Source organism: Phalacrocorax carbo, chromosome 4, assembly GCF_963921805.1.
Source record: "Phalacrocorax carbo chromosome 4, bPhaCar2.1, whole genome shotgun sequence".
NCBI classification, from domain to species: Eukaryota; Metazoa; Chordata; class Aves; order Suliformes; family Phalacrocoracidae; genus Phalacrocorax; species Phalacrocorax carbo.
In genome coordinates, this window is record NC_087516.1 from 6,864,373 (window position 1) to 7,149,900 (window position 285,528).

Genomic DNA, 285,528 nt, shown 5'->3' on the forward strand with positions numbered 1-285,528 from the left:
CCGTCTGCGCAAGCGCAGATGGGAACGGGTCTCGACACCTGCTCGGGGGCGGTGTATGCGCCTGCGCAGGAGGGGTCCGACGGCGCGGGGGAGTAAGGCGGAAGCGCCTGAAGGGCCACCATCTTGTTTGGTGTCTTGGGGCTGGGGAGGGCCGGGGGTGGCTGGCTCGGCAGGGCGGGAGGAGTCGCAGGGGGAATAAATAACGTGTCCTAGAGGTTCTTTGGGAGGATGGCAGGCTCTAGAGATGCTCTAGCTGTAGCTGAGCTGGGTTATATAGTTCTATCTATGAGCAAATGGCTTCCACCACCTCAGATCTCTTATTGTTTTCATGCAAGACCTGTGCACTCTTATGAAAGACCAGAGCATAACAGGGCCGAGTAGATAAACTGATAACATGGTAAAGAGCAAGCTCGTGATACTCTGCAGTGACCTAGCAAGAGGTACATGCTCCTCTTACCACAAGATTTTGCTACCAGAGGATGTGGGAGGAGGAAGACCAAAAATGAAGAACGTACCCAAGGCCAAGAAGCTGTTGAGTCATCCAGTTTACTGGAAGCTGGTGGTATTCAGCTTATGCTTTCTCTGGGGTTCTTCCCATCATGAGAGATGTCTGAGCTCCAAAAATCCCCATCAAACAGCAGCACGGGCTCTGCTGCAGGTGGGATATTCCTGTTGCGTTCTGGTTTCATCCTCCATTTTTTCAAATAAGCCAGTCCCACATTTATGTTAAATACATTTTTAAAGCTTTTCTCACCAATTTGCTTCAAGACTCTCCACTGATCACATGTCTACTGCTACAATCAAACAAACATGTTCACATATGAAATGGAAAAGCGCAAAAAATTCCTTGTGCATTGTGATGAGGGAGTCGCTGTCCTTCACGCCATGGAAATCAGGCAGCCTAAATTCCTTGGTAACCTTAAGGCCTCTTCAGCGATTCCTAGCAGCAAGATGAACCTAGTAATATGTAGCATTTTCTGGAGGGAAAACACACAAACGAAAGTGAATAATAGAAAATTAGTCTAATACATTAGTACTGAATGTAGCCTGAAGAAATACTTGTTAGCAGGCACTGAAAGGAAAAACAGGTATGTTTGCTTCTCAGATTTAAATATTTAAGATGAAGACCAGACCTATAAAATGGAATTTGTGTTAAGAGATTGTATAAAGCAAGATATATTTGAACCTACCAAATCACTTGTTTCATTGTTGGTATTAGGCTTTTGTAACAGCAGCTGTACAACGTATCCATCATACAGCGTAGGTGTTGTATACCCTCCTTATTTAAAGTCCTTATTTTTTAGGCGTACACTACAGTTTGCCTCCAAGAGTAGCTGATTGATATGTGCAGGAAGAGCAATGTTAGGCAATAAGGAAGCAATATCATTTGACACAATAGATAAAACTGTTGGTAGCATTCCAGTTGCCTAATGTTTTGGGTTTTTTTTTTCCATTAGCACCAGAATAAAGGAAAGCTTTATGGGGAGATTTGAAAGACAGCAATGTGGGTTTCGTGAATGAGCAGCTCCCACATGCAGAGTAACACGAAGATTGATCAAAGGTGCTTTAAAATTTAATAGTTTGGGTAGGTACTGGCCTAGAGGGCTGAGAGTAAGAGAGCCAGCAGAGTTTGATAGCTACAATGATGTAGTCCATGAATAACCCTGAAAATGAACTTACACTTACACAGGAAATTATGCTAAAAGAGGAGTCATATGATCAAAATGCAACATTCTGAATGTGTATAAAGTAACACAAAGTAGCAAAGACCACAAGGGAAGGTGGTAGAGCAGGCAGAGTACAAGTTGACAGGAGCCTGGACAAAAAACAAGCATTCAGGGTACAAACAAGCTTTCAGTCCTTAAAGAGTAGAGGTATTTGAAACCCAGGGGCTAGAAGTTGAAGCCAGATAACTCAAGATTTTTTTTCTATTTTTAACAGGGAAGATAATGAGCTACTTGCTTCACTTCCCTAGGATCCCTCATTCCCTGAATAAGTTAGATCAGGACCAAACATCTTTTCGAATTTTCTAGCTTCTTCAAAAGTTATAAATTTGGAATAACCAGTGAAGTCCTGGGTCAAAAAGTCAAAGATATAAAATTTCATATTGTGGCTAAAACACGTCTGAATTTGTTGCATAGTTTTAGAATACATTTCCCAGGATCTTAACCATATAGTATAGAAAAGTAAATACTTGTATTTTTCTTACATGCTTATTTTACCACCACTCACAATAGTCTCCACAAAAACTAATGTCTACTAGAAAATTTTTTGTGTGTATCTGCTCACCCGCACTCACACAGTGTGTCAACAGAAATATCAAAATGTTCACAAATAACTTTCAAACAAACACTACGATAGTGACACAGGCACAGCTGTCTCACTCTGGATTATAGACATCTGTTGAACAAAATGCCATTCGAAATACCTGCAAAACAAACCAGTGCTGTAAATATGCATAACTGATTAAACTACAGAGCAGCAGATTTCAGCCTGTTCTGCCTGCAGTAAGCCTTGAACATAATTTTTTACAGCTGCCTCTATGTACTGGGTTGAACTGCTAATAGGTAAGCCTTTAGCTCCTATTTGAGGAAGGAGTAATCTCTGCAAACAGGTACTCTTTAAACAGTAACCTCAGAACACACTTGAATAAATTCTTCCTTTCAGCCACCATTAAGTAACAGTACTTTTCTCTTGTACACAGTATCAGTAGGAAAAAAGTATAAGAAGGTTTGAGTGAAGAGAAATTTGATTTTAACAGTACGTGCGGTAAAACTCAATAGCCAGTTTTGTAACTATTGATGCCTAAAAAAAATCCACATTCAGGCATTTAAGCCTACTTCTCCGCATATAAAATCTGGATGTGCTGTTCAAATATTTGTACTTGAAAATCGGTCTGTCACTGTCTAAGTATTTGATATCACCAATGGCAGACACTTTGCAAGAAAAGGCGGTTCTATTCCGAGTGGGGCCGGTAGCTAACATGAACTGTCATGGCTCTATGTTTCTGGAAGATGTTTTCTGTGATAAGTGGGGGCAGATTGTTTTTTAGGGCTCTCCTCCTGCATTTCCAAGATAAGCCTACAGGTTTGTGTGCAGTTACAACAAACGATGGGTGATGCAAGATCTTATGGATACTGTTTTTTAAAAAACTCTACTGTAGCAACATTTAAAGGTCTTCATTCTCAATCAAAGCCCCACTGGAGGCTGTACAAGCACTGAAAAAGACTATAAAGTGTTTTATCTTCTAATGATTGATGATGAAGGTGTAAGGACATATAATTAAAGTTGAAAGCGCTCTTGGTGAGACTACAAAAATACCAGTCTTAGTAACTAGAAACAGGGCTTTGGAAAATACCGAACAGTTTCATTTTTCCAATATGTCTTGAGACACAGTGCTAAAGAATGAGTGATAACGGACTACCAGAAGGTTTGTTATTCACTAGCACCCAAACTGATGTAGTTTAATGACTGCTGAAGTAGGTCGGTTACTACTCCTGTTCGATCTAGCTCCAGTTGTAGCATGAAAAGATAAAACCTTCTATAAGCTCTTTTCTCAGGTACAGTCATGTTACCTCAGGATACCTCACATGGATCAGCTTTGCAAGACTAGCAGGACTAGTTCCGTCTCTTCTTTTTCCATGCTTATCTCATTACCATAAGTTAAAATAGCCCTAAGTTTACCATAAGTTTACCATAAGTTAAATAAAGGCCTTTTAGCAAGGCCTGTTGTGACAGGACAAGGGATGATGGTTTGAAACTAAAGGAGGGGAGATTTAGACTAGATCTAAGGAAGAAATATTTCACAATAAGGGTGGTGAAACCCTGGCCCAGGTTGCCCAGGGAGGTGGTCGATGCCCCATCCCTGGAAACATTCCAGGCCAGGCTGGACGGGGCTCTGAGTGACCTGATCTAGTTAGGGATGTCCCTGCTCCCTGCTGGGAGGTTGGACTAGATGGCCTCTAAAGGTCTCTTCCAACCCAAACCATTCTGTGATTCTATGAGAATAAAACAATTTATGTCTTACATTAGTTAATATTGTGCCCTTGTCTAAAGCTAAAGGAAGCACATATTTTGACACAAAGTACCTTATATCACTATGCAATTTAGTTTACTTGCTGAAGGAAAAATTCCATAAGAAATGCTGAACTTACTCTTTTCCACTGCCGTACATACTCTGCAGTGGGGACTAATTTGCTTTTGTTTTGCTAGCTACCTGTTAGTAGGACTTAGATTTGCTATCGCAACTGTAGAAACAGGAAATTGTGAGAGGACTTTTAGGATAATAAATCAGGTTTGACTATTAAATTTTAATTGACTATTAATTGAACATTTAATGATTTAATGATTTAATTGGATGTTAAGTATTGTCTGGGGATTTGGATTGGATGTTCAATTTTTCAGATTAGTTCTAAAATTGAACAGGTATTTATAGACAAAGTAATGCAATAACCTTTAAAGAATATCCATGAGCAAATTTTAGACATAAAGCGTGGTTAGTAACTATGTGCAGATTTTGTTTTTTCTTGGCTGCTCCAGATGAAGAAGGCCTGTTTTGGAAGAAAAAAGCCCTTTCCCTACAGGATTTAATTATTCAAAGGGTTCAGGGTATCATACTTAATAAGAGAATTCAAATCAGTATTATCTTGATGGTTATAGGTGAATCAAGTCTTGAAGACCAGCAGCACAGGAGGAATGTCTTGGTGATATTACTACCCATGTACAAAAAGAGCCACTGAAAGTTAGGTAAAGCTATGCTGTGAACTTTAAGCAACATTATTTAATGAACTGAGGAAAAATGTTCTTTGTTAAATTAGCTTCACCTCCAAAAGCCTCACCAAAAAAAATGAAAGCACATCATGTTATTCATATTCTGCTACTTAATGATGTTGAGGTTCTTTTGTCACTGAAATAACATAACCTGGTGTTGGGAAAGACCAATTAGTCTTTACGTCATTCCCTGCCAGTGCCAGAGAGGTTCTTGAAGTTTGTTACAAGTGCTTCCCATTGCCTCTTTTGGTTTTAAACACATCGGTCTTGTGATTGAGCTGCTTCCCTTGGGAGAAAAGTTACCCCTTTCTCTTGTGGATCTGACAAGAAATGTTGGCAACTCGGGCTTCTGGACATGTGTAGCAACGTGTCAGGTCAGTGAACCCTAGACTAGGTGATAGAAATTTTACTAATATTGAACTAGCCTGCTACATACTTTTCTAGGATCATTTGGACAAAATTAACAGTGCTGCATTTGTTTTTCCAAAACCACATGTGTCTTCTATTGAAAGTATTTGGGACACTTTCAGTCTTGGTAATTTAATGTAGTTTGTGACAAAATAGTGAACACAGAGAGAAGCAGTGATTGTTGTGAGTTACAAGTACGTGTGATTTGGACAAGAACTTTGGTTGTTCTTGAATGTGTATTCACTTAAAAAGAGGCTCAGACTTTTGACTCAGATGCAAAGAAAGCACTCGAGAGTGATCCTGATGGGCAGGTTGTATGTGCTTGAGTGTTACCTGATGCGCTGCAAATCCTTCTATTCCCCGTAGAGAATGCTGGCTTTCTTGACTCCAGTTCTCCTGTCCTGCTGCTTTCTGACTCTCCCTTGCACTGGAGCAATGGGTATTTAGCAGAGGACGTTGTATGTTTTACCTGCTAGAGTAGTAACTCTGATTCCAGTAGGAAAATACAGTATCTTTTTGTGTCAAGAGTCAACTGAGAAATACGTCCTTTTTTTTTTTTTTTAATTTGCATTGTTGTGCTGATACAATGTTAACAAAGCTAAAGTAATGCTATTAACTTCAGCATCCTGAAGCTAAAGGGTAAAAAAAGAAAGTGAAAGGTTAAGATCCCAGAGACTTATGAATATAGAACTGGCAATTTTTAAAACTTGTATATTGCTAAATGTGACCTAGTTGCTATAGCACAGAACTGTCAGCCAGATCTGGAATCTAACGCTAAGTGTGTCATTAGGCAGATAATTTAATTCGCCTCATTTCTTTCTAAGATAGGGATAACAATAATCATTCTTATGAATTGCTTTGTATTGTGCACCTGAAAGATGTATTAGAGCTACTAATTAAACATTATTTTAATCCTCAAATTGCCTTTTCCTTTAAAACTTTAATAAGTGTTTGTGCTCCCTAATGCCAGGGAGGGAAAAAGCATGATTGTGAAGCAGCTAAGAATTTTTCCCAGAAGGTATTTAATATTAAATTGGGATTGAGTCATGTTTCAGATAAAGGGGCAATGCAAGAAGTATATAAGCAAGAGTAGAGATTTTGAGTAAAATATACTCAAAGCAAAACCAAAGCAGCTGACACACCTGTGCCTTCCAACTGGCTCCCACCTTCCCTGTACTCTCAGGCGAAACTGGAAATGGGCATTGTGATTTTTTTTTTTTTTTGCAGCTTAATTAAGGGGAGAAAATGCAATGGCATCACTTGAAAAATAGCTACAGCTGTAAGTTACAGGTTGTTACCAATGCTCTTTCAGTCTCAACTCTCCTTCTATGCGTTGAGGTCTCTCACCGCCAGCCAGCCCGGCAGAGGGGAGCACTGGACAGCTCTATGGCTACTGGGATGGCAACTGAATTCCAGGCTGAAGCCTGCAGTGCAGCTGGGCATTGATACTGGCACTGGTAATTATGATGTTTCACTGTATTTATCACCATAAAGCACTTTGTAATTTCTTACTCCTCTTTGTAAAGCTCTGCAAGTTAACTACATGTCGGTGAAACTTAATAGTGTCTTTTCCCTAACCAACTCTCTTTACAGTTGTCAGAGACTAATGGCTGCTCTCCAAACCCTACGCTTTGGCAGTAGAGGTTTGTGCCTAAATTTAAAACAGTAGTTCTAAAGCAAATTCCTGACTCCAGTGAAACTAGGAATTTCATCCACTGATTTTTTTAAAGAGATCATATGTCAGCCTTGTCTTCTCCTAAGATGAAGACTGCAATCTGTCTTGTCTTTCATCTCTTCCAAAAAGCACAAGAAGGCAAAATTGAACTTTTCTTGCTTCCCAATATCTAATGCCCTAAATAGCATAATTACCTAACTGCAGTTGTCCAAAAAATGGAAATGACAGTTTCCAGTTTCCTTTGCAGAAGTACTTGTGCTGCAGCATAGGTTTCTAGTGCCGTTTCTTACTCTTCTTTCCTATGCAGAAATCATCACAGAATAAAATTTACAGCTGCAGTTTTCTAATGAGAATATAAGGCACACAACTAGGCTGTCTCTGTTGTCGAACAAACTTGGACACACAAACAATGAGGAGTAGCTTAAAACCTGAATGTCTACCTCAGGATGGCCAGAGATGGATTTATTTCAAAAGCAAGTAGGAAAATATTTTAGGTGATTGAAATAATTAAAAAAGCTGAAAGGGATTTTATAAATGCAGTGTTGGGGAAAAAAATTCAGCAAATCATTGGAGGACTGTGAATTTTAGAAGGCATAATAGTATGTCAGGTGTTAGTTTCCTTGACTCACACCACTGTGGTGATTAGCATTATGCCTCTGGTTACAGCGGAGGTAGGATGTGTCTCACTCTGTATAACATGTAGGTCACAAACTGCCAATACAAAAAATATTCATTTAATGAACTTCATCCACCAGGAGGCATCTGGTTGTCTGGGCTTACTCTGGAGGGAATGAAAAGATGCATCTCCAGAAGGAGATTCATACTAAAATAGGTGTCTAGAATAAGTGGGACGAATTATCCCTCAGAGGTGTCTGATCTTCCTCATTTGCTGTAGTGGTCCATGATTATTGACTTATGTTCCACCCTTTCTTTTAGAGTAAATGCTGAACTGAACAGAAGGTGAGGTGGTGTCTCTGCTACCCTTTGGTTTACACATTGTTGCCCCAATTAGGTAGGCATTGAATTTTTTTTCTTTCTTGAAAGCTACTGCGAGTGAATGTTAATATGAGGCACTAATGATCTAATAAGTGGTACAGTGTATGTTCAGGGTTCACAGGTTTCCAGTAGCACAAATGACCTTATGAATATTAGAAGAAGAATGTCTAAAGACAGGAATCACAGGAATTGGTTGTGGCCATAAAGGATCTTTTAAAGAGGGGCAAAAATAAAAGCTTTATTCTTAAAGCTATCAAAGTGCTTTAAACACTTCTATTGTTTGTACATGAAGAATGTAAAATAATAATTTAAGAACACAGGTTATAAAAGACACCAGCTAAGTTAAAAATGGTTCAGAATGCTTACATTTGACTATTCCATAGCACAGTGTGTTAGACATGCTACAGTGCAAAAGAAAGAATGATCCCTTTTCTAGATTTACCATGGTAAACTCTACACTTGCTCCCCAAATATATTTTGTGTAGACTCTTTCAAAGTTAGCAGTGAAAATGGAGGCTTAACGAGCAATAGAAATGTTGCTTTACAAGTGGACTGTAAGCATGAGAAAACAGGATGCGCTGTAATTGTTAGGGCTTTCTGAGCAGGTCACATCAACCAATGGCTTAAGAAAAGCTGTGTTAGAGCATGCACCTGGGAATATTGCTACTGGTTTGCTGTGTGGAATTGGCATTATTACTTAACCTCTTTGCACCTCCATTTTCCCCTCTGGGATTAACAAATATTTACCCACCTTTAAAAAAGTACCTTCTGTTCTTCAGAGGAGTGCTGAATAAATACAGAATAGTATTACCATCAGCAGCAGGTAATCGTGTTAATCTAACACACACCCTATGGGTATGTTGAATATGTTCCATGCCACTTGATCACTGTAGTTAGATTAACAAAGGATATTACAGGGATTAACTCTTAAGTAATGGCTGCAGCTGCCCACCATGTGTGTTTACAAACCCAAAATCAGGGCTTGAAATCCTCTTGCCTATAATGAATAGAAGGAATGCACTTGACTTCTGCAAAACCAGTTTTCCATTCAAAAGAACAATGTCTTGACCTAGTCGTTAGCAGTAAGAGGTTTGTAACGCAACCTGTTGCACAGTGCTCTGATAGCTGCTGTGCTGCTGGCACTGGGGGAGGCAACTTCAGCGCTACAGCAGCATCATCTACCTACCATACCAGTTCTGCAGAGTGTTGTTGTAAGGTTAAAACTGTCTCACATCCCACTGCTCTGTAACAGCTGCATCTCACAAAGTCATGTCTAGACTGCTTTATAAAATATTAGCTGGAGACAAGGCCCTCCCCAGTGTAACGCAACTTCAAAGTTGGCTCTTTGAGCTAGAGGCTGGCCCGGGTGACCTCCACAGGCTACTTGCAAGTGAAATTATTCAATTATTGTACAAAGTCAGGTGTGGCCTCAGTGGCATGGAGCTCAGCATGAGTTGAAAATCACCTGAGGATACAGAGGACATGCTTGTGGAGCCATCTCAGAGTAATCTCTGTGTTACTACAGCAACACCTTTATCAGTGCCCTGATTGGTTTCAGGGTAGTTCTGGGAAGACCATGTGATTCACTGGCACGCTTTTCATGGGATATAGATATACCTTCACAATCCTGCTGTTGGCAGTGCTCTTCACTGGCTTTATTTTGTCCATTTCATTTCAGTGGCACTTAGAGAATCTCTGAGCTGTAATAGACATTGGAAGTATTTTCAACAGAGGATGGCTGAAATGGGGTCTGAGGGAGAAGGAAGTACAGAAAACAATCCATCACCTGCATAAATTGCAATTAAGAGTCTCTTATTGGAGTGTGGAGGGAGAGAGAGAGAGAGAACACATGCTTACAAATGCTTCTCTTAGCTCGAGAGATTGGAACTTGTAGTTTTCCTGCTGGAGACTGGTATGGAAAATGGAGATCAAACACAAAGGCTTTTTTTGTTTGCCTTTTAGCAATTGGCTGTTGTCTTTTTTTCTCTTCATTACCTTTACAGTGTAGTTTGTGGTATTGAAGTATAGACTTCTAGGAGCCCGAATTTCCATTTCCAGCTGTAGCCTTTTCAAATCCTGTGCTAAGCAGTCAGACTGGATCACTATTTGGGGGGGAAAAAACTACCACCACTTTCCTCAGTCAGACATGCATTGTTCAGAAATGTGTTAGAATATTATCACTTCCCAGTACCAAATGTTGGGAGTGCTCGGTATGCTACTCTCGCTCCACTCGCTCTGACCTTTGTAAGTTGTAAGAAGATACTAGCCAGGAAATGGTTACCTGGTCTTATTAACAGTGGCATTAAAGTGAGATATTGTAAGTCTTCAAAAGGGAGGAGTGCTTATAGAGATGGGGTCCTCTATAAATAGCCAATAGAAAGTAACTTGAAAACCCTTATCACAGTGGGTGTATTTTTCCTTTGTCTTTTTTTCTGAAGCCTCTAAGTTGTTTGTTTGGAGCCTTGCTTTTTTTCTGTTTCAGTTTTGGAGTTTAGCCTTTTTTGTTCCTGGGAAGACAATTAATTTTTGTTCTTACTGCCACATAATGAGAGAGAGAAGCAGGATGATACAGCAAGTTTCTCATATATCCTGACTGCAGAGAAAAAAATTATATAACTTGTCCATATAAAGAGGCATATTTTCCCTGACATCCTTTTTACTTCTTCCAGAATTAAATAGAACTGGAACTAGCTTAACGTGGTGGAATTTCGTGTTCATGACTCTACATGGTATGAGAGTCACTGTCTTTAATGTGCCCTGTGCTTTGACACTTGGCATTTCTCTTTGCATTTATGACTGAGGAGAAAGCAGTTATAAAGCAGTGGGTGGTTTACACACCTTGAAAGGAACAGAACAGGACACATATGGGAGATGCAGGTGTATTGTGGCGTATGGGAGGAGGAGGAGAGCTCTGATTGGAGTATGGGAAAAACCCTGGAGAAATGAGTGCACTCACAGTGAGGTTGCTGCTCACCTGCAAGTACTTCTGAGCAGCTCCTAGGGGAGGGCATCTTTGCCAGGTGTGCCAGTGCAGCTAGTTTCTTTCTGCCTCCCTCGGGACTCTGCATGAAATTGAAATCTGTAGTTGCCACATCCCGGTTTGTGCTGGATTTAAATTGATTGTAAATGTCAATAGCAGCTTTTTATTAAAACTTACCATGAAGTAGCATTTATACAGTTATTAAAGCATGTTTTTACAAAGCCACAGTAGTCTAGTAATTCCTTAGTAATTTCACCTATGTACAGGATACTGCTAAACAGAGCAGTGCCTGCAATACTGAAGTGGTTAGTTAAAGGCAATTCAGCAAGGGATGGTGAAGAAGCCCACTTTGTTTTCCTCTTTTATTGCCTTCATTTTTTTTATTGCATCAGTCTGTGAAGGCAGCCTGTCTCTAGAAACTGCAAAGACCAGTCTGCAGCAGTCCTTTGGCTTTCTCCTCACATAATTAGGGCTGTCCATAGCCTCCCCTACATTCCTTTTCTGTTTTCTTGAAGGAAACCTTCACTCTTCCCATGAGAGAGGCCCCTTTCCCTCATTATTTACAGATTCTTGTTATCTTGAGCATTCCCATCTGCATGGTGCCTCAGTGAAGCCTCAAGGCCATGCACCAACCATATTTCTCTCAACATTCCTCTTTGGCCAATGTTATGTTCATACTAGTACTTAATTACCTTCCTCCTTTCTCTCTGTGTCTGCTTTAAGGGCAAGAACATGGTCAAGTCATCTTCAGAACATTTATTATTGTATTGTTAAACATTATACAGTAATAAAATTCAAAAAGCCCATCCTTCCAGTGCAAGAATATAAGAACTGATGCACTGGATCAGACCAAAGCTCTGTGCATCTTAGTATCTCCTCCCTGGTGGTGGCTGATAATTAGGGCCCAGAGAGGCACACACCAGCAAATCTAAAGAGAAACCCTCCCCGGTCTTGACTCAGTATGCATCGTCCACAGCAGTTTGCCCAGGAAGTGGCCCTTTCCTTTTCCTTTTTTGTACTGAGTAAATGTCCTGTTTTAAAGCTAGAATAGGCTTGGTCTTGCTGCTGGTTCCTAGTCTTGAGAGTATACCTTGTTATTAGAAGTCACTCTTGCAGTTCTTCTTTTAGAAATTTCCTTTCCTTAACAGAGGGAACATCTCTGTCATGCTCGCCTTCTCACTCCAGCAGATGTTCAGAGAGCTAGCATTCATGAAGAAGGAAAGCCTCAAGGGGAAGATGGTGAGGATCTGAACCTACTTTGGGGAAATCCCAAGCTGACATTCTCTCAGCATCCAACCAAGATATCTGTGCAGCATATCTTCCGCTTTGTTTGCAGTCTTTATCAAATATGGGGGTGGGTTCTTGTCTGGCAGACACAGGGAGAGAAGTGCTTCATAAAAATAAGGGGGTTGTATGTTATGTTCCTAAGAAGAGGCGGTGTCTCGTCTTACCTGCTATAGCAGACTATACAAAAATCTGTCTTTGAACATTCTGTTTTCCGATCACTTTTTTTTTTTGCTCATACATAATTTTTTTTTTTAATTGAACTGTTTCCTTTCTTTTAACATTTCTGTGGTAAGCTGTCCATAGCATAGCAATGTTCATGTTTAGGACATAATCAGTGACAGGCAAATCATCTGGGGACATGGAATAGACCTGATGGTTTTGCACAACTAGCTTGAGGTGGAAAGATGGTAGTAGGTAACAAGGGACAAGAAGACTAATCTGAGTGTCAGAAGTACTGTAATAATAGTGGTAATATATTAATGTTTATATTGGCATTTAAGGCTGAAAAAGTGAAGTTCCAGTCTAAGACACAGTTCTTTTTTAGTGAATTTATAAAATGCTGCAACCTAAGTGTTTTCTTCATCCTGAAATAGTACAAGGAAAAACATGCTGATTTGGGATAATTTCTCATGGAGCTTGAGGGTCTGCAGATGCCTTACAGCCACTAATGGATTAATCTAAGACACATGGATTTATTCTGAGGCAGAGGCATCCTGTAACATGTATGTTACAGAAGGGGATGAGGAAAGCAAAGAACAAACTTCTTAGAAGACACTTCTGATGTACAAGTTGAGGTATTCAGAGCTTAATATTTGGAGATGTTGAGTACCACTGGCTGATCTTTGTGCTGGAAAGTTTCGTGTTAGAATATTTGGTACCAAGCTATCCCATTTTGGTTACCCAAAGCCAAATGATACATTTGAGCATGCTGATCTCTGTGTTTTCCCCAAGCTCTTGTAGTGAGTCATTGAGAATGAAGGGCACTTCTCAGCAGTCACAGTTCCCAGGTCAAATGCCAGACCACACCACTTTTGAATCAAAATAGGCATTTCTTAATCTCTTTGCTAATGGCCATAGCTCTGAAGCAAGTAATTCAATAATGAAGATGGAAATGGCATCCAGGAAAAGCTGACTGTCTCCACATGCTTTAACAATACTCCCCTTAGATTAGGATTAACCTTTTTGTATCTGGTCTGTATCTGATAGTAAAGCTGTAGTTTTAGAAATGGGAATTTTTCATTACTCTCTTCAGGAGCTGTGTTCTTCTTGGATTTTTGCTTTATATGTCCACATTGTCATTTTTGGGTTTTGTTCATTCATTTTTTTCTTTTGCTTCCCAGGTAGAAGTCAGGAGATAAACGCAAGAGATCACCTCTTCTCTTCCAGTTGGTGGAAGACCAAACAGTTATCTTCCAAGAGGCTGAGCATACGTATCTATATATGTGCATATATGTGTGTGTGTGTATATATATTCCTTGATGGGATGCAGAATTTCTATTTCCTGATCAAACTATCTTTCTTCTCCTCATACTTTTTAGGCACTGTAACAATGCTATAGAATATACGTGTGCACTGTTGCTGTTGCATGTGTATTCATTTTGTTATTTTGTTTTCCCCATGTGAACTTCAGCACCTAAACATCACCGCAGGTTTCCTGTCTGATGTTTTTCTCTATACCTGGCGATGTTTCCTAGCTAGGTTGTCTGCTCTTCTCAAGCTGTTCTGAAATGCCTCTTGGGTAGGTTCGATCCGTTGGAGGGCATGCCTTCTTGATAAGAGCTGTCCCCCTCTCTCTGCACTTGCTACTCCCTGACCTTTTCTAGAGTTGGTAACAGAATGCCCTGTGCATATATATCAGTCACTCTTCTTGTTCTAAGAAATATTGGCTTGGCAGTTGTTATTCAACTGTGGGGCTGACATCCCCTCTCCCTGGGGCTAAAGAGGAATGAGTCTGATTATGACACGGCTGTTGGTGGGGGTCCTGACTTTTCCATGGCTGTGAACTGCTCAGGAAAAGTAGTTGCTAGGAGAAGGCTGCATAGTATTTAGGGCAAGGGTGGTGACTCTGCCTTCATTAACAAAGCTGGTGTATTTTGTTATTTGGGGAACAGAGATCAAACCATCTAATGGTGCAATCTGCATAGGATTTCTCACTGCCTGAACTTCTTCCACTGCTAAAGCTGTTCCAAAATGTTCCACTGGCATTGGGTGCCCTCTCTGCTAAGCTGCCTGTGTAAATTAATTCATATCTGTCCCTACAGCTTTAACTCTTCTTGTGTCTCTTCATTATTTCCTTATAGACTGGGTCAGGTGGTTTAATAGCAAAGGAAAAGCTTTCTTCAAGCAAAGCCCCTTTCCAGGATGCTTGGGATGTCGTATGCTGAGCTTACAGCCACAGGGCTGTGAGACTGTCATCCTAAAACACAGCCCATGAAGAGTAGGCAGGGGGCATTGTCACCCTTCCACTGATGACTCAGTAGAGCTGAATTTCTCTCCTTCACCCATTGCTTACCAAATAGCTATTTAAGTAAAGCTCCCTGCGTCCCCAATGACAGGCTCCTTAGGTTTAACTCTGTACATTTGAAGTTTAAGATCAGTCATCGGGTGATCATGTCAGTTGTGTACAAAGCAGCAGCATGAGAGGGGTCCGTGTCCTGCTTGTCCCTGTCAGAGGGACCTGCCAAGCAGAAGAAAAAAATCTTCAAGCCTTTCAGAGGGTTGCTGCCTAGAAAAGAGAGCTGCAGGTCAGCAGTGACAGCGACTAGCAGGAGTTGCAGGCAACGTGGTGGGCTGGAAGAGGCTGGAAGGAGCCAAGAGGGCGTGAGGCTGAGTTATGCTTTGGGCACTAAAATGTTTTGCTGCAGCTTTGGGTGTTGTCCTGTGTGTTATCCCTCTTTATGATCTGGTATCTTCTCCTGTTGGACCATTTTTCAGTGCTTAAAATGTGCAGCAAGGACTAAGTGGCAAGTTCTGTGTACTGTGGTGATTACACGAATATTTATGCAGAGAGATCTGTGCCTTATACTTGATAACATCATATAATTAACTGTAATAATGTTGTGGAGTGTCTGCCAACATGTAGCCTAAAATCTCACGCTAAATAATCCTGATACATGTAAAATCTTTGATAGCAGATTTCCAAGTACTTATTTGGCTATGACAAACAAGTGAGACAGGCACAGGATGATTCACTGCCTTAGAGTTTGGGCTAGATGGCTTCTTTTGGAGAGAAAGCAGCTCTTCCAAAGAGCAATCTTGTCTGGAGAAGACTGCTAATTTACACCTGTTTATTGCGACAGACCACCCAGTCCTGTCTTTGTGGTGCTTGTATAAGCAGTCAAAGCGCTGGCTGTAGCAATGCTGCCACTGCAGGCCCTTCCAGTCCCCGAGGCGGGAACGTTTGGTGACAGCCCTGTACCTCCAGCTGTGATTCGCAGCCTGTCTGTAACCAGAAAACGCCAGTGTTTGTGGCAGAAATGCTGCTGTAACCCAGGGAGGTGGGTGAGGAGGTAACAGCTTTTTACAGGTCACAGCGTGAGGTGGAAGTTCCCTCTGGTGGAGGAACAGACCCACTACAGAGAGAAGAGCAATGTGGTGATGTAGATGCTGGACTCTTTGAATCTTCCTCTAGAAGGTAATTTTTAGAGGTGCTGAACTTTAACTACATGTATGTCTATACCTGCAGATTTAGCTGACAACTATGAGTGCTATTGTTTTTCTGTGGACTGGTTCCAGAGAGCCTACATGATAAAAGACGGTCCCGTTATGGAGGACTTTGAGCTGAGCAGAAGGTCTTAGGTAAGGGCTGGGTATTGCGTGATGGTCATCCCCCTGTGGAAATGGACAGGAGCATGAGGATGGCTGTGACCACCTGGGAGTGGAGGGGTCTCTGATCAGCTCTGAGCTCTGCTACCTCTGGTTTGAAATGCTCAGCCTCTCCCTAGAAGAGTTCATCACAGGTTACTCACGATACCATCAGGGAATTTCAGCCTCCTTCAGCTATGCTGTCTCAGAATGATCGGGAAAATTTGCTGCAGATGCACAGTCCTAGGAAAGAACAATGAATGTGTCAGGCATGGAGACAGGGATCCTGCAGCACACCCAGGGTGGCTGGAGCCTGGGCCCTGACGCCTGAAACCAGGCCAGCTGCTCCACGGAGCAGCCTCCCAGGGAAGCTTGGGGCTGGTCTCATGGTGGCAAGCTTGAGAGAGATCTAAGGGTTGCTGCAAGACTAAAACACATCATGAATCCCTGTGGGCACGTGTGCTTCTGATAGAAGAAAAAAATGAAAGCGGTGGAAGATTATTTCTGACAATCTAATCACGTTTGGCATGTGCCAGTGTACAGAGGAAAAGAAGAAGAATCCAGAGGAAATGCAGGGAAGAACAACCCACAGGTCAAGCTAATATCTGTTCCGCATGGGGGCAAATTGGTTCCTTGTGGAGATTGGACTTGATAGCTGTGAGACCCCTTAATGAAAACGAAGGTGGAGGAGAGATTGCTGGCTGTCATCGTGGACAGTGACAGGGATTCACCTGGATTGCACAGCTAGTACCCTTGTCAGCCATGCCTGCAAACTTTGAGGTGCAGAGGGGGATCCCTCTCTTCCTATGTTCTTATATTCCTATATATATACTGTACTGCTAGCTGGTCAAGGGGGGGGATTGTCCCACTCTACTCTGCACTGGTGCAGCCTCACCTCGAGTGCTGGGGGCAGGTTTGGGTGCCACAGTACATTAAGGATACAAAGCTGCTAGAGAGTGTCCAGAGGAGGGCCGTGAAGTTGGTGAAGGGTCTAGAGGGGAGCGGCTAAAGTCACTGGAGAAGAGGAGGCTGAGGGGAGCCCTTATTGCGGTCTGCAGCTTCCTCACAAGGGGAGGAGGAGGAGGGGAGGGCGCTGATCTCGTCTGTCTGGTGACCGGTGACAGGACCCGAGGAAATGACAGGGAGATGTGCCAGGGGAGGGTTAGGCTGGGCATTAGGAGAAGGCTCTTCCCCCAGAGGGTGGTGGAGCACTGGAACAGGCTCCCCAGGGAGGCATCACAGCGCCAGCCTGGTGATACTCAAGAAGCACTTGGACAAGGCCCTCAGAGCCATGGTGTGAATTTGGGGTGTCCTGTGCAGGGACAGGAGTTGGACTTAATGATCCTTGTGGGTCCCTCCCAACTCAGGACATTCTGTGATTCTGTTCTATGATGCTAGATAGCCAAGAGGCCCATCAACACCACGCCTTAGCTTTACCCTTACGTCCATATGAACAGTGGATACAAGCTTTAGCTTCGTGTCCCGCTCAGCCGCGGTGGTCCAGAAGCGCGCGCCTGGGGAAGGGACCCCTGCGGCTAGCGCATTCCCCCCCCCCCACCCTTACCCGGGGCCCGAAAAATCCCCGTAGGCCTGGGGGTCTCCCCCTTCTTCTCCTCCTCCTCCTCCCGCAGCGCTGGGCGGGGGGGCGGCCGCCGGCCCTGCCCAGTCCCCGCTGCGCGTTGGCTGCCGGCGGCGCCGCCAGTGAGGCTGCGCTGCGGCTGCGGGGCCGGATGGCCGAACCGCCCGCCCCGCTCACTCGGGCGGCGGCCGGCGGCGGGCGAGCAGACGGGGCGAGCCCTCCGTGCCGGGAGAGCCAGCCCTGCGGCGGGCAGCGGGCGCCATGGTCTCATGGATCATCTCCAGGCTAGTGGTGTGAGTAGCTGCCGGGCTGGCACCTGCATCGGCGGTGCCCGGCGTGGGTACGCGTCTGGCTGCGGGCGCGCGGCGTGCGTGTGCGGGGTCCGCCTGTGTCCCCCCCCTCCGCTACCCTCGCCCCTGCTACGAGGTGGAGGCGAGTCGGCTAAATTTAGCAGGTTGTTGTTAGGGCCGGTGCGCTCGGCCGCTTGGTGGGTGAAGGAGAAAATAGGTGGGTCACACGGTATTTTCCAGCGTGGGAAAATTACCAGGGGGTGGAGGGGAAAACGGCGCCGTGCTGTGCGGCGCAAGGGGACAGGGGAGGAGGAGGGCGGTTGGCATCGCCCGGTGCTCGGCCATGAACGGGCTGGGGGTCGGGAGGGGGAATCGAGCATCACCGGGTGGGAAAATGGACGTGGATTTGGGCAGCGGCGCTTTGTTAGCGGGGCTGGGCGGGCTGGGACTCGCGAGGGGGCGCTGGGAGGGGCGGCCCCTGCTTTCTTCTCCTTTTATTTTCTTTTTTTTTGGAAAAGAAATAGCAAATATTGCTTTCCTCCTTGCAACCTGCAGCCCACCCTCTCAAAAGACATCCTCTATTTCCTTTTAACCTGTCAGCCTGGGTGGAGAAGCGTGTGGCTCTTTGCGCTTGTCCCACAGCTTTTCCATAGCTGGAAGTGCTATAGGTGGGAATGCGCATAGAAATTCCCTGAAAATGCTTCCCAGGCAACAGGGGGAAATGGAGCAAGCTCGAGGTATACGTTCACCTGCCCCACCTGAGAAGAGATTCACTGAGAAAAGGGCGTTTTCGATGCCACTAGGAAAATTCCTGTGTGTGTGTGGTGGTGGTGGGGAGTTTGGGCTTAAGGTGGGGCAGCAGGATGGCTGATCAGTCTTCCTTCTGGAAATGCGGCTGGTCAAGGTTAGTACGCTGAATCAGATGAATCATTTGCCAGTTTTCTCTGTCTGGTACATGTAGCCACAGACTCAGGAGAACATCTGTTGTGCTCCTAAGTTATTGTAGAGGGTCTGTAAGGGCCTGTCACTTTCTTTGTCTGAAAGAAACATGCCATGATGTTGCACCATCAGCATGGTTCCAGAAAGGCATTTTCAAGGTCTCCTCTTTTGCCACATGAGATGAAACAGCAAAAGGAAAACTTGCCTTGATCTTAGCTGTCTCTCTGTATCACTAAGACATGGGTGGCTGCCAGAAATGAAGATTTTTGGGGGTTCCAGAGTTGAACTTAGCCCCTGGAGGTATATGATCTGGATTCAGCTGCAGCTGTAGCTAGCCCTTATTGGGTTTGCACTTCATTCTGGGAAAGAGTGTTAAATATTTAAAGGACTTAATCTGAACAGTATGGTGCTGCAGATATCTCTGACAGCAATATGAGATGTAGCTTGTATTGTCCAAGGCTCCTTTTCCTTCTTCTCTACTAGACTAATTCCCACTTTGAAAAAAACCTGTCATCATGTAACCCAGCTAATCCTCAGGAACAAAGAATGTCTACAGAAAGATGGTAGTTTAACTTACCTGCCTCGGCGCACACGCCTATACACGGGTCATTTCATCTAAGACTGGGTGAAAATCTGAAAGGGGCAGGACATAGAGCGGTTGACATCTGCAGTCAGGAAATTAGCTGAATATACAAACCTTCCCATTCGCTTCAGCTTTATTTTTCTGACTAGCATGTCACAGTGTGAAATCAGGTGTCTAAAGGGTGTTACCAATGATTTGTTATACTGGAATTTCAACAGCAAATAAGAATTTGAATATGCAGTGTTAATAATAATCATTTATTAATCATAGTAATAACTTAAAAATAATTTTGTGAGGAAACCTGGGGCAAGCCAAGCTTGATCACCTCTTTCTTTGCATGGTTACTTAGTATACACCCATCCTTTAAGAATGTTTTGCACCAGGAAGTGCTGATTTGTTATGATCCTAGCGAGAAACTCGGACTCAGCAGTGTATTGCTTAAAATACCATCTACTAGAGCTAATACTATGAAGAAAAAGAGGAGAGTATGAATAATCTTACATCCGTTCAGATGCTGGAAACCCTGAGCTGCCTAACATGGAACAGCCCTCCAGTCTGGGCACAGCACACTGTGCAGATCTGCCTGTTGAAAGGTTGCCTTCCATTTTGGTCTTTTGAGCCCTTATAGTATTCCATAATATAAATAATAGCAATTCTATTCATCATTTCTACTGTCAAATGAAAAGGACATTCACAAGAGGACTTGTTGCTGCACTTTTAGATGAAGACAAAGAAGGACATGCAGCTGGTGACCTCTGTGAGCTTCCTATGGGCTCCTTCCTTAAAATTAACCAGCTGAGCTGATTCTGTGTCCAAGGGGTGTGCGCAGGGCGATGCGGGCCAGACGGCCAAGCAATGCATGCAGCGCAGCACAGCACAGGCCTGTACCCGCTCTGGTTAGCTGTTGGGTGGATCACTGACTCCTCTCTGTACAGTGGTTGTCAGATTAAGGACCATGACAAACATTCAATCTATCTAATCAGTTTTCCCCATCTCATTATGAATCACTAGCTGACCCATCAGTACAGATAGCTGTGCTCAAAGTAGAATGGCTACCTGGTTCGGCTTTTTTTTCCCTTGCTCATGCCTAGTTAGTTGTTTTTCCATCAAATCTTACTAGCTGAAAAGGGTTATGAGGAAAGTGGCGTGGCTTAGTCACACTGTGAATATTGCTTTGTGCTCTTACGACTTCTGCTGATCTCTGTGGGGTTTATGTCTGATATGACTCAGCTAACAGAAAGGGCCTTAAAACAAAAAGCAAACCTTTGCTTTGTTGCTTCCACTATCTCCACTTTACAGTCACAGAACGGCAGGGGTTGGAAGGGCCCTCTGGAGATCATCTTGTCCAACCCCCCTGCTGGAGCAGGCACCCCCAGAGCAGGGGCACAGGACCACGTCCAGGCGGGGGGTGAATGTCTCCAGGGAAGGGACCCCACAGCCTCTCTGGGCAGCCTGTGCCCCTGCTCTGGCACCCGCACAGGGAAGGGGTTTTTTCTCATGTTTAGCTGGAACTACCTGTGTTCCAACTTGTGCCCATTGCCCCTTGGCCTGTCGTTGGGCACTAATGCATCCCTGTCCTGGCAGTTTCTGTTTCCAAAATATTGCTGAAGGATAAGAGTCTGTGAGCGCTTCTCACCCACTTCAGCGGGACGTCTGGCACCTTACTGCAAACCTTCTCTTACATCGTTTCAATGTTAGTGTTTGGGCTCTGCGTTAACGCTGGTCCGGAGTGTTGGCTTTTTCTGTTCTGCCTGCAGAGCTGTGTGCTGGTAACCCCCAGAAGAGAAATGAGAACTTCAGAGCAGCATCTTATATTGCCATAGCGATGTGTTAAAGTCGAAACTTTATTATTGTCAGGATCTGCACTAGGTACGGTACAAATGCACAACAAAAAGAGAATCCTGTCCCTGGTTATCTTTTTCCTTTAAGAGCTCAGTTCCCGTCCTCCTGTGGTCCAGGTAGCTTTTCCACTCACCTCAACAAGAACAAAATCAGGATGTTCTTTTTCTCACGGTAGTAGATTACAGGCAACTTTTCCACCAAGGGGTGGCTGCAGTCACTGTAATTGCAATTGTTGCATCTTGGAGTTACTTGTTGCTTACTCTCATAATAACTGGAATGGGATAGCATCGTTAATTACAACCCCTTTTTAGTTCATCATCTCCGAGTACATCTCAAAGGACATCCTAGAACACCTGTACCTCCATTTCCTCGTCTGTGAAGTGTAGTGGACTGTGCTGAATTTATCTTCCCTGAGACAGACCAGAAGGGATCAGTGGCATGTCCTACCATCTACAGTTTATTGCTATTCATTTCAAAGGAGATTCTTTTTTGCTTCAGGTGGTAGAGACCACTCCAGCAGAAGGACTTGGGACCTGTCTTCATTATTGCAGTCCAGCTCAGATACAGTGCACAGCACTGGCAAACCTGGGTGGTTGCTGGTCTGCTGTACCTTTTGATTGTTGTCTAAATGCATTTTGAAGTTAAAAGTGGTCTATATAAATGTAGCCTGTTGTATTTGCATGGAAATCCTATTCTTTTCCCAGAAACATGGAACTTGCTTTTTATGCTTGGGATCATGCAGAACAGAAATACAGGTTTTGGCTCCAATTCTGAAAGTTAAGCGCATCATGCTCTGTTGAAAACCTTTCAATCTGGAACATGTGGCAGAGGAAGGAGATGGCAGTAGAAATGAGGCTGGAGCAGACAGGTCATCAATAGTTGACGTGATACTGTGTGACTTAGGCATTTGAATTCCTGCTGTGAGGAGCTTCAAACTGCATTACAAATGATTATAAAATGGTTAAATATGTTCTTCATTGTGAAGTACCACAGCCTTAATTATGCCTTTTTGCCTGTATTTCTTTTCTTTTAAATCAAAATATCAGTAATGGCCTGTCTGATCTCTTACGGTTTGGTACAACCTCAGATATGTTCACTGGGAATTCCCAGCCCTGTGTGGAAGTAACAGGGATTTGGGGATTTGTCAGAGGCATCCTTTCTTCTGGCTGTCACTGGAAGTAGGTAGGTCTGAACAAAACCAAAGAGGAACCAAAGAATTCTTTAAACTGATGAGTGAAATTTCCTTCCTTGTCACAATTTTTCTTCTTTCTCTTCCTTGGTTCCTGTGATGCCATTTTAGCAAGGGTGGGTGAGATCGGCCACCCCCATCCTCAGCTGGTATAAATCCATAGTGCTACTGAGTCAGACATTGATTTAATCAAAAGGCACTGCTTACATTGGTAATGAATTTCCTTTTTAGAGAAGCTTAGCAGATACTTCCTCCTCCTGTTTTTCCTGCGTATGGGAAGCCTGAAGAGATTTATGAATGAAAAAAAAAAAAAAAAAGTAATGTAATAGACATTATATGATGGTAGAAAAGGATAACTTGTATCCTCTTTACCCGAGGCAGGCAGAGACAGGATCTGCTCAAGTGGGCGAGGGCTGTTCTCGTGAAGGCATAGCACAGCCCCGTGCTTTTGGTTATTGATATGTCAGCATTAGCCTCTCAGTTGATACATACCGCATACGTGAAGGTCCTTCTTCGGAGTCTATGTTATTTACATGGTGCTGGCAGGTGATGTGAAGGATTCTGGTAATCATTGCTCTGTACAAACCTCAACACCAGTGATGTGGTGAAACACTGGTGAAACCCTGGCCCAGGTTGCCCAGAGAAGTAGTCGATGCCCCATCCCTGGAAACATTCAAGGCCAGGCTGGACGGGGCGCTGAGCAACCTGATGTAGTTGAAGATGCCCCTGCTCACTGCAGGGGGGTTGGGCTAGGTGGCCTCTAAAGGTCCCTTCCAACCCAGACCTTTCTATGAGTCTATGTGAAATTATGTGACAATACAGCAATGGATCCAACGTGGCTTGAGCTCTCAGCTAAGGCTGCGGGATGAGTTTGCAGTAGACTCTTTTATGTGCTCTGAAGCTGGGAAGTGGGAAGGGCAGACCACCAGCCATACATTCAGAATTTGCTAAGAAACATCACGTGTACAACAAGGTGGTTTAATCCCTCTGAAAGAGATCTTTCAGTCTTGTACTGCTGCTCTCCCTCGCATGAAGAACAAGTGGTCTCCGTGGCTCCCAGCTCAGCTCGGCGCCCACCACGTGCATCTCTGCTGCAGCCTTTGCAGCTCAGCTGAGGGGCAGAACCTGTTGGTGACAGTAACTGACAGAGGAGCATCCAGCGCAGGTGCGACATTTGCTTTGCCCTTCATGTGAAATGTGACCGTGCTGATCACACTGCAGGGGATAACGCTGCCTGCTGCTTTGTCAACCGTGACCCAGATTTTCCTGCCCAAGCACACATGTGCTAGAAAGGCTTTTAGCCCCAATGGGGAAGGTTTTCTTGCATGCACATCACAGATGTTACTAGTCCTGGTTTGGTAAGGAAGGATGTTTTGCCAAACTAGAAGTTATGGAATATAACTAGGGGGCTTAGCCTTTGCAGCTGCCTTAATACAGTACTTTGCCTTTGTGAGACCCTTACCATTTCACTGTATTAAAGCACTTTGAAGCATTAATTTAGTAAGTATTGTGTCATCAGAATGATTTTACTGCCATTGCCCTGGTAAGGGCGCTGAGGCACAGGGAGATCAAGTGATGTGTCTAATATTCCACAGAAAACCTGTGGTAATAGGTAATATATTTCATTCAGGCTCCTTGATCAATAAATTAATGAGAGGGGATCTGATCAGGAAATTGGGTGTCATGTTTGTGGTTTATTTTATGGATTTGTGAGGGGTGCGGGAGGGGTAGAACAAAACTACAGGCTTAAATAGGTGCTACCTGAAGCAAACAACCAGACTTAAATATTCTGAATAATGACCCATTCCCTTTCAGCTCCTTAGTGCTGCTGTCAGTGTCATAGACAGCAGAACGCAACAGCCAGAGTGCCTGATTCAGGCTACTAAGTCAGGCATTACACTAACTAAAATTGGCTACTTAGTCCCAGCAGGGAGATTTAGAGCCAAGTTACTTGGCCTGTGGTCCTCAGACGGCTGGCAGTCCACAAAACATCAGGCAGTCCATGAAAGCATTTCAGCTCTAAAACACAACCCCTCATACAGGCAGTTGTCAGTTATGCACTAACTGATTTAATCAGGTGATACCATTTTTTACTACATTTTCTTCAGTTATAAGTTTTGTAATTATACCTACTGAATTACAGTTCTGTAAAATATTAACATTTAAACATTTTACCAATTCCATGCAACTTATTATTTGTCATCTATCCTTAAACAACAGTGGGATATAAAATGAGCTGTATGTTTCTTTCGAAGGGTCAGGTAGCCCAGTGAATAGGAAAGGTTGAGAAACACTCTTCTGTGCTCTTATTGCAGTTAACAGAGGGAGACAGATGTCTCTAAGGAGCTTCCATTAAAGGTAGTATGCTGCATAGAGAGCTGTTTGGTCAAGAGGAAATGCTTGGTACAGAGAGGATAAAGGAAGGCATATAATCATGCTTGCTACTTCTTGAGCAGTTGCTTCTGAGCACTAAGTGCTGCATTTGCCTTTTTGCTTCCATGCTTTCAGCAGGCAGAGGTGGTATCTTGAGGACTTCCAGGCTAATCAAAAAGGTAGGTGAAGACTTGAGTGCTGCAGGAGTATTGGCTAGTTTGGGTTGCTGTAGAACCTTTATATGTAAAAATTTCTTCTATGCCCCCATTAGGCAGCTAGGATCTGAGTCTAGATTGCCTTTTGTTTGACTCTGCACTTGACTTGATCAGGGCCACTGAGCAGATTTCAGATAGGCCTTGTGAGATGAAATGGCTCAATGGAAGGATGCGTCCCTGTAATCGGGCTCTTTGCAAGCAAAATGCTTCCATGTCAAAATGTCACTTAAATCACCTGTGTGCTTGAAGTTAATCACACACTGCTTTTTGCAGAGGAAGGTGTCACATACTTTTATTATCACTCATGGTATTTAGATTGTAAACTCTTTTGGGCAGGAACTCTTATTTAGTAGTTTTGATTCTACAGCACCCTAGATAATGTGATTTAGTCTCTAGTTGGTTCTCCTAAGTTCTGTAGTAATATAAAACTAAATAATATATGAATAAATGCAACTCTGCCTTCTAGGTGAATCATTTATAAGACTGATCCGGTGCTCCTTGGTAATTTCTTTGTGACACTGTTACTGGTACAGTGTTCATGTTCTGTTTTGGCATTTCACATGCATGTAGTAAGACAGGAGCTCCTCGGAGCAGGAATCTTAATTTAAACTGAGGAAATATAGGCAAAACAGATGGTGAGCAGAGTGGTGAGAACGAACTAGAAGAAATGACAAAATGAAAACTGTGTCTTATCTTTCCATGACTTGTGTGCTTCCGAAGGGAAGGACTGAGATAACAGGGCAACCTGCTCATTCCACAGGCAGGACCCAGGAAGGCACTCCAGACCTGGAGAGGCATGCCAGACCTAGAAACATGGGTGGTACTTATGCCAGCTTCATACACAGAACAACTCCATTTTTTGATGTGAAGCTCAGAGCAGGCATATCACCTTAGTGTGGTACCCTGCTTTTTGTTTCTTGTAGAAGACATTTTGCAGGATCCAGAAGGGGAAGATAAAGGATTTTAATTTGATGTGGTTGGTAAAGCAGACACCTGCAGGTTGGTGAAAGCTGCCATATAGCCAGAAGGAGGGCAAGGATTGTACCGAAGGAGGAGAGAAGTTGGTTGTACAGTAAGCAGAAATGAAGATCAAGGATTATGTTTCAGAAGGGACACACATTTATATGGAGGCAGAGGATCAGGTGTCAAGTTGGAGACTGGCTCTTGGGAGTGACGGGGGGACAGCTGGGAACGTTGGCCTGGTGTCACGCTTAGTAAAGGTTTGTTTCTTCAAATGCTGCCTACTTGCTTGCTGCGTCCCTTACTGCTAATGTACTAATTGCTAATAAATAAACAACCAATGAATTCCAAAGAAGGAATCAATCAACTGTTCAGTAAAGCTGCATTCCGTCTTTCCCTCTTCTCTCTCATGGAGCCAACAGTAATCTGCTTTCCAAAATGGCAAATTTTTATGGGACAACAAAACCAGCATTAAAGAACCTATTTGTGAGGAGCTGGAAAGAATGCCCCTCATGTCTGGAATTTTGTGCCTTTTTGGACGGGTCCCAGGGATGCTGGGGCAACGTGTGTAGCCTGACTTTGAGCCTACTGAGCAATTCAATACTCTCAGCATCAACGAACAGTTGCAGCTTCTTCTCAAGAAGCATTTCTGTTGAGTTCATACTGTTGCTTCCTTTCATTCAGCTCAGCTGAGCTCATTTATTCTATTTCTTGTTTCCAGCCTCTAAATAAATGTTTTTAGAGGAAAACCAAAAACGGACAGACATTTCTTGCCTCATGTTTTGGAGGAAGGCTTATGACCAATAACCAGTATTGTACAAGGGAGGGGAAAGGACTTGTGCTGCAGATTTTGTATGAGAATACCAAGAGCCTGGATTCAGTGGTGCTGCAAATTCCCTGTGGGAGGAGGGCAGGTTATTTATTCTTTCTTAATTTGGTACCTGTAAAGTAGGCGTAGTGATAACTTCTGTCCATGTAAACTATCAGTTCTGCTTTGCATGTGATAGACCCTGATGAGGGCATGAGGCACGCTCTCTGGAGCAGAATTGGAGGGGCAATGTAATTATGAATTTTGAGCTGAAATTTCCAAGCCAATGGTCAAAAGTTCAGGGATGCTCTGGGATGTTTTGTATAGATTGGCCTCTTTTGTGGCAGAGCTCTCCTGACTGTCAGTCCCTGAGAAGCACTCATGGAAGAGTGAAAGTAGGAATCTTAGATGGCATTTCATGAGGAATACCCTTCTAGGGAGGACAGACGGGAAGCACCTGGTCAAGATTAAGAGCAGAGCAATCTCAGGAAGATGACCTTCTCCTGTCATCACAACATTTCATGGCTACCTTTGTCTTGATGTCTTTGGCACAAATGCCCTAACACTTGCTGTGAGTGTGTGGGGAGAGCAGCTTACCCAGGCTGCGGGTCACATTGAAAGCTGTAGTGATAAGGTTGCTGTTCAGCTGCAGGCAGTTCCCACAGGGCTGCTGTGGGCTGTGCTCTGCCTTTGGCCCTTTTGTGGATGAGCAGTTCGAGGCTCTTAAGCCTCGTTCTGCTTGTCCTGCTGCCTTTTCTGCTGGGAACTTGGGAGGACGTGTGTCTGTGCATGTCTAAACTGAGACCTATGCCACCCATATTATGTGACCCACAAGAAACTATCCCCAGTGTTATATCGGCCTGTATAACACCATCTGGCTCCTAAAATCTACCTGCAGAATTCATGATGACTCTTGAAGGAGGATGATGGGTGCTGAGGCTCCCCTGAGGCTAAAAGGTTTTGGATTTGGTGATATATTTCATGGGAGAAGATTGAGTGGTTTTGCTGGGCTTGCATGGCTGGTGAACAAGCACAAGACGGGCAGCTATGTGGAAATGAATTGATGGTCCATGTTTAGATTCTACTGAACTTGTCCTTCTGAAAAAAATAAAACCCAAACAGTATCCTAGCTGGTATTTTCTGCTGGAAATCACAGCAGGGAGGCCAGGGACATAACAGACACAGACACTGAATAAGACTTTCTCCCTTCCAGATGGTCCATCTAGGTCTGAGCTGAAGCATGTTGGCAGGGCAGCTTGGAGGCTGTTTGCATCTTCCCTGGCTTAATTGCACCTGTTTTGCAGCTGAACAAAGGATTCCACTTTCCAGGTTTATTGTTTTCACTCTGCTTATAAGGCTTTTGGTCAAAACAGAAAGATGTTGCTATGTAGAAAGAACATTAATAATTAAATTGAGATGCTGCAGGGAATATACCCCATAAGGCTGGATTTGTTGAATTTAAGTAGATCATAACAACTTCCATGGCAACACACTCTGCTGTCCTATATACAGAAAGGGTCTTTCTTGTAGGATCAGATGCAGAGAGGAAGCTGTTATTTAAAACAGATATTTTTAAAAGGCAGACAATGAAATAATTGAGTAAAGAGTTCCCTGCATAAATGTTGTTGGAATTTTCTCATGTTTGTTGTATTGTGCTAACCTCTTTTCACAGCTGTCAGAATGCAATCAGTCAAACCAATCCCCTGCTGACTCTAATGATTTGGGGAGAAGCTGTGATCTAATGGTCCTTTCTCAGGAGATCAACTCTCTCATAGCTATATCCATATCTGTAGATGTATATAGCTATAACTGTCGTGAATCTGTAACATAGACTACTGTGGTAATTTTGAACAGGGCTACTGGAGTCTCTGTGTTGTACTGCCTATACCTGTGTCTGCTAGTAGTCTCCCGTCTCACGGCATTAGGTAAAGCTTGTTTCATCAGTATTTGGGTAGCATTTTGGGATCCGTGTATATGGTGTGTTCTGTTACAGCTGATTGTTAGATGGAATTTCCTAACGACGGTCTGGCACCTGAACACTTAGAGATAATTGAGTAACAACAGAAGATTTGGAGATTCTTAGATCCAACAGGAACTGTACCAACTATTTTTCTCTAATCTAGCAATCAAATAAGTGTGTTATTTTACATGCTCAAAAAAACCTTACAGGTACATGGTCAGAGTTACAGGATCCTTACGAAATGAAAAGTGATCATCCAAACAGTAAAGAGGGAATTTAATAGAAAAGTTCTCAGTGTAACCTTCTGTCAAAACCCCACATATTATATGAGGGGGGGAAAAAAAGTCAGTTCATATCTGGAATAATTGCAGCTTCTCTGTTTTGTCAGTGGAAGTAGGCTAAGTGGTGCGTTGCCAAATTTTAACAAGAACTGCCACAAAAATTCTCAGTCCTGGCTTGTGGTAAACCTGAAGGATCAAGGCTGGATGCTCTGCAGACAGAGGGAATAAATAGCTGGAAAATGCTGATTCAACGCAAACCTCAGTCATTTTCTCATTCCTAAGGCAATACCAGGGCTTCAAGTTGTGTTAACTGGTGCAGCCCTGCTGAAGTCACTGAGTGGTGTAAATCTACCCAGGTCAGAATCCCAAGGTTGTGTTTGTAGCTCAGAACAGTGGGAGCCTTGAAGAGGGTGCCAGCTGGATCCTGGAAAACTGAATATTATAGGACAGAAACTGGCCAGTTCAAGATAACAAAGGACTTCTGTTCCTTATGAACCTTAAGTTAAAACGCCCTTTGAGTGGTGGCAGACTGAGGATAGAGGGCTCCCAAAGACATGATTCTGTCAGGACAGTTATTTTATCCTTTCTTTCATTTTAGCGTTGGGAATTTCATTACTAGATTGGCATATGGCTTTACCTGCCCTTCAGTAACGAAAGCCATTCAAATGGGCCATCCCAAAGCCCATAATGAAGATATCTCTGACCTCAGATCCGGAGCTCTCTTTTAAGATTCACTATTGAGCTTCTCTCTAGTAAGTGTGAATATCCACTGGAAGCTGAGGATGAAAAGCATGATCACCTTCTCTTTAGATTCAGTCTAAAGAATCCTAATGCCTTATTGCAGACCACCCAAGCACGTATATTTTAAAAGCTACTTTAATCATGTCAGACAGGGAGAAACTCTGTCATCTCTCATGCTTCATCCCTGCACCCTTATGCGAAGATCTGTTACAGAGGGGGCTGGACATCACACCATGCTAACTAACCACGGCCCGCTGCCATTAGTTCTTAGCTTGCATCCCTGATCCTATCTTAAATCTCTTTCAGTGCTGCTTGCAGGCTTTCCCTGAACTGGGAATCCCAAGGGCTCACTGACAGCCATGTCCAGGGCCCAGGGCAATGTGACATACATGACTGATGACACAGACCCTATGCATATTTCTACAGATTATTCCTAGATCTCTGTAGGAGGAGCAGAGCTGGTTAAGAAGCTGCATACAGCCAGAGAGAAAGATCTTGTCTGCTGACTGTGAGGCAGGACATGCATTTTAAGTACGTAAATACTATGCCAAATTTTGCATGGTACTGGAAACTGAACTGGTCTGCTTTCCTTGTAGTTTGTGTATGATTCATAGTTAATCTCATGTAAACCCACTCTGTAAAATCTCTTTTCCACCCACCCCCCCTCTAGGACTGACTTATAGATTAGATATTTTTCCTCTCTCTGCTATAGTGTGTCCTTAGGTTTTTGCACTCAGATGTGCTATACAGCTCAGCATTCTTTTTCAATTATTATTCTGCTGAGGTCTGCAGATACTTGGCTGTAACAAATCAGATTCGAACACTATTGTGTTTTAGGTATATTCTTGAACCTCACTCTGGGCAGTCAATCCTTAAACGGCTGAATTCTGTGAAGATGCAGTTCTCAAGGCACATTTTATACAGCTCCATGTTATGTTGGAAACAATTAACCATTTCATTTCAAAATAGCAATGCTTTGTTTCTGGGGAGTGGCACTTACACTGTCATCCTTCTGTGTGAATCTTCTCGCCTGCAAGGAGAACAAGCACTGGACTGTGGCATTTAAACCAGCAGTATTACAATGAATAAGAAGTGATGGAAAAGCATACATAAGATAGCAGGCAGTGTGGGCGTGCCCACAAAAAGTACAAGCTGCCTTCTCAAGCAGCTGCTTACTTAGAAATCTCTAACAACTTGGAAGCATTGGCTGTCTTACCCTTTGCTTTCCTCTGAAGTTATTTCTGTGAAGTCTCCATCTGGCTCCTAAGCCTCAGTTTATATTTCATTTTATATTTTGAGTAGCTGCCAGCTGCAAGGTATATGTATGCAAGAGAAGGTGAGAAGGGAAAAGAGGTGAAGTCACTAAGCCAAAAGAAAGAGAAGAGGCAAAGCTTTTGCCCTTATTAATTGTACAGCGCACTGGCTTTTTATCCAAGCCTGAAACAAAGAGGTATTCCTCACAGTGTAAGAATGAAGCTATGCCTGTGTCACAGACTTTGATCCGAACACATTTGTGTTTTGGGAAATGCAGAACAGAAGAGAGTGGCATGGCTTATCCTTTTTACTCTCTAATCCTCTTTACTCTCTCTCAGCCAAAGCCTGAAATTCAGAAAGATATGAGAAGTCTGGGAGAGATCAAAATTGAATGCAAATGGGAACATGACATCTTCTGTCAGAACGAAGATTGAGTGTCTGGGTAGCAGTACTGCCGTCTGGAGGTATTAAAAAAACCTGAGTCAAACCCTTTCACCCCTTCACCAAATTATTAGTCTGGATTTAAAATCCTGACTTGTATAGTATGTGCATATATATCTCTCTGTACATCAGATCCTTTGATTTGTCCTCTGAACCTGCAAGATTGTTTGCATTCTCTTTTCTGAGAAACCATTAAGCCTGAGAATTTATTTTGAACTGAGATGTTCCTATAATCACTTCCAAGAAATCACCTGATGAGATTAAATGGACAAATGTGAGAATTGGCAGTACTGCGGTACTAAGCTGTGCTCACAGAGTGAGCTCGTCTAAGTGTGATGATGGAGGTGATAAAGGCTAGCACAGCCTGGAAATTGTGACTTCTGCTTCCAGATCTCACGTTGGCTCTACCTGGGCTGTGACCAAGCTGCTGATTTCCAGTGGTGAAAGCCATTTCATTTCCAGCACGGTCAATGGGACCTGTAGATATTTGTCATCTCTGAAAACTGGCTGTTGCCTCAGGCTTCTTTAAAGATTTTTACTCTAGGAACCTCTCTATTCCAAATCTATGATTTCCAGTTGATGTTGTGAAGCTCTCAGCATGAAGTGCTGTACTGTGAGATGCTTCAATGGATGCCTGTCCTTGCTCTTAAGTCTCTCCTGTGCTTGAGGTAATAGCTGGCTGTTAAAAACTGTAATGCAGATGAATATAGTAGTGCTATGAAAATTGGTGGAAGCTAAAAGAATCCCCTTCCTCTGTCTTATCTTTAGTTAAAGACGCAAAGTTCACTTACTAAAACACTACAGGGACTGAAATCTAGAGTCCTTGGTGTAACAGGAAAGTGTTTAACCCGCTAAGCTTCAGGAAGAAGCTATGGTAACACAGGAAGATACCAAAAACTAAACAAAGAAACCAGATATTGGTCAAGAAATACAAAACCTGGAGATACTTAATGAGATAAAATGATTTGGGAGAAGCAGGGAAAGAATTGTCTTTTTGTAGCAGAAGAGTATCCAGTTGTGGGATGAATCGTGGTGTAGGAAAGTTAAATAGATATAAAGAGATTCCAAAGTTCAGAAGAGAAGGCTTCCATTTTAAGAAACATCCCAGAGTTCTGAGGAAATATGTCTAAATTCCAATATTTCTGTCTTCATGTGTACATTTGTACATATATACTTTTTGTTGAGCAAAGAACAAAGGTATTTTAGAATCCTGTGCAAACCGCATGAGCTATATTTGTCACATGCACCTGCAAAGTGAATTGCAAGTCAGAAATTTTTAACTTGGGCTGTGGCTCTGGGCAACATGTGAGTGTTACTGAGGGAATGGCATGAATTTTAGAGGCTATGCAGCTGCATCTCCTCCCGAGAGTTTATTAGTACACCCACACTGTATGCTGGTATGCTCCAAGCCAGAAACAGTGACAATATCCTGCCCAACCCAAGCAAGTTAAAGGCACAACAGATGCAGCTTTTGCATGTCAACACTGCATGATGAATGTCCAACCAGGGGATTACTCAGCTGGGCCTATAAGAAACCCATCTGTAAAATGGGAATACGAGAACTTTACTATTTCCCAAAGCCTTGGAGAGAACTAATTGAGGATGATAAGACTTTTAGAGACACTGATATTTCTGTGCCTAGGGCCCTGCTATGCACTCAGTTATAGTCCTGAAAAGCCTCTTAGAATTAGTGGGTCAGAGAAATTAAAGCTTCCCGAATCCTGCTGTGTGTGTTTGTCCTGCTAACTTAGGTGAACCCTTTGAAAGTGCTGAAATTAGCTCTTCTTAGAATTAGTTTCATTTAATCTTTCTTCATTTAACCTACAAATGCAATTCTCCGACTGCTAAAGGATGAATTTAGGCACTGTGGCGGAGACTGTAATTTAAAGAAGCCCTTTAAATAAGTTTTAGCTCAGTCAAGGCTTTGCTGGATGTTGCAGCCTCTGACCCTTTTAAAAATTATCATAGCATGACTACTAGCCATGTGTATGGGTAATTTACTTTCTCCATTAGCTTCCCAGCTCCAGCAAAAGAAAGGATGTGCCATTTTCTCTCTAGATACGTACCCTGGTCTATGGTGTTTGGCATAGAAGTATACAAGCTGATAATGACCTCCCTACTAGTGGCTTTATGTAAGAATAGATCATGCGACAGCATTATCATAAAACCATTACATTTTGCAGCGATGCCGCACAGCTAATGACAACGGAGGCTTACACTATGAGTATGTGGCTGTAGAGATAAGGGAAATCTAGCTGTCCCTCACCTAGCTCACCAAAAATGGCTAAGCAAGAGTATCAAAGCAATAAGTGTTTGTAAATATTCATTTAATCTCCCTCACTCCTTTTTTCAAAGCTCTTATGGTAACAGCAGCTTCATCCATTTAAGTCCCACAGTTAGGACAGCGTGGTACTGTTCTTCACGTACTTCCCATGGCAGTCAAGTTTTGCTTTGCAGCTAGCTAAGTGAGGTTTGTATTACTGTAACAGCTCATTTGGAGAAGGCTAAAAGGAGCATTTTCAGAGTCCTGCTGTAGCGTGACTTCTATTATTGTCGTACCATGACTTCAGCTTAGCTCCCTGGGGAAAAGGAAAGGGTGTGGTATGGCTGAGCAAGAAGGTTCTCAAAGCAGCAAGGAAAAGCTTCCTCCTCATTCAGGGAGTGGGTCCTTCTGCACCTCCGAGGATGAGGGAAGGGTGCAGTGCTCTTCTCTTCCAGATCTTCATACAGGACTGGTTTAGTAAGAGGGTTAGCCAGCAGGTTGAGAAAAGTGCTTGTTCCTCTCTATTTGCAAGTGTGAACAGGGTCTGGCTGCAGTAGTGCATCCTGCTGGGTCTGCCTAGTGTACGGAGGGCACCAGCAGTGAATCTGGTGGAAGGGGGCTGGAGCACATAGTGCACCAGGAGAGGTCAGTGGGCTGAGTTTGTTCAGCCTGAACAAGAGATGGTGAAGGGGAGATCTTAGTGCTGTCTTCAGAAATGTGATGGGTGGTTACAGAGAAGATAGAGCCAGGCTTTTTGTGGAGGCACACAGTGAAAAGGTGAGAGGCAATGGATACAAGTTGCAGCAAAGGAAATTCTGTTTAGATATAAAGAAAACAGTCTTCAAAGCAAGGGTAAGCAAACATTGGAGCAGAGGTCCAGAGATGGAGATACTGAAAATTTGACCAGATGGGGCCTGGAGCAACCTGATGTAAACTCAGAGTTGGTCCTGCTTTGGGTTAAAGACTTGCAGAGATCTCTTCCTACCTAAATTACTCCATGATTCTAGTCTAAAGGACACATTTCTATTTCTTGTATTAGATTTGCCATTCTCTTACTTGAACAGTTTCTAGTAGCACACTAAATGGTACCTGTTACATAGGTTTTGATCTTAATCTTCTCAGATGGGAAAGTATGGGGAAGAAAAATGTTTACAATGGCTTGCTTTAGCGTTGATGGGCCTTTTTAATATCTAAGATGCTGTTTGTTGATACAGGAAAAAATGGGCTGAAGATTTACATCTGGCAGGGCATCAGTGCTGCTGCTTAGGTGCTGGATGGGTCTGATTCCTCTGGAGTCAGTCCTGGAGGAAGTTCTCTTACTCTCCAGTGAGCTGTAGTGATGTGGCTCCTTGGCACAGAAGCCAAAGTGCTGGCTGTCCCCTCTGTTCTTCAGCATAACTTCAGGGCATTATTTAGGCTCCCCTACCTGCTGTTTTTTATCACTTATCCTAACACTGGGATTTAAGATTAACCACTAAATGGTCATTTTTCTTCTTATTTATTTTAATTAGAGACAAATAATTTTACTGGTAGTTGAAGCTGAATTCAGAGGTATAGCCAGAAGCTCTGTTTATTCATTAGTGATCCGTGGCTTCAGTACAGAGGCTTGCTTCCTTCTGATTTCCTCCCCTTTATGTCTAGGTTAGACTGGAGGCTGGTCTGTATCAGTTTAGCTCCAGCTGGAGATCTCTCCCTCCTTGTTTATCTCAGTTGTACCATGCATTTCATTAAGATGCTGTTATTAGCCGTATAAAATGGAAGGATTAAAAAGGATGAATGAAATGAAAAAAAGACCCTGGAGGAAAGAACTCTATTAAATTTACACTAGAAATCCTTGTCACATGCATATGAGAAAAGACTAAAAGTCTGTCTTTTTTGAGCTGTATGACAGTGTTTCATTTTCTTTCTTTCCTTTTTTTAAAAATTATGCAGGTCCTAGTAAAAAAAAGCAGGTGCCCAGCCCCTCCCTAAAATGTTGTTTTAGTACCCAGAAGAAATACCAATCTGCGTCTGTGGGCCATAAAGAGAAATGTGGTTTGCATGGCCTGTGAACTCTCTGCAATGTTGCAGCTGTTATATATAGCATGTGGCATTCTGATACTCGTACTAACGAAAGCATTCAGATGGTCTGAATATTCTGAAATTACCTGTAGAATCATCTTGCCTTATTTTTCCTATGCTCTTGCTTTAAAACTGGAGTTGAAAACTGGGTAATGTTCATGTCTCTGACGTGAACGTCCTGTATAATTTCAAGTGGATCTCACTGTCATCATTTAAAATGGAGATAAGACATGAATGAAATAGAAATAGTCAGAAATCAGTGTAACTGCAACTGACTTTGATACTCAGGTCACTAATAGTAATACTGCATTTTGAGATCCTTCTTTGAAATGTGTTATCAAAAGGAGATGTTTTAAAGGTGGGGTTGGGTTTGTTTGTTGGTTGGTTTTTTCACTTAACTAGGAGTTAAATACCAGCTCTGGAACATAGAGTTTATGACTGAGTTGAGTCCCACATGTTTTCAATGGGGCTGGTCCCTCCAAATGGTTGGTCTCCCAGTTTTTCAGATTTTAGAGTCCTCAGAGATGTGAGAAGTTAGGGTCAGTTACTGATGGAAGGAGTTATGCTGTTTATTGTTAATTTACTAGCATATTTGTAGAAATGTCCAGGCAGCAGTAAGATTTTTCTCTGCAGGCTGTTTTGTGCCAAGCTGGCCATGACCATACCTGATACCTGTTCCTATACCAAACTGCTCTCCTTGGCTAGTGTAGAGACATAACCGGGGTTTCTGTCCTCCTCCAAGAGCTTGTGGAGATCTCTGAGATCTGGCGCTACTCAGAGCAGCCTTGGGACTGATCGATTTGGGTCAGTGGATTGAACTGTTGGTAACCCAGGATTGTGATTTAATAGGAAGTCAACATTTTCCATGGCTTTAGCTGGATATTTGGGTCAAAAAGGTGTCATGGTTTGGTTTTTTAAATTATATTGGTGAGCAAAAATATTCCTTACACTTACTTAAGCACTTCTAGTAATATTCTGTCCCTGGGAAGCTGAAGTAACGTTACGCTAAGGAGATTCCATATTGCAATTGATTTGGACGAGTTATAGTTTTGTTTAATTTCTTATTCCATTTTCCTGTCCCACGAGGACAACACTAGGAGTCTAAAGCTGTCTTTCAATGAGGAATAGACAAACAGGAGCTTCTGTGTTTCTCACCATCTCATCAGACAGTGGTAGCACTTGTGGTTTGGTGGTGGAAGACTTCCAAGACCTCAACTGAGTTTTAGGGTACACAGAGTATGGGATTATGCTCCATATTGGGATTCCTGTATGTGTTTGTGCTTCCTAAAAATTGATCCATGTAGCATCAGTTAAAATAACTCCAAAATAATACTTGCAGCATGATCTTTGTGGTTTTATATGAAAATAATGCAGAGCTGCTTTGTTGATATGCAGTCCATTTTTATACCTTTTTTAGCCTAGAAATTTGGTTGGGTTATACGTCTCTTTCTGTTCCTTTTTGTATCCTGAGCCTACCATAAATCTGTAGGCTAACTCACAATACAGATTTTAAACCATCTGTCATCTCTGGAATATAATGTCAGTGCTTCTAAAAAATCCCTTTTCCACATAAACAACCCCCTCTCCAGAGTCAGGAAAAGCAGCCCTTCCCATTGAAAACATACCATTTAGTTTTCAAATCACCATTTATTTTTTCCTGGAAAAAGACAGGGCTCTCAAAGCAGGAACTATATGGTCAGTACTGGATAGGGGAAAAACATCAGGGGCACACAGATGCTAAGCCCTGGCTTTTTGGAGCAGTGAAGCTGGGTGAAGATCTGACCCCGTCACATAGCAGAGCATGTTTTCTTCTCTAAAAGGCACAGATTTTATTCCCTTCAGTATCATACTTTGATGAATTATTTGTTCTCCCCCGGGAGGGTCTGAATGATGCAGTGGGCTGTGCCAGTGCTGGGAGAATGCTCAGTGCCCTGGACGGCTTTCTCCTGCCGCCCTGCTGAGCTGAAGCGCAGGGAGGGGAGGAGCAGCAGCGACAGGGCAAATGCCTCCGACGAGGCCCACGAAACACTATCTCTTGCAGGCAGCTGCTCGAGCCTCGTGGCGTGTGCCAGGCGCTGCGTTCCTATCAACCCGCAGCTTCTTACCGATGGGTTGGGGGCCCAAACCAGCCCCACACACTCTCCATGCAGGTCCTTCCTTTAAAGCATTGCCTTGAGGGCAAAGAAATTCCCCTTGCTCATCAGCAGCCCACCTCTGCTAGGCCAGGCAGCTCCACTGAACACAGCATGAAGTAGAACAGCCCAGCTTAGTAAGCCATCTACCTGCACTAAATTTGCTTCCTAAAATAACTGTGGAGCCGTGGGGTATTTTTGTAGCAGCCACACAGGCCTTTTCTGTTCTGAAGGACTATACCAAAAAAACCCAACAAACCCAAAACAAAACACTCGTAAGTGTTAGCTTATGTGTAAACTGATGCAATTTTGCCTGAGTTTGAAGATGGCGTGGAACAATAACCTTGGGAAGGGTGAAGTACCTGCTTAATCTTGGTTGGGCTTTACATATGAAACTCAAGGGTGTCAGTGTAAAAGTCAACCCTGTGAGACCCTTCACTGCTGGTGGTTTTAATAGTCATCGAGTGCATTATCTGGACGATCTCAATGTTTCACAAGGTCTCTCCATCAGTAGTATTGGTATTTTAGCATTTCTGTCTACTTCCTGTTACAAGAAGTAGGGAAAAGCAAGTCATGTTTTCTTCTTTAGACAAGTCTGGATCTAGGATCTCAATGTGAGTAAACATAATAGTTCTGTGATAGCTCCAGGCTGGTCAAGACCACTTCCTCCACCTGTCCCCCCCGGCCATGTCTCTTCACCTGTTTGTGCCTGGCTGTCTTCCAGCTCCCATGTGAGGAGTGCCCTGGCTGAGGGGGGGAAAAAAAGGTGGTGTCAAGTGGAAAGGAGTATGTGCTGCCTTGGGAAGATCAAGACTGCTTAAATTAGAAGCATCAAGGACAGCCCTTACTCTTGCTATTTCTGCTGGAAGGACAGTCGGCCGTCCCTTTACCCTGCAGTTATACCAAAAGGAGTGATTGAGTTTCGTCAGCCGTTAGGTTACATTAACCAAAACAAAGTCTGCAGTTTGCTTCTGTAGTAGCCTGGCTGAGAAGTCAGAGGTGGATCTCGATGGAAAGCGGAACATCTTTGTGTTAGACACCGAGTTCTCCTGGGCCTGCCCTCTGTTTCCTCGGTGCCATGGGTGTGCAAAATGCTTCAGAAGTGCTCATGAGGACAAGGTCTCAGCAGCCAGAGCTAAGGAGGTCACCTACTGAGGAGGTTGGGAGGAAAGTTTCCTAAAGCTGAGGGATATGCTGAGCAACTGTTCAACTGGAGCTTTACACCTTGTTAATACCAGCACAACTGGCCAAGTGACGTGGGCACAGCTGCATGGTTGCGGTTGTCCTCGGCAGCACTGAACCAACCCCACAAGGATGTTTGATTTAAGTTGCAAATGGAGTTTGAAGTGAGCCTGATCTGTCTCAGGGTGTTAGAGCCCAGTGCTTTCCTGGGGGGATGTTTTTGCAACTGAGGCACCATGCACCAGGGAATACCATCCTGCAGCCTCCTCTGCAGCTGGTGCTTCCTCCGCCCCAGTCCCTTCTTGGATATCGGGCATTTGACCCGTCAAGGGGCTTGCATTAACCCATTCCCTGACCTTGTGTGCTGCTTATTTTCACATCCCCAGCTGTTGGATTTAAACTGGGAACCTTTGGTGCAAAGACAGTGCTATTTATTTTTAATCTGTGGCACTGTGTGAACATTAATTAGGACTGATAATAAGGAATGCAAACCTATTGGCACCCTTCTTGGCAGTTTCAGCAAGGAATGCTGGCATGGTGACAGCTCAGCTGCCATTCCATGCGTAAGAAGCACGCACTAGCCAGTGAATATGTTGAGGAAATAGGGAATATTTCAGTGATTCTTAAACGTGTCCATTGCTGTGTTTGAGCAGAAGTTGGCCGTCTTGGCTGCTGTGTGCCGCTGATATGTAAACATTAGTTTTTTACGGGCAAAATAAGGGCTGTTCTATTTGTGCTGTAGTAATAAGATCTAAATATTTGGGCAGCCCAAACATCACTGGTGGCATGGTAACTAGATGAGCAAAACTTGGATGGCTTGGGATGTGGACAGCACCATGCTGGTATGTTTGTAACAGTAAGTTACCATCCAGAAAATACCTGTGTGCAGGCACTTCTGGAGGTAACCTGAGTCCTGGCCAGTACTCCTGAGAATCGCTGAGAATCTTTCCATTTATTTCAGTGGCTACTGTACAGAAAGTGAGAGTTAATTTTACAGGTAAATGGCTGTAGGACCAGGCCCCTCCTGAGGGAAATAGCATCACCAAATCATTGGAACTCAAGGTGTCATGTGGGGCCATCCCAGGTCCTGGTACCAGCTATGAGGCTGATCCCCAGGCTGTAACCTGGATGCTGAGGGATGTTGTCACATCTGGGTTAGCCTGTGCTCTGTGCTGGTCAGATCACTGCGCTGGCAGATTTGGAGAAGGAGTAGAAGGATATAATAGCCAGGGCTGGCTGTGGCTGTACTGGTAAGTGGAGACAGAAGGAAGTTTGGTGATGGTGCAGCTGCTCCCCTGGAATACGACAGAGATTGCTAAGGAAGAGCCAACAGTTCAGTTCCTTTAATACTCCCCTGGTAATCAGATAACCCCACAACATGGGAAGCTTCATGCTTTCCTGTCTCGTTTAGTGGTAAACTTTAATACTGAAAACCAATCCTTAAAACCTATGTAATATAATCATATAAATACAGTTACTAAGTTCCAAAGATTAACTCCTGGTGATAGAGAGGGTTTTTCCCCTCCTTTTTGACTTTGTTCTCTTGATTCAGTTGAACATTCCCTTGTCCTGCATCAGGAGTAGGAGCAAATAACCTCAGTTATTTGTCTTTGCTGCAAAAGAAACAACTGCAGCATTTACAGTTGCTCTCTTCCCCAGTGCGCATCCACACACTTCCCCTGCCCTTCTCCTTCCCCTTCTGCCTCTGCCGTGTCCCTTTTTACAAAGAATGACCAGAAGCGCACATAGTGGTCCAGATTGGGGATTGCTGCTGCTGCTGTGCCTAATAGGATTATAAGATTTCCAGCATTAATCCTTATCCTGTTCTTTAGGAAGACTAACCTTTTACTTAGATTTTTGCCTCCTGTTGCACAATTAGTTGACTCTTCAGTGATTTCTTTACAGCTGCTGTTTTGTCCTTTTTCCAGGCGATTGTAATTGAGGTAGACCTCCAGCATGGAGTAGTGCAAGAATTGTTAGACTGTTGTGGTTATTTGTTTAGTGCTGCAAGTGAGCTTCTCCTAACTTGCTGAGGAATGTCACTACTTCTTGCCTTTCCCTGTACTCTGAGGGTATGTGTTTGTTTTAGCCTGGGCTGTAGGAACACATCTCTATAGCTTTAAAAGTAGCAACTACATCAAGCCCTGGGAGCCCCTGGTTTGCTGATCAGGATGTCTTGCTTCTGCTTTTGCACAGAGGGCAAAAGAGCCAAGGCTTTCCAGGGTACATAACTCATTCAAAGGAGCTTTGAAAGATGGAAATGGGTGGGGAGTGGGTTGACTCTGCATTTGTAGCCTGGTTTCCTAAGGAAGTGAGGCTTAAGCAGTCTATTTTTCCACTGCTGCTGACTTTTGGATCTGCAAAGTGATTGTGGATGAAATAGATGGGTCAGAGAGGTCTCAAATATTCAGTTTCTACATTATTTATAAGAATTAGCTGCTGGATAAGAGATTGTCTCATAGCAGTGTCTGCCAGGAGGTAAAAGCTGCAGTGCTAACTCCATAGGTAGGTCGTTAATTTAGCTTGCCAGCTGGCAGGCACCAGTCAGGCAGCCAATGCATGGACCACGGAAGGAATCATCGTGTGTGTGGTTCCCAGGTCAGCTGGCAGTTGTGGGAGGGAAGACGTACAAGGAACAGCAGAGTAAGAAGATGGTGGCACTATAGTCATTGAAGGAGAGAAGGGACTGAGGTGGCCAGTGATAAAAGGCCAAAACAACAGTAGTTAGGAGCAACATTTTTCAGATATGGAAAGCAAAGATTCATCTTGGTAGGCAAGGGGCGGGGAGGTGAGGGCAGGGAGAAAGAGGTTTAAACACTGGTGCATTCAGGTAGGGTAGAAACCATGCAAAGGAGGCTGAAAAGGAGGCTTAGACAAGGAGTGACTTAGTGGCTTGGGCAGAAGGACAAAGAATCAGCCTTGGTTTTGTGTATAGCGTGCAGAAGGAGTGATTTGGCAACAGTCTGAGCATGGGGGTGAAGGAAGGCAGGAATCAGTGATAACTGTAATTACACAGGGAGCGCGGGGATGAAGGGGAAGAGAGCAGTATTTTCTTCAGTGGGGGAGAGGAACTGAGGAGAGATAGAGGATTGACGTGTATGTTTGAATTAAATCAGTTGTCCTCAAGCCTGATCCAAAGCCCAGTGAAGACAGTAACAAGAGACGTTTTAGAATATGCCTATGTGCAGGTATTTGTCTCCAAAACCCTGAATATGCTTTACAGAAATGCCTGAACATCTTCTGTCTTCCATTTGTAGGGTGTACCCAAAGGTTAAGTGACTCCAAGCCACATAATAAGCCACAGCAGTGACAAGACTGGGATCCAACATTCCTTAAACCGGTTTTCAGTCTGTTAAACCGTAGCAGTAATAAATGTCCATATATGCACACAACACACTACAAGGCAAATCAGCGAAACTCTCAATCTCCAATTTAGGGAGAGCACATCACCTTATTAACTGTCCTTTGCTCTGCATATGCAAAAGCGTTGCACAGTTTCCTTTCCTCACAGGATTTTTTTCCAAGTGTTTATTGTCTGCAACTAATTATTTTCTAGCGATCCTGTAAACTTTTTGCTTCTTTAGGATCCAGTTACTTTTGTTATCAGCACAAACTAAGGAAAAAAAAAATCAATCATTCAGTGGTTATTTGCAGGAAATAAAAGTGTGAGATAGCACCCAGCCTGGGCCAAGAAGGAAGGACAGAACTGCGGTACTTTTTATAAGTAGAGCCAAAAATATTATTCATGTGCACAGCTGTTAGTTTCTGGATATTGTGGAGCTTTCTTCCTTTTGTGAGCTCTACCTTCGTTGGATTAGGTCCTGCTACCACCGAACTCAGAGGGAATATTTGTTGTTAGCTTCAGCGAGAACAGGATCAAGCTATTGTCTCTGTGTTCTTCCTTGCTTTAACCAGTGTTGCTGTTTGTTAAGGTATTACAAGGGACAAAAATGTGTTTGGTTTCCCAGAATCTTTCTGAGCAATTATATCTAATCCCTGCACATAGCACAGCCCCTGTGGGGTGAAATAGGTTCAGAGCTGACTGTTTCCAGCAAAGCTTTTTGAAGCCAATGTGAAGCTTCTGTAAAATACTGAATCTCTTCACTCAGTAGCTGCTTTTCTGAAGTCTGCATTGTGCCTCAGGTTTTACTAAGCTATGCTACAGTAAGCATCATGAATAGCAGGCACATTGTCTCCAGTCACTGCTTTGGAAATCAAGATGTGTGCTGGCTCATCCCATTCTTTCACAAATACCTTCTTGAACTATGGGAAGTATGATGGCACACCATATCCCAGAGTGTTAATTTTTAATGTCTTATGCACGTAATGGACTCAACTGTAATTATGAGTCCCATGGCACACAGTTGCTACTGGCAGGATGGAAAAGACGACTGTGGGTCCATGTTGCTCCACAATTAGGGATTGAAACATTGATCATTTCCATTCCCAAGAGCAGCAGAAGCAGCTGTGTGAATTTAAAGCAAAAGCTCGAGTGGGAAGAAGGGTAGTTGCAAGGCAATAAACATTCCCTTGCAGTCTATTAAATTCAGACTTTGCAGCATCATCCTACTGCATTGAATAAAATTGATTATTCTGGACATAAGCATAGGCTTGTCAAAACCACTTTGCCCTGCTGAGGTTTCAGTCAAAGTGAATAAGTGGCTACGCAGTGATGCGGAGAGGAGTTAGTACAAAAATTCTCAACCTTTTTTTCTCAGTAGTGCTATTTTTAACTTACGGATCCTTATTTCTTTCTTGCATGAAATCTTGAAGCTGACAGCATCCCTTTCAGACTTGAAATGAAAGGAAACTGTCTGAAAGAACAACAGAGCTGGGATTTTCAGGCCTGATCCTGTTGGCATATCTTGGTAGGCAAATTCTTCCTCATTTGGTGAGCCCAAAATGACTTTACCAAACAGTGCAGGGCTCTTCCCTTTGGCAGATTTAATGTAGGATAAGGCCCCAGCATTCAAACGCTTGTGCCAGTAGAACTTGGATGCTGCTTTATCCTCTGCCAGCTTTTCAGAGTATTGAAAAGAGGTAGAAGGGTTTTTAGACAAAATTTCTCATTTTGTCGTGCCTCTGAAAGCAATGCTCCATATCTCTGGTATCACAGTAGTTTATTCTGAAGTCAGGTTTTTAATTTTCTTTTAAAAGTGCAGTGGTCTTTTTTGGTTGTTGGTTGGTTTGTTTGGTTTTCATAGAACCATTAAGGTTGGAAAAGACCTCTGACATCATCAAGTCCAACCATCAACCCAACACCCCCAGGCCTCTGAAGTTCCACCTATACACGTTTTTTGAATACCCCCAGGGATGGTGACTCCCCCACCTCTCTGGGCAGCCTGTGCCAATGCCTGACCACTCTTGCAGTAAAGACGTTTTCCTAATATCCAACCTAAACCTCCCCTGACGCAGCTTGAGGGCATTTCCTCTCGTCCTATCATTTGCCACCTGGGAGAAGAGACCAACCCCCACTTCACTGCAACCTCCTTTCAGCTACAGCAATAAGGTCTCCCCTCAGCCTCCTCTTCTCCAGGCTAAACATCCCCAGTTCCTTCAGCCGCTCCTCATCAGACCTGCTCTCCAGACCCTTCCCCAGCTTCGTTGCCCTTCTCTGGACACGTTCCAGCACTTCAGTGTCCTTCTTGTACTGTGTAACTAATTTTGTGTGTCACTCATAAGGTACAGCTATGGAACCCATTGCAAAAGGAAAGTTAACCTGAATCCCTGCTCTTCATTCATGTCACTGGCAATAAATTCTCTGAATTCAGCGATGCAAAATCATTTCAATACTGTACTTAGTGCACTCAAGCTTAAATCAAATCCTAATGCTTTTCGCTAGTGCAAGAAACACATTTAACAGATGGGAAAAAATCTTCCTTTGTGACAGGAAATCAATTTAATCTATTAATTGTTTGTTTGTTTGTTTTCCAGGCTTATATTTGGCACTCTTTACCCCGCATATTATTCTTACAAAGCCGTGAAATCAAAGGACATCAAAGAATATGTGAGTAATGAGGTTTGTGGCTGTGCTGCAGGGTTTGTTCTAAGATTGCTCCTCATCACACTGTAAAGGTGTTGCCTGTATTCTGGGAAAGCTCGTAAACCAGTGCAAGGTGAAGACTGGCCTAAAGGTAGACTGGCTGATTGCTAGGCACAAGTCTCGAATAAGGAGACTTGGGTTTTTTGTTCTGGCTCCTCTGCAGAGTTGATGTGCTCTTTGACAAATGTGTGCTATTTCTCTGGTGGCATGAGCTATATATGGCCAACTTAAAAGGTGTTTGGCATCCAGAGTGTTGCATGTTTTCCTTTGTTTCTGAAGAGCAGAATAAATCAAAGCCTTTTCAGAAAGCCTTGAAGCTTTAGCTGCTCATTCAAAACAAGGATCAGAGGAGGCAGCTCAAAGCGCATAGGACTGAATCCTCAGATAGAAACACCCTTCCTTGTGGAGCAACCTATTAACAGGCAGGTCTGGCAACCTTTTGCTGAAAAATGTTCCCTGGGCCCCATGTCCAAAGGCATATGGAGCCACCAGCGAAAGTGAAGCGTGGGAGAATCAAAACCACTTGGATGCTGTTGGGGTCCTGTAGGATTTGTAGTGCCCTTCACAACTTGAGCTCTGTTAATTTCACTGAAACCAGCTCAGCCTCCAGATCTCGACTTTTCAATCCTCTCAAGATCCCAGGGATAACAAGCCCATTTTCTCCTCTGGGTGACAGCATAGATGGCTATCCCATTAAGTCCTTAGCGCAAGCTCAAACTGGGACTCAGTGTGGCTGCTAAGACTTTTCCTTTCTATCAGTTCCCCTCTTCAGACAATGGCTTTGGATATTTTGAGACTCATAAGTGTTACAGAACACAGCAGATACTTAAGGCACAATGTCACTGCATCCTTGGACAGCTGTGCTTCTCAAGGTTTGTACACCCTTTGCTTGGAAACGCCAAAGGCGTGTGCTAGCATCCCCAAGCAATGTCTGCCACTGATGCTTAGCATTTGCATAGTCCTTTTCTGGAAAATATTTTGTTGAAGGGTCCCATTCCTGTTGGAAACTCAGTTGCAAAAGAGGAACTTGCATCAGACAAATAGGGTCAGGACCCAAATGTGGGAACAGCTGATCTAAGACCTGGTTTGTACTTAAAATTGTTTTTCAGTTTAACACACCGGTTGTGGCAATAAGTCCATTAGGGTCTGATTTAAAAAAAAAAAAAAATAAAAAAGGAAAAAAAGAGTAGTTATTCACAATGACACAGTACAAACCTTCATTTATTAGTCAAAACTTTTATCACTGTAGTTTATTTTTATTCTGCTTGGTAATAGTCATTTTGATAAATGGTGCTTTAGGCTGATCCAAGCCCATCTGTGCCAGGTCTTGGTTTGCTTTTAAAAGTTTTGCTGGCAGTAAAGTCTAGCTGACAGAACAGTGCTGGCAGTCAGGCTTTGAGGGAGTCACAGTTATGTAGAAAGTCTGGCAGAAACTGCCCTGGGAACACAATGGTCTCAGGCATTTAGCAGTGCCTTTCTACTGCTGTGACACTAAATATAAATATACATATAAATCCCAGGGGAGCAGTTATATAGCTGCGTGATGGGTGCTCAGGGCATAATTTCAGTACCTGCAGGGAGATGGAGAGACACTACAGGCCCTGTCCCCACTGCTTCGGGAACAAGATGGAGCAAGCCATTTTGGAGCTGGTGAGACCCAGATTTATTGCCACCTCCATCCTCCCTTCCCCAGAGCAGCACCTGGTGTAGGTATCCCTCTTTTACTGCCTTCTTTCTCAGCCTTCCCTTATTCTATTGCAATTATCCCAGCCTTAGGTAACACGGTCTAATTCTCTAGGTCATGGATTTTCATGGATTTTACTTCCTTAAGCTTTCTGACATTCCAGCAAAGCTGCTTAGGGACCTCCATTTTCAAACAGAGCTAATTAGACGACAATTTTCCGTTAAATTACCAACTGTTGCCTTACCATCTCTTTTCCTTTGGAGAAACGGATTCTTAAAGCTGTTTGAACTTTGTTTTACAATTCTCCAATGGAAAAAAATTGAGGGGGAATAAAAGGCTTCTCTCTCATGTCCAGTACTTGGAAATTATTCCTTAAATCGTGTCTGTGGTGACAGTGACGCAGAAGAGGAGCACCACATCTCTTGATAAAAATCACTGGAAGTGCTGATGGCATGTGACAAATATGTTGTTTCTGTGCAGAAGAACCAATACTGCATACAACACAATAGTTTAGCTGTGCTTTTAAATGCCTTTTAGTGCTCAGTGACAAAAATCCCCACACTCCTGAACTACTTGAGATACTAGTTTCCCTGACCAAGCCATGGTACCCAAAGACTTTTCTGTGTCAGTCGCTATCACCGCAAAGGAGACCATCCATAGATCACCCATGAAGCAGTCCACCCCACAGTGGAGTTATCATAGTTGAACACAGTGACAACACAGCACATGCTTTCACTACTAACGCGAGGTAAATGCTCTCACGTAAGCCCCAGGTAAGGGTTTTAAGCTAATGGGCTTGCCCTTGTCACTGCAACGGGCTCAGGGTGTGGATGTGAGGAGGCACCGCCACTCAAGTGATGCACACTAATTCAATAAATTGCAGTGAGTTGATTGTGCTCCTGAGCCCTCGCTCATGGGATGGGCAGTTACCTCTTCATCTCTTCCTGGCTAATTTCCCCTGCCTGTAGATATTATGTAAGTAATGACATTTTGTCTTAATTGCAGTTTGGCCAACACCGTACCTTTGCTATTAAGATGAGCCAAGTGAGAGTTTGAATGCCCTGTGATAGGGCTGTAGTCCTCTGCTGGCCAGTGGAGCTTCCTCTGTAGGGACAGAGTCAGGATGTTCTTCTCTTCATGAGAGCAGTCCTAAAGGCCACAATCTTCCTTCCCAAGGGCTTGTGTGGAAATCTGACTTGTGTTATGTGCTGAGGCGGGGGGAGCTCTGGCATCTTCAAGTCTGTAGTAATTGTTAAATAAAAGGGCGGGAGAAAAGAATCTTTTTTTTTTTTCTGAGTTATTCTGTGCAGTTATGCCTCTAAGAGGTAGTTCAAGGCCCCTGGGGAAACATGAACCGGCTATTGTTTTTGTTTACCAGGTCAAATGGATGATGTACTGGATCATATTTGCGCTCTTCACGACAGCAGAGACGTTCACGGATATCTTTCTTTGCTGGTGAGCACCAGATGGGAGAGGGTCTTTGGCAAGAGATGGAATGAAATGGAAATGTTTACAAAGGGGAAAAAAGGGTCACAAAGGTGCACTGCCTCTTGAACACGGGGTTAGCAGCTTCAGGTACATAGACGTGTTTTGTCTGGTTGAGCCAGGCTTCCTTTCTCAGTGCTGTCACAGGGAAAGCAAGAAAGAAGACAGAACTGCTCAGTGGTATCTCATTAGTGACACATCATTACAGGAGTCTCAGTCCCCTTTCTGTCAGAGAGAGGCACAGCTGATGCCAAGTTGGATGCTTGCAGAGATCATTATGTAAACTTTAGCTACAGGCATAGTTCTAGACTTACCTAGCTGTGTCCTACAGTAAATACCCAGAATCTAGGGATGAGGCAGAAACAGACCAGTGAGGTCAGCAGATTTCAGGATGAAAATCTAACTCTAGTGCATGGCCCTCACCTAAAGCCTGTTCTTGTGTAGCACTGCATGCTTCTAGCGAGTTGTCCAGACAAAGGGAATTGGGGGTACTTGGCAAGATGTCAGATCTGTTGAAAAGGAGATAAAAGACGTTATTGTCTCTCTATCTAATTTGCATGCAGATCTACCTCCACTGTGTTCATCTGGAGCTTTGTTTTTCTGGAGGATGTATTATGTGGGTCTCTTGGGAGGAATGACACAGCGCTTGTCCAGCCTGTGAAATCAAGTATGCTGTAGAGAGTGAGGTGTAGGACCAACCTGGCAAATCTAAAACAAAGCATTGCAGAGGCCCTTTGGGTCAGACCTGGATGCTGTATGGCCCAGCTGGCTCGGTGACAGTGCTGTGCTAGCACATCAGGAGTCTGTCTGGGCCCAGCTGGACTGGTGCACGGCCATCACAGGTTCTCTGTGCTGCTCTTGCTTGTCCCTGCCTGCAAAGGGTAGCATTGGTTCATCACACTGCTGGCAGCAACATGCTTGCCTGCGTGAGGATGCTGCTAGCTGGCCAGCCTTGAGCTCTAGACTTTGTCCTCCAGAAAAGAGTCTGGATAATCTAATCTCAAGAAGTCCCTGGTTTCTTACAGCTAAAGCATGTCCTGTTGTTAGTTTGTGTCCTGCATGTTTTGCAGTGCTACCTGAAAGCCACGGTATGGATCTGCACCTTTATGTTGCATGTTGCTTGAACAAGAAAGATCCTTGTATTTCAGTTTCAGATAAGTGTTTTCCTAAAAGCAGAAAAGCGGAGAGATGAAAGGTGCATAAATATATCAATGAAATACTGATTTGCTGGATTGCTCCCTCATAATGACTGGTGATGCTATGAAGGCAGCATCTGTACTTGTTGTGGGTAGAAAGCTCCTCTTATCACACAGTCAAGTCTCTTTCAGACCGTTAAATAATGGCCCTGATACCCAAGTAACGATTCACCCACATGCCTGGCTGAGATGTGTGTTAAGGTGAATGAATGTGTTTTGGCCTTTGGATTCTTTGGTAAGCAAAAGCTGTCCTAAGCTAGACTGGCCAGACCCTTTCTGTGGTGAGCATCTCTAATTAAGGGCAGTGGTTAAACTGGGAGCAGACATTAACAGCTTTTTTTCTTCTAGGTTTCCGTTCTACTATGAACTCAAAATAGCTTTTGTAGCTTGGCTCCTGTCTCCATACACAAAAGGCTCCAGCCTCCTGTACCGGAAATTTGTCCATCCAACGCTGTCTTCAAAAGAAAAGGTAATCACGGGTGCCTGGGTCCTCTCTGGGTGGAGCAGATCTACAGTGTGTTTATTCCAGTCTTCGTATCACTCATTTTCATTGAAGGACTAGGAGTTGCTGATGCTCTTCCTCTATCATTTGATCATCTCCTTTTGGTTGGTGTTTTTGTTCTTTGTGGTTGTTGTGGTTTTAATACTGGCATCTGTTCCACGCACTCACAAATATTAACTCATCATTGTGCACTTGAGAGGTTGGGAGGGAGAGGCATAAAAATACCTCCTGAGCTGCTTTGTACATACTGGCTTAATATAGCTGGAGTGCTGTGTTGTGGCTGGATATAACAATTAAAGAAACAGGGTCAGGTGGCCAGGGCTCCTTAACTTTGTTCCTAGCACTGCCTAAAACGTTATGCAGCAATGAGACAAATAGCTGAGCCTGTCTGGAAGGGGCTTAGCAAGCAGTTGCCTGGCTGGGAGATGTATAGCATGCTGAAGTAAGGCATGTAGCGTGTTGAGGTCCTGGTTTGAGAAATGTCTTGCTCAAATTCAGGATGCAAATTTCAGGGAGGGGGACATTATAGCTTGGATCATTTGCCTGCCTAGGAGATTCCTGTGGCTGTGAATGGGACATTGTCAGGCACATCCACTTGGCTCGTATGGATACATGGGCCAAGAATAGCTCTCAGTCACATATCAACATGTAAAGTATAAAGTACTAAACTGGCAACTATGGAAGTGAAAGATCTCTGTTTAGCCACAAACTGCGCATGAACAGTTGTATCTCAATCCTGTCCAAGAAGCACAGCGAGGATCAGTCCACTGTCTCTCTGCTTACGCTTCTCACAAGTAGTGCTAGTGTATTTTGGGTTGCCACCTCTTATCTATAGGAATAGGGAGGGAGTCACTAAACAGCCAACAGCTTCTCGCAGCCTTCCGTCCCTGCTAACCCAGCACATCCAGTACCTGAGTACTAGAAGTTATTGTCATGCATCATCATCCGGACCCCTGTGTCTTGAGGGAGGGAGGGTGAGGGCAGGAACTTCCATAATAATTTCACTGTATATTGAGCCTCATTGAAGTCCAGAAGCTCTGGACCTACCAATTCCATGGGCATATTGAAGCCGGACACTGCAGTGATGTGCAGATGCGTCTCAGATACTTCCAAGACCACCAGTCCTGGAGCCAGGGCAGTACAGCTGCAGCTCCCCAGTGTCATAATATGATTCTTTTTAACTATGGGGCAATCCAATTTGTCTGTAGAGCCCATGGATTGCAAATGGCTCTTGACACACCCTGGTCCATTCCACCCAGGTGGATGTGTCTGCCCTGCTTCCAGGACCTATTGGTGGTGGTTGCACTGTGCAAGTGTATCCTGTCTTTGGGTCCCAATCTTCCATTCGCAGAGTAGTTTCCAAAGCCTGCAATGAGAGTTATTGCTCCCCTACAAACCTTTCCTCTTTGCAAACGTTGGCTGTGAACTTCTCTCAAGCCAAGGTAGAGGAAGTGGAGGATGTCTGCCTCCATAAAAGATGACCTGGCCCTGCCAAGAGTTTTTGCTGGGAACACTCTGAACTTGTCCTTCTTGTGCTTTTTTGTTTGTTTTGTTGTCTGCTGTGACAGGAGATCGATGACTGCCTCGTCCAGGCAAAAGACCGGAGCTACGACGCCCTTGTTCACTTTGGGAAGCGGGGGCTGAACGTCGCAGCCACGGCAGCTGTCATGGCAGCTTCAAAGGTAAAGGTGTGGGTCCGGATGGTGACTCATTAGCATCTCATCTGCGTCCATCGCTAACAGGAGCCATAGTGTGGAGGGGGAGAGAAGGTGAGGGTAGGGATTCGCTTACTGATTTTTTTGATCATGCCTTCCAATCTCCCATTCACCAGCCACACAGGTGCCTCTTGGAATGAAGACAGTTAGTGTGGTGCCTAGTGATCCTTTAGGAGGTTGGAAATGCAGGATTAAGACTAGGGTCTGCCTCAGGCCTCTGTTGAATTTTATATATTCCATAGCATTCAGTACACAGGTGACAATGTTAGCAATGCTGTTCATCACAGCCTGTGCTCTTCATTTTCACTGTCAAAATAGAAGCATGCTTCCCATGAAAGAGGCTGACGTTAGGTGAACACAGTTAACACCCTGACAGGGAAATACTTTTTTTGGTCAGCACCTTCTGCAGTGAAGGGGAAGGCCATCTGCAGCCCAGTTTGTCAGTTGTTGTTCTGAATTGTTGAGAAGTCTGGAGGATCTAGTGACCTGTAATTTTGGTACCGACAGAAAGCAGATGTGATCTGAAGTTCGTGAAGACTAGAAGTTCATGTGCAAGGCTTACATGTAACATACCTGGTGTATAATTCTCTGGAGACATGTTTATGTAAGTGTGAATGGGAGGCGGCATTAGTTGCTTTTGGAGAATGAGTAGATATTGAATGAGTGGTCTCATCTGAGGAGGTGTATCCTCTACTCAGCTCCTGGCTTAGAGCCAGAACCAGCAAATAGCTGTTTCTTTGCTTGTATGAAAGCTTGCAAGGACTTGATAACTGCGTTTTGTGGTCCTGCTCTCTGGCCATGGATTATCATGGCTTAGCATAGATGCGCACAGTGACTATACCCTTGTGTTTTGGGGGCAAGAATTGGATAAAAGATGTGGCTTTCATGCAGTCAGATACGATCCTCTTGCAAAAGGATAGTAGTAACATATGGGCAAGGTGGGTACTAGTGTTAAGAAAAACGTGAATGGGAGTCGAAGGAAATTATTTTCTTCTGTCAGATCACCTCAAGCACATCGTTTTAGTACGTCGTAGCCTTACCTTCTGTAAAAATGCATGATACATCCTTAAGAGGCCAAATACCATAAAGTCTATAAAGCATGTTGAATGCAAGGTATTACAGAAGTGGGGAGCCCCTGGGATATGCCATGCAAACGTAGGATCACAAGGACATGCCAAAGCTATATCCTGTTTCAAAGAAAAGACCAAAATTGCTTCCCTTTTCCCTGCCAAGCATTGGGCAGACTGTGACTGTCAGACCTTCTCCTGAACTGTTGCTGTTCAGTGGGGAGGCTCTGCTAACCCAGGGACTGCTGGCTAAACCAAACTTGGACTGAAACCTGGGATAAAGGTGGAGCTAAGGCAAAGCTGTTTGTTATATGCCCAACGAAACAACATTTGTGTGACGCTTCCATGACACTTAACGCTTTTGCTGCTGCTATGTAAGCCTGAAGTCACACCATGGATATAAACATGTTCTGGGAATGCCTGTTTTGCAACACCGCCTTTGCTCTGAGCCCCATCCTACAAGGTGCTGCAGACTATCTGCACTAAGCTGTTTTTAGGATAGAGTGAGAAACTATGTGTGAATCCCAAAGAAACTCTGACTCCTGTTTGGGTAGCTCCTGAATATGAGAAGCTCAACAGTAGCCCAGATCCACAGTGCCAACCTGTTCATCTCAGGACTGCAACAGTGTCTTCATCAGCTCTTTAACCTGAATGAAGCCAGCACCAGTTTTTCTCCCCACTGTTCTGCCTTTTCTTAAGAATCTCTCACTACCTTGAAATGTGGCTCCAGTGGCAGTGGGAAGCTGGGTAGAAGGGAGAAGAGTCTCCAGGGTACAAGGAATCCATTGTTTTGCATGAGTTCATGAAGCTCCCATTCAGTCCTGGAAGAAAGCAACTCTGTGACTTGCATGGTATTGTATGGCACATCTGCCAGCCTAACTTGAGAGAAAACAGTTGAGATATTGCAACCTGTAAATGGATCAGAAGAATCTTTCCTGCACGGTACTTTGGGGAGATGGAAAATGATCTGTTGATAAGATTGAGAGGTTGTTATTGGATTGATTAAATCGATTGAGTGATTTTTTTATAACAAAGCAAGGACTGTTCATGTGTTTGTTTTAACCTTGACATTTAAGTTACTCTGAATATGTGAGGAAAAACAGGACTCCTGGCTTCCTTCACCACTTTGGCATGTGGCCTCCAGCAAGTTGCTTGCTTCTGTGTGCCTCGGTGCAGATCCAAGAGACAGAACGAGCTGATCTGATAGGTCTCCTCCAAAATGTGGTAACGCTCCTGCTCTCAGTAGGTTACTGTGCACCAGCTCTTTGGACCTCCTCAGTTTATCTCTGATCTGTCAGAAAGCTAATCCAGAAAGAGAAAGAAAAGGAATACTGGGGGTTTTTTTTGAGCCCACAAATGCGTCTCGAGTGCCTGAACCAGCACAAGGGAAGGAACAGAACTGCATTGTGAAGAGTATGGCAGGAGGAAGGGAAAGCAAAATCTTTCCTTCCAGGTCTTGGGAAGTAGAGAGATCAGGCCTGCTGCTCATGGGACCACACCCTTAATACGTTTACAGTCTTCATGGTTTAATAGTCAGGAATGGTTAAAGCAGCTTCTGCCCCGTGCAGAACTGGACTGAATTCTTGGACTGAATTTGTTGTCTTTTGGGCAGGGAGAGTTGTGACTCACAGCCTGGTGTGTTGCAGTACAGAAGTGCTGAGCTGGGGTTCCTCAGGTATTCAGATGGGATGTGTGATGGGTCGGGTATGGACATGTCTCCATTTAGCTGTCCCTGCTGCTGTGAATGGAGCCGTTTCCAAGAGAGGAGCTATACAAGCAGGGTACGGGTGGTAACAGCTGCTGTTGCTCTGGTTTTCAGCTGCTGTTAAATGTATGGCAATGCCCTTACTTGCTCACTTGAGAAGGAGGTTTACCAGAGCTAGATTATCCTTCCTAAGAGAAGTTTAAATGAATAATTATCTGGAAAACACTTAGAGCTGACAGGTGCCAGACAAGACTGCAGTGCTGTCCTTCAGGGGAAGTTTCCAGGGAGGAAGGAAAGAGGATTGATTCTACTTCTAAGGTTTATCCTGGCTTTCCCAATGCCAGGGTTTAAGGGTATCAAGCTAGCCTGTGTTGAGTGTAGATGGGAAAGTGAGCCCTGAACAGATTCATTGGGTTTCAGCCTTTAATGGATCATGTTAAAATTGGAGCCTATAGAGATGACCGTATATTCAGAAGCACTGAGCTCCTGCAGCTCCTGTGGAAAATGTGGCTTTTACCAGCAAGTGAATGTGAGGATCTGTCTTATTTCCTGCTTCACTTGGATTAATGGGCAAGGAAAAGAGGCTTTTGTATTAAGAAATGAACCCTCAGACCTTGCAAATCAGCAACTTCTGGTGGCAAATACAGAGCGAGCTGCTGGGCTGAAAGTGTGCTCTGTACAGAGCTGTTCTCAGTAAATTAGCTTAAGTCTAAAGGCTCTTGTACTTGGAGACATGCCTCCTACTGTGCATAGCCCTCACCCTACCTTTCTGTCTGAGCTGTGGTAACTGATCATCTTGTGCTCCCACGGGATCCATCATGATCTTTTGTCTTTTGTGATAACATCTCCGGGCGAGGCCTTTCTCTTCATTCTTTTTATCTATCTTGCAGTACAATGTGGCTGTCAGTGTGTGACAGGCTGCTACTTATGTATTTACCACAGGCTAAGTTGCTGCAAGCCGTACACAGCCACACCTTCCTTATCACTAATCCCCCGGCCCTTTCCCTTTTCTATCTTAAATAGCCTACAGTTTTACTTAGCCAACCACGGGCTTCTCTCCCTTCCCCTTCCTCCCATTCCTGTTCCCTTCCCCTGCTCTGTTTTGTTTTGACTCCACAGTGTGCTAACACTGGCACAAGCCTGTGCCAATTCATTTTACGAGCTGAGGAGCTGTCAGTGTCCCAAGTACCCAGAGTCTGCCCAGCTGGCTCGCTTGGGTGTTTTCTCTCTCTCTGGAGAGTCTATTTTTGATGCTCTCTAAGCAGCCGGAGCATTGGATATCTGGTCTTATTACCCCTGCTAGGTGCTCAGCACAGATCTTTTCCCTGCCCCCAGCAGCTTGTGTCCCCACCAAGGAGCATAAATCTCATTTGGGGCTCTGTAATCCTGTCCTCATTCCTTGGTCGTTCTGTCACATGCTGTGATTTCAAGTGGGTCAGTCCTAAATGGCCAGATTAGATGACCGGGCGGTAAATCCTGCTGCTCTTTGTGCATTTCCAATTAGTTCCAACTAGTTCAGCCATTCCTACTCCCAAAGGGCCCTGGGCACTGACCACCACCTTCTTTCCAGCTCATCTCGGGAGAGGAGAGGAGAAGCAGAGCCTGGTTTTGGGTCCCAGCAGAAGGGGAGCAGCAGCAAGGCTGTTAAAGCCCTAGTAGTGGGGCAGGTGCAAGGCCTTGGCTGGCAGCAGAGCCATTAGATGGAGGCTTGTGTCTGAGTGGGCTTTTCATTGACACCAGTCAGGTTTCTACTGTAAGCGGCTGGGGCATGTGTGTGGTTGCAGTGAGGAGAGGTACTGATGGCTTGGAGGCAGCACCAGCCTCCTCCAGCGCACCCTCATGTACTCCCTCACTGTCACTGCACTCTCAACACTTGCACATCCTCTGCCTGTTATCCTGAGCCTCCCACTACCTTCTGCCTTGCCCTATCCCCCATCCCCAACCCTTTTACTCCCTGCTTCTCTTCTCAAGACCTGGCCCAGCCCTGCATTGCCCCTTCTGTCTCTGCAACCCTCCCATCACCAGCTTTATACTCTCCTCCAGCTCTCTGAACTTCTCCTTCAAGCTTGTGGGTTTCCCAAATCCTGTTTGCATGCATCCTTATTCCTCACCCTGAACAAACCCATTCTGCCAAACAGGCCAATTCTTTATTCCCCCCAAGACAAATCATCCTCCCAAACACTGAACCATCCCCAAGCTGCAGGCTCAACTCTGTTCTTCAAAGGAGAGCTGCAGAAAATATCCCACAGCCTACAGGTCATCATAACCCAGAGGTTTCTGATAACCTACCTTCCTCTGTCCTTCTTCTGCCCTCCTGTGCGTGGGGCAGGGACTGTTTGCACAGCAGCTGGTGCTGTGGCCCGTTGTGTGCCCCTTGGTACAGCCCACCTTTAGGAAGGGGAGTGGGGCACAGTGTGCTGCTGGCAGTGGGTGCAGTGCCTTGGCAGGAGATGATAAATGAGGTGGAGGGAGCAGGCACGCATGACTGGTGTCGATGAAAAGCCCGTTTGTGCCTAATAAGTCTGAGAAACAGTCCAGGAGCCTTTCATGCGTGGGGAAATATGGCTTGTGGTGCCGCCAGAGCTAGCAATCACTCTGGTTTATCCGTTAAAAGGACCAGGCATGCAGACGAAGGCGGGAGGGTTTCATTATGCTCATCTACCTCCTAAATGCTCAGGAGTGCAATGTCAGCAGTTCCCAAACTGCTTCAGCTAACAACCACCTGTCTGGTCTGGTAACCTCATTTCCATGTCCACCTTTGGGCTCACCACCCCCTGGGGAGTTGCCGCTCCACTAGTTTAGGGTCCCTTAGCCCACGAAATTTATTGGGAAGTTTCCCAGGGCGTTTGCTGATTTTTTTTTTATTTTTTTTTTTTAAACCAGGATATTTTAAGGGAAATCCTGGTGATCATTTAGATTTTGTCAGACAGCATCTTTTTATTAATTTCTAGCATCTAGCTGGTATAGCCAGTGCAACTGCCTGAAAATCAATATTTAGATCCCTAATTTTCCATGAGAATTGAGACCCATTTACTCTGGGAGTTTAGAGCAAAATCCTGTGCGGGAGAGAGATGCTGCCTTTTGTGGCATGACAGTGGAGAACTACGCTTTTGCTTGAATTGGGAAAGAGGGAAACAAAGAGTGGGGAGCATCCTTCCCTTTAAGAGGCTGGATAAAGCCTCTTTGTAACAATGAGATCCCAGCACTTGGAGGGAGGTTGTTTCTTTGCTTACCAAAAGTATCAGCGAACAGTTCTGTCCAGTCTGCTTAGTACCATATCTGTAATGGCCACACTGTGTGCCCTGGTCTGGGACGAGGCCAAGAGTGGTGGATTTCAGGAGTGGTTTTGAATGCGCAGTTTGAGAAACCTACAGAGACTCATTAGTGTTATCTCAGAAGGGCTGAGCATGCTGCTTTTGAAAGTAGCTTCCTTTAAAGGATCTGCATTTGGGATCCAAAATCAAAGATCTCATGGCTGAGCTATGTTACACCAATAAATTGAAACATATATATATTTTGTGGTTTGTTCCTGTCATGGTGTGATGTATCTTTCATTCTTAAGTCTTTGGGAATCTGTTTTTCCTGAATCAATAAAAAAACCGGCGCTGTTTGAGCTACAATCCAGGTAGCTGTTTCCAGTTTACCTCTTTGGAGACACCAATGAAAGAGCCAACAAGAAGCAGACGACAGCCAGTGAATGCACAGGACAGCAGAACCAAACAATAAATTTATACAGAGAGACCAGGCTGGGAGAGACAATAGCAAACAGTTCCCAGGAGAGGAAATGAACTGCGCAAACAAAAAGGGTGGATGAAATTAAGTTTCCGCCATCAGCATTAATATCAGCTGATTTCCGTTTGAGTCTTTAGTACTGTCTGACATCTCCAAACTGGGCAACTGTTCGAGTCTAGGCACGGCACGCAGGCCTTGGCCATGAGAATATTGCTTGCAGGATATTTGTGTTCATATGGTGGCAGAAGCAATTTCCTCCTTCACCCAGGCCTGTGCTCAGAGCATAAATCCAATGGTTTTGCTCTTAGCAGGGCCTGCAGCCAGGCATGATAACACTTCCATGTGCAAACTCCCACTCATTGCCATGAGTAATTCCCAGCACTACCCTACTTCTCAGAAGACCTGTCAATCACCAGGACTAAAATGACTGCCACGTGGCCCTCACCTAATCCTGTGCCTAAATTAGTCATAAATGGACTCTGTTCTTAATGATCTTAAGTCTGGATTAAAGAGGTGGCCAGACACTGGGGGTTCCTCCAGTGGGAAGCATAGATCAGGTGCAAGTAGAGTGGCAGCCCGTTGTGTTTATAATTTGCTTTACTCTTTAAACACACTTGCTAGGTAACACCCTGTCAGCTGGGGTTATGGAGTGGTTTCTCCATCTCTCTGGGAAAGCTGAGGAAGGGAGAACCTACGTTCAAAGGTGTAGTCCACAGGTGGGTGCCCCTGCTTTTTATGTGTATGTGAGTCCCTGCACATGGTGCCCAGTGTCATGCTCATGTCTTGCCTCTATTACTTATGCTTCAAATAGACCTTATTCTCAAAGCTTTTATGCGGGTTGCCACAATGGCTCTCTTTTTTCCCTTGCTAGGTCTCTCAGCTACTTCATTTACACTTGTATTTGGACCAGAGAAAAGGGCAGGTAATCTGCTGAGTGCTTATACTAACCCCTAACTAATGTCTGCTTCCCCATTAGACTAGTTTGAACTGTTTTCAGCTGAGATTGGTCTGAGGCCAGATGCCGTCTGCTCTACTTCCAGTCAGTAGATCCTGCGTGCTGAGCTTCAAAAGCCTGTCTTTGATCTCATCAGCAAAATGCCTTCCAAGTCCTCTGCTGGCAATCAGAGAGACTCCAGCAGCCAGGAAGGGAGCTTTGTATGTGGAAAACCCATCTAACTCGGGTTGTTGCTACTGCGTTGGCCAAGCTGCTGTGTTTGCTGTTGTTTTCTCGCTAATGGATAAAGAGAGCCTCTCTCCCGCTGCTGTGATCCCATTAGGGCAGTTGGGGTTGCAGTGGAGCTAGTGAGGCTGGGACTTGGCTCAGCGGTGAAGATGCATCTCTGCAAGCATTTTCTGATAGGAGTGGTTGGGGAAGTCCTGCTGACACCGTAGCAATAACTGACATCCACGGAACGTGCACTACACCCCGTAGTGAATATCTGCAGGATGGAGGCTGTAACATGCATGCAGACATGTCTGCTAGCGTGGAAGAGAACTGCTAACCAAAGTTACAGCAAAAAGAGAAGAGAACATTAACAGGTTTAGCACTGTGTTGGAGGTGTGGTGAGCGTGGCAGTATTCCCTTGCCTGTCCATTAACTACTGATCCTAAGACACAAAAGACCAGAAAGTGCCATCCTGTATTAACACTGACCGTATTAAAAGCTTCCCTTTTATGACTTGACATTTTTTGGTTCCTGCTTTGTGTCACTTTGCCATGCTGTGTTATAGTTTCCACAGCTGCAGAATGGAGTTTGTAGGTATTAGAGGTGTTCTGAAGCCTAAGTAATGTCTACAGAACTCTTCCAGATTGCCAGACTGAAGGTATGATGAAATCTAGGTGCTGTTGTTTCTTTATATTTAGATCATATTTAATGGGACTTTGTTATATACATTGCAGATTTTTTAATTATGTGCTTGTTTTTATTTACCTAGAGCCTATGTGAAGTTACCTACATATGTGGAGTGTTTTTAATGACTAATTCCATTGGATGTAAACCCAGTTTCTTCTAGACTCCTAAATCCATCTCCATCTAAAAAGTTTTACTTCAAATGTGAATGCAAGGATTAATTATAGAGAGGCAAAGTAATGAAGGCAATTCCAGTGATTTCTGATGGAGTGCCTGACACAATAATGACTTCAGATTTTGGAAAGGATCAAGATTTCTGATCCTTCCAAGCAAATACTGGTTGCAACAGTGCTTGTGCTTTGGGCCCACAGAGGTTAATGTTCATTTCTGGAGATGATGATATCTGCAACATTTAGAGGAAGGTAGCCTGCAGGTTAGGGGGCTTTGGAAGAAAGCTCAGTATTTTGATACTGTTTTGTCCCACTCTTTAAATCAGAAATAGAGAGAATGTGCTAGGTGTGGGGAAGTAAGGTATGCCTATACTTCAGTTGCAATTTTGACCTAAGCATGCAGGCAGATACCTAAATTAGTTTTAGATTAATTACTGTGCCACACGGATGGGAGCTTTAACTTCCCTTAGAATCACAGATGAGCTTCTCAGCTTAAATGTCCACATCTTGATGGGCAATGCCCTAATGCTGTTGGTAGTGTCATGAATCTAAATAAAGTTGATACCAAGTGATAGCAGTTACTGGGGGGTGATATGACCATGTCCTTTTTAGTATTTGCCTTTTGTCCTAATCAGTAGCACCAAGCCCTAGCCCAGCCTGGCCCTTCTCCGCCCCTGTAAAGAGAGAACGAGGTTGGTGGGTCCTGGGAGAAGAAGAGGTGAAGGAAGTCTGATGAGGTGCGCTTTCAGTTTGTGCCATACCTTCACCTGTGGGGTGAAATTTCCTTGGGACAAGAAGATCAGATGAATTTGGGAGCAGGTACACTATAGTGAGCAGGGGACAGGAAGATACCTGCTCCCGCTTGTTGCCACAAAACCTCACCATCTAGCATAATCACTGTGTTTAATGAGGGGAGAGAGAGAGGTGGTGTCATCCATAGTCCCGCAGTCCTCCCAGTCCCCATTTTCAAAAGGCTGTACGATACCACCATGCTGTTTTGCTGTTGACATGGTGAAATAACTTTACCACAGCGACTCTCATGATATTCTGTCATGCTCTCTAGGATAAAAGTAGCCCAGATCCGTGCGGACATGCTGCAAAGATGCCTCTGGCCTGCAGCATAGGCATAGCTTCAGGACCTGCATCTTTTCTCTGTGCAGACACACGGTGTGCCAAAATTTCTAGGGCATCTCCCATGTCTGTAGGAGTTGGAAGAGCATCTGTATGATCATGGCCAAGACAGTAACAAAAATCCCCAAGAAAGTGGCTCTTCATCTTCCACACAATCATTTTAACCAAACATGGCCCAAGATGTGTGCTGTGCTAAATATGTTCTCTTGTGAAATAAAGCTATTAACTCGTTTTTTTCTTTTGTTAATAAATTATAAGTCTTACTGTGGAATAATAAGTGTTACAGCTGGGTAAAGTCTTTATTCTAAAACTGTACGGCAGTGCAAACTCTCACAGTGCTGGCTTTTCAAATGTTTGTGATTTCATATAGAGCAGCTGCTTCTCTGACGGGGAAATTAAGGTTGGTAACAAGATTTTCCATTTTATTCTGAAACCAGCCTGATTCTGTTGTAATCATAATTTTTGTCATGTTTCTATTTGGACTCAGGTAGAAATGTGGGAACTGGGAAAGAATTGGGGTTGTTATGTTGTGCCCTAGGAGCAATTAAATCAATGCCTATAAAGACTGAAGGTGCAAAAATCTGAAAGAAAATAAATGGAAGGGAAGTCAGCAGGCTTTCACACGTGTTCAGTGGCCTCACTCTACCCGAGCCTTTGCTATCCCTGACATTTCTGAGATTTGGACAAACTTTCGTGGAATGGTAGGAACAGTAATATTTTGCTATTATCTGTGTGTTGAGCAACCTTTGTCTTTGCTGTCATAATTATGTCAGGTTAAATTAAAGCAAAAATCAAGAAAAGACAATTTAAAATTTTTTTTTCCTGGAGAAAGTCAAAGTTGTTTAGCACAACTGCCATGACTGGGTGTTTAAGGCTGTGGTTGTACATGTTATATGCTGGTGTAATGGACCCACAGTTGACAGGCACATATCAGGCCCTTCTTTCAAAGCTGTCCCTGCGGCCTTTGATCATTATATACCGCTACACCACAAGTTGCAATGCAAGAGTATTAACATCTCCTCTTCATTTTCAGTGCAAAAGGGTGCGTTAGTGTCACGTTCCCTGCCAGGTTGGTCTGACGCATAAGTCTTGTCTTTAATCTGATTTATGTCCACATACATACATTGCTCACTGGAATGAAATGGTATTTGGGTTAGCTGGCTGAGCAGAGCAGCTGGGAGGAGGTTAACAACTTGAGCACTGCTGACACTTGAGCTGGTGGTGCAGGAATACAGCACTCCAGTTACAGCAGCTCATCAGTTGCTAACCCTCCAGTCATTCTGCAACAACAAAATATTTAGTGAGCTTGATTGCTCTCAGCTTGCTCTCGCTAGGGATCTGTCTGTTGTAGTCAAACTGCAGGGTAGGATGTCTTCTGTTAGCTTTAAAGCAGTTCCTGAGAAGGTGGCAGTGCAAGAATTCAGTGTAAGCTACAAAACCCACCCAGAACTGCACTGCAGTGAGTTCTGGGCGGGTGGGATCACACCCAGCTAACTAGCCATGCAAGGAAATTTTAGTGTACCAGCCCAGTGACAGTTGCATCTGTGCACTACAGAGTAGCTGTACCTTAGACTGGTCTAAGAAGAAAAACTTGAGATGCCTGTTGGAGTGAGAACATGTCCCAAAAGTGGCTTAGCCACTGGCAGGAAAAGTAGCCAAAATTCAGGCATGAACTCTTGTGGCAGGTTGGAGATTGAGATGGGAGAGGTGAGATTTTAACAAAACATCAGCTCTATGGACTCCACTGCCAGGCATATAAAATAAGCAAAAAAACCCCACCAAAATCTTGGTATACCAGTAAAAAAGCCCCCTCCATTTAAAATACATCAAAAAGTAAAACAGGCTAATGAGAAAGAGCAAAGTAAGTCTCCAAGAAGAGCATGGTGGGGGTGTGGAAACTGCTCTGTGATAGCCTGCAGAAAAACTAAATGCAAAATTCTGCCAAACACAGTATACATAGAGAGCTTTTAAGACACCAAAGATTCAGTGAAATGAGGAGAAAATTCCCAGCTCCCCTAGGTGACTCTGCCCTACAAAGGACAGTTCCATTTTATTTTTCTGAGGTGAAGTGTATTTCTACTGATGGTGATTTGGGACAACATTGAAGAAGTTATCATCATGTGCTGTTTGCTCTTGCCGATCCAGAAAAGTGTTGTAATCCAGGATGTGTAGCCTGCCTAGGGTTAAGTTGATGTACTATGGAGCTGAGAAGGAAGTTTGAACCCATTTTTTCTTGTATGAAAAGCTTCAGGCTAAAAAGTTGGGAGATTACTGATCTAGAAGTTTTCCTGAATGTAGAAAATGCAAGCAGTGACTAGTTCTAAGCACCTGATGCCTCTTCTACTACAGTCCCTTAAAAGTAAGATGCTAATGAATTTATATGGGGTACAGACACTGATATTTCCATTACTTCACATGCAAAATTTCTGCAGTGATGTTGGTAGATTAGTACTTGCAGGTAGATGAATGCATTGCCTTCCCAATGTACCAATGGGAGTGCACTAGCGGACAGGCGGTGTTACCTAACTGCTTTAGCAAAGAATGCATCCAGTCTTGCCTTTGATCGCAGATGGTCAGGGTGAGTCCCTTCCCTGTGCCAGGCCAGCACCAGAGAGTGCTCTCTGCTGCACCCTCACCTGCGCCCTGGTTCTATGGGCATGGTACTCCGATCTGCGGCCCAGAAGGGAGCAGTGATACACTCTGTCCAGCCCCAACCTAGAGCCCTCTGGCAGTGTTCAGGCTATGCTGCTGCGTATGTACTGCTTTGACAAATACAAGTATAAATGAAGGTGGCCTGTGAATTGCTACAATGTGCCTTATCTGGCTACTTCTTGTAAACAGGACAATATTTCCTGTTGTTTGCCATCTTTCTGGTTTCACCTCAGTCAAAGCGTCCATTGGATTTTTCCTAATTTACACTAGCAGAAATAATTTTAGAAACAGGCTCTGTGTATTTATTTCAGTATTTTTTTTAAGACTATATGCTATGAAGTGTATCTCAGACCCTCCCCCTCGCCATTGAACAAAATGTTAAAACCCAAATGTACTGTTTATCAGTTATGCTGTTTGTATTCTGAATGCCACTTAGTTTAGCCAACAGAGAAGGATAGATAGATTCTGTATTAATTGTATTTTTTGGCAATCTCGCTCTAGGGCAGTAGTGTAGCATGAGGATTACAGAATTCAGAAGGAGGTATACTTCTAGTCAACTTTTTGGTAGGATGTAGTTTTAATGAAAGGTGTTAATCAACCCATTATCTACAAAGAACAGCTACGTTCCTTTCACCAAGGAATATGTTTGTTGCTTGATTGAGAGCTGATACAAAAAGAAAGAAAATTATTATGTGAGTTTATTTCTTCCTTAAGCTGCATGAAAAAGCACTGGAATATTTCTTTGCATTTAAGAATAACTTTTTATTACCTAAAAATTTCAAATTTTCTATGCTCTGGAAATTCTCTGTATGACTGAGAACTGCTGGGTGATTCTCATAATAGACGATTACCTTTAAAAGGGAATTATTTTGATGCAGACCATTTAACTGTGTTTCTGAAGCCAAGCACATATTTGACTCAGATCTTAATGAAGAAAAGTACCTACTAGAAACATGCAACAATATCCTGCTCTTTCAGATGTGTCTAAGGCTGCTCTGAGCTCAGGTGACTGCACTGAAGAGTAAGAGATGCTCGCCATCAAAAGTTTGAATGGTCAGACTTTGTGTGTAGGACCACTCCAAAAGGAAGAGCGAAGGGAGGGAAATGATGCTTTTAACAACTCATTTTTGTCCCCTCTAGGTTACTGGACCAGGCAGTTTTTTCCCTTCCTATTGTACTGGTGGATTTCAATGAGCTAGGGAGGAGAAAGCCTCAAAATATGCTATGGAATCTTAACTTTTTTTTTTAATGTGTGTTATTTGCTTGCTTGTTTAACTAGGGACAGGGGGCTCTGTCTGAGAGACTAAGGAGCTTTAGCATGCAGGATCTCTCGACGATTCGTGGAGACAGCAGCAGCACTGTTCCTCCTTCGGTCACTGTACGAACAAGTAGCAAACAGAGCCAGCCAAAAACATCCAGAAGTGCATCGGAAGGCACTGGAAGCTCAGGTAAGTGTCAGTGTTATTTTCAGTGTTGTGTTGTCTGGAATATCACACAGCTGAATACAGTCTTGCAGTTGGCAGGAATATATAGAAACAGACATTGCAGGCAGCACATACCAGAATTCACAGGACACAGACATGCTGTTGAGCCTTTTGGCACTTAAGAGCGAAAACAGTATCATTGTTTGATGGTTACTATTCCTGGCTGGTACTGAGGACTGGACTTGAGCGGGCAAGGGAGCCAGCATCGGTCCTTGCAACTTGAGCTGAAATGTCAGGCTCTGGGCTGGGGGCTGCAAGATGCGGTGGGTTTTCAATGAGAGGGGCTAATGGAAGTGCAAAAAGGGTGGATAAGAATGCACAGTAGTGGGCAAGGATCATTATTATCATTAAAACCCCCATATGGTGATACAGCCTCTCTCTCTTATGTCATCTAAACATAAACGCGAGTTCTAAGGGGTATCTGGTTTGAATTAGGCCCATTGATGCTTCTTCTAAACTATACAGTAGCTGTTACAACACTTGACAGTTGTGGTTCCAGAACTTTACCACTGAGGAAGCCTACTGAGAAATAAAACCCATATAAAGCACTACCAGAAGCAGAGGCCAAGATCTGACAGTTGTTTACGATATGAAGGATGGCTGCATAAGCACTGTTATGGAAAGCAAGTCTCTCTGAAGGGCAATGGTTTGTTTTCAAATTCTGAAAGAACAAAGGGAAGAAACATCATGGTAGGAATAAGATCCATTCCTGACAATTCAGTTTAAAAAGTTTATTTTGAAATTCTTGATTTCTTGAAATTCTGTGATTTCAAGCTTGGGTGAAGAAATCTTTGTGAACCCAGACCTCAAACATTTAATCGGAGATAGCTTTGCGGATTAGATCTCAAAAGTTGAGACACGGAGGGTTATCCCAAGCAGGGGGTTCCAGATGGCTTCTGGGATTCCTGAACACCACAAAAGATCATGCAACTCGACGGCTGTGGTGAGAAGGCACAGAAAGTTGCAGGCGTGTTGCACTTGGTAGCTTGTTAAACATATGCTGCCAAGTTTGAGATTTAGCAGTCTCAGCTTGTGTGTGTTGAGGTCTGTGCAAACGTTCACTCTGTATCAAGCCTGTGTCTATTGCTACCCCTTCTAGTTTGCTTTAGCTTTGGAATGTATTAGGAATATCTTGTCTCATCCTTCCTAAAGAGTATCCTCCAAGCCCTTTACAAATTCTGAGAATTATAGCTCACATACTTTTCTCTCTGTTTGTTTTTTTAACCATCTGTTGAATAAATTCTCTTTACAGGTAAACTGATACAGCTGATGTTGGTGCACAGTGGGTTTACTCTGATTCTTATATAAAGTCTTGTATACACTTCACTTGAAGTAATCAATCTGAAAGTAAAGCATTCACATGCAGAATATAAAACTCTTACTAAAAAAACCCACATATCATTTAGACCAAAACTACAAATGGCACAAATAAAGCATAATTTAGTTATCTTAATTCCATGTTTTGTAGAGCAGCCTTTGTAGTTTTGTTCTTAAGGCAGCGAGCTCAGCACACCTGGCCACAAACCCCTGCCTTAAAACACAGAAGTTTTAGATTTTGATCTGGTTTCATATCAATACTGTACAAGGATCTCTCAAAATGAATCTCTGGAAAATTGGATTGTTTGGAGTCTTTTCAAACTGAGCCTAGTGTTTATCACAATTTTTTGGATCCACGTAATTTGAGATTTTGTTTTAAATTCTTCTTTTAATGAAAATACCACAGATTTGCAAAATCTTCCAAGACCTTTATCTGTCCTATCTCACTTAGTGATTTCATTGAGGTCTCTAATCTGGGAGCCTGCTTGCAGGCCCCTTCTCCACCTGCAGACAATACAGAGAGGCACCTCCAGAGGGTGATTTCACCCCAAGGTGGTGGCATCATGTTGTGTGGAAGACTACGGCCACAGTTTTGCTCTCACTTTTAGTTGGATTGAGCAAAAGAAGTGGTCCTGGTCTCTCCAGTCCTTGTGCTGTTTTGTGTGGGCACAATTATATATGTAGTGAGAATGTCAGCAGGGTCAAATTGATCAGGTTTATAACTATCATGTGTGTGTATGGAAGAGGGTGATCTATCAGCCAGCTTGTATCACATCCTGAGGGCCATATTCGGGGTGAGACGACACTTCTAGACACACCAAGATCAGACACGGTCCCATCACTCCACCTTCCATATTTGTTTAGTTGGAGTCTTGCACATAAGCAAGGGGCAGACAGAGTTTGCTGCTGCCTATTATTATGCTCTATATACATGTAATATATACGTATACGAGTACGTGCATGAGCAGTCACTATGTAACAGCTGACACAGAGCTCTTTCTCCTGTCCCAAAGCCCTTAGATAACACAAATGTCCATGCCAGCAATCCCCACGGTCTCACAGAAACATTAGACTTCCCTTTGTATTCCTGCTTTAGAGATAATGGGACTTAGTCTGACACTGGAGGGAGTCAGCAAAAACACACCAGATTTTCTCTTTGACATGAGGATGACTCAGCCGAAGACCTCACCTTTCTTGTAAAAGGTCTTTCTAACCAGCTGTTAGAAAGCCTGACAGCAGTAACTGGGATGTGCGTAATGACTTTAAGAAAAGTAATAGAGAGCCTGGCTGGGGCTGCAAACATTGTACCCTTGGTCTAAATAGAAATCCTATTTTATGGAGACTTCTAGCGAGGGCTTGAAGGAATGGGTCCTGTGTCTGCAGAAGCAGCAATGGGGTGGTCAGGAGGCAAGACTGTGAGTTAGGACACATGAACTCGCACCCTGCTTTACTGCAAAATACTGGTGTGACCTGGAGCGACCTTTGTTCCTCCGTGTGTCTGTAAAACAGAACAAATTGTACTTCCCATGCCCAGGTCCTGAAAGCCATATGTGGTAGAAGATGCTTGTATATTTTGAGGTCAGTACCTTAGAAGATTTCTTTTGTGGCTTTCCTGTACACCTTACTTCAGTGATTAATTATAACATGTAAAACACCTGTGGGAAAGTCCTGTCTGTGGATCAATCCGAGTTTTGCAAGAAGGTTTCTGTTTGTAGTAACAGTGCCCTATCTTGCTACTACCTCTGGGAGTTTCCGGACAACTGAAATGTCCCTTTTTATGTTTTCCCCTCATTTATTCTATCCTTTGTTTCACAGTCCAGGCATCTAAGAAGCTGTGTGTGGGTATGCTGGGATCTTGATGACTCGCTGAGCTGGGTACCACTCTTCCAGCCCTTCTTCTGCTGTTTGTTCATTCAAGTGCTTCCACTCCCACCCGTTTCCCTACATCCTCCATCCATACCGATCTACTGCAGTACTCTGCAAGTGCAGCTCTCAAAGTCACTGCCTGAATTTACAAATTATTGGTAACTGTGGCAGGGACAGGAACCTGAAGTGTTATTTTGAGTGGATGTGTTGAGGAGTGTTGCTGCACCTGGAGTTTGCCTGAGGAAGGGGGCATTGCTGGGCCACAGCCAACCTTACAAGTGGAAAAGCCAAGCACTGCTATAGCAGTTGTAATAGTTTTTGCTTCGGGACTGGCATCCCCAAGCCTGAGAAGGCGTGTGAGCATCACTCAGTCCTATGGGGTTGCAATCTTTGATGAAGGAGTACCTCCACAGATTGCCTATGGGAGTGCTTTTATAACCCTGTTTATTTCTCTTATATGGCTGTCAGGGATGTACAAAGGCTGAAGAATTAGTTTTGCATCCAGCACAGGCTTTTACTTTTCTCAACAGGAGAGACAGCCATGTCAAAGAGAGAATAGCAGCCTTATGATATCGGGATGTCAAGTGCTACCCTCAGCTGATGGAACAGTAGTACAGAGCTGTGGACTCAGGAAGAAATCCTGAATTTGATCCTGATTAAAAATACTTTCTTGTACTATTTTTGAGGGATTATTTTTAACCCAGCCTGATTTGCTGATCTGCCTTACTGGGAGCCTCCAAAATAGTTGTTTGGGAGATATGTTTTGAGATCAAGAGGCCAGGAATGGGAAGCTCTTCAAGCCAGCTTTTCTGCTGAACAAATGGTGCATGGAAGCACATCTTTGCTTATAACAGTGAGGCAAAGACAAGAGATGGCTCTTTAGGTTAAGGTTAGAGGAGTTTAGATGGGTCCCATTCTCTGAGCAATGAAAACACAGCCAGCTCTGGTGTGGAACTTGGTGTTGCTCAGTTCCAGTCCTGTTGTGTGACTGCATTTAAGAGTAGGTATGACATCTGAAAGTAAGTGATTTGGAAAGGCAGGGGATGGAGAGAGGTCTGTTGTTTTCCCGGCAAAGATGAGACTGCTGAAACTCAGGTTTGTCAGTATGGAACCCTGCCGCTCCCTCTGTGAGCACCAGGAGTGGTTCAGGTTCTCATTTCACATCTCTTGGGCAAGTTTCCAAGCCCACTGAAACCCGTGAAAACACTCTTCTGATATTGGTGGGCTTTGGCTGTGGCCAAAAACTGGCTGCAGGACCACTCTGTACTCCGGCTACATTAAATAACCACTCAGCTTGTTTCATTTCCATTGTTGTTACTTTTGTAACGTGACTGGTGCTGGTTAGATGGATTTGTGACTCTCTGAATCCCCTTTTGACACAAAGCACCGTGTGAAGAGCTTGGCATTTAGTTAGTAATGACCACATGCAGACACAGCAAAGGCTTATTTCTGTCTGCTGAAGAGTGTCTTATGAGGCCAAGAAACAGAATATGCAAGAGCTGCCTCTGAGACAGGGGGAATTACTTCTTTTCCTCTACCTTTTGCTGCTTCCACCCCCCACCCCCCACCCCTTTTGCTGTCTTTGCTGCCTTTTGTGCCCACCATACGTTGAGCAGTCCCACTCGTGCAGATGGCCTTCCACAGGAGCAGGACTGCTCAGCGTATAGCGGGCTTCAGGTGCTCCATGAGTATTCACACCCATCCCACAGAAAGACCCTTCTCCTCCTCCTCACACCCAGTCACAAGCCACACGCAGACGACACAAAGGGGCAAAGGCTGCTTTCGCCATGGTTTGTGTGTGGCTGCTGACCCCGCACACAGCACATTACGCGAGGCATCGCCACGGCTCCTGTGAAGCACGTGCACACCCTCCTTTGACGCACACCAAGGAAACATGATGATTGCCCTTCTTCCACGTAGCAGGCCCACCACCTGTCCTCCGTATCTGATCTTTCGCTTTGCTCTTAGTTCAGCATTTCTTGATTTAGTGTCCTGGCACCCTGATCATAGCCTGTGATATTTTAGCTTCGAAGCGTGTTCCAACGTGTGCTTCTTCCACAGGCAGAACTGCCCCTTTCCTTTGAGAACTGTAGATGTGTGGCTGCTTGTCATTGTGGAAAACTGGAAGCTCCAGGACAACATCTCCAAATATTTTTCAAGGCAATCCTGTTGTTCTGGCAAATGCCCAGTAACAATCCATGGACAGACGTGTCTTTATTAACAGTGGTGGGCTTTTGCACTTCTTAGCCTCACAGTATTGCCTTAAAAGTATCCTGGACAGTGCAGATAAAGCTTGTTCCCTTATGATGGCTCGTGAGTGACACATGCAACTTCAGGAGTGGGATATTGGCCACTGTGTCACATAGCTCAGTCCCATGGCTGATGCAAACACATCTCATAGTTGCTGACGTCAGTGGAAACCTCGAGGGTGGGCTGGGCACTGGAGGCCAGCCTTGCTTTTGGGTGAGTCAGTGGGACATATTTCAGCAGCAGGAGATTTGCGTTGCAGCACGGGATGGTCAGTGTCCAGAGCTGACGTCATCTGGGCCAGAGGATCACAATATTACGGAGCCAACCTCTGTATTGCCCAGTCCGAGTGCCGTTTCTGCTGAAGCTTACCCCAGGCAGAGATCATTCTCAGCTGGAATGATTTCAAAGCAGAAGTGTGCAGTATGCTTTCTGATATTCTCCACTCCTCTGTTGCAGGAGAGAGTCAAGGCTGTTTTTTGGTTTTGTACTTAAGTGCTGAAGGCTTTGCAGGACAGGACAAAGGTGGGGGAATATCACCCTTGAGGATATGTTTGGATAGCTCAGTCCCCACCAACCAGAAAAACTCCAGAAAGATGTGTGAAACAACCCATATGTATACGTTGTATGATCTTTCATAGAATAAACCTTCATAAAACTGTGATCAGCTACCTTCTGTGTAAAATCAGAAGCTAAACCCACAGCAGATCTCTTGAGGCTGGTTGAGACTCATCTCTTTTATGCAAAGGCCGTAGCTTCACAGCAGCATCCAGCCAATGTGAGCCAGCACTCCTGTTGAAAGGCTATGACCCAGCTGCTTGCATCTGCCCCATACCGTCCTTTCTCTTGGACATGTTTATATCTTATTTATATATGCTGACCCCAGCCAGAAAGCTGTTTCAAGTTAAGTGCTGTTCCTTGTTTCCAGGTTGCTCTTGACCTGGGTCAGATCCTGAAGCCAGTAGAGAGCAGCAGCACAGACATCAGCAACAGGACAAGGGAGGTGGAGGCCAGAGCACAAGGGGCAATGGGACATCTGCTTTCAGCAGCAGCACTGGTTTGTGCTGGTTTAAAATGACTATGAATCTATGGAAGAACTTCCAGTGTCTACAGTGCAGGATAATCACAACTAAAGAAATCACACAGAGCTCAAACCTTTTTTTTTTTCCTCAAAAAGCTTTTTTTCTCTGGAGTCGTCGATGCCGCTGTGAGGATTAAATTGGCAGGCTCAAACTAGAAATTATTTCTAGGCTGTTTCCTGGAACACAGGCTATCCACAAGGTGAAACTGTAAAGGTCATGCTTTTATGAACAGCTATGAATCACCTGTGTTTGCACTGAAGGGTACAGTACAATTCCCTTGGCTGCTTTCATTCTTATGACAATTCCACCAAAATAAAATTCCTGTGGGACTCCTCAGCATGTTCCTTATTTAGGAAGATTAGGGATCTATGGATAGTTTTCCTTCAGAAGCTGCATGAATGGCTGCACCAGTGCTTGTAGAAGTCTAAATCTACTGAAAAAAATCCAGGCACGCAGCAATACAAGTCCCAATATTGCACCCTGTGTTATTATCATAAAGCCTTTTGCACTGCGTTACCCATTGCTTATCCATGTTCCCAGGCCCCTCTAGCCAGGAGTTATTTCTGTTTAGTGATGTAAGAGCAGAGCCAGGGAGCTGTAAGTAATCCCAGCCTTAACACCCATTAAGCACATAGCCTGGGGTGAGGCACGTTCCTGAATCTGTGCTCCTGCTGGTGGATAGAGACCACTGTCTCTTCATGCACATGGGGGCTGTGAAGTCCACCTCAGGATGATACCAAGTGTTTTCTGAGAGGTAGCTTAGCCTGATGAGTTCCTAACGCTCAGCTCCTCTTTCAGTGTGCACGTGTTGCTCGGTATGCCGACTCCTCAGAGGTGAGTCCTGGATTTCCTGCACCCTGATACCCACGCATCCCTTTCAGGCATGACTGCCGTCCCCAGCCTGGCTTGCTCCTGCTGCTCGTACTCACTGGGTTTCCTAACACCAGGGAAACAAACCAGGGGAAGGCCAGGCTGCGAGCGAGAATGCGAGCTGTGTGTGTGCTGATGGCAAGTATTGTGGTGCTTCTCACCCTACTGACCTGTGTTACCCAAGGCTGGGGAGTGTTCCTCTGGAGAAAAACCTCAGTCCTTTCTGTTCTAGAGGACGCACCACTGTTCTTGCTTCACTGGTGTAACTCCTGCCCCGTATCCCCCAGTGCTAGTGTAAAACCACAGGGAAACCAGCAAACCTTCCTCATTCCCAGCCCTGTTTTGCTCTGTTCCCTAAGGACTGGCACGTGTTTGTTGGTGGAGGGGACTCTTGCGTTTGGGGTGAGCAGGGTAAATAACAAAGCCCAGTAACAGACCCTGGTACAATGAAATAGGTTTGAACAGACTCTCCCTGCTTCAGTCTGTGCTACAGCCATTTTTGAAAAATGTCCCACTGTCCCCAGTGTTGCTCGTGTTTACAAACTTAGGTGTGTAGTGAAGGGTTTAGCTGCACCAGGGTTTTCAATGCTGCACCAGTTAGCTTGGTTGCTAAGAGCTGAGCCATTATCACTTCTGCATTTTGTCCCAGTGGCAGAAGAAAGGAGGGGGAGGCCTCTGATTTGGGCATGCCAGAGGATGGGGCTGCCAAGCGGCTTGTCTAGGGAGAAGGAAGAAATTCAGATTGGCATGGTCTCATGTTGGTGGAAGCAGAAGACCTTCGTAATTCCTTTATTTCTCATCTCATGTGCTTTTTGTTTATTTTGCACACTGTAATCAGCCTGGGGATGGCAGCAGAGGGACCGAAGGATGCCGGTGCTGCCACCGTGCTGCAGCCATCGCCGTTGGCTCGTGTCACTTCAGAGCACTAGGGTGTGCGTTCCCACTGCCTTGCACCTGATGTGCCAGGCAGCCCTGTGCAGCAGTAATGTTTGGAGGCTGGTGATCCCAGGCTGACACTGTCTCCTTGCACACTGCATAGGTGGCAAACCAACCCTCATGTTTTTTTTGTCACCCTCCCTGTTGTCCTTTTCTCGTTCTTTGCACTAGCCCATTTGGGGTGAGTGTGCCACTGTGCAGGAGAATGAAGCCCGTTTAAGGTGGTATCTGTTTAAGCAATCGTGAAATGCTTGTATTCACAGTGTGTTTTATTAGCACCCTTCTAATTTTAGCCTAAACTGATTTTATGTATTTGACTTGAAAGTGTTATTTATAAAAAGAATCACTGAATCCTTAAGTGCTTCATAGTCATGAGTTAATCTTAGGAAAGTCATTTAATGATACTAAAGCAGTAATCACTCTAATATTTTTACAAATTGGGCCCAAAGTCACATTGATCTAGTTTAAATTGTGTGCCCTGTCTTTCAGATTGGCTTGTTTTACTATTTTTCCCCCCCTGACATAATCCAGTCCCTTGGACCACGACAATAGGGATATGGTGAGGCTCTATCTCATAGAGGGTTCATTCTGTCTCCACAGGCTGCCCTTTCTCTGTCTCCAAGGCAATAGATGCATTAATGCACCGTCAGACAACGCCTGCTGTTTAAAATGCTCCTTTGTAAGTGTAGCTTTGGTAGCGTAGAGAGCTGGCTACGTAACGTGAACACATTTTCTCAACGCCACAAAAGGCAGGGGGAAGAAAGAAGCTCAGTTTGTTTAGCTAGGACTAAGTTGTCCTAACTATTGGCAATCATCTTTCCTTGGTGCAAACTTTTGTGTAGCCAGTTTCAGAATACAATCGTTAACAGTACTCATCTGCAAAGAGGTTACAGTCTAAGTGGGCAGCCTTACCTCAAGCTCTGTCAAGCCATACCTCAAGCAGGAGTGTTAAAGGCTAGTTCAGAGCCATGGTGCAGCCTTTTTGGCAGGAGCAGTTGCCTTAACGCTCTTGCAGGTGAAACTCAATTGTTTCTCTCATTGGCTGACTCATAGAAAACCCCACAGCTCTTAGGATAGCACAGGCTGGTGGGAGCAAAAGTCTGCCCATCCTGCTCCCTAGATGATATCCTGAGAGAAGGTTTCATGAGGCTATGGCCTGCAGGTGCCACAGAGCGTGCATTTATGCAGAGGCTGAAGCCCAGGCTGAGTGCAGCAGGAGCTCACCCTGTACAGGAGCAGATCATCACTGTCAGTGGTGGTGGGTTCTTCTGCTGCTGAAGCTGTTTGCTTCACAGAAGAGCTCTTTCCTGCCCAGTTGCCTTGCTCCAGCCGGCCCCACAATCTGCACATGGCAAAGTGTTGACACAATTCAGGACATTCATCCTCCCTTGCTCTGGGCAGCTTCACTAAATACAAGCATGATCCACTATATATACTCTGGCTTGTCTTCTTGAGAGCTTCTGGGTCAGCTCTTCTTGCTCTTCTTCAGTCACAGGCCTTTGCTGGCAAAACTCCCTCCAGGTCTTTACACAAGTTTCTGATTTATTTCTTCTATGTTCACGGCCTGTGAGAAGTCAGGCTGCAGCATTAAAGAACAAAGGTACAATTACGTAAGACCTCTTTTTCCCCTTCAGGAAGGACAGAGTGAAAATCTCCAGGGATATCTGTTTGTCTTTTGGCAGTGCCTGGTAAATGCTTAAACGCTGGTCAATATTAAACAAGCTTGCTTGGAACTGGCATTTAAGAAGTAACAAATATTATGTTCAGTGGTATTCTCTCAACTAACATCTCCTAGGTGCTGTTGCAAAGACCTGTGGCATGGTTGAGAGGGAGGAACAATTTTAATCCTTGGAGAGAATAAATAAATCTAGCAGATATTGAAGAACCAGCTGTATATCAGGAGAACTGTTGTGGCTGCTTGTGTTTGAGGGGGGCATTTAATACTAAAATGCTGATCAGGAGCCTTAGGCAATGTAAGAAATGTGCAAGGACATGGGTGATGAATGGGACTGGCTTTTGAGGGTGCACCGCAGGGTTGTGCTCCGTAGCGGTGTCTGATAGGTACCCCTAGAACACTGCAGCTCAGCAGTGACTGACAGTCAGCCTTGTATAAGGTGTTGCAGCATAAAGCCAGCCCCTGGAGTTTTTCCAATAAAATAATGCTGGATCTCTTCCTACATGTGGTTGTCACTCTGAAGACAAGGTGACAGATCACACGCAATCAGCAGTGCAGCTCAGCAAGGACCTTAATGGGACGTTCACTTAATTGTCTTTTAAACAAACCACCTTGTTGGTATGTTAGATGTATCCAACCCCTTCTTTGTGGTATGCTACAAATCGCACGTGAGATTATTACAGCGGAAAGTACTCTTAAAAAACTAATTGTCTTTGCATCAAGGGGGCTGTTCATATATCTCTGAACTAATTCAGTTAAATGGTGTAGGCGGTTTCACTTTTGTTCTTAGCCAGTTTTGCTTCCAGCTGTTGTGCTGAGGATTTACAGATTTTTTCTTTTAACCTTTCTCTCGTCAAGCTTAAACAACAAACGACAGCTTTCTGTTGCTCTAGGCATTTTGTTCCTTAAAACTTCCCTTTGCTAAATGTAGAATCAAATCTTTACAGGGGTGTCTTGCATCACTTTGCAACACTGCCTCTGAATGGCAATTTGGGAGTTTATCTGGATATTTAAAATACTTCCATAGTTATTTTGGTTATTTTAGAGAAGGAAAATTTTTCGTAGAAAATCAGTAGGTTCTTTAAGTCCATTTGCATTTTAGTAACAGAAAGTTAAAACATAAATTGTAGTTTAATAAACTCCAGTTGAACAACAGATATTATGAAAGCGAAGATGAAGATTTCTGTGCTCTGAAACAATGTTCCTTCCCCCTCTACACCCAAATGTTCTCCCCTAACAGTTTATTCTTTCCTTTTCTCTATGTAAATATTATGGGACTCTGATGTAAGTGTTACAGATTGCATGAGTTTTCTTCTGAGGTGTTTGGAATAGACTAGCACCTAACAACTTAATCATTTGTGGGATGTGTTTTCATTAACAGATAACTTTGTTGATGTGATTAGACTTGTTTGCTTTGGTTGCACTTGACTTCAGCCTTGGAAAGGATGTCCGCCTCTGTTCTGTGGCTCCTGGGCAGTGTGTGCTGGTGGAGTGGGCTGCTCCTAACTTCTTGGTTTGGCAATGAAAACTGTTGGGGAAGTACATGACTTGGATCGTGCCTATTGGAAATGATGGCAAATTTGTCTTTGTTGCAGGGAAAAGAAGCTGATCGCGATCGTATAATAAATATCTGCTCCCTTGCTCGTATTAAGTGGTGTGCAAACTTCCTTATATGAATTATCCCCTGGAAAGGCTTAGCTCTGGAGTGACTTCATCTTCCATTACAAAAATACAATACCTTGCTCCTGCTTCGTGTAGTCTGTGACTGTGGTTTTCCCCATTGCTTCTGAAGAATTATGGTGGCAGGAGTAAGAAATATTGCCTGGGAAAACAAGGGGGGTCCAGCTTCTCTCAAAGGTATTGGGGTGCCTGATTCCCATTGTAACTGTATTTAAGTGTCCACATTTTTTCAGAGGATCTACATCAAAGTCCCTTGCTCCTCTGTAATTAGAGTGGGCCAGGCTCTGACCTCCATTGTACTCATGAAAATCCATAGGAGTTACTCAGGGTTTAAACAGCAGCATAGATCAGAGCCTGAATCAAAGCAATTGCCAAAAAACCAGTCTGCTACTGAATCCCATTTGTTGCGGTAGAAAGAGTTTTGCAAGTGAGATTTTTAGCCCATGCAGAATCACGGAGATTGAAGATGACGACAGTCTGGCCCTATGTTCCCTTGTCCATGCTGGGTTGTTCCCTGTGGTGCATTTAATAGCTTAGATCCCAGCCCTGTCTACTTCAGGGCTTCCCGCACAATGTGTTGGTTGTATCGGTTCCCTTTGAAAGAATTAGGATAGGATGATAGGATCTGGAATTAAGGGGTCCCTTTCCTTAGGCTGTTTACAGTCAGATTCTGTCTTGCCTTAGTGAAGAGAGGAGTGTAATCTGTTCTGGACACTGAAAAGAAGTTTACAAGAGGCAGCAGCAGCAGCTTTAGCCCTGGCACACCAGCCGATTTCCTGTTTCTGCAGCGATTCTGCCCCTCCCCGCAAAGGCGTGAAGCTGTAACTGTGAGAGGTGGAGACACCCGAAACACAGCCCGCTCTGAGATGGGGAGTGAGAGTCTCCCAAAGACGAGAGAGCCAGGGGAGGCATCTGGCATATGGTCCATGCTTTTACACAGACACCTCCTGGCTGTGGCACGGTCCCTGGGGCTGTCAGCTGCTTCCCTGGAGCAGCACATGCTGCTGGCTCTGTCACTTTGGGGACATCCGATAGTGGCCTGAGGCCCAACAGCCCCAGATCCTAAAGTCAGCTCTTAGAAACACACAGGAGGTCACCTGAGGCCAAGTGCTGTCTTTGGGAAGCCTGTGCCAGCCCTGACAGCATGTTTTGCTTCTCAGCCTTCACCTTCTCCAGAAACAAACCTTGGTATCCCAGAACCCATCCATTCACTTTAAGCCTCCATCTCCCTTCTCCCTAATTCCTCACATGTGTGCTTGCTATTCTGGTTAATCCCCTCCTTTACATTTTCTCCTGCAGAGGACTCACTCTCTTCCAGTAGGGAAATTAGTTTTCTATTCTGTCATCACTCTATTCACAAAAAAACCCCAACAACTTCAGAGTTGGCACTCACGCTGCAGCAGCCCTTCGGAGATGAGTTGCCTCCAGTCCCACAAGAGCGTAATGCTTCCACAAACATGGGACGAAGTCTGTCACCCCCGATCAATACGAGGTTGGGATTGACCTTCCCAAGGCAGGATGGTCAGGGAATCCTTCCTTCTTGCTCCAGATATTAAAGAAGGGCCCTGCATATTCAAGATCTGCTCTCGTCAATAGTCTGAAATGTAGTGGAAAGGCCTGGGATAGACCCATTTTTTCCCTTTTCCAATTCAGTGAGGCTAAAGCAAAACTGGTTCTCATTTGGCCGGTTTTCAGTGCCTCATTCACAATGAGATGGAACAGGGGAGAGAGGCCTAAGCCCAACTTCCAGTGGACTTTACAGACCTCTCTGCTGTGGTATGTGCCAGCATGGAGGCTGAGCTCTCCTCTTGATCTTCATGGAAGCAGCTCCAGGACATGGATATGACGTTTAGGCTGATGGGAAGAACAGAAGAGCCTGCAGGAGGCTGTGCCTCTGCTGTGCCTGTCACGGAGACAGGCGATGCAGGTGGCAGAGCTCCCTGGATATCTTTTTTGCCCAGCACCCAATTCAAGAGAAATCATAATATCAGAGCTGAAGCAATGTATGCTAGAAAAGGGCTGACAGTTCCTTCTGTCTCCCTTTGCAGTGGAGTGGCTGGTTGTAGGAGAAAGGGAGCAGAGGGCATTTGCCTAATCCTGTATGCTCTCAGCTTCAGCAGCCAGCATCTCCACAGTCTGGTCACCAAACGCTCTAATTCTGGTTCTCCAACATCCTTCTGTCCTGTCCCCTTTGAAGCCCTCTTTTTCCTGGGCAAAGCTGTTGTCTCCTTGCAGCACCACGTGGCTGGGGGCGTGTTGTTGGGCCAGCCTGCAGTTCACATCTGAGGGACCTCTGGGGAAGAGGGCAGCTGGGAGCAGTCATACGAATCAGTGTTGAGGACAGTACTTGGCCTCCAGGCTGCAGATTTGGGCATGTTTGGTTCAGGTTTTGCTCAGGCACTGAACAAACAGTGTTAAAAACAAATTTAACTCATTTTTTCATTGGCTTAGAGAGGTGCAAGGACCAGTTCCCACATCCAAGATGACTTAAGCTAGGCTCCTCCTGAATATCTCACTTCCCAAGTGGAAGGATAAAATAGTAATTAAAATAAAATTCTCCTGGACTGATTTGCCATGTGGCCTGGAGAACATGTAATTCTCCCCACAGTGTAGTCTTAACACCACAGTCATATATAGAAAAAAAACCCCAACAATTCAGCATTATTCCGAGCCTCTCTTCAATGTGACTATCAGCATTTTCAGTACAGCTGGGAAAAAGTTGACTCCAGTTCTTCCTGGAAACCTGCGATGGTGTCTTGCAGCCAGCTTGTCCACACAAATGGTGATGGAGGGATAGAAACACAGGGTCGGTGGCCACAGGATGGTGTGCGCCGCTCTCTCGAGCAGCAGCTGCATCCTGTGGGCTGAACGCAGGGGCTGAGAGTGTTTAGCTGCTGATTTGAACTTGGCACTGGAGAGAGCCCCAGTGACCTGCTCGTGACTTGTGGTGTTGCTGCAGCCAGATCACTTCCCCTTTGTCTCTCCGTTACCCAATTGAAAAAGCTGTTGGAGAATTCAGTTCTTCTGTGCTTTAAGGATCTGAAGTTGATTAATAAGTATTAGATGTTTAAGAATCCTCTTTGGTTTTAGTCATTGGGTTTTAGTCTTTGATCCAGTAGAGTCTTACAGTCAGGCTGAGGCAAGGAGCACAGAGCATTATTTCTATGTATGTTTATACCACAGTCTAAGTATAGGGCCAGTAATTGTGGTTAATGCCATCTAAACAGCAAACACTTCCACGCCTGACACATTTCAGAATGAAAACAGCCTAACTATCAGTCAAACAAAGCAAGCTCCAGCCCTGCTGATAAGAAACTCTCTGCGGAGATGCAGAAGGCTTGGTCACTCTGGGTGTCCTTTGCTGTACCTCTTGCTTTGGACTGACCACTAAAAATACCATCTTGTTTCACTGTCTGGATTTCAGGCAGCAAATGGATTGTGTTGTGCAACATGACCAGTCCGGCAAAGATCTTGCCATAAGTTACAAGGTTAAGAACCACCAAGCGGGCATTAGTCCTTTGTCATCATGGGGCCATCATCTGCCTTCAGATCCCTCAGTGGAGTTAGTGTTCCATAAGATTTACTCCAGAGTGACAGAAGAGAGACTTTTCCCTGCTCTGGTTTTGCAGCAACACACCCACTTGCTGAGGGTCCATTCAGTGCCTGTTGAACCTTTTGGTTAACTTTCTCAGACTGGGTGTTTGGCTTGAGCTCTCTCAGCTTCAAGTCAGTTAGTGCTGCTGTGCTTCATATTTCTGCATCCCAGACAGCTCTCTCCGTACTGTCCAGAGGGCTTCAGCACTCATTTGGTGTCTTCTAGAGGACATGCCTTCTGGAAGCAGTAGATGCAGGAACTGTGGCTGGAATCAGCAATTCAAGAAATCAGCTATTTTATTTATCCCTGAGCCAAACAAAAAAATCTCTTTCTAGAACTGTGAATTTAGTCTTGTTTCTATGTAAAACGATCCAAATAGAGCTTATAATGGCTTCATAAACAAGAGCCTTTTGATTTCTAACCCCACAGCTGCTATTACTAGAGTGTCTATTAATCCCTGAAAGATGCATGGCTTTGCAGTGACGTGGCATTTGGCAGAGTGTGAATCAAACCATCACTGATTTCCTCATCCTCTGTCTTCACATTTAGACTGTAAATGGCCGTGTTAAATAGGTGTGGACAATAAATATGAAAAGCCACCTGAGGCGAACTGTGAAACAAAAGACTCTGTGTTCTCAGATGATGAAGAGAACGATTCATTGGATTGTGCATCCATGAACAAAAGGCCCAAAAAGAAGGATCAACCCCTTGAGGTACTTCCATATTGTCAAGGCTCCTCCTTCTGTGACATTCCTTGAATCTTCAACTGGATGAACATCTCTGGTCTAAAAACACTCGAGTCCAAACAATACATTTCTGATCTTTCAGGGGTGGGTCTTGCTATGGGTTCGCTTACTTCTCTGCATGTGCGGATTTCCTGAAAGAAGTCTGAAGTTGTGCCTGTGGAGATAATACTTATGGGGAGGAATGCTTCAGAGTTGGATCTGAATTGCAAAACTTTTATCTAGCTCTAAACCATGTGCTAGCATGGAGGTATTTGGGTGAGAGGATTTGGATATCAACTGCTAGTTGATTTTTCATGTCTGCAGAGTAAAATATATTCTCACCCCCAAGGCAGGATAGTTACCGTGAGAAGAGCCAGAGCGCTCACAGTTCAGAGCCCCATCCCTCTCGCTTGAGTTCACGCCTAGCCAAATCCCACCAAAACTAGCGGCAGTTCTTCCTTCATGACTTCAGTAGGTTTTTGAATCAGGCACTATATTAACAAGTATGCTTTAAGTTGCTTCATGGAAACAAAAGAGCTAAAGGAGACGCAGATCTCACACTGTGGTTTGCCAAAAGCAATTTTAGCAACATTTTGTTGTGGAGGAAATAAAACCTCCATGGGATATGCCATAGGCAAAGACTCCTTCCAGATCTGGGCTGGGGGGATGGAGCCACAGCCAGCAGCTCTCAGATCCAAGCCCGGAGATCTCCACCGTGGGGGAGCTGGGTTTGTTCCACCCTCCCCTCGGCTCAGTGTGAGGGAGCTGGAGCAGTGTGGTTTGGTAAGCAGTGTGTGACCTTGTGGTGGGTCGTCCTACCTCTGGGGGGATCTCACCAAAAGCTGGGCTGCTCTGTTCCTACCCTGGAAAGGTGCAGCCTCTGTAGCTGCTCTCAGAGCTGTCAAGTGGCCTCCCAGAGGAGGCAGAGCTATTCATTCCTGATTTAAGAGTCTTTACTGTGCAGTTAATGGCTGCTTTGCTTTAAGAGCCATCTGGCTTCCCAAAGAGCAGCCTTCTCCCAAGCTGCAGGAGACACTTCTGTAGTTGTCAGGCTGTGTCCCCGAGCTCCTGGTTTACAGATAGCGACTCAGAGCCAGCAGCTATGGAGTCTGGGGTGGTGTGGGATCCCTGTCTGCCATAGACAGCAGCTTTCTTCCTTGGCTTTTCTCCTCCAGCTGTGCCTTTCTGAATAAAGCCATCCCATCCAGCTCTGTTGTGCTGCTGGGGATTCATACTGGGGGCTTCAGGCTTGGAAGATGGGGCGGGTGTTGGATTAATCCCATCTCTGCTAAAACTACCTTGGTTTATGGGCAAGCTGGAAGAGATGGAGATTTAGATGGAGTCTAAACAAAACCTCACTGCACTGCAGTTCCTTATCTATATGAATATTTGTACCTTGCTGCATCACAGGAATGTGGAAACACAGCATGATCTTGGGTCGGAAAGGCCTATAAAACAGAAATGCCAGTCCTCACTTATGAATGGTAAGACCCTATCGTAGTCTTACAGGTAAATAGGTTGGGGCCGTTAAAGAAAATAAAGCTTTGGATATTTATGTAAATGAAGTAGAAGAGCTTACCAGGCCTTGCAGTGTTACGTGATGCTATGACAGGCCTGCACGCTGAGAATTTGTGCTCCTCCACAGCATCTGGTAACCATTTCTTCTTGTGAAGCTTGCAAGGCACAATGCTATGCCAGAGCTCTTCTGAGAGAAGTACGGACTGCAGATTAGGTTTGGGGTTTTTTTGTTTGTTTGTTTCTTTGCTAGTCTAACTAATTTCTGTCTCAGTCTGGAGAATGGGTTAATCACAGTAAGCCAATTTCATGGAGTTGGTCTGGCTCCTCCGGGGTGTTTTGGGCTCCTTTTTAAAGCTCCCTACATCAGCTGACTGCAAGGCAGAATTGCAATAGTTGGCTTCTAAAATAATTTCAACGGATTGTGTCTGGCCTATCTCCCAAGCAAGGCGCTGATCTTTTCAAAGAGCTTTGCCTTGTGAGAATTACAGGCCCAGTGTGTTTCAGCTTGGGGACTCCTTCAGCTTTGTAATGCCCCAGTGAGATGTACCCTCAGAGGGGCAGGGTTGGGCAGTACAGGGTGGGCTGGGAGATACCAGCAACGCCTTTCTGCCACCCCTTTGCTCTCTTGATCCAAGAGCTGCCGTAAATGGCACCACTTTGTCCTGGCTCCTTCGACTGTTATGTTATTAGGAATCTTTAGCCACGCCTCTAACCAAGCGCCAGAGGGGAAGGTGTTGGTGTAACCTGGGTATAAGATTACAAGGGGTATCTTACAGGGGTGAGCCTTCAGCTGGTCATTCATTAATGATCTTCAGGGCCAAGATCTGCTCTCCATTACTTCATGCCTGGAATGGGATCATTGTCACAGAGGTGCCACAAAGATGGGTGAGTTTTAAGGAAAGGAAAAAACATTTCTCATTACGCCACTGAAGTTTTCTCTTGCTTTTCTGCAGGCACCGCCTAGGACCCTTAGACCTCGCTTCAGGAAGAAAAGTACCTCGTCCTCTGCCACTGAAACAATGTGAGTGCAATGAGCCAATAGCACCAAGATCCACAGAATGTCTCTCTTCTGCCTTAAAGAGCTACTCGTTAATAATGTAGGAAGCAGCAGTGGGATGGATGTGCTTTGACGTACAGCATTGTAGACATGGCCTTTCTCTCTCCTCTCTCTGTGTCCTTCTGTTACACGCTTCTCGCGTTTGTCCATGACGTGGGTAGCACAGTCTGGCAGAACCCTGCAGGTAAAAGCCCTTGTTTCGTTTGCAGAGTGTACGCCCACTCACGCTGGTCCTGTAAGGCTGTACATGTACAATTCTCATTTGTGTCTGCATAGCTCTAGCTCTGTGAATGCACAGCGGAAACAAAAATAATCATTTACTCATGATGATACATTGACAGTGTATTTATTTATGGCTTTATCATTAATGAAATGGATTTGCGGAAGTCACGGATTTCTCTTTCCTCCCTTCCTCCTCAAGACTGGGAATGATGTAGCAAACGTCAAAGTACTTCGACTGTACAAAATGGCCAAGATTCATTAGCAGAAGCTGAGCTGCAACTCTGTATCTCTTTCTGCAAGTAAATTATGTGTATTCTGAGAAGATCGCTGTGCTAAAACCATAGAGAGAGAACCACTTACAGAGGACGAGGAAGAGACATGCAAGAGGAAATAAATGGTTTCAGCAACATAATGAAGGGGGAGTCTTAATTTTGATCAGCCTGAGCCAGGAGAGTATTGTGTGGAAAACAGTGGTGGCTAGAACTAGATCGTATCGCTTGTGGCAAATGTTCTGCTGCTGGTTTTAAAGTGTGAGCAAGCCAGGCTTGTACTAGCTGCAGCGACAGAAGTTAGCATCACCTCAGTGACGTGCTTCCAGGGGAAAGCTCACCTTTCTCCCCTGCCTGCAACAGCGTTGGTCCCAGCGCTCTGCTTTCCTGGTGAGGTGCTGCTGTTTTACTTGCAGGAGCAGAGCAGAGCGCTGGGTCTGAGCTGCTTTCCGAAGCCTGGAGTTTTGCCTGTAGCACGGGGTTTGGTTAGAACCACAAGAACCAGATGGAGTGGTGTGTTTGTATCCATATATAAATGAGAAATATAAAAGAAGAGGAAGACATGGTAGGGATTGTGTATTTGTGCTTCAAGTTGGTGTCTCTTGTAAGTGTTGAGCATGTGAGATTCACACCTAAGTTAATTACGTGGCCCTTTGTGTTTGTTCTTGGACCCGTCACATAGACTAGAAAAACATGTAGTGTTATGTAGAACGTGCCCTCACTAATGGATCAGTACACGGGCTTGACGATGAACAGTACTGTTAATCTAGTTCAGGTGCAGCAGTCCAGGATGCCAACAGCTGGCTGGAGTGTATCAGGCTCGGAGATAAATCTGAAGCGACCTTTGAAACCTTTTCTCTGCCGGGTACGCATCGATATCCCTGCTGTCCCTGGCTGACGGATCCCTGAGGTTTCCTCCAGAGCTTCCTACATATGTGGGGAAGAGAGAAATAAATTATGCGGACGCACAAATGTCTATCTGACGTAGCTAGGAAGTGGAAAAAGGCAAGCAGGTATTTCCGGTGTCTGCCACAGTATTTGGCCTCATTACCTGAGAGTTTTATTTCCTTTACATGTGCTAATTCAATCACATTTTGCAATGGGTGAGAAGGAAAAAGCCCCAACAAACCTGCCTAAAGAGCTGTTACAGAAGAGTCAGTCCTTGGAAGATACTCAGCAAAAGCTTTGATGAGCTAAGCTTGTGTGTTTTATTTTTAAGCAGCTTTAGAGTTTATTTGATTTCTTTTGGCAAACATTAAAAAGAAATAGAAAAACTGCCTGCAGTGTTAGTAGAAAATAAAATCCTGTTGCAAGCAAGCTGTTTCCCTGCTATGCAACGGGCTGCCGTAAGATGAAAAAGAAGCTGACAAGTTTGCACTCAATTATGCCAAAAACCCCCCAACAACATAGAGCTACACAACATCTGACAAATTCTATTCTCAGACACGCTGTATTACCATTGCTTCTCACTAAAATTATTAAATGTGCGTCTGATCTGCTGTTTTACTGTAAACTTGACTGTTTAGCATTTCTTAAGTGCTGAGGTGAAATTGTCGACAAGGGAGTTGCCTTATATCTCTCAAAACATTCACTGTAAAAAGGAGAAAAAATAAACCTTTTCATATCTCTGGCAAAAATGTATTAATTTATCAACTGAGCTGTATATTTGTGAATAGATAGACAAGAAATGTGAATGCCTAACCACGTACACTTAGTGCTGTAGTGTTCTGTGTACAGAAGAGAACGGTCATTTGCTTTTGACTCCGCACCTTCCACACACAGGTTGTTTACAGGTGTTGCCCCAAGTCTGTCATTTCACTCTTTGGCTACTTGCATTCACCAGACGTGAAGTCTCTCGCAGATTTTCTCCTGAGCCTCTGCCAAGGCACAAGCGCGAAGCAGCGAGTCGCCTCCCTGCGCTGATGCTGACCCCTCCCGGCAAACCCGAGCCTGCAGGACTTGAGCAGAGAGGGTGGATGGATGGTGGCTCTTAGGCGACTGCTCATGGCGGGCAATTCTCAGCTTCCTCCCAGCTCAGGCTCTGAGGGTGCAAGCCGGCTAACCGCTTGCAGATTACTCCTCCTAAAAGCAAGCAATCTTTCAGGGGACGGTTTAAACGGCTTAAGTGAGAAAAGCCTGGTTATAGGGGCCTTTCAGGCAGCTGGCCTCCACAGTCAGCCCAGTAGGCCAGGGAGGCACCTCCTGACTTCTCAGAGATGGCCTGGAGAGTGTAACCCTGAAAGGAACAGGCCAGCGCTAGAAAATACAGCCCGTGACCAGCACGAGGCTCAAGTGAAACGTGCATTGCCGTGAGCAAATAAAATCGAGGCTGAGGGGAAGGGAACTGCAGCTGAAGATGGTCCATGGTAAGTGGGACCGTGAATTACCTCACCCACTTACCATAAATTCACCTCAGTTATGAAGAGAATAAGCTTGATCAGGTCACACCTCCTCTTGTCGCAGGGGCCAGCGTCAGTGCAGTTACAGCCATCGCCAAGCGCTGAATCAGGATCACGGCAAATATAGACAAGACAGACCTCGTGTGTATCACCGTCACCTTGGAACGAATCGCACGCTAATCTAAATTGTGTAAGTAAGTGCACACCCAGCACAGAAGGAAAGGAGAATTGGGTTATTTACTCCTACTGAGAGGGAGAAAGCTGCTTGGAGAGATACGATGCTCCTTAGCCTCATGTAAACAACCTGCTGCCTCTGACTGCTCTCTGAAGTGTTCGCGTGTAGTGACGAAACCCTCGTACTTGTGACCGAATGCTCGTTAATCACAGCCTCCTTTTTGCTGTTTGTTTTGGGTACCCATTTTGCATCTAGCACCGTATTTGAAATAGCAGAGAACACCACGTTGGGATTTGCGTTTAGACAAACTATTTAAGGATCGTAACCGTGCCCTTCATGTGATCTCTTTCCTGTGATCGATAGAAAAGAGCTGTGATGAAACGGCACACTTAATGCCTCACAAGAATGGCCGTTACAACACTATTCCAAAGGCCGATGTTTTGCTGGTTTTGTTATACTGCTTGATATACATCTTGAATAAAGTCTTAATCTTTTCTTTAAAAAAAAAAAAGAAAAAAAAAAAGAAGAAAACATCTTTAGTCCATTCAGTGTATCTGGCAGGCCAGAATAATTACTTTGATCACTGTATTATTTTTATCTCAATTCTGGCTGACTGTACATAGATGTATTCACTAAGTGCTGCATGTCCTTCATAACGTCTTTCTGTATTATGAACTGGAAAAAAAATACAGCTACTGAACACTCTGCGTAACTAGTGAATTCATTGAAACGCTACAGCCTTGTACAGCAAACCCTCTCTTGCTATACAGGTGGCCCTGGAGCTGATAAGCAGGGACTAGCTGCTTAATAACAGTTAATTACTAGCACACGTTTTGAAGGTACTGCTAGAAGCAACTGCTTTTCATACACTTACTGGAGTATCAGCTTCATAAAAACCTCCCATCTAGCCCTTGGCGAAACCAGAGACGAGCTGCATTGCACGCTCCAAAAGGACCATGTAATAAATCCTTGAGTTTCTTCCATATATACACATGATCAGAGATATGCAGCGTGAGGTATAATTAGGCTTAAAGAAAGAATAAAACCAAGAAAATACTCAGAACTGACTGCCTGAGGATATAGCGTAGGACTCAAAGAATATATTCTACTACTCAAAAAACAACATGGGATCCAAAATGTGAGTCCTGTAATGAAATTTGGTGGCTAATACACTTTTAAATCAGTTACAAAAACCACACATAGCCATGAAACACTTTTTTTTTTTCTATGCTCTCTCACACAGCGACATGGCAATGGTTTATTTGGTACCGTGACAGGCAACAATACCGGAATGGACCCTGCTCTCCTTTCTCCCCCAAGGAGACTCCTTTCAGTGAGCTACCACTAGGTGTGGACAGAGCAAAATATATCCCCGGGTTATTTAAACATTTCTTTCACTTTTAGTGACGTTTAGACTGTAATCATCCATGTTACACACAATCACAGGAAATCCACAGACATCAGAACATGTAGGTGACCAGCTTGACCTCAGCTAAGTAAAATACAAATGCTCAAGATAATCTTGAATGTTCCTTTATTTTGGGCATCGATACCCATAATTCTGATCAGACGATATGCATATGTTTATTTAGAAAAAGTAACAGGTGTTACATATTTATTAAGACCATACCATATGTACCACCACCTCTTTCCTAGCGGGATGCAAAAATGAATCCAAGATTTCTACACACGAAGATTCGTGCGGTCGTGGTACTTCTGGTAGGGGTCATCAACATACCAATTTCTTCTTTTCCAGAAAGAAGTGGTCATTTTATCAAGGAGTTTACATTGTGTTCTAGTGCACAATGTCAGCTCTCGCAAACGCTTCTTCTGGGCAGCTGACTTCTTCCACAGTTTCTTCTTATAACCAGCCTGTCAGAAGAAAAGTCACAAAAGACTTCAGTGGGTCACTGCAAATACACATATACAGCAATACTGATCAGCAAACCAGGACAAATTCCCCACTTTCAGGAAGGACGGGAGACTCTGGAGCTCTTTTTAACTTCCATACTAGCTGCTGCCCTCTAACGGAATGAAAACAATTATCCTGCTGACTGCGAACAAAAAAGTCTTACCTTTCTCCTAACCCAAAGGCCGTTGTGCAGCCGGAGAAACCTATCGATGACGGATTTCACTGTTTTCTTCTTTCCTTTCCGCAAGCTACAGTAAGTGAGAGTCCTTGCTGGCTGCTGAAGTATACTTGGAAGTAGAGGTGTGACACTAAAAGAAAAAACCCCATCCCCAAAATAGGGGAAAAAAAAAAAAGAACAGAAATGAAACATCTTTTTCTAAAAGTAATCACTGGCTTTTTCACATAAAGAGAGATCAGAATTGGCTGCGACTTGTCTGAAGGAGGTTAATAAGAACTCATCCAAGATTACAGCACACCACTTAATGAGTGTGCGTGTTTGAACACTAACTGCAGTGCTGAACTCCACTTGAAACTAATCTCAAAGTTTTTATTCCATATGCAACAGCTTTTTCATCTAATAGAAGTGGTTAAACAGTCAAGAACAAATGCTCAGCTGTCCCTAGCATCCAGAAATTACTTTTAGAACATTAATGACCAGCAAGAGAAGCGGTGCCAATTACAACAACACGGCTTTTTGTAAAGCCTATGTCTGCAAAGCACATTCCATTTTACACCCTGCCTCCAGCGTTACACTTAACACAAGTGGGAGACTTAGGGCTAAAACAGAGACCCGTTTGCTCCAGTAAAAAGCAGTCTAAGAAGCGTCTCTGATGAGAATCCTTCAGCCCCTCTTTTTTGTCCCTTCCAGCCAGATACAGTTTCACATTAGAGGAAGCCGGGATGACTAGCTCAGACACCTGTCTGTAGAGGAGCTGTTTACTGAGAGTGAGATGACTTCCCCAGCCAAAGAGTACAGCTTGTCTCTGCCAGGGCCTGTGGGTGTCCGACTGGCAGGGCGAGGCCCAACCACCTCACCTGTCTCTTATACTCAATACTTAGTGCGCGAACATGGTGACTAGACCCCTCCTGCAGGGAAGTCACACATTTGTAAGTCCTTATGGCCCTTTGATATTTGCAACGCATCTCCCTGCTGTCTCCCTGGCTGTCTACCAAATCTCGAAGATGAGTCTGTGGAGAGGTGTCTCCCCCCAGGCGCCGCACGCACCGAGCCCGGCAGAGCCTGCCTGCCGGGCAGAAGGGCACGGAGCCATCAGGCAGACGAGAAGCTTTCATTCCCGAGAGAACGGCGCGGACCGTACCTGCTGAGGAGCGACGAGGTGCCTCCCCTGGGCGGGCTCCCCGGGGACAGCCGCGGTTTCCAGAGCGGTGCCGCTGCCGGTGCCCGCGCTCCCCCGGCGCAGCGGGCGGCGAGGCCGGAGAGCGGGCGGCGGGCGGCCCAGGGGGCCCAGCGCCTCAGGATCCCTGCGGAGAGCCAGACCCTCAGGCGGCACCCCCGCACGCCGCCCCACTCCCCGCCGCCATTTCACGGGCCGCCCCCCGCCCCTCTGCCGCCGCGCGCCGCACACACCCACCCGTCACGGCCCCGCGCGCCGCCGCCGCCGCCATGTCCCGAAGGTCACGCTGCGCTGGAGGCGGAGCGGCGCCGTGCCCCGCCTAGCGGGGCGTTGCCTGGGGCAGGTTCGGAGCGCCATGTCCGCCACCACCCGCGGCGCTGTGGGCTGGGCCCCCCTCATCCCCCGCCACGGGACCAGCAGTACACGCAGCCCGCCCCACCACGCCTCTCCCGCACATGCACCAGCGCGGCCGCCCCGTGTCAGCCTCGCACCGCCGCCAGCGGGAAGCGATATTTGCATGCGGCCTGCTCCGTCCCCTCTGATTGGACGCGCTGCCCATCACTCTCCGCAGGGAGCGGCCACGCCCCTAGCAGAGCGGAAGCCCCCGTGGCCGCCGCGCATGCGCTCGGCCCTTCACTCGCAGTGGCGGGGCTGGGGGGGGGCGGAGCGGAGGCGGGCGGCATTGGGAGTCACCGCGCAGGGCGCCTTCCTGCAGCTCCGCCGCCGGCTCCGAGGCCATGCTGCGGGCGTGTCACCGAGCGGGGGTCGCCGTGGCCGCGCAGGTGAGCAGGGCGGCGCGCAGCCCTGGGGGAGCCCTGCGAGCTGTCCTCGCTGTTGTGTGCCCCCCGGCCGGTGAGGCCTGGCTGCCTGGCTCGCCAGGGACCGGACCGGACCAGGCCAGGCCGGGCCGGGCCGGGCCTACCGACGGGGGCGAGCGCAGACAGCCGGGCCGGAGTGGAGTGGGGGGGTTACGAGGCGCGGCGCGTCCTCTGACCGGAGCTCGCTCTTCTCTGAATGACTCCACACGCGTAGGCCGCAATTGGCTGCCCGGATTTTGAGTGGCGGCTGCGAGGGCCAACGGGACACCTGGGCGGGCGGTAAGCGGGCTCAATCGAACCGGGCGTACTACGAGTCCCGGCGTGCAGCACGCTCGTCCTGCGCGGGGTGGAGGGGAGCGCCGCCGCAAGGCATGCTGGTCCTTGTAGTCCGCCGTGGGTGTCGCAGCAGGCGGTGGGGCGCGCCGTGGTGCCTGCCGGGGGATGTGGTCTCCTCGGTGCCCGGCCCGCCGCCGCCGCCGCCTCGTTTCCCACCGCTCCCGGCCCCAGGGCAGCGGCGGGGGGCGGCGGCCGCAGCCCGGAGGGGCAGCAGGGCTCGGCGGCGGCACACGGCCGGCAGCCTCCTCCTCGCTGGCGGGGCCGTCGGGCCCGCTCGCCGGCGAGGAAGGACGTGACCTTGGCGCCCCTGCGGCGGCCCGGCCCGCCGCCTCGCAGCCCTCCCCCGGTTTGGCGGCAGCGGGTCCGGCCGTGCGGTTCATAACGGGGGTGCGGTGCTGAGAGGGACGAGTAGCCTCGGGTTTCGGGCGGGAGGGGCCCCGCGGTCCCGGGTGGCTGTGGCGGGGATCTCCAGCCCCCCAGCCAGGCACCAAGGGCAGGGAAGCTGTGATGCCGGGGGGAAGGTGCCCGTTGGGTGTATTTTCTGGGCCTTTGCCCTCCCTCATCGCTAGAAATTAGGGCGATGATATGTTACGGAGCCTTTTTAAAGCAGTCGGCCAACTTTAAGAAGCTACAGGGGTTTATAGGTGAGGGTGACTCTTCTGGTAAGACCCCAACTTGTATTTCAGGTGTCTGCTTAACAGTAATAAAAACATAATCTGATTAGATCACTTTTATATTCCGCTCTGCATGCCGGTGTTGGTTACTCTCTGTGCACACGGTTCAGCGAAGGACAAGGCGTGTGTTCAGCGCCCCCAGCTCTGTAGTCGAAAGGTAACCGCCCTAAAGCCAACAACCTTTTCCACCGCAGCAGCTGATGTTTCCTCCGCTGCTTTATAAGGCTGGAGAGTTCTCTGGGCCAGGTCATTTGATGCCCACTAAAATAAGGCTCTGGGTTTGCAGGCTGGTGGAAGGTTTTAGCTGGGAGTTGAGAAGACAGAAAACAGGCTTTCACAGATGTTTATCACTTAGGGCTATTTGCATGTAATCAGTCTCTAAAAGAACATGTCTAGAATGACTGTACAGCCCTGGAAAAGCCAGTGTTGTGCTCCACAGCTCGGAAGTGTGCCTTCAGTCTGTAAATGTTCAGTGGAAGAACTGTGCAAACACAGAGGTGCCTCAGCGCTCTGGAGTCTGTTGTCTGCACCCTTCCTCTTTGTTTCCTTACTTCAAAAGCCAAAAAAACCCCTTTTTTTCCTCTCCTTCATCCCTACTCATGTTTTCTGATGAGACTGAATATGATGGAGATTTAAGTTGGATGGCAAAAGTGTGTATGCAGTGAAACTGTATTTTATGCATTTTGCTTCTTTTTATACATATGTGGGGAAACTTTGTGGCATACTGCAGTATATACAGGTGAAAACCGTTGTGGGTCCTGTGGGCTTTCAGCACCTAAAACTTGGTTCTGACTCTTGGTGGTAAGAGTCAGAAATTGGACTTCAATTTTTAATTACAGTGCCTGTTTTGCAAGAGGTGTAGAATTGCAGACTCTAATCAAGAAGCACTAACCTGATCTGAGATGGTACTAAGTGATTTTTCACAAGCAGTGAAGATTCCCATCATGGAAATAAGACCTGTTAAGGCTGTGAAAGGGTCGTCAGGCAGATGCTGATGCCATCAGGCCTGGAAAGGGCACCAGTGCAGCGACACCAGGATGTTCCATCTGTCTGTGCTGCCTGTTGCCTTGCTTGTAAGGGAGGGCGTCCTCGCTGCCTGCATCCTCCTGCCTGGGGGACCACATTCAACAGGAATGTTCTTGCCAGAGCAGCAGCATTGGTTTATTCTCTGCTCCAGCTGTGGCGATCCCCAGGCAGCCACAATTGCACCATTTTTATATCTTATTATCCATCTTCCATTTTCTTGTCTTTAGTACCCCTTCAGCACTCTCATCCCTCTTTTTTTAGACATGAGGCTGGGTGTGTCTCGTGTTTAGGAGTTTCTTTCGCCCTGTTCAGCTGGCTAAAGCTCAGGTCAGAGCCTTGGCGTCTTCCTGCAGACCTGATGGTGGCATTGTTGCGAGTGATGCCGCCTCGCTGGTACCTTGCTGTTCAGCTGGTGAGACTTGGTTGTTTTGCTTTGGTACAGCCCAAAAAGGAATGTGTGTTTGGGGTTTTGTGTTTGGGTTTTTTTTGTTTGTTTTTGTTTTTTAATACTAGGAGTGGCAAGTTTTAACAATGTTTTTTTAATAATGGAAATAAACCCTTTTTACATATGTGTTATATGGAAGCTGACAGTGAGGCAAGTCTGCTTCTGTTTTGTGATGTTAAGATACTCCTTTACAGGTTAAAAAAAATCCAGTTGTCTGAGGAGAGCTGGGCCTGGTCAGGACTGTGGGGTAACGGGTCGTTGATGATGCTCATTTGCTTGAGCAGACTGAGAGCTGGGAAGCAGAGGGTGGCTGGGTGGGGGGGGACGGGAACAGGACAGCAAAGCAACTGCTGCTCCCCTAAGCCAGAGCAGCATGAAGGTCTGAGTACTGAAAATCCCAGTAGAGAGCTTGTGAGGTGGGGACTGGGAAAAATTTTATCCTTTTACTGTGAGCTTTGTGTGGGGAGGGTCAGTAGACTTGTTAACAAGTAAATTGAAGTTGTGGCTTTGAGAGAAGTAGGCAGCATTTTCATAAATGTTTTCAGCTACATGTGCAGTCCTGCACAGAGGCTCTTCTTTCCTCAGTTGGAGTATTTTTGTAGTGTTCTTACTGAAAAGAAACAGAGGCCCTTTTGTAAAAAGGTATGATATTTGGCAGGAGTCTTGAATGACGGGAAATTAATTTGAGTTGTGTGGTCAGATATCCTTGTTATACCTAACCTCCATCATGATGAAGACGAACTTTCTCAGAAGTTTTTGGTTTGCTCTTTCTGCTTAAGTGCACAAATCCCATGTTCCAGAAAACAGTACATGTCTTGCAAGCTTCATTCTGTGCAAATCCTGGGTCAAGGGGCTGGTGACTAGGAGAGGTTTAGCTGGGCCTGAATGGACACAGAGGATGGCGTGTCCTGTGTGTGGTTATTTTGAAGTTACGTGTGTTGTATAAGCCCGCAGGGCAGATTTTATAATTTTTAATTATGTTCTGCCATGCTGTGCCTATCCTGAGCACTTTGCCGGGGCGAGCTCACGTGGATAACCTCAAACACCAGATTCACTGGGGCTCTTAATGTTAACCAGAGTGACGGTATGATGTGCCCTGCAAAGCGGTTCTCGTGGTGATATAATAGTATGTAATGAATGTAAAATAACAAGCATGTAAGAATAAGGCGACACAAATTGCATGTAGAACTGCTGGAACAGGAGGAAGAAATGGCAACAGCTGCCCTACAGCACCCTTGCTGCGGGGATCTGCGCTGTCTGCGCGATGCCTTATCCAAAGGGTTTTCTTTGGCTTCTCTTCTGCAGAACAGCAAATGGCTTATTTCTGCTTTTTACAGGGCATAGCAATGCATGTGTGATGCATTTCTTCCAAATCGTTTGAGGCATTATTACATATAAATAGCAGGGGTCTGAAAAATTACAAACTCCTGGAAATTATACAAAGGAGAGATTAGAAACTGCTTGTAAATTTCCAAATTATGGTGATACAGCAAATAAAAGCGAGATTATTATGATGGCCAAAAGAGAGCAATGCTGCTTTAAAAAAATCAGTGATTTTTGTTTTGAGTTAATAGTGTATTTAGATGTGAGGGGAAGAGAGTTGGACTTGGGCTTCTGCTCATAAAACTTTTTGGTACTTAAAGATTTGTGGTTGTTTTCCTGGCCAGCTGTGGGAATTTCTGTTTGTGGCATCTTGAAAGAAAGAGTTGGTGGGGACTTGTTTTGGTTTTAGTTATCACTCCCATTGCTACGGGTACACTAGTGTGAGAGTCTGACCCCGCAGACCGAGCACCTGCGCTTCGGGTCCTCTCATCTTAAATAATGATGAATAAAAATGAGGATTTGGCTAATCATAGAACAGCCCAGCTTGGAAGGGACCTCAAAAGTTCACCTGGTCCAAAGAGCATCTGGTCCAAAACCAATATTCCCTCCAAAAAACCCCTCCTGATGTACAGAGCACAAATGCTGAACAACAAGAAGCGAGCTTTCTCCTATAGCCTGCCAGCTCCCTAAGCGCGGCCTCTTCCAAAGCGCGGGAGCGGATGTGTTTGCTGAAGGTGGGTGCGGTGTTATTTGCCATCGCCAGGTGCGAGCAGGGTCTGTAGCCACTATGAAAGGGAATGTGGTGGCCCAGGTACCCAGGTGACCGTGGGGAGAGCCCCCAGGACCGCCTAAAAGGCAAGTGCAGCCTGAGCAAGGCCGAGTGAGCGAGTTGCCTTAAGCTCCCTCTTGCTGTGGCGTAGGGTGGGACGAACTCCAGAAAGCCTGGCAAGGGGCTTGGCAGTGATGCTTTGGTCTTATTTCCACGTGAGTTTTAGGCAAAATAATGTAAACCCAGAGTGTTGGAAGGGACTGAAATTGAATGTATCAATAGAAAATATTCCCCCCACCCCTCCCATATTATTAGGTTGAGCTGTTAGCATAATGCTTGAAATATTTTGCTCACCCTGACCTTCATGGTGTAATAGGGACCTGTTGAGGCTCAGAAGCATGTCCAGCAGTTGATTACAAAATCATTTAAGAGGCTTTTTTTCATTATGTTCTATTTGAAAGGGCTGGTGAAGGCTCGGTGCATGCTTCTGGGGCAGTCGAGACTAATAATCAAAAACATTACAGAATATATTTATTATTTTGTCTTCCATTCTATCCATTGTAAATGAGGAAATGGACTGTAGAACACAGCTAGGGCTTGTGGAAGTCTCAGGGGTAAGAAGAGCACGTTTCCTGTTGCTGTACACATGCTCCTGTTACTAACTAAAATATTTTGGCTGCTGTTGTGGAAAGAATAAGAATTCAGTGTTCCTGCCTTTCCTTTGTAGGCTGTTGGGCAAGGATGGGACCTAAACCACAAGACTTGGGCTTGTTACTTATTGCCGTATACAAAAGGAAATGGAGCAGTTTATCTTCTGGGGGTATGTTGTAGTGAAGCATCTCCCAGTTTATTTTTTTAATAAAAATGTTCTTGTTGCCCAAAATATCTCAATTCTGGGAAAAGTTCCTTTTGTGCCTTGTACACTGATTTCCTGCGAGTCCTGTATTTCCCTTTTAGCAATTCACATGTGGGGGGGGAAAAAAAACCACCTGAAGGGGACAGGTTTTTTCCCCTTCTGCATGCTAGAGTAGCTTAACCAGTCTTTCTGGTTAATCTTAGTTTTCAGCTAAAACCTAAAGAAGATAAAAATCTTGGATAACGTGATTTTTGTTATGTAGAATATAATGAAATATCACTCTCCATATAGTAATTTCATTTCTATTCTAATCTGATGGCTATCTGGAAAGTAGATGCGTTGTTAGTTCTTTTGAAGAGTAAGTCTTGGTTTGGAAGCTCAAGGAGAACTGCTTGTATGTCTTCAGAAATAAATATTGTTTTAATCACTAAATATGGTTTTTAATATTTTTAATTATTTAAACAGCTGCTGTTGTCTTCCGCACTGCTGAGAGCTGAGCTGCTCTAGCACACGAGATTGTTGAAGAGAATCTGAACTAACACATTTGTACTGCCCAGACTGGAGGTCGGGAACATAAATAGGCAAAATAAATGCAGAAATAAGCTGGGGTGGATTTTCTTTTTCCCCTCTTCCTTGTTTTTCAAAATGCCTAGTTACTTCTTTAAAAGCCCTTAACCTACAAGCTGCATATAAGAAAGGTCTCTCCATCGTTTAGGGAAAACAGAGTCCAATGTCGCTGCTCCAGTGCCAGCTGCCGCTTTCCTTGGGAGGGCGTGCAAGGCGTGGCGATGGAGCAAGCCGCTCCCATTCTGCTGTTGAGGTGAAGAGATGTTTAAATGTGCTCACTGCTTAACTCTTGTCTCTTCCACCCCTTGCAGAATAGCCGCTGTGGGAGAGCGTCACTCCGTCCATTACGACTGTACCGTGGCTATGCTACCCCCCCGGGAGAGTCTGGGTACGTAGGAGATTTTGGAGGGTGGAATTGGTTCTTCTGTGCATTGATCAAGAGGGAGCCTGCTCCTTAGTTTCACGTGAGAGCAAATTGGTGGTGGGGGTGTTTGTTGAATAACTTGTATTGTCATGGTTTTGTGTGTTCCTTGTTCTGTTCAGTAAGGTTTAAATGAAGCTAATCAAGATGATCAATATTTAGAAGGAAGATTGTGGGTTGCTGTCCTATCTTTGGTTAGTCATGACCCGGGACGGTACCAGGGATTTGCTGGTGCTGAAGGTGGTTTAAAGTGGGTGCTGGGTTTGTTGGCAAGCTTCTGGAACAGAGCGGTTGTCCCCAGCTCTAAGCTAAAGACTTGGAATCTGTTTGACATTTGTCATATAATACAATTCACATAACTTTCACTCTCCTTCCCCCCGCCAGTGTCTCGGTAGGCAAAATCATCGGTGCAGGTGCCCTGTTTGTGGGTGGAGGAGTAGGTGGAACCGTCCTGTATGCCAGCTATGATCCGCAGTTCCGGGAGAGCGTAGAGAAGGCTGTTCCCTACTCCGATAAACTCTTTGAGATGGCACTGGGTCCTGCACCTCACACTGTACCAATGCCAAAGAAACCGGTAAGTGTTTCCCAGTCGCCCCGCCCTTTCATTTTTCTTTTTTTTTTTTTTAAAAAGAGCCTCTGCTCTTACTTTCCAAATTCCGATTAATTTTGCTGAGTGCTAAGAATTTAAAAAATTCTTAAATTAAGAAGGTTTAAGAATTATGAACCGAAGTTTGTAACTGTGCTGCGTAACAGTCCTGCTTGTATGTTTGCTATTATCTTGTGATTGTGGTCTGTGGGTTGTAAAACTTATTTTTTTGTAATAAAATAGTAGGATCCTAACTGAATAGCTGCTCTGCTTATTTTCAGAAATACATTTGGAAGAGAGAGGGGTGGGCAACATGTTGGAATTTAACTCTTTTACTAGAGGCTTAGTGTAGTTAGAAATGCAGCAGGATTAGAAAAAAATTATTCTAAGCTGAACTTACTTTAAAGAGAACTCAGAACATTTTTGAATTAATAAAGACTTGAATGGTACAGGGCCATGCATAAGCATCATACTTTGAAATATTAGTGGTGTGGCCCAGCAGAATGGAAAGCCTGATACTGCCTTCAGCACAGCTCAGGAAATCAAATCTGGAAGTTTCTCTGTTCCTGCATCTGAAAGCAAACACTTCCCAGTTATCTAATAACGCTGAAAAGCTGCTCTGGCTGCTGTTGTCCTGAGCTTTCAGAAGCCTTTTGACCTTCAAGAAATCCAAAATATTTTTAATTGGAGTTATAGAAAGCTGTTCTTAACAAATGTGAGAATATCAGTTGACTGAAACTGTATCTCTTCTGGTTTGGCTACATTTTATGTGTGATCGTCCAACCTCTTAATGCCTCCCAGGCACTAGTAAATTTTACAAAGCACACTGGTCCGACGGCAAAGTTGTCTCCTGCCCAGTCATGGCTCTAACTCAGATGCTTTTATTATTGTCTTGTGGCTTTGCATGATGGATATTAACAGATTAGTATTGTAAAACCTTGCAATACCCTGTGCTTGAATACGTGTTTGTCTGCCGTTAACACCGGCATCTGAATCCTTTCAAAGGGAAATCAGTGACACCATGCAGGTCTGATTCCTCCATGCCTGTCAAAGGCACACCATGCCTGTGGCACCTCCTGTTCAGTGAAAACCGGATAAAATCATGTTTGTTCTTTTTAAATGTATCTTTAGTTATGCAGTTACCTCTCTTCAAAACAATCACATATAATTTCCACTACGAGTAGAAAAGGAATTGCCTGGAAACTGAGTGGGATGGGCGGGGTGACTCCCGTAAGTGTTGGTGGACAAAAAAATTACGATTGAGGGAGCGAGCGGTTGGACCGCTTACCTGAAAAACTGAAGCTGGGTAGGGAAGACTGATGGCCTAATTTTTTGTGACAATAAACACTCAAGAGGTGTGAAATGAAGAGAAGTGTCAGCTGAATTTTAATGTAAGGTACCCTGCATGGACTAAATAATGTCCATGGGGAAATGATTGAAATCTGCTTTCTCGAGCCATTTCAGACCTTCATGTACTTGTGGTTTTTACAGTTTCTGCATTATCTGTAGTCTTCCAAAATATTCAGAAGTGTTTGGAATGTTTGGGGCATGAAATGAGTTGCTTTTTGTGCATACCTTAATAAATATTTGTAGTGAAAACTGCCACTACTCTACCTTCAGTTTTGGAGAGGTGAAAATTTTAAAGATTCCTTCTAAATTAAAAATCAAAGCAAGAAATTACATGGCCTTGCTACTGCTTTTATGAGTACCTTGAAGTTTAGATTGAGGATACAGTTGTCCGGACATGCAAATGTTCTTTTCCATCATAATGGGATCGGTGAGACACAAGCCGTTCGGAAAACTGATGATACTTATTTTTGATTTTTCTAGGTACAGCAAGGTCCGCTGAAGATCTCATCTGTAGCAGAAGTAATGAAAGAGTCTAAACAGCCTGCTCCCAAATCCCAGATGAGCAAAACAGAAGCTGTTGCTCCTTCAGAGGAGAAAGAAGGTAACTTTACAGACTGTCATGTAGAGAGAGGCAAAAGACCTAATGATCTATATAATACATGCTGGAGTAGGTTAAAATAGTTGGGTGGAATGGTTGAAGATGTTATAATTTCTTAGAATTGATGTTATTTTCTTTGCAGTCATAACAATATTTGCCTAAAATGGCTTTAGCTGGGGTTTTTTTTGCTATTTTATAGGCAATTTTGTTGTATAGAATATTTGGAATCTAAGATAAACAATGACTATCCTGCATGGTTTAGATACAAAACTCAGTAGGAAGAGCACTTTGGGTACTGGAGCCTCCTCTGCTCGCAAGTGCAAGCAGCTTAATTTTGGCTAATTACTGAGCTACTGTAAAGCTGGATCAAATGAAACTGGTTTAGAGAGGAGCAGTTGTGACATCTTTTTATATTTACCTCTCATGGCCGTGTGTGTGTGTATGTGATACTCTTTTTCTGGAAATAAGAAGTCGGTGTCCAAATACTGCTTCTACAAGGTTTCTCAAATATTTCTACAGAAGAAAAAAATTTGTCTTTTATATATACACATATATATAAGTATAGCGTATATATAAGTAAGTATAGTTCTTCCATTATAGCACATCTATACTAACTGGTTTTGTTCTATAACTGTATTTAACAGCAGGCAAGGCTGCAGCACAGATCATCTCTGCAACAGGTGTAGCCATGTCGGTGCCAGCTCCGGGTACAGAGACTGAAGAAGGTGAAAAAGATCATATGAGCACAATGAAGAAAAACAAAACCCTGTAGCTTCGAGTGCATTAATTCTTATGTCTGTATTGGTATTTGTCAGTTTTTAAAGGCGTGATTCTTTACGCCTTTTGCAGAAGAAAACTTCCACTCTTCCACATTTTAACACACTAAGAAGCTGAGATTGGTACATGGGACAGGTATAGGTGTGAATGCAAGAGGAAAGCCTGCCTTTATGCTGATCTGGAACTTGTACAGTCCAGTTTGCCTCTGCTCTTGGTGGCGTTCTGATTGCTCTTAAGAAAAGCGTGTCTCCCAGGGCCAGGCGAAGAAACTGCATTTATTGTTTAGCTCAACAAAAACCACTAGCTTCTGTATGGGGGTTTCTTTCAGCTGAGATAGTATTAATTTCTTTAGGTATGAAAACCATTCGTAAAAGGTATGCCAGCAAGAAGAAAATGCCTCTTCAGAGTTAGCGTCAGCATTATTAAGGGTAACTGGATAGTTCTTGTCGCAGCACAAGTCTGAGAGCTGAGAAGTCTGGGCTCTCTCCTCAGTTCCCATGCAGACTTGCTCTTGGTCTTGAGAAGAATTACTTAGCTCAATGCTCACTCTAAAGGGCATTTTAAGTAGCTTTAGGCTAGGGAATAGAGTATAATCGTGATTCACCATAGGTCCCTCCCTAATCTTTCTTTACTTTGGCTGGACTCTCTAAGCTTGCCAAAGGAGAACTGAGGGGAAAAAAACCAAACCCAACATATATTGACTTAAATTTTAAACTTGGCTCCATAAATGTTTTCCAGTTCTTGCTTTGCCTTTCACTGCTGAATCTTGTATATTTTTGTAACTAGTCAACATAAAATCTCCAGATGCGTGTGAAGTATCTGTGCTGCTATTTTTAATTTTAAGAAGATTTGAGACTGGCCGTTAAGAGTATAAAAAAAGCTTGAGGTAGTTTCAGCACAGCTTCATGCAGAAGTCAGATTTATAAAGTGATACTGACTATAAAAATCAGTTTTGAAAAGAAAGTTACTTGCCTACAAGGAATCCATTTACTTATGTGGACTCTCCCCTAAAACAGTTTAACTCTTTTTACTTCTGAATAGGTAAAGAACATGAAGGCTCCCATGCCGTAAAAGAACGGTCTCCAGAAGAAGTTGCAGCCCGGCTTGCCCAGCAAGAGAAAGAGGAGCAAGAGAAGGTATCGGGTAAGTCCATACTGGTAGTTTTCCTATATGGGTTGGACTTGTTTGGCTTGAGTTCTGAGTTCCTTTTGCACCTCTTTGTTGTTGTCCCTGTGTTGTCCCTGCAGAGTGAGTGGTGTTGAAGCTTCTTCCGCCCACTAAGAAGTAACTGATAGTCAAAGAATGATAGAAAATTTGGGGTTCAAATGGACCTCCAAGGTCTCTAGTCCACCCCCTTACTTGGAGAGTCAGGGCAGGTTGCTTGGGGCCGCCTCCCCTGGAGGTCTGAAGCTCTCTAAGGATGGAGATTGTTCTGCCTCTCTGAGCAGCTTTGCCAGTGCCTCTTATGACAGAGAGCTTGATAGAATCATGGAATGGAAGGGACCTTTAGAGGCCATCTAGCCCAACCCCCCTGCAGTGAGCAGGGACATCGTCAACCAGATCAGGTCACTCAGAGCCCCGTCCAGACTGACCATGGATGCTTCCAGGGACGGGGCATCGACCACCTCCCTGGGCAACCTGGGCCAGGGTTTTACCACCCTCATTGGAAATTTCTTCCTTATATCCAGTCTAAATCTACCCTCCTTTAGTTTCAAACCATCACCCTTGTCCTGTCACAACGTGCCTTGCTAGAGGTCGCCCCCATCCTCCCTAGAGTCCCCCTTTAAGCACTGGAAGGCCGCAATAAGGTCTCCCCGCAGCCTTCTCTTCTCCAGGCTGAACAACCCCAACTCTCAGCCTGGCCTTGTAGCAGAGGGGCTCCAGCCCTCGGATTGTTTTTGTGGCTGCCTCTGGACCCGTTCCAACAGGCCCATGCCCTTCCTGTGCTGAAGGCTCCAGGGCTGGACGCAGCGCTGCACTGGGGTCTCACCAGAGCAGAGGAGCAGAATCACCTCCCTCAACCTGCTGGCCATGCTTTGTGTGATGCAGCCCAATTAAATTTTGATATGTCCAATTAATTTATTTTGTTGACACTTGGATCTGTTGCCTCTTGCCCTTTCTTTGGGCACTTTTGAGAAGTCTGCTTCAGACTCTTCTGTGATGCTCCTTTAGATGTGGAAGGCATTAGTTACAATAGGCCTTTGGCTTTTCTTCTTTAGGCCAGAACAAGCCTCTCATCTGTGCCATGTACTCCCATCCTCTGACCATCTTAGTGCCCCTCCAGTGTTGGCCCCCCTGTATGTTTGTACCTTTCTTACACCAAGGCTCTCAAAATGAGACACCATATTCCAGATGGAGTCTCGTAAGTGCCAGTTAGAGGGAAATCATTCTTTCACATGATCTGTGGGATGTGCTCTTGTGTGATGTAGCCCTGTTCATGGTCAGGACTTGCTGCTGCTGACCGTGTGCAGGTTGCCATCTTCTGGGATCCCCAGTCCCTTGTCTACAGAGCTGTTGCCTGGACTTGTTCGGTGGTGGTTCAGGGATGGTATGTCAAGGCTCTGTGAAGAGTTGCCTATAGGTTCTGGGCTGGGAACTATGAGTTCTAACTCAGACTTGTTAATTCAGCTGTATTACTGAGAGGTGGTCTGGCTTTTCTGGTACCTCAAAACTCATGTCCTCCTTGTGTGTCTTGCTCAAAACAATGAGTTTTGCTTCCCCCTCACCCCCCACTTGGTTTATTAGATTTTAAATACTTCTGGGCTGTTGTTTGGTCTTGGTTTGGCTGCAGCACGATTGTTTAAATCAGGAGTTTTGGGTCCTTTCCTGGTTTGCCTCAGGGAAAGCCAGAAAAATAGAGAAATGGGTTTTTGGGTAGATAGTGTTCTGCTGTCTGGCATGTCTGATGGTGGAAGAGGTGCTGGTGCAGTGTGGTGCGCCTGCTCTGGTCTGTCCAACGCCTGCACACGTGAAACAGGATCTTGGCAGATGTGTCGACCACACACAGACTTTCCTCGGAGTGCTTTGGTCCTGAGCCAGAGTCCAGGCCTTGGGCTGTCGTTGCACATGAGGGATGAGAAGGATGTACAAGTCTGGACTTAACGGGCTCGGAGGAGACATGTTGGTTGTGGCCTGCTGCCGCTTGCTGCTCTTCAGAACTTTGTGTGGTGTAGAAGAGCAACACGAACAGAAACAAGAGGCTTGGCATTAGTTGCCCTCTTCGTACAAGGACTTCTCTGCAAGTGAAGAAGTTGAAATGTTACATGAAAAAATCCAGAGGAGTATTTACTGGAAAGGTGGATTTACTTGCCCCAGTACTTAGAAATAAATCTCTGGCTCCAGAAAGGCAGGTATTGCTCACTCTGTCATTCTGGTTTGGTTTCTACTTGAATAATTCACAGCTCATTTGTGCTTCTATATCAATAGGAATAGTTGAGTCCACCGCCGCCTTGGTGAGGAAGAATAACTCTGCATTTGGAATATATCTTCCTTGGGGAAGATAGGAAAACTTACAATGGTTATTAAGAGGAAACAAGTAACAAACGAAGATGGAAAATACGTATTGGTTTAAATGCCCCCTGCAGACACATGGCAGAGGTCTTCCACTGAGCAGCTTTATTGCTGTAATGCAGACTTGCACCTCAGTCGTCCTCCTCGAAATAAGGACGGTGTTTTGGCAACCTTTCTTCTTCTTCTGTAGGCTGCGAGCGCAGTTCCCAAACTGACCATCTCTTTTGGGTCATAGAAAAAAACATAAGGAGATGCAGAGAATGTAACGTATCATTTTTACTAATTCTAAGGCTCTTTTATGTATAGATTGAGTTAATTCTTTTTTTTTTTCCCCCCCCAGCCCTTGCAGCAACTCTAGAAGGAGCCCTAAGCACAACAGCTCGTATAACCCTCCAGGCGATCACTGCCCAGGAGTCTGCTGTGCAAGCAGTGAATGCCCATTCGCAAATACTGAAGGAGGCCATGGACAATTCTGAGGTAAACTGCACAAGTGGGGACAATTTTTTTTGTTTTGTATTGTATTCAGCAGAACTTTTCATTTCACAGTTGGAGTTGGAAGCTTTTCTTGCAATGTCTTTACTTTTTATCACAGTTTTAACTGATCTTTCCACTTATGAAACACGGTGTAGTTGAATAATACAGTAGCTTTGCTTTTGAATTTTGGCTTTGGTTCCGCCCCCCCCCCCCCCCAATCCTTTAGTTCCCTTTTGCAAGAAGAAAAGCACAAGTTAACACATTGATAGTTTTCACCTTGTATTTTAATTCATTGTATTTTAATTCCCAAGTGCAGTTTTTACGCAGATATAGTTAGGGTATCACGCTGTCTGCCCTATAATTCCATTGAACCATTCCCTTCGCCAAAATCTTCTTGCTGGATTGTTCATTTCTTGTCTGGAATGAGCAGGGGATGTGTGAGCGATACCAGCTTGTGGTTCCGGTGTGCTGGTGCGGGGTGGTTTGCGTGGAACCACTGTTTCCTATTCACTTCTGGAGCAGAGAATGTAATTTAGTGGTTAATCAAACAAACAGGGGCATATGGGCAACTAAATGGACACCTGAGATTTATTCTAATAGTTAGAAACACAAGCATTTTGAGAGTTTGCTTTTAAGCTTAAGCATTAAGCTTACTTTAAAATTAAGGAACTTTATAAACTATTGTGGTACTTTAAGCATTAAGCTTAAAAGCAACTTTGAAGTATTACAGTACTTTAATACCTGTAGAGATTTCCCCCCAAAACATTGTGGCACCATAGAGGGATCCTCACACAATCTTGTCTGCGTGGACAAGTGGCTGTTGCTCAGGTGGAACAAAACATTAACAATCAAAAAAACCCCAAAACACTCAATGGAGGAATCGTTCGTAACACAGAAATGTTGCTCAGTTTGAGTGAAATGAGTGTAGCAACTTCTGACTCTTCTCAGGCTTTCATTTATTTTTGGTAACTGTTTTACTTCATGATTGTGGTGACCCTGATGAGGCATCTCTGCTTCTTAGGCTGCTGGGGAGAAAAAATCATCTCAGTGGCGCACTCTGGAGGAAGCGCTGAAGGATCGGAGGAGGGCAGTGGATGAAGCCGCTGATGCCCTGCTGAAAGCCAAGTAAGTTGCTTGTTCTTAAGGCTTATCGAGTGTAAAGTTCATGTTGCCCATGCGTGGGCTGGCAGACACCAGATGAGTTTCTAGAAAGTGTGTGGTCACCCATGTTCGTATTAAACTGATGCGTTTGTGCCAAATTAAAAAAAGTTCATACACTAACGAGTATTTTAATTCGCAGTGTGTACATCTTAGGTGCTTGTGCACGTGGTGCTCACTGTACCAAAGAGTCTGAAACAGTCCTATTCTTTTTAAGAACTTGTTTCTCTCCTTAGTGCTTACATATAATGTTGGTAATTCCAAGTAAGATTGAAAAAAAAAAAATCCATAATCCTTTTTATATTATTTTTGGCTAATTTTGTCAATATTAAACCCTATCGTAAGGACTCCATGACTGTACTCTCTGTGTAGTGAGTCAGTAACATCACCAGCTGCTTTTAGTTGTAATGAAAACTTAAACCTTACAGCATCATTTGGCAGTTCCATCCGTCAGCAGACTTGCTTTTGAGGTTAGATTTTTACTAAGTGTATGTGTAAGAACTCGCATGCTGAAGCGGAGCGCTGCTCGTAACCCAGGGTTCTGCTCGGGCCGCGCTGATGGGCATTGAGTCTGGTGTGCGGGCGCATCGCGTAGGGATTATAGCAGCGAAAATAAGACGACAGACATATCTCCAAGTTGCCCTTGTAACGAGGACAGACGTGAATTTGGAAGCCCTTCTGATGTTTGAGCCCGAGAGGGCAACATCATCCTTGAAGTGCCACGGTTGCTATTTAAGTTACAAACTTCTATTTGAAGTTGCTGTGCTGACTAAAAAGAGTTGGGAGGTGTAACTGAGGATTCAAAGAGTAAAACAAAGCTAACCCAAAGCCAGGTGCACTAGCTTTCATTCTCTGTTGCTCTACTGGATGCCTTCGCTTTTATTTACTTGTTTATTTATATTAAAGCTTGTTCCTTATTCCAGTGAGGTCATTAGAAACCTCCATTGGTTTGAATGGGTTTGGGAAAGGAACGCTTTTTCACTTTTTCTGTGATTTCCAAATATTGCAATTAGAGGAAAGCGGTTCTTCCTTAATTACCAAAAACCACAAAAATCTATCTTCACAGAGCTCTGTAAACTTTCTCCTATCCTCATTTATCTCCACCAGTCACCACGTCCGAAATGCTTCTGCAAGAGTAAGCGTCTGTATTAAGAGAATCAAGGAAACATTTTTATGCAATGGAAATGTCTGCCTTCTCATACTAACTTAGTTTTACTAATACTAACTCCTTTTAGTGACTTTTCTTTCATCTGCCCCCTCCAGCTAAGTACTAACTGAATTATAAATAATTCTCACTTGACATGGAAGAGACACGCTGACATCTTTTGGTTTCAGGCTGTGGAAAAGAAATTCTTTAATGAGCGCATCTTTGCCATGTTGCTGGTAGATGGGAAGCGCCAGCGGAGGTCGCCAGTAGCTCTTCCCATAAATATAGACGGCATAAAGTAAACTTTTCTTTGGGCTTGTGTTGTAAGACCTGTACACGTTATAATTAGCAGCTGCTTCTCTCTCTCTCTCCAGAGAAGAGTTAGAGAAGATGAAAGGTATCATCGAGGATGCCAAGAAGTCTCAGATCGCAGGAGCCAAACCTCACATTATTGCTGCAGAAGAAAATCTTCATCATATGATCGTTGACTTGGACAATGTAGTGAAAAAGGTGATGAGTGCTTCCCAGGCGGTTTTCAGTTGCCAGGAGAGTAAGGACTGCTTGGCACCTGGTGCAGGCCTCCCGCTCCCAAGTCCTCTGTAGTAGGTTAAATATTTTTAAAGTGTAAATTCTGGTCTCTTTTTAGTTATGCGCAGCCTTTGAGCTGATTATATACCAGTGAGCAGTCGTGACAAGATCTTTGCAAGAACTTAAACTCTGTCCTGAAAGAGTGTCCAGCCAGTTTGAGTTGTGTCTGTCCTTCCTGTAGGCGACCTGTGATTATTTCCATTTGGTGCCGAGAGGAATTTACCATGAGGTTAGGGAGGAGTAGGAGCAAATTGTGCTAATCAATAATGAGCTTTACAGCTCAGAAGACTGAGGAAGAAATGTAAAGGTGACATTTATCTCCTTTGCAGCACAGCTGATAATTCCTCAGGTGCGTTTTGAGTGGAGAATTTAGCCTAATAGTGGGAATATCAGAGCTTACTGAGAGGGGGCAGCCATCGCGGGGCTGGCTCACCAGCCTATATGGTAGTTGAAAGCCAAGAAGAAGAGCTGGAGATCTTTAAAGATATAAACTGAGTTAAAAATATCCTTTTGGTTCTGTCTAGGCTACAGACTGGCTATCTAGTTACAGTGTGCACGAGGAGAAATGGATTTGTGGTAGTTCCATCAAATAATTATTGTATACAAGAGGTTTGATAATCACAGGGTGGGGTTTTCTCTCCCCCAAGTGAGTGTGCTTTGGTTGGGCTGGAGGGTGATGATATCTGCCACTAACTTTGGACCTGGCTTTAAATTATGTATGCCTGTTTTCAACGTTTGCCTTGAAAAATAAACTGATGTAATTTTTGTTTGTTACAGGTTCAGGCAGCGCAATCTGAAGCCAAGATAGTAGCACAATACCATGAGCTTGTGGCTACAGCTAGAGAAGAGTTTCAGCGAGAGCTTGACAGCATCACCCCCGACGTACAGCCTGGCTGGAAGGGGCTGAGTAAGTCTCTCACTGCAGGGTTACTTGGTGCTTTGTTACATGCCAGTCACTCTGGTTTGTGGTGTTCTACCACTACAGCCATGGAACTGAATGCCCGGCGTCCTGTTTTCCATATTGTTTGGTTGGTCTGAAGTGAAAATGAGTTTACAGTTCAAATAAGTAATCTAAAGTGGGCGTTATGAAGAGGCTTTATTCCGTAAACTACCTGTGCTGTATTGGAAGTTCCAAAAATGTAGCTCTTGTATGATAAATACGATGTGGTTGTTAAAACCTCTCCTCCCTCCCCTGGTATTCCAGGAAGAGACCCAGGTCACTCCATATTTGGACCAAGTCTGTGTTGCTTGCTGAGCAAGCATTTGCCTGGTTGAGTCTCTGTGATTATAGGTATTACAATACCCCATTACTACAGAGTGGTAAAGAACTCCCTGAATTTCTCGATCATCACTGAAACGCTAGATACACTGAAAGGTAGAGTTCATTGTTCATACCCTACCTACCCCAGTATGTGTTATTTCTACGTTAAATCGAGTAACTTACCTCGCACGACAGCGGCTGCTGCGCAGAAGCTGTGAACGGACATCGTACGCTCAGTTTATGCCATTGCTGCTGCAGTTCTTTGCCTGAGATCTGAAATCTCATGAGCTGCCTTTCCTTGTGCGGGACAAAGGGAGAATGTCTTGGGGTTTGTGATTGCTGCCCTTCGGAGGGAGGAAAGGGAATCTCCTGGTAGCTTCTGTGCACCCAGTCTCAGACCAGCGTGACCTATGGAAGTACATAGGGACTTGTTAGGGTCCGCAGCCCTTGCTGCCGCCTGGGAAGTTGTTCCTTAACCAACTGCTTCTAAGGACCTAGAAACATCTGACTAAAATTTCCAGTGTCTTGTTGCACTTTTCTACTTCAAACTTGTATTCCTTGCTTTGGCTAAACTTCAGCATCAATCTGTGGTTTTCCAAAGGTGATTTTAGTGCTTAGGATGTTTTGGGCTGCATGTTGCCTGTAATATAGAGAGACTTTTATACTCGATACACTGTTCTCCCTAACTGAAGTCTTGGACTCATGTTTAAGTCACTGCAGATAAGAAGCTCTTAGTCTTCTGTTTGACTTATGCATGACTGACTTGCTGTAGTGAACGTGTATTAACTTTTCCAACCTCTCCTCTTTCTGTTGCAGAGATAACTGACTTAGGTGAGTTCCTGTAACTTATTCTCATCTTGTGAACGTCATCTCTTCTCTTTGTTCTTTTTTATGTTTGTGTGGTACATCACTGTAAATTGCAGGCAGGACCAACAAAGGGGTGAAAAGTTGCATTCCTAAACCCGTTCAGGCTGAGGTATGCTTTGGGATCCTTTCCACTAGTTTTGCACATCTAGCTTAAACCACAAACTCTTTGTCTAGTAGCACTCCCCAGGTGAGTGTGAGGCTGGCTTGTGAAAGCCAGGTTTAAATTTCCTTTGTGAATTTAAGCCGGCTGATAACCGGCTGCTGAGACTCCAGTGAGAAACAGAAACCATGACCGGTTCCAGTTACGCTGTGTGATGGTGTTTGTCCTCACGTGGGCCTGTCCCGCAGCCGGCCTGGCTTGAGAGCGCTGCTGGACACACCAGCTCCGGCTGCTGCCACTGAAACGCTGCGGGACTTGGTATGCTTGAAAAGCCACGTAGGGCCACCCCGAGCTGGGTCACCACAGCCAGATTCGTTGCACCGAGCCCTCCTGCACCAGCCCGATCTCCAGCACTCACCAGCAGGATGAATTTCACTTGCTTTGGACCCTGCAGGAATGCCTTCCCCAGTAGTCCAGGGTTTTCCATAGAGGCAATTTAGCTGGCAGCTGGTGCAAAACGAGCTGCAGCATTTTATGGAGCCTGTGCCATTCTCTGGTCACCAAATCTACAAATACTGCAGACGTAGCCTGTATCCTCCTCTCCCAGCAGAGAACCAGCAAACTCCTTAGCAGACACAGATGTAGTCGTGGCCCCTGCTCCTCTTGGAGTAGCCAAACCTGAACGGTACAAACTGGGGTAAGAAATCTGGTTGGGAGGACTGCTGAAGAGGGCGTAACGCTGGCCGTCCCTCACAATGACTTTGGTGTTCTCAGTGTCAAATTGCTGTACACTTGTACCCAGCTGGAGGTTTTGGTCAGCACCGGGGTTCTATGTGTCCTGCTGCTCTGTGTGCTGTCACGGGGGAGAGTACGTGTGGTGTAAAGAAAGAAACAGAGTTGCCAACAATCTCCTCCAATTCAGTTGTGACATGAAGAGCGGAGTGTAAATAATAGCTGTGAATCACTTCAAAGAAACTGAGATAATTCCTCTCCTAGAGAGAAGGTGCTCACTGGTAGGCACGGCTCAGAAAGTGGTATTGGGCGGGCGTTAGCACAGGTCAAGGGCTTGAAGCACTCAGAAACTTTTCATCAACCACGTGGAGCCTTAGAGTGCGGGAGCGGGAGGTGGGCAAGCACCGTGGCAGCAGTTGCCCCACAGACTTCCCTAAAGCCCTGTGTTTTCTTTAGCTGGCCAGTTATCGACGGACGACTTAAATTCTCTCATTGCGCATGCCCATCGTCGCATCGACCAGTTAAACAAGGAGCTGGCGGAGCAGCGAGTGAGGGAACAGCAGCATATCGAGTCGGCCCTGGAGAAGCAGAAACTTGAAGACAAAAAAGCATTTGAGGCAGCCGTGGCCAAAGCGCTCGAGCATCACAAAAGTGAGATTGAAATAGAACAGGAAAAGAAGGTAAAGTGGCGTAACGCGCCTGTTGGGGTCTCTGGCTCAGAAGGGATGTAGAAGAGCTAGAGGATGTGCACAGAAGAGCAACGGGGATGTTCTGAATGGTGGGAGACTTCAGATAGGGCGGGCCCCAGGGTAAGCGTGGAAAGGTGGTGTTGAGCAAGGAAACTTTGGCACAGTTAGAGCGGTAAAATCGTACAGCGGGACAGGGAGTGGCTTCTTCCCATTCCTGTCTGCTGATGGAGGTGGGATTACTGGGTCAGAGTAAGTGATCTGACCCAGCAGGACCATTGCAGGGCTATGTAGCCCCTCCATCCTGCTTCCAGGAGGTGTTTCTGTGTCCTTCCGCTCTTTGCCAGTGGTTTGGGATTTGATTTCTTTCAAAAAGATGATGAAAACTCAGAATTTTCATGCTTTAGAAATGAAGCAAGTGCAACTTAGAAACACAGGGATTTGGGCACTGGAGGTTTTATCATTTGAGATGCCGTATTGCAGGCAGAGGCTTCAGCCAAGTACCCCTGCTGTTCCCAGCTCTGCCTCTGAAAGCGAGATCAAACACTGGCCGTTAGTGGGAAAACTTGCATTGACTTGAGGGGTGCTAAGGAGTTCACCTGCAGCCTGTTAATTCAAAGTACTGCAGTGACAGGTATTAATTTAGAACTTTTCAAAAGGTGCTTTAACTATCATCTTCACATTTAATGGAAGGTTGGAAATTACACACTCCTTTTTAAAAAAAAAAACAAAAAAACAAAAAACCCAAAACCAACAGAAAATAAAAAAGCTGTTCACCTGCTCCTAAATAAACCAACACCAGGCACCCGTGTGCCAGCGCGCCCTCCCTAAAGTGGCTGTGTTACACAAGATGAGGTAGAAGGGGTATTTCCATTTTATTAAACTGTGCCTGACTCAGACAGCATTACATCATGTAGGGAAAGGTAAAATATGTTTTGTTTGGAAGCTGGTTTATAAACACTGGAGTGTTTAATTTGTGTTACTGTATTTTTTTATATAATATTTTGATAACTGTGCTAAGTACCCAGTGAGCGTAATCACCCGTTACACGCATTGTGGACAGTGAAGCTGTTCTTTAATGGCCTTTGGAAAAGGCTCAGCTATAAAAATGGACCTCGGCAGCTTTTTAAGATGAAACATGGGCTCTGTCAATGCTGCTCCTGTAAAACGTAGCCTAGGTGATGGCTGAGGATATGATCACACACCTTGTGACAAGCAGCTGAAAAATAGCGGTGCAGTAACCACCACTCGTGTGCGTACAGGTTGAAGAAGTGCGAGAGGTGATGGAGAGCGAAATGAGGACCCAGCTGCGGCGGCAGGCTGCTGCCCACACCGACCACCTGAGAGACGTTCTCAAGATCCAGGAGCAGGAACTAAAGGTGGAGTTTGAGCAGGTAAGGGGGGGAGAGAGAGGAGTCCCCAAGGGAACTGGGGGGATATTTGAACCGTGGCGAAGCGTGAGAGTCCTGAAGCATCTTCCAGGAGACTGAAATGCGGGCTAGGGAGGGAAGCCTGCTCAGCTTGAAGAGGTGGGATGAAGTGCCTGAATGTGTAGGTTTTATTAAGACTTGTCGTAAAAGCTTTTGCTGTAGATGAGGAATTTGTGACAGTTGCAAGTGCAGTAACTGTTAAATTCACTCTAAGGCTTCTTACTGGTGTATTGTATTTACTATATGTATTGTCCCTAGAAATTTTATTGTAGCTATGTCCCCAGAACATATTCTAGACTGTCCCTAGCAGATTTCTAAAAATGTATCTTAAAAATCAGGTAAATATAATTAAACAGCTGGTTCTGGGCTGATCTATGCATCTCATTCTGTTTCAGAACTTATCTGAGAAACTCAGTGAACAAGAAATGCAGTTCAGACGCCTTACTCAGGAACAGCTCGACAACTTCACCTTGGATATAAACACTGCCTATGCCAGACTGAAAGGAATAGAGCAAGCAGTTGAGAGTGAGCACTGAAATCACATTTCTTTAAGGACTAAAGCCATGATCCCATTAGGGTACCCTAACCCGTTAGGCTGGGTGCCTAAACCCAGGCTTAGACACGCAGCTCATGGGCCTGGATTTGCCCCACTGCTGAGCACCCAGCAAATCCCAGCTGCACGAGTCCAAAGCCGTCACCTTGTTCTGACCCTAAACTGTGGAACAGACTGGCTTTGAGGCCAAACGCCGAGGGGGCGGCTGCTTTTGAAAGCAGGGTGTTCAGAGGCTTTTGCTGCTTGTGTTCAAAACCTCTTCCCATATGCGTGCCCCTAGCTGAGGGTCCTTTTCTTGGCTTATTTTGCAGGTCATGCAGTAGCAGAAGAGGAAGCCAGAAAGGCCCATCAGCTGTGGCTTTCTGTTGAGGCGCTCAAATATTGCATGAAAACAGCCTCTGGGGACAGTCCCACAGAGCCCCTGGAGAGCGCGGTGAAGGCCATCAAAGCCAGCTGCTCCGACAACGCGTTCACAGAAACCTTAACGGCAGCTCTCCCTCAGGAGTCCCTGACGCGGGGGGTGTACAGCGAAGAGGCCCTCAGGGCGCGCTTCTACACAGTCCAAAAACTGGCCAAAAGAGTGGCGATGATCGACGAAACGAGAAACAGCTTGTATCAATACTTCCTGTCTTACCTGCAGTCGCTGCTTGTGTTTCACCCCCAGCAGCTGAAGCCACCGGCTGAGCTGAGTCCCGACGACCTCGACACGTTTAAATTACTGTCTTATGCTTCCTATTGCATTGAACACGGAGATCTGGAGCTGGCGGCTAAATTTGTCAACCAGTTAAGAGGAGAGTCCAGGAGGGTGGCGCACGACTGGCTGACCGAAGCGCGAATGACCCTAGAAACAAAACAAATCGTGGATATCTTGACAGCGTACGCCAGCGCTGTGGGGTTAGGAACAACTCAAGTGCAGTGAGCCAGGATTGTAGCTTCGGAGGCAGTTCAGCGGTTGTTTGTGTCGGAAAGAAATCCCACGATCTCCTAGGGGTCGCAAAGCAAGCTGTTGGCGGGGGCTGGAGGCGTTAAATCAAACCACGGGTACCGTTTTGTCTCCTTGCACTGTGTTTAACTTCACGACCGGTTTGTATTTGTGTCGGGTTTGAGTTACCGTGACAACCAACTTCAGGAAACTTCTCTACAATTTGTGTAAGAATGTTGTCTCCCCATCTTACCAAGCGGGCTTGTGATCCAACCAAATAATGTCTGTAACCTCCCATTAACGATTTGCCACTCTGTCAGCTGAATAAAACAAGAATTCAACCACTTCCTCCTGCTCTTCAGTCTCCTATTTAAACACCAAGCACAGCTGGGCAGTACAGGAACAGCCTTTCTCTGTGACCTGAAGAAGTTAGAACTTCTCTCTCTTACTCCTTTCAAGGGGCAAGAATTCAATGATGTGAGCGATGTGTCTGGTCAGTAACTTGTACAGCTGTGGGGGGGAGTAATCCCTGTGTAAGTGCAGGTTTGAGCTGGTGCCACAGCACAGGTGCTGGTGGGCTTCTCTCCCCGGGTGGCACTTGTCAGACCAGCTCTTCTGTAGCTTCAGAAGACTGGGTAGTTCTAAAAGTCTGATCTTGGCTCAACCATGGGAACGCGCAGAAAAGACCGAGCGCCCTCCTACTCTTACCTGTCCCTTTGTTCTTACCATCAGTGAGGATTGAGCAGACTCGATCATTTCAGCAACTGGGTACCAAGTAACTGGGGCCTGGGCTACCTGCTGACCCAGTTTTAAATTGGTCCAATAAAACAAAGAGCACATCAGCACCTCTGAAAGCCCTTTATCTTCCACCTTCCCTGTGCTAGTCACACAATCCTGGGCCAGGCATGTTCGCTTTCTGCAGCGAATGCTGCCTTCCACCAGCTGTCCTGCCCCTCTGCCCCTGCAGTGTGACCAATCCCTGCCTGTCAGCTGGAGTTTGTGGTTACCTTAGCAGCAGTTGTTGCCCAAACTCGGTACTGCATGAGCCTTCAGCTGCTTTCCACACCATCATGCACACTGAGAATCCTCTGGTACCTGCTTTTCACTACACTATGATTTAATCCTCACAGGAACAAGATGTTCTTTGCCTGGTCAAGGTAACTACCTCACATCCCAGCTCCTCTGCAAGCTGAGCCCAGCAGCGCAGTGCTGTGAGGGCCAGTCAACCGCACGGCAGAGAGCGGCCCAGCCCGGGCGCCCGGCTGCCCAGCCAGCTGCCGCAGTACCTGCAGTGCTGCAGGCCGCATGAGCTGTACTTATGCCCCCTCACAGGGCAGCAGCACCACTTTGTAATCAACAGGTTTTGCGCAGGGATTATCCAAATACAGCCATAGTTGATGTCAGGTGTTTATTAGATACAAGTTGTACAGCTAGAGATTGTAGCATTTTAACATCTACAGTCCAAAGCCTGTCCCAAAACACCAAAAAGGATGAGGAATAACACCACCAGTGATGAGTACAGCATGACAGTGTTTACATACAGAGTAAACTTCACATTTAAGTAGTTCATTAAAGTCAGCTGGAAAGGAACTAGATCTGGTGCAGGTTTAGGTTCCAGAAGGGCCAAGAGACGTCTTGCTCAAGCTGTCAAAGTCCTACCTGCACCGAGCAGGCTCCAGGGAGCTGCCTGCCCGTACCTCAGCCAAGCTGCAGCAGCAGGCCGCGGCTGCCTGGCAGGAGCTAGCTGGTGCAGGCAGCGGTGCGGACGAGACCACGTTGGTGTAGCCCGTGCTGCGTCTGACGTTAACGTGACTGTTAACCAGGACAGCGCGCAGCTTGCTCCGACGAGGCCAACACGCCCTCGCCAAGCAGGCCCAGTTTCAGAATGCTCTGGCATGCTGGGCAGCGCCGCCCAGAAGCCGCCCCTTCAGTCGTTTCCCTTCTTGCAGAAGCCTCTCGGTGTCAAGGCGGCAGTCGCTCCCAGTCTGACCGAGAGGAAGGCAGCAAAGCCAGCTAGTCACGGTCGCTGTCGCTGTCACTGTCGCTGTCACTGCTGTCGCTGTCTGATCTGATGCTCTCCAGTGTCTTCCTGCAGATGTAAAAACAGTCTGGTCATCAGTTACTTGTGTGACTTTTGCTTGGAAGGAGGGACCTAAAACACAGGGTAAACCCCCTCCAAAGAGAACATTATGGGCTGTCTGGTGGCTATGACCCTCAAAAGGACAGGCCCACCCCGCACCCGCCTCCTTTTGGGAAAGCAGACTGCTTCAGTGACCCAGGAAGCAGTGAGCCAACCGTCAAGGGTGCCGGGCTTCTATTTGTTCATTCCCTTGGACCAGACTACTGGCTCCAAACTTCCATCCTCCAGGCCGAGCCCATCACCTGAGCTTGGCTGCATCAGCTCAGCAACGGCCCGTGGTGGCTAGCGAGATGTACTGGAGCTGGACCATGGGCCGCAGAACCTACGCGCACGGCAATCCAGTTCCCCCTCCCCGCTCTTACCAGCCCGCTGTCAGTGTCTTTTGGGTGGCCAGACCCAGCTAGGAAAGGGTTCTGGGAAAGAAAGGTGATAGTGGGTCTGAGCGGTGGGTGGGGCCAACCCACCCCCTCGTGGAAAGTCACCCTCCCGCCCAGGTGGGATGGCCACAGCATGGGATCAAAAACCATGCGGACATTTTGGGTCAGCCAGAGTCAACACAAAGCACGTCACTCTGAAACCAGTTCTCTGCTGCCCTGGCGAGATGCTTTTCTGCAGGAATTGCCCCTCCAACACCCTGCCTACTGTCCCCCTTTGGCAGTAACATGAAGTGCTCCAACTTACTTCTGCTTTTCAGAGAGTTCAAATTCCTTCTCCATTCTGCTTTTCAGCCTTTGAGATGAAGGAAGACCAAAGGACACTGCCAGCTTTACCAGCTTAATTGCCTCATCCGGGCAATTGGTTTGTTTAGCACAGTTCAAGAACTCGTCCATCACCTGCTCGCTGCAAAAGCAAAGGCAAAGTGTGACTGTCCCTGGGGCCCCCAGTGAGGTGGCCATTAATTTCCACAGGTGCTTTAGAGTGGGAGAGGAGGTGACACATTTTCAGATCACTCAACCAGCCCAATTCTGTTCCTCCTGGGAGTTTTACCTCAGCCTCACCCTGTGCTGATGTGGTGTGCTCGGGAACTCCTACCCTAGCAGGAGGCAATCCTACTCCTTGCACAAAATCAGAGGGCAGCAGCTCACTGCTGAAGATAAGAACCCCACCATAGCAGCAGCCTAAACATTCTTCCCTTCTTCACAATCCCCACATCAGGCCCTTGCCCTCTTTTACATGGCTGGTGGAGGTAAAGGAACAGTATAACAGCGCTTTCAGTCAAAGGCAGGGGACTCACTGCCAGAGGCTGCCGTGCTGCCCGTGGGCGCTGGGAGCCGCTGACAGCCGGCTCTGCTCTGCCAGCTCAGTTTTTCATGTCCAAGTGCTGGCTCTGCTCCTTTGTCACCTGCAACAGCTGCTGGAGACACCCCTCTTGTCTTTAGGCAGGGAAACAAGTCTGTTTGCAGCTGGTGCCGCGGAGAAGGGAAGGAAGAGGACAGTTCAACCAGAAGAGCCTCTGATCCATTTGGTAACTGCAGGGAAATGACTTGCTTTCCCTTCACATCCACAACCCATCAGCTACACCACGATTTCGGAAGAATTCTTCCCCTTTCTCTGTTGGCCAAATTGGGACGGGGGCTCTGAGGTGGCTTGGCAGTGTCGAGGCTTCCCTGGGCAGCACCAGCGGCAGCCTGCCGCAGAGAGCGAGCACAGAGCACCACTGACAGCTGCCTGCGGTACCGCGCACCCTCGCTGGTGCGGGCAGCCACTGAGGACAGCGTGCCTCTCGGTGAAACCCCCATCTCCAACGTCAGATCTGAGGCGTTCATTTCCGTGAGCATCAAGCAGTTGTTTGGGATTTTTTTTTTCCTTAAATGCATTACTATTCCTTAAAAGTCATTTTCTGCTTCAGACAGAATTTTTTCCTCCACAACCCTGAGAAAAGCTAACTGTTGTAGCCTAACAGGGTACCACAAAAGATTTAGGATTTGACTTGACAAACTTCTCTTCAGAGATCCAGACACCTCCAAAGCACCTATGCTCAGTTAATAGCATATTAGATTTTTTTTTTTTGAGCACACAGGAAATAAGGGGTTCTCAAGAGTCCTGCTTAGACTGGTTTCTAATGTCAAGTTCATCAGGGCACTGTTCTCCATGTCCCAGAGCTTCATTCGATGACATCTTGAGTGTCAACCACTTAAACCCCCTCTTTGCATTTTCAATGTTTTTTGAGACATATTCTTGGTCTTGGAACGTATCAGCTAGAAAAACACTCCCCTGCTCACAGGCACAGACAGACACACACACTCACGCTTCAGAAGTAACAATAAGATATGGACAACTCTTGTCAGTTCTAACAGAAATGCAAAATCTCAGCCAAAGGGGAGCCTCAGTACCCGCAGTCAGAGCCTAGAAGTACTCACGTGGGAATCCTGTTTATTTGCTGGAAACGCTCCATCATGTTCCTGTTCGAAAGAAAACAAAATAATAATTAAAAAAACAAAACAAAACAAAAAACCCAAAACCAACATAGGAACAGAGAGATATTAAATCTCTTGAATAAGACCCTACTGAAACATAGACAAGCTCTACTTCATGAAACTGATCTGACACAGATCCCATGCCGTACCCTCACGGATGCAACGTGTGCCAGCTCACGTCACTGACTAGTCTAACACAAAATATCTTAACTGGTACAGAAAAAAGAAAAAGCGTAGCTGGCGGCAAGTTCACTTTAAAATACATATTTTTAGAAGGCTACTTGTCAATTCTTTGCTTCAAATAAATCAGTGCAAACAGAACATCTGTATTTAACAGAAAATAGCTCAGAGCCTTGAATTGGAGACTAGATATTTTAACCAGTATTTCAAGTTCAGAGCATGTAGGACAGTAAATTCTACCTACTGGAGAGTTCTAAAAATACTCTCTTTAGAGTTTTAATTAGGATTAATTCTAATTAAAAGTTTAATTAAACTCTAAATAATCTCTGTAGCAGTTTGAATTCCAAAGAGTTCTAAAAAGTAGAAAATGGGAGGCTGTAGGAAATCACCAGCACTTAGTGAAGTGGTCATCAAACCCCACCTTGCCAGGAGCAGCTGTACGATGCTCTCAGCTAGCTGCTACATTAACTTCTAAGCCATTTTTAAGATCGACAACTGTAACTCAGTGCCAAGAATGAATAAAAAAATTAAGAACCCCCCCATCACATTCCCAGCAGGATTCATCCCCCCACTTTGCACTAGCACTCCAAGGCGATCAGTCGTTAGCTTTTGATTTTTGTGATTAAGCCTGGAGTTGTGGTGTCAGCAAGGCAGGAGCTCACGGCAGCCACACACGTACCAAGCGTCCTGGGTTCTCCCAGCCCTGGAAAACAACAGCACGACGTGGCCCAGCATGTTGCTGGTCCATTCCAACGGGGCCTGATCCCGCCTGCTTTGCTCATGGACAGCTTTGATGTCTTCAGCACACTTGGCGAACGCCAGCTGAATCTGTGAAAAGATTGTGCTATTAATCCCAAAACTTCTAGGACTAACATAGCTTTTTCAGTGCGATTCCTCCTACAGGTCTGCCCTGTATCTGATTTAAATTTGTGAATTAACAGCGGGTACTCCTGGCAGAAAAACCTCACTTCTGGCCGGACAACTGCCCCCACTAGACAAGCTCCGAGACGGCTTTGCAGGGACAGCTGTACTTAAGAGACCTCTGCAGTACCTGTAAGCCTTTAACCCTCCTCAGCCTGAGAAGCCAGCTACTGCAATGGCAGCGTTGGCAAAAATCCCTGAATTCTGCCATGTGCTTCCCCAGAGATGTGGCTGGCTGGGCTGGATCGCTCTTCCAAACCCTGTTAAGGAAGCAATCATCTGCTGTGTTAATCTGAGGTTTCTCTGTAGGTTGAAGACAAGCCGAACGGCTTAGCAGGCCTGGGTAAGTCGACATAGATTTTGGCTAGGCAGAGTTGATTTTCTTCCCAGTAGCCGGTACGGGACTGTTTTGGATTTCTGCTGGAAGCAGTGTTGGTAATACAGGGGTGTTTGGTTCCTGCCGAGCAGGGCTTGCACAGAGCCAAGGCCTTTTCTGCCCCTCACCCCACCCCACCCCACCCGCAAGGGGCTGGGGGGGCACAAGGAGCTGGCAGGGGACACGGCTGGGACAGCTGACCCCAGGGATGTCCCACACCATGTGACATCACACTCAGCACATAGAGCTGGGGGAAGAAGAAGGAAGAGGGGGGACACTCGGAGTGATGGCGTTTGTCTTCCCAAGTCACCGTTACGTGTGATGGAGCCCTGCTTTCCTGGAGATGGCTGAGCCCCTGCCTGCCCGTGGGAAGGAGGGAATGAATTCCTTGGTTCGCTTTGCTGGCGTGTGCGGCTTCTGCTTTCCCTGTTGAACTGTGTTTATCTCAACCCAGGAGTTCTCACTTATACTCTCCTGACTCTCTTCTCCACCCCACCAGGGAGGAGTGAGTGAGCCGCTGGGTGGGGCTGAGCTGTTTACCGGGGTGAAACCATGACAGCTTCCTTACCTCTTCAGGGTGCTGCTCCCTGCTCATCAAAGACAAGAGCTCTTCCAACAGGTCTTGCCTCCTGTTAAACCCCAGCTGTTTCATATCTGTTTAGAGAAAGGCAGGACTTAGTAGGTGTGACCAGTACCCCCTGCTCCCACCTCCTGGTAACACTGTCAGCATAACTAATACCATTTTGTAAGGCAAAAAGCCATCCTCTGTGACTGAACGGGTCATGCGATAGTTCCCTTTCCCCTCATTATCAGGCCCTGAAGGTCCTGTGCACCAAGTACACAAACCAAACACATTTTTTCTGTTCAAATAAAATATTAAGATTTGACCCGATCTGCAGAGGGTCCAGGTTAGAAAGCATAAGTCAAGCAGTGCTACAAAATTCTGTACGACGGTACTTGTAAAGTTGTACTACACTGATTCTACTTACAGAAATCCTGTGCTATTCAGAGTAGAAATTCTATGCTAAGCTAATCATAAAATCCTGTTAAGAAAATAAAACTTTAACTGTAACTACAAATTAGTGCTGTCATTCTGCCAAGGATCCCTAAAAGAACCTGTCTGGCCCCTCAGTGTTGGGTGACGGTAGGGTATTTTCTGTGTGCTGGAGCCTGTACCTGCATTCTTGTCTCCTCCTCTTAAGGGGCAAAAAACAGGAAAGTAATTTAAATGATTTAAACCCAGGCCATTAAGGTACTTCTCTCTGGTAAGCGTTCAGTTTTCCAAGACGCTGACATTTACCTGTGACACAGCCATCTCTCTGGCAGTCTGTGCTATCAGTTCTGCTTTTCTTACACGCAGCAGCCCCACTGCTGCACCAAGGAATAACATCCCTCATGCCAAAGCTCCTTACCGTGGCTACCCTGAGCACTGGGAGGTTTCCCAACCACCTCCCACTTTGCATTGCTCCCAACTCCCATCAGACAAACTGCCTACATAGCCATACGGCTGCCACTAACCTTCCCAGACTGAAGGGATCACTTCCAGGTGGTTGGCTGCATCCAGTGCTTGAAGGAGGTCCAATATATTTTTAGGAGTTGGATAGAAGAGCTGGAGGAAGAGCATCACTTCAGTGAACAGTAACTGGTCTGTTTCTCCATACTGACGCTTTGCCGCTCGCTTACCCTAACACACACTTACCGAAGGGGACATTCCTTTGTACCATTTCAACACAACATCAATTTGTTCCATCATACACAACAGTGAAAAGAATTTTGACCTACAGGAGGGGGAAAACATTCTAATTCAGTAATGATTACATCAACCAAACCATACAGAAGCACCAGCCAATGGTGGTGGTCTGATCAGATTTGTATGGCAGATCAGGGAAACTTCCCTGGGTGACTGCAACACTCCACACAATTAAAAATGCAGTAGCAATTTGTTTTTTTTTTTTTTTCAAGAGAAAATGCTGACACTCAGTAATTGGCAGAATTAGTAAGAAATGGACACTGGATATTAAAATCTCAAACAAAAAATACCATCTCCCTGCCTGACACCAGGTTTGAGGTATCTGATTCTCTCTCAGATGCAACCTCTCGTTAAGAACCAGAAATGAACTAAATTAACCTGGTTACTTGTGCAAGTTCGCAATACGCACCTGGGACCTTGATCTAACGCACTAAATAGGAAAAATATCTAGACCAAGAAATTAATTTGCCTTGATTTATTTACAGGCTAAATAAGGTAAAGTCATATGAATCATCCCACCCCTGAAAACTGCATCTTATATTGATCATTATTTTTCATTAATTTACTGGAGCATCTCTAGTTCCAATGCCTAAATAGGCTGCTCTTCAAACCAGTACCCTTGAAGCGCTTAATTGTGTTCAGCCACTGCAGCACTTAATAACATCAGTAAAGACATTTCAGCTGCCATGATTACAGTGTCAAATGTTGGACAAATGGCAGGACGCAGGATTTTGGTGCCTAAACACACCTGCTGCACTGCAGCCTCTCTCTACCATACCACGCGGAGAGCCAGGTCTGCCCTGTACGCTATTTTGGTGTTCTCTCCTATGCTGCCATCCTAACTGGACAACAGGATTGCAGAAAATACAACTGGTTGGTGCAGGTGTTTGATGGGGATTAAGCTGAACTGATGCTCCAAGACTTTATTTCACTTCGGGCAAGGCAACAAACGGAAAATAAATCCTAAGCTATCACTGTCCTTAAGAGGGGCCTAATTCCCAAATTGCACATACAGTAGCCTGACAATGTTCAACAAAGCATCCTTTTGCACAGCGTTCGAATTCTAGTTTGCAAATTAGCAACAATGCACAAGACACTGAATCTAAGCTGCACCTCACTCACCAGTAGGCATTTAACCGATCCACGTCCAAGAATTTCCAATTGTCTCCCTTCTCCATTGCCTTGTTTAACCGATAGGCGAGCTTGATATCCTTCAGATCACAGCACTGCAATAAACCGGTTAGATTTTAAAGTTACCAAAGATAACACTTAATGCATCCCTCTGAGACCCACTTTCACAAAGGTATGAAGGGCAATGTGCTGAAAGCAAACATTTTTAACAGGACACAGTGACTGCCAAGGCATTTTGTATAGTTGAGACAAACGTGCAACTCTCCCAGTGGGCCAAGAGCTTTCTAACCTAAACTGACACGTTCTGGTGCGGAGACCACCTCACCGCTGTGGTGGCTCCAGGAGGAGGAGGGAGGGCACAGAAGACAGGGGCTTACTCAGTCATCTCGAGCAAGACATGCGCGTATCACAGGCATGCCAGTTACCAATTTAGGAGGTATCAAGTGAAGAACTGCAGAATTACGGAGGAAAGTGACAGGAGGTGATGAACACAGGTGAAAAGAAAAAGATATTGAGACTAAACCTTGCATGACAGGTTGGAAAATTCACAGGCAATTCTGAAACAGCTGGAGGGCTCAAAGGAACTCTGACTGCAGGGAAGAGGTACTTACCGCTTGCATAGCGGTGGCAAAAAAGTTGGCTGAAAGGGAGAAAACAGAGTCTGTTAGCTTCAAACTTCCAAGAAGACATACATTAACCCAGCCTCCCAGGAGACAGCCGAGACGCATTCAATCAGAAAACTGAATTTGTAGCTCCATTTGACAATCTAGCAGGGCTCTTCACATTATATGTGAGACTTTGGTGCATTATGAGCTTTGCTAAACAGTGGTCTGGAGGCAACTACACTGCTGTGCTTTTGGAGACAGATCTAAGCAGATGATCTGTTTGACTTTAGGCCCTTTTACAAAAGCTACATTCTCTTGCTCGTTGCAAGACAGCATTATTTGTCTATCAGGCAGCTACAAAAGAAGGCAGCCACATCACTCATCTTCTCTATTTACTCCAGCGGAAGAGAACACATGCAACAGAGAGGTGTTCAGGCAGGTTACCCACCTCTTCAGTACACCCTGGAGCTGCCCAAGAACATACAACTGCCCCCTGAGAATGTCTCCTTACAGTCTTGTGAGGCTTTGACTCTGGTTTCTGTAACTAACATTTCAAAGCAGCATGGAGACTGATGCTGCCTGAGGGAGGCAAAGAAAGCCCCAGTGGGAAGAGGACACGAACTACGCTCATCAGTAGCTTGTTTTTGTGATGAGAATTTTGGATAGGTGGTTTTGGTTTTTTGAAGGAGACATAAGGGCATGGGATGCTATCAGAGACTGAAACAAATGCTAGCTGTGAGTACCAAAATGGCAGAAAGAATTGCAAGGGAATTTCCTTAAAACCATTAGATAAAATACACTCCCTTTCCCTTACAAGACTTTTAACTCAGAAAAGATGTTTTTGTGTTATTTGACTGTTCAGCTGCAGCCTACAGAATCCTCTGGGCCATGGAAAGGCCTTGCAGGAAACACAAGGCTTCTGAAGGTAAGAGTCAGTTCACACACACCACCACACTAAGGAAAAACAAGCCTCGGTTTTGTTCAGTGTCAACCTGAATTCTGCAATAGCAATTACCAAAAGAGCACGAAGAGAGACCCCATGTTGAAGAAGAGCAGAAAATGTTTACACACACATTTTGCTTAGACAAAGTGCCTTTGATCTAGTCTTATGTGAGCAATCTCTCCCTCTCTCTCTCTCTCTCCCCCCCCACTGTGTAGAAAAGCTCATCAACTCCCATGATCCAGGCAACGCCTGTATCTGCATGCCCATAATCCCTGCCTTTGCTAAGAGTGGTATTTCTACAGAGTGTGAAGGAGCAGAGCAGGTATAGTCATTGTCTACACTTCTGGCAACAGCTCAGAGCCAGAGCAAGAAACAGTACAACACACATTGCGGGACAGAAGCAAACAAAAGAGGTGTGCAACATTCTATTTCCAGGCTTCTTTCCAAGGACAAAAAACCCCAAATGCTGGTAGGATAACCTAATATACTACTCCAACATAACATCTCCTAATCTTTGTCCATTAAATGGCCAAAAACCATATCAACCCCTCATTGGTTTCCTGAAGCATCCACTGCAATAGCTTCTTCACCCTATCATACATTGAACTGTCAGTTGCTCAAGAGTGGCTTCTGATGCTTTGTTAACACCACATTGTACACAGCAAAGCTACAGACCCCTCTTTGCCACACTCTTCTTCAGACTGAAGCTGCATCTACTTCCCAAGGTACAGAAGCACTTATGAACACACTAGGGCAAAGTCACAGAACCACAGTCTGGTGTGGGTTAGAAGGGACCTCTGGAGATCATCTTGCCCAACCCCCTGCTGGAGCAGGCACACCCAGAGCAGGGGGCACAGGACCGCGTCCAGGCGGGGTGTGAATGTCTCCAGGGAAGGGACCCCACAGCCTCTCTGGGCAGCCTGTGCCACTTCTCTGGCACCCGCACAGGGAAGAAGTCTTCTCATGTTTAAGTGGAACTTCCTGTGTTCCAACTTGTGCCCACTGCCTCTCATCCAAGCCATGTACATACAGCTGGCAGAAAGAGCCAGTGAGACATGGGTTGTTCAGAATCTACCCCTTCTACAGGCCCAAACTGCAGTTTTACATGAAGCTTTATTTCATGTAATTTTCTGAAAAGGATTAGGAAGAACTAGAATAGGAACTCAAACCATACACCAACAAAAAACTGTTGTTCACCAGACGTTTATAATTTCATGAAGCTGCTAGCACATGTTCCTCCTTAAACTAGTCTTGTAAACTGCCTTGTGTTTTTTATGGTGTGGGACTCAACCACTTGTTCACATGGGGTATGTTCCTACTTCCACACAGAAGCCAGTGCGCCAATGCACAGCACACCTTCCCAGTGCTGGAATTTGTCCTTCTTTGTATCCAGAAAGTACCAGAAGGGACTGATACAAGCAAGCTGCATGCATTCTTTCTAGTTGGGTAGAACTACTCGAAATTCCCTAAAAACCTTTTCACCCAAGCTTAAACAATGCAGATTATCAGCTATATAGAAGTCCATACCATCATCAGGGTCCTGGGGAGTGAAGGTCCTCTTTTCAACATCATCTAGCACCTCAGAGATGATGCCTGATGGGCAAAGATCACCTACGGGACAAACAGACAAGCAACATCACATATCAGTAAAAAGCTTCAGCTTGCAAAAATACTATGGAAATGGAAACAAGCACCACGGTTTCAACAAGCGTCATGACTCTCCTATCTGCACCCCTACTCGTGGTGCCCCACACCAGCTGCAGTTTTATTTGCACTAAAATCTGCCCTACTATGGCCAGATTACCAGAGCACAACTGGGCAGATTAAGAAACATACAAGTACTTTCTAGCAAGGAATCCAACAGGCCTGCAAGTTTGTCTGTTAGAATATGGCACTTGGAAAAGCAATGCATTTCATAAACAACAAAAAGAGACTCCAGAGCAGTCCCTCACGTTTGTTAGAACACAAGGACTGCAGTTATCACTGCTGTGTCTATTCTCTTCCCAAGCCCATAGATTTTTGGCTAAAGGACCTCCAACAGCTGGGCTCCTGCCTCCTAACACAGCTGTATTTCAGGACAGCTCCAATGCACAGAACTGTTGCAGAAAACAATTTCTTCCTTATGAGTGGCACCATCTGTGAAATCACAGGCGTGGTAGTCAGATCCAGCCTCCACAGAGACTGCACAGCACTTGCTCTTTAGCTTTACCAACTTGTGAGCACAAATGGGAAGGAAACAGGCTTTCTTTCCAGTTCTGCCCATTCTCAAAACACAAGGACTCTTCCCTCCCTTAAGAGGTTATGATCCTCTGTAGCTTTTTCTTCCCCCAGGCAGAATCAGACTGCACAGGTAACATTAGGATTGCACACATAAGAAGTTGTCTTTGAACCCATAAATCAGCTGCCTTCACCCACTGCATTTGGAAAGCATTTAAAGCAGGTGTTAAACAGGACACATTCAAGAACAAGCTGATTTTGCACGTACCTCCTCTATAAAATATGAAGAGAAGATGATCATACGTTGCAAGGCTAGGCTCTGAAAAGCAAAAACATTGAACTTACTTCAACATTCTTGGCTGAGCTTATGCCTGAGCTCTAATTCAGTCTCCAGCCCTTCCTGTCAGGCAGCACGCATAAACTTTATCATTTCTCTCCCTGTTGACCCTAATGCTGGACCACACCTCACATACAACTGGCAGAGACGACAGCCTGAGGGTGGACCACCAGCTGAAGCACTGTATTGCTACAGGGCGGACGGCCAAGCTTCCCTCCTCTCAATTAAAAGCAAAAGTATTTCATAACTAGTTTTCCATTCCACTCACAAACCTATCTGTGGTGTATCAGCAAGGACATTACCAGGGCAAAGCACACTCTACAAGACATCAAATCAGCTATGCGAACATTCCCTGTTTTTGCAGTGTTTACTTGACATCAAAAAACGTCAATTAGATCAAAAGCTTTTTTTCTGTAGAGATGTAGATATATAGACCTGAACTGGCTAGGGTGGCTTGTGAAGTAAATCTCCTTCATCCTAGGGAAGCTAACAGGCTCAGCTGATGGACTGCTGCAAACATATATTTATATTATTCACTATTTCTACAGCGGTCCTACAATAAGGACCCAGCTGAGAAAGAGCCCGTGGGCCAGGACACACTCCCCACTGCACGCACGCACCTGTCCTTGAGTACTACAGGTAAAAGTGTAATGATAAACATGCTCCTGACCTAAAACACTACAGCATCAAAATGCTTCAGGATTTGACCTAAGGAGCCAAGTACACCCTCTATGTTGTAGTTAGTAATCCACACTGAACAAAGACTCTGAAGATTATGATTCAATCTGAAATCCACAGGCACTGGCTTCCTGAGTGGCCACAGCTCAGTACTTATGCATTTTTATTTCTCAATTCTGTTGTAGAAGGAAACAAATAGTGAGGTTGAGAACACAGTGAGAAATGTTTTTTTCCACAAGCCTTGGACTTCTTCCCTGCAACTAGGAACCACTGTGCTGTTTGCTGCTGCCGAACTCTTAAGTCCTGGAGGTGGCACTAGAACACAATAACCATTCTGGTTCTCTTACCTATATCAAGTGCTTCCATTTCCTTTATCACCAATAAAGACATACTTCTGCCTACAGTACCACATCTTCTCAGGGTCTTCAGTACAGCATTAAAAGTTAGCAGATTTGGTTGCACTCCCTGTTGAGCCATGTGATTCAGGAAGACCTTAAAACAAAATACCCAAATCCTTAGTGCCTGACATATTATGGATGACATTTCAGCTTTCAGGTAGATAGATATACATGCATTTCCTCAATCTAATCCTTCTGACCCCCTTCACATGAATGACTCTACCTCAGCTGATCATTTTTTAAGGGAGGACCATCTAATTCTTAATTAATTTGACCAAAAAAACAAGACTACAAAATTACATCAGATTACATCTTGGAGAATTGTGTCCAGAACATCAAGGACATTTTTGAAGTTACACACTCACTTTCCTTACTGATGTTACATCACTAAAACTGGAGCCTCTAATGTTACCTCTCAAAATTCTATTTCCATCACACCACCACGAATCACAATTCAGAGAAGAGTTTATCTAAATTTTTTTTTTTTAATGTCCCAGAATAATTTCTCAACTACTTTCTGTCTGGGGAGTTCTTGGATCAGATATGTTCTCACAAGGCAAACCATTCTGCAAGGGCAAGGTTGGATTTTGTGCATTTTCCACTCCCCAAGAGTTAGCCCATATGTTTACACAAGCTTACTTCCTTTGCACCAGATATTAGTATCTTCAGACAAAGCTCTTGTTTTCAGCCTTCTAACAACTGCAAAATTCTATTGATAAAGCAGACCCAACCCCTACACTCTTACCCCTTCCCACCTCTTTCTCTCTACCTCCTTACCTTGGCTAATTCCCATCTTTCTAAGAACCTCTCCTTTAGATATGGGACTGCCGTAATCAGTGCGTTGAAGGTGTGCACATCAGCTGGAAAGGTAAGGTAACTACTTTTAACTGACAATTATATTTCACAGAAAACAGTTTATTCTAACATGGCTCAGTTTTTGGCAGAGTCTCATGCAAACCTGTTTCCAGTGAGCCGGCCACACGCAGGCTACACCAAAAAACCCAGCTTGCATTCAGCTCCCATGATCTAGCTGAGGTCCGTACCCCTGCGCCAATCATCACTGCCATGAAGGAAATATTCATGCACCCAACAACTGGCTGCAGCTACTTAGAAGACCACAAGTCAAACCAGGAGACACTTACCCTTGTGTCTTTCATTCAGCAAGTCTGTGTACATGTCATAAGCTTTAGCTGCAGCCCCGTGCTGCAAAAAGAAAACCCAAACAACCAAAAATAAACAATCTCTACGACTGTGTGAGATTTCACAAGCTGAAAAAAGTCCTCCCAGCACTGATGGGTAACATTACCTTCACCATTCCACGGATCATTGTGCAATAGGAGTGTGCATTCCTCTCTGGCATTATCTTAAATATCCTTTCAGCATTGTTGTCCTCCCTAGAATCAATGAACAAGTTCAATGTTAAAGAGCTCAATAAAAGATACCTTTAGGAAAAGGACTCAACATGCTGAACAAAGTAATGGGCTGTACTCCCAAGGGCTGACATTCAAATGTGTTACTTGTGACACTTTGAGCTATCCTACAATCATTTACCAGATTTCCAGCAACACTTTAAAGATTAGCAAACACAGATGTGTTTAACAAGTAACATCTGCAAGTATGGGCAGCTAAAAAGTCTTTTTTTATAACAACAAAGCATGCACACAGACCACTGAATACGGGAATACTGGCAACATTTTCTATACCTCCATCTAGAGCCAGATGACTGTGAACCTCTTTGGAATTGTCTCTTTGGAGCCTTCTGCTCTGAAACGTTCACCTGGAGAGATTTTTGCAGAAATAAGTTTCTCAGAGTCCGAAGTTATGATTAAACATCACATGACGTGATTTGGTAACAACACAGAAGTTCAAAACCAATTTATATGGTACCAAAGGTGCGTTGTTTAATGGGTTACATTACAATAATTTCTATTATAATGTTCAGGAAGCAATAACTACATTAAGAATACTATTCATGCTATTAAACATACTAACAAGACAAATGATATGTATTTGTGGAGCTGGTGGGAATCATTAGACTATAGCACATACTCTGTAAAACCCCTTCTCCTTAAACAGTTTCCCAGGGACAGGTATCGTGTGACACATCTACCCTGCACCCTGACACTCTGAGGTCACACAGGGAGCCCTCAACTTCATTGAAATCTACTTATTATGGTTGAGACTGGCAGAAAATTAACTAACTGGTTTTAGGCTAGAGGTACTAGAGTTCTTCTTTGCAGGCTACTATAACAACAAGGCTGTCAGTGAGAAACAGTTATTTAAATGCAGTTCAGCACAACTAAGCCAAGACAGGGTTCCAGTTGCTAAGTTCAGCTTTACGGAAACTACTTTTGCTAGTAGGTTAGACACAGGATTGTTGTAACTGCTGTATCTCTAGGGAATGTTGATGGCACCTGACCCACCTCACACCACCTCCTAGGCAGGTAGTGACAGTACAAAAATCTTGACAGCACCTTGATGCGCTCCCACTACATATGAAGGAAATAAACACAGATCAACAGGTTTTTCATACCTGTGGTTCTTCCAAATCCTCTTTTTCTTCTTCCTCTTTTTCTGGAGTAGGTTCTCTATCTCCATAGAAGCATAACAAATCCAAAAGGCTGTTTGTGGTCTCCAGAGATACAGGAGTGCCTATGGAAAATAAGGAGGTACAACAGTCACAGAGAAAGTAAAGAACACATTCTACAGCCATAACAGAACTTTCAAACACCCAGTTACGTCCAGCTCTCTTTTGACATAAAGGTGTTCTCCAGCAAGTCTGTAAAACCTGGGTGTGACACTAATGCTTCCACAAACCCATTCACAGTAGGAGACAATTTTTACACCAAACTAGACTGTTTGGTTTTTTTTACTGAAGCCACTAAAAGGGTAGTTTTCCCAACAAAGTGGGAGAGGGAGGTTGCAATTGGCAGCCAAAATTGTGAAACAGCACAAGCCCAACACAACATCCGAAATTTCTAGTGCTTTTTCATAACAACTCCTAGAGTAAACCCTGCTGTGAAGATCATTTTGCGTGTTTCACTTCCTATGAAACAAATTTAAAACCAACAAAAGAAAATAACTATTTGATGGAACCATCTCCTTTCCATCTTGTAGTGGGCATGAGGTCTCACCTTCCCAGTAGGCTTTCCTCCTTCAGATGCTGTGGCAGTGACAGTTTTCTAATGCTTCATCCTCATTCACCCATGACAGAGATAAGGTCCAAATTAAGGAGGAACTGAGAAAGACTCATTTATTGAGGGCAGGTGCATGGAAGGGCACTCTGATGGTACGCTATACCAGTCCAGCACGCAGCCAGGCACTCAGCACAGCTGTAGCTCATACCAACCAATATGTTACCCCACGAGGGCCTTTGTGGGCAGAATGGTATCACCTAATCACACAGCATCTGCTCACAACAGGCCCTACTCTACTGCATCACAAATTCTTCCACTTTGGAAGGAAAGAAAAAAAACCTCAAACCGTATCATCTGCTCCTCGATCAAGGAATCATTTGTCCTCTGTATCACCAAAGTGACATGTCAGACAAGCACTGGATAAGGACAGCCCAATAATTCTGAAGAACCACTTCACTGGACCAGAGCCAGTTGTGAAAGGCAGCAAGATAACCATGGAATTGTCTCCATAGCCTGTGCCAGCTACTAAGATATTTTTACCACAATTTAAGTAGAGCTCCACCACAGAGTACGGCAGGTGACCACATACCTGCTTGTATGAGCTGATCAAACAGGTCCACAGAATCTTTCACCCTTCTGAGGTGGACACGTTCTTTTAGAGATTCCTCACTCACTCCTTCAATCTGAGGTGTAAGAGTCTCAGGCATCAAGCACTAAAAGCAAAGACTGCAAGTCAGACACGAGCTCAAACATCCTCTAGGCCACTGCTGAAACACTAACCAAACCTGCTTACATTTCACCCAGTACACTGCTTTGACAACATCCCAACCCTCCCAGTCTCACAGGACTGCTGAGTTCTTTTGGTGTTGAAGGACCACACATCCTGATCTCCCACTTTCATGCTAGGAAGTCAACATCTAAACCACATTCCTTTTCTTACTTTTATCTAAAGAACCCGATGAGATACTGAATTCCTAAGGAAAAACGTTCACTTCAGAACCAAGGTGAAATACAATGCTGCTTTCACAGCTGTCTACAAAACAATTAACAAAATTATCCTTTATGTTAATTTTGGACCAGGCTTACAGTTGATTTCACTACCTGACAAAGCACAAATACAATGAAAATGAAAAGCAAAAATCTTACTGATACGTTGGGCTCTGCTAAAGTCTTGTCAAAATACTGAGGAAATTGCTTAATAATGTATTTTGCAGTATTTTTCCCAGACTCCTTCGACAATGCAAACAGTCGCTGCATAGGAGAGACAACAAGATGAAGAAACACGCAATTAAAAGGCTGAGAGCGAGTAAAACATTTTTTGTAACACTGAGTGTTCTGATGGAATGAAATTAAACTCATGCTTCCTTTTCAACTCTTAGTAATAACACAGACACAAGACAACACTCCAGATAAACATTCTGGTATTTATGCCAATACAAGAATGTCTATTCTTTAAATGAGACTGTAATTTACTTTTCTGTTAATTAGTTCACAGACAAAGCTCTGTACTAGATACCTGAAATGCTGCTCTACTACCTCAAGCTCAAAAGCAACCATCTTTTTAGAGTCACAGCACTCGGACGTTTCTCTCCCTGACTGCCATTTCCAAGAGCATCCCCTGATTCCCACTCACCTCTTTTCCTCAAGTTCTAAAGTTAGACCTTCCTTTGCCGCTTCCTTTAAAACTCTTCATGATTCAAGAGCTGCCTTCGGCCTTCTCAATGACTTCACCTCTGGTATGCAGAAGAACTCAAGTTTTCTCGTAACGTTATCACTGATCTGCCACAACATCGCAGTTCCCAGGCTTCCTTCGCTACACTCCAATTAACCTCACACAGAGCAGCTCCTTCTTGCTCTCATTTCCAGTTCTGTCTTCTCCTGCCTCAGCTTCATGCTCTTTAATCTTACGCAGAGTTAACATCAGGGGAAGACTGCTTTCCTCCTTCCTTTCTATTATGAACTCAACACTACTGTTTCCATAAGCCTAAGTTACCAAAGAGCTGCTCTGTGATAAAACTGAAATTCCGGGGGACAGTTAACTGATAACGTATCTCTGTGTAGTAACACACACACAAGTGACCTTGTGCATCTTAATTCATACATTTAATTCAAATTTAACTAAACTGTAAGCACTAAATCTCAACACTTGCAGCACCACACATTCACAGTCTGTATCCAAGGTATACAAACACAGTTTTAAGAGGTTGAATGCCTCACCTGAAGAATTATGGTTGTGAGTTATTTAACAGACTAAGAACAGGGAGAAACAGAACAACTCAGCAGGTAAGCCACTAACTTGCAGGAACATTAACAGAGCTGTGTCAGCTGGAAGGTCCCTACAGGGGCGGGAAGAAGTGATAGCTTTGTGTGTGCAGAGTGGCTTTGTCCAGAGAAATACTGCAGTTGTTATGAATTCAGAAATACACATAGGAGAAAATTCTGGAAAGTCTGATACATTAATTTCCTTCTGTAACTGAAACTAGGCTCCATTAGATAGTTTTCATAGACTAGATGAAGTGGGGGGAAGGGGGAAGCTATCAAGGATTTGAAAGGAAATACTTACAGAATTGGCTGCATTTCTTGGCATAAGGAAAGGGTCATCCTGGAACATATAATGAGCAGCAGTAGGATCCTGTAGAAAGGAGAACCCAGGACTGAAACACATATGTACACAGGCACTCTGTAGGCATATCACACTGCCCCATGGAATTTAAGGCACAATGAACAGTTCCCACATAACCATCACCTGATGCCCATTTCACAAAAGCTCCTCTTGTTCAGAAAGTTTAGCCTGTTTGGAAATACTTAAAACAGCTTTGCCATTACACATGCACATGCAGGCTGACATAGCGACAACAAAAGGGTCCGTGCTATAACACGAAAAGCAATGAGTGCCCTGCAAAGCAAGCAGGACCCCAGCGGTAACAGCTGCAGAGTAGCAGAGGGGACTTGCTGGATCAGATTCATTTTCCAGAACCCAAGACAGACAGGATTAAAGGATGGCATCACAGAATTTACAGTTGTTGCCTAGCAAGAGTAGACACTGCTTGCTCTTTGCAAGGCTTCCTTTCTGGACTGAGATTGGGCAGAGGCAGTCTGGACTGGGAAGCTGAACTGGCAAAGACCCTTGCTCCTGACGTTAGCAAAAGCCTTATCAAAATATTACAGCTTTTTCTGGCAGTTGCAGCTATCTCTTAGCACTAGAATGAAGCTTTAAGGACAGAGAAAGACATGTTCAGTGGAAGTTAAATCCCTGTAAAAACTTATGTAAAAGTCCCACCTTTCATTTGTGGCCAAAGTAGAAGTAAGAGCCTCCAGAGTGCAAGGTTAATGCATGAGATGGGCAACTCAACCTACCTCCATGATCAACCGAACTACTTACCCTGTTCACAGTAGAAGCCAATGTTTGAAGAACCGCTAGCTTATCCCTAAACATAAAGGAGCTCTGATTAATACTCAGTCTTGTTATGCATTATGCTGTATGCAAAACAAGCACAGGATTATCCTGGCCCGTAAGGATTTTCAGTTGTAGGAAATAACGGGTTTGCTGCACTTAGAAAATACCACTTTTTGCAAAGGGAAGGAAACTTCAACTGCAAAAACAGTCTCAGTTCTGGAACAACCACAGGAAAAAGAAAAGACTTTGAGGAAAACCAGAAAAGTATGTGTGTTTCCTGCTACCACTCCTGGTCTTATTATACATTATCAAAGAAAGACGGGCCATACGAGGAGGACAGAGGAATTCCCTGGAATGCTCCCCTCAGAGCCCCTTAAGACTGCGCTGCCTCTGAGGGATGGATGCATGAGTCCCTCTGCAAGACAAGTCTTGGGAGTAAAACAAAAAAGACAAAACAAAACTAGATTTCTCAGGACTCCTGTCCCTGTGGATCCTTAAGACTTTGGTTGTGTTTCAAACAAAGGCCACTGAAAGTGTTTAGGTGAAGGTGGTCTTACTTTAGGTTTACATGCAGACACCATTTGGCAATAAACTTAGTTTTTGCTGTACAGTCATGCAACTTCATCTTAAGTGCTTCCAACAAAATAGCTTTTGCTCAGCTGCATTTCTAAACAGGATTTATTCAGCCAGCTATCAATGGCCAAGTTTATTTTGCCGAAAGAAACACAACTACATGCAGTCAGCCAAATGAACTTGATTTTACAGATTTCTAGCAAATGTGATCTTTCACAAAGAAACAGAACGAGGCTTAAAAATGCAGTCCTTGTAACTGTTTCTAAAAGAAAGGTCAGGAACAGAGTGTACATACTCTGCCAAGTGAGTAAGTGTCAAGAATATTCCTAGAGCTCCCGGTCAGCAGGAAAGCCACTAGTGGGACATTAAATCCAGGAATACAACAACTGGAATTTTCTTTTTCAGCTTTGGTGGACAGATTACATTTAGTTAACAATGATTTTCTTCCAGGTCAATAGAGATATTCCAGCAGTAAACACTCACCAGGTTTTCTTTCGTGGGAGGACAATTTCTTCTTGAGTAACTATGAGAAACAATATTAAAACTGTTATTAGAAACAAACAGATGCCTGAAGAAAAACTTCACCTCATGAAAACTGATGATTTAAGCTGATCCAGCTGAAAGTACTAAAGCAGAGATTTTAAAACCAGTCTAACGTCGGCCACACTTCATTGCAATGAAAACAGACAAGGCTGGTGGGGAGCTTAAGTGTCTTGTGCCTAGACAGGATCAGGGCCCTGTGGTAAACAAATGTCAAAGAGACTGTACCCATTTACCCGTTCAAGCTTCTCCAATCCTTATCCCATATCTCCTAGCTTGAGCCCCAGCCTTTCCCAGTCCCTTGCTTTCCTACTATTAGTCCTCCAGTTTCAAGCTTGCTGCCTCTGCCCATGTGGCTTCTCCAGTTCAGCCTGCCTGAAGACTGCAGCAAGGTACCCTCTCGGGTTCTTACTCCAATAGCCTGACACCAACCACTCAGTTCCTTCCACCCCACAGATCAATCTGCCCAGCTTTCCCAGAGGGGAAAAAAGAAAAAGGACGATACCAAAAGAAGCAGCTAGAGGTTGTCAGTAAAGCATCTCAGCAAATTAATTCACAGAGGAGCATGTCGGACCTCCTGATTACAATCCCCAGAGCCAGGGTCTACAGAGGCACTTCTCCCACTGCCTCTGTGTTTATGCTTCCATGAGCTGTTACTGACTGACAGGAACTTGTTCCCATGTGCAGCACGACTCCAAGCATCCCAGATTATTTTTCCCACAAAACTCATAGCAACAAGATGGTAAGGAGTACAGAGAAGAAGCAAGAACATGAAGGAAACTGTGAGGATTACGGTGGAATACTCCTTATTTTCATTTCATAGTTTATTCAATTTCAAGGAGCAACTGGACAGCTCGTGGAACTGGACAACTCAGTTCCTGCTCTCAGAGCACAGAGCTAGTTGGTAGTGAGGGTAATCAAGTTAAGCCAGGAAATCTCTGCACAATGAAGATGGGGATGGGGAAGAAAATCTGAGAAGAGGAAAGAGGGCATTCATGTCTTCTATATCTCCTGACATGCTATGTTGTTTGGAGATTAAAACAGTACATGCAAGAAACTAGTAATTAAAGGCACCATACCTCCTGAATTTTCCACAGGCTTCCCAAGTGCTGTACTACTAGAAGAGCACCTACAAACCAAGCAGAGTTTTGCATTTATGGTAGTCACATCAATATAGCAAAAGTAGAGTAATTGAATTCTGTACTACAGGTCAGAATTAATTAAAACATTAGAGGGGACAAGAAACTGGAAATGTTGCAGTGTTAATAACTCCGAAGTATTACCATAAAACTCGTATTTGATGCTTTGCTTAAAGCCCTAATTTCAAGAGACAAGAAGTTATACGCAGAAAATTCTACTGCATAAAATTTGTAATTCTTTATCTTTGGGGATGTCATGGCTTTAAAGCAGTTTTCATGAATTACTGCATCCTAGAAAGGAAATCCTGAACATAAATCAGAAAAGATACTTCATGTTTTAAAGGCAGAATCCAGCTGAAAGCAGTGCCTTTTTTTTTTCTTTTATATATTTTAGACCTGAGTAGTTTTTACACAAGCAGAAGAGCCTGAGTTGGGATGCAGGGAAATCAGACCTGTTCAGTTCCAGATGCCCAGTCTCTACAGAGCTGCAGACAGCAGTCACGTAACCACAGCTGCAGATGGCACGTTCACCTAAATCTACTTCTGCTTTATACTGCAAAGCAGCTGCTCTGTGCTCAGCCCAGAGTCACAGGACACAGCTCCAAGTCCTTCTTACAATTGCTCACATTTTACTGCTTTTAACACAAAAAAGCTTGCATGAAAATACTTTTTTTTCCCCCTCACGAAGCGATCTAACACTAAAGTCTTACTGTAACTGGCATTCGCACGTGCTTCCACACTGACCTTGACCCTGAGATGTTGTTAACGTGCATTCGTACATCTGCACTTTACAGTGATATTGCATAATTCTATCTGTTCCTATGTGTCACATAAACTTATGAAGCACGATTTTACCATGCCAGATGCGAGTTATATCTTGCCTATAATGAGCACTCAGAGGAGCTGAACTCTTGCTTTTTGCATAGCCTGAAAGCAACTTATAGAATCCTAGAATGTCCTGAGTTGAAAGGGACCCACAAGGATCATTAAGTCCAACTCCTGTCCCTGCACAGGACAACCCCAAATTCACACCATTTCTCCAAGGGCATTGTCCAAGTGCTTCTGAAATAGCGTCAGCCTTGGTGCCACGATGCCTCCCTGGGGAGCCTGTTCCAGGGCTCCATCACCCTCAGGGAAAAGAACCTCTTCCTAATGCCCAGCCTAACCCTCCCCTGGCACATCTACCTGCCGGTCCCTCGGGTCCCGTCACTGGTCACCAGAGAGATCAGCGCCTGCCCCTCCTCCTCCCCTTGTGAGGAAGCTGCAGACCGCGATGAGGGCTCCCCTCAGCCTCCTCTTCTCCAGGCTGAACGAACTAAGTCACTTTAGCCACTCCTCAAACGGTTTCTCCTCTAAACCCTTCACCAACTTCGTGACTCTTCTCTGGACACTCCCTAGTAGCTGCGTACCCCTAATGTACTGTGGCACCCAAACCTGCCCACAGCACTCGAGGCCAGGCCGCACCAGCGCAGAGTAGAGCGAGACAAGCCCCTCCCTCGACCGGCTGCAATGCAGTGCTTGATGCACCCCAGGGCACGGTTGACCACCCCACCTCCACTCCCCTTCTTCTGCTATTTTGCTGAGATCCAGCTGTAAGAATCATTTGGTAGCTCAGGCTCACTCCCGGGGCGGCTCCAAGCGGCAAAGCCCACTAAAAGTAGGGAAAAGCCCCAGCAGAGGCGCTCCCCCCGCCGAGGCCAGGCCACCACAGCCCAGCCCGCCCCAGCCCGCGTGCCGGCAGACACCAGCGCGCAGGCGCACAGCGCTCCGTCGCGCACTAACTCTTACTGCGGCTGCGCGGCCTTTCGCGCCTCAACTCCCCAGACCCGAACCCCTTCCCCCACGTTGATTCCTCCACGGCGCCACAGCCGCCAGGCCCTTCTCTTTCGTCCGCTGAGGGAACGGCAGAGCCTTACCGGTAGCGCTCTCGCCTCCCGCCCGGTAAGCAGCACCGCCTGCTCAGCGATACCACTTGCTGCCAGGAGCTGCCCCCCAGCCGCCGCGCCGCCATGCCGGCACTCGCGCAGTGCCCTCCGGGAAGGAGGGCAGTACCACTCTCGCGGCGGGGGAGGGGGGAGGAGGGAGACCGCCCCTTCGCGGCGGTGGTACGGCCCGGCCCCGCCTGCCCCGAGCCGCCGGGACCGCGTGGTGTTTCCCGTGGCGCAGCGCCTTCGGCTGCGGCGAGAGGCTGTGTCGGCCGGGGGAGACTCCCTCCTTCACCATGAGGCCGCCGAAAGTGGTGCCGTGGCGGCGGCTGGTTGGGGTCTCCTTCGGAATGTACACGGCGGAGGAGATCAGGTGAGGATCCGCGGCAGGCGGTGGGTTGTCCTCCTCCCTCGCCTTACGGGGCGTGCTCCTGAGGACTACAAGTCCCGGCTTGCCCTGCGCCGGAACGCTGGCAGGCCTCGGCGGGCTGCCGGCGCGCGGCCTGCTGGGAAATGTAGTCCTGCATAGCGGCCCGCACGAACCGCTGGGATGGCGACTACTGAGTAACCCGCGGTTATTGAGGGTTCCGGGGGCTGCTGGCCTCTCTCTGGGGTTCTCGGACCCGCTGCGTGGCCTGGGGCCGCTGGAGGTCTTGGAGGAGTGGGGGAGGGCTGTGAGGCCGGGGGGGGAGGGATTCTTTGTGTGGGACTGAAGTGGGGGCGGAAGGGTCTGTCAGGATGCAGGGAGGCGGCCCACCCTCTGAGGAGACCCCCTCACTGGCAATGGAGACGGGGGGAGGATGGCCGTTTCTATGTTCTGCTGTGGGTAGAGGCTGCAGGGTGCAGCATAAACTCACTCTGGGAGGACGAAGGCTGCTCCCCTCCTGGAGGGCTTCCTCTGAGGGGGTGTGCTGGCTTCCCCCGCCCCCTGCGCCTCCGTGCCAGCAGGGCCTGTCAGCCTGGAGAAGCCCTGTGCCGGTGAGGCTGGGCTTGTCCCTTGGTGGGCACGGTCCTGGAGAGCTGGCCAGGGATCTGGTCCTGAGTGTCCTGGGCGAAAGAGACCTGGTTGATTTCAGTGAGTGGGAAATATTTACATGTTTTAGCACCTGTGTAAGTGTTACAGAGGGTTTTTTTGCAGCTTTTTCCAGCAAGTCATATCTCCTGGAATTGTAGAGAGCTGTCAGCATCCCTTTAGTGTTGGTGTGATGTTAGCATTGTGTATAGTCAAGGGTGTAAAGCTGTTGCTGTCTAGGTGTTTTTCATTGTTTTTATACCTCCTGTCCTGCTTGAGAGGACACGTAGGCAAAATTACCTGACTTCTTAATATAACGGCTGAAGATGTAAAAGAAATACTTACTGTGGTATGAATGATTGCACTCTGACAATGAAGTTAATCAAAGAATCACAGAATCATTAAGATTGGAAAAGACCTCTAAGATCACCAAGTCCAACTGTCAACCCAACACCACCATGGCTCCAATACAGAAATGCCTGTTGCACGCACAAAGTACCCTCAAAAACATGTTTTCATCAATAAAAAAAATCATATAGGTACTAAATATCAATGCTAGTTGTACCATTTAACCATTGTATATTATGTGGCTGTTTGCTGCCGCTGATTTTTGTTCTTTTCTTTCAACTTCAGGAAACTCAGTGTAAAAGCCATAACAAATCCTCAGTATTTGGATAATATGGGGAATCCAGCCATTAATGGACTGTATGACTTGGCTTTGGGACCTCCAGACTCCAAAGAAGTGTGTGCAACTTGCATGCAGAACTTCAACAACTGCCCCGGTCATTTTGGCCATATAGAACTGCCTCTGACTGTCTACAACCCTCTGTTTTTTGACGTATGTATGCTTAATTATTGTTTTGCTGGTGAAATGGGTGATGGTGCTCAAGCTGTCACAGTTTGTAGTGCTTGAAAATAGTAAAGGTGCCGAGATCTGTTTTCTCTCTAATTTTAAGTGTAATAACACTAAGTATAGTAGAAAAAGTTCGTTGTGTCATGATATTTCAATACAAATAGACTACCTTGACTTTTGTAAAATATACACTTTGTTGTAACTACTATTTTACTCAATATTGACAAAGAAGAAAGGGGGAATGTTGATCACTAAACTATATGACCAACCACATGGTTTCATGCCTTAATTAAATGGATGGCACAGTAAAAATTATTAGTTGTTCCCTTTAAACTACTATTACAAACTTAAATTAACAGCTACATACTTTTATCCTAGGTGATTTCCAAGCGATACCTGGACATTCAGGGCTTTTTTGAACTCAGACTAGCTGTGTTCTTACATTCTGCCCAGTGGGTCCTCTTATTCCAGAATAATTTATTCCAGAAAACTGGATCAATGAGGTTAAGACCCAACAACCTGGTCAGCAATATGCTGAGTGACATAACGCGTATACCAAGTAAATCGAAGAATATAGTGTTGTAAGTTTGGTGGTGGCAGGGAGTTGAAAAATGCTAAGCTATATAGAAATCCATAGATTTGCATAACTTAAAAAAAGGCTGCCAAGAAGATTGCTTGCATCTGGAAGTCAGACACGTGCTTCTCATAGCTTTACAACCGTTACAACCATTGTATTTACATGATATGTGGGATACCTAACGTAGAGCAGAGATTTGACTAGGTGTGCATCTTTCAGGGCAGGTTTTATGTTTCGAAAGCTACTGTTGATGGTCAGACTGTACATTTCTCCCAAGTGCTTGATGTGGGTGTTTTTTCAAAGAGTCATCTTTTAAATATGGAAGGATTCCTGGCAGTAAGAGTAGGATTCGCCTTATTTTGGTCTTCTGGAAGTTAGATGTATAATCTGATTAGTACTTTTTAGCTCTTTCTGGAGTCTGAGAAGCAGGGCTATTTGCAGAGGAAGATTCATCTAGCCTATAGTAGGGACCTGAGCTGGGATGAATTTCCTTCCTGAGGTGCTAGTCTCATTTACAGTAGCTGGCTCCTGCATAGGCTACTAATTGAGACTAAAAGTTTCACCTGCATATGGCTGAAGTTAGATGAGGTCCATCCCACTCCTAGTCTTGTCCCAGCTTTGAAGTAAAATACTTCTGTTTGACCAAGGAACAAAACCAGGGAGCAGTAATTCCTAGCCAATGGTAGCACTAGTAAATTTACTAGTGCAAGCTAGTAAATCCACCAGGATAACTTTTTTTTTTCCTATTTTCTTTCCAGAAATTATACCTTTTAATTCGAGGTTCTTGTTTAAATTGTCACATGCTGACATGTACTCGAGCTGTGGTTCATTTACTGCTAAGTCAGCTGAAGGTGCTGGAGAAAGGGCTGCTTCATGCCGTCTATGATCTCGAAGTCATTCTGAACAGGGCAAGTACTGTGTATTTTTCCATTCCACTTTGAGCTGATAGTCCTGTAACTACAGAGCTATCCCAATTTCTTCTGTTCTGTTTCTTTTAGTTCTTAGAGCAATGTGCAGATGCAACAGGTTCAGAAATAGAAGAAGAGTTAAATCACCATGTTCAGGAAATATTACAGAGTCATCAAATAAGAGATGAGTGTTCAAATGTAAGTACAGTCAGTGCAATCTCAGTTTTTGTCCTCTTAAAATAGTAATGTGCAGAAGAAAGTCTGTTTTTGACCGTGTAGACACTAGATTTTGTCCTGGAGTTCTGAACTGTGTTATATTTAGAGGTTTTCTGGGTGAAATGTCTGAAATTAAGTTTAAAAATATTTTCTTTTCTGTTAGTATAACCTAGGTTTCTGGAAAATACGCTTTGTGTATGGAAATGTTCTGATGGTGTTAATAGCCTATACAAATAATCTGATACTGCTGTCAGTACATATCCTACAGAGGTTGATACTTTTCTGTATGATGCTGCAGGTGTTTAGAGCTGGAGAACATTTTTTGAGAACTCATGCATCCAGCAAATGTGCGGAATTCCTTACAGTGAGGTTTTTAGAAAGAGTTATGTAACTGAGTACTCATTTCCATTTAAATGCAATTTAATATACATTGTTAGTTAAAGGAAAATGTTAGTGAAGAATATTTAAAGGTCTATCATCTCAAAGCAGATTTGTTTATAAGCCAGGTTTAATTTCTTAATCACTTTTTTCAAAACTAATCTTGAGCACTTTGTGAATCACACATTCACAAGCAGTCAAAATTAGTGATTTTTATCAATCTTCTACCTTCTTAAATCATCATTAGAGAAAAGCTTTAAAATCCAGTACTGACTTGAAAAATAAAGACTATTTATGAAATAAATTTTAAAAGGAGGGTAGTGGGCAGTGGGGGGTGTATGTTTCCAGCAAATGTGGAAGGATGATGGAATAACACTCAAAATCAAGGCCTGAATTAAATCAGTACAAGGATGTGTGTGCATAGATACTAATAATGTCCATGTTGATAGTTACATTGATTATGCAGTTTTAAATAATTCTTCATATAACATGTTTTAAATTATTTTCTAAGTTTTTTGGTATTTTTTCTTTATCAGGTAAAGAATGTATGTGAGTGTAGAAATAAACTGATAGCACAGTTCTGGAAAGCACATATGAGCTCAAAGAAATGCCCAAACTGCAAGTAAGTTTAACTACATGAGGAGCTAAATAGCTGGTGTAAAGTTCAATATTGTGAGCATTTGTATTAACTTTTAACTGCCTTTCCTGGTTTTCTTTTTTTTTTCCTTTAAGAGCTAGGAGATCATTAGTGCGAAAAGAGCATAACAGCAAACTGACAGTAACATATCCTTCTACTGTGTGCCACAAGTCAGGAGAGGAAGGCCTTCTGGAAGAGCCAGCAGGTAAAGTATTTCTCTTCTACTCAAATATGTTGCCACTTACTTTCCTGTATTTAAGATGCACAGACTCCTAGCAGTGAATATGCACTTGTGACTCATGTATAAAACTTAAAATAAAACAGTAAGCTCAGCAGTAGGGAAGTACCCAATTCCGTTAAATGTCGTCATTTGCAAGCCTTCTGTGCTTTTTGCAGCTTCAAGTGTCTGTGCGCACGTCAGGAAAAGAAGTACAAGAGCATTATCTATGTCAACTCTAATGTGGTTTTGGGACACTGCATTTTTGGTGGGTAGATGATTTTCTGCTAGATTTTTGAAACGGACTATACAAAAATTGAACTAGGAGGAAAATGACCAACCTTACTTCAGAAGGAAAATCAGATAATCCTAACTCTTACAGAAGAATTTCCTCTTAAAGAGGATAAGACAGAAAAGAAAGTAGATGACACATTCCAGACTTAATTAACCTAGCGTTTGAATCACTTTAAACTGTTTTTTTCTTTTGCATCCTTGATCCTTTATGCAACCAGGTATAACTGAAGTAGATTTGCGTGTGAGTTACTTAACCCTTTAAAAAGGTTTACATAGCGAGCTTACTCCATTTGCTAGTCTGTGGTTTAAATATTGGATTAAATCTCTGGAGTTGTGGCTGAAGAAGTGCAATGTCAAGGATGGGTTTTAAAGCAAAAACGTCAGATCTCTGCTTTAACATCCTATCCGTAACACATTCAACAAAGGCAGGAAAGTTTGCATATCCCAGTGTTACTACTTCATAGCTGTCACTCAGATTTAACTCCATTAAATTGTAGGGTGCTACTCTGGGCTTTTTATTTGCACCCCTTTAGGACTGTCTACAGTTTGGGGGTGTGTTTTGTTATGCTAGGCAAGAAAATGGTTGTTCTGGAGGGTCAGGTGAGTTGCCAGGTTTCAGACAACCTTGCCTTACCACAGAAAGCTTCAAAGCCAGGCATGTGCTCCCAATCTCTGTTAACTCACAGCTGAAGTACAGGTAAGAAGTATCTTCCTCCTGTCAGTGTTCAAAAACAAATGCTGTAATGCCTCTTGGTTCTCTCATTACATCCCATCTGAAATGGGATGGACTATATATAATTATGTACGTTTTGCATAGGCTCTGTCACGGTTGCTCATTGTATTGAAACTTAGAGGGAGTACTTTTAACCTTGGCATTCATGCATTTGTGTTTAAGGGATGGAAAGGTTTTCGATGTGAAGGGATTGAATTTTCAGCGTGGAAAAATCTGGATATCTGGACCTTAGACAAAAGAACAGTAGGAAATTTTATCTAAGGTCAAGGGAGAATTGCTTTTTGTTGAGTCGGGTACTATGGTTTCCCTGCGACACAAGGGGCTAGCCTGCAAAAGAAGTGAAAAATGAGACCTAAAATACCTATCTTCTTTTTTTTTTTTTTAAATGTTTCTGCTTTTCAGTACCAAAACCACCTGCTTTACTTCCTCTCAGAAATACAGCTAGCCCAGTCTAACTTATAATATACATGGATTGCTGACTGTTGCTGTTGTCTTATCCGGCTGGGTATTTCATGGGAACCTTGATCTCACCAGTAATACTTGAATCCCAGTCCTGCGTTCACCAGCTGCAGGTTTACGCTTGATTTGTGTTTTGGTCAGTGGACAAGATCATTTGAAAAGGGGTCCAGCTCACCATTGATGAAATAAAGCAGACACTTTAGGTGTTGAAGTTTTGTTTCAGTTACTTATACTGATGTTCATTAGACACAGAAATGGCTTTTTTTTGCCATACTGGGAAGGCTCTTATGTTAGTTAATTTCATATCCCCAAAGCAAACATATTAATGATAGTTTAATGTAGCTGCCAGCCAGTGTATTTTGTATGTTTTTCCATTCCTTTTTTGAGCTGGAACCACTTACCATTGCAAGCAAAAAAAAACTTTCAAAGTAACCTCTTGTGACTTTAAAAAAAATATTTTATTTTATTGTTTTAATTTTTATTTTTTATTTTTCAGCTATTGATGAAAGCCAGTTAGGGAAGAGAGGATATCTGACACCGATGACTGCCAAGGAATACATCCTGGCTCTGTGGAAGAATGAAGGTAATGGTTATTAAGAGCAATGTTACTTTGTTTCCTGTGTCATTTAGCAGACAAAGTCTGCAAATGTTCCTGTATGAACTCCTGGCCAAATCTTTGCCTTTTGCCTTAAGAGCTCCTGCTGCAAGATAGATTTTTGTGACAGGAGGACTGGTAGCTAGTGAGCTAGATTCAATGAATAGTTCGATTAGCTGTTCTCAGATTGTGGCTCCCCAGGAATCACGATTGTTGTTTACAGAGAATTTAATGTTCGTATGGTGCTGTACCTAATATTCCCCACAGTTACATTGGTTAAAGACTGAGAATGTATTTAGTTGTATCTTCTTTTGAGTTCCCTGTACTCTGAATCTGTCTGCAGTTACGAGGAAAAGCCAAAGCCAAGGCCATTTCATGTATCAGTCACAGCTAGGAGCTGGAAACTGTTTCTTCCTGCTGTTTTGCTTTTTCCTTTTGTTAAATTCTGTATTTCTGTTTAGAGTTGTTTTTTAAACTCGTATGTGACCAAAAGGAACAATGACAAATCTTTCTGAAGTACACCTAAATGTTTTTATTTTAAACAAGCTCGCTAGTGTTTAACTTAGCAGATGCTTTTGGCTTGATTGATCAAATGCATCTAGGGGTTTGGACTCCCAAACAATAGCAGCGATAATGAGTTTTTATATTTTCTATTGTATCTTTTTAGGTTTCTTTTTGCGTTATCTTTTCGCTGGGGTGGATCCCCCTGAGAGTTCAGGATTCAGTCCAGACATGTTTTTTTTAGATCTACTTGTGGTTCCGCCTTCAAGGTAAAACTTCCCCAAAAGACTTTTGTAGAAGTCACGGGGTTTAGCACATACTTTTTGCAGGAGTCAGAGACGCAGACACAGTACGAACACTGGTCTGCTAGTGTCAGTGGAGCGTTGAAAAATAGAAAACAAAACCCAAAAACACAGCAATAACTGATGATAAGTTTTCTTATAACTTCAAATGAGTTTGTTAAAGGAGTGAAGTAGTAATTATGGGGAAAGTCTATTTTAATATTAGTATTTTAAATTATTAAAAAAAAATAACTGTGTAGTACTGGTGGAATTTCTTGTTAAGGAATCATTCCTCTTTTATGACTGGCTCAGTAAAATATATGACATTTTAAATGCTCACTATTAGTTTATAGGGATTATCTTTCATGCATGGAAGACTTAGCTTAGAATGTATGAGGATATATTGCTACTTTTTGGTGGCTCTAACCTTATAAAGTAATTTTGGTCCACTGTAGGTATCGTCCCGTAAATCGTGTTGGAGACCGACTGTTTACAAATGGTCAGACGGTGAACTTGCAGGCTGTCATGAAAGATGCCAAAATGATACGGAAACTCTTGGTTTTCATGGCAAAAGAACAATGTCAGCCAATAAAAATTCCAGAAGAAGAAATCCAAACAGTAAGTGTTGATTTTTTTTTTCTTATGCCTCTTTCCACCCACCTGCCTGGTGCAAAGGGAAAAAGCTTTTATACAGACTACTTTTGTCATGGGTTTTTAATTAGATTACTGTAGGTGAGACATAACGGGCTTCTGTTGCTGGAGAATGAAATACGTACAACACGAACGGTTCACAATAAAACTTTTCCATCTCATTGAATGAAAAATGATGGAGGGGAAAAAGCCACTTTATCTTCTAAGCCTGGTAGAGCCAATTGTGATCATGATTATTTTTGACCACTGATGTCTAAATAGACCAAAAAATTAACTAAAAACGTTAATTAGTAGCAGCGCTTGTTTATTCCCAACCCATTCAAATGGTCATGTAGTGGTAAATAGTAATGTATGTCACCATGCTTCCTTTCATATTTGTTTGTGAATTGTATTATTGAGGGTTCTTTGATACTGGACTTAGTTGCAGCTGAACTTGATTTATGTCTCAAGTGTGAAACATTTTGAAAACATTTTTAGTTACTCAGAGTTTAGCCACTAGGTGGAGGTATGTTCTTAAAGCGTTTGATGTGACAGAAGGTTAATGCATTTGAGATATGACTGGTATACCGACTTTTAGACTGTGAAAACAAAGTGATGTAGGTGATAAAAACTCTTGGATTTACATTATTTTTATCTAAGAATAGGACCTTCTGGTAGCACAGTGATTCATAACAGACTGGCTAAGCAGTAACATCTGATTTGGGGAGAGGACTGTCACCGGGAGATGATTGATTAGGAATCGTATTAAAATCCCACTGGGGTATGTCGCTGTTTGTGATGTCTGGAAATCATAGAATCATTTAGGCTGGAAAAGGCCTTTAAGACATTGAGTCCAACAGTAAACCTAACGCAGAATTTCACCACGCAGAATGATAGAATCATTTAGATCTCCCATCCAAGTCAGTTTCTGAAACTTGACAGCAGACCTGTCTGAGGCACTTGGCTGTAATAATTTGAAATTTACATTTACATTATTAATGTTGGGGGATTTTTTTTTTGTTCTTTTTGTTTGTTTTTTAAATTTGATGTCTTTAATGAGGCACAAAAGCGGCCAGTGTTTCATTTGTTGTTTTATACTATAATTTCAGCCTAGTAAATAGAAGGTATATTTTGTTAAGTCGAAGTTACTAATTTTTGTTTCTGTAGGAGACAGGAGAGAATAATGAACTTCTGGACCATTCTGTCCTGACAATGATTCCAGGACAGAGCATTGCAGATAAGCTCTACAACGCTTGGATTCGTCTTCAGAGCCACGTCAACATTGTATTTGATAGTGACATGGACAAACTAATGACAGAAAAATACCCTGGTATTCGTCAGGTGGGTAGCAGACAGAATCTTAGAGACTCTGGACTTTGTGTGTCACAGACAGTTAAAACGAGAAGTTGATGGAGTAAGAAAAAAGTGCAATATTTGTGGTTAGCATGTAGGCATTTTCATGACACTCGTCACTGTAATATCTGGAGAACCTGTCTGATGTTGCATTCTTTCATGTTTTAATCATTAACTTAACTTCTGTTTTCAAAGCTCTTAGAGAAAAAGGAAGGACTGTTCCGCAAGCACATGATGGGAAAGCGTGTGGATTTTGCCGCTCGATCAGTCATTTGCCCTGATATGTACATTGGTACCAATGAGATTGGCATCCCCATGGTAAGAAGAAATAAAGGAGCGGTTCTTTTTTGTGCAGCAGGGGACTGAACTACAATGTAACACCTTCACCTACATAGCAAGCAGTTTAAAGTGTAGAGGTTTTCTGGCACCTGGACTCTTTCCTCCCCAGTGTGTCATAGCTGTATGTTACCGCTGTGCGTTAATAAAAAAGGAGCACTGAAGAGCAGGAAATTCTTACTGTTACACTGAACATCATGTCTGGGAAAGAGGATTAAAAAAAAGAAAAAGCTGTACTTGCTTCCTGGGATTATTAATTAGTGCAAACTTCATAAGTAGATTCTTTTTCTCCTGTGGTCTTTGTACAGTGTATCTTGTAACAGCTCTGGCAGCCTTTAAGAAAAGGCCATAATAATGTCACCAACACGTTCGTCCTTAAAGATTTTAAACTGTGCAGAGATGACACCAAGCCTGAATTCCAGCTTTTCATTACATCATCTTTTCTACTCGTCTGTCTGCAAATAGCGGACCTGGTGATAATGGGCTTTTTCTCTGTATTTGTCCATTTGTTTGCAGAACCTAAAATCATGCTTTCTTTTTTTTTTAATTGCTAATGGAGTTTTCCTTTTCTACTGCAGTATAAAATTGTAAAAAGGACATAACTTCTGTTCTTATGGTAGAGGATTTTAAAACAGAAATGTGTTTATTTGGCATGACAGTAGAATGAGCAGGAGATGCATCCAAGAGCTTAAAGTAATTTATGTTTACATTGTATGACTTAACAATTGACACAGTTTTCTCAGTGACTTAGTACTGTTTTAAGCTAAAGTGGAAGAACTAGTCATTTCTCTCCTCTTTTCCCTCCTGTCTAGGTATTTGCTACCAAACTGACTTACCCTCAGCCAGTCACTCCCTGGAATGTCAAAGAGCTGAGGCAGGCCGTCATAAACGGCCCAAAGGTTCACCCTGGGGCCTCCATGGTCATTAATGAAGATGGATCTCGTACAGTGTTGAGTGCAAGCAGCCTGACCCAGAGGGAAGCCATAGCTAAGCAGCTCCTCACTCCTTCTTCAGGCGCGCCCCAGACAGGACTGAAGATTGTGAGTAAGACAAAGGGCTTGTCAGAGCCCTCCTACACCTGTGGTGGTTTTTTTTTTTAATCCTAATACTACTGTCCTTGCTAGTGATTCCAATGGGCCTGCTCACAAAGACTCCCAGAGCAGGGTTATCTCGTCTTTTAGTAGGTGGCTGAGAAGAAGTTGTGGGGGGGGAGGCAAGAAAAGCTTGATACCTCTTAAAATTCTAAAAACCATTTTTCCATCCTGAATTTTACTCTTTTCTTAATATGCAGTGCGTGGCATTCATCTTGCCAAGATGTGGAGTAGTCTTTCTTTTGCAGCTGACTATTCTTGGGAAGTCTTAGCAGTATGGAAGATAAAATACTGCTTTCATTTTATGCTTTTATGTCCCCCTGCCTCCCCATCCTTCTCAGCAAGTTCTAGCTTTTTTTCCCTTTCCTTTTGAAATATTAAATAGGTTCTGTCTTTGGAGCAGGTGGTTGGTGGTAGTTCTGAAGGCTGAAATTCAGTATACTTGTAGAGTAGGTACAATGCAAGCGGTTGATGTGACATGTCTCCCAGGAGCAGGGTGCCCGTGAGTATATATGAAGTAGAGCCCCCTGTTCTGCGTCAGCCATGCTGGTAGTGGCACTGACCAGGGGAGGAGTGGTCTGTGTTTTAGCGCTGATTGCTGTAACCTGGGGTCTTCCCATCGGCATCTCGTTCTACAGCTGACAAAACAAGAATCAACCACACTGATATCCGTCTGTGCGGTCATGAACATTTGTGAAATGCTTAGTGCTTATATCAGTTGTTTCTTCAGAGCTGCTGGAGGGTTTGAGTTCTCTGTGCTACAGCTTAATCAACCTTTGAAACTTCTTAACAACTGTATCTCTACCCCTTGCAAGAGTTGAAAACTCATTATTTAGCTGCTAGGGCAAAAGTGTTGGTGATGAAAAGTTGTTTCACAATGTCTGGTATGTTACACGAGATTTAATATTTAAGACTGAGTATTTCTGTGATGTCACTTCTCTCAGAACCTGTCACAGAAGTAAACGTAGCAGTATTTAGACTGTACAAACAGCTTATCCTACTCCTGTGATAATCACTGAAATGGATATATGGGTGCTACTGACAAAGAAATTAAAATGAGACTGTTTTGAGAGATGCTGTTCTAGATATTGTGTTGTACTCAAACCTGAAATTATGACTCCGAGATCGCTGGCCTCTGCTTCAGCTTCTGGGTCATATTATTACCTTGTTCTAGGATGTCCAGTGCTGGGTGTACGGTGACAGGTATTATCGAGTCAGTCCTGTGGCCTTTGAATAAATAGTTTATCTTCTCATTTACAAATGGCCTAATATTCTTTTTCAGACTTTGATACCTATATTGTCAAGGCAGAGGAGAGATTGGTAGAGCGTGGCCTGTATGCTGTTAACTTGGTTTGATCGCTGCAGTTTGTGGGACTTAATGGAGGATATACAGCCTTAGAGTGTGGTTTGGTGGAGAGCAGAGGGTGTCCAGGGGCAAGTAGGCTTGATTCTCTTACTAAGCTTTGCACAGAATGTTAATACTAGAAAGAAAATTGTTTGGATGTGTGTATATTTTAAGATGCAGTCTTCTCAGAGGCATGCATGGAAATGCCTTATAGACAGCAACCAAAATTACCTTGCAGGTGTGTCGACATATTAAAAATGGAGATGTCCTTTTACTGAACCGCCAGCCCACTCTTCATAGACCCTCCATCCAAGCTCACCGGGCCCGAATCCTGCCTGGAGAAAAAGTACTGAGGCTTCACTATGCCAACTGTAAGGCTTACAATGCTGATTTTGATGGTGATGAAATGAACGCCCATTTTCCACAGAGTGAGCTGGGTAGAGCAGAAGCCTACACCTTAGCCTTTACTGATGAACAGTACCTGGTTCCAAAGGTATGTAAAACTGTCATGTAAATTTATTCCTGTGTGAAAATACTTCACCTGTTTTTGGGGGGTTTGGGGGTTTTTTATTTTGCTTTGTCAAATGAAATAGATGTTTAAATTATTATTTATTATTATTGTTATTGCTGTTTATTTTCGAAATTTATTCTTTGTTTCTGTTCTGTCTCCACTTGTGGCTCTCTTCATCTAAAGAAGGCCCAGCACATCCAAACAATCTCATTCCTTTTAATGTCAATGTCCAGAAGAAATTCAGTAGAGAGTTGTGCTGCGATGACAAGTTCTTTACAAATGACTTTAGTGCTTTTATCCAGCTGGAATAATTTTGGGAGCTGCTCATACATGGCTTATCATCCCGCCAACCCTTTTTCTTGTTATCTCTTTAGGATGGGAAGCCACTTCCTGGCTTGATCCAGGATCACATGATTTCTGGAGTCAGCATGACAATCCGGGGCTGCTTTTTCACCAGAGAGCAATATATGGAGCTTGTTTATCGAGGACTAACAGACAAAAAAGGAAGAATTAAAACCTTTCCTCCTGCCATTATGAAACCACAACGATTATGGACAGGAAAGCAGGTAGTTCATAATTTATTGCGTTAAAGAATACTGGTGGTTCCAAAGTAAGCAGAATGCTAATGTTAAATCCAGTTGTGCTGAGGGTTGCTGAAAAGCCAGATCTCTTCATCTAATCAACACCACATAGATCTTGGTGTGGGTTACTGGAGCTATGAGAGTCTTCTTTCATTTAAAATGACAGTATTAGAATAGCACTTTTACTTGCTGCTCTAAACAGTGTTGCAGATACAAGTATAATGCTGCATTTTCCAGGCATGGGAGCAGAGAAGGAATTTGTTGATCATAATAAACTGGGTTATACCAGTCAGTGCTTGTAAATCTTTGAACTTAAATGTTGTAGGTAAATATTCTGGTATTTGACTTTTTGACTGAGATCATCATTGGGTTGATCTAATATCTGGGAAGCCCAAGTGAATGCTCCATTTTCTACTATTTGAGTTTAACATTCAAGTATTATGTCTAATAGCAGAGTAGGGGAAACTCCCTGTAAAATCCAACAGGCAACTTTTTTTTAAATACATGTACGTATCTATTTATTGGAAAAATGTTTGGTGCCATATGTTTCTGAATAATTATGTGCCTCAGCTCATTGATCTTTCAAAGGCTAGAGTAGCAAGAGGCTTCAGATTTCCAAACTTTTAAAGCTTTGCTGTCAGTGGAAAAAATACATATAGGATGTTGCTTTTCTCCTCCGTGCGAAATTCTTTACGTTGAGAAGAGAATATAGGAAATAAATAGTTCCTGCCACTCTTCCTGATTCTTTGTAGGTTGTTTCTACGTTGCTAATAAACATAATTCCTGAAAACCACGTCCCACTGAATTTGACTGGGAAAGCTAAGATTGGTGGAAGAGCCTGGGTAAAGGGACCTGCGAACAGATGTCTAAATCTTGATTCAATGTGTGAATCTCAGGTATGCTGGGCAGCAGCTCTGGAGGTTGGGCTGGGCTGTATCGTAATAAAATGGTGTATACAGTAGAGGAATGGGAAGGGAAGCAGGTGGATGAGAAAGTTAAAAACAGATATTCAGCAACAGTTACTGCCAGAAGGTGGTGATTAGAGGATAGGCCTGGGGGTCAGGAAAATCTCTGTTCTGTCCTGACTGATAAAGATTCCATCTGTTTTTTTTAAGCCACGTTGTCTTCATTGTTTAATTTTATAGGTGGAAAAGTACAGATAGTGTTGGAAGTTTTATTTCTGCTATACATTCTGGAAGTATTGATAATCTGTCCATATTTAACTGTTCACCAGTATGTGGGCTTTAAACCTATTTTCATGTAGATTGCACGGAAAAGCCTGTAGAGATCATAATATGATCAAAATTTCTGTTTTCCTGAATAGCTGTGGTTTTATTTTTCAGGTTATTATTAGAAATGGGGAATTACTGTGTGGAGTCTTGGACAAAGCTCACTTCGGCAGCTCTGCCTATGGCCTGGTCCACTGTTGCTATGAAATCTATGGGGGTGAGACCAGTGGGAAAGTGCTAACGTGTCTAGGACGCCTTTTCACTGCTTATCTGCAGCTGTACAGGGGATTTACAATGGGTGAGTAACACAAGGACTAATTCACTAGGGTTGTAGTGCAGCCCCTCCTGAGATAAAACAGACATTGTTGGGCATAATACCTGCTAAGGGTTCTGTAAATAAAGTTTTGCAAGACTGTCCTTGAGCGAGATAGCTGTTTGCCAGCCTTTTTTTTTTTTTCTTGGTCTCTTTTTGTTCTGGTTGGTGTGCAGCTGGCCCTCTAAGCATAAAGAGAAAGTATCATCTTGAGTATGTCTGTCAAGTTCTCTTTTCTGTCCTGCCTAGTCAGAGTGTACACAGTCTAAATGTCTTGTGTTGAAATTTTCTTTAGATCAAAACCTATGAGTCATCTCTATTTTTACTTCTCTGAGAAAGAATTGTTGCATGGAAACCAGAACAACTGATAAAGTGAGATGGGAGAACTTTGAGATGTTATTAATCAAGTCTGGCATATTTCATTCTACTGTAAATCTTTTGAGTTTCATTACAGCTTTGCAAACTCATACAAAAACGCCCTTGGCACACAGTAAAGATTTGACTCTTGCTGTACTCTCTCCTCTTGCAATAGTTGAAATATTTCAAATTACCAAGTAGAACTTTACAAGATGTTTTTATACTAATGAAATACTTAGAATATAGAGCAGCAGGAGGGTTTAAATTGGCTTTTATCTGCAGGCACAATATGATCACTTAGAGTTACATAGACATGGCCGACTGGTAGACAGCAGTAATGAAGAAGCGACAGACTCCTGTGATCCAAGAAAAAGGGAAGGAGGTATTTTGAAGTGAGGAAGGTGATTAATTGAGTGTAAGACACCAAAAATAAGTCTTGAGAGCCAGAGTGCAAAAACTAGTTAGGAAAAGATAATGACCTTGGGATCACTAGGTAGTTAAAATGTCAGAAAAAGAGAAGTAGGATTGGAGCAGGAGCCAGGGATTTGGTGAAGATGAGATGATTCAGGACTGAGCAAACGAGGCTTTGGGATGAGATGAATAAGGTTCAGGAGAAGGAAATAAAATAGAAGAGGCAAGGTTGTAATGGGAAAAGGAGAGCAGGGCTGGACAGAAAGAGTGAAAAAAGAGGGATGTGAGGTGGCACCACAGGCCCCTTTGCCTTATAAATATGTGAAACTCACAGTAAAGTGTTCCACTTGTCCCCCTACAACTGCTGTACACTTAACCTGGGAGGAACCTCTGGAGGTGATCTAACGCAGCTCCCTGCTCGGAGTAAGTCCTGCCAGATGAGCTTGCACAGGGCTACATCCAGTCAAGGTGTGAATATCTCCAGGAATGGCGATTGTGCAACCTCTCTGGGTCCCTGTGCCAGCATTGTGAAATATTTTTTCCTCTTGAAGAAAATTTTGTTTCCTTGAATCTTTAAAGGACAAACACATCTTTCTCCCTCTTCTCATCCATCGCGTGCTCCAGCCATTTTAGTGTCCATTTTAGTGACTTTCACAGGACTCCTTACAAATAGCTTACAGGAGTGAGGGTTCCAACCTTTGATTTGTTCTAAACTGTTGTTCACCTGGACCTGTCATCACAAAGCTCTGTATTTTTAGTTTACCTTTTTAAAGAAGCTAGGAAATGACAGATTCTGCAAAGCAGGAACTTCAAACTGGATGGAAGAGAAAAAAAACGTTTGATGTGGCTGGCCTGTAACACGTTTGTTTGTGTGCAAGTGCACTGATTAAGATTTTATAGGCACTGTTGAAATAAGGCTTAAGTTAGGGAGTTGATTTTGCACCCTTAATGCTTAGCTTATTTGATGTTGCATGGGTTTTTTTGACAGCTGTCATGGTTTAGCCCCAGTCAGCAACTAAACACCATACAGCCTCTCGCTCACTCCCCCCACCCCTGTGGGATGGGAGAGAACTGGGAGGGCCAAAGTAAGAAAACTTGTGGGTTGAGATAAGAACAGTTTAATAATTGAAATAAAACAGTAACAATAATAATAATATAATATATAATAAAATAATATAATGAAAAGGAAAATAACGAGAGAGAGGTGAAAACTCGGGAGGAGGGGAAAAAAATAAACCAAACAAGTGATGCAGCTGCTCACCAACTACCGGTCCCCAAGCCATGATGGCTGCTTCCCTCGGCCAACTCCCCCAGTTAATATACTGGGCATGGTGTTATATGATATCGAATATCCTTTTGGCCAGTTTGGATCAGCTGCCTTGGCTGTGCCCCCTCCCCTCCTGGCTTCTTGTGCACCCGGCAGAGCATGAGAGGCTGGAAAAGTCCCTGACTACTACAAGCACTACCCAGCAACAACTAAAACTATCAGTATTATTCTCATACTAAGTCCAAAACAGAGCACTATGCCAGCTACAGTGAAGAAAATTAACTCTATCCCAGCTAAAATGATGACAACAGCCTATGCCTTCTCCCTCAAAAATCCACTCAGATTTTTTTTTCCTGTCAGACTGCGATTAGCCTGATTTTAACAATTATTGTATCTTTAATTGTGACTTCCTTTTCTAGCTCTTTGCTCTCAAAATCCCTGACAGCAAATGTGGTTCCTTCCTTGATTCTTTTTAGTGTAGATTGTTATGTGCTCTGTCTCTCTTCTTAACAGGGATTGAAGATATTTTGGTTAAGCCTGAAGCAGACCACAAAAGACAAAAAATCATTGAAAAGTCAAGCCAGCATGGTATTGAAGTAAGTCTGTCTTGCAGAATTTTCCTCCCCCACCTGCCCCTCAATTAAAAATTTTTTAAATCCTGCCCTGTTTAATCATGCCTGCTTAGCACCTAAAACCCCCCCATATTTTACTTTCAGGCTGTTAGAGCTGCTCTTAATTTGCCAGAGACAGCATCATGTGAGGAGGTCCAAGGGAAATGGCAGGATGCCCATCTCTGCAAAGACCAGAGGGATTTTAACATGGTTGATCTGAAATTCAAGGAGGAAGTAAACAATTACAACAATGAAGTTAACAAGGTTGGCATTGAGGCATCTGGTATACTAATCTGGTTCAGAGAGTTTCTTACAAAGTTAATTTAATGTCGATGAGGGGTGCCTGACCCTTCTGGAGGCTGAAGCTTTTCATCTGTCCCCAGCATGAGGCTTCACGTACTGCCTCCCCACCTCAACCTTGTCCTCCCTGAACGAGAAGATGGCTTAATATTCAAGATGCTTTTAAAATTATAAATAGAAACGTTCGTGATTACTCATTCTTTCACTTTCTTAAAGCCTTCAACAGGAGTTGCTTTGGTTTATTATTTTATTAATAATGGTTTGGGTTTTTTCCCTTTACCCCACCACAACTCTTTAGGTTTGTATGCCCCTTGGTCTCCACAGGAGCTTTCCAGAGAACAATTTGCAGTTGATGGTACAGTCAGGAGCCAAAGGATCCACTGTAAATACAATGCAGGTAATGACAGCTAGAGTACTTAGCATCTGCATGTGATTTGTCCTAGAATGTAAGCTATTGAGAACCTCTTGTGTAGATATCTAATACCAAAGCAAGATATTTATTCTGAGCTTTGGGAATAGAGGCCTTTGGCATGGAAAAAATTTAGAAGAATGTAATAAAGACCTCAGTGGGTGATGGAGGAGAGGCAATACTTATTATAACCTTCTATTTTTGAATCAGTTCTCAGTACATTATGATTTATAGAAACAGTAGACCTTTTTAGAAGGAATGCTGCAGATTATACAAACCAACCTACTGTAAGAAAGAACTTTTCCTGGCCTCTGTTGGAGGCTGACCACTCTGTTTCCTTCTTCCACTACTTAACAGGAACAAATAAATATTACTTTGATTTTGGTAGAAATGGCAAGGGGTTTTTTTCATTTTGCCTTCTGCAACACAGACATCAAGCAAGAAACCCTATATAAAAAGGCCATCTAAAATTCTGTCTCGGATGAGAGAGATTGACCAAAGCTCAAGGCAGGGTGGGCTGTATTTTGGTTTTTTGTTCTGTTTTCAGTACGCTGTAGAGAGGTGGTAAGGTAACATAGGGACCTAAAAAATATTTATGATACTTTTAGTTTCCTATCTCTTTGTATTAAAATAAACATACGGAATGACAGTGGAAATGTTGAGGCTGAGTCAAGGGCCTGGAATAACTTAAAAATACCAGATGAGATCTGCCTATTGATAGCAAGAACATTTAATGAACACGTCAACATTTAAAGAACATTTAGTGAACTTTTTTATTTTTTTACTATGTTTTTCAATAAAAATTGTTGAACTTACATGAGCAAAAAGCTGGATGTAAAAATTATGTTTCCTTTTTCCTGTCCACATTTAGATTTCTTGTTTGCTGGGCCAGATCGAGTTGGAAGGTCGAAGACCCCCGCTGATGGCATCTGGCAAATCACTGCCATGTTTCCAGCCTTACGATTTTTCCCCTAGCTCAGGAGGATTTGTGACTGGCAGATTTCTCACTGGAATCAAGCCTTCTGTAAGTTTAATACTGTTTGTGCTTATACTGAGGTTTATTTAAATCTTGGTATTTTAATACAGTGTCTGCTATTATAGATAAATCAGCCTTGTTGACCTTACTTTCAACGTAGCTTTTGAGAAAGCATAAACTGCCAGTCTTGGTGTACTGAGCAGAATGCTGATGGTATTGTGCTTATGTTTAGGAATTCTTCTTTCACTGCATGGCTGGCAGGGAAGGTCTTGTAGATACAGCTGTCAAAACCAGCCGTTCTGGATACCTACAAAGGTAAGAGGCTTCTTTTAGAATTTGAGGCTTTTAAAGATCCTGTTGTTTGTTTGTTTGGGTTTTTTGTTTGTTTGTTTTTGTAGAGTACTGTAGACTGGAAGAAGTGCATGTATTGCTTAGATTAACTTCAGTATACTCGCTTTTTTAGAAGAGTGTTTACTGTCTATATGTTGAATGTTCTAAGACCAACTTTCTAAAGGACTGGATCAAATGGAACTTTATAATTTCTTAACTTATTTCTGTAGCAGCAGCAATGAGATGTTTATTTTCCTAGTACAGGTAAAGACGTGCAGATTCCGCGCAACTCTAATTTTTCTTGGCCACATTGTATGGTCCTTGTCTTTACGCAAGCAACACCTCCAGTATGTGGAAGAAGATGGAACTTTTAAAATGTTTCGGAGGTAGTGAGGGATTCTAAAGGAGGGATGCTCTCTTCTTTCAGACAACTGTTTGGGAGTGACAGCAGAAATAGAGAGTAATTTGCCATTTCATTTTAAGTCACTTCAGTCCAAGGGAACTGGAGGGAGCAACATGCAGAAAGCTTTGCAATATCATTATATGTTTCACCTTTGTGTGGTGTCTGATTTTTGGCTTCCATAATTTCTGATCAGCCCTTACGTGTACTTAAGGTATTAATGAAAACAGTATTTTCATGTTAGAGATCATCCTTGTTGCTTTGTAGCCTCTTAACAGCAGTTTCATTTTTTTCCCTTTTTGTTTGGAACAGGTGTATCATAAAACATTTGGAAGGACTGGTAGTTCAGTATGACCTGACTGTACGAGATAGTGATGGCAGTGTGGTGCAGTTTCTGTATGGAGAAGATGGCCTTGATATCCCTAAAACTCAGTTCTTACAACCTGAGCAGTTTCCTTTCATTGCAGAAAACTATGAGGTAGAACACCCGAATCTTAAGTATTTAAATGGGGTGAAGGGGAAGACCGAAATGCACAGCTAACATCTTGTGTCTTGCATGTAGGGGTCCAGTGGCATAGTTGTTTCACTCAGTCACGCTCAGACTAACCTACATTTTTTGCCATTGTATTCAAAATATGGAAGTTAATCTTAAGTCTGTGGCATGATTTAAGCCGTCTCAATTTCAACAGAGCACCAAGCGCTCTCCCTATTCTTGTCTATCCGAACTCTGCAGTTGGATTCAATGCAGATGACTTTATTCTTCAGACTGTTAAGTTTGATTAACTTTTACTAGTGTCATCACTGGTTATTAAAGAATGGCAACGGTCACATAAAGATAGAATGAGTTTTGTCTCAGCTGGGTTAAAAAACAGTTTTTAAAATTGTTTTACAGCAGCTGAACATTTTGAGTGGCAGCAGATGACCTTTTCCATTTGCTTTGTCTTTTCTACTACAGTGAGCACAGAGAGAGAAGGATAATCATACAGATAACTTTCTTATAGGTAATCCAGAAGACAAACCGTCTAGATGAAGCTTTAGCAAGGATGGAGTGTCACCAAGCCAATCAGCAGTTCAAAGCCATCAAAAAGTGGCGAACCAGACACCAAAACTCTGTGCAAAGAGAAGGAGGTTTTCTGATGTTTTCCCGAAAGAAGATGGCAAGTGTAAAAGCACAGACTCCAGGAGGAGAAATAAAAAATGGGAGAGATCCTGCTACTTTACAGGTAACACAGAAGCAGTTGAATTGATTGAGCCCTTTAAAAAAAGTTGCAGAATTCAGTGATTTCTTTTTTTTTAATGTCTTTTTATAGAATCATTTATGTTGGAAAAGACCCTTAAGATTATCAAGTCCAACCGTTAACCTAGCACTGCCAAGTCCACCACTAAACCACGTCCCTAAGCACCGCATCTACATGCCTTTTAAAGACCTCCAGGGATGGTGACTCAACCACTTCCCTGGGCAGCCTGTTCCAGTGCATGACAACCGTTTTGGGGAAGAAATTTTTCCTAATATCCAATCTAAACCTCCCCTGGTGCCACTTGAGGCCATTTCCTCTTGTCCTATCACTAGTGACTTGGGAGAAGAGACCGTTCCCCACCTCACTACAATGTCCTTTCAGGTAGTTGTAGTGAGCGATAAGGTCCTCTTAAGCCTCCTCTTCTCCAAGCTAAACAACCCTCAGCCGCTCCTCATCACACTTGTTCTCCAGACCCTTCCCAGGCTTCGTTGCCCTTCTCTGGACACGCTCCGGCACCTCAGTGTCCCTCTTGTCATGAGGTGCCCAAACCTGAGCCCAGCATTTGAGGTGTGGCCTCACCAGTGCCGAGCACAGGGGCACCATCCCTGCCCTGCTCCTGCTGCCCACACTGTTCCTGATACAAGCCAGGATGCTGTTCATCGTCTTGGCCACGAGCCAAGTGTCCTGAAGTGTTTCACAGTCTACTTACACAAATTACCTTTTGAAAAAATCATATGTCAGCTCTGTGTGTGGTGAAGCCACATTCATTTGTTAAAGCTTTTGGGCCCTAATGCTAGGGCAGAGGCCAAAAACTCTTGACGTAAAACTGATTTTAGAAAACAGCCCATGTTTGTGGGTGCTTTTGGGAGGATTGTTTTTATTTGGATTTTTGGTGGTGGGTTTTGCTTTTTTTTTTATTTTTTATGTACAAAGAGTAGGTCTCACTTTGATGGACAGATATCTGCTAGCTGGATGAGAGCCTGTTTAAAAGACGAAGATCAGAGGGATGAGCCAGCCCTGCCTAGTGTTTCAAAAAAGTACTCTTGCTTAAGCCTCTTGTGTATCAGGGCACTAACCTATACGTTATGGCTTCTAATGAAGATTGTATGTATGGACACAAAATGCAAACAGGTGCTGCTTCACAGCCTTGCTTTCACAAGCAATTTACCCTGGTAGAATGCGGACAGTTAGCATGAAACTCCAAGTTGAAGGTGATGAGTTGTATAACTCTGTTAGCTTGTCTGCAGATGTTACGCCTAATCACTGGTTCATTTATCAGCAACGCTGAATTTGTGTTGCTATTGGCACTTTCGATAACAACGAAAACAATTTGCCCTGGGGATTCATTCACTGTTTGTTTATTTTTTCTTTCAGTAGATCTATATATTAGATACAGATACATATTTATCTCTGTCTCAGTATATTATAAAGCTCAGTAGACAGACTTCCATGTCAGAAGCCAGTTCCTCCTTCATAAAACCGCAAGGCGTGTAGAAGATATGTTTAGCTCATTTGCTGTATGGATTTTCTTTTAAGTTGGTATTAACTTTTTCCTTTATTAAATGCAACATTTGAAGTGTTATTTGAAAGACTAGCAAACTGAAGAATAGAAGTAAAATAGATTAGCATGCATAAGATGCAAGCTCTGTTCAAGGTCTCTGCTGGATTATTGTGCTTGAATGTCAACAGCTGAAAATCAGAGAAGCTCCTTTGTCATGCCAGTTTTAGGCAGGTGAGGTGGTAGTCAGCTAGAAGTAAAGATTTAAATATGTCAAGGAAGTTCACTCGCAAGTTAAAATTGTTTTTAGAGGGCTGTATTTCACTGGTTTCTGGAGTAGGTACTACAGATAGATAACTGATAATTTCAGGCTTGTAAAGAACCTTGAAATCATTTGGGATCAAAAGTGTAAGTATCAGAAAATGGAGAATGCCGTATTTGTAGCTGAGTTATTTGGTTATGTGTTATATACAGCCTGAAGTTTTACACAGGTAATCTTTTCCTTCTTCGCTGTTGCTTGATTGTTGGTGGAAGCAGTGTTATTTGGTTTTGGTCTTACTGTGGATAAACCAGTCTGCTTAAAAATCTCCTCTTATTTTCAGTTATTGAAGATGTGGCATGAACTAGATGAGAAGAAACGAAGGAAGTATCTGAAGAAAACAAATAGGTGTCCTGACCCAAGCCTTGGTGTCTGGCGTCCAGATACTTATTTTGCATCTGTTTCAGAAACATTTGAAAATGGAGTCGAAAATTATCTCAACAAATGGGAATCTGAGAACAGACAAAGTTATATGCGCCCAGGACTTTCTTCTGATAGGTAATAACTTCTGTGTCTTCGTTGCACTGAGCCAAAAAATACCAACCCTATTTTTAGACTGAGTTTGCTAAAGGTGAAAAGTCTTTATCAACACTTGTTTTTGTTGTGACCTTTGTGAAACAAAAGTAGTGGGTTTCAGAATGGTGCCTGAAAGGCAAGTGCTTAGTATGAACTGGAGGGGCCTGGTTATCTGTTTTTTCCAAGCCTGAACTTTCCGTGCTGCTAAGGGTTTTGGCTAAGGCTTCACGGAATAACGGCAACGTATTGCTGTCCCCCTACATAGAAAAAAATACAGTAACAGTTAAAACCCAAAAAATGCTCTTGCCACACCTGGAGCTAGCAAGGCAGTTAAGATGAGCAAATGGGAGTAAATGGACTCTCCTCTGACATCCTGGGAATTAGCAGTAGAAGTAAAATATGGTTTGGCCAAGGCCCCAGTTCTGTGTTAATGGGCCCTGTTTGTCAGTTCAGATTGGGATAGACAATTTTATGGTTTCTGCAGTGTATTTATCCATAAGCTACCAGGAGAAACTGGCTGAAAGAGGTAGCTTTATTGAACTGAGCAATGTTTCAGTCTCTTCTGAGTTCTTTGTTTTGTACTACATTGAGCTAAACCTCTTATTTCCTGTCTTCAGATTAAAGGATTTGTTGTTTTTAAAGTGGCAGCGATCACTTTGTAACCCAGGAGAAGCTGTGGGTCTTCTTGCAGCTCAGAGTATCGGGGAACCTTCCACACAGATGACTCTGAACACCTTCCACTTTGCTGGCAGAGGTGAAATGAATGTCACATTGGGTATTCCAAGGTGAGAAAACTTGCTCTCAGTGGGTTCTTTGCCATTTTTGGCACTTATGTAATAGTGCTTGATCTCACTGGAAGGTATATGTGTAATCTTGAGGGCAAATGATGCTTCAGTTTAATTGTAAATTGTGCCTGTTCAGAACTATTTTATCATTTTATAATTTTATGGTTGTTTTGGTTCATTTTCCAGATAAAAAATATCTGTGAAGGCCCCTTACTCTTACCTGATGTATAGCAAATGGCTTATTTGCTTCTGTATTTTAGTCAGTAAAGTATAAGCCTAAAGAAATAGCATTTTGTGGGTTTGCCCTCTGCCGACCTCTTCTTCCCCCTACTCACTTTTAAACCTATTTCTTTCACAAACAAAATTTCACTGCAGTTGTGAAATCTGGTATGTTTAGTATTATTATCACCTATGTAGAAAGAGACCTGTTTTATAGCAGCCAGGTTTCCCCTGGCTCTTCTGTATGGTGACAGTGGCTTTATGAGTGCAGACGTCCTTACCAGCCAGTCATCAGCTTGTTCTGGAAAACATGGGTGCTGACCCTGGCCTTGCGCGTAGGTGTGCGATGCCTTAGGTGGGAGGCTGTTGTGTTACTTCAGAGAAGCAGGGGAGGGGGAGAAAGCATGAGGAGCATATGTTATGCATCTGTAGGAAACAGGCTTCATTAGTTCTTCTGTTCTTGGAACAACTTATTATCCTCTCTAGTCTCTTCCCGTAATGGGTGATAATCTAACTGAGGCAATAGAACTGCTGTTGTGCTGTGCCTCATGAGGAATCAAAAAAGTGAAAAGGAGCAGTGCAATGGTAACCACAGCTCTTGATGCATGTGGCTTTGGTGTCACTGGCAGTTGCTGCATGCTGCCTATTTAAATGAACTAGATATTTATTTGATTGCATAGTGCTTTTATTGCTTAATTTGAAATATCATTCTTTATTTAAAGGTTGCGGGAAATATTAATGGTAGCCAGTGCAAATATTAAAACGCCAACAATGAGTGTTCCTGTGTTCAATACCAAGAAAGCTCTCAAGAAAGTGAAGCAGCTTAAGAAAAAGCTCACAAGAGTATGCTTAGCTGAGGTGAGCCTCCTATTCAGCGTATCCTTTGAAAGTCTGCAAAACAAAATTTCCTGTTTGAGCTCTTCAGTTAGTCTGGCTTTGTTTCCATTTTTGAAGGCTTGCCTGTGAGTGCAAGATGAGAGGGTCCTTTCGTTTCACCTCTTGCCTGCTGAACCTGTAGTATCTGCTAGGAATTGGAGCATTGAAAGGAATTGCAGTTACTGTGGCTGTTTGAGATGTAAATTAAATTTAACATGTAGAGCATTGCCACAGGCTACAAACTCTGTATAGAAATTAAAAGGGGAGGGTAATAGTTCATACATAGCAGTAGTATAATGGCAGGGAGGATTTATGATTGCTACCATAGCCTTGTTTGGGTTTTTCTCAAGCTCATTTTTGTCAGTCTCTAGAATTGGAGAGGTTTTGTTTTGTCTTTGAGGCCAACTAATTTGGCTGTGAGTGGCACAGTAGAGACATTTTTGTTTATCCCCCACCCCTTCCTAATATTGTACAAGTGGCTGTGCTCAATCAAAGCAAACCATGTGGCAACTTGCAGACTGAATATATTGAAATCTGATGAGTCTGATGTATTCTGTGCTCCCTCTCTTCCTAGGAGTGCAGGGTTTCTTGTGCTTTCCTGAATGCCCTATCCTCTTCTGTCTTACTCTTTCAAGTTGAAAGCAGCAAGGACAGAGTTAAGGCTCAGTCCTGTGCTGAAATACTGTCATGCTCAATGAGCATGGGTCAGTAAAATGAAGCTGTTGGCCCACTAGGAAGTGTAGTCTTTTGTGAAGGAGTCTGGTGGGAGGTGAGGTTGTTCTCCCAGTGTTCCCTAAGTTTGTTGGGAGGAGTTTAAGCCAAAGAGTGCAGTAAGGTAAAGTCTTCTTTCCCAAGAGCTACCCACAAAGACTCAGAAATGTTTGCCAGTTAGTCTTGTGTAATTCTGGTCTCGTATGGAAAGCATTGGAGTGGCAGGAAGTAAATGAAGTGTCTTCATCAAAGGAGTAATGTTCCTACTTGTGGCTTTTGTAGGTCTTGCAGAAAGTTGAGATAGAGGAATCCCTGCGTGTGAAGTGCAAGCAGAACAAACATCACCTCTACAAAATCAAATTCCATTTCTTGCCCCATGAATATTACCGAGAGGAGAAGTGTGTGAAGCCCAGGGAGATCTTGTACTTCATGGAAACAAGGTGACTGCTTTCAGATACCTTAATGTTTGCTCTTCTTTTGCCTTTCCTTCCTCTAAGGTTCGCTGTATGTTTATTACTGCTGCTATGGCTTTTGGAGCAACAGCTTCCTGCAGGTCTGCTTGCAGAAGCATCTACGCAGTTGCTTTTTAGGTCTTGAATAACACTGTGGATCTGTGGCTTGGTGACAGTGCGGAATTGAATCAAGGCAGATCTTTCACATGACTCTGATGTATGCAGAGAAGAGCCGGTGCAAGCAACTCCCACTCCTTATCTTTGGATGCTTAAACATTTATTACCAACAGAAATGTTTGAATACTTTAATTACCCCTTGCTGCTCCCACTGAACAGAAATAAACCTTAATTTAATTAATTAAAAAAAAATATCAGAAAATACAGGCTGCGGCATGAAGGGATTGAGAGCAGCCCTGAGGAAAAGGACTTGGGGGTACTGGTGGATGAAAAGCTGGACATGAGCCAACAATGTGCGCTTGCAGCCTAGAAGGCCAGCTGTGTCTGGGGCTGCATCGCAAAGTGTGGCCAGCAGGTCAAGGCAAGTGATTCTGCCCCTCTGCTCCACTCTGGTGAGACCCCCCTGCAGCACTGCATCCAGCCCTGGAGCCCTCAGCACAGGAAGGGCATGGAGCTGTTGGAGCGGGTCCAGAGGAGGGCACAGAAATGCCCCGAGAGCTGGAGTCCCTCTCGTACGAGGACAGGCTGAGAGAGTTGGGGTTGTTCAGCCTGGAGAAGAGAAGGCTGTGGGGAGGTCTCATTGCAGCCTTCCAGTATTTACAGGGGGCTTAGCAATAGGGATAGTGGTTTTAAACTAAAAGCAGGTAGTTTGAGACTGGATATAAGGAAGAAATTTTTTACAGCAAGGGCGGTGAAACCCTGGCCCAGGTTGCCCAGAGAGGTGGTCGATGCCCCATCCCTGGAAACATTCAAGGTCAGGTTGGACGGGGCTCTGAGCGACCTGATCTAGTTGGGGATGTCCCTGCTCACTGCTGGGGGGTTGGACTAGATGGGCTCTAAAGGTCCCTTCCAACCCAAACCATTCTTTGATTATGTGATTCTATGGCAAGGCTCACTTTTTTTTCCTTTCTTTTTTCCCCTGCCCCCTTTCCCATGTCTGGCTGAATTTGTGTAGTTAAAAGTAGAACATTTAATTATAAGGATCTATTGAAAGCTATTTTTGTTTTGCAAAAAGGTTTCATTGCTTTGTCCTTCCTTCAGGCCACATGAGTTCAAGCTGGCTTGCTTTATTTAATGAATTTGATTTTTTTTAAGAAAAAAAAAGTCTAGTAGTAAACCATCTCTTCTGAAGGTCAGTTTGATGTGTGGATTTTATGTCCAGATGAGCTTATAATTTTCAGCTTTGGATTCATGGCTACATCTGTAGTTGTAAGAGAGATGATACCAACCTTTTGATTCCTAAAGGGACAAGAAGAAAAATGATTTGCCTTATCCTAGAAGTACTTTTGCATCCACCAGAGAATATGTCCTGTCATGAGTTGACTGCCTCCTTCAGCAAAATAAATTCATTTTCTGATGACTTGAAATTGACTGCAGTACTGCTGGGCTTTGACATTCTGAATTGCTGTTTCTTTCAGGTTCTTTAAAATTTTTCTGGAAGCAATTAAAAGAAAGAATGCAAAGATGGCATCTTTTACGGAAGTCAGCACCCGGAAGGCAACTCGGAAAGATTTAGATGGTGACCAAGACAAGGTACTGAGAAACATTACCTGAAAAATGCCTCATTACCTATTTTTGAGAACCAGAATTTGGAAAAGCATAACATGTTTCAACGTGAACACGAAATGTGTGAATACTAGGTCACTTCTTAAATATTTTCTTTATGCATAAACTGTCTTTGCATTCTCATAAAATTAACAAGGAAATTAAAGTTATTGTGTATTAAATCCTAATTTACTTATGACTGTACTCTGAAAATGCCTGTTTATTTTAGCCTCAGTGAGATAAAAGCATATTATATTACTCTCCATTTGCTCCCAGAGCAATGTGCTGTTGTAACAGTGGTTGTCAAAACATTGGCGAAGATTCTTTTTTTTTCATTGAAAGCCTTTGGCTGGCATGTACCTTCTGCCATCCCTCTCCCAACACGGACTGTCATATAAGGAGGGTGATAGCTTTTCTATCTTGTAGACTTCCGTCTTGTTTAATGTTGAAGCTGTTATGAGTTATAAGTTCATTATTTCTTTATAGTAGTGGGCTTATAGAAATGAATTTGTCCCTAAAGGTAGACCATCGAACAAGGGGTTGTTAAATTCCAAACGTTTGGCTAAAGCCTTTTGATGCAGTTGATGCTTCCTAGCAGAGTCAGCATGATTATCTCTTCTGTCATGGATTTCTAGACACAGAATAATCAGGAAGCTCCAGCAGAGGAAGAGGAGAACATTGTTGACGCAGAAGCTGATGAAGGGGATGGGGATGCTACAGAAGCAAAACGGAGAAAGAACCAAGAAGAAGAGGTAAGGGTTTTGTAGATGTGCTGAGTACTGCACATGAGTTCCCAGTTTCTTCTGCCTTGGTTTGAGTTGGGATGGAAAGCTTCCATTGAAACAGAATGCTGGAAAAAACCCAGACCCCACTTGAAAGGGGATAGGAAGGCCTCTGCTTTGTGCTGATCAGTTTTGATTTGGATGGAGGGAAATGGATAGCAGAAGATGTGGGCTGAGACTTCTGATGACCATGGTCAATAATGGTCATCATAGTTGAGCCTGGTCACTGCTGTCCTTTAAGAGTAACACAGAGCCATGCAAGCCAGAGATGGAAGAGACCTGTGTTTTTCCGAAGCCTTGTTCTTCAGCCATTGGGTAGATGTGTCTGGCAATCAGGTTGTCTGTGCTGTAGATCATCTTAACTTTACCTCTTGCTAATTTCATGCCATTAATTGTTTTTAAAACTTTACTGTGGTTCTTAGTAAATATTCTCCCTGGCTCTGCATGTTTTTGCCACGTTCACTACTTCATTAGTACTGCTTAAAAGATGGGTTGGTGTAATTTCGGCAAGAGGGTAGCATAATTGGAAATCCTGAGGGAATCCCATCGTCAGGGTTGGATTATGGGAAGAGCCTTTTTTGGGGGAAGAAAACTAAATTCTGCTACAGTCCTAATAACCTGTAGCATCCCAGACTGTATTGAGGAATAATGGCAAGATTATAAAGGAACTGAATTCTGAACTGAATCTGTTGTATTATTTTCTTTACAGCAGAATTACATTTTCATTGTGTCATAGGCAAGATACTTGCAACTCAGCTGTCAAGAATATTAATGAATAAAACTGTTCATGGCAGGTTTTGTTTCTGTACATATTCTGGCTCAGATAAATACAACATTATTTCTTTGCAGGTTGATTATGAGAGTGAAGAAGAGAATGGAGAAGGAAACATTGATGAGAATTTAGAAGATGAAGGGGCTGAATCGGAAAAAGAAGAAAGGACTCCCAGTGCAGAAGATCAGATTGGAGCAGATGGTGATGAACCTCAACATCCTTCCTTTATGTCTCAGACTAAAAAAGAGAAAGATCGATTACTTCAGTCAGCTGAGTTGCGTGTAAATGCTGTCCTAGACAGCCACCCATCAATACAGGATTACTCGTTTGACACTGAAAATGAACTTTGGTGTGAGGTAAGATGGTGGTGCCTGGAAACATGTGTGTGGTTGTTCAAGGGTTGCGTGTAGCTCCCATAACATGGCTGTCTTTGCTGGAGTGCTGCTGTTTCTCCTCAGCACTCCTGTATTAATACAGAAAAGTGGCAGTGCAAAGGTACGTCTTGACATAATTTTTAGCAAGCCCTAACTTCCAGAACCTCTGATGAAATTTTATTTTTTCTTTTTTAAGATAATTGACAGGTTTATTGTGTTTTAATCTTTAAATATGTGTTGCAGCACTGTGTAGCTCCTGATTAATAAGTGATGACTGGACTTTTGAAAGAGGCTATGCAGGAATGTGTCCTCAAGGTGCTGGGCAGAAGGGGAGCTTTATATTGGGAAGCACATCTACTCATGGAGGAATTTAGGATTAGTAAAGCTGGCATGCTTAGTTATATGAAATAGTAATTAAAGGGGACAGATATTCTTGACCAAACGTGACAGTGACAGTTGAAAAAATCTGGCAGGAATATGAATTTCATAGATCCAGAAACATTTCACTCGCTATTTTTAATAAACTTTTTTTTTAATGCTTCCAGAAATAAAACTTTTTGTTTCAGATCTAGCTAGCTAATTTTATCCTACACTTTTCTCCTGATTCCACTCCCATATTCCTTCCAAAAACCCCTCCAGCAACAAGCTGTCTTTGACCTCAGCTATGCGTTGTCCACCTCCCCAGTTTTCCAGTTTTGTTCACGCTGAAAAATCTTACGCCTTTACTTTAACCTGAGCTAATACTGCTTTGAAACTGTCAGAAGATGCAACAAAATCAAACAAGCTGCAGGTGTTGAGAAACTCACATGGTCCTCCTGCAAGACAGAAGGAAAAATGTCCAAACATCCAAAACAAATTAAAAAACAAACCCTAATTGATATAAGTGCAGAGATTTTGAAAGCAATGTGGATGAATGGTCCTGGGGTGTGGTGTTCTTATTAGCATCATTCAGCTTTAATTCTAGTCAGATGTTTATGTTCCTAAGCACACAGCTAGGATAAATCCCAGTTGTTCTGTCTGCTTTTTGCCTAAAAAGAAGAGGCTGGCTATTGAGCCTAACAATCAGGTTTCCTTACAGAACACTGCACTGTTTCTTTCCTTTTTAGGTCTCATTGACACTGCCATTGATGAAGGTGTACTTCGATCTCTCCTCCTTGCTCGTCTCTCTTGCGCGAAGCACAGTCATTCATGAAGTGAAGGGGATCACACGATGCTTGTTGAATGAAAGTACCAATAAGCAAGGAGAGAAGGAACTTGTTCTGCATACTGAAGGGATAAACCTTGTGGAGCTGTTCAGATACTCTGATGTGCGTAATCTATTTATAATCCCAAACTTGAATGATCTTTTGTGTTCTAGGGAGAGACAGTGGATGATGGATGGCGTTTAAATTTAGCAGGGGTGATGTGTAGCCTTTTCAGCTCTTAAACTCTCTTCTTCCTCATTTATACCCCCAGAAGTGCTCAGAGCTCAGCAGAGCCTTTTCTCAAGGGCAGCTTGCAAATCAGCTTTTATGCAGCAGCCCAGTGTCTAATGACAGATAATTCCACACCATGCTTGTAACTGTCTCTCTAAACGTTACTTGAGGGAGTTCTTCCATCTCAATGAATTGCAGTACTTGGAGATGAATAGTTCTGTTATGCCATCTAGCCCATAACTCTACAAGTACAGGATTGTTGTAAGCTACATCTTCTCTACTGCTTTTGCTAAAAGTTCTGGCTGCCTGAGATGGACTGGGCGTTGCACTGTGTTGCTTGGAAGACTAGCATGTTCCTCTTCTGCTTGGGATGGTTTGTGCCCTTTTTCTAATTTCAGATCATTTTCTCCTATGGGCAGTTTTTATTCCAGTACTCTTATTCATGTATATAATGCTGTGGGGATTTAAAGATAGATTTCCAGAATCATTTTTATCTGTGTTTGACTCTGAGCTGCTGCCTAGTTGTTCCATAACTGCTGGTGCTGCTTAAGCTAATGAAAAATAGAGAAAAAAGCTATCTTAGCTTCAGTTATTTTGAAATATAGAGTAACTACTGTCCTAACCTGTACCTGTGGGGTTTTTTGTGTTCAGATTTTGGACCTGAACAGACTTTATTCCAATGATATTCATGCTATGGCTAAGAATTATGGGATTGAGTCTGCCCTGAGAGTGATTGTAAAGGAAATAAAAGATGTATTTGCTGTATACGGTAAGATTTCTTTGTATTTTTGAAGATAGTCTTTATTATAATCAAGATGGGAAAAATCAGCCACAGTGCTTACAAAGTTATGGCTTTGCATGATCTTTTCATTTATGTGTGTATTTTTAAGTTGCACCTTTTCATCATTTTAGTCATTATAGTGCCTTCTGTGAAGACTTGGTTAGTTAATTGTTAGGTTCTATTTAATCAGTAGAAAATCCACTAAACAAGGTCGAATTTATCCCCCCTTTACAGAGCTTTTCTATTCTGGTATGTTTGGTTTTTGCAAGCTGGAATGCCCAGACGAGTTAACTATTGACATCTGAGGAAGCTAACTGTTAGACTTGAATAGTGGCCCTGAGAATAGGATTAACCTTGCCTCACTCTAGCTTTTTAACGATGGGAGTCTAGGCTCCCTTTGTAGTTGAGTTTTTATATTTTTCCTAAAATAGCTGCGCTGCTTTGTCTGAATGTTCTTCTCTCTGCCTGGTTGATTCAGAGAGTCCAGACAACTAGCTTAGGGAAGATGCCTGTCTTCATAGGCTGCTGAAGTTAGGCATGTTGAATTTGCCTTAAGTGAGCTATGTCATGCTATGAATTAAACTATTGAAAAGAGGGAAGATTAATACAGTGGGAATTTTAGCAACCAGTCATATCAAACAGATTTGCCAGCTGGCAGCCCAAAATGATCTGACTTTCAAGTTGTTCAAGGACTGCTAGGTAAACGTTGACAGAGCTGTTAATGATCCTCCATTACACTGACTCCACAAGTGTTATTTGAAAATAAGTGCTATTTCTTTCTAGCCTAAATGGGGTTTTCTGTGGATGCCTAATATTATACACAGAAAACACAGTGGCTTCTGTGCCTGGCTAATACGGGTGAGGGGCTAGAGCTCTGTCCCATCACAAATGGATGGGTGTTTGATCCCCTTCTGCGTAAACAAAGGTGATGCAGACCTGACTGATTTTATGTAGAGAAACTCTCCCACCTTACAGCATTCTTGAGAATTTAGTTGCCCTAGAGAGATATTGTTTTATATTATAATAAGGTCTGCCTCTCTCGGATGTTTCAGGGGAGCAGTTAAGCCAGTTATGCACAAAGAGGTGCAACTGCCAGAAGAATGTTAATAGAGATGCTCTCCATGTTGATTAGACTCAGGGGATTTAATTTAGACCTGATTTATTTAAAAAAAAAACACCTTAGCCCTTGAATGTTCTGATGATTGCTCTTTCTTGTGTTCTTAGGAATTGTGGTAGACCCTCGGCACCTTTCACTTGTGGCAGATTACATGTGTTTTGAAGGATTTTATAAACCGCTGAATCGCTTTGGAATTCAGTCCAACTCTTCCCCTCTGCAACAGATGACATTTGAAACCAGCTACAAATTCTTGAAGGAAGCAACAATGATGGGTAAATGGTTTAATTCAAAATATATTGCTGCAGCGTTTCACATATGCTTTGTTTTCATCGTAACTTTCCACTACTCTGGGTAATGCATAATTGCATTAGAAAAAAATGCCAGAGGCTAAAATTTTAATTAAGCCCTTGCCTAGGAAAATGCTCCAGATGTTTTTAATGAAATTCTGTCAGCTTAAATGAAGTCAGCTCCCACATGTAATTTGTGGGGTCTGTGACTCCTTTCTTTAAGAATTAGATAAGCATTTTTATAACAAACCTTAAGATTATGAAGCTTTGCTATAACAATAGGCTACTAAATCTGCCTTTTTCTGTCTCTGCTATTAAAATTGTCATCTCTGCTTTGTTTTTCTGTCTCTATTATAACTTCCATATTTTCATCTCTTCTCTAACTTTGCTATTCAGAATTTTATTGTGAGAACAGTCCTCCTGGTTGTTACTTTGATTCTGTTTTTCTTGTGCTTTGTAGCTCTTTACTATCTTTGCTTTTTTCATCAAACACAGACAAAAGGTCAGATTCGTTTGTCTAATCGTAGGTTTCTGGTGCCATCTGAGATGCCCAAGAGTATCCTTTCTGGCCTCTAGTTGCTGCTCTGGAAGGTGTAGAAATCACATGGCTGCATGGATCATTTAGGGCATTTGAAACGGCTACTGGCCACCTACACTTAGGAGTCTTATCCAAAAAACTTGTGCTTTAAGTCTGTCATTAGACAGTTTGCTTCATCTCATGCTTTAGATATTAATTACATCTCCCTTTTGCAAATAGTCTTGGTTTCTGTTGCTTGCCAGTTGGATACTTTCCTGGATGCTCCTGTGCTGCCTTCTTTGCTACCTATTACAAATGGGAAGAGCTCTCAATGTGGTCTCTTCAGCTAGTATCTTAAACTGCCTTGCACAGATGTCAGAGATACTCTTATCACTGAATTCATCTTGTTACCGCTGTTTGACACCTTTTCTGGGAAGGTAGTTTGGGTTTTAATGAATAGTATTTGTTACAACTGACTTAGAATTCATCTGAAAATCAGAAAGGAAAGGTGTAAATCTGGGTTGAAATTGAGTAGAAGAGGATGTTTTGCACACAGTTGTGCTCTCTCTCTGGGTTTATGTTGAGTCACATATAGACTTAGAAATAAGATAAAGCTTTTGCCAGGTGAAATGTAATTATGGATAATATTACAGATATCCATAAAATTTATGGATAATGTTATGAATAAAGACACAAAGTGCATGCTGACAGAAGGTCACAGTGAATTGGCAGGAAAGCTACGCTAATTACAAGTGGAGGGAGTTACTGATTTCTCCAAGATGGAAATCAAAGTCATAACGTGGATTTCAGCAATCTGGAACTAATTTGCTTTAACGTAACTGACAACTTGACCATACATTTAAAGAGACACTGCAAGGGTGCTCACTTATGGCCCTGGCCAGTAAGAAGGAAAAAAGAGGGCTTGTGACCGCTGTGCACAGCTAATGTAAGTAGTGCCATTAGAGTGCGGGCGTGACCCAGCAGAGTGCTGATGCGGGTTTAGAGTGCAGAGAGCACACTGCATCAGAAGTGAGATCCCTTTGGCTGTCTGCTCAGTGAATGATTCTTTGTTAACATCACGTGAGCAAACAGAACAGTTTTGATTGTTTTGTTTAATGATCTAACAAAGGAGCTTTTTTTTTCTTCAGCAGACACGCATTTAGGAGCAGCTATTTAATTATTCAGCTGTAGCTGAGATGAGAGCAGCAAGCACATGCCATACACTGTGCTATGGTGCAGCTCCTCCCCCCATCCTCTGTATGATAGAAAGTTCAGTACATCTTGCTCCGTAGAATAAATATGACCCAAATTTATCAAAAGTTTAACAGTTTTATTTCTAATATTCCAACTGCTCTAATGACCAAATTCCAGCTTGCTGTAGTTACAATGAATGAAAAACAGCCTGGATGCTTATAAAAACAGTGGAAGCTTAACAGTCCTAGCCAGGCATGTCATCTGGAGAGCTTCCAAATTTCTGTGACACTATTTCGCTACAGTGAGTAACCACAAAATCAAAGGAATTCATGGAATGTCTCTACAGTGAAAAGTTCTCTTCATATCTAGCCAGAAGGATTTAAAATCCACATCAAAAGGATTCACTCTAACAAAGGAAAAAGGCAATAATGAAAATGGAATATTTTTGGGTTTGCCTCACTGATGTATTTTTTTAGCGATCAGCAAAATGCGATCACTGGAAGGTCAAATCTGCGTTCTCTTAGAATTCAGAACGTGTTGTATTTTCATGCTGAATAGGGAGGGTTTAGTAACATGTGACCCAGTTCTCTGCTTGCACAAAAAGACTGGGATGAGATAATAGTTGTTGTACGTGGGGTAGGAAGAGTTTTGGACTCCTGCTCTCAGAAATACCGATTAAATGTGAACAGTAGGTGGCAGTGCCTTTCTGAAACTAGGGGGTGCTGAACCAGATTACTTCTGGCATGTAAACCAAAATGCTTTCTTTTCAGCACTGACCTCTGAGAAACTCTTGGAAACAGCCTTATATGATGTTGTTTGAATTCTGTTACAGGTGCCCACGATGAACTGCGATCCCCTTCTGCATGCCTAGTGGTTGGAAAAGTTGTTAAAGGAGGGACCGGTTTGTTTGACCTCAAGCAACCCCTCACATAGTGCTTCGGTTAGAACTTAAGGATTCTGACTAAAATGTTCATCATAAGAGATATGTGCACCCTGCAACAAGGGCAATGCTGGGTCCCCAGTCATCTTCCCTGTGCCAGTAGGTTTGTTGTTCCGGACACTTGATGAGCCTAACCTATTTAATGACAATGTCTGCATCTATAGGAGCTATCCTTTAATCCAAAGAAACATGTATTTAATGTTCATGAATGTAAAAAAGAGATTATTGGCTTACATAAAAAAGAATAAAATGAAGGAGACTGTCTGGGTCTCAAACAGGCCGTGCAGCAGCAGTGGCAGACAGATGTCAAAGACGAATCTGTTTATGCTGCCTATTTTTTGTGTGACAGAATCCCAGCCGGCTGAGAAGGGCCAGTTGCCACCCGGTTGTTACGTGACAAATTTCCATTATTGGAAATAGCATTCAGAACTCACAGGTGGAGCTGGGCAGTGCTGTGCTGAAGCTTCAATGTTCTATTGAAGCGTCTGCTTGAGGCACATCCTCTTCTTTTGCTGTACTTGCGTGCACTGCCATGAATTCTATAAGCTTTAGAGGATGCAATTTTCCTATTCTGTTGCTTCATTTATTAAGAATTATGTGTCCATGACACAATTGTTAAATTTCTTTATTAGCCGAAGACTGGAATTCAGAGTTTTCATGGTTTCTATAGGCATTTGCCAGCGCCTACTCTTACAACTTCTTTGTACAGAACAGATCTCCGCACAGCGAGAAACCTGACATTTGGTAAAGATTTATTTCTTAAATGGCGACGTGAGCTGCTGTAACAGTGACTTCCCAACAGGGTCCTGTAAGAATTACTGAAACAGGGTTTTTAAACTATTTTTTCCTAAATATTCTATATCAAAGAGGATATTTAATAAAGGACATTGCAAAGAAATATTCTGAATGCCCTATTATGTGGTATGTTACCAAGGGAATTTTGTCATGCAGCCAACAGCCATCACTCTGACTTTGATGGCTGTCAAAAATTGCATAGCCGAGAGCTGCTAGCCACTCTTCAGAAATCAGACTTTCTTGTTTATACATTTGATTTTAATCAGAATGCAATGTGTGCCAGTAGTTAAAATTCTCTGGAGTTTGCTTACTACTGTGTAGGCAGGTTTTCTAACAGATTTCAGCCCCTGATCATTCCCAGTGGTACCTCTAAGCGAGTGGAAAAGGGCCAGAGCTCACTGAGCCACCTGAGGAGCTCCAACTTCCAATGGAGCCGCGCTAACACCAATCACATCAGGTAGTGGGAGATGTTGGCTTGGGACTGTGGAAGAGCCTCTGCGGGGTATCTTGATGGACCCCGTTCTGCCTCAGCCCCTTAAAACTGTGTCAAATGTACTGAAATTGCACTGAAGCTTAACAAATCCATTAGGCCGGTAGCTCTCCAGTTTCACTTTGCAAATCTTCCTAAAAGATTTCCTTGTGTCTTTCTCCAATCATAGCACCTGCTATGTATTTCTCAAAAACGTGTCATTCTGCAAACAACTGGGACAGAATTAGTTGGATACGGTTCTGCAAATGGTTAGATGGGAAAGAACAAAAGGGGTAACGAAAAGACTTTCAATTTCAGGCTACAGTCTACTGTTACAGACCATTTGCTGAGAAAGATCCCCAAGAGGTATTCACAGTCCCGCAGTGAAGAGCAGCTTTGTCACATTTTCTATGTGGTGATGCAGCATCCTTTAGCTCTGTAAAGAGTTTGACCTAAATAACTCATTCATCCAAGTGTTCATGTGACTCCTCTGTGAGGCTTAAGATGCCGCTTTGATTGTGTCATGGTAATGAATTGTCCTCACAGTTATGCAGCCATGAAATACAGTCTTAGACTTGATATGATATGATATGATATGATATGATATGATATGATATGATATGATATGATATGTACTTGGCATGATATAGCCACGTACAAATTATGTGTATTTGAAATGTATGGATGTGAAATTATGTTGTGCTCCATCTGAAAAGAGAGGCCCCCTGAGCAACTTGAGGATATCCTTTTCTAGATGCTATCTTGCTTTTCTGTTGCTCTGCGAAGCTACTGAGGCCAGTGTTGCCTGTAGCAATCCTCTGGCAGGCCTGCGTGCTTCTTCAGTGGTGAGTAGTCCTGCGTGGTAGTGGGGCAGCAGCCAGCCAGCATGCCTTAGGGGAGGGGAGCAAGGGGCAGGAAAGCGCCTATGAATGTTACATAGTCTCGTTTTGAGAAAACATACTGAAGTGACTGCCCTTTGCTTTACACCACGTTGTGTGTCAAATATTGTTCTTCCTTGCTTCCTCCAGAACCAGCTCGCAGGAAATGGCGATGAATTCAGTAGGTGGTTAGTCAGTCCTGCTCCCAACGTATCTAATAGTGATGATTCTTTAAATAGAGCCATTTGGAACATGTGCTCTGGCTGTGGCAGGATGATCCAACCTCCCTTTTAGTCTTGAGTTGCCTTTAAAATACAGGCATGGCCCAGGATCCAAAAAATATTCTGATCTGTCCTGAAACTAAACTGACACTGTAGGAAAGCCCCGAACATTCCGATTCAGATCTTGCCTAATGACTGCTGAGGAGAACGAGGCAGATGTCTGTTCCTGTTAATGGACAAAAGTGATAGGGGAGAGAGTATGGCAGGGCCTCAGATGAGAGTCTGTGCCTCCAAGGCTGGAGAACAGTACGTATTTGGGCATATAAATGGGCTTAGCTTATGCTGTGAAGGAGAGGCAGCTGAGGTAACAGTTACTCTTAAACTGTATAGCATGAGCACCTTGACTTGGGAATCGTCTAAAACTGACCTTTCTGAGATGGGAGGAGCTTCGGTTTGCTTAAAATTCACATGCGTGCAGAAAAGGGAGGTAGAAGAAACATCCTGATTCCTGTGGTCAGAAAACTTACAGTTCTTTTCATGCAACATGTACCTCTATGCAGCTAGATCTTCTGTATTTTAAAGTTTCTTGTTCCTTGCACCGATTGCTGTGGCTGTACAGTACTTTTTGAGGCAGTGTGAGCTACCTACACCCAAACACAGTCTGAGAGAAGGCTGCAGTAATGGATGGGGCTCTTGCAGCTTTCTAATTATGTAAAACAGAGAAATGGAGTCAGTTTTGTCATAAAGGATCCCAAAGAGCTGGCAGTAGGGGTGATTTCATGGACAGGAGGAGATCACGATTGAAAGGCTACAAGAATGGGTTAAAAGCCCTTTGGAGTGTGAGAATGGAGCTTTGCAAATACTTAAATAAGATGGGAATTCATAACTGGGACTGCCTTTTTCCTTTTTCTCCAAGTAAGTGTCTTGCTGCTCTGAATCAGAATTCAGTGTGACTTTTTGCTGCTGTGGAAACCTCCTGGCTCTCTCTGGTGGCTGACCAAGCTCGGCAAGTAAGAAGTGGTAAAGAAACACATCAGGTGGCACTGAGAACTCTTCATGCTATTTTTTACTGCTTTCTGCAGAACCACTTTGCATGCTATTGACAAGTCTTCTGTCAAATATCTTTGACAATTCTAAAAAATAATGCAAAACTCAAATGGCCAAACCTTGTGGTGATTTCCTCTAGCTTGTGTATGCATGCTGCATTTCCATTTGTAAGCAATTTAGAAGTTGGATGCAGTGCTGGCACTGGCCACGCTCTTAGTGCTTCTCCACTAGGAACCATGCCTTGCCTTAACTGCCTGCTGCACTGCAGGGTGCCAAGGTACCCTACAAATATGGGGGAGGAATGAGAGGAGAAAAGGTAGCTTCCAAAATTGCCTGCTTTCTGTGTGTTACCTCCATTAATAATAGCAAACAGTCTTGTCTGGAAAGCTAGAGGTTATAAGCTCGACTGCAAGTGCACCCCAGGAATGGGCTGGTTTGCGTATGCAGATGTGAAAGCTGGGGGAAGAGGGATTTTTCAAGCTCTAACAGAAGGAACTTAAGAATTATTCAGCCAGAAAGAGGCAGTGATCCTCGTCTTCTGGTCACGCATACTTTGGCAAGCAGGGCGTATATTGTGGGTTTTACCCTGCTTGTATGGGACGAAACACCCGCTGGCTGATCTAGATTAGTTACCTATAAGACAGGGATAACAAATCTTTTCAGTATGTTGGTGAATCAGCTTGTATTTGCACAGCACTTGGAAAGTGAGCTGCGTTCAGGCTTCATAAATCATAAGAGAAGGCTTGTTCTTGACATTAAACTTAGAAAAATCCTAAGTCAGGCAAGGAGAATGGATATAAATAGGAATTAGTTTTTCTTTCATCTCAAAAGCAAAGCTAAATAGTAGAAGTCAGGGAGCAGAAAAGTTTGTTTTGCCAGATCCTTGGCTCCCACGTTGTTATGCTTGTGTAGGTCAGTAACCAAGCAGTAGCAACAACACAGCTCGAAGAGATCTTTAATCATTCGGAGCCTTTCTGGACAAACCACATGAAGCTTGCCACTAAGTACTGAAAGCTGGAAGCTACCTCGTCTGCTGAGGAGTTTGGCAAGTACAAGGGCATGTGACACCTCAGGGGAACTTCACACAAGGTCAGACTGCCGTGGCCGGGCTGCGCTCCCGGGTCTGGCTGGCTGCAGGCAGATCGAGCCAAAGCAAAACCTTTTGTCTTCTCTGCGATTAGGTCGATTAGGTCGGACAGAACTGTCGAACATCGCCCAGGAGAGTTGAGATCTGATAAGGGAGGGAGGAGGTCAGCTCCATTCCCAGGGGAAAGGAGGGGAAACTAGGGCTTTCTTGGAATACCAGAGAAACCTTTCTTCTAGGGTTTGTGTAGCTTCATCCAGAAAGGCAGAGAGAAATCCTGTTGCAAAACAGGATTACAGCTGTCTCAGGATTTAAGGCGTTTTCCTGTGATGCGAAAGACTGGGGTTGTAAGTCCCTCAGGCAAAAGAGGGTTATGAAGCCCAGTCTTATGGATGAGCGCTGCAACCACTAGGTGAGGCAACCACCCAGCTCCTTCAGCGTTACCTTTCTATATCATTTCAGGTTTGCTCTGCAGTGCAGTATGGGTATGGTGAGCCTGAGGATGCTCCTGGGGGGAGGTGGACACAGGCAGTGCAACGGCCAAGCCTGGATGCTGAGCTGGAGGTGTACGGGGGTATAATGGGGTGCTCAGAGTGTTGTAGGGTGAGAAATCAAGGTGCCAACAGAGCTCACTGGCTGCAGGGCCAAAGCACAGCTAAGCAGCAGTTTAGCTAAGCAGGAATGGAAGGCTGATCAAGGGAGGCATCGTTAGCGTATCCTCCACGGAGGCCTGAGCTGCTGAGCTGAGCTGTCGGCCAGAGCCAGCCCAACAGCCCATTCCCGCTCCTGTTGCAGCGGGTGCCATAGAGCCAGGATTAAGCAAGCCGCTCCTTAATGTTTTACAGTTTCTGGCTTAGATCCCTCAAGAGCTGAATGTCCAAATTGCCCTGGAAAAGTTTAGGTCTGATCACAGAGCGAGAGAGGATGTAGAGCTGTTCCCCTTTTCCTGGGTGCAGCACATTCTGACAGCTTTGGGAAGATAAATGATCCGCCTTGGTGGGGCTGCCCTGAATCTGGTGGGGCTATGGCTTGGTCCGTAGTAACACTGCTGCAGTTTGGGTTTCGGAGCCGTGCCTAGCACTACAGCGAGAGTAACGAGTGATCAAGAAGTAACAGTGGAACATTAATGCAAACTGCAATAAATAGAGATGTATTATTAATGGGACATTAAAACTGAAAAAGCAAGTAGAGCAAATCGTATGCTGACAGTAAAACAGCTCTGCAGAAAAATCCCAGGGCTGTACCTTGGGGCAAAAAAAAAAAGGTCTGTAAAACACTTCAATAGAGGATTCTTCTGCTTTCTGTTATACCGTATTTCCTGGGTTATTTCTGGAAGATGCAGAATTTGAGATGTGTTGTAGAGCCAGCAGCCCCATGAATGTAAATAATGCTACAGACCAGGGCAGTGTCACCAGCCTCCCAGAAGAATCAGCTGCGACTTAATGGATCATCTTTAACCCTGGGTAAAGCTACAGAATTGAATTTTTATGGGAGCGGAAAGAGAGCGGAGTCTGAATTCCTGCTCTTGCCAAGTTCAGGCTGGGCAGGAGTTTGAGGCTGGACCCAGACTGGTGCCAAGTGAGGGGCAGCAGCAGGGAGCGCCCATTTCATCCCCTTGGCACAAACATCAGCACCGCTACGTAATTTTACAGTAACTGGAGCTCAGGCAGCAGCTCTCATGCTTTGCCTCATATTTTGGGGCCAGGCCAGGGCTCTGAGCAGGAGACTATTGCTGAAAGAGCTCTTTTAAGGTGCTGATGCATCCACCACTGCGCCCACCAGGCTGTGGGTCTGCTCAGGTATCTCCGGTACAGCCAGACCACTACAAGCTCATCTTCCTTCATCGGAGACGGAGCTAGTGCCCACACACATGCTCCAACTTAACAGGCCAGCAGCCACTGGGTGACACAAAGCACGTGGTGGGAGTGTGGACAGGATCTACCCCTTTTACCTTGACCCATGGGGTCCTGTTGACCCAAAGCTTTGCCACTGAGTGGCTTCAAGTCTCTGTGTTGGGCCCTTGAAGCCAAGCCTGTTCCAGGCAGTGCTTTTGCAGGCTCTCAGCTTTACCCTTCACTTGCAGAGGTTTCGTAGGCGTTGCTTTGGCTTGCACAAACAGCTCTTGCAGCTGAAGCTCTAGCAAAGCAAGGCCTAGCCGTTTCCAGCTTAACTGCATTCCCCTGCTGTGTCCCGACCCCCCGCACCCCAGTTTCCCCAGAGCCTCCCCCTTGCTTGGTGGTGATCATCCTTTCCAAAAGCCCACGAAGGGGTTGCCGCTCGCCTTCCCCATGGTTCATGTTGCCTTGCTTAAGTTGCCGGTGGGGCTGGTGCTATGGGGTGGGGGAACGTCATGCCCCATGCGGCTGCCAGGGAGGCAGGGGACGGGCGCGAGCTGCTGCCGCCAGCTTCCCCTCGTGCAGTGGTGGGGTGTGCCCACTGCCCAAGTGCCGTCCCTGCCTGGGATGGGTGTCTCTCCATCGGTACCGAAAACAGGCTCTCCCTTCCTCGGCTGAGTGGCCTGCGACCGCAGGGGATCCCTGCTCCTTCATGGCTGCAGGATGGTTACAAAAGCCAGAGCTGACACCGGCTTCTTCTCCCTTCTGCCTGGGGAAATTTCTTTGCTTCAGCTTCAAGGAACTGAAATTAATTGGGTTGAGGGTTTGGTTTGGTTGTTTATTTTTTTAATAATTTCTGCCAATATCTGTCATCCTAAACTGTTTCCACTCTAAGATATCTAAGGGAGCGAGTCTCTGCTCGTTCATTTTGGGGGTGGGATGGGAACCTGTAGTCCTACAAAGCCATGTGAGGTAGAAGTTTTCTCCCCCTGGGATTTGTGGGTATTTTTTAAAGGAAATTTTTAAAAAGGGATTGAGGGTTTTTCCTGGAAATGCTGAGTCATTCCAGGGAAGCAAAGCTTTCTTCACTGCAGTGAAAGGGGTATGCAGCAGGACTTGGACTCCTGAGTACTGCATCGTCTATGAAAGAAGAAGTGATCCTTTAAAATAAGGTTTTATGGGCAAGAAAGCAGAAATATTGACATGAGGAACACAGGCATCCTGAAGAGTTGGTTTGACTGGCTTTTCACCTCACTGGGTCACCAAAAAAACCCCAAACGAACCCTAGGTTTGTCAAACCAAGAGAGAGGAGATTTCCTGGTATAACAAAACCTGACGCTTTGTTTGCAGTCAACCAAAAGATCTCATCTGAGCTTCTGCTTAGGGGAGTTATTTAAGATACCCACAATTTTTGAAGTGATTTTAAATGTGAAAAGGTTTGTGCCAGAATAAAATAAACCAGCCATTTTTCAACACCTGCCATTCTCTCTGATTTTTTTTTGTTCTGAAATTATTTTCTAAATCCTGCTTAAATTAGTGGGGGAGTCTTGTGGATAAGAGGGGCTTTATTCACTGCCTGATAAACCATTTGAAAAACATCCATCTACAATTAAGTAAGGAGAACTTGTGATGAGTGTGTGCTTCTAGGGCTTAAGTCACTTTGAAAAATAGAACTTGCCTTTCTCAAGACTCTGAGTCCCTCCTGGCAAACTGATACAAATCATCTTTATCAGGATCGGTCAGAAATCCTGTGCTACACCCACCCAAGGCACCCACCTCTTGCTAAGGCCTCATTTGAACAATCGCCTCCATATTTACTCAGGGACCATCTCAGATGAGCGAGGGTTTGGGGAACACAGAGATGTGGAAAGCGCTCTGGGTGCGTCTTTTCCTTCCCAGAGTTTGAGGCATCGTCTGAGAGTCACCGCATCCTACATGTACCTGACAAACACAAAGCACCAGCTCTATGGCATGTCTCTGGTTTCCTCACAAAACTTCATATGTCTTAAAAAGAAGAGTTGTCAGACCTGGTATGATTCAAACCAGTATGAATTTAGATGTGTATCTGTCAAAGAGTGTATTTAGAGTGACTGTTGGGGGACAACAGCCTGAGCCATCCTGGATAAACACACTGAGTTAAGCAGTACCGAGAGGAGAGAGAAGGGGAAAGGACTAGTAAAGTTCTGTCGTTCCCACTAAAGCCTGGCCTGCTGGTTTTAATATCTTTAAGGTGGGGTGAAGATCACTCTGTCACTGCCAAGCTTTTTCCACTATGTCAGAAAAATACATCGGCAGCTGGCCCTTATGTGCACTGGGAAAGAAATGACTTCTTAACTATGCATCTTCGCAGTGACACAGCTCCCCGCCAGCTGACTAGTAATTCATGTCCTCGGTGCATGACCTGGAAATGCAACAGCCTGCAGCATCCAGCTGTGCTGCACTGCGCAGGGGGCAACGCAGCGGGGAGCTTTAAGCCCTTGTAGGCGTTCTTGTGCTATAGTCGGCGTTGTCTTTTTTTCTGGCTCAGTAGCAGAAATGTTACTATTTTTCCTTCTACATTATTTAGTGGCTGCTTCTGGTTAGCTGAAGACCTGGCATCACCTCATCAGTGCCGTAGCATCAGGTCAGGGCAGAGTATGTCAGCCTTTGCTTCCATGGAATGGTTTGGGTTGGAAGGGACCTTTAGAGGCCATCTAGCCCAACCCCCCTGCAGTGAGCAGGGACATCCCCAACCAGATCAGGTCGCTCAGAGCCCCGTCCAGCCTGGCCTTGAATGTTTCCAGGGATGGGGCATCGACCACCTCCCTGGGCAACCTGTTCCACTCCGGTCTTGTTGCAGATAGATAGAATGCAATGAAGCTGGAGCAACTCAAAACCTTCCCTAAGCAAAAGGGAAAAGCTGCATGGTTAAAGCAAATGTTTTTAATGCTCACAAGATCTGGGCTTTGTTCCCAGCTCAAATGCAGATGTCTCATGATCTCAGACAAATCACATCACTCCTCCACACATGGGGCAGCCCCACTGACAACGCAGTTGTACTTCTTTGATGCAGGCACTGTGCAGCACCCTGTGAGATTTGCCAGCAGAAGCCATCACTCCTAAATAAAGGCTCATAAACCCATTTCCTGACTGCATTTGCTATCTGCTTCTGATTCAGTTCTGATCACCTCAAAGATATGCGATGCTATTTTTGTTGACTCTGAAAGCCCCATGCAGAGCTTGCTCACACTTTTGAGTCAGTCCTTGTTTTAGCACCCTGCAAACCACGGTCATTGGGGTTTTTTTGCACAGCATGTCAATAAAAGAATTGTGTCTTGGGAGCTGCCTGTCCAAACTGTACTTATTATATTGTCATATTAAAGACAGAAGAGACCATAAGCATTCCTGTTTTCATCACGCACAAGCCCTTTGCTGTGCTGTTCTGGGGAAGAGAGAACATTTTCTACCACAGAAGCTTTTTAGCCAGCTGTAAGCACAGCATAAGGGTTCCCAGTCCACTTTCCTACCTTCTCTCTACAGGGAATCATCAGAAACCACCCAGACCCCAAGACAATGGATCCAAGGAGGACCCAGAGCTTGGGGTCCTCCTGCCTCTTTGCTACTTGCATTTGCCATCCAATTTTGGGTCAGCTCAGAAAGCCTCCAGGATGAGTGATGCTATTTCTGCAGACTTTGGGACCGTGGCAGAAGAGTTGGGCATATTTTTGGCACGACGTAACGTTATTATCCAGCAGACTGCAATCATCTGCTCTGCTCTGATGAGAAAAGCAGTGTGTTTGGGAAGCAAGCAGTCCGTCCGAATACAGTTTCCATCTGCCAGATAATCCCCTTCTGGGAGAGAGAGGTGCGATGATGCACTGAAGAGGTTTAACTCAATTCCCATGCATCAATTACACTTGGTCTCATTAGTGTTTTACAGGCAATTACTCCTCACGCTAAACCTTTCAAAAGGCAAAATACCAAGGAAGCAACTGAGCCCCAGAGGGAGAGGACACGGGGAATATTTTTAGGTTTCATCAGTCACTAGCATAGACTTCTGGCAGACCCACCAGTCCTATCTATACCCATCACTGCATCACTTAAAGCTTGACTTAGCATCGCCTTGCAAGACACTGGCTTTTTTCTCAACTTCAGCTGATGACTCCTGTACAGTGTGGAAAGCCCCACAGCAGAAAGTGCCTACCTCCAGAAACCAAGCCCATGGCAGGGGCACTTATTTTGGGGTTGTTTATAGGACTTGGATGATGATTAGGAGCCAGGCTGCTGCACACAGCTGATCCTTTCCTCGGTGTGCAGACCGCGAGCACTGGGACACCATAAACATGTCCCCAGGAACGTTTCCCAGTATGAACCTGGGAGATCCCTGAGATGATAGATCCCATGTGCTCTGCTACATCACTGCCAGCAAATTCATCCCACTCCCCATTGATCCACAGGGCACAGTCTTCCCTAACCCAAGTCCTTTTTTCCTCCCATGTGACTTTTGCAAAGGTTTTGTTCCTGGTCTCACACCAGCTCAGGAGCCTCTCGCTATTAGGAGAAGCAACAGTGTCCTCCAAGTCCAGGCATTTTATGACAAATAGGATCAACCACTACCATGAGCCCAAACCATCTTGAAGCCTTTGCATGTGGTTTAGTAAGAGGGTTTTCAAAGTTTGTCAGCCAGACACACGCACCAGGCATGTCTGGCATGTGGTGGCATTGCCTCCTGTGCGGGCACACAAGTGTCGAGTCGCATTTGAAACGCAACGGGGATCAAAGCATGCTTGCTGGCCTGCTGTTTGACGTTCAGCAGGTGCTGAAAACTCCCCATTCACCTTTTTGTTTCCTTCTCTGCTGGGGTATTTTGGGGAGTGGGGTCCAGCAAATGATTTGCTGAGGTGGTGGCACATGTTGAGAAGCTCCTTCTGGGCTGATGTGGACAAGCTGTGGAGGTGCATGGTTTCTCCTGGAGCAGTGCAAGGGGCAACCTGGATGATGTTGGTGGCTGTGCTGTGGTTTAATGGCTCTGCAGAGCTCTTGTGTGGCACAGCATGGGTCCCCAAGTGTCTGCTGAGCCATGGCCGGGTCCTGCACCCCACAAAGCAGTGCTCAGCACCCCCTGACTGCTCCTTGTTCAGACGTTTGTAAGGATATAGATGGTTGTGGAAAGCCCAAGTACCGCTCCTCATCCTCCATCTGAGGAGCTTGGGGATGATTGTACACTGCAGATGGGAAGATTGATGGCTGGAGGTCATCCAGAAACAAGATTTTGAGGGGTTGGGGTTTTCTATTGGGAATATGCTACGCTCAAGTGTGAGGCAGTCTATATTTCCAGCACCTCTTCAATTACCCTAGGGAGAATTTGATACAGATGTGAGTGGTGTGGCTTTACCCACCAACAGAGCAATTCCACAAGCCCATGGGCTCCAAACAGGCTGTTTCCTTTGCTGAGGGGATCCATGCAGCAGAGGCAGCCTGAGAAATCACAGCTAACCCCAAATGTCTGGATAGCAAAGGAACTGAAATTTTCTAAATCTGCACAGGGTCTGTTTGATTTTCCACTTGTGACAGTTCTCTCCTTTTAAAAAGTTGCAGTGGTGATAAGTGTCAGGGGTTTGAGGTCAATTGTACGAGGTTTAACAAGGCCAAGTGCCGGGTCCTGCCCTTGGGTCACACCAACCCCAGGCAACGCCCCAGGCCTGGGGCAGAGGGGCTGGGAAGTGCCCGGCGGAGAAGGCCCTGGGGGTGCTGGCTGACAGCCGGCTGGGCATGAGCCAGCAGTGCCCGGGTGGCCAAGGAGGCCACCAGCCCCCGGGCCTTGTGTCAGCACTGGGGTGGCCAGCAGGAGCCGGGCAGGGATGGGACCCCTGTGCTCGGCACTGGGGAGGCCCCACCTCGAATGCTGGGCTCAGGTTTGGGCCCCTCGGGACAAGAAGGGCCTTGAGGGGCTGGAGCGTGTCCAGAGAAGGGCAACAAAGCCTCCGTGGGTACATGAGTGCAGGGTGGCAGGGCCCCAGTGTCCCCCATGCCCCCGCAGTGGTCGCAGGACATCCTGATGCACAGCAGGCTGTCTTCTGGGAGGGGCTCTGCAGTCTTAAATAAAATCTACTCCTTCAGCTCATGAAATGGGGACACTGTGACTATCTGACATATAATTACATATTGTACGTAAAGCTGACAACAAATTACAAGTGAGCAGGCAGAATTTGGAGCTCTTCTCAATTCTCAGAAGCAATCCCTAATTTCAGAGAGCTAGGACTTTTCTTTCCCTTCCTATTTCAACCTGTTTACTCGCTCTCCATCACGCTGTGCTCCCATGTGTTTCTCCAGGCTGCAGGTAGGAGTGATGGGGAGCAGCTAGGGATGTCTCCAGTGACAGTTCATGGTCAGTTTCTGCCAGGTGCCAGCCCTGACATGCCAGGCAGTTTGAATGTAGCTGTGACTCTCAGCTCTCAGGCTTAGGAATACAGTGACGATAATCACATACTATTTGTACTGCACCATGCAGTTTTTAAAAACCCTACCTCTTAAGCTGAGATACAAACGCTTTTCCTAATGGCTATTAGAAAAGATCTTCCTCATAGATATTTTTTGGGTTTTTTAGATTTAAATTCGTGATGTGATCACTTTTTGTTAGCAGAAGCATAACGGGCTACCTCCAAACTGCAGTCTTGAATGTATGTATACATATAGGTATTGACTGAAGAAAAAAAGGACAGTTTACCAATTTTGGAAGAAGGGGCAGGCAACTTAAGAAGAGTACAAGGCTTTCATTAGGTCATGCAAAGAGAAAATTAGAAAGGCAAAAGCCCAGCTAGAACTCAGTCTGGCCACTGCTGTACAAGATAACAAAAAATGTTTTTACAAATACATCAACAACAAAAAGAGAAACAAGGAGAATCTCCATCGTCTATTGGATGCAGAGGGGATCATTGCCACCAGGATGAGGAAAAGGCTGAGGTACTTAACGCCTTCTTTGCCTCGGTCTTTAATAGTCAGACCAGTTGTCCCCAGGGTATTCAGCCCCCTGGGCTGGGAGGCAGGGACGGGGAGCAGAATAAACCCCCTGTAATCCAGGAGGAAGCAGTTTACGACCTGCTGAGCCACCTGGACACTCACAAGCCTATGGGGCTGGATGGGATCCACCCGAGAGTACTGAGGGAGCAAGGGAGGAGCTCGCCAAGCCACTGTCCGTCATTTACCAGCAGTCCTGGCTAACAGGGGAGGTCCCAGACGACTGGAGGCTTGCCAATGTCTGGACTTTAGTATAGCCTTTGACACTGTCTCCCACAGCATCCTCCTAGAAAAGCTGGCAGCTCATGGCTTAGACAGGGGTACCCTTGGCTGGGTAAAAAACTGGCTGGGTGGCCAAGCCCAGAGAGTTGTGGTGAACGGAGCTAAATCCAGCTGGCAGCTGGTCACGAGTGGGGCCCCCCAAGGCTCAGTGTTGGGGCCAGTCTGCTTTAATACATTTATCACTGATCTGGATGAGGGGATCGGGTGCACCCTCAGTAAGTTTGCAGATGACACCAAGTTTGGCGGGAGTGTTGATCTGCTCGAGGGTAGGAAGGCTCTGCAGAGGGACCCAGACAGGCTGGATGGGTGGAGGCCAATTGTATGAGGTTTAACAAGGCCAAGTGCCGGGTCCTGCCCTTGGGTCACACCAACCCCAGGCAACGCCCCAGGCCTGGGTCAGAGGGGCTGGGAAGTGCCCAGTGGAGAAGGCCCTGGGGGTGCTGGCTGACAGCCGGCTGGGCATGAGCCAGCAGTGCCCGGGTGGCCAAGGAGGCCACCAGCCCCCGGGCTTGTGTCAGCACTGGGGTGGCCAGCAGGGGCAGGGCAGGGATGGGGCCCCTGTGCTCGGCGCTGGTGAGGCCCCACCTCGAATGCTGGGCTCAGGTTTGGGCCCCTCGGGACAAGAAGGGCCTTGAGGGGCTGGAGCGTGTCCAGAGAAGGGCAACAAAGCCTCCGTGGGTACATGCGTGCAGGGCGGCAGGGCCCCAGTGTCCCCCATGCTCCTGCAGTGGTCGCGGGACATCCTGATGCACAGCAGGCTGTCTTCTGAGAGGGGCCTCACGCTGTGGCAGGGGAGGTTAGATTGGATATTAGGAAAAAATGTCTGTACTGCAAGAGCGGTCAGGCACTGGCACAGGCTGCCCAGAGAGGTGGGGGAGTCACCATCCCTGGGGGTGTTCAAATAACGTGTAGACGTGGCACTCCAGGATATGGTTTAGGAGGCCTGGGGGTGCTGAGTTGATGGATGGACTTTATGATCTTAGAGGTCTTTTCCAACCTTAATGATTCTATGATTCTATGACCCATTGACCCAGCTTTAGGCTAACCATGCAGTTGTGAGTGTGCCTACAATTAGGCATATAAATACAAATAAATAGAACTAAGTCCACCCAGTAGTGAAGAAGTTAATTGCAGTAATCTCTTTGCAAAGCAAGAATAACTATCCATGCAAATAATCTCCTTGAAATTTGCCTGAACACCTGCAAGTGCAATTGCTTTGGCAATGCATGCAACTGAGATGTTTATATTTGTGGTTCCTTTGCAAGGCTGTGAATGAGCAGTTGCAAAGCACCAAGGCTGATGTCCTCACTGCACTGCAATGCCAACTTTACAGCCAACTTGAAAAACAGGTAGAGCAGGGATTCCCTTGGAGAAACTACTGCTGTGGCTTTTCCAGCTCTTCTAACGATGGAAAACCAGAGCCTTGAGTTGGAAAATCCACATCCCAGTGATGGAAAGCTATGAGAAATTTGATTCCTGAAGAGATTTAAATGTTGCAGCTGGGAAGTTTGGCTGGGGGTGGAGAACAAGCCAATCCAACCACCAAGAGAAGAGAGATAAAAAATCACACAGAAGTACTTTTTCCCATACACTTATTTGGCTGAGAATTCAAAACCACCACAATTCTGGGCTAAACAAATTAATTATTGACTGTCTTATTAGGAAAGGCTGCTTCTCCAGTCTATCTGCTTTCAGTGGAGAAATATACACCTGAAAAAACATGCCAAGTTTGACCTGGGAAATTCTGGCTTCCACCCCAAATCCAGCTTTGATGTGAAATACCCAGCCAGAGACGGGTAGGTGTACCACAGGGGCAACCTCTCCCTTCCCCTGCAGCCGCCCACCCTCCTGCCCATTCACCTTCTGGCCCAGGTGCCAGATGAATGAATTCCCAAATTCCCACTCCTTTTCAGCCCAGATTTTCTTTAAATAGTCACTGAGCATGTGGGACTTGACCCTTGCCCTTTGAATATCCTCCACTCTGGCAGCAGAGCTGTGGCTCTCACCCAGGCAGTCCATGCTTCCACCTCCAGAGATGTTGGTAGGAAACAGCTTTAACTGCATAAAAGGAAATTATTTCATACCCAGCAGGCATTAAATCATGGGCCTCCTTGCCACAAGATATGCTAGCGATGAGAAGTCTAAAGGGGTTTAAGAAGAAAGAGATTAGGGCCATTCATAGAGGAGAGGGTCCTTGGCAGCTCTGGGGCACGGTGGCCTATTTATAGCCTCTGCTTCAGGAAACTTCTTATTGCCAAGATCTGAGAAAGAATAACAGGGAAAAGATCACCCTTTACCTGCCCTTTTTAAAATGATGCTATTGGAGAGTGATAGCAGGCTATGGCATTTTTGTCCTGACCCAGTATAGCTGCTTTTATGGGATTGCCAGATCAAACTCCTGTGCCTGAGCCTGTCTGATGTACGGCTGTTTGAACCCATGGTTATGAGCTAACAGGCTGATTTTGTGGTGCTGTTTCACAACTGCTTGATACTGGCATGGTTAACAGGCTCAGAGCAATACTGACTTGCCCAATGACGCAATGAGGCATTGATGAGGATTTACAGTTTATAATCCTGCTCATCTGGAGGAAGGTGGTGCCAGGGAGCTGCTGCTGCCGTACCCTGTCCAAAGCATAAGCAGTCCCTGCCCCTTGTCCTACACAAAACCCCCAAATCTTTGAAGTCCAGAGGTTGTTTCAGTATTTTATTTTTAGTATTTTTTTTTTTTTTCTTTTTAGTATTCGGCTGACATTGCGGGCAGTGTCGAAATGCAAGGAACCGTATCTTTGCTCAGTGGTTTTCCTTCCCAAACCGCTACAGCCACAGCTTGCTCTGGAGGAAGGTGAGTTTGCAGCAGGATGTCTCCATGCTCCGACGCACTGCCTTGGTCTCCCCTTCTGACTCTGGGGCATGCGACCACGTTACGGACCCTTGTAGCCAGCAATGAGGTTTTCTTGGTCTTCTGAGGCTTCCCCTTGATGCCCATCATATTTTTGCCTTACCCTGGGGTTCAGCACAGTCTGTTACTTGGACAAGACCTTCTTGTCCAAACTGCTGGGCTAGGAGACATGCTGCAAGGGTCCCAGAGTTTCTGCCCAGTGGTCCTTGCAGCTTCTCCTCCCCATCACCTTCATCTCCTTCCTGGCAGGTTGAGCTCTATGCAGTTATCCTTGTGTCAGAAACACCATTGCCATAGTCAGTCCTGGCTTGAAGCAGGAGGTGTGACAGGTGATGTCTCTCAGTCCTTCAGCCTGATGATCTGTGATTCTTCCCATTTAGGTTTTCTGATCCATGGGCTGGGTTATCACTGGCAGTAGAGAGAAGAGTGCTAGCTGGTGGTCCTCCCTGCCTCTGGATCCATCAGCATCCCAGTACAGTGCTGGGGAGGAGCTGCAGAAGCAGGTGATTCTGGAAGCACTTTCCTCTACATCATATTTTAGGGGCATGAGGGTGCTTTCGGCTTCAGGTCTGACCTTCGCTGACTGTGTCATCAGGTTGTTGGCCATAAACATGTGTACAATGCAGGGTGTTTCTTGCTTCAGCAAGTGTCCTGGTGGAGCAAAGCTCAGGCCTGCAGCGGACCAGTTGGGTGCAGGCTGTCCGGAGGGCTACAGGCTAATGCTAAGGCTGCTGACTCCATCAAAGCCAGGAATACCTCTAGTGTGAAACAAGTAGACCAAACCTAACCAGGCTTGAGTCCAAGGCAGCATGGTGGAAAGACCTGTTTTCACATTCAGCTTATTTCAGGCCCAGCATATATGCATGCTCCAGCAGAGCTGGGCTTACTGAAAATTTAGGTCCAAGAGACCATGTGATGTCTGACCATAAAAACTGATGCATTGATGACTCAATGAATTATTTTGTTCCTTCACCATATCTAGATTCTGATATACATTAGCTAAACCAGCCAGTGCAAGTTTTCTAAATAGATTTTAAATTGACCTAATTAAAGTAGTAAGAGCACATAATGGAGATGTACTTAACCCAATTTAACCCTTCCTTAAATCAATTACACTAAAATTTAGTAATTTGCAGAGAGAAGCTAAACCAATTTAATACAGGTGAAGTACTGTTGTAGTGCAGGTGTGCATTACTTCAGACTAATTAAATTCTATCTAGTGCATGTTGTAATGTAGCCAGACCACAGCCACTGTCACCCAATAATACACGCTTCATCGATTCACGAGCTCCTGCTATTAAGGACGGAAGTGCCAATGACTGCCAGGCCATCACCAACCATGACATCTCATTTTGTTCCATCTATACACTACTTCATGTTCAAGTAAATTGGTCATGCTGAACTCATCTTCTGTAGGTACTCGAGGGTTTTCTGTCCTAGCTTGTGGTCTGATATTCTCCCATCTCATGTGGACACCACATGTGGCCTCCAGTTGAGTGATCTAACATGAATGCCCCATCGTGAGGACATGATGGCATGTGATAGATGTACGACAAGACATGCAGTGTGAAAGAACCCGCTGGGCCCAGGGAAGAGGGCAGCAGAAAGCCATAGGCTGGGTAGTTTATTGAAACACTCCTTTCATACAGCATTTGTCTCAATCTGAAGACCTCAGAAGAATGGGGAACACATTGGTGCAAACTACCCATGGCTACAGCTGCAAATGTCATCGAAGCTTCCTGTCTGAATTAGCCTGGCTTCAGCTTTTCTGCTGCCTTTTCTTAAAGCGCTTTTTAGCACTTCAGTGAGAGTTTTGCCTTTTTTTTTCTCCCCATGAAGGTATGTCAGCTATTTTGTCATTATAAGCAATGTTGACATCCCTGAGTAGTCATTGTTGTTGTTAAAGATAATCAATAAAGACAAAATTATCTGTATATGGCAGTGAGTGGGCTGGATGGGTGAATGCTCTCTAAACCGCTAAGGCTTCGTTAATTAGGGGTTGAGTATGTTTTCTGAGGGACGGATCTGAGTTTTCGAAGATCAAGTTGAAGGGATGGGAAATCCTTGCTGCGTCATTCCACCCCTCCAAAAATGGCATCTCCATCACTCATTGCCTCCTGGTTCCTTTGATGGACTGAATTCTCCTCCAACTGGACCATAAAGGCACTCCCTCCAGTCCCCTCCTGTCCTCTCTCCAGCCAAGTATCATATCTCTCTTCCAGAAAACACAACAAGAAACAGAAAACCAAGTGAGAAGGAGAAGTGGTGAAGCCAGCAGGAATTTACTAGGAGGCCAAGTGTGTGGAGATAAAGCCCCAGGTGAAACAGAAGCAGGCAATGAGTCAGGAGGAGACAGGTGCAGGCACTGGGGCGCTCAAAACAGACACCAAACAGACATGTATCTGCTGCTGGTCTCAGTAGGAAAGCACCTGGGCAGGTAACCATGGCCAGCACAAGCCTGCAGACCATTGTCATGGCAATGAATCAGTGGTTCGTCAGGCAGAGCATCACCAGGTGCAGATGGGAACCCTCGTCCTTGTGAATGGGACAGAAACTGTGTGGGAAAGAGGTGATGTGGGAGTCAGTGTTAAGGGAGGTTGTCAGCAGTGGCTTTTACAAACTGTGGCACTGCTGGGGAGATGAGGATTAGCACTGGTCTGTTACAAGTGTAAGATCTTGCACCTGGGAAAATATAATCCAGGAGTGCTGCACAGACTGGGATCCACCTGGCTGGAGAGCAGCTCTGTGGAAAGGGACCTGGGGGTCCTGGTGGGCGGGAAGCTCAACATGAGCGAACAGTGGCTGCTGTGGCCAAGAAGGCCAACGGGATGCTGGGTTGCATCAAAAAGGGCATCACCAGCAGAGAGAAAGAGGTCATTATCCCGCTCTACTCAGCTCTTGTCAGGCCACACCTGGAGTACCATGTACAGTTCTGGTCTCCGCTGTACAAAAAGGATGTGGACAGGCTGGAAGAGGTCCAGAGAAGGGCCACCAAGATGATCAGAGGACTGGGAAGCTGCCATACGAGGATAGGCTGGGAGAGCTGGGTTTGTTCAGCCTTGAGAACAGGAGGCTCAGAGGGGATCTCATCTCCGTGTACCAGTACTTAAGGGGCAGCTACAGAGAAGATGGAGACTCCCTTTTTACATGGAGTCACATGGAGAGGACAAGAGGGAATGGACACAAGTTGCTTTTGGGGAGATTCCGATTGGACACCAGAGGGAAATTTTTCACAGTGGGAACAGTCACCATTGGAATAATCTCCCCAGGGAAGTGGTTGACTTGGCCACGTTGGACACTTTCAAGATTCGGCTGGACAGGGTGCTGGGCCTTCTTGTCTAGACTCTGCTCTTCCCAGAAAGGTTGGATGAGATGATCCCTGAGGTCCCTTCCAACCTGGGATTCTGTGATTCTGTGATATTCTACTATCAGATGCAGTGCCAGAGCACTACACAGTCAGCCACGCGAGGTCCTGGTACAGAGAAAACATATTCTGGCGGAGTGTTTTTCTTGTTTGTGAACAAAATGAACTGGGGATGAGGAGATGACAGTGAGTCATTCTGTTGCTGTGATAGTCCTAGAAATGCAGTCTGAGGAAGGGGGATTTAAGGAGCAAGGCTGTTGCTGCAGGGCTGGGTGTTCGATGCACCTGGTCTACAGCCAAAGTATGGAAGGAGAAAGTAAACAGTTTCTGCCTGACCTACATTCTGCACCCGTTTACGGCAAGACAAATAAAGCAGACTGAAGGCCAACAGAAGGCACGTCCAGAAAGCTGCTGGAACTGGGGCCAGGCTTGCATGGTGGTCTGTGCAGAGCAGAGCCGGTCGCACTGTGCAGGCTGGGAAGCAGCGTGATTAATGCCGAAGACGTGAACATGGCAGTAAAACCAGAGGGATGCTGCCAAGCTGTGATGAGGAAGTAAATAGCATCAGAAAGGCGAGATTTCTTGACTCAGTTGTATACTGAAATCTCCACATGCATTCTTCCAGTGCTGCCAGAGACTTAAAAAGTGGCTGTATGTAAGCCAAAAATTAAACATCAGAGAACTGCACATGCCCTATCTGGCAGGTCTGAACAAAGTGAACTCTTTCCTCAATGATAAAGATAAGGCTGATTCTTGAATTATTTTTAGTATTATTTTCATAGAACCACAATAACTGTTGGGGGACAAAAAAAGCCAACTGCATTTCACAGGAAGTCCCACTGCCCCCAGGGATCAATGTCTTACATGCCCTCAAAATGGGGAACAGAGAAGGACCTGGCCAGCTGTACGCAGAGCGTCAGGTAAAAGCAAGTGTAAAACAATGAAATGATCATTGGTAGTAGATGACAAACTGGCCTCACAGCTAAGTCCTGCTGTTGCAAATATTTTTGGCAGTGCTATTGCAAGTAGACAGCCAGAGAAGCAAGACACTGCTTCTATCGCAATTTGCTTGAGGATGGCTGGAGAAATTTCACTTAAAAGGACATGTGAAAACATAATTTTTAGTGCATTACTGATGAAAAAGGGGCTTAAAATGGATGGTCCCTTCCCTTCCCTTCCCTTCCCTTCCCTTCCCTTCCCTTCCCTTCCCTTCCCTTCCCTTCCCTTCCCTTCCCTTCCCTTCCCTTCCCTTCCCTTCCCTTCCCTTCCCTTCCCTTCCCTTCCCTTCCCTTCCCTTCCCTTCCCTTCCCTTCCCTTCCCTTCCCTTCCCTTCCCTTCCCTTCCCTTCCCTTCCCTTCCCTTCCCTTCCCTTCCCTTCCCTTCCCTTCCCTCTGTTCAGTGAAAAGCTATGGCAGATTTACTGCAAAACAAATTGTAGTTATTTGCTGTTAAGAAGAAAATCAAGCAGTTACTCCGAGGTGCTAAAAAGCCCTCTTTACCCAGCCTGTATCTGCTGTACCTGAGGGTTTATGAAGCTGATGCTGAGAAGCTCTCACTGCCTGACATTTTGAGGACTTCCGGGCCAAAACCTCTTCATCCTATTTCATCTCCACATGAGGAGTGTCGAACCATATAATTTCCAAATATAAGAATGACTAAGGGTGCTTACGTTGGATTAGATTACATATTCAGCAGACTTTTTAGGAGCTTTTCTGCTGTATTAAAAGCCCTCTTTTGTGCTAGTGATAAGTAAAGGGGGCTGGGGCAACTAAACTGATCTCTGTCTTCTTACCACTAATTAAACAGCAGTAATATTGATTTAAAAGAAAGCTGAAGACCTCATTTTCCAAGACAGCTATCCATCTTACTCTTCATACCTTTCATCAGAAGCAAATAAACACAACACAAACTACCCAACACAGGTGTGGTGGGTTGACCCTGGCTGGACACCATGTGCTCACCAAAGCTGATCTATCCCTCCCCTCCTCAGCTGGACAGGGGACAGAAAATATAACAAAAGGCTTGTGGATCAAGATAAGGACAGGGAGAGATCACTCAGCAATTACCGTCACAGGCAAAAGAGACTAGACTCAGGGAAATGAGTTTAATTGTATTACCAATAAAATCAGAGCAGGATAATGAGAAAATAAAAACAAATCTTAAAACACCTTCCCCCCACCCCTCCCTTCTTCCCAGGCTCAACTTCTTTCCCAAATTCTCTACCTCCTCCCTCTGAGCAGCTCAGGGGGACGGGGAATGGGGGTTGCCATCGGTTCATCACACGTTGTCTCTGCTGTCCCTTCCTCCTCAGGGGCAGGACTCCTCACACTCCTCCCCTGCTCCAGCGTGGGGTCCCTCCCACGGGAGACAGTCCTCCATGAACTTCTCTAATGTGGGTCCTCCCACGGCCTGTAGTTCTTCACGAGGTGCTCCAGCGTGGGTCCCTTCCACAGGGCACAGCCCTTCAGGCACAGACTGCTCCAGCGTGGGCACCTGGTCCTGTCAGTGACTTGGCACTCTCAAGTCCTGCCAGGAACCTGCTCCAGTGTGGGCTTCCCATGGGGTCACAGTCTTCTTCTGGCACATCCACCTGCTCTGGTGTGGGGTCCTCCATGGGCTGCAGGGGGATATCTGCTCCCCCGCTAACCTCCATGGGCTGCAGGGGGATATCTGCCCCACCGCTAACCTCCATGGGCTGCAGGGGGATATCTGCCCCACCGCTAACCTCCAGGGGCTGCAGGGGGATATCTGCCCCACCGCTAACCTCCAGGGGCTGCAGGGGGATATCTGCCCCACCGCTAACCTCCAGGGGCTGCAGGGGGATATCTGCCCCACCGCTAACCTCCAGGGGCTGCAGGGGGATATCTGCCCCACCGCTAACCTCCAGGGGCTGCAGGGGCACAGCCTGCCTCACCGTGATCTTCACCATGAGCTGCAGGGGAACCTCTGCTTCAGTGCCTGGAGCGTCTCCTCCTCCTCCTTCTTCACCGGCCTTGGTGTCTGCAGGGCTGTTCCTCTCATATATTCTCACTCCTCTTTCCAGCTGCAGTTGCGCAGGTTTTTTCCCCCCCATCTTAAATACATTACCCCAGGGGCACTACCACCCTTGCTGATGGCTTGGCCTTGGCCACCAGCGGGTCCATCTTGGAGCCGGCTGTCACTGGCTCTATTGGACACGGGGGAACCTTCTAGCAGCTCCTCACAGAAGCCACCCCTGTAGCCCCCCCTGCTACTGAAACCTTGCCATGCAAACCAAATACAACAGGGTGAGTGGAAGAATATAGATGGGAATATAATTGGAAGATACTACAATTACATTATCAGCAAAATTTGTAACTCTAATTTGATTTAAATTGCCATATTCTATGTCTTTTCTGTGTGGTTTGCAAACAGGCTACTCCCTAGGGAGTCAGATTAATTTTTATACCTCTGCTTGCTGCTGCTACAGAAAAGCTGTGAATAGGTGACTTACAGCCATGCTCATGCATGAGTTGTCTGAAACATCACATTTTTCCATCTCCAGTTCTGCAGATCCCTGTTACTATCCATCAGAGGCTGTAATACCTAATTAAATGAGCTTTTCCCCCCCATTTTTTTTTCCACTCCAGTCTTTTAATACTGTTCAACCTTGCTTAAGGCAAGGTCTGTTTATCTGCTTGCCTGACATTGTTTATCTGAAATGTGATGCTGGTTTCCCCTGAGGTTCATCTTACCCAACCTCCAGGCCTCCCACAGCAACGTGGTTATTTGAGCCAGATGCTCTGAGCCTCCTTTTGCAGCCGCCAAGAGAAACAGGCATGTTTAAGGTAGGATTCACCCTTCTTCCCATAGCAAGGTCTGCAGCAGAGGTCCCATACTATAAGCAGGAGCCCCACAATCATCCATGACTCTATCAAACACCTCCTAAAATCAGGGGGAAGACGTTTGCAATGAATTTTATAAGGGCTTTTCATTACAGGCTATGGTAGAAACATTTGTCAACGTAACCTCAGCACGTGCAGTTACTGCTGGGAGAAGATACTCCAGCAAATGCTCTGAGAGAATCATCCCACCGATCTTTCAGCCAAAATAAAAAAGTCACAGACAACAACTTTTCACTACCAAAGCTTAAAGACGGAGCCTGGCCCCTATGGCCACAGCGGTGGTGAATGCCCTTACTGCTTCCTGTTCATTATCGAGCAGAGTGAGGATAATACTCAAACGCTGCATTTCCTCTGAAGCTACTTCACCTTTGTGCTTGTTAATGCACTACTTTCTAATGCTTTTAAACTAGTCAACTTCAAAGGAGTAAGTATTTAATAGTGATATAAGTGCATTTCCATTTGGGGAAATAAACTATAATGATGTCAGCATGTTTATACTAAAATATTTGTGGTTTTTCCTGGTAGGATGCCTCTGTGAAAAAAACCCCAAGCAAACAGAAAAGTTCATACCCCTAATTAAAGCAGTTATAATCTTTATAAGGGATTACAACACCAAAGGCCAGACTGACATCCCCCAAGTCCTACTGACAAAGCTTGCTGCCTGTTGCCTTGCTTTCAGCGGTGCCAGAAAACCTCCTGACACGCAAGTGGGAACTATTTTCAGAGGCAGAACCGCAGTGTCATTCAGCTGCTCCGGCGCCTCTCGCGCTGTGGTATCAGCACCACCACCGCAGCGATGCTGCCATGCCTTAGCTCTGTGGCATTGGCTGCTCTGCTTGTATTTTTGAATGCTGCCCCAGACCTAAAAAGGTAATTATTTATAAAAACTGAATTTAGGGATGAGAAAGGGCTCACTGGTCTCTCATCAGGGGAGAGAAAAACGTCTTTAAAGGGGCATTCAAGCAACCAGTCTCTCTTCCACCTTAATATTTCCCATAGGTTTTGGAAAGACCTCTCTTCCTGCTAGTAGTCTCAGAGCACAGATTCCCAGCCAGTTAAAGTCTCAGCTAAAAATAAAAATGCTTGGGTAATCTTGGGTTGCTTCCTAGAGGAGGAAAAGTCCTGGCTCAGCTTAGCTTGCCAGGGAAGGGAGCACTGTGAGCAGTGCCAGAGGGATGGAAATTGCTGTTTGGATAGAAGGGATAATGGGCAAAACCTGATCTGGAAGGGAAATGGCAATGCCGGTGAAGGGGGTGATATGGCAGCACTGCTGGGAGAAAGGGAAAGCCAGGAAAAGCTCTAGTCCTTCGTCCCTCTCTCAGGCTTGGTGCTGCAATGCACAGCAGGAATGGGCAGCCTTTGTGGTGCATTACAAGAGACTCAGTGACATCCTCTTCTATCTGCAAGGCAGAAAGCTCTCAGCAAAGCAAGGCAATGTTTGGGTGGGGTTCCTGCAATGTGAACTTCTGTCATGTTCACACACTCCCAGAGTACATCAGTCCGTCCTAAGTATTCACCATGTTCCTGTAGAATCGGCATCTCGCAGTTGTCAGCTCATGGAGATCACACGTTACTCTGCAAGGTTGAAAAAGAAGAATAATATTTAAGCAAGGTGAATTATAGTATTTTTGATAACAAACATTGCAAAAATAACAAAATATTTTTCTGATTGTGTTTTAAAACACAGCATCCTTCCCACAAATTATTTCCGTGGTTTCTCATTCAACACTCTTCTGAAAAGCAAAGACTAGACCAGCAGTACTTCCTCTTGCCCTGGATACAGAGCTGTATTTATTCTTTTGGTTCACTAAGGCACCATCTGAACAGCCAGGAGCTCACAGCCTTTGGCCACTGTCTCTCAGGAACAAACCTTTTCAGCAGAAAGACAGTGTTCAGAAACCAATATGCATTCCAAAGATGGTTTTGTGTTTTTTTTTCAACAGAAATAAAAACAAACTGGAAACAAAAATAGAAAGAATAGACAATGCAGATTTAAGTTGAAGTAGAGACATGTCACAACACATTGAGCATCCAAAGCATGGAGAAGGCCCAAAGATGCCTCCAAGCAATCCTGCAACTGGGTTTTCAGGTTACATGCTTTTGCAGGAAGGATCCTCTATAAATCTATTACAATATCAAACCCACATTATTTCTGTTTCTCAGCATGAAATGCCACATCTTAAGCAAATCATTTGGCAGCAGTGGGAAGGGTAGAAATGGCATGCTTTGACTTAGGGCATTTGGTTTTGAACTGGCTCACCAGCCTAGCTGGCAAGTAATGTTCTCCACTTTCAGCGTTCATTTGTCTTGGCCCAGGTGCCTCTTCAGCTCTCTGGCACAACTTCAGCAATACTAGCGAGCAAGCATGATTTAACTTCCGTACATTTCTAGGAAGAACAGCTTTATTTCTGCTCTCAGGATAAAACATCTCCCACACGCAGGAAGCGTTGGTGGTCATACTGCAGTGGGGAGGCTGGCAGGTGAGTCCAACCTCCAAAGGTGTGGCCTAAAAGCACTGCTGAGCCCCCAGCTCTAAACGCACACCCCTGCCTCCTGCCTCTGTATTATTAGGGGAAGACATGGGCACCCACTGGCCTTTTTTGTAACATCTACCCAGATTTACAGAGAAAAAGTCAAGGTAACTCTTTTTCCCTGAGCTCTTGAACCAAAATAATCTGATTTAACAATGACTTGGAGTGGTCTGCTTTTGATGAGTACTCCTCAAAAGAAAATCTGATCCTTAGAATGGGGGAAGGAAAGAAAGAAGGAGATGGTTTGGACCTGCTCAGAAGATGCTCTGGTCGTGTGTGGGCTACACATCTGACCACAGGATGACAGACAGAAGCACATAGCCATCACATGTGGTGGGGCTCAGACCACGCTGCCCTGCTGGGCTTTGCACGGGCAGGGGAAGGGAGACATTTGCTGCAGAAAATCTTTGAGAAAACAGACTTATTTCTGGAGAGGAGGGATCAGTTGTGGGATTGCTGTGCTTGGTATGTGAGATGAGTCACCACTGCCCAGTGCAGCATTGATAACCCCGTGCTCTCAGAGCTTGCGTCCTTCCCCTTTGGGTAACAGCGAGCAGCCTCATATCTCCATGGTATGAAAACGGGACTGTTTTCATCTGTCCCTCGCATGGCCTCCATCTTGCCTGTTCTTTTTCAAGCTTTTTAATTGTTTTGTCCAGCTCTGATTTCTATTATGGCACAGTAAAACTGTGCGCTGCAGAGAGCACGGTTTATTTAATTTGTTCTGCAGTTCAGAGAAGTAAAAGAAACTCTTCAATGACAGATCCTCAGCAGATCCTGAAAACCCTGCATAAACTCCTGACACGGCCAGGCACTAGTTATTCACAACATAACGCAAAGCAGGACCCTGTCTGCCTGTGGCACATTGTCAAAATACGCTCTTCACGCTTTCCGCAGCTGAGAAAAGCCTTGATGGGCTCTAGTAATTGCTCTTGCGTCTGTCAGGCAACACTAAATCAGTTCTTTCCTCCTCCTCATTACCCTTTGGGCTCACAGAAAGCAGAGAAAATACAACACATGGCAATAGAAACAGAAATGTTTGGGTGTGTTTGGTTGGTTGGAGGTCAATGGTCACCCTTCAATGTCTTCTGTAAGCAAAATCCCCCTCCTCCCAGAGCAAAGCCGTAGACTTTGATTTCAGGGCAGCTCCCTGGGACGTGCCTTGCAGATGTGACTGCAACTCAGCAGTTGTAGCACCGCTGCCTAGTTATGAGTTATGTATGTCATGCTCAGACACTTAACTTATGACTTTATTTTAGGTAAAAACACTTTTGGCAGAGCATACACTAAAGCAATCAGCAGCTTGCACAACTGCTCTGTTTCCCAGATCCTAGCACTGCCTGAACAGAAGCCCTCTCAGCTCCGGAGCAGAGCTAATAAGCACCTTCCCGTCTACAACAGCTTTACATCTTCTACATCAGCCTGATAAAGCTTGTGCCTGGCAGCTGTAGCCTTGGTGCAGTCCTCTCTCTGTGACACCTTAGCCTTACTCATAACAAGCTGCCATTTTGCTGCTCACACTAAGCAAGTATTTTTTGCCACGGCTCTCTGGCTCATCTTGAATATGGCCCTGTATCAGGGGTGGTCTCGGAGGGTCCCAACAGGAAGGGACAGGAGGTTTCTTTCAATCATGGTCTTGCTAGCCTCCTCTTTCTTACTGTTTTAATCACTGCCTGTCTGGTTTACCTCAAGCAAAGCTGCTGTGAAGATTACAGCGGTGGTTTTCTCAACAGCATGGTGCTTTTTTATCAGTTCACAGCAGGCTGAATCAGTGAAGACACTAGTTCTGCTTTATGAAGCTGGCACCCCAAATGGGCTGTATTTGTGTGTCTGAGCATGGGCATGAACAAACATAGGCTTGCCATGACTTAGCTGTAAAATACTAATGTATCTCATTGAAACATCCGCATGGGGCAACTTACACAGTGTGGAATAATCGCTGGAGGTGACTTAGAAAGTAAACCTTTGTTTTTAGAAAAGGTACAGCACTGAAGAAGCTGTCAGGGTGAGGTGCAGCTGATGTGAGGAATCCATTCCACGGAAGCTCCCTAGTAACCAGAGATGTCGGCAATACCAGGAGAACTTGGCGCTCTGACTCTAAGAGGAGTTGTCCAGAGGGTGGAGCAGTGTGGAGGCATCGTGGCCAGGCTCTGTGATAAATGGGAACTCGAGGTACCATGGAGCTGGTACGCTGCTTATTTGTTACCCTGGGCCAACAGCCTGTCATACTTTTGACAAAATGCTGTCCTTTTGGTGAACTTTGCTCATTATAATATCATTGTAATACGAAAACACACCTCCATCCCAAAAGCTACCCGCCTCTAAGGTACGACAACCACTCACTGGGCATGCATTTTGAATTTCTTCTAGCCTACACTTTTAAAAGTAAAGTGAGGAAATTTTAATGCAATCATAATAAAGGTATGTATGACTAGAGTCACTCAAGCTCCCCCTGAAAGGTAAAAAATAGTATTACACATGTGAAGAGAAAGAGGGTGTAAGGGAAGATGCCATCGCGTACCACTCTGACTTCTGGGACCAGTAGAAGGGCTGAGCCTCTCTTCCCCCCCACTGGGATGCCTTTGGGTAAGATTGGAAACCTCTATAGCGTCACTTTAAACCTCTAACGTATTAGAGTTGCTTCATATTTGTTTTGTGTAAATCTCCATTGTATAGAGTTGCATAAATCTAAGGCACTGGAGTCATCCTGTAAATCTCCATTGCACAGAGTTGCCTCATATTCATTTAGCATACTTGTAGCCTAGCAGTGTACTCATATCTTTGGTATTTATGTGTATCTTGTAACCAGCAATCTTATCACCGGTAATCCAAAGAACCTGTGTATCTGTTCCTTTAATAAATTGCACTATTCATTAATTTAGCTGCGACCGCTCTCATTGAACGCGACCAGCCTGGGCATCTGCCACATTAGTTACTAACAACAAATACTCTGATGAGTGCTTACTTCTACAGACTTTAGGAAATAAACCGTTGACCAAGTCTAAGACTGGACTTAGCTGCACCTAGACTCCTCTCAGAGAGGAGTTTAGAAAGCAAGTGGGTCCTGTCTGAACCTCATGACACAATGGTAGGATCTTCCCCTAGCCACTCCCCAGGCTCCTACCATTAACGCAACACACAGCAATGGATGATCGTCAAGGCAAGGGATCGCTTGAGAGAACTCGACCCATACAAGTCCATGGGACCTGACAGGCTGCATCCGTGGTGCTGAGAACTGGCTGATGTCCTTGCAAGGCCACTCTCTGTCATCTCTGAAAGGTCTTGGAGATTGGTGGAAGATGCCAACAACTGGAAAAGGGCTAATGCCAAACACATTTGCAAAAAAGGCCAAAAGTTCAACCTGTAGAAAATAGGTGGGACAGTATCACTTTGGACCCTGGGAAAAATGTGGAGCATGTTTCTGGGCACCTGAAGGAGAAGGTGACGGGGAAAAGGTTTAGATTGAACAAGGGTAAATCAAGCCTGATCAACCTGATTCCCTTCTATGGTAAAATGACCGGATTTGTGGATCATGGGACAGCAGTGGATGCCGTTTACTTTGACTTTAGCAAGCTTTCAAGAGAGTCTCCAACAATATTCTTGTATCCAAGTCAAGATGTTATGGTCTGGAGGGATGAAAACCGTGTTGGATGATCAAGATCAAAGGGTAATTGATGGGTGTACTCCTCCTGGAGGTGGCTAACAGGTTCAGTACTGCAGGGGTCTATCCTGAGACCTGTCCTGTTTAACATCTTTGTCCATGATCTTGAAGAGGTGATAGAGTGCATTCTCATCAAGCCTGCAGTTGACACCACGTTGGGAGGACCAGTCCATACACTTGAGGGCAGGGCTGCCACTCAGAAGGACCTACACAGGCTGGAGGAATAGGATGACAGAAATGTTAAAAAATTCAACAAGAACCCATGGAAAGCCCTGGACCAGGGAAGGAAGAACCCCTGGCAATGACACAGGCTGGAGAATGACCGTGTGGGGGGCAGCTCTGCTGAGAAGAACCTGGGGTCTTGGTAGACAGCAAGCTGCACATGAGCCAGCAGTGTGCTTTGGAAGCAAGGAAGGTCAAAAATCATCCTGGGCTGTATTAACAGGTTCACAGGCAACAGATTGATTATACCCCTCTACCTAGCACTTTAAATGAAACATCTGGAGGGGACTACCAAGATGGTTGAGGGCTAGAACACATGTCCCATGAGGAAAGACTGAGGAAACTGGAAACTTGTCCAGCCTGGAGAAGAGATTCATAGGAGATCTGATTACTGCCCCCCAGTACCTCTAAGGAGGTCACTGAGAAGACGAAGCCACGCTCGTCACTGGGGTTCATGGTGAGAGGATGAAGAGACAACAGGCATCAGCTGAAACATGAGAGGTTCTGCCTAGATGTAAGGAAAAACTTTTTCACTGTGATAACACCTGAACAGTGGAGCAGATTGCCCAGGGAAGTTGTGCAAAGTCCATCCTTGAAGATTTTCAAGCCCGAAGTGGATAACATCTTGAGCAACCTGGTCTGATCTCAGAGCTGACCCTGCTTGGAGGAGGTGTCGTGGTTTAGCCCCAGTCAGCAACGAAGCACCACGCAGCCGCTCGCTCACTCCCCCCTGGTGGGACGGGGGAGAGAATCGGAAGAGTAAAAGTGAGGTAACTCATGGTTTGAGATAAAGACAGTTCAATAGGTAAAGCAAAAGCTGCGCGCACAAGCAAAGCAAAACAAGGAATTCATTCACTACTTCCCGTGGGCAGGCAGGGGCTCAGCCATCTCCAGGAAAGCAGGGCTCCATCACATGTAACGGTTACTTGGGAAGGGAAACGCCATCGCTCCCAACGTCCTCTCCTTCCTTCTTCTTCCCCAGCTTTATATACTAAGCATGACATCATATGGTATGGAATATCCCATTGGTCAGTTTGGGTCAGCTGTCCTGCTGTGCCCCCTCCCACCTCCTTGTGCACCTGCAGAGCATGGGGAGCTGAAAAAGTCCTTGACCAGTGTAAGTGCTACTTAGCAACAACTAAAACATCTCCACATTATCACCGCTGTTTCCAGCAAAAATCCAAAACATAGTCCCATACCAGCTACTACGAAGAAATTTAACTCTATCCCAGCTGAAACCAGGACAGGAGGAGATTGGAGAAGGGTTCTCCTGAGGTCCCTTCTAACCTGAATTTGTCATATGATCCTAATGTATGTCATTTAAGGTTATCTACGCAGAGTAGCGTATCTAGAAAATGGTAGACAAGGTAACTTGAAAGTTTGCATAACTGATAAAGAATGGCACAAAAGAGTGTGGTCTGTGGTGTGTACATACTTCCCATTAAACAACTCTTTTTTTAGGTCCCTGCTTCAGAGATATGCCAAGAGTTACAGTAGGTATGCTAAGTAAACAGGCTGATCAAAACCACAGTGTTGGAATTTAAAACAACAGGTGATAAGCACATACACTTTACTCTGAAGAAATCTACTAATCTGCCTAAACAAAATTCAGATAAAAATTACAAACTCTATTGGGTTTTAAAGATAACTGCTAAAGGAGCTGCACAGCAATTCAATGTTCTAGAATAAAAAAAGGCAAAATTTACCTAACATCAAAAGAAAGCTTGCTAAACAAATCTAGAGATTTGCTCCTTTTGCTTGGTGTTTTAGATTGATTCAGTTTCCATTGTAACATGGACATTTCCAGGAAGGGCTGTGGCAAGGAAGAAAGAAGCCAGAAAAGTCTTCCTTTTGGCTCAGGCTGATGTGACCGTATGTGACATTCCTGGGAGTGGCAGGCCACAGTCTTGTGGCCAAGGTATGCCTCCTACCCGGCTGAGTCATGGAGAAAGAGCTTCCAGCAGGCCGGATGCTTTTGTCCTCTCAGACTGCTTCACTCCACATGCTCTTCTCTCTTAGAGTTCTTAGAAAAACTCTTAGACATCTACAGTCTTGTAAAATGATTTAAGGTTATACTTGCTCTATTACTAATGCTTTGTGGCATTAGGTAATTGCTTAATTGAGCATTTAGGAAAGCATTAATATATTTTTCTCTGCAAATGCATTATTAATATATGCATTACAATCTCTGCTGTTAAGGCTTTGTACAATTATTAATAGACTTAAAATGATACGAACTGCATGAAAATATTTTCGTCTAGGAAAAAGAAACTCAGAAGGACACAAATTGTATATGGTCTATCATAATTTTAAAGTACATATTTGTATTGATACTTCTTTACTCCAATAGCTCTAAGCCTGTCTGCACAAGTTAAATGGGAAATACAGGAAATATGAATATTTCTACCCTGTTTCCCCTTAATTCACAAAGCCAGCTCAGATGTTTTGAAGAGCAACAAACTGCTTTGCACCCACCCATTTCGACCACTGCCTTTTCCACAACACCGTGTATTACTTTCCTCTCGAGCAGCACACTACGTATAACATTACTCCCTCCATTTAGGCCATATTTAGGATTGCACTTCCAACCTGCATTCCCCTGGAAGTGAGAAAGGCAGTACTCCTACAAGCATTAATTTTTTTTTAATGCTTCTGGGAAGAACACATTAAAGACTTTAAATGAGATTTTTTTCTCAAAATAGTGGGCAGTGACAAAAATGCATGCGGGCTTAAACATAATACTGAGGTACAGGAACAGTGAAGGAATTAAGGCAAAGACAAAAAGGAGGTGCAGAAACCCTACATGATTACTTAATGATCTGAAATAGTTTGGGGAGATTATAACAGTTGGATGATCTGGGGTTAGGAAGTAATATTATCAGGCTCACTACAGTAAAATAATCACAAGTACATAAAAGCTGATACTGGGTCGGATGAAAGCTCCATCTAGCCCAGCAGCTTCTGACAGCAGTTGATAGCATCTAAGTAGGAAGAGAGCAAGAACAGGGCAAACACGTTCTGTATTTCCCCAAAATACCTTCCCAGCTCCAGCAACTTGCAAGTCAGGAACTTGCTGAGCTAGATCAAGAGTCTTTGATGATTCTTCAGACTTTTAAGCCCATGCAAAGTTTTGGTAACCACAACATCCTGAAGCAAAGACGACTTCTAGCTTAACTGTATGAAGCATTATTTCCTTTCGTTTCTTCCGAGCCTTCCAAATTCGACTTTTATTTAATGTATGTCAGTTCTTGAGTCTGATAAGTTACTGAACAATCTTGATTCTTGTTCCTCATTTGGACCATTGCAGATTTTATATAGACTGTAATATTATCTCCCCTCCCTTTCAGACTGAAGATACCCAAGTGAGTTAGCTATGCTTCATCTGGAAGCCCTCCTACTATTTCTGATAATTTTATTAATTTTTAAAAATATTTTCCAGTTCTACCATATTATTTCTGACATAAGGATACTAGAACTGCATGGGGAATTCAAGACACAGGTGCAACAGAGATTTACACAATGGCATAATTACTCTTAATTTATCTTTTGGTCTCTATTTCTCTCCTAATAAATTTTAACAATAATCCTAACAGTTCTCAATTTCCATTTGGTCACTGCTGAGCCCTGAGCTGATGTTTTCACAGAACTCTCTCTCATAACACCAAGGCTTTTCCTCAGTGGTACAAGTCAACTCAAAGTTCCTCAGTATATATGTAAAGTTAGGATTTTTTTTCCTCATATGTTAACCTTTCATATTTATCTGATTTTAATTTCACTTGCCATTTTGTCACTGAGTCTATTAGTAACATGAAGCCATTCACTGTTTTTCTCCGTTAGCCCTACACTGAATAGCTTAGTATCATCTGCACATTTTGTAAATCACTATTCACCTCCATTTCTATCAGTTATTTGTCCATGTTTCATATCCATTAGCAGCCTATTTTTTATTCCTTTTGGGGAGGAATCTTACTGAGTGCTTTTGGAAATCATCGTAAAAGGTTAATTGAATCTTCCCTGGTCCAAGAAGTTGTTGACTTCTTCAAAGAAAGATGATAGATTTGCGAGACACTAATTTGCTTTACAAAGACCTTAATGACTTCCCCAAATATGTTGTCCTCTCCATGTGCCCACTAAGTCTTTTCTGTTCTTTAACATAATTTCTACTTATTTGTCTAGTAAGGACATCAGGCTTCCATGTCTATAGCTTCCAAAATCTTCTCTGATTCTAAAAAATCTGGTGTCAGATAAGCAACTTTGCAGACCCCTCTGAGGCCGGGGTAGTTTTTTTAGGTGAGAAGTTAGAGACAGCAGATAGAACCTGAACCACTTCATCTCTGCTTGAAAACTCTTGGCTGAACACCATCTGGTTGCAGCATTTGGCTACTGCTCATTTTGTTAATGTATTCCTTCATCTTTTATACTTACACTTTAATCTGAGACACGTTTTCCCAATTACCCCCCTTTAAGAAGCTTCCCACTACTGGAGTTTATTCAAGCTCATCCATCCCTTTCACAAATGTAAAAATCCATTTAGCTTTTCTTTCATGGCTGTATCTTCTCCAGATGTTTCTTCTGCATCTTAAACAACCTATTTGCCTTACAGAGCAGTCAAGCTCTGGCAGGCTTCCTGATTTGTTCCAGGAAAGACATGGTATTATTTTCTTTATCTTTTGCAAGTTGATCCTGAAACCTCCTTCTGGCTGCTTGTCATGATTTTGTACTTAACCCATCAGAGGTTATAGTCCTTTCTTTTCCTAATCTGGGTACAACTTCTGCTTGTTGAAGGAAGCCTTCTTCATCTAGTAACAACCCTTACTGTACTTTTTACTCATTCTTCCTTTTAGAAATTCTTTTTTTCTGGTGCATTGGTTCTGCCTCCAGAACAGCAGCTTTAAACAGTCTCCATGGCACCCAGGAAGACTCAACTCTTTTAGATGTTCCTTTTAGGCCCCTTTTAATGAGAGGTGTGTCTTGTTTTATATTTCTCCTCTTTTTTTTTTTTTTTTTTTTAAAGAAATCAGAATACTATTGATTTTCTTGGGGCTAAAGGGTGTTGAATCCAAGGATGCTACAGTTACTGCTACAGTGTGGTTCTTTGTCAATAATGAGGCTGTTTAGGACCAAACCAGGGACTTCTTTTCCTCTTCTGGTTTCCCCACTAGTAGTCACGGACAGTTTCTAAACAGTTAGATACAGCACCACCCCCTCCCGTGACATTTACCCAACCTACGTTTGAATTATTGAAGACAGTTATGATCTTGTTTCCTGCCCTGCAGACTCTCTGGTCTTACCTCCTTGTCAGCTAGACCGGTGAGGCAGACCTAGTACTGTGTTTTTCCTATTTAATTCTGGGACTTCGATCCACTGAGACTCTATCTTATTTATTGACAGAGTTAACCGGTAATTGGAAGATCCTCTAAGCCTTCTTTAAAATATAGCATCACTCATCCACTGGCATGCTTCATCCTGCCTTTATATTTTACATCTCAACAAGGAAACACATAATAAATTTATTGTTCACTTTTCCTGTTAGCTTTCAGAACCTGAGGCTATCTTCCCACTGAGATTAATAATGTTGTGGCTCCCATCTCAGTTTGAAAGACGATGGTCAGGTGATGGTTTCACATGCTGTTCATGTCAAGGGGGTATATGCATACTGCATAGTTATTCCAGTAACTGATCCTCTGTTAGCAAAGCCAAGGTGCGTGGATTTCTACAGTGGAGTCGTATCTCCATTACTTTGTCCTTAACTGCTCCTAGAATGTATTTTGTTTTCTTTGTGCTGTCACTAAGCATCTTTCATGGCCAGTTACAGAAGAAGCTATTTTCCAGGTAGGATAGTGGGATGGGACATGGAAATGATAAATAGCCATGTCATTTTGCCTTGTTCCTCCATTCAAACTGGGCAGGTCCCTCCTATACAGATGAGTAATATCATTATATACACTGTTCTAGGTATACAATTTATGCCGAACCACAGGAGAAACTTCACTTTTTAAAATTACTGTGGAAAAACAGCCTGTATTTTTAGCAACAAACACCTAGTTACAAAAGCACTCTGTTGAGAAAATGTTTCTCCTATGAACTACAGCAGAACTGTCTACGTAGTTCTTCTCTAGTACAACAGCAGTGTCACTATTCTGTAATTCATTTATCAATCAGAATAAACACTAAAGCATAACACTGCTTAATAAATCCATTAGAGCTGTGCCACAGAAATAATTACAAAGACTGGTAATAAGAGAGAGCCATTTACTTAAATGGAGCATCCTTTTAAAGTGATGACTTACCTTACCCCACCCATCAGAGTAGGACATCTGGAGCATGAGAAGCAGCAGAGTCCAAGATTCAGACTCTTTCCTAGAAGGCCAAATTGATGACTGACCCTGGAAACATTTTTATTGGGTGGATCTAATTATGCTCAGACCTGAGATCCCTCAGGTCTCCTATTCAGCAGTGGCTTGCTCCTATTCACCAATAAAAACTGAAAGGCATCCAGGGTCTCAGTTCTCCTACAGAAAAGTAGTTTGTGGAAATCACTAGACACAAGCTCACAGTTAAAACAACAATACAGGTAAGAAGGCAATTCTTAAAAAACAGCTCTAGAAAATAACAGATGCTCACAAATCTAAAACCAGATCCAAATAAAAAATTTTCTTTTAGCAGCTCGTGCATATGCCAAGCGGATGGTGTTCTCAGGCTTGCTTAAATACAGATACTGAGGATAGACATCACAAGGCTTTCAGAAGTGTTCTGGTGCCTAACTGCCACTGATTCAGTGAAGAATTGCCCAGATGCACTTAAAAACCCCTTTCCATGCCTAAACTGTATGTTTAAGCATCCAGTTGTCTCCGAGAATCACTAAGTCCATAACCACAAATCTCAGAGATCATGGGAGCTATTCTCATATAATGTTTGATGAGATGCTGCCTCTCTGCCCGTCTACGCTTCCAGCATTGCCCGGCGGTGTGAGCTACGTGCACACCGCCGTGTGTACCCTGTGCATCCCAACCCCAGACTGCTGATCCACCGCCTCCCCTTGTGGAAGAGTGGACGATGTTTCAGAGACTACATCGCGCAGCAGGAGCAGGAGCTGGCAACAGCATGGTCCACACCTCTGCTAGATCCTAAATCCAAACATATTTACTGCAATGATGCATTACACTGTCATTGTCAAAGCTGCTGTAGCAACATACTTTCAGCAGCAAATATAGCAGTTGAAAACTGACTTGAATCTATTTCTAGCACTTTTTCACTCCGGTGGAAGTGAACATGTTCTGAAATGTTTTCTGCTATTTCTCTCCCTGCCTCCCCCTACCAGATGCCATTTTTTTCTCTTCCAATGATGTTTTTTTCTCAGATTTATTAAGATTTTATTTCTGATCCACTGAGATCACTCCTGCATTTTTTAAAAGACACTAATATAATGCACCTTTGTTGCAGCAGCTCTTCTCAAGGCTGCTTGCAAAGCCTGGTTGTTTCCCAGCCAAAGCCCAATGTGACAGACCCTGTGATACCCTTGTGCACGCCTGGCTGTACAGTTGAGGTCTTTATTTGCATCTTCAGGCTTCATCTGAAAGTCCAAACCAATGAACGGTTGCTTGCAATTATGGAGGACCAGAGTTAAGAGCTAATCCTAAAAAAATATGTCCTTGGTTACGCCAATGGCTGAAAAATGGAGAAGGAAATATTTTTCTGTCATTTACGTATTTTCTCTTGAATTGTATAAAAAGTGGTCAAGGATCTGCCCTGACTATAAATCAAACCACCAAACAGCCAACATTACACAAAAGCAATATATAATCTGTTGTAGAGACTAGGAGACATTGTTTAGCAAGAAACATGAAGAAAAGACCAATTTATGGATAAAAATCACACCTGCATTTATATTGTTTAAAAAGCATCTAAACCATCCTGCTTCAGGAAATGAGCTCATCCATCCCTTGCAATAAAGGAATATATCCGTCTAAAAAACATGGTTGTTTTCAGATCTTGTGTAGCAGTTCTTCTCATAGGAAAGTGATGCAGACCTCTACCACATCACCCCTTTTTAACTGTGAATGACAACGCAGGGCCAGTGTTTCCCCACCTTGCCTAAGAGCAAGTGTGTCCCTGCAGCTCCTCTGACATGGCCACTGTGGTGCGTTATGTGCTGTATTACCAGCGCTCATATATTAGCAGTTTCTGTTTCGCAGCAATCACCTAGGTTAGGAACCAATTTTTAGGTGCCATAGCAATAAGCCAGATATTAAAAAAAAAAAAGGAAATTCCTCGCTAGCACAATCTGTAATGACTTAACCTGTTTTCTTGCCTCATCAGCTCTCTCCCACAGCCAGCACCCACGCTTTCTAGCTCTGCTCCAGTGGTTTTTCAGCTCTTTTTTCTTTTTGGTGATTCAACATGTGACTTCTACACCCTTGGTCAGGCAGGTCTACAGGGTCATTTCTCCTCTCTTGCAAGTCAAGCGGCTATTTATGCAAGTCCACTACTGAATCGGACATTTTTTCATGCTTATTGTGGTGGCGAGCTTTGTCAGAACAAGTTTCCTAAGACAGCTGCGGAGAGGCCTGAAAACCCTCATGCACCCGAGCTCCTGGGAGCGTAAGGCACGATAACAGCAGCTAAAATGCTGTGATTTTGGGAGCGACCGCGATTTTCCACAGGGAGAGGGTGAAGGTGCTGTGCAGGCAAGGAGGAATGAGGTGGCGGAACGGGGGCGGCCGGGCTGAGGGAATGGGGGGCGCAGGTCCACCCGCACGGCCCTTTCGCTGCGTGTGTGTGTAACCCCCAAATCAGGATTTTTTGAGGAAAGAAAGGTGGGGAAAATGTTTATTTCGTGAAATAACACGACAAAAGGCCGGTAGGCGGGTAGGAGGTGGCCTCCAGCCGCCGGCTCGGCGCTGCCCCCCCGCGGCCCCGGCCGGCGCAGGCCCCGCTCCCCCCCGCCCCGCTGCGGAGCCGCGCTCGGCCCCCATTGGCTGCGCTGCGCCACGTGCCGCGGCGCCCCCCGCCCCGTCCCCGCCGCCCCCCCCACCCCCCCCGTCTGGAGGTGGGGGTGTCGGGGAGGCCGGTGCGGCGGCGCGGGGCCTGCGGGTGCGGGGAGCTGATGGGGGCGCGGCGGTGCTGAGGGGGCTTTGCGCTCAGGAGCACCCCGGGAGCCTCTGTGGCTGCCGAAGAGGGTCTGAGGCGCAGCTGAGGCGTGAAAGCACCAACATTTGTGGGGGTGTGTTTTGAGGGGGCGACGAGTCCTGGAGATACTGACCGGAGGCCGCCGGGGTCACCCGGGCCAGGCCGCGGCGCCCACCCGCTGCGGTGTGGGGCTGAGGTGTCCGGGATGCGCCCGCCAGCGCCGGTGCTTCGAGGTGTCTCCCGGGGAAGGTGAGGAGACGCGGGGCCCGGGAGGTCTCCGGGCGGTAAGGTGGCGGCTGCGAGCTCTCCAGCAGATGGGCGATCTGCTGGAAGGCAGGTCTGTCTTGGGCCTCTCCTGGGGGGAGTGTAGCTGGGGCTGCTTCGAATTGTTCTTCTGAAATAAAACCGATAGGTTTCCGCTCATCTGCGGGTTGCAATGGCCTTTCTTTGGGTTATTTTCTTTTCCTCCTCAGGAGTGATGAAAATGCAAACCAGAAATTACTTCTGCTGTTGCTGCCAAAACCTTTTTTATCTTCTTCAGCACTACTCAGAAAAAAGAGTTGTGCTGAGCTGGTGGTTTTTTTTTTTCCCTATTTCAGTAGATAAGATCAAAATAAAAGGCTAATGGAGGAGAAGTGTTTATTTTGCACCTCTCTTTAGTTATGGAAATGAATGGGAAACGTTCATAAAATTACTGGAGGTAAATGGCTTTCCTGTGGTAAATGGCTGGCTTTGTCTCATTCCGAGAAAAAGGGTAAAGATAGATGCATATTTCTTACTTTTCTAAAGAAAACTTGTTGAGATCATGCTCATTATGCATCTAAAGTGGTTACATGTTTTTAAACGTAGTTTATGACAGGACTGGACAGATGCAGTTCAGAACTGGTGCGTGGTTTTCCTGCAAACCATGTTATGCCATCTGTTTTGCTGCAGCGAGGTTACTATCTCCCGTCTAGATCATGCAGCAGGAAACCTTGAGCTGTCTTCCAAGCTCTCTGCTAGCCGGACAAGAGGCAGCAAACACTGGGAATCTCATTGAAAGGTCAAAATGCACCTGGAGAGTTAGCACATGCAAGTGCTTTGGTGTGTTGGCCACTTCCTAAGGGCTGGTGAGAAACAGGCTCATCCTGCTTCTGGTTTCCTGGACCTTCTTGGGATTTAGCATCCTCCCTTCCGCAGAGTTTGATTAAATTGGCCACATGATTGTCAGGCAGTTAGGGGCAGGATGCAGGAGGACAAAGTGGGATAGCAGAAACTTCCTTTCACTGAGGAAAAGGGGCTAAAAATGTTTAAGTTTGCTTGCTTTGCATCCATCTGTTTAGGCGACAGATGCAGAATATGCTAAGATTGCTGCAGAGTTGGGCTGCTTGGAGGGTGGGTGATTTTGTTTAGATAAGAGAGCCTTGAAAACTTAAGTAGGTCTTGAGTTCTGATAAATGCTAGCTTACTGAACAAGACCCAGCCAATGCTTCAAACTTGTCATGGAGTGATTTTCAAATTACAAGTGAGTCTGAAGGAAATTTAAACACAGCAGATTCAAGCAAGTGCAGTGAGTGCATCCAGTCCTTCAAAACCGCACAATGGTAATTTGGACATAGGACTTCTGGATCATGGAGGAGTCTCCTCAGCTGCAGGCAGCTGTCTCCCATAAGGCCATTCAGAAATTACTAAGGGCTTCTTAAGACTTGTGTAGGCTGTTATTTTCTGTTACTGCCTTGGGAAGCCATGGAAAGGCTATTCCTTTGCTGTTCAGGAATCTTTTGATTGTAGTCCATATATATATTTATGACTACTTTTTTCCCTGTGCCTTAACATTGTCCTTTTGTTTGAATTGTTTGCTTCTGGATTTGGTGTTCATGTGTTTGGTGTATGTAAAGAGAGACTCTTAACCTGTCTTGCGAAGCTAGACGAGCTGAGCTCTGTTTGCCTTGGGAGCAGCTCTTCCTTCACCCATCCCACCAGCTCTCTGCAACCTGTTATGTCCTGAAGTATTGAATTCAGGGAATGGCAGGAGGATGTGCCAGGGGAGGGTTAGGCTGGATATTAGGAAGAGGTTCTTCCCCCAGAGGGTGATGGAGCACTGGAACAGGCTCCCCAGGGAGGCAGTCACGGTGCCAAGCCTGACACTATTCAAGAAGCACTTGGACAATGCCCTCAGAGATATGGTGTGAATTTGGGGCTGTCCTGTGCAGGGACAGGAGTTGGACTTGATGATCTTTGTGGGTCCCTCCCAACTCAGGACATTCAATGATTCAGACAGTAAGCACTAAAATTGGTCCCAGCAATGATCTTTACTATATTGCAATTTCCTTTTAAGCCTTTTCATCATGGGAGGCTTTTGGCGTCTCCTGTTTTGCTTCTGTATGCTCAAGTGTGATTTTTACCATGATCTCTTGGTGTGTTAAATGATACGGTGGTAAAAATGCTGCTGTACTATTAACATTGTTCCATAATTACCACTTGTTCAGTGCTTTTCTGCTGCATAGTTCAGATGTAATATGAAACATCTTGGCTGTGTAAGTCTGCTGGCATGTTTCCTTAGCCCAGTAAAGATTAACTCTATGTCCTGTCTTTTCTGGCCATTCTTCTAGGGAAGATTTATTCCTCAAACTTCCCATGCAAGGGGAAAGACCTAATTTGTTTTGGCTTCCTTGCAGGGGCTCAGAAATACCTTCCACTTGTGCTAGGTGAACCCACCCAGCTGGTGTTGGGTGATGTGCTGATACATGGTGCGCTCTTTTTTTTTTTTTTTTTCCCTCCTGGCTGGTGTGGCTGTTCCGCAAAGTACTGGAGCAGAGCAGTTCTTTCATGTATGCTGGGTCTGTGGGCCTGGGGAGGAGATGTGCTGTGGAAAGGAGCATGTGAGATGTGCATAGGAGGGGGTTTCTGAGTAGCAGCTGCCTGCTGTTATGCTGCAATTAATTCTCTCTGTGTGTTTGCTGCCTTCAGCAGATGCCAGGAGGAGTGGCTGACCTCAAGTTCTGAGCACCCTGAGCAGGCAGGCCACTGTTTCTTAGAGAAGTAACATAAGAGAAATCCCAGTTTTCCCATTTAAAAGGGGGGGGGGGGCACTCAAAAGCTTCCTCTGCAAGAAATAAATCTTTTAAATATCACACTGTTCACAACAGCAGCGCTTTAACTCACCTGTTTCTTCCTGCTTGGCTGGAACACTGACTTTCTGTGGCTCATGTGGCAGTCAGAAAAATTCCAAATTCAGATACTGTTTTCATCTGTTGCAAGATGTCATCTGTCCTCTTAAGGGTTGACGCACATCTTGTTGATATTTCTTGTTTAGGCATTGTGGATTTTTGCTGTTCCTCACTTTAGAGCCCCCTAAAGAGGTTTCACATAAAAGCTTAGAAAAGCTTGGAAAGCTTGACTAGAGAAGAGGGTGCCAAGGCAAAAGTGAAATCAAGAGGGTGATCCCTGTTATGAACATTGAACTGCCATTCAGATCCCCACTAAGAGTTCTTTGTCTATAACGTTATTTTAGCAGACACTATTAATATCCAAAAAGCTTCCTGTGAATGCTGCTGGAAGGGATGGTGTCACACCCTGAATATCTCTAAGCTGCTAATTGGACTGAACTTGAGCTGGAATAAATTTTTTGTGTTCAATCTGGATGACCCAAAGTTAAGAGCAAGTTAATAGCCTAGCTATATGTATCCTTCCTAAAGGAAAAGCCTGGGCAAATAGCCGCAATAACGTAAGGTTATTAATGATTTAATGAGTTAGTTGGTGATTGATGTTGCAAAGAGGATGAAGGACTGAGCCATTAAACAATTAGAAGAAAATGCAAGTAAAGCATCAAAGACAAGGAGGGAAAAATGCTGATGCCTATAAGGTACTGTTGCTTCTTGCTGGTATTCATGGATCCAGGCAAAATAATTTTCACCTGTGATCCTCTTTGTGCCCTTGAAGAGTGCCTGTCAACTGCTCTGAAATTTTCATTTACTTCTCATTTCGCTTTTGGCTAATTGTGTCCACAAGTGCAGGATTCAGTATTACGTTCTCATTTTCTGAGGAGACAGATCTTGACCAAATGAATTGCAGATTGTACAGATGACATTGGTTTTTACTTTTTATTGTCTGATTAAAAAGCCTTACCAGTCAAAGTTCATTTTGTAAGACACATTATATGCTACTGTAATCAATGTCCTGTTGTAGGTGCTTATAACCATATTATAGGTTAAACTTCTTTCTGCCATCAAGAATGTATTCTTTCTATTGACTTTATTAAATTAACCAAAACAACGGACTCTACTGTTCCTCAGAAAAGGCACATCTGGTAAATGCTTTTTTTCTTTCAATAGTAGTAGGTGCTAAGGAGATAATATTCAAAGAAAGTTTATCAAATATCTAAAAGTACCAGGTTTACTGTAGGGTTTATATAGTCGCAACAGAAGAAATAATTGACAGAAGTCTCTAATTTTTAACTTTAGTTCCAATTTTTCCTCTGGTGAGAAGCTGTCAATCTTTAATCTGCAATAGCACCTAGGCTGCTGGCTTGTCATGCTTTGTGACCGTTTCTGCTAGGAGGTGGTAGGATGATGATCAGAGGATTATCTGAAGTAAGACAAATATCCAACAGTTAGTACATTGCTACAGATCGTAACATGAGTGTCTCATGCCTCGAGTGTCCCTGATAAGTCTGCCTCAGATCTTTAATATCTCTGGAATTTTTCATGATGCTTGTGGTTTTAAGGAATTTTTGTCATGTCCATCGAATGAGAGTCTTAAAGAAGGTTTTTCAATGTTCGTTGTGTTATACAAAGAGATTTCCCAATCAGAAACGGTTCCTTTGGTATAACTTGTCTATTCCTCTTCTTTCCCCATTTTTCCTGAGTATTTTGTCACTGTGGGCAAATGGGCCCATTCAGATAAAGGCTTTTTACTTTCCTTGTGTAGGCTTGAAATCCAGTTTCAACATCTGGGCAGCTTTTCAGTTGGCTTTCTGTCATGGTTTAACCCCAGCCAGGAACTAAGCCCCACACAGCCGCTCACTCACTTCCCCCCCCAGTGGGATGGGGGAGAGAATTGGATGAGTAAAAGTGAGAAGACTCATGGGTTGAGATAAGAACAGTTTAATAATTGAAATAAGGAAAAAATATGATGATGATGATAATATACAAAGCAAGTGATGCAGATGCAATTGCTCATCACCCGCCGGCTGATGCCCAGCCCGTCCCCGAGCAGCCCCACGGCCAGCTCCCCCCAGCTCTATATGCTATATGGAATATCCCTTTGGGCAGTTGGGGTCAGCTGTCCTGGCTGTGCCCCCTCCTGGCTCCTTGTGCACCTCCTCACTGGCAGAGCATGGGAAGCTGAAAGGTCCTTGGCTTAGTTTTTGCTAAGCAGGGCTTACACTAAAACACCAGTGTGTTATCATGTTATTCTCATGCTAAATCCAAAACGCAGCACTCTACCAGCCACTGGGAAGAGAACTAACTCTATCCCAGCTGAAATCAGGACAGTATCCACCCCTTATTCTATACCATCTACATCATGCCTAGGTCCTGTACTTCCCAGTACATACCAATTAATCACCACCACTTTTCCTGTCTTTTGCTATGTACACACAGGTATCATTAGTCTATGGGTCATTCCTCTAAAATATCTGCTGGGTTGATTTAGTCCATGCCTTTGCACTCCATCTGTCATAACAGTCTTTCCGGGCAGGAGAAATGGTGTGTGGTGTTGGATCATTGCATGCTGAAGCAGCAGTGATGGAACCAGAACCCGCATTTTAATCAGTTTCATCAAAGTTCATTATTCATTAATCTGGGTGATCCTTACTGTAATATCATTGATATGGCATATAGTAGTGATGACACACAGTATTATATAGCAATTAACATCATACAATTCAGTTCGCTGGCTGTTTTCACCCAAACTCAAATCCCCTTGATATACACATTGGGCTTCCCCAACGTTTCACATAACCCGCTGAGTGCACCTGGATCCTCAAGCAAAAGCAGTCCCACAGATGGGTTTGCCTTTGCCTGTGGCATGAGTATTGCAGGCTGTCTTCCCCAGCAGATTTTTAATGTGCCCTACAGCGACTTTATCACCCTTTACAGTATGTAAGAGTTCTGATTGGGCAGGGGCAGCTCGATTGGCAGATCCCGTAGTGTTGTCTAACCAGGTGGCCTTTAATAAATGTGTATCCCAGTGTTTAAATGTTTCACCCCCCATTGCTTTCAGTGTAGTCTTTAGCAGCCCGTTGTACTGTTTGATTTTCCAGAGGCTGGTACATGGTAGGGGATGAGATACACCCACTCCACGCCGTGTTCTTTGGCACAGGCATCTATGAGGTTGTTTTGGAAAGGAGTCCTGTTGTCTGACTCAATTCTCTCTGGGGTGCCTTGTCGCCATAGCTCTTGTTATTCCAGGCCCAGGATAGTGTTCCAAGCAGTGGCATGGGATACGTTTCCAGCCAGCCAGTCGTTGCTTCCACCATTGTAAGCATGTAGTGCTTGCCTTGGCGGGTTTGTGGGAGTGTGATACAGTCAATCTGCCAGGACTCCCCATATTTATATTTCAGCCATCTTCCCCCATAGCACAGAGGCTTTACCAGCTTCACTTGCTTGATTGTGGCCCATGTTTCATATTCGTGGATAGCCTGCGCAATAGCGTCCATGGTCAAGTCCACCCCTCGATCACGAGCCCACCTGTATGTTGCATCTCTCCCTTGACGCCTGAGGTGTCATGGGCCCACCGAGCTAGAAATAGTTCACCCTTACGTTGCCAGTCCAGATCCACCTGAACCACTTCAATCTTGGCAGCCTGATCTCCCTGTCGGTTGTTCTGATGTTCTTCAGGGGCCCAACTCTTGGGGACGTGAGCATCCACGTGATGTACTTTCACAACCAGGTTCTCTACCTGGGCAGCAATATCTTGCCACAACGTGGTGGCCCAGATGGGTTTGCCTCTGCGCTGCCGGTTGCTCTGCTTCCACTGCTGCAGCCAGCCCCACAGGGCGTTTGCCACCATCCAGGAGTCAGTATAGAGGTAGAGCACTGGCCACTTCTCCTGTTCAGCAACGTCTAAGGCCACCTGGATGGCCTTTACCTCTACGAACTGGCTCAATTCACCTTCTCCTTCAGCAGTTTCTGTGACTCGTCATATAGGACTCCATACAGCAGCCTTCCATCTCCGGTGCTTTCCCACCAGGCGACAGGACCCGTCAGTGAACAGCGCATATTGCTTCTCATTTTCTGGCAGTTTGTTATACAGTGGGGCTTCTTCAGCACGTGTCTCCTCCTCCTCTGGTGATATTCCAAAGCCTTTGCCTTCTGGCTAGTCCATGATCACTTCCAAGATTCCTGAGTGACTGGGGTTTCCTACTCCAGCCCACTGGGTGATCAGTGCAGCCCATTTACTCCGTGTAGCATCAGTTGCGTGGTGTGTCGAGAGGACCTTTCCGTTGAACATCCAGCCCAGCACTGGCAGTCGGGGTGCCTGGAGGAGCTGTGCTTCAGTACCAACCACTTCTGAAAGCAGATTGAACCCCTTCCTATGCTGCCAATATCTCTTTTTCAGTTGGAGTATAGTGGGCTTCGGACCCTCTGTATCCCTGACTCCAACCCTAGAGGTCGACCTTGGGTCTCCCCTGGCGCTTTCTGCCAGAGGCTCCAGGTAGGGCCACTCTCCCTCGGTGCGGTGTAGAGCACGGTCTTTACATCTTGTCCTGCCCAGACTGGCCCAAGGGCTACTGCATGAACTACCTCCTGTTTAATTGTTGTTGCTCAGGGCCCCAGTCAGTGAATGAGCTCATGGATGGGAATCGGGGAGTCTCGGTTGGTGCAATATTGCCGCCGGTGCACTGGTGCGGTGGCGATCGGCACCTGTTGTTCTTTGACCCTCAGCAGCCCCACAACAGGATGGTCCTTCGAGAGGCCGGGCAAGGTAGGCAACTGTTTAATTTCCTCTGTCTCCAAGGCAGCTACACCAAAAGCCCACCGGTACCCTTTTGGGTCCTTGAAGTACCCTCCCCTGCGGTAGTCTATGCCAAGGATGCACGGAGCCTCTGGGCCAGTCGCAATGGGGTGCTTTTGCCACTCGTTCCCAGTTAGGCTCACTTTGGCCTCCAGTAGAGTTAGCTCTTGGGATCCCCCTGTCACTCCAGCAACACTGATGGGTTCTGGCCCTGTAGAGCTTGATGGCATTAGGGTGCACTGTGCACTGGTGTCCGCTAGAGCCTTATACTCCTGTGGGTGGGATGTGCCAGGCCATCGGATCCACACAGCCCAGTAAACCTGGTTGGCCCTTTCCTCCACTGGGCTGGAGGCAGGGCCCTTCTAGTCCCGATCATGGTCATACTATTCATTACTCACTTCTTAAAAATGTGAATCAGGAGTGCATTTATTAAGATTGGAAGTAAGGTCAGACCTTCTACTCTGTCTTGGGACCTGTTCACTGGGAACTCAATCAACAATCTTCCTGGAAGAACCCCCTTTTTCAGTTGGGTTTTGTTGCAGCTTACGTACCTGTGCCTCTAAGGCTGTTGTAGATTTTCAATCCCACTTCCTCGTGTCCCCTCTGTGGTCACGCAGATGCAACCATAGGGTGGCTGTGTAGGCCTGAGTAGCTTTCCTTTTTGGTTTTGTATTTAAGACAGACTCTGTGTTTTGGATGAAGAAAAATACCTTCAATCCATTGCAGTTGTAGTGGTTTTACTGTACAGCTTTTGCAACTGCGCAGTCCTCTCTGTATAATAGGTTGCACAACTAACTATCTCCAGCTTTAGCTTTTTTATTCTTTGTGTTATCATTTTTCACTGTGAATATTACTGGGACAGGGCTTGGTCCACTCTTAATTTAAAACAAATATTAAAAATAGTTTATTATGATTTTTTTAAATAGGGTAGAGATTATTTGCAAAAATAATTTCATAATGGTTTGTTGTTTCTAATGAAGGGATGATGAAGTTTGAAAGCGTAGGAAGGATATGAAGGTATTATATGTTGATTAGGAGGCTTGGGAGGGAGAGTCCTGGGGGAGGTATACCCCTGGGGGACTTGAGGACTGCCTGTGCCAGAGGAGGTAAGCTGGTAAGAAGCAGAGAGCACCAGAGGAAACCCACTGAGAATCACAGAGGAGCTGCAGACAGAAACTGTTATGCATGTGACCCCAAGCTCCTGCACTGCGTGTCGCCTCCCCAGAGGTGTTGGGGTGGGCTCCGTGTAACCTGTAGCAAAAATAAGGGAAATTGAGACAAGGAGGGGAGATAGAGAAGTGTTTGCCTTAAGTTTAGCCTGTGAAGGGGGAAGCAAAGGTGTTTACTCATGGGTTAAATTGGTTGCCTTCTTTTTATCAATATTAGAATTGGTGATCAGAAGTTGTATTAATTGGCAATAAATCGTATTACTTAAAAATTCCCAAGTCAAGACTGTTTTACTCATTAGAGAGAGTTGAACAGGTTTAGAGGATGTGGGAGGCAACTGGGAGAGTTTTATACTGATTTCTGAATCATGTTTTTTAATTACTTTCTTAACAGAAGATAAGTTACATTTTTCATATTCTCAGGTTTCTTCAAGTGAGAGGCTCTGCTTAGCAGATGGCTCTTAAACAATTTTTTACATCTGTTTAAAAACAAAAAGCACAAAACCCCACAAAAACTACTAATTAACCTTTTGTTTCTTTTTTTACATCTCAGCACTTACGTTTGATCTCTGTGGGTTTCAGTACTGCAGAAGCAAACAAAATTAATCTTAACTATAAATTTTACCAAACCATTTTTCATGTTGTTAGATAAATTAACAGCCTTCTATTCAAATATTATCAGTCTTGAAAGCCCTTATGAAAATTAACATCTCATGCATTTGGTCGATAACAAGGATAGATTAAAATGTGTAATATTTTTATGGGCACAGCTCTCGCAAGTAATCACAGACATTGGTGTTGTAGTTGTGTCCTGGTTTTGGCTGGGATAAAGCTAATTTTCTTCCCAGTAGCTGGTATGGGGCTCTGTTTTGGATTTAGTATGGGAATATTGTGATAACACACTGGTGTTTTAGTTGTTGCGAAGCAGTGCTTATACTAAGCCAAGGACCTTTCAGCTTCCCATGCTCTGCCAGTGAGGAGGTGCACAAGGAGCCAGGAGGGGGCACAGCCAGGACAGCTGACCCCAACTGCCCAAAGGGATATTCCATACCATGTGACATCATGCTCAGCATATAGAGCTGGGGGGGAGCTGGCCAGGGCACAGCGATCGCTGCTCGGGGACGGGCTGGGCATCAGCCGGTGGGTGATGAGCAATTGCATCTGCATCATTTGCTTTGTATATTATTATTGTTGTTATTTTTGTATTTCATTTGAATTATTAAACTGTTCTTATCTCAACCCATAAGTTGTATTTTTTGTCTTTTGCCCATTTTTACTCATCCAATTCTCTCCCCCATCCCACTGGGGGGGAAGTGAGTGAGTGGCTGTGTGGGGCTTAGTTCCTGGCTGGGGTTAAACCATGACAAGTTGACACTTTGTCTCATCTGTTTTCCCCAGATGTGTCCCAGGAAACAATCTGTAATTGGTTTAAGTTTTCTTAAATGTACTCTTCTAACTTCTTGCATAAAGTGTTGCAGTATGTCTGTGGGTCTTTTTGTTGTTTTAACAAGTCTGGGAACAGGAAGTTCTCCAGAACTAATCACTGATGATGTGCACATCTCAATGCAGAGTATCTTGCTCAAGTTGTGAAAACACCTTCTCTGATTTTAACTTCACCTTTTTTTAAAAAAAACACAAATGTAGCTCAAAACTAAGTAACTTTCATTTTATCATTTACTGTTTTTGAAAGTATGTTCCATAAGTAATTTGTGTACCTGATTTATAGAAAGGGACATGAAATGAGCAGGTCTTTTTAGGTGTTTTTGCATTATATTTTACCTTCTGTTTCACTGCCTGCTCAAGCTTTGTTGCTTTTGATTAGCAATTCCTTTTATACACATGTGACTTTCCATTTTCAGCTGCTGTGGGTTTTACACTGCAACCTTCTTGATCTTGCTGCATGAACTTCAAAGGCTGCATTGTGCAGCAAGATGGACTGTGTTGCAGATGACTCATAAGGCTGTCTGTTTCTACTGCTTCTGGTGGTACTGTGAGAAGGAAAGTTGTTAAAGATTTTTCAGCTCCTAGGAACTTCAGGTGTAGTCCAAGATCATGTAGTGCTAGATGCTCTACAACTGTAGGACAGAAGATGCCTCTTGTCCTGCTGGGTTTTTGTCGGTGGCCTGCCTATGGTAGCTTTCCCACAGGCTTTGGTAAGAGCCTGTAAAGTTGTGGGTTGCAGATAACAGCCCATGTGCTGTTATCTTGTGCCCATGTACTTGAGTAGATAGGGGGATAAGCCTCGACATGAAGAGTTACTGACTGACAGTAAGTGTCTGTGCTGGTGCTTCCTCAGTGGCTCTGGTCCTTGCCTGCACAGGCAGTTATTTTGGAATGGTAACTGCCCATGTAAAATGCTGGGCTCAGCCATGGTGGCTGTTAACTGGACCTCGGTATGTGCGGAGACAAGAATGTGCTTGAACTGGTAGGGCGAAGGGGGTAGGTGGAAACATCCCCTGCGTGGGGTTATGGTTCTGGGGGCTTAATGAGAGGATGGTGAGGGAGGTGGGCATATGCCTCATTCTGCACTCATAGGCAGGCTGGTCTGGTCCTGCCTCTGTGCTTGGTAATGCTGTTGACACTCAAATGATGGGGGTAAGAGTCCTTGTCTTTGGGTAAAATCAGATGTGGTACATAACCAAACGCAGTTTTTCAGGGTGTGGCAGTGGGTCATGTACAGCTCAACACATGCTGCTTTTTAGTTTTTAGCATTCCCACATAAAAAGACATCCTGAAGACTTAAATTAATTGCTTCTGAAATATTCCAAGTGAGGAAATGTTGTCTGCTTAAGAATAACAATGAGACAAAAGTAAATTATGGTTAAAAGAATAACACCACAAAAAGCTTTGGAGTGTGTTCCTACTGATGGACAATTTAGCTTTTGCAGCAGCTTTACGCAGATCGCTTAAGTTCAGTAGATGAAAAGCAAATTTAAGTCCCTTGAGTCCTCAGTAATTACACCACAATGAGTAGCTATGGAAATGTCAATGCAAAATGTGATTGTAATAGAGCACTACTACTGAGACATCTTTTGTATGTAAATTGAGACATTTGCATTTATGGCTTCCAAAACAGCTGTAGCACTGCCCCTTTCTGAAAGGGTGTAGTGGTGTTTGGCAGTGGTGTTTGAATGCAACAACAACAAAATCTGGATGATATAGGCATAGCTTGTCTTTGGTGCTTGGTTTCTTAACTGCCATTGTTCTCTTTGTAAACTTATAGATTATTTTTTTCTTTTGAAGCTTAGGAAGCCTGTGGGAAGGGCTGGCTCTCAGGTGCTTGTTACTGCTGGCCTTGATCTTTTGAGCACTCTTACACCATTCCAGCCAGTGAAAGGTGCTTATTGATTTAGGTAAGAGTGTAGGATCAAACCCTGAGTAATTTTCAAAAAGTGCTCTGCTGCACAGGTGTATTTTGACTTGATCAGTCTGTCTATCGATGTGTCATATATATAGACTTGATCAAGAAAGGATTCATCTGAAGTAAACAGAACTAACAAAAGTCAGCCTGAAATACTGTTGCAAATGAATTGAAAACTGACATTATTTCAGTTATGTAAACAAATTAAACAAAAGCATGGAGCATACTAAGTACTGAGAGGTGGACTCAGAAAGGATGTTCTGAGGTAATTAAATTCTTTGTGTTTTCCTGTTCCTTTTTGCACATCCAGGATGACTGAAGCAACTGTTTGGAGATGACTTCCCTCAGACGGAGGAAGACTTTCTGATAGCACTCGTTTATTGCAGTCTTGTATTCTTCATTAATCCCCTTCTGTCTTCATTGCTTTCTACCTCTTCAGTTCCTTCTCCATCGTTCAGATCTCTTGCAGTCTTCCCTTTTCTTTGTTTTGAAAAGCCTCATGAAAAGTGCATCTGTTGTAGGATCTCTGCATACAATTCTGTAGTAGGAAATTCTCACCCTTGGAAATTATTAAAAGCATGCTGTTTGCAGAGCACTCTTCTTTGGTAATTTATAGAGCAGAGGAGATTGGTTGTGTCGTTCCATGCTGCAGAATGATTCCAGCAGTATGTTAGTGCCATTAGGCAATAAAAAGTTTTATATATATTGAGCAGTCTTTGTGCTGGTTTTGGCTGAGAAAGAATTAATTCTCTTCACTGTAGCACCTGTAGGAGTCAGGGACCTTCCCAGCTTCCCATGCTCTGCCATGTGGGCAAGAGGCCAGGAGGGGCGGGGCCACAGCCAAGACAGCTGACCCCAGCTGGCCAATGGGATGTTCATTCCATACCATGTGACACCATGACCAGTATATTAACTGGGCCAGCTGGCGTGCCGGCAGCGGTTGTGGCTCAGGGACTGGCAGCATTGGGTTGGTGGGCAGTGAGCGGTGAGCGGCTGTGTCAGGTGCAGTTTGTTTTAGTTGTTCATTCCCCCTGCCTCTGGGTTTTGTGCTTCTCTCGTTGTTTTCCTTTCCATTGAATTTTTGTTGCTGCTGTTGTTAATTATTAAACTGTTCTTATCTCAACCCATGTGCTTTAACCCTTCTGATTCTCTCCCCCATCCTGCGGCGGTGGAGCGAGCGAGCAGCTGTGTGGGGCTGAGTTGCCGGCTAAACCACAGCAGTCTCTTTTGGCGCCCAACTTGGGCTCAGAGGGTTTGAAGTAATAACTGTTGCTGGTCACAGCACCATGTTCTTGTTTTTGCAGTTAGTGATAAAGGTTGGTGTGGGTTTGTTTAGTCTGCTGTGTTCTGCCGTGATTAGTGATGTTCTGCCTAAGAGGTTTGTTATGCAAACACTGGTTTTCAGCTTTATCTGGTATTTGGGGTTTTTGCTGGAACCGTTACTGTACTTTGGATCCCACCTTGTTGAGGCAATTGGCAATTATACCTACTCCTCTGAGAGATTTTATATGGAAAGAATACAGAATGGTATCTTTGCTACTTTCTTCTACGATGTCTCCACCTTTATTGCAACAACTCTTTTGTATCTTGAACATCCTTGGGTAGTTAAGATATACTTATTGTTAGTTTTTGGGCATGTTGTTTCAGTTTTGATTAAGGTTAGAAAGCAACTTAAGAATATCACTCAGAGATCTGCCGCAAGGCTTGATAGTTACGAGTGGCAGGGCATGTGGGATAGCATGGGCAAATACCTAGGGCAGTGGGCACCTCCAGTGTTTTGGAGCTTTACCCCTGAACAACTGCAGAATCCTGAAAAACTAGTAGAATATTTGGAGAAAGTACGTTGTTACGCTGGGAACTCCAGAGAGACACAGATAACTGCAACGTGCTGGGGCCTGGCCCGTGTGTACCAAGCCCTGTTCAACAGTATTCAGTGCTTCCAAGGGGAAGAGAAGGTCTCTGGATTGAAGGACAAAGTGACGGGCAGTGTGGTCACTCCAACCCCAATGACAGGCACTGCTGCCACGCAAACCCTCAGGACAAGTACTGTGGCTACTCAAACCTCATGACAGGCACTGGAGCTGAATGAGAATCAACCCATGCCAGTATCGGTCGCCCCCATACACAAGATGAAATCTTGGAAGCAGAAGTCAACCCGTTTAGAAGCGGATGATGAATAATCAGGGCCATCATGATAAGAAGAGGCGGAAGAAGTTATAAATGAAACAGAGACTACCTGATCCCTGCCCTTGAGTGAGTCATAAGATATGTGAAAAGATTTTGGCCGTTGTCTAGGTGAGCAAATTGCCACCTGGCTGCTCCGATGCTGGGATAATGGGGCCAGTACCATGGAATCAGAGGGGAAGGAAGCCAAACAACTGGGATCCCTTTCTGGGGAAGGGGGCATTGACAAAACAATTGGAAAAGGGACACAAGCCCTCAGCCTCTGGAGGCGACTTCTGTCCAGAGTGAAGGAAAGGTTTCCCTTCAAAGATGTTACATATCGCCTAGGAAAATAGACAACCATGGAGAAAGGCATGCAGTATCTAAGGGTATTAGCTGTGCTTCAGGTGATTTATGGTGACCTGGACAATCAACAGTCATCCAAAGATCCAGATGAAGCCCAGTGCACACGACCTATGTGGTGGAAGTTTGTACAGAGCTTACCATCCTCATATGCAAACTCATTGGCAGTAATGTCCTGGAGAGATAATGAGGCACCAGCAGTGGAAGAGGTGATTGATAGACTCTGGGATTATGAAGGAAATATCTCTTCCTCCCTTGTCTCTGCTGTGGAGAAACTATCCTGAGAGGTCCAGCAACTCAAAGAAGATATGTTCTGCTCCCCACCTCTACAGTGTAGTGTATCAGCTGTTAGGAATAAGCGTCCTCTGGCTCAAAGGAGGGGATACAAAACATGGGCCGCCCTATGGTTCTACCTGCATGAGAGGACATGAGGTGGTGGGATGGCAAGCCTACCTCGATTCTAGAGGCACGGGTGCGTGAACTGCAAGGAAGAACAATCACTCAGGGAGGTTCTTCCAGGAGAGCTGCTGCTAGAGTTCCCAGTGAGCAAGTCTCCAGACAAAGGAGTAGAAGTACTGATTTTATTTCTGAACTTAATAGAGGGATTCTTGATTCACATTTACAGGAAGTGAGTTGTGAATGCCATGATCAAGACTAGAGAGGTCCTGCCTCCAGCCCAGTGGAGGAAAGGGCCAACCAGGTTTACTGGGCTGTGTGGATCCGATGGCCTGGCACATCCCACCCACAGGAGTATAAGGCTCTAGCGGACACCAGTGCACAGTGCACCCTAATGCCATCAAGCTCTACAGGGCCAGAACCCATCAGTGTTGCTGGAGTGACAGGGGGATCCCAAGAGCTAACTCTACTGGAGGCCAAAGTGAGCCTAACTGGGAACGAGTGGCAAAAGCACCCCATTGCGACTGGCCCAGAGGCTCCGTGCATCCTTGGCATAGACTACCTCAGGGGAGGGTACTTCAAGGACCCAAAAGGGTACCGGTGGGCTTTTGGTGTAGCTGCCTTGGAGACAGAGGAAATTAAACAGTTGCCTACCTTGCCCGGCCTCTCGAAGGACCATCCTGTTGTGGGGCTGCTGAGGGTCAAAGAACAACAGGTGCCGATCGCCACCGCAACAGTGCACCGGCGGCAATATTGCACCAACCGAGACTCCCCCATTCCCATCCATGAGCTCATTCACTGACTGGGGCCCTGAGCAACAACAATTAAACAGGAGGTAGTTCATGCAGTAGCCCTTGGGCCAGTCTGGGCAGGACAAGATGTAAAGACCGTGCTCTACACCGCACCGAGGGAGAGTGGCCCTACCTGGAGCCTCTGGCAGAAAGCGCCAGGGGAGACCCAAGGTCGACCTCTAGGGTTGGAGTCGGGGATACAGAGGGTCCGAAGCCCACTATACTCCAACTGAAAAAGAGATATTGGCAGCATAGGAAGGGGTTCAATCTGCTTTCAGAAGTGGTTGGTACTGAAGCACAGCTCCTCCAGGCACCCCGACTGCCAGTGCTGGGCTGGATGTTCAACGGAAAGGTCCTCTCGACACACCACGCAACTGATGCTACACGGAGTAAATGGGCTGCACTGATCACCCAGTGGGCTGGAGTAGGAAACCCCAGTCACTCAGGAATCTTGGAAGTGATCATGGACTAGCCAGAAGGCAAAGGCTTTGGAATATCACCAGAGGAGGAGGAGACACGTGCTGAAGAAGCCCCACTGTATAACAAACTGCCAGAAAATGAGAAGCAATATGCGCTGTTCACTGACGGGTCCTGTCGCCTGGTGGGAAAGCACCGGAGATGGAAGGCTGCTGTATGGAGTCCTATATGACGAGTCACAGAAACTGCTGAAGGAGAAGGTGAATTGAGCCAGTTTGTAGAGGTAAAGGCCATCCAGGTGGCCTTAGACGTTGCTGAACAGGAGAAGCGGCCAGTGCTCTACCTTTATACTGACTCCTGGATGGTGGCAAACGCCCTGTGGGGCTGGCTGCAGCAGTGGAAGCAGAGCAACCGGCAGCGCAGAGGCAAACCCATCTGGGCCACCACGTTGTGGCAAGATATTGCTGCCCAGGTAGAGAACCTGGTTGTGAAAGTACATCACGTGGATGCTCACGTCCCCAAGAGTTGGGCCCCTGAAGAACATCAGAACAACCGACAGGGAGATCAGGCTGCCAAGATTGAAGTGGTTCAGGTGGATCTGGACTGGCAACGTAAGGGTGAACTATTTCTAGCTCGGTGGGCCCATGACACCTCAGGCGTCAAGGGAGAGATGCAACATACAGGTGGGCTCGTGATCGAGGGGTGGACTTGACCATGGACGCTATTGCGCAGGCTATCCATGAATATGAAACGTGGGCCACAATCAAGCAAGTGAAGCTGGTAAAGCCTCTGTGCTATGGGGGAAGATGGCTGAAATATAAATATGGGGAGTCCTGGCAGATTGACTGTATCACACTCCCACAAACCCGCCAAGGCAAGCACTACATGCTTACAATGGTGGAAGCAACGACCGGCTGGCTGGAAACATATCCCGTGCCCCATGCCACTGCTTGGAACACTATCCTGGGCCTGGAATAACAAGAGCTATGGCGACACGGCACCCCAGAGAGAATTGAGTCAGACAACAGGACTCCTTCCTAAAACAACCTCATAGACGCCTGTGCCAAAGAACACGGCGTGGAGTGGGTGTATCTCATCCCCTACCATGCACCAGCCTCTGGCGGCATTGGGTCGGTGGGTGGTGTGTTCAAATTTATACTTCTGCCCAGCCGTGTGTGCGGAGATATGTGGGACTGACAGATGTTTTGCCTGTTGTGTGTTGTAACTTAGCCATATGCAGTGTTCAGTAATCACATCCATGCAGGAAGTCATCCATGCCAGTGAGTGATCCCCTTCCATTTGGCAAACAGTGCTGAGTGCCCTTTGTTTGTGCTGGTCTGAGCCGGTCTCCTCTGAGGTGATCTGTCTGTTGGTGCCCTATGTAGTACGCTGAGCAATCCTGGAGTTTCCACATGGTGTACTGGCCTCATTCATGCAGCTTTGCAGTGTTTTCTAATGCCGTTGGTTTTGTGTGACTGTGCTGGCAGGCTCCATGAGCAGGGGCTGCTCCCTGTGTGCACTAGCAATGTGATCTCTGTGGATACCTGTCGTCTCCAAGATGTGTTGGTATGAAGGTACCGGGTCCCTGGTAGCAATGAGGGGTTGTCGTGGTTTAACCACAGGCAGCAATGAAGAGCCATAGAGCCGCTTGCTCGCTCCCCTCCTAGTGGGATGGGGGAGAGTATTGGAAGAGTAAAAGTTAGAAAACTCCTGGGTTGAGATCAAGGCAGTTTAATGGGTAGAGCAAAAGCTGTGCATGTGAGCAAAGCAAACCAAGGGTTTCATTCACTGCTGCCCACGGGCAGGCAGGGGCTCAGCAATCTCCAGGAAAGCAGGGATCTATCACACGTTATGGTGACTGGGGAAGACAAATGCCATCACTCCGAACATCCCCCCTTCTTTCTTCCCCCAGCTTTGTATGCTGAGCATGATGTCACATGGTGTGGGACATCCCTAGGTCAGTTGGGGTCAGCTGTCCTGGCTGTGTCCCCTCCCAGCTTCTGTACCTCCTCAGTGGCAGAGTATGAGGAAATGGAAAAGTCCTTGACTTGTTGCTAAGCATTGCTTATACTAACTAACATATCAGTGTGTTATCACATTATTCTCACACTAAATCCAGAAAATAGCACTGTACCAGCTACTGGGAAGAAAATTAACTCTATCCCAGCCAAAACCAGGGCAGGGGTGCTTAGCTGTCTTGCCTGTGTAGTGTTGGCAGGAAGGACGTGTGTCACACCTGGAATATAAGGTGACTGTGCAAGTCCTGCTGGATCAGCACCGGACATCCCAAGACAGAGCAGCTCAGCTTGGTGATCTGTAACTGGCACTAGGGTATGGTCCTTGTAACAAATTTTTCCTGATGCACGCTAGGCCTTTACCTGTGAGGACTTGACTGATTTCCTGCAAATCTTAGCTGAGAGGAAAAGGGATGCGTAATGTGGATGCCTGGGGTGGTGGTGTCAGCACCCAGTTTTGTTCCTCAGTGCTGATTTTCAGTGGTATAGATGCAGCTAGTAAAGATAAAGTGTTGCTCTGAGAAGAGGATGAGCTTGTAAGGCTTGATAGGTTCACTGTTACCTGCTGCTGGTGTCCTGACACACTGTGTGGGAGACTAGAGCTGGATTTGATTTCCAGCTTAACTGCTAGCATCCTGGGGGACCTTGGGTTTTGGTTTAGCCTGTTCCAAAACAGGTGTAATGGTACTGACTTTGGTTTGTGCAGTGTTTTCAGATCTCCTAAAACGTGGTGTTTAAGGTATTGCTGCTTTGTGACAAAGGCCTACAAATGGGTGTGACAGCTCGGAGAGTCTGTGCAATTAATCACTACAGCTAGGTGTGTAATTTGAGGTTCTTGGTAGTATCATAATACCTCAAACATAGGTACCTTGGTTAAGTGAAGTTTTCTGCTGGCAAAAAAGCAGTAGGCTTCCCCCCCCTCCCCCCGCAGTGGTCTGTTTTGTGGGTTATGACCACTAGCACGTGACTCTAGAAAGTATCACTTAACTGTTTGCACTTCAAAGGACTTACGATGCTGGTGTTGATCTTATCTCCTTGTTCTGTCTCACAACGGTTTGTGGCTGTTGACCTTCCACCATGCACAACTGAGAAATGATGCATGACTGTGCATGACTGACTTTGAGTCATATACTGAATTAGATATTCCTGAAATTTCAGTGGGCTGGATTTGAGATCTGGAGGGGGTGCTTCTGTCTCATCAGCTCCTTTGTCCTGGTGTTTAAGAACATCAGTTGTTTGTCCAAACAAACAGTGTTTTAAAGTGGCAGTACAGGCTAGTTCAGATGGGTCATATCAGCACATAAAGTAAAAGGAGGCAGAGCACACAAGAGAATGTGGAAGATCATCCCTAGATAAAAGCCCTGCTTTTTTAAAAAGTTCTTATGATAGAGCTCTTGGCAAGAGAACAGAAGAGTGCAAACATCTTTGCAGTGGAGAGTAGAGAGGGTTCAGCACCGAGATCAAAGGGAACAAGGAAGGCTGAAATCCTCTATTGTGGAGGACCAGGCTGCGCCCTTCCATGGTTGGCTGATCAAAGGGAGTGCAGCGCTGGGGAGTTGGTAAGGCAGCAAAAACCCCTGCCTGTATCCCTTCTCCTTTCAGGGCAAAACCAGCAGCTCATATGGGTAGGCTGTGCATGGCATTTCCTTGTTTGCTCACATCTTGGGTTAATGGCAGCAGACTGAGAGAAGTTGATGTGTCACACAGTATTTTTCTTTCCAGAATCAGGATTGAAGCATGCTGATGGAAACTCATGGGAGCTTACACACAGTAAACAGCAAGATGGCTTCTCGTTAGCTGACTATCAGTGACTTGGCTGTCTGTGAGGGAGCACTCTGTGCTTCTGCTGGGTTCACAGTTTTTGTTGGAGGGGACCTGCTGCTGTGCACAGGAATGGCCCTTGTGCTGGCAGCCCCCGTGTCCTGCTGTGTGCCAGGCCGAATTTCCTGCACACCCCCTTTGGTGTTTGCTGTTGAAGTTGCTGACCACATTGTTGGGGCTTCTGAAGAAGTCAGCAGTAGATTCAGATTGATGATGAGACAGGTTTGCTTAACCTCAGGGAAAGCAGGGAGTTGATTTGAGAAGTGGGCTCTGGTTTTAAGGATAGGATCAGGGTAGCATAGTACTTGGACGCTTTGATTTGGGGATCCTGAATACCCTGAGCACACTGTGTTCTAACATGTTTTTCCTGTCCGGAGTCTCATTGCTCAAACAAAATGGTGTTTGACTAAGATCAAACAATAGTGTTTGACAGTAACTGGTGTCTTTGCAATTATTAGACCTCAGACTTATGAAGAATGCGAAGACCTTTACATGGCAAATATGTACATATTTTTAGAATCATGTCCTGGTGGTGCATGTGAAATGAGTGTATTCTTGATCACAGGGAGGTCGGGGTGATTCAGTATTCCTGACACGATAACCAAGAATCACAGTCTTGTCTGGGAAACAGAGTAAGTTAACAGTTACTGGATGTCCTCTGAAATATTTTCCATTCAGAAAAAATCATGATAATTTTTTTCTTTTTTTTACAGCAATGCTGAGTGACAATAACTCTGTGAAGCTGAAAAGTGATTGTTCACCTCCTGTGCAATGGTGTAAGGTGGCTGCACATGAAGATGAGAAGACCAAGCTGGTTTTTAAAAGGTACTCGCAAGTAAGTGTCATTGTCATGGCAATATAGAGGTCGGTTGCTCTCCCTCTAGCTTGGGCAGTTACAAGAAGGATGCAGAAATCAAGGGATGAGACTGCCACAGCCACTGAATGGAGGGTTGGGCTCACAGCTTTCCTGGGGCACCTAAAGCACTTGGTGTAGGCTCTCTCGTGGTAGTACCTGTTCTCCCAAGCCCATGTGAGATCCCAATACTTTGCTCACACATATTTCCAGTCTTTTTTTGTACCCAGATAAGTAACAATGTTGAGGCTTTTGTACCCTATGAAAATTGAAGACATGGAAGGGCAGTGGATATTTAGTGGGTACTTTGGAGAGGTGTCCCCTCATAGTTAGTTTGTTTATCAAGACTTCTGGAATGCTACATCACAAAGTCTTCATTACTCTATTGTTTGTAGTTTAACATCAAATTGGAATTAATGAGTGTGTGCTAGTGTACTTCCAGAACTGTATTTTAAACCAGAAAAGCTCACTACGGTGATGCCTCTCTGCCACATGAATTTTTAGGTCTTAAAGCTGAAAAAACGCAAAGCCGAACTGTTACATCCACTGGTGTTTTGAGCATCTGAATGGTGCAGCCCCAGCTGAATCTAGAGATACTTGATAAACCTTTCTGGAGGAAATTCAGCCTCATTCATCTGCTCTGAATCCCCTGTTTCTGCCAGTCAGTCGATTTCCAGGGGCTGCAACCTAATGTTAATGAATGTTTTAGATCCCCTAATGGTGCAAAATTTAATTTAGTTAAATCAGATGTGAGAACAGTGCTGCTTTTCCAGTGTCCACCTTATTTGCAGCTCATACAGCAAATTAAGTGCCAGGGTTGCATCTGTTAGCCCATATGGTACAAGATTTTAAAAAAAAAAGTCTTGGAAACCTGCATTAACTTCATCTGAAAGAGTTTCAAGAAGCACTGCATACTTAGTAGATTGTATATATTTTTAAGACATTTAAACAAATATTCAGTCCTCAGGAAATCATGGGAAATGAAAATCAATAATAAAGCTCAAACTACATACTTGAGCAGCAACCACAGCTCTAACCAAATCATGATGCAATTTTTGCAAATTGGTTTAGACGTGAAATGAGCCAAGTGAGTAGTTGGAGATCAATGGTATGGTTCCTTAGGAATGAGAAATGAGTAGATCAAAAATACAGATAGTCTATATTACTCAATTTTAGAGTTGGGGTTTTTTTCTTCTGCATTTTTTTGGATGTAAAGAATTAAATTAGGCTTCTTAAGATAAACCCGAGCATCTAAATTCTGCATTCTAGCCTGCCAATGAGTTGAAAGTTTTGCTTGTGGGTGATGGCCATTGTTCCAAAATCTTGCAGTTTGAAGTTCCAGCCCTTTTTTAACTTGCACGAAAATACATATTTCAGAATAAAGTTGCCCTTTAAAGCAGGAAAACAGAAGTCACTTTTGGTTTCTTTGTGAGGAGAGCTGTTTGACCCATTGGAGATGCTTTTGAAGTATATGATGCAGGCATAGAACTGCATAAATCAGAGTGTCAATATGTAACATTTTCCTTATCAAAGCATCTATATATGTTTGTACGTTTCTGCAGATAGCTCTGAAGAGTTGTGAGAGACTTGCAGTAAACAAAGCAATAGTTTTTCATGGTTTGAATGAAATGCAAGTATTCACCTGAAGTTCTTGATCTGCCTTAAATTTGTTTAAAAATATTCATTTAACAATTAATGGATTGCTGGGAAAAAAGATGACTTCCTACACCCTCTTGTATGTTTTTAGACTTTTCGCAGTGTTTGTCGTTGGAGGCTGCTTCCTTTATATCCTCAAATTACATTTTGGCCCTGAAGAATGTGACAGAACAAAAATGCTGTATGTGGACCTCGATCGTGTAAGGGTTGGTATTTTTTTTGAGTTTTTTTTTTTTACTTGGCTTAAAAGAAGTTATTAACTGACAATATAAGAGTTGTAAGGGTCTATAACAAAGAACTAGAAAGCTGAAATTATCCTGTGAGCAAAAATATATTTTGCTTCATTTCATGCCATAGAACTCATGGTTTTTGTTCTTGTGGAGCAACAACAGAAGTGCATAGAGTAACTGGATTTTTAGAGGTAAAACAAGATAACTGTGACTGTTAAAAATAGCATTTGAAGCGGACGTGTCATCATACAAGTGTCAGTGCAGGTGACAGTGGTGATCAGAAAATTGATGCAAATGATAAGTAACATATTTAAAAAAAAAAAAACAACAACAGAAAAAAAAAGCCTCAAACTCAACACATTAAACCAGGGGTTTATTTTACCTAAGCCAGCGCCCAGTCTGCTTTGCCTTGTAGTTGCTCAGATGTTTCTGGAATCACAGGGTAAATGTGCAGGAGGGTGCAGCTCTTGCTTCATTTATTTGTTTAAGGTAGCAGCTACTTCAACTGCAATTTTTGTGTGGCTTTTAAGCTGGTGTAACAGATGCCAATAAAGCTTTCTCTTAATTCTTGCTGACATTTCTCTGCTGTTGCTATTTAACTTGTTTGCTCTTTATAACAGTACACCTTGGCTTAGAGTTGTTACATTTCTGTCTTTGAATGTCTCAGTCCTAAGACACAGCTTATAGCAGAAGCCCTGATTTACGGTAGTTTCATCTGAGCATCACTGCATGCGCATCGTCCCCCATCTCCCACCTCCTTCTGTGCATGTTTTTCCCCTTCTGAGCCTCTTTGCCTCCCCTTCTTATTTGACTTATTTCTTTTCTCAGTAACATATTCTTGCTTCCAAACAATCACCACCTTAAGCCAAGCAAACCTAAAGACTGCATGAACTGTGTTTGTTGCTGTCTCATGATTCATTTTGTTTGTATTAGATGCAGGATGAGGAAATAGCATTGCAGTTTGTCTAGTTAGGTAGTAGCTGATTGCAAACTGTTTGGGGCAGTGGTTGAGTGATTTGCATTAACTTTTACTGACAGGATGTACAACTGTCAGCCCTAAAAATGAAGCTATTCCGAAGAGGCAATGACCTTTGATGGCATAGTACAGCATGAAGTTGCTCAGATGCGCTTTGCTCAGGAGGAAGTGTGGTGTTTATGCCCAGACTTGCAGAGATCTTTGTAACGGTGGCAGAGGCAGTTCTGTAGAACAATCTTTTTTTTAAAAAAAAAAAACAAAAAGGCAGCACAACTTCCCTCCTTTTGCACCCAGATGCACACTTCTCTTTCCTTAATGGTACAGAAGGGGAACTGAGTTAGCATGAGATTTGAATCTTAGCCCTCAGACCCCTGTGCTTGCTCATGTTGGTTTTTGTTTTTTTTTTTTTCTATTACATGGATGACAGATCAGCCGAGTTGGATTGAGGAAGATAATGTGCAAAAAGATTTTATTTTAACTGATAAAAATAATATCTTTGCTATTTCTCTTCTTTCTTACATCAGATACTGGCTTGCCACTACAGATTTCTAAAGAAAGTACATGAATGGTTTATTGGGTTTGTGCCGTTCTTTTGGTTGGTTTTTTTTAATGAGATGGATCAATGTGTAGTTTTATCTGACAGCTTGATCTTTTATGGAATATGGAACTGTAGTTTTTTATTTTTGTGACTACGCTTTGAAAGAAGACCTGAAACACCTCCACCTTGCATTCCTTTTAAAGTTGTGTTTTAGTCATTAGCTAATACCACTTCAGCAATATTTCTGGAAGAAGCGTTGCTTCGTTTTCATTAGTAAGCAAGTCCAGCCTGGCATTTCACAGAACTTACACCCAGTGGATGTGTCTCTGGTAAAATCTTACTGCAGGCAGAACCTGGGTCACACAGCTGAGCAGCAGAGTAGAGTTGCGCTTGCTGGCTTGCTGCTGAATTAGATGGGTAGAAGTATGTCTAGATTTTTAGTCTGGTTTTGTAAGTAATGGTTCTCAAACAGTTCATTTTCACTTACCTCTTTTAGTAGTTGAATTTCTTCTTCAGAAAAGTTCCTATCCAGATTTAAGTGTTTGGATGGAGAGGCATTCCTTGCGGGTTTTCACCCCACACTGGTTAGCGTCTGCATTTGAGTGAATGCTTTAAAATGTCTTGCATTTCCATGTTTAAGCTTTCTTTATAAACCCCTGTCTTTGCTAAACTGCTGATGGTCAGCTGGTGGGTTGCATTAAGAGGGCTTTATGTTCCTGAAGGTAGCTTTCCTGACTGAAATCATGTACATTTTATTTTAGAGAGCACAACAGTATGCCAGCACTGCACTGCAGGAACAGTGCCGGCCTTCTTACGTGAAGAAAGAAATGGGGAAGTTATTTGCGGAGAAATACAGCGTTGACATATCTCCCTTTGTAAGAAAAAATATAAATGAAGATGAAGCTTTATTTAAATATGAGCCTCCTTTTGGATTTCACAAGTTCTTTGATAAGCTTAAAAATCTCCTTGAACTCTTACCTGAGCATGATTTACCAGAAGATTTGAAGTCAAAACACTGTAAGCGTTGTGTTGTTGTTGGCAGTGGTGGAATTCTTCATGGATCAGAGCTGGGTCACTTACTGAATCAGTTCGATATTGTTATAAGGTAAGTATTTCCCACTTAAGGATTCTAACTACTTCAACTTTACTTCATGAGCTGACTTTGTTTTTTAAGGGGAAAGTATCTCCAACATTTACACAACTTATAAGACTATTTCTGAAAGTGCTTTTGAGAAATTTACTTGTGACTTGATGGAATTTGAAGTCTTAGGAGCAAAATAAATTGTCATGTTCGCAAGACAGGAATTCAGTGTAATTATTTGTGGACTTCAGATAAAACAAAAACAAAACCAAAAACAGTAACAGAAAACCCAAACAAACATGGGCAGAAATGGGATAGAAACCAGTGAAATGATAGACAAGCAGACAATCCTGTTTTTACCCATTCATATGTTTAAGCTTTCAGAGGTGGGCTTTAGGAGTCACCTCTGCCTTTCTTCCCTTGGTTAATTGGGATGCTTATTTGACAATTCTTTTTAATAATAGCTATTTCAAACACAATAAAAATTAATTGGCATTTCAGTATACGGTTTGTTTACACACTGTATAGCACGCTTATCTTTCCTTATCTTTACAAGATCAGCACATGCTTTCTACGATTACCCGTGTTTTCTAATCTCTGAATTAAACACATGCTTTGTATTCGTGTCTTCTGAACATCACTGTTTGAACTCTCCTTCTTTGTGTTTTGAATCATCTAAAGTCATGACTGAATTTAATACACGCATTTTCCCAAGTTGCTTTGTAAACTAAGACTTGCTCCTCTTAAAAAGGGAAGACTTGATACAGTGAGTCCATATCCCTTATACAAAGGTAAACAAACCTGTTAGTTTGTGGAGGGGCAGAGAACTTGCATTAACTGTTCCCTGAAATTAGGGCTGGCACTGTGAAGGTGACTTTTCTGTTAATATGGAAAAGTTTGCGGGACTTGTACTGTTCTGCAGAACTGATGGAGCCGGATGATGGTGTTCGTGTCAGCAGTGTCCTAGCATCTGAAGTTTTTGGTGAGCTGGAATGATGTAAACCCACAGGATGCATTACATTGCATTGAAGGGATAATTTGAATGCCTTTCTGTATGTAATACTCCTGTGTGTGTGTATATGTAAATGTATAGAAAAAAAGATAATGCAGGCAACTTGCTGTGTGTTTTCTTTCCCTTCCTCTTTTAAGCCTCTCTGAGCTGACACAAGACAATGAACATGAAATTCTGCAGTGCTGTTTTAACTTACTTTTCTATTCAAGCTTTTCTTTTTGAAGTTTTGCGCTTGGGCCAGTAAATCTAGAAATAGAATTGGCTTCCTCTCAAAGATAACGGGTGGATGAGTGTGTGAGGCGAGGAACATGGAGATACTGGGAAAACGCTGTATTCTGCTCTGTTAAAAATCTGTGGGCCAAATGCAAGTTCTTTGCTTAGTGTCTGATGCTGTGATGAGATTGTAACTCATGATTATTAAATACAGCTTCTCTCTGTGGGTTGTTTTTTATTTTTTGTTAGGTTAAATGATGCACCCGTTCAAGGATACACAGATCACGTCGGTAACAAAACTACCATACGGATGACTTACCCGGAAGGAGCCCCCCTTTCTGAACACGAGTATCCTCCTGCTAGCTTGTTTGTGGCTGTTTTATTTAAAAGTGTTGATTTCAATTGGCTTCAAGCAATGGTAAAAAATGAAACCTTGGTATGTAATGCGGTAGTGTTATGTACCTGTGATTTGTGTTTGTTTTTTCTAATGCTTAAGAAGCTGCTGATCTGTTATTCCTGTTTTATTATACTAAGGATCTTTTATTTAACTTTGCAGGTTTTTTTTAGCTATGCCTCCTAGTTACAGTTGGTACCAGCATTCATCATTCATGCTGAAGCCCTGTGCTGGCAGGCAATAACACTTTTTTTTCTGCAGATATTGGCGGTTTGCTACAAGCTACATGACATATCGAGTGTCTACTAAAGTGGAATTCATTTCCCATTAGGCTTAAGGGACTTGTTCAGGTCTGCAGAGCTTGAAACAGAAATGAGATTTCTGGATGCTAGTCCTTTTTTTTTTTTTTTTTTTTTTTTTTAACAGCCAAGCCTGTGCTGCTACAATAGGCGTACCTGCAGTTAATGTGTAACTGAAGCATTGCAGTTGTTACTTCACATTTGCCTCTGGTTCCAAAATTAAGAGGTTGTTTATTTCTCACTGAATATTTAAAGAAGTGTAGAGATTACTAAGGAACCGATAGTAGGGTTCTATGTTTCCAAATGCTCTTTAAACTGGTGGTTTTCACCTCTTTCAATTTGCGGGCAAATAAATTCTCCAAGTTGAAAACCAGAAGCTAGGTTTCTCTGACCACAGATTGAATACAAGTGGTCTAAATTATTGAGACGGATTCAGGAGAAAGCCTGACAAGTTTTTTTTAACAATTTGATACATACTAGTTTAGGTACGCCACGTTCCCTTCTTAGTTCTGTGATTTTTACGACATAAGAGCATATGGACAGTCTGTTTAATATTGACCATGACTATCCACTACTTGAGAGAGTGTGTGCAGGGTTATTGCCTTGTTTTGAATAATCTGAATATGCTTTGTAGAGGGGAGATATTCCTGAATGTATAAATTTTTGCAAATGTAAGAACTATTTAATGTTTTAAGGTTTGGTTTTGAAGAATGACTAGTACAAGGATGGCTCTCTGTATTAAAATTTGTTTTGGAAGGATTGAAAGAGTGATTGGTTTTTGGCATCCGCAGCATCCTCTGTTAGTGAGTTACAAGGCTGAAGTATGTGCTTTATGAAAAGAGTACTTTTTCTTGCTTCGCATGGCTTAGGAGCAGATCTGCTCATTCTCACCTTCGTCCTTGCTCTGGTGTTTTTGCTGGTGCAGAGAGCCAGTTTTGGGAACTGATCTGGGAATGGACATACTGAAGAGAGTCCACCAAAGGCCCATGAAGATGCTTAAGGGACTGGAGGATCTCTCCTGCGAGGAAAGGCTGAGGGAGATGGGACTGTTTAACCTAGAGAAGGCTCAGGGAGAAATCCTATTCATGTCTATAAATGCCTGAGGGGAGGGTGCAAAGAGGATGGAGCCAGGCTCTTTTCAGTAGTGCCCAGTGACAGCATCAGAGGCAATGGGCACAAACTGAAACACAGGAGGGGCCCTCTGAACATCAGGAAACATATTTTGACTGTGAGGGTGGCCGAGCACTGGCACAGGTTGCCCAGGGAGGTTGTGGAGTCTCCATCCTTGGAGATATTCAAAAGTCATCTGGACGTGGTCCTGGCCAGCTGGCTCTAGGTGTCCCTGCTTGACCACTCGACCTCCAGAGGTCCCTTCCAACCTCAATCACTCTGTGATTCTGTGAACTGAAAACATACTTGTTTCAAATACAGGGCTTTCAGTTGGGTCAGCTCTCTGTGAAGGCATTGCTGCTTTAGTAAACTTGCTCAGAGTATGGGTGGGAACACAGGACCATGGCAACCTAAACCGGGTCAGTTTAAGCTGCTGTAGAGTTGTATGTTAGGGCAGTAATAAGCATGTTTGAAAAATACAGGTCTATGTTGCAGCTATATTAGTTTTATCATTTGCTTAGTGTTATGCTTTATATGGAAAGATTTGTCAAATGAACCTGATTTAGTATTGTTATTTACTTTAGCATGCAGGTAATTGACTGTGAGTGGCATGAGATCAGAATCTGGCTTGCTGAGTCTTGTGTAAATCCTCTTCTGAAGTGTTACATTTATCACTAGGTGGATGATATCAAACAACAGCTGTTCGCTTCAAAGCCTGGGCAAAACTGTTTTAAATCCAGGGCTTGTTTCAGAATGCCCAGTTAATGTTTGTGGAAAACTGCGATTCCCTTTCCCGTTTCTTTAAATACTGCTGCCTGCTTGGTTGTGGTGAAACCATGTGGATTCTGGTGGATATGTTGACTGATTAAACACAAAGTGCAGTCAAATATTCAGGATAAACCACTTTTCCCCCTGCTAATCCTCTCTGCAATTCCAAATACTTCGAAACCTTTTCCTCTTTTGGGTCACTCACTTGAGCTGTACACTGGTATTCTTGAACCCACCTTAGCTACAGACTGTTTCCTGAATGTCTCAGCATTGCTGATGGATTCTAACTTGTGTACTGTCTGCCATACGCTTTGCAGTCTCAGAGTTTGCCTTTGCCAATCTACTTTTTCTTTCTCTTAGCCTCTGTGGATGCGACTTTTCTTTTGGAAAGAAGTTGCTGAGAAAATTCCTTTTACATCAAAGCAGTTTCGGATTCTGAATCCAGTCATCATCAAAGAGACAGCTTTGGACATTTTACAGTTCCCTGAACCTCGATCAAAATTCTGGGGTTGGGATAAGGTAAGAATTTTCATTTTAGGAGAAGGAGGCTAAAATACAAAGTAAAATAAGGAACTGGAAAAGGTTTTGGGCTCTTCCTTCAATATAGTTTCTCTGTACAGTTTCAGAGCTGGTCTCAATTAATAGGGAAATTCATGTGCTTTGAAAAAACTCTTGTATTTTCTTGTGTAAAATCAAAATAGGATTTCAGCTCACCTTTTTAGATGAGGTATTATGCCTGGCATGCTGACGTGAACTGGCTTGTTTTATAAAGCATTCGGATGCAGTGAAACGTAAATTAATTCCAGTACAGTGTGTTCACTCACACATCGTTATGACTGGTGTTAAATATTCAAAACACGCATTTGATGTATGTTAAGAGCAGCCCTGTTAAGTCAAAGCAGTGATCAGTATAGACAGGTGTGTCTCTAGCTGCAGGGATGGCAGAGAGAGTGTGGACACCAGGCCCGTGTAAAGCAACCTTCCAGCTTTTGGAATTGCTACGTATGCCAACGTGTTTGATAGCAACTGATGGGTATATCCTCCCCCTATGTCCTTCCTCCTGCAACAGCATGGAGCGATGAATCGCCCAGTGTAATTATACACTGAATTTTTGTTATTTAAATTATTTGTTTGAGAAATTGGATGTCACTAGTTCTACGAAACTACGAAAAATACTGAATAACCATCATCTTGTTACCTTTTGTGTGAAAGCATTTAATGGTAGTGTTATTGCACAAATGTTTGAAGGATCTCCTCACGTTTATTTATAAAAATAATGTAACATACCAAGCTGCATATCTTTTACTTGTATCATAGTATAACCTACTTCTTCATGGGTGATTCAGTGAAAAGTCATATCGTGAAGAATACCATTAGAGAGACTGTTGTTCAGGACTGAAGTTAAGTGTACATTAAGAAATGTCAAGTTTAACTGCCTCTCAGGAGTTGTTTGAGTGTTTGGAGCAAGGGTTCACTTGTAGTTTAACTACACAGTAATAGGGCGTCTTGCCTTTGCAGAAAAAAATTGAGAGTTGACAGGCAAATACTCAAGTTGTGTTAGTATTTGGCTCTGAAGTTTTTAGTTTTACTTGATCATTTAATTTAGTTTTAGTTTCAGTTGTAAATGGTTGTAAATGTTTAATTGATTTCCGTTTAAGTGAGGAGAAGGAATAGACAAAGCCATTAAATTTTGTAAAGTGTTTATAAAACTGGCAAAGGAGAATATATTTGAATTCAGCAGGATTCTCTCTCCCCCTTTTCAGAACGTACCTACAATTGGGGTCACAGCAGTCGTTCTGGCCACCCATTTATGTGATGAAGTGAGCTTAGCAGGATTTGGATATGACCTCGATCAGCCCAGCACACCTTTGCACTATTACAACAACCTGTGCATGGCTGCCATGAACGGACAAACTATGCACAATGTGACAAGCGAGACTAAATTCCTGCAAAAACTGATCAAAGAAAAAGTTGTCAAAGACCTCACCGGTGGGATACATTGTGAGTTCTGCGGAGAAGACAGCTAGTGATTGAAGTGCGTCGTGGTTTGGATTTGTTAAATTTCCAGAGGTTCAGCTGGAACAACCTTCTCACTGTCTTAAGTAGTTCTTTGCAGTGTGTGTAGAATGGACGTAGATTCTCTGCTGCCTTTTTTAACGTCAAGTTCAATTTGTTGGACTTTTAATTTTATTTTTAAGTCAGATTTTACTTTGCACATTTTTTTGGATAACTATGTAAATACAATGTGGAGTTGAAAGAGATCCATTGAAAATATTTAATGTTTTAAGTTGTCTGAAGAAAAGCAGAGTTTTTGTTTTCAGATGTATATGGTATGCACAACACTAGCCTGAGTTGTCTAACTGCATACAAGAGTTGTTTTCCACTGAACTACTGTCCTTGTCGATCTAGTTCTTGGTGTATGACTCCTTTTCATGGATGCCATGGAAAGAAAGACGTATGCTTCTCAAGTCTTTCATTTCTTACAGCTTGAGCATTGTGTTTCCCCATGAAATACTTATATTCCTTTGGTTTTGTACTAATATTTGTTGGGGGTGGAGGAGGAATGTGGGAGTGAAGGTGAAGGAAAAAGAACTGTCGTGGCAACAACTGAGTAGTAAGTACTTTGGCGTTCATGGTTGATATTAAAATCATTGATGCATTAATGTATTGGGTTAGAATCCTGCTTTATCATGAGGCACGTTTGGGCTGAGTGCACGCTATAAGATGATTTAGCCAGCAGGAGACTTGCACCTAAATCAGATCTTTTCTCATTTCCATTCCTCAATACCCAGAAGAATGTTTCTAACTAATTGATTTGCAGCAGAGTTCAGCTACCCCAACTAAAGAAGTGGCATTAATACAAAATCTCCCCCCCACCTTTTTTTTTTTTTTTGAGTGACTTGAGAATTGCCAGTTCTATAAAACACTAGTTTGTATAAACTTTCCATTTAGCAATAATAGAATCTATGACTAAGCTAAAATTTCCATTGGTTTACTTTATGTTCCTTTAGTAATTAAATACAGATATCGTAACCTTAATAGTTTACAATGATGATAACCCTAACGAGCTCTAGTGTTGACTGTTCAATTGAAGGGAGAGGTAGAGTTGGTGGTTTTCCCAGAACAGCTTTTAAGTCAGCAATTGGGTGAGTGTGCATAAGTTAAGAAAATCACTTTGAGAAAGTAGTATGATCTAGCAGCAAGCTAGATAACTGCCGAAAGCAGCATAATTTTTAAAAAATAGCTATAAATATATGTTCTTGTGACTGGAAATCAGTGCGATGCAAAGAAACTGGACTGTACAGATCTGCGAGCAGGTTTTGGTGTTCATTTTCATTTTGTTACTAGTAGAGTAGTAGGTATGACTGTGTTTGCACTGAGTAGTGTTGTTACTCTGACTACAGTATGTGAAAAATGCTTTCTTTGGGAATGAAAGCTCGTTAGCAAGTTGATCAAAGGGTGGCCTAGAAACACTGTTCATGCTATGAACTCCCACATCGTGAACATTCCCACTTCTTTTTATGGGCTAAGATACTGAATGTAGTTGTAGTTTTGAATTTTCAAATTACTAAGGCGGGAAAGCAAGGTTAGGGTGGTTGGGGTCTTGTGGTGTTTCTTTCCTGTTTTTTTGGTTGTTTTTTTTTTTTTTTTTTCCTTTCTCCCATGGAGAGAAGTTCTAATGAATGATAATGTTAGAACACAGGAGTAGCAGACTGATTCTGGCCGTTATATTAAAAGGCAATAAAATGACATCAGATCTTACAGCAGAGCTCTAAAGAAACTTGTGGACCTCATCTTTCCTAAGTCCCGTGTACCTACATGTCTTTCAAAGCCAGTTTCGGATAGCGAACACATTGAAATACAGATTCTTGTCTCTGGCACTGTTTGTGTTTATAGCAATAATGTTAATCTAACTTCTCCGTGAAACATGTTAATTTTGTACTAGCAATAAATTTCTAGTCTGTTTTTCTTATATTGTTTAATTTAAAAATATTTCATGTGTGAAGAGTTTTATACAGATAGTCTTTTAGTTAATATATTTAAATGTGCTAATTATTTTTGCCTGGTATTTAAACTGGAAACAAAGAACCTTAATTTCATTTGGTATTAGTGAAACTTTGGAAGATTTCAGAACGCATGTGTTGGGAGGACATCCTGAATGCACCAAAAGTTCAGAGCACTTGGTCCCTCACCAGTTTGCTTTACTCAGTATCTTAAAAATAATCAGCTGATTAACGTAAATGCCAATAGCTTTTTGGAGATGCTGTATTTACTGTCAAATTCTCAAATTATGTTGATGTAGGATTAGATTGTTTTCTCACCAGTTTTGTGGCTTGTGATAAAGCGTTTTCTTGGTGGTAGTGTGTACTGCATTGAATACGCCTGCACAGACTCAGCCATCTGTGAAATGGCAGCAAAGTTCAGGTTGCAAAAAGCAATAAACTGATGAAACCACTTTCTACTTACGTGTCTGTCTCACAGTTTGTGATTTGTTCTGCCTCCTTTATTAAGGCTTTTACATTTCATACTGGTCCAGTTGAAAGTCTTGATGCAATCCCAGGCATTCAAGCAGAGGGCAGTTAGTGGCCGATGATGACTCTTTCTCCTTTCATTTATGGCTTTTTTTTTTTTTTTGACCTGTCAGCAGAGTTATATCTCTCTGGGCATGGAAGAGAGAATCCATCTCAGCACTGACTAATGGGGATGAGAATATGCCTCCGTGCTGCTGTGTCCCACATTTTATGCTCTGCAAAGAATCTGCATCATCCCTTGTAGATACGCCTTCATGATGTTTGTTTAAAAAGTCAACAAGGAATCTGGGAGCTGTGATAAAGCCCTTGTGTTCCACATCAGGATTTCTTTTTGGAACTGTCAGTGTAGGAGCTATCAGTTATGTATGTGCCTGTCCGGTTCTGATGCTGGTTTTGGTTTTTCATGGTTCCTCTCAGGGAACATAACTTCAGCTTTGTCCTCCCTTGAATTCAGAGCGGTCATTACTTGCATTATCTGTTATGCTTTAGCCTTTCAGGTGACACAAGTAGAAATTCTCTGTTAGGACTGAGCAATTCTGAAACTGTTCTGAAGATAATTTGTGAAGCTTTTTTTATTCTTTCAGTATGTTCCGATTTTTATGACCACTCAGGGGGTAGGGAAAGAGATGAACGACATACTTATTTTGGCTAGATCTGATTTATTCAAACAAATGGGAACTTTGAATTGCCAAGTGTGACTTTATGGTGCCAATTTTCAAGTGTTTTAGAAGTCTTGCACCCAGCTGGAGACAAACTGTTGTCGCCTTGGAGATGTACCATGGGTAAGGTTCGGATTTGTTTCTTGTGATGCCACGAACAGGTGCCAGAGTTGCAGGAGGAGGGGAGTTGCTTGGGTGCAGAGTGGGAAAGTGCCACAACTGGTGCTTGCGGACCATGGTCAGTGACTGGTTGACGTTGGAACTGGATATTCAGCATGTAGGGTCGTTTGTTGGGATGCTGATAAGGAGCCGAAGAGCAGTTCAGCCTCTTCAGCAGATGCACGGAAGTGTGCCGATAGCTTCAGCTCCCATGCTGCGGTTGGCACTCCCGCAGGAGATGGGAGGGGATCAGAGGAGGCAGCTGCCGCAGTGTGGCGATGATCTCTTTGCCTGTCGCCGAGGGCAGATGAAGGAAGAGCTCGTGCACCTCTGTTAAGACTAGCACAGATGCGATGCTGTGACTTTCATCGTCCAGCCTGCCAGCAGCAAGGTTTTACAGAAATACTGATTTTTATGAGCACCTGCATCTTGCCCTCTGAAATTTCTGTTGCCTGGGAAGGCTCTTGCCTTTCCTTACTTCAAATGTACCTAAGGTGATGGTATTCCACAGAGCCCTTGCATTATTAAATAAATGCAGGATATACATGTTGACAAACTAGCATTTGTTGTTGTCTTCTAAAATGAAGGCTGTTTCCCATGAAAGAACAACCTTGCCCTGTGTCATAAACAAAAAGCCCAGCAAAATCCTGCCTGTTGAGGTTGAGATGATGACCAACTCCAGCAAAACTGGAGAATATGATATTTTAAAATGCTACTGCTGAAAAGCTGGGTGCTGTTGAGGAAATCATTGCCTGAAGTGGCATACGACCAAATCCAAATATGAATTAAAGGATGAAGATGTGTGAAGAGGGACAGCTGAGCCCCACTGTGAAATGCAACTCCTTTGTTCTGCAGCCACCTAACTCTGGAAATGTTTATCTTCTCGCAGCAGCCCAGGTCTTGACCTAGCAGTTCCCAAAGCCCTGGGAGTTATGTTTGTAGACAAATGTGGTGTGCTGGTTTTGGCTGGGGTAGAGTTAATTTTCTTCCCAGTGGCTGGTATGGGGCTCTGTTTTGGATTTCTGCTGAAAGCAGTGTTGGTAATTCAGGGATGTTTTGGTTCCTGCCGAGCAGGGCTTGCACAGAGCCAAGGCCTTTTCTGCCCCTCACCCCACCCCACCAGCGAGGGGCTGGGGGGGCACAAGGAGTTGGGAGGGGACACGGCTGGGACAGCTGACCCCAACTGACCCCAGGGATGTCCCACACCATGTGACATCACGCTCAGCACATAGAGCTGGGGGAAGAAGAAGGAAGGGGGGGACATTCGGAGTGATGGCGTTTGTCTTCCCAAGTCACCGTTATGTGTGATGGAGCCCTGCTTTCCTGGAGATGGCTGAGCCCCTGCCTGCCCGTGGGAAGGAGGGAATGAATTCCTTGTTTCATTTTGCTCACATGCACAGCTTTTGCTTTACCCATTAAACTGTCTTGATCTCAACCCAGGAGTTTTCTAACTTTTACTCTTCCAATACTCTCCCCCATCCCACTGGGGGGAGGCGAACAAGGAGTTGTGTGGTGCTTAGTTGCCAGCTGTGGTTAAACCATGACACGTAGGTACATCCTGGTCCCAACAGGCTTGAGCAGTTTGGTATCGGCCTTGCCACATGTCTCATAAGGTAGGCGACCCACCCCTCGAGTCCCTGAGGAGCTTGGTCACACCACACCTAAAACGCCCTGTATGTCTAATCACCTTTCAGAGGCACGCAAAAAATGCTTTTCCTACAAGCAGTCTCATGTGTTCTCTGCCTCCGTGGCTATTTTCTTTATTTTCCCTAGAACAACCCTGTGAGCAGGGACTGAAGCGCCCACCCACGTGCCCACCGGTGGTGTGAATCACAAACCTGGGTAGCGAGCGTCTGCATTTCAGCATGTCCCCAGCCACCGGGGGTGTGTCATAAGGTGAATGCTCTTACTCTTTGACCAAAACTTGCCATATTTTATACATACATAATCCTCCCCACCGTTCCTGGGAGGGAGCCGCAGTGGCTCATAGCTCTGTGCTGGTCTGTGTATGGCTGGTGACGGACCCGTACGCTGCCCTGAGGGAATCCTGCTCAAGCTCTATCTTTATGCCTTGCTCCTCTCTGCGTGAAGCTTATTGCGCTTGTGTGCTAAAAGCAGCAAGACTTTTTATTAAAAATAATACACTAAGATGACCTTCCTTGAAGCATGGCAAGGGCTCTTTTGGTGGGGACCTGGTATGTGTTGCTCACAAGCTGGAGTTCAAAATTTATCACATGTGACTGACTCTCGTAAGGTCATGACATCATTGGTGGCAGCTCTGATGGTCAAGGTAGGAGGCAGGCATTAAATCACCTGGGCTACGACAACTCCTGTGGCTTATATTGATACACAAGGCTAGGAATTACCAGGACTGGGTTTTAAGGCGGGGGAGTGGAGAGGCAAGGCCCATAGATTTCATTAATCTCTTCAGCTACCTGCCTGTTTCAGCTGATTTACCTTTTTCTTCTTGCCCAAGCACTTGCGCATCACCTCTCTGTGCTTTGACAAATAAAACCTATCATTGAATCTTGATGGAAATTCTTGTTAACACTTGTATTTTCCAGCCTGTGAACTTTAATTTGAGCTGCTCATGCTTGTAGAGATGAGCAGGGCTGAACGTTTTCACTCGTTTTCACAGCCTGCCTCTCTTGTGCCTGGGCCAAACCCAACTTGTTTCCAAGCTCCTACACATGCCTTTGAGGAGAACAAAGCTTTCCTGTTCAGTGCAGCCGCCCCAGCTCCCTCCGCATGGGAAGTGAGGAGCACTGGCCTTTGGTAGGAGGCACAGATGGCTTCAGCAGGGGTTGAGTGCTGGAGCTCCTTGTTGGAAGGGGCTGCCAAGGGTCAACAGGAACACGATGAGTGAGTTGCAGAAAAACAACCTTTTTTTTTTCCCATCTTTCTGACAAAAGAAAACCAGAAATACAAGCAGGTGCTGTAGTGCTAAGCATTTCATGCTTCCTTCTCAGCGGTCTTTGCTTTCCTGCTGTAGCTAATGTAATTATTCTCTAGCTCAAGGAAGGCTTGATCCCCAGCTTGGGCCTTTGGTATATAAGCCAGTCCTGAAAGGGAAGCAGAAACAAGGTTCCTTGCAAATTTCTCCCTTTCTCCAGTCTGTTTTGACCTGATATCAGCTTAAAACCCCCACATCTTGCAGAAGCTCGAGTTATTCCCCCCACTACCACAGCTGTGAGATCCGATGGAGCTGATAGAGAAGCTGCGAAGGAGTTTTTCCTTTGCAAGAGCTGGATTGGTGCTCATAATTTTTTTCCCTTGCACCCCTTTTTGGTTCTGCCTCCTTTATTTTGGGCAAATCAATAGGTTTTGGGTTTTTTATGCTGTTTTACTCCTTTCTCCACCACCTTGCCTACTCCCATGTGCTGCACTGGGCTGTGGTGTCTCTCTAGCCTCTTCTTGAGGCTGACCAGCTGGAGAAGTTCAGGTGGGAATGGTTTGTGCCCAAGGGGTGCAAAGGCATTTGCTGTGGGGTTGAGACTGCAGCTGAGAAACCCGAGACAGGGTCTTGGGGAAACAAGGGATATGGTGCAGAGGAGGTGTGGGACAAGCAGGCCTGGAGGGGAATGAAACCAGTACTTTGGCAGTGGGCTGGAGAAGACAGGAATATACACGCATCTCATTTCATCATCTGAGTGCAGCTTTAGGAACACCTCTGGAGCAGGACAGCAGCTGTGAGGACTGACCCTCTAAAGCATTGTGTGCCTGGGCTTTTTGTGCTATTGTAACATAAAAGACCACAAAATATCTCAGTAAAAATTTTTGGCCAACTTCTTTTTGCTGAGGAGAGCAGATGCTCATGAGAAGCAGCTGGTGTGATTTTTCAGGGCTTGGCATTGCTGTACCTGCAGGAAAAGATGAGGATGTGGATCTGGGGAAGTTTTATGACCCCTCTGTGATGCTCTGTCAGGGAAAGAAGTTTGCAGGTTATTGTAGTTGGTTGTATCATGCCTTTTTTTATGCAAAATCTTCAAAAAGCAGGAAGGGTTGTTTTGTTCTAGCAGTCAAGTATTGAGATTTCTGTGAGCATTTTCAGCTTTATGGCTGGGTGGAGAGGTCTGTGGTTATTTTTAAGGAAGTCCTTTCCTGTTTATAGAGGCAGTTAATTGGGACAGGTCATGGCTTAGCTCAAAACCCAAGGGGTTTTCCTCTGTGTGGTCACAAGGGTCTGAAGCCTGTGACCATTTCTCCTGTCTGGTTTTATCGGGCTTGATTTCTAAGCCTACTTTTCCTCGCAAATGAGCTGTGCCTCATGTCACTGGCCAGTAATGCGTGCCAGCTTGTCCCTGGGTCTGGCTGCTGCTCGGAAGTGGGTGGATGAATGTTGGTTTGTAGCTCTGCAGCTCAGGGAAGCATTGTGGGTATCCTGGGCTGGAACCTGCTGCTGCAAAGTGACAGTCCCAGCCATTACCTATAACGGCTCACACTCAGGCTGCATTAGAAATGTCAATGATTTTTTGATATCTGGGTACCGAAAGAGAAGTCCCCATGCCTGACAGCAGGTCTGGAGGTTCACAGATCAGAGATGCTGAATTTTATGCTGTGGTATAAAAGGAAATGTGGTGAAGTGGTCCATGAAAGCAGTGCCAAGGAGAGTTCCCTGTGGTCGGTAAATGCATCTTGGGCTTTTATTCCAGCTGGGCCTCAGGGAGGCATTTCACGTTTGCAGAAGCACTGGAAATGAGAAGCAGGTGCGTAGCCCCATCTAGTGCTTTGGCGTGAGTCATGCTGCTTAGCTGCAATGTGCACAGGCTGTGGCGAGGTTCTCCTCCAGCTGCAACGTGCCGTTCTGAAGGATCAAAACGGGAAAAATCCTTAACCACTAATGCAACACGTATGGGCTGGGTGCTGGAAGGTAAGCCTGAAGTGAAAGCCATGGGAATGAACTGTTTTTCTTGCTCAACACACAAGTGGAGCTCAAAATGAGGACTTTCATCCCACGGCTGAGTACTAAATACCATCAGCTGTTGGCCCAGCCAGAGTGCAGCAAAGGATGCAACCCAAGGTGACAAATATCAGCCTACACACAGGCCTGACACTCTCCAAAAGGAGTCAAGTGGTTTTTTGACCAGATAATGTTTTCTTGGATTGTAAATTCAATTTCTTTCATCTGTGTAGGCATGAATATAGCAAAACTGATATCTAATAATGTTTCTATATTCCCTTTCCTCAGAGTCAAAGTCTCCATTGGTCTGAGAGCTGGACCAAGGCAGCGGTATCTGAAAGCTGCTAAAGGACCTGGGTGTCCAACTCTGCACCTGTGTGTCCCTTGCCTGGGACAAATCAGGTATCCACAGAGGAGCCAGGGGTGCAAGGTAGGTGTAAGATGGGTGTAGAGCTCTTAGACAGGACGGGTGTAAAGTGACAAGCAAAGGGTGATAACAGGGATTTCTCCACATGGGCTGGAGGGAGGAGAGCTGATGTCCCCATTCCTACTCACTCTGTCCCCCACAGATACAAGTGTGTGTCCTCTGAGCAGAGCATCACCCTCGACTTCAGTGCTCAGGTGGCCAGCATACAGCACCAGTCCTGGATTTACTGCCCGCACCAGGAATAAAATAATCATGGGTCTTCACACTCTGCATAAAGGTATTTAGGTTTATCCCTCCTTTATTTATTTTAGTTCCTCTGGTGGGGGAGGCCACTTAGTGATTTGAGGTGTTCGTATTTTGTTCCCCACCCCACCAATGTTTAAAAGCATTTGGGAAAAGGGATTTTTTCCTATTCCCTCAGATCAGGGGCAGGTTGGGGAGTGTTTGCACGTTGCATGGACAGGGAAAGTCACTGCTCAGCTGTGACACTGCTGCTCTGCACACCAGCAGTGTGGAAGGAAAAGCTCACTTTGTGTTTGAGGTTGGTGAAGACAGAAGTGTGGAGCTTGCCTGCCAAGGCAGAAACTCATCAGACCTCTTCAGAACAGTCCAAAAAATACTACCTCCTTTACCAGAAACCCTGAATCTCTGATTCCAACACAGTATTTTGAAGGTAAGTCAAGGTCTCTGCCACCTCCTGCCATGATCCTGCTTTGTGCTGCTTCTGAAGGACCACCTCATGGTCTTGATCAGCCAGAACCGGTGGTCCTTCTCCACATTTGGAGGAGTCACCTTGCTTCCCTCCATAAGCTCAAGCCTCTCCCCTGCTCTGGGAACTGTGGCAGTAGGCAGCAAGTCATAGACCAGCAGAGATGCCGTGGTGCTGAGCTGCCTCCGTAACACCTTGCAGGGCCTTTTGGAAGGCAGATGACCCAGGTGCAGCCCAGCACGGGGCCTTTCCCCAAGCTCAGGAATGAGCTTTCCTTTGTACGCAGCATAATTGGCTCTTGGTTCAGTGGTTGCACCCATGAGCCCTGCAGAAATGACCTCAAAAGGGGTCTCAGCCGTTTGGCTGCCAACGTGAAGCCCTGGCTATGGCTGGGGGTAGAACCATGGGCCACCCAGACAATCTCTTCTCCGAGGATTCACAAAGCACTGGGATTTGGTATCATTTGAAGGAATCTGCCCTGTATTTTATTCCCTTCCAGCATGAGAAAGTGGAAGAAGGCACTTGAGACAGATGTTTTATGATGCATTTTCACTTCTCTGGATGTGGGAGTGCATGGGCAGGCTTACTGATGCCTCTGGCTCCAGCCTTCATGGACATACAGGCTGTTGCTCACAATTCCCAGAGGTTTGTAGGCAGCAGGAATATTCTGTATCTGAGGAAAGCTAAGATCTATCTGCATGGGAAAGTCTGGGCAGCCATAATGGACAGGACAACAGTGATGCATGTAAAATCCTCAGCAGCCCTGGCTTTAACCCAGTACATCGGGAATAGTGCTAAAGTTTGTTCCTCGCTTCAAAGCATGTAACTGATGAGCCAGAGCTTGTTTGATGGTGGCTAACGTTGCAGCCCATCTCAGTGCTGATGCCTCTCTGTGTGAGATGGTTTCAGCAGATTGCTTATGCTATAGGCAAATGGGGAGGAGATCAGGACTGAGCCTGGGAACGGCCTGAGCCCATGAGTTCATAGTGATGAGTCAGTCTTGATCTGTCACGGTTGAGTCACCTGTGTTGGACACTCACTGTGAGTGCTGTTCAAGAGAAGACTAAAAATCAATAGTGTTTCCTAGTTCTCTGCTGTGAAGTTGCCACAGAGGCCATTTAGGACCTCATCCAAAGCCCACTAAAACAGAGAGGCTCATTGGCTTCAAAAGGCTTTTGACCAAGTCTGGCAGCAGCTTACTTTACAGAGCAGTAAAATACCCCTGCTCATGGTGGCTCCACACAGGTGTAGCGCCACAGGAGGGAAGGTATAAAGCAAAAAACAAGTGGTTATGTGACTTTTTGAGGGTGTTCCTTCTCACTTGTTCGGGATTCATTAGCACCAAGGTGAAGGTACTGGGTGTTTGCCTGCTAAATTCACCCAAACCCTTCCATATTTGGTAGTACAGGGAGGCTCAATGATGGTCTTTTCAGGCATGTGAAGGTACAGAGAGTAGCTGCCTGTTCTCTGGTTCAGAAAACCTTCCCATTTTCCCCTCCTATTTTCAGTCCTAGTGCTTTGCCTTCAGAAATGTGGGGCACAAATTTAAGGAAACCAGTGTGTTGGAGGAAAACTATTCTGTGATTCTATGAAAAGCAGGACTTCTGCCAGCCTGAACAATATATGCATGTACTCTAGAAATCTTGTGTAGAGATTTGTGGAAGGGAACAGTCTTCAGCTCTAGAGGGATCATTGCTACATATATTGTGGGTTGCTTTGTTTCCCAGGGAGTTGGACCAATCCACGGAGGTCTGCCCAGCCTGGCTCAGTCCTTTTTGCCACCAGAGAGATTTGGAGGGCAACAAAAATCCTGAGACCTCCAAAAACATGGCTAGCCAGGATACATGAGCAAACAGAGACCAGCCAGTCCAGAGAAGATGATGCAAAGGGTCACTGACAGATTCCCTCCTTCCTTCTGCATCATCCCAGGGAAAGGCCAAGCAGTAACAGACACAAATAGCATCCTGGGAGGTTTAGGTTCAGCAAGAAGATTTTTCTAACATGAGATTAGAGAAGCATTGGCATGGATTGTGCCGGGAGGTCTTCCAGCACTGGAAAGTTTGAAGACTGCATTGGATGAACTCCAGACAGGGCTGTTTCAGCTGTAGCTGATCCCACCGTGGGCCGGGGATAGATTTAGCTGCCCCAGAGGGAGGAAGGGAGTGTTCTTTCCAGCCTCTCTCTTTCTGCCCTTTCGGCTCGATGCATGATATTAGACACTGATGCTGGGGTTGCAGTTACTCACCCTTCCTCCTGAAGCATTTTTAGCTCTACTTACAGGGCATGTTGTGAAAAAGTAAAGCCCAGTGATAAAACTGGGGACAGACTCTCCCCTGTAGCTAAAGTTGATGCTGGAGGCAGAGGGGAGGGAAACACAAGCCTTTGTTTCAGAAGGAGCTGCATGTTGAACTCAGCCGTGACCAAAATTAGAGCATCTCTTGGACTGATTTAAAATTTACAATCCTGGAAAGAGCACCTTAGCTTGCAGAACCTGTTATTTAGTTGCAGATGCATCTTCAGGTATGTTTGAGCACTGGGGCTTGGACTTACCTCTCTTCTTGAGTGGTGGTTGGGAATGCCAGCTTAGGAGAGGATACAAAGCTACTAGAGCGTGTCCAGAGGAGGGCCATGAAGTTGGTGAAGGGTTTAGAGGAGAAACTGTTTGAGGAGCAGCTAAAGTCACTTGGTTTGTTCAGCCTGGAGAAGAGGAGGCCAAGGGCAGCCCTCATCATGGCCTGCAGCTTCCTCACAAGGGGAGGAGGAGGGGCAGGTGCTGATCTCTTCTCTCTGGTGACCGGTGACAGGACCCGAGGGAATGGCAGGGAGATGTGCCAGGGGAGGGTTAGGTTGGGTATTGGGAAAAGGTTCTTCCCCCAGAGGGTGGTGGAGCCCTGGAACAGGCTCCCCAGGGAGGCATCACGGCACCAAGCCTGGTGATATTCAAGAAGCACTTGGACAATGCCTCAGAGACCTGGTGTGAATTTGGGATGTCCTGTGCAGGGACAGGAGTTGGACTTGATGATCCTTGTGGGTCCCTTCCAGCTCAGGACATCCTATGATTCTGTGATCTAGGGACAAAAGAGGTTCTACATTGTGCAGAAATAAAGGGGAGGCTCAAAAACTGCAGGAAACCTGCTCTCTGCACTTCCCTTTAGTTTCTCTCTCCTCCTGTGAAAATAATGTGTGAAAACTGGAGAAGCCAGCTGGAGCAGAGGGATGCAATGGACCTTGACACTGTAAAACACTTCCCTGCTAAATCCTGCCTGCAGCCTGTCCAGGGAGGATTTGCTCCGTGGCTCATTGCACTCTCAACTGGCCTTTTGCTTCAGCTGCTTCTCGCACCTGCTGTGGTGGTGGCAACAGGAGGAGCTACCATGTGAATCGTGCGGCACAGATGAGGTGGGGTGACACGGGGCAGATATGGTTTGGTCTGTATACAACATATACATCATTGCGCATGAAGCCACTGAAGCGAGATGGGGGTGGGTTTTTTGCAGGCGCAGATCTGCGTAGAGCCGGGAACTGCATTGATTGATGCCACAGCAGGGTGTGAGCCCACCCATCGATATCAACTGCTGCTGCTTCTGCTATGTCTGATGTCCCTGGAGAATATTTTCCTTGTGATTGAAGGACCTCAGCTTTTCCTCTACTCCAAGTTTCTGATCACTCTGTTATTTTCACATTTATTATGGGAGAGGAGAAGAGAGGGAAAACTTAATTGGGTAAGACAACTGGCCTGGAAAACTTGAGCGTTTTTCCCAGGCTCTGCTTATCTCTGACCCTCAGCCCAATCCTTGACTATAAAGGGATTGTATGCATACCACTCCCGTTCTTATTTTGGAATACACTTGTAAGCGTGACCCCATATTATTTGTTCTTGGCGTACGCGCTTGCCCTTTGCTGGTCTCACAAGCTTGTTGTGACTGTTATTAGGCGATGTAGCCTGTCCCTGATCTAGCATGTGTGACAGTCAAGTCTCCTCTCCTGTTCTGGACTGGTTTGCTTGCTGCTGGTGATGGCTGCGGTGAGTTATGGTAATACAATGACATCTTTTGGGCCCTTGCTCCAGGTGACAATTCTTGGAGGTCTCATCCTTTTTAACCCTAAGCTGATTCCTGAGCATGTGTGGGCCAGCGAGGGAGAACCCCACCACGCTCCTTCCAAACAGCGCTTCCCAGATCACAGCTTTGCTGCTATTTCTCTCTGCAGTCCACGAAGGACAGACTTGCCTTAAAATGATCACACCTGGTAGTACAACAACGTCCTGATGTACCCGTGAAGAGATCCTGATGTTCGACCCAGCAGCTGGCAATCATCAACATGCAGAGCTCCAAATAAAATGCATTCCCGTGCGGCTTTCGATCATTTGACAGAGATGTTTCCCAGTGTAAAGCTGCCATGAAAAGTGTAAGCCAAGAACATATCATTTCTTAACCAGCCGTGCTAGGAATACTCCTGCAAAATGCAGGAATGAAGCAAATACACCTGGAGCGGTTTTATTCTGGCTCTGACTTTTGTTCCCATCTGCACGAGCTGTTAGATGAGAACTAAATGATGCTCAATTCATCATCTCATCAAAGGGCTGCAGGAAAGAAAGGAGTAGGAATGTCACAGGAGGTGTAATGAGCTGTCCCTGGCACATGGTTGCCCCTGCTAACAGCAGCTGATACCCAAAGCCTGTGGTGTCACCCAAAATCTGCAATTATCCTTTGTGTTATCAGCTCTCTGGGAAGTCAGAGGACATGCAGGTGTTTTCTTATATAAAAACAAGGAGGCAACTGGGTGTTGAGGCCCCTCATCCAGCAGACGCGTACAGATGTCGCTCTGGGAGGATCTGCAAGTCTGGCAGTTGGTTCCTGCAGGAGAACCGTGGAATACCTCCAACTGCCTATGGAGAGCACTAGGGGAAGTTTTAAACTGACGGATCTTTTAGCAGGTCAAATTTTGGTTTTGCATGATCTCTGTGAGCCCTTTAGGTTGGGTCCCAGTGTCAATATGAGAGCAGTTTGCCTTTTGCTGGTGTGTGTTTGGGTAGGCATGCCCGCAGCAGGCAGGCAGGGCGGGTAAGAGGGGATGTGGCTGCCATTCAGTGTTTTGCTTCCACTGTAGCCTGCAACTAGCTTTCACTTTGTTCTTGAACAAGTTGTTAGTACGTTGAATGATAAGTATTTTTCCTCTTTTTCTTTATTTTTTCAGTAGGCTTACTGAAGGGCTAAAGATTACGCAGTGTGACCTTTGCCCCTTCGTCCCCAAGGTAGCTCATGGCCAAGTTTATTTAAACGTTGCATATGGGGAGGGTTGTAAAAGGTATTACAAGTTCGTAAACAATGTAAAAATCTGTGCCCGGGTAGCGGAGGAAAAAGGTAGGTAATTTCCCACCCTGTTTTGGCCAGCCAACTCTGGCTGTGATACTTGGTGGGAATCCAAGCTTGCTTAATCCTGCTGTTCACAGACCTTCTAACATTGGCTTTTGCAGGTACAATTTTTGGGGTGACTTTAGGGATGCAGAAGCACAATCACGGTGTTTTTCATTTTGCTTGAAAAGATGATGCTTGATATTACAATGGGGAGTTCTTGCAGACAGGAGTTTCATCTTCATCAGAGGGAACTGGTGGATTTGATGGGTTCCTTGCTAGCAATCAGCGGGAAATCATGTTAGGGTCAGCCTCATCGCCAGGTTGGGCTGGAAGGGAATGGAAGGACCATGCTCACCTTCTGTTGTCTTTGTTGCGTTGGCTCCGCAGGAGAAGTGATCGGATGCCCTCCCGTGTTCTCACTGCTGCCATTATACAACTTGTGCTGCTCCTCTTCCAAAGCCCTTTCAAAAAGGCAGTCCTGCTGACAATCACGCTCTCCTTGAAGTGCCTCACTTGCCGTTGGCTCTCTTTTCCTTCCAGCAGACAAAGCTTGAGGGATATAAATCGAAAGGGACATGTGGAGTGTATGAAACAGGCTACTTCAGTGTGCACATTGGGGGAACCTCATAAAGTCCTTCACAGCAGCCAGGAGATTCCAGGTTTGGCTGCAAGACTGTGGTCCATAAAAGTTGCTGGGATAGCTCTTGTGCTTTCCTCCTGAGAGAGAGGAAACCTTTTTCTTTGTCTCATTTGCAGCTTCTGCTGATGCCAGATTTCCCTGTGCAAATGTGTTTCTTTTCCTTCACACCCACAGACAGAATTTCCACTGATCACTGCTCAACTCTGTGGCCTTTAGATCCTGGAGCTCAGCACTGAAATAGCCTCCTTCAAGATGAAAAGGAGGGATGAGGAGCTAAAAAGCAGTGGGTTTCACTTCTTTATCATTTACAGTGCTTCCTAGTCTATGAGGTTAGAGAAGTGCAGAGCTCAGGAAAAATCCAGGCTGAGGACCTGGCCTCAGCATCAAGGATTTCCTTTCTGAGATGAGCTAACTATTGCTACGCTCTCCAAAGTAAGGATCTCCCACTGTTTTATGTGATTGTATTGTATTTTTTATATCACACACCTCATTCAAGGGGCATATGAACACGGTTTTCTCATGGAAAGTGCAATCTGGAATGTGTTGCTGCGGAGTATTGCTGAATCCAGGCACTTAGCAAAATTGAAAAGGAGGTCAGATATTTGTATGGATCACACCACTAGTTCAGACCCATAAGAGATTATGCTAACAAGTTTTGGACCAGATCTGAATAGTGCTTTCAGGCCTTAGCTGTTATCCAGTGCTCAGAGCTTAAGAGGAGACCCTCACGGTCTAGAGTTTCTCAAATATCTGCCTCCTTGATATCTTCTTATACCTTCTCATTGCTGTGTGCTGGAGGAAGCATGGCTCTGATCCATATTTCCTCACTGTGGTTGTCCATTTGCAGTGTGTATAGACTAGCTGAAGGAGTGTAAGCAAGATGCTCCCAACAAATGTTGTGCTTGTCCCAACTATAGAGCAAAGAAGAAGCCAGCACAGGCAGGTCTCTGCCAGGGAGAGCTGGGGTGGCAAACCTGCCTCCAGTCCCATGCTGGATGCTGGGATTTTGTGGGGTATCTTCTTGTGTCATTTGGGAAGCAATTCGTGTTCTCTTCTCCTTTTCCTGTATTACAGGACTAAGAAAGAGGTGTGTGAGGGTCCAAAACCCTCATGAACAAGGGGCAGAATAAGGCATCTGTGCAGGGATTGGGGTTCTCCACCCCTCAAGGCAGGTAAGTGACAACTACCTCTGATGGCCACCATGTTATTTTGGCCCCTTGTCACCAGATGTGCTCCTCACAGCATCTGGTACAAATGAAGCCACCAAAGGGGACAGGATGAGTCTGCAGACAACACAGGCAATGGATGAAATTACACCCTCCAGTTGCCATCTTTTGCCTGTGTGCTGGAGCGGTCGCTTTGCCCTGGGAAGAGGGGAGGCATTGTCTGGTACCTAAACATGCAGGCATGGAGTGAAACACTGCTGAGCCTGTCGTCCTTCTCCAGCAGAGCTCTGTGTTGCATATGAATCCATCCAGCCGTCCATCCATCTGTCCATCCATCCATCTGTGGCAGAATTAGAGATAGCTGTGATGGGAGTATTTAGAAGACTGGCACATCAGTCCAGTTTTGAACTGTAGAATTAAACTTTGCTAAAATCCGAACAGGCTTCTTGCTGATGGTCAGTTCTTCCACTGTGTTAATCACCATCACTGCATATACAAGACTCAGCCTCCAGCAATCCTATATACACTAGCTGTAAAAACACATTACTGACGGATGCTGTGCAGTGGGCGCCGGTCCCTGCAGTCTCGGTGGCTCCTGATCACCCAGGTCAAGGTAACCAGGCTTGAGAGAGCAACTCAGAACCAAACTGCTTCTTTTCTTGTTTCTCCAGTTTTTCCTCATTTATACCTGATGTTTTTTATGCTACTGCCCAATTCCAAAAAGGGGAAGGGAGGTGGTGGTGGTGTGTTCCTCTCCTCCTGATACTGCTTACCTTGTTTCCTTTGTCTTGCCAGCCATCCTCCTCGTGTATTGGGGGGATGCTCTGCCTTTTTGCAGCCCCTTGTATTTATCTTGGCCTCCCTCTGGCAACATTTGTCACCAGGATGCCTCCTAAGTGTGCCTACACCATCTCTGTCTGCCTTTTTTGTGATCACGGCACTGACTTACATATGCAAAGTTGCGTCTGGCTATGCCATCAGTGTTACAAAGCACTTGCATGCTCTTGCTAGCTATGCTACTTTAGTAAGGTTATACTGGGCTTCAAAGCAAGTTTTAATTTTATGTTGGTCAGTGTGTTTAAAATTTATGGGTGTCATAGGTGTCTGCATCGGCCAGGCAGGCTCTCATGTGTGGGTGCATGGGCTCCGTGGCATCGCTCACTGCTCCGGTTTGGGTTTCATCTTCTCTGCACGGTGCAGAAAGGAGCTAAAGTTTCCCTGAAAGTGGGTGCAGGTTTGCATCCTCCCCTCTCCATCCTCATCATCGTTGCCTGACACTATGCCACTCGTGTCCCAGGCCTGTGAGACCACGCCAGACACACGGGGTCCTGAAGCTGCCACGCTCCCCGGCAGAGGGCAGTGACAGACAGACAGACGGATGCACAACGTAGGCCAAGTGCTATTTTGCTCTTCTCCGAGGCCCTTTAGCCAGGGATCTTGAGCCAGTTAAGCTGTAGCATAAGCCTCATACTTAACTGCTTTGCTGGATGAGGCCAGGCTGCTCAGAAGCTGGCAGGATCAAGGCTCGGTCTCTTGTTCCTCCAGCTGATGAGGATAGTGCCTGTGGCTCTGTCCCAGAAAACCTGAGCTCAGTGTGGGTCTTTGGTAGGACAAGGGTGGGTTAAAGGGGTCCCTGCAGGATGCTAATTCTTGCACAATTCTTAGGGAGGATTTCTCTTTGGCATAATTTATTTTGTGTGAGGGTTTCAGGGTGGGCTCGGGGGTGGTGGTGGGTGGAACACAGATGAAATCCCATACTCTGACCATAGATTTTAGCCTGAACAAGTACACTGAGAGCAGACTGAAGACTGAGCCCTTGGGAGGTGATGCCAGGAGAAAATTACCACCCTAAAATGTGCATGAAGGTAATAATATCTTTTTCCTTTGACTAGCCGTCTTCTCCTCCTCCCTTTTGTTTCCCTGCTGGTCGCTGAGCCCCTGGCTCAAAGCACCACATGCAGACATGAATGCACACAAATGAAACCTGTGTATTTTATGCACTGACCCACCGATAGCTGAAATTTGAAGCAGGCGAGTTCAAATAAAACATTCAATATTAACCTGTTAAAAATCCAGGAGGGTCTTTCTATAAACTGACTGTCTCCCGGTTTGCTCCAAATAGTGCAGCGTCCTCCTTACACTGTGCCTGTTCTTGTGAGGTTTCAAAAGCTGTGCAGCAACGGACCTGGTTAGCATTGAGATGGGAGACCTCCAAAAGCTTTGAGTTGTTGAGAAACAAGTATTGGAGGTTCAGTAAGTGGCTTTTTCCTCTCTTGAGTCAGTGTTGAACATGTGCCCATTCCAGCAGCAGAATATGTCATTCTTCAGCTCTGTCATTCTGGCACCCAAGAGCTCTACAAAGTTAAAACCCACCTTGTCAACAACAGATTCTCTGAGGTACACTAGATGCCTGCTAACACATGCACAGGACGTTGTTCTGCCACCCACCACAGTGTCCAGAGATGGACTGGACCTTGAAGTCAAGATTTGAGCAAAAATTAGTGTATTTTTAATACAGCAAGGGTCAGGTTAGGTGATGCTAGAGGAAGGAGTTTTTGAAGGAAGGATTCAAATCTCCCTGTGCTTCTCTCTTTTACCTGACAGCATCAGGCTGACAGTAGCTGGTCCTGACTCTTTCCTCCAAGGGTTGCTAGATAGCAGCCTCACTCCTCTCACAGTGCCTGTTGGTCTTGCATATATACCACTTGCTGGCTTCTGAAGGCAGAACATTTTTCCAGTCTGTGTTTCCTCCAGACTCTTCCGTGTGGGCAACATTACTGCTAATTTACACTTGATGATTCAGAGCAGAAGATGGAGAAGATGAGGATGTTCTCCTCAATCAGGAGCAGGAAAAACTGCACCTGGAGAGTCTCTTTGCTTGAGTAAGCCGGATATCTGGATGGGGACAAGCTCCATAAACAAAGGGATTCATCTTGGCGAGGCAAAAGAGTGAGTTTTATTTGCCAGAAGTTTATTCTCCCAAATGTTTCCAGTGATGCCCTGAAAGTCACCAGAAGCTGCAGACAAATGCAAAACTGGTTGCGCAGAAGAACAGGGAGCAGGGGAAGGCTTTTATGTTAGAGCAAAGCAGCTATATGATGTGGATCTTTTTCTCCTTGTGGTCCTGTGCCATCATAAGGTTCTACAGCTGCAAGAGGTCTATGTGATGACTCTGGAGAGGGTGACATTGAAGCAGAAGACACCCTGCACAAGGCAGGCATGGAGCTGGGTAATTTTCTCAGAAATAAATAAAACAGAGGAGAGGGTGGTTCTTGCACTTGGTACAGGACTGGGGACAGCTTAGAGTCAGTGGCCTGATCCTAACCACTCCGTGACTCCATATGGTGCACGGGCTTATGTGATGGGGGACAGAAATTACATCTGCCAGCAAGTTCGCCTGCAGAGGCTTCCCACCGGTGGGGACTTAACCAGTGATGGCTGATGTTTGGGGGGAGTGGGGGGAGCGGGTGGGGTACTACTACCATCCATTTCCACAGGCTATTTTGGAGTTTTTCCACCTCAGGGAGAAATGAGAAGCCCAATAATAGATTTTCACCCGCAGACTGATGTCAGTGGAGAGGCCGTAGTGATTGCTAAGGACACGGTGGAAGTTTTTTGGGGTTCCTAGAAATTCAGTGTGGGTGCCTTTAGCTGGGGCTGCTTTGTTTTAAAAATGAACATGAGCTGTTGGACCTGGCGCTGTGGGATGCTGACACCACCTGGCAGAAGGGTTGCGCTCAGATCAGGATGACTGTATGTGTTTAATTTTGAGCTGGAGGAGGAGAAATATGGTGAGTCCTGGGTCAGTGACAATGAAGTCTGGACTCCAGATGTGCAAAGCCTGGCAGTGTGAGATGGGAAGGCTGTTTGGAGAAGAACATTTTGGAAGTCTGGGGGAGTGCACAGTGGGATACTAGATCTCGAATTAAATCTTCAGCCAAAAAGGGAGGAATCTAGCAGCAGCTTTATCAGGCTGGGCTACTGCAGGAATTGCTTCAGCTGCAGTCCAGGAGTGTTGCTGAGAATCTGGATCCTGCAGCACCCTTATCTGATGGGTCAAGGGAATGGTTTCCAGATTTTGCAAATTGGTTTATCTAAACATGGGGCGATGGGGCAGTGAGTTGGCTCGGGCTCGCTGGGTGAACTTTTGAAGGTGCCCAGTGTCAAGCGGTGCTTTTGACGGAAGGTTGTGCATGTCTGGAAGCAGTATTGCAGAGGCAGCAGGGACTCATTGCTGCCAAAAAGCCCCAGAGCTTCTGTTGGTTTTGAAAGCTTAACTATCCTGATTGACTTACCCCCACGGATGGCAAATGGGAAGGAGGTTTTGCAGTGAATGATGCTCCTTGGATAAAAAAATCTCATGCTTAAGTGTCAGTTACTCACATTGTCAGCTCCTCAGATATGAGTGCGAGATGGCTGCGCATCGCTGGAGCAGCAGCCAGCACGTTCTGCTTCAAGCTCCCCTCCATGCATGGCCCCGTCTGCTCCTGCTGCTCTTGGCAGGTGTTCAGTGCCTCCCATGGCATGAGTTGTCATGGCCTCTGTGCTTTGCACTGATGAGGGATCCATTCCTAGAGCAAAACGCAAGCGTTTGACAGCACCGTGACTGTCTTTGTGCGTGGTGTGAGAAATGAGCAATGCCAGAATGTGTCATGAGTCTTTTGAGAGGGTTGTGGCTCTCTATACTCATGATGCTCTTTAGCTGGATGTGCATTGCATGGTAAGAATCATGCTTTTTTTTTTTTTTAAATCAGGTATTTAAACACTTTTCTTATGGAAAAACAGAAGGGAAAAAACAGTGCTACAGAGAGAGGCAGTGCCCACAAACATGCAGGTAGGCACCTTGCTAGCAGGAACCATGGTCCCTACCAATGTCAGGCGTCTCCAGGAGTAAGCAGTAGCTGTGTGAATTTTAGGGATGTGAATTTTGAGTTAAGAGTTGAAAGTTCCTGCTAGGCATCTTTCAGGCGCCCAATATCTTTGGTGGATGCAGGCCATTGGAGGAGATGTGCCTCAAGCTCAAGAGGGAGAGAGTAGCTTGTACACAGGGCAGCTTTTGAAGGGAGTGTGGTGAGGAAGAGGAGACAGATGAAATACTATTTGAGCACCGTGTCTTCTGTGCTTTCAAAGGGGCAAAAAGGCAGATGGGAAAATAAAAACACATTTGAATTACTGAGGTGTGTAACTTCAGAGGGGCTGCTCTGTTCCTCAGAGAGAGTTCAGAGCTAACCTCTTGGCTTGCAAGCTGACCTCCATGAGGGACTTACTAATCTCTGGATGTTTTCAATCATGCTGGTGGTGGAGAGCTCTCAAAAATCAAGAATTTATCCCCTCCACGGCAGTAAGTTTGGGTATGACCACCCATTTCAGCAGAGAGGCTCAGAAGCTGTTTGGCCATGGAGATCACATCCTCCTCCTCTCAAGGGGTTTCCCACAGGCAAATATTGGCAGACATCAGGTTCAATGTGTTATGGGGACATTTGTGTAGTAGCTCTATTCATTTTGGTGGTAAACTGGAGGTTTCAGCTTAGGTTTGCCCACTAACTCAGGTCCTTAGCTTTGAAGTGGCATCTGGTCTAAGTGCCCTCTGAAGTCAACAGAGAGAGATGAGTTGCCATAGACCTAGAGTTCGAATCATCTTCACAGGCTATAAAGAAAACACGGGGCAGTGAGACATCTTGTTAAAAATACAGTTGGATAGGAGGAATTCAGGCCCCACTCCTTAGCACTCTGGGTTGAGATCTGAAATGTTTTGACTCTCAGAAAGCCCTATATCCACCAGCTTTTACCTACTTGTCCTCCAAGATCGCCTCATTAATATTACTCATCCCTGCAGACCTTGGTGTGGCCCAGAATCCCATTTGGCAAGGTCTTCCTCATGAAGCCTGCTGCCATCCTGCTCCTGAGCAATGTTTGAAGCGCCCCTGTGAACCTTGTAAAATTTTGGTTTTGATGTTATAAATAGCTGATGTCAGCAGTGATAAACCCTCAGTGAAGCTCCAACTCTAGGATCTCTGATGTAAACCTGAGGAGGGGATCCCTTGTTGGACCCAGCTCTCACATCCACCTCCCTCCTCTGATGCCCTAGTCCCAGGCTCTAGCTCACTGCAGAAGATCTAATAAATGTAGGAGTGGGTTTTAAAACAGTTTCCTAATGAGAAGCACGTGTCTGCTGCGTGGGATGCTGCACAACCAGACAACTGTGGTCCTGCAATGCAGGACCACGATGCACCATCTCAGCTCAGCACCTCCTTCGATTTGAAGCCATCTTAGCCTGCCAGGGAGCTCCCGGGAGAGCCTCGGGAGAGGGTTTTCAAGAGTGGGTGTTGTGGGGACCTTCCCGTCAGCAGGTGTGGGGCAAACGGCCAGATGACAACTAGGAGCATAGCAGGGAATGGGGCAAGCCCTTACAAGGGAATGTACAGTATGCCGGGCACACGCAGGCAGTGTCCATCAGTAAGTACAGTAGCAGCCTGGAATAGTTTGGCTGGGTTGCCCTGCATGAGGGAACAGTCCTGAAATAGGTTGATAGTCTTGATGTTATTTTTGTTGCGCTGGAAACCACAGCCCTGGCATCCTGCGTGGCTGCTGGCTCCCAGGTGGCTGAGCTGGGGTGGGTGCCCCTCTGCATCCCAGCAAGGGAGGTGAAGAAACCACCTTTCAGCAGGCAGAGGAGGGGGTTTTAGAGGGAAATGGTGATAGATTTGTAAAAAAGAGCTTGCAACGCTCTGGTATGGAGCAATATGAGTGTGGAAGCCAGTAGCCTATAATGCTGAGGACCAAAGCCTGAGGAGAAGCGCCCATGGAGGGATCACTCCTCCCTTCTTGCACAGCTTCATCATGTGGATGGCAGTCAGGGCCCTGTTGCTGCAACAAACTTTGTCTCAATGGTCCATGCAACACAACAGATGCTTCTGTCAGAGCCAACGTCTTGAAATCAATCTCCAGTTGTAAAATATCTCCTGAAGTGACAGCCTCCACTGGGAATTGAACGGTGGTCAACCAAATTCCCAGTTCAGTCAAAGGCTGGCCCAAAAGAAACCCTAGGGTTGTCGCCTTAAATCACTTAAGGCTGTGGAGTTTATGGGGTCTGTAGAAACTTTCTGACCTCAGTCATTCATATTTAGCCAAAATCTGTGCTTTTCATATCTCAGCATGAGGCAAACTTTAGTAGGAAAATAGTTGAATGCTCAAAAGCAAATTTTGCAGAAAAAGAGGTGTTAAGCCTAAAATTTCATATAGGGAAGCTGGGAGGAAAGCTGTGCCAAGCTTCACTTATGAAGTTAACTCTGACTTACTGGGTCCTCAAAATAAGTGGCCGGTTTTACAAGGCGATGACGGTTTCCAGATTGCATGTTCCTGCCTGCTTTGAGTGGGGGTGAAATGGGCTAACTTGCTGTCATTGGGTTTTGGGGTGGATCCCTTTTTCTTACTGCATCTGAAAGATAAGCAAAGTGAGGAAATTGAAGTTGAAATTTAGGGACTTGTGAGCCTTCACATAGCTCCCAGGAGTTATGCTTGAAGACAGAGCAGATATACCTACTGAGGTCCCTGTACAGTGACAGCAAAGTGGTGCGTGACCATAAAGAGGAGAAATGTCTCCAGAAATAGAGGCACATTCAGCTGCAGTGTGTGCCTCTCCTATGCTTCTCTACTTCTGGGCTGCACAGAGCATGAAGCTATCACCTCCTTTCCTCCTTGAGGCTGTTACTTAGGCAGAGCTGGGGCTTATTATCTTCTATGGGAGGGTATGGAGGGAGGGATGTTCTTCGGGTACATAGGAGATGTTCCCATGCAAGAATATTTAAACATCTCATGTTCTTGTGGCTCCCTGGTGAGTGAGAGGAGGCTGTTCCTGTGTTATAACCGGGAACTGAAAAATGAGTCTTTCAGACTAATACAGAGGGAGGAGGGGGCTGCAGGGAATTAATAGGTTTCACAAATTCCCTTCTGTGAATTCCCCATCTACTGCTCTTGGAGTGAAATGTCATGGCTCATTTATTCTTGTCACTACTGTGAGCTGCTGTGAATACTTTTGAATTAAGCTGTGCCTTGTTAAAACACCATCCATATGGGCACAAGAAGAAAAATTATTCATGGGTTTGCCTTGCTCCTCAAAGAGTTGAGTTCCTACCTTTGCAACCAGCATCCAGGTTTCTTCTGCAACTTCTCATCATCCTTAGGAAGGACAAAAACACTCCCATGGCCCTTCCAGTGAACTTTCTGCCTGGAAACCCTGAAGCTGTGACTTCATTTAGAGCCTGAAGGGGCCAGCTCTGGATTGTGTCAGGCAGGATGTCCTGGGACTTGAGGTCTTGAGGAGAAGTGATGGATAGAAAATTAAAAAAAAAAAAGAAAGAAAATGCCATTTTTGTTTCATTTCCCAAAGGCCTCCTTAACACCGTTTCATTTTAAAACAAAAATGTGCAAGAGCCGTGTGTTGGAAGGGGAAGGCGGTCTCAATTCACAAGTGTGGGGTTAGCTCCTGGGCTCGTGCTATGCTCCTTCAGGGCATGCAGTGAGGGAGCAGAAGTCTTTGGGCAATGCAGAATGGAGAGGACTTTCAAATGTCCCCTGCCTTCATCTCCCTTGGGAGGAGTGGGAACACGTTCTCGAAGTCTGCAAACCAAGTGCATCTGAGGTGAAAATGTTTTTGGAGTAAATATTAAGCTTGTAATACATGGGCTATTACATGGTTGATTATTGCACATGCAAGAGTGAATTTCTCTCCATTGTTCAAGTGAACTAAATTGAATTGTTTTCCTCTAGATGCACTTGTAGATGTGGTGGAGCCTTTTGTGGTTCTCTGGGAATCAGGAGACTTACATGAAATGGCTCCTCTCCTGACAGTCCCTCCTCCTTAAGGATGATATAATTGCTCCCATTTTCAAAGTCTCCGATGGTCAGAAAGATCCTAAAGATACTTGAAGACAGTGGGCCAGCAGAAGAGCTTGTGGGGTTTTATGTAAGCTGACTCTGTGCCTGTGAGAACAGCCATTGACTTTTATTGAAAAAATTTATGCAATTAGTGCTATGCTCGGTATCAGCATTCCCAGGATTGAACCCAAATGCAGAGGGGAACTGAGAACTCTATAGGAATTATAAGTTTAGTTATTAGGCCTTTCACCTATCCATCTGCCCTGAATTGGCTTTCTAGATGTATTTTTAAAAAATAACCAGATTAAAATATCCCTAGTGAACTTTGTCTGTTAAATACGAAGTATATAGGGAACATATGATATAGGGTGTGGTAGGAAGGGTTTATTGGCTCTCTTTTGGGATCACTGGGGTAATATAGCCTGAGTAAAATAGATGTGAAAGATAATGTAGCCTAGAAGTGTTTACAGAATGAATCTGAGTTACAGTACCTGAGTTACCTAAACTATACTCAGGTTATCTCAGGGATGTCAGGGAATCTATCTATTATATATGTTTGTGCAACATACATATTTAAGCACAAACCTACTTCTGCAATCTTTTCAAATGTGTGATCTTATAATGCGGGCTGGCTTTTGGCAGATCTCCAGCTGCTAAACCACAGCTTTCTTATGGCGTGAGGAGGAGAAAAAAAATTTATGATGAATACGTTTTTTGGAGCACCTACAATTTCCCTCCAGCAGGAGCTATTACTTAGTCTTCTGTTGGTATTGAAGCTGGCGGGAAATGTTCAGAGCTCCTTGGGAAAGATGGTCTTTCCCCTTTCAGCTGCCATAAATACCCAATTTGTACACATGAACAAGGCAGTGAACTGCAGCTACCTCTGCCCACATCCCTACCTATGCTTGGCTTTGCAGCATGTGGGGTGAAAAGGCTCCCTGTGGAGCCCTACAGCAGGCATGGCATTGGGAGAGACTCCACCGGTGCAGGCTGGACCTTGTAAACCTATTTAAAGCCCTGAGGATGCCAGTGTGCTCCTCCTGCTGAGGGGGAAAATCAGACCCCAGGGTGGGGCAGTGATGTTTCAGGGGGTTGCATCCCTTTGGCTATCACTGTCCATGCTGAGGGTGAGATGGGGCAGCAGTCCACAAGTCTACATGGGCTGCCAGCACCATGGCTGTGCCCACGCTGCTTTGTGCCAGGGCTGTGCTGTGGCTTTCCTTCCTCTCTCACAGCAAAGGGAAGGAGACTTCTGTTCCATGTTAGGGCTTTGTTTCACTTCCACCTTTGACTGTGGAGGGCTGGGGCCATGATGTGGTGGTGGCTACCACGGATGTCAGGGTGTGTTATTTTAGTGGCTTTTGACAGCAGGAAAAGTAAGTCTTACTGCTTTTCTCCATCTGGTCTTCTGGATGGATCAGACAATTTCCTTACCTCTTTTATAGGGAGCGCAGTCTAGTCCTACCCCTTCCTTGGTAAGGGGGTGGATTACAATTTCACCTGCACTTTGGAGAAGAGCTGCACTAGCTCTGTGGAGCAGGGACCATGGTTCCTTGTCAGCACATTTTGCAGTAGAGTCCTGGTGAGCACCAGCACAGAAGAGGTAACAAAAATGGCCAAACTCATGGAAAAGGTTATAGTGGGCTTTTTCTCTTAGCTGCATTTCCAGGCACAGACACTTTGATGGGAGATTGGGGCATCTTAGGTCAAATTTAACATTTATAGCTATACTTCTGTATTTGCCTACCTGTCCAGCATAGTGGTATCTACACATTCATAAGAACATGGGCTGTGGGACTCGAAGGGATCAGCTGGATGCATGCTGCGACCCTTTGTGTTTCAGGCAGCAGCAACATACAGCCACCCCACATCTTCATTACTTTAGTCAGATCCATCTGACAGAAAAGCGCTTTGTGTCTTGTAGTCCTTATTGGAAGGCTGTTCCAGGCGAGAGCTTCTCAGAGGGTTGTCTTCTCTCTCTAATTTCTCGCCTAATTTATTCCTGGCCTCTTCATGCCCGTTTGTTCCTGTGCCAACATTGTCTTTTAGCTTCAATAGCTCAACTGCCTCCCTAGTGCTTCCCCCTGATGTATTTATAGACAGCAACCGTGTCTCCTCTCAGCTTTCATTCTGCGGCCTAAATAAGCTTTTTTAGGAGATGACTACCTAGGGAGCAGAGATGTGTAGACACATCACAGCTGGCCTGAGAGTGGCTGGCACCCGTGGCAGCCCCGAGGTGTCGGGGCAGAGTGGGCTGTGCAGTCCCAATGAAGATCCGCAGGGCAACCTGGGCAGCCGATGTCCCTTCTGGCACATCCTAGGTGGCAGCACACAAACGTGGTGATGCCCAAGAGACTAAGTCCGTGTGACATTGTGTGGTGCAGTCATGCTGCCTTTGTGCTACATCCAAAAGGATGCCAAGAAATTGCTAACAACTGAGGAAGGAGCTGTGCTGATGCTTCAGGAACCACACACAACCCATTGGTGAGAGATCCCAAAGACAATCATTTTACTTTTTCTCTAAGAAGTTTAAGAAGTGGTGAAAGCATGAGACAAAACCGTGACATTTCCATTCAGATACACCTCCTCCTACCATAAGTCACTCACAGAATCACAGAATCACAGTGTGGTGGGGGTTGGAAGGGCCCTCTGGAGCTCATCCCATCCCATCCCCTGCTGGAGCAGGCACCCCCAGAGCAGGGGCATGGGACCGCGTCCAGGCGGGGGGTGAATGTCTCCAGGGAAGGGATCCCACAGCCTCTCTGGGCAGCCTGTGCCCCTGCTCTGGCACCCGCACAGGGAAGGGGTTTGTCCTCATGTTCAGGTGGAGCTTCCCGTGTTCCAGCTTGTGCCCGTTGCCCCTTGGCCTGTCGTTGGGCATCACTGGAAAGAGTCTAGTCGCACTGTCGGAGAGCTGGTGCACTCTATACCTCTGCATGGCTTTAAAAAAATATACCAAAGCCTGTCCCACTCTATCCAGCCATCGTGGAGCATGTGGATGGAAAAAGAGGCACAGACTGTGGGAGTGAGGGTTTGCTGCCCATCTTTGACTTATCCTGGTGTCTACACACAGGTGTCCAGATGGAGTGTGAAGGGATGGAGAGCATGACGTTGCCACGGATGCGTTAGGTGACCCTGCAGCAGCTATTCCATCCCTCTTTGCTTTCTCATCATCTTTTTAGCCTGTAAGCCCACTTGGGACCACATGAACTCAGCACACAGCCCACAGCACCACAGAGAACCCTGCTCTTGGGCTTTCCAGGAGCTTCTCCAGCAACGCCAGCAATCGCTTCCTGCATTGTTTATTGTTCCCCTCTGCCTCTGACCCAGCTGCTCATGTTGTAGAATTTACAAGAGTTTATGGTATTCCACAGGAAGGAAGTATAGGTGCAGTTTAGCTTATATTTATGTGGTTCTCCTACTCCACCTATGCTTAGAGCTTCTGTGAGATCTGTCATCACTCAGCAGAAAGGAAGGAAACAATGAGTCCTTGCCTGAAAGCGATTTTTCTTTTACAGAAACTTTTGATGAAAACAAAAGTCTTTTTGGGTCTGTCAAAACAGGACATTTTCATGTTGCAGCTGAAAGTGGCAGTGGTAATTTGCTTTTCCCATCCTGGTTTGTTTCTGCCGCCTGGTTATGTCTCCTTTTTGGCTGAAAGCTGTTCTCACGGTGCCTTCGTGGAGGTGGTTTGACTGTGCCTCCCAACCCTGGAAACCCCAAGAGAAAACTACAGGTCCCATAAAGGACTGCAATGCTCATTTTAAGTCTGATGGTTTGCTTGTTGTCGAAAAACGTCTGTGACAAAAATTACATTTTCTGGGGAAAGGTTAAAACAATACTGATGGACATGTGGCCATACACGGACAAGATAATCCCCCCCAGTTATGTGCACCTGGCCCTTACTGTCATGTTGTAAGAGTATTGGATGCAACCACTTTGCATGTGTTGTGCTGCTTGGAGCCTTGTCTGTACCCTGACGCAAAGGCAATAGCTGTGTATGCTTTATTTCAGGAGATATTGGCAAGTTAAGGTGAAGTGCTCAGGCACAACTCTAAGAAATATCACAGTGAGGATCTGATATAGAAAGAGCTTGTATCCAGTGCAGGGTTTTTGCTAAGTAAAAGTACTTAGAGAAGATGATTTCTCCTTTTTGTATCTCTCTCTTGTCTCTTCCTTTGATAGCCAGTCCCCATATCACCACCTGTTTCTTGACTGAATAAAAAGTCTTTGGTTCTGCCTTTCATGCCCTGACCAGCTTAGCAAACTTCTTTCTCACTGACAAATTATGCGAATTCCCATATTTCTCCCCTTTGGCAGCAGGGCAAACTCCAGAAATGTTTCAGCATGTGGAGGGAGGGCACGGACAGATGGAGACTAGCACAGCAGAGCCAAACCCCAGTGGCATGGGCACTGGTGTGGGGTAAGAGAGATGAGCTCCCCTGCTCCAGCATGGTGGCATCAACCTGGGGCTGAGCCACAGCACTTTAACCCATTAACACCAGCCAGCTGAGGGACCCAGACTGAAATAAAATGATCCCATTTTCCAGACAGGGCTCAGCAGGGTCAGATTTTAGTCACAGGGATGGGGGACAAGATGGTTTGGTCCACGGCAGCAGCCAGCAAGGATCTGGGGACACACATCGGTGTGCGTGGCCCTGCGGATGTGAGCTGCAAACAGCCACAGTGCTGGGCCCTGCTGCGATGGGCCCATTGTGGTGCTGCGACCCCCAGGGTCGCGCGGTGTCACCGCTGGAGCAAAAGCATGTGGCATCGGCTGGGGAAGGGCTGTGCCTTGCATCCCACTGGAGCCCCGCGAGGGTTTCCAGGCAGAAAGCAATTTGTCAAATTGTTGTCCTTATTTTTTCCTGACCTGTGTGATTGAGAGCAAAATTAGCCAGACCACGAAAAAAACCCACAAAAGGAACTGGGGCTGAGGCTGTAGCCTTCTTGCTTGCAAGAGGGGCTGTAAAACTGCTTTTGAGGATGCATTTTGTCCTTCCCATTGTGGGGCTGCCTGTGCTCACTCAGATTTCCAGTGTCTGCAAGTTTGTTCTAGAGGGAGTTGACCATCACATTTTTGTCAGCTCCCTCCTCAAAGGCAGAACTTGACGTCCTGCATCTCTTTTTCTCTTATTTGTCTCCCCCCGCCTCCCCTTTTCCCCTGTCCACATGACAGTCATAAAAATATAATGGAAACAATATGGGAATAGTCCTGGTTAGAGCAGCTTCCTTCTGGATGAGAACCGTGCGCAGAAGCCGGGGAGGCTGTGAGATCCCTTGGAAAGCTACTGAGGGTGGGTCACAGCATCCGTGTTTCCAAAACCGGTGCCGTGCTAGGACCGAACTGGCGGAGAGGGGCCAGTGGGGTACCAGGCACTGGGCATCTCGCTGGCAGGATAGGAAACCCCAAGATGAGGTTATTATATTATTTTTAATTGTGTACTGAAAGTCTCTTTGGGGCAAGGCTGTGCAACCATCAGAGGGTGCTAAGAGCACCCTGAATCCTTTCCTCCTTCCATCCTGGCCATGGGGCTTGCAGGTCCCTGCCGGGAAGGAGCTGCTGTGGATGTGCTTGTTGACTGTAGCCTACCAGGGGCTGTTTGTGGCCAGGAAGGACAATATGCTGATTGCAGAATCTGGTTTAATTCTCACAGCACATGCCATTAAAAGAAATTGGCTTGGCTTTCGCAGGAGTAACACGTCTGAACTGACCCACCTTCATAAAACTTGGCTCACATGCTAATTAGATGGTTTGGCTTAAAAAGATTGAGCCTCTATTCTACTACCAGCTTGCAGGACCCAGTGTTATTTAAAGATCCTAGGTTTCCTTATATAAGAGTTCAATTGTTTCTTCAAGAGAATAAAAAAAAGGCCCGAAAAAAAAAAAGACCCAAAAAAGAAAAGAAAAAAACCAACCCACCCTTTAAACAGAATATAAATTTATACATCATTGAGTTCTTAATTTTCATGGAATTTCTCTCCCCCTCACAGACAGAAGTTGTATATACAGGATTTTAGTATTTCCTCTCCGGCTCCAGCCCCAATTTGAAGGACTGTAAAAGTTTGAACCGATTCCAATAGCGCGCGGTTTGCATGGTCTCTGCTACGCTGCAGAGTCAAAACAGCCCACACAGTAACAGACATGCAGTAAATCTTGGGAGAAGTGTTTCCTTTCTTCACACACACACACACACAGAGGATTGAAATTCAATTATAGTTTTAAAATAATACTGAATTTTGGAGGCCAAAGATCCTCTTGACGAGGAACCTGGTGTGTTTTGAAGCGCTATCAGGTTTCACTGAGCTTGGAGTTGATGATAACGTGTTTAGCATATTCTGTGGTCAGGCTAGTTTGCAAACATAAAGTCACTATAACGAATAAGCATAACAGTTAATTGTCTTTGCAGAGAGATTTAGAGTGTCCTCACACTGTGTTTTTTTGCCTATCCCGTGTACTTTTTCACGAATCTTGGGAAGAACAGAATGTAAAACTGCAGATCATCAAATTAGACTTTAATAATGCTGTAAGACCTGCGTGCACTGCAAATACACAAAATCCTTCATTCTCCTCTGCTTTTTCTCTCTTCTACATATTATAAACAAAGGAAGAGAGCAGCCGGCTGTGTGCCAAATCTACCCAAGTTTTCTTTTTATCTTTCCTTCCATCACGCTTTTGCCTAATTATATCATGGTGCCTGTAGGAGAGGGGCTGTATCACCAGATATTTACAAAACGCTCAGCAGTGGCAGCAACGATTGTCGCACCCAAATCAGTCTGCAGGGCTTTGCTGGCTGAGTGCAAGGAACATTTTAATAATGGAGCAGCGTTGGGTCAGGGTTTTCCCAGCGATGCTCGTATTGATCCCGCAGCATGCGTCTGGGCTGAACGCCGCGAGCTGGGGCGGATCTGTCCTCCTCTGTGAAGGAGGTTGAGTTGTGATTTTGGAGAGGAGAGCAGCCCATTTTGTGGGAACTGCTGCTGTTCACTGTGCAGGAATGAGCCCAGAGACTGGGCGTAAAGCATTTCATTTCTCTCCCAGGTGAAGAAAGGCCGTGAAAAGGACCCAGCTGAGAGATAAACATGAGAGTTGGGGAAGAGAGATTGGACTGGGGAAGGGGAGAACAAGGAGAGCTAGCAAGACCAAGGAGGGAAGCAAGAAGGTAAAGCCAAGGAAAAGCAAACACAGCCCAGGAGCCCAAGAGACCTGAGTGGCTGTAACTGTGAGCTTTGGTGGTTGAACTTTACATTGGAACTGGTTTAATGATCAGGTGGAAAATCCATGGAGATTACACCCTGTGTACTCCCACCTGGGCATCAGCATTTGTATTTCAAGAGTATTTCAAGAGGTAGCTTAAGTCCTGCTTTCCCCATGGTAGCATGGGGTGGTTTCTTGCTTACAGGTGTTCAGCTGCCCAGCAAACCCCAAAAGCCAAGAGAAGCTGGTCTGTGGAGGTTGGAGATTCACTCTCTGCCACAGAGAATTAAAAGTGCCTTTGGTTGATGCATTTCTGGAGCATGTGGAGAATTAGCTGGGGAAGGGAGTGGGTGAGGTGTAGAAAGCATCTCCACCTTGCATGGGAGGTTTGCACCTCTGCTTGAAGTTGCCTAAGTCTACGCTATCCACAGTTTCAAAGCCTAGTCCTGGTTTTCAGTACCTTTACTACCACAGTTTGATTTGGGCTTGTAGTTGAGCACAACTCAAGCCTACATCCCTGTAAATACAGATACAGCAGGCTAGAGGGTTGGTGCAAGTCAGTGAAATATGTGAAATGTGTCCCTGAACAGGGATTTCAACAGTGTGCACATTCTGAAGCAGCCTGTTGAACAAGTCTGCCTCAAGTCACATTGCCTGTGGTTTTTAACTGGTAACCATCTCAAAGCCCAGGGATCTTTTCAAGTATCTTGGCTATGTTTTGTACCCTCCTTCGCCCATTCCCTTTCCTCAGCATCCTCTCTGCTATCCAGTTCTTACATTCACCTGAATCACTTGGTCAATCAAGTTTGACAAAGGCAAAGTGATCTCATAGATTGCTTGTTTTTTAATGGATTTGTGCAAATTGATGGGAGGGAGAGGAGGCACTTGGATGTTACCCCTGGGGAGACGCTGTGCTGGCAGTGCCACAAGCCCGTTGCTGCTGGCCAGTGTGTAGGGCAACACTGGCTACACCACGTGCCTCATCTTTCCCAGCCTGGGACAGTGTGGGTGCGTTGTAGGGGAAAAAATCTTCAGGAAAACAGGCTTCACTGGGTCTGCCACCCCAATTTATTAATCTGTAAAGTTCAAATATTTTTTTCAGTACATCTCAAAATATATCTGTTTGGGGGTTGTTTTCCTTTTTTATGCCCTCTTTTGAAAGGCCCTTTGACACTGCTGGAGAAAAAGCCTGAAAGGTGCTTTTCTCAAAATGCTGATTTATAACCCTAGATGTGGCTCCACTCTAAGACCTAATATATTGCTACAGTTGGTTACACCGGCACATGACAGTATAAAGCAGCCTGTATTTAATAACCCCTATTTTGGGTGTTTGGAGTGACGTCTTCTTTGACCCCACTGGACCTGGTGTATGGGAGGGATAAGCATACATCAGCACAACTGACCTTTTACTGTTGCATCCAGCTTGCTGTCAGTAACTTACCCAAAAATTTAGATAACAAATTCCATAATCATTGGAAAAACACTGACCTGACTTTCCCCACCCAGTTCATTCACATATTCATTAGTGAAAATGCTTTTACAGCTGATGGCTCAATATAGACTGGTTTCCATGCACCCAACAGCTCTTAGACACCCAATGGATATGTAATTGTCCGAGCCATTTTGGGTCACCAAACAGACAGTTTATTTCAGTTGCTGCACATTAAACTTCTGGGACCCTCTGAACTGAGGGTTTGTTGTCACATAAAGCTGGTGTGGGGTGGGCTTGGGAGCCAGGATTTGGTAGTACTTCATCAGAGCACTTGCAAGTAAGGGCACCAGAGCCATTAGGGTCTTCAGGACAGCCAGCAACCTGAACAGTGGGGAAAATAAGTCCCTTTACTAATGAGACAACTGCATTTTTGTTTCTGATCGAGAATGGTGTCCATAAGACACTGCCCAGGGCCAGAAGTTTTCACCTACCGCATGGACAATACAAGTGAGGAGGAGGGCTCTGTTATTCAAGGTCCATTTAAAAAATACTTCGATGGCTCACAGGGAAGGACAATTAGCTTAAATTTGCCAGGTCTTAGTGGTTTTGGTTTGCTTTTTTTTGGGTTGGGTTTTTTTATTTTCCTTTTTGTCCCAGGAGGCTCCAGTGCTCATTCAAAGGTGTGAGCTCGGCACCCTGGGGAGTGGTTTGGGCAAGTCACTTACTCCTCAGAGGGACTGTGCTGGGTGGCAGCTGGGGACTTACCTTCTAGAGAGAGTCTTTTACCTGTTAGACCTCTCTAAGTGACCTACCCTAGCTGAGGTGCAGCATCATAGACTCTCATTTCACCTCCTTTTGAGTTAAACTGAGATACAGGCTGGGCTGCTGGTACAATGAGTTTCACTCTTACAGATCTTGTCATAAACTGCCACCTGAAGGTGCAAAATGGCTTTTTGTGCCAGAAACATGGGCTTCTTGTCACTAGGGGGTATTTCTTCTGGTTACTTTTACTCAGAGATCTCCTAGCCTCCAAATAAGCAAACCACCAAAGGTGGCATCTCATACCCACTGAAAACTAATGGTTTGGAGAAAGACTTTTTATTGGGATGAGAAGCTGAGCTGTGAGAAACAGATTTTTGTTTGTTTGTTTGTGTGTCTTAGTTACAGAACCAAGCATTTGTAAAAAAATTTAGGTTTTGCTCTAGCCAAGCTTAAAATTTTTAGCTTTCTTTCAATAACCCAAGAAATTTAAAAACATTATTGTTTCGAGCCAAATGTTCTTTTGGTTTAAAGCAAAAGGTTTTATTTTCAGGCCTTTGTACAAAAAGCAAAGAACCAAATAGTCATGTGGAAGTGGTAGCTGCCTTGTATCCAAAGGCCCAGCTCTTTCGGTGTTTACCCACAGTGAAGGAAACTTAGATGCAATTTCCACCCCCACCAGTTGAGGGTCCAGCTTGAAAACCTGAACTCGAAGGCAATCAGTCCCACCACAAAGCTATATGATATTCAGCAGAGGATGGTCTTCAAATCCACTTCTTAGAACTTTGTATGACAAAATCCTAAAAATCCTTTCTGCCACAGAGGAGAGACTATGGGTTTCTCTGTCTAGCCAGTAGATTAGGTTTCCCAATATTCATGTTTATGTATGAAAAGTTTAATAGTTTCAGTAAGAGCAAATGAAAAATCCCACCAGAGGACTATAACAGGGTGACTCAGATGGCACTTTGCAGCCTGTATCTAGACTGGGAGTATATTTTGCCCAGACCTCAGCAAAGTATGATGCTTCCCACATTTCTGCAGGTGGTTTTGTGTCTCCTACAGCTCACCTTCTCTTGGGGGCCATGTGAAGCTGGCTGCTGCCACCCCCAGCAGAAGGAGGTGGTGCGTGGTCCCCAGCTGGCCCATGGGACAGAACGCTTCTCCTGCTGACCTCAGTAAGACAATCCACTGGGCTTTGGTAATGCTTAACTGTGTAGCTCTGCCCTGTGGTCTAGTGGTTTGGGGCAGGAAGAAGGGAGAGGTTCAGATAGCCCCAGGAAAAGGAGGAAATTGAAGCGGGGTCCCTCATAATCTAAGTGAATGTACTAACGATGAAGCTATTAGATGAAAGAAAGGGGTGTTGATGTGTGTAAGGGAGAAACAATCATAACTGCATTTTGGGGTAAATTTACTCTCCACTGAAAATAAATAGTCTGGCCTTCTCTGCTAAGAAGTCACAGTCTCCCATTCAAATCTTTGGGTTCTCTGTTCACAAAATGACCTTTAATTGTGTTAAAGACTCTGCAAGTCTCTGTTTCGGGGAGAGCGGTAGCCAGAATGGAATGGCTCCTTACGTAAAGCCGAGAAACATGAATAGTTCAAGGCAGCTGCAGGGATTAATGCTTTGCAGGGCGGCTCTTTGTCTTGGGCCATAGAAAGGACTGGTATTTGGCACTCTGTTTTGTTGCATATTTTATGGTCTGGAAGAGGCCTTAACATCTTTTATAATGCAGTCGCTCCACAATGGCTCTCTTCAGCGGGGCTGAGAACTCATTGGTAGGGCTGAATAAAAACATGAGCTATTTTTCTTTTTTGTATGGGTGTATAGGATGGGGTGCTCTCCACCATGGAATTCCTTCCAGGTGAAGGTAAAAGACTTGCTTCTAGAATCTGAGATTTCAAAGATCATGAGATTTTGGGGTGGCGCTGTGAGTTCTGGCAAGATGACACATGTTTTTGGTTTGGTTTCTGCTTTCAGAATGTGAACATGCCGATGTAGTGAGCCATTGGCACAGGGCACTGGGGTCTGAGACCATGACCAATGCTCTGTGATGCCAGATGTGGGGTTACAATGACTATCCTCAGTAGACATCAGCTCAAGATATTCAGCAGTAGGATCTCTCACTTGTGGTAAAGGAGATGGTCTTGAGCCTTGTAGGATTATTTGACCTCTGAGGCCAACTGCTATTGTATGCACTAAACCAGAGAGCTAATTTTGCATTTTAGGCAAACAGAAGACATCTTGGTCATATGTCCGACCTGAGAAACTTGCTACTTAGTTATTATTCCAAATTTCCTTCATGCTGCTTCTTTCTTGCAGCTTATTCCTTCTTTCCAACATATATTTGCTTTCCCCTTGATTATTACAATGGCATTTCTCTCTCCTGTCTCAACCTTCACTTCCTAAAAACTTGTAGCATGTCTGGCCACTGGTCTTGTTGAGCTGGAGGGACAAATCAAATGTACCCTCCTTCTAGGCTGTAGGAAATTTGTAGGGATGTGGTCCTATTTTGAAATTTGCGTGGAGGGGAAATGCACATTCTGTGAGATCATCCGCTGTAATATCTGTTGGGAGGAACTAGAGGTGCCATGAGCCACGCTCAGCTCACCCAAACCCTGTCTGACAGGAAAAGGAATTCCTGTGTAATAAAAATTAAGATAATTGCCGATGAATAAATGTTTCATTGTGGAGGGTATTTTCATACACTTTAGTGGACAGAAGGTCAAATTCAGAGAACATAAGATCAAGCCCTGGGAGAGGTGACTTTGTTTTTCTTTAAATTACCATTTTTTCACAGATGCTGTTGGGTTCTGGGGTAAGCCCCCACTTACTTTTCAGGGGGAAGTTTAAAAGCCCTAAAAATTGTGGGAGCTCTGAGCAAAGGGAAAGTCACTGTTCTCTCCACCTCTTCCACATCTATTGAGGAAGCTATTCCACATCTGTTGAGGAAGAAAACAGCTTTTTACTTCTGGCATCTCAAAGTGCAAAGCTGAGTAGCTCGCCTCGACCCATCTAACCCCCCAGTCAGAAGAGCAGCACTTGAGCAGGGCCAGACCTGCCCATGTCTGGATGTGAAGATACCAGATGATGTTGTTTAAAGGAGTAACAGCTGGTTGTGGAGAAGTATCTGGTCCTCACTCTTTATCTGTGCTGATTGTGCCTGAACAAACTTCAGGTCAAGGGATGGTGAAGGTAAGGTGTGATTTTCTTATTAAAGAGAGGGAAAATTAAGAAAGAGAAAAAGACAGGAGGAATGAGAAGTATTATGCATGCAAGATTTTGGGGCTTTTGTAGGTGGGGTAAGTGCAGTTGGGTGGAGGATAAGGACAGAGCTGTGCAGAAGACCCTGTTTTGCTCTTAATCTTCCACTTCTCTACGAATACGTGCAAGCTCAGGACTTTTGGGGTTAGATTCATAGTAATGTTTGCTAGGATAGGTAGTAGGGGATGGACTAAGGGGGAAAAGAAAATATGAGAAGTCGCCTTCAAAATATTCAGAATGGGGAGAGATGCTCTTCCTGGTGTGGGCCATGGACTTGGAAGACCTTAGCTCTGCCCTGGGATCAATGATAAGGCACAAATTGACAATTGTAAGGTGCACAGGTTTCAGCTATTTACTTCAGAGTTGTAACAGACTAGGAGTATGTACTCAGCTGCCAGCTCAAATGCTAAGCCCATCACTGTGTTCATTTGTGCGTGCCTGTACATATCTGTAGACTTCCAGTGTGGTGCTGGCCACATAGTTTCTTCACAGTGGTTTAGGGAAGCTAGAAGTCTGTATGAGATAAGAGAACCCTTTGACTGACTCCCTGGAGTGTTAGGGAGCCTCCTCTATCAGTCTGAGGTACCGCATGAAATACGTTAGGTCTCCATCTAGTAGATAATGTCTGTCTTTCCACCAAGGGTATCTAAGAAGGAGATAAGCAGGGCACATTGTGATCAAAGAACATTATTTTCTCATCTACTTTGGGTCTGTTAAAGGCCATCATTGGCATATTAAGAGCAAAGATTTGCAAACAAAGACTCCTTGTTTTTGTCTGCAAGAGAAGGACAGCGATTGTGCAGTCAGACAGCACCTCACAGCTGGGATTGGCGTAGGATCACCAGAAGCCTAGATCTGAGCTTCCAGGAAACATATTGCTGA

General features: G+C 44.7%; 6 protein-coding genes, 1 long non-coding RNA gene and 1 other non-coding gene across 17 annotated transcripts; 5 read left to right on the plus strand and 3 right to left on the minus strand.

The window, feature by feature from the left end:
• Positions 1–17,603: 17,603 nt before the first annotated feature.
• Positions 17,604–87,768, plus strand: REEP1 (receptor accessory protein 1). 2 transcript variants are annotated; one of them, XM_064448908.1, is made up of 9 exons: positions 17,604–17,792; positions 44,948–45,020; positions 48,119–48,195; positions 49,770–49,890; positions 51,492–51,605; positions 59,014–59,064; positions 65,224–65,392; positions 81,270–81,409; positions 83,893–87,768. In XM_064448908.1, exons 1-9 carry the CDS (start codon positions 17,761–17,763, stop codon positions 83,962–83,964), a joined length of 849 nt encoding a protein of 282 aa, XP_064304978.1. In that variant the 5' UTR covers positions 17,604–17,760; the 3' UTR covers positions 83,965–87,768. The 2 variants fall into 2 exon arrangements, with proteins under 2 accessions (XP_064304978.1, XP_064304979.1); XM_064448909.1 differs by lacking the exons at positions 59,014–59,064; positions 81,270–81,409; positions 83,893–87,768 and adding exons at positions 27,912–28,027; positions 72,739–72,956.
• An 810-nt stretch (positions 87,769–88,578) lies between these two features.
• MRPL35 (mitochondrial ribosomal protein L35) lies at positions 88,579–90,719 on the minus strand. Its single transcript, XM_064448913.1, has 4 exons — positions 90,566–90,719; positions 90,293–90,455; positions 89,137–89,281; positions 88,579–88,933 (listed from the first exon to the last, which is right to left on the minus strand). Exons 1-4 carry the CDS (start codon positions 90,597–90,599, stop codon positions 88,745–88,747), a joined length of 531 nt encoding a protein of 176 aa, XP_064304983.1. The 5' UTR covers positions 90,600–90,719; the 3' UTR covers positions 88,579–88,744.
• A 236-nt stretch (positions 90,720–90,955) lies between these two features.
• Positions 90,956–114,650, plus strand: IMMT (inner membrane mitochondrial protein). 2 transcript variants are annotated; one of them, XM_064448911.1, is made up of 15 exons: positions 90,956–91,110; positions 97,454–97,530; positions 97,948–98,137; positions 99,980–100,100; positions 100,742–100,822; positions 101,916–102,017; positions 104,725–104,861; positions 105,880–105,983; positions 107,538–107,673; positions 108,529–108,658; positions 109,829–109,843; positions 111,168–111,391; positions 112,660–112,791; positions 113,223–113,352; positions 113,692–114,650. In XM_064448911.1, the coding sequence occupies exons 1-15, from the start codon at positions 91,066–91,068 to the stop codon at positions 114,297–114,299; spliced, it is 2,232 nt and encodes a 743-aa protein (XP_064304981.1). In that variant the 5' UTR covers positions 90,956–91,065; the 3' UTR covers positions 114,300–114,650. The 2 variants fall into 2 exon arrangements, with proteins under 2 accessions (XP_064304981.1, XP_064304982.1); XM_064448912.1 differs by lacking the exon at positions 109,829–109,843.
• Positions 114,651–115,696: 1,046 nt separating this feature from the next.
• Positions 115,697–139,232, minus strand: PTCD3 (pentatricopeptide repeat domain 3). Its single transcript, XM_064448916.1, has 24 exons — positions 139,098–139,232; positions 137,122–137,171; positions 135,986–136,025; positions 134,915–134,960; positions 134,096–134,164; positions 132,679–132,783; positions 132,122–132,245; positions 130,929–131,047; positions 130,099–130,172; positions 129,702–129,789; positions 129,538–129,598; positions 129,173–129,255; positions 128,345–128,489; positions 127,251–127,301; positions 126,293–126,376; positions 123,829–123,857; positions 123,209–123,312; positions 122,036–122,114; positions 121,855–121,945; positions 120,905–120,990; positions 119,719–119,867; positions 118,803–118,844; positions 117,124–117,282; positions 115,697–116,391 (listed from the first exon to the last, which is right to left on the minus strand). Exons 1-24 carry the CDS (start codon positions 139,190–139,192, stop codon positions 116,316–116,318), a joined length of 2,049 nt encoding a protein of 682 aa, XP_064304986.1. The 5' UTR covers positions 139,193–139,232; the 3' UTR covers positions 115,697–116,315.
• On the minus strand, positions 129,321–129,462 carry LOC135313320 (small nucleolar RNA SNORD94). Its single transcript, XR_010372936.1, has one exon. It is a non-coding gene; the product is annotated as a small nucleolar RNA SNORD94 (small nucleolar RNA).
• A 44-nt stretch (positions 139,233–139,276) lies between the features above and the next one.
• On the plus strand, positions 139,277–176,761 carry POLR1A (RNA polymerase I subunit A). Of its 2 annotated transcripts, none has more exons than XM_064448915.1 (34): positions 139,277–139,479; positions 140,752–140,956; positions 142,307–142,456; positions 142,547–142,654; positions 143,587–143,672; positions 143,783–143,892; positions 145,887–145,973; positions 146,653–146,755; positions 147,223–147,385; positions 148,565–148,738; positions 148,946–149,068; positions 149,899–150,126; positions 151,761–152,015; positions 152,408–152,599; positions 153,367–153,510; positions 153,958–154,141; positions 156,705–156,787; positions 156,908–157,066; positions 157,401–157,499; positions 158,383–158,535; positions 158,720–158,802; positions 159,530–159,695; positions 160,219–160,440; positions 162,556–162,770; positions 163,406–163,573; positions 164,515–164,650; positions 165,662–165,819; positions 167,427–167,541; positions 168,189–168,305; positions 169,185–169,463; positions 170,588–170,788; positions 171,548–171,665; positions 172,902–173,066; positions 175,625–176,761. In XM_064448915.1, exons 1-34 carry the CDS (start codon positions 139,403–139,405, stop codon positions 175,723–175,725), a joined length of 5,127 nt encoding a protein of 1,708 aa, XP_064304985.1. In that variant the 5' UTR covers positions 139,277–139,402; the 3' UTR covers positions 175,726–176,761. The 2 variants fall into 2 exon arrangements, with proteins under 2 accessions (XP_064304985.1, XP_064304984.1); XM_064448914.1 differs by lacking the exon at positions 139,277–139,479 and adding an exon at positions 139,988–140,657 and having other exon boundaries at positions 175,625–176,760.
• Positions 176,762–214,915: 38,154 nt separating this feature from the next.
• Positions 214,916–249,035, plus strand: ST3GAL5 (ST3 beta-galactoside alpha-2,3-sialyltransferase 5). Of its 7 annotated transcripts, none has more exons than XM_064448923.1 (7): positions 214,916–215,257; positions 236,153–236,264; positions 238,040–238,148; positions 240,454–240,797; positions 242,248–242,434; positions 244,930–245,088; positions 246,333–249,035. In XM_064448923.1, the coding sequence occupies exons 2-7, from the start codon at positions 236,155–236,157 to the stop codon at positions 246,594–246,596; spliced, it is 1,173 nt and encodes a 390-aa protein (XP_064304993.1). In that variant the 5' UTR covers positions 214,916–215,257; positions 236,153–236,154; the 3' UTR covers positions 246,597–249,035. The 7 variants fall into 7 exon arrangements, with proteins under 7 accessions (XP_064304993.1, XP_064304994.1, XP_064304987.1 ...); XM_064448924.1 differs by having other exon boundaries at positions 214,917–215,257; positions 238,040–238,154; positions 242,248–242,416; XM_064448917.1 differs by having other exon boundaries at positions 214,918–215,257; positions 238,040–238,154.
• Positions 249,036–261,235: 12,200 nt separating this feature from the next.
• Positions 261,236–263,485, plus strand: LOC135313240 (uncharacterized). Its single transcript, XR_010372869.1, has 5 exons — positions 261,236–261,318; positions 261,700–261,971; positions 262,127–262,235; positions 263,027–263,124; positions 263,399–263,485. It is a non-coding gene; the product is annotated as an uncharacterized LOC135313240 (long non-coding RNA).
• Positions 263,486–285,528: the final 22,043 nt, after the last annotated feature.

Coding starts and splice junctions, on each gene's coding strand:
- REEP1 (XM_064448908.1), top strand. CDS start 17,761: ATGGTCTCATGGATCATCTCCAGGCTAGTGGT. Junction 48,196..49,769: donor ACGGATATCTTTCTTTGCTG/GTGAGCACCAGA, acceptor TTTTTCTTCTAG/GTTTCCGTTCTACTATGAAC. Junction 65,393..81,269: donor GGAAGGCACTGGAAGCTCAG/GTAAGTGTCAGT, acceptor CGTGTTAAATAG/GTGTGGACAATAAATATGAA.
- MRPL35 (XM_064448913.1), bottom strand. CDS start 90,599: ATGGCGGCGGCGGCGGCGCGCGGGGCCGTGACGG. Junction 89,282..90,292: donor ACCTCGTCGCTCCTCAGCAG/GTACGGTCCGCG, acceptor TTTTTCTTTTAG/TGTCACACCTCTACTTCCAA. Junction 88,934..89,136: donor GCCTTTGGGTTAGGAGAAAG/GTAAGACTTTTT, acceptor TTCTTCTGACAG/GCTGGTTATAAGAAGAAACT.
- IMMT (XM_064448911.1), top strand. CDS start 91,066: ATGCTGCGGGCGTGTCACCGAGCGGGGGTCGCCGTGGCCGCGCAG. Junction 100,101..100,741: donor TCCTTCAGAGGAGAAAGAAG/GTAACTTTACAG, acceptor TGTATTTAACAG/CAGGCAAGGCTGCAGCACAG. Junction 102,018..104,724: donor GGAGCAAGAGAAGGTATCGG/GTAAGTCCATAC, acceptor TTCCCCCCCCAG/CCCTTGCAGCAACTCTAGAA.
- PTCD3 (XM_064448916.1), bottom strand. CDS start 139,192: ATGGCGGCGCGGCGGCTGGGGGGCAGCTCCTGGCAGCAAGTGGTATCG. Junction 128,490..129,172: donor AAAGATGGGAATTAGCCAAG/GTAAGGAGGTAG, acceptor TTTTGTTTTAAG/GTCTTCCTGAATCACATGGC. Junction 120,991..121,854: donor GATCCCTTCAGTCTGGGAAG/GTTAGTGGCAGC, acceptor TTCTCTAAACAG/ATATGAAACAGCTGGGGTTT.
- POLR1A (XM_064448915.1), top strand. CDS start 139,403: ATGAGGCCGCCGAAAGTGGTGCCGTGGCGGCGGCTGGTTGGGGTCTCC. Junction 162,771..163,405: donor CCAGGACTTTCTTCTGATAG/GTAATAACTTCT, acceptor TCCTGTCTTCAG/ATTAAAGGATTTGTTGTTTT. Junction 167,542..168,188: donor TAGATGGTGACCAAGACAAG/GTACTGAGAAAC, acceptor ATGGATTTCTAG/ACACAGAATAATCAGGAAGC.
- ST3GAL5 (XM_064448917.1), top strand. CDS start 236,155: ATGCTGAGTGACAATAACTCTGTGAAGCTGAAAAGTGATTGTTCACCT. Junction 236,265..238,039: donor ACCAAGCTGGTTTTTAAAAG/GTACTCGCAAGT, acceptor GTATGTTTTTAG/ACTTTTCGCAGTGTTTGTCG. Junction 238,155..240,453: donor TGGACCTCGATCGTGTAAGG/GTTGGTATTTTT, acceptor ATTTTATTTTAG/AGAGCACAACAGTATGCCAG.